The sequence below is a fragment of the Astyanax mexicanus genome, chromosome 10 (genome assembly GCF_023375975.1).
Source record: "Astyanax mexicanus isolate ESR-SI-001 chromosome 10, AstMex3_surface, whole genome shotgun sequence".
NCBI lineage: Eukaryota > Metazoa > Chordata > Actinopteri > Characiformes > Acestrorhamphidae > Astyanax > Astyanax mexicanus.
This window is the reverse complement of record NC_064417.1, coordinates 48,716,756-49,005,113: the sequence shown is the minus strand read 5'-3', so window position 1 is coordinate 49,005,113 and position 288,358 is coordinate 48,716,756. Positions and strand designations below refer to the sequence as shown.

General features: G+C 38.1%; 8 protein-coding genes and 1 long non-coding RNA gene across 10 annotated transcripts; 5 read left to right on the top strand and 4 right to left on the bottom strand.

Moving 5' to 3' along the window:
- Positions 1-118,762: 118,762 nt before the first annotated feature.
- xpnpep2 (X-prolyl aminopeptidase (aminopeptidase P) 2, membrane-bound) lies at positions 118,763-145,082 on the top strand. The gene is made up of 21 exons (XM_022684304.2): positions 118,763-118,913; positions 121,128-121,195; positions 123,061-123,168; positions 123,823-123,886; positions 123,970-124,074; positions 125,127-125,213; positions 127,536-127,679; positions 127,988-128,089; positions 131,040-131,121; positions 131,228-131,429; positions 132,183-132,272; positions 133,347-133,456; positions 134,765-134,842; positions 134,948-135,019; positions 135,992-136,052; positions 136,936-137,005; positions 137,239-137,343; positions 139,631-139,690; positions 141,842-141,918; positions 142,474-142,563; positions 143,747-145,082. Exons 1-21 carry the CDS (start codon positions 118,859-118,861, stop codon positions 143,933-143,935), a joined length of 2,019 nt encoding a protein of 672 aa, XP_022540025.2. The 5' UTR covers positions 118,763-118,858; the 3' UTR covers positions 143,936-145,082.
- Positions 145,083-153,033: 7,951 nt separating this feature from the next.
- Positions 153,034-173,006, top strand: sash3 (SAM and SH3 domain containing 3). Its single transcript, XM_022684303.2, has 8 exons — positions 153,034-153,316; positions 159,321-159,413; positions 162,655-162,789; positions 166,208-166,355; positions 166,513-166,655; positions 168,210-168,422; positions 168,611-168,755; positions 171,622-173,006. The coding sequence occupies exons 1-8, from the start codon at positions 153,254-153,256 to the stop codon at positions 171,831-171,833; spliced, it is 1,152 nt and encodes a 383-aa protein (XP_022540024.2). The 5' UTR covers positions 153,034-153,253; the 3' UTR covers positions 171,834-173,006.
- A 2,670-nt stretch (positions 173,007-175,676) lies between these two features.
- Positions 175,677-209,426, bottom strand: zdhhc9 (zinc finger DHHC-type palmitoyltransferase 9). Its single transcript, XM_049484038.1, has 9 exons — positions 208,663-209,426; positions 196,931-197,091; positions 191,454-191,612; positions 188,600-188,737; positions 187,690-187,736; positions 185,897-186,001; positions 183,204-183,307; positions 182,688-182,796; positions 175,677-181,783 (listed from the first exon to the last, which is right to left on the bottom strand). Exons 1-9 carry the CDS (start codon positions 208,827-208,829, stop codon positions 181,604-181,606), a joined length of 1,170 nt encoding a protein of 389 aa, XP_049339995.1. The 5' UTR covers positions 208,830-209,426; the 3' UTR covers positions 175,677-181,603.
- On the top strand, positions 208,909-210,653 carry LOC111195812 (uncharacterized). The gene is made up of 2 exons (XR_007440883.1): positions 208,909-209,037; positions 209,417-210,653. It is a non-coding gene; the product is annotated as an uncharacterized LOC111195812 (long non-coding RNA).
- A 4,132-nt stretch (positions 210,654-214,785) lies between these two features.
- On the top strand, positions 214,786-220,976 carry c1galt1c1 (C1GALT1-specific chaperone 1). Of its 2 annotated transcripts, none has more exons than XM_007254438.4 (2): positions 214,786-214,943; positions 218,036-220,976. In XM_007254438.4, the coding sequence occupies exon 2, from the start codon at positions 218,037-218,039 to the stop codon at positions 218,988-218,990; it is 954 nt and encodes a 317-aa protein (XP_007254500.2). In that variant the 5' UTR covers positions 214,786-214,943; position 218,036; the 3' UTR covers positions 218,991-220,976. The 2 variants fall into 2 exon arrangements, with proteins under 2 accessions (XP_007254500.2, XP_007254501.2); XM_007254439.4 differs by having other exon boundaries at positions 214,828-214,943; positions 218,033-220,976.
- A 651-nt stretch (positions 220,977-221,627) lies between these two features.
- mcts1 (MCTS1 re-initiation and release factor) lies at positions 221,628-231,142 on the bottom strand. The gene is made up of 6 exons (XM_015607131.3): positions 230,952-231,142; positions 229,571-229,723; positions 229,044-229,141; positions 228,007-228,140; positions 227,821-227,888; positions 221,628-221,859 (listed from the first exon to the last, which is right to left on the bottom strand). The coding sequence occupies exons 1-6, from the start codon at positions 230,960-230,962 to the stop codon at positions 221,778-221,780; spliced, it is 546 nt and encodes a 181-aa protein (XP_015462617.1). The 5' UTR covers positions 230,963-231,142; the 3' UTR covers positions 221,628-221,777.
- A 1,187-nt stretch (positions 231,143-232,329) lies between these two features.
- On the bottom strand, positions 232,330-251,816 carry cul4b (cullin 4B). The gene is made up of 20 exons (XM_007254435.4): positions 250,864-251,816; positions 249,341-249,456; positions 247,770-247,873; positions 247,496-247,565; positions 246,651-246,724; positions 246,371-246,533; positions 245,799-245,888; positions 244,782-244,864; positions 244,374-244,441; positions 242,853-242,971; positions 242,581-242,773; positions 241,397-241,501; positions 241,204-241,314; positions 239,284-239,369; positions 239,052-239,159; positions 237,794-237,907; positions 237,393-237,498; positions 234,825-234,997; positions 234,574-234,726; positions 232,330-233,810 (listed from the first exon to the last, which is right to left on the bottom strand). Exons 1-20 carry the CDS (start codon positions 251,321-251,323, stop codon positions 233,715-233,717), a joined length of 2,592 nt encoding a protein of 863 aa, XP_007254497.3. The 5' UTR covers positions 251,324-251,816; the 3' UTR covers positions 232,330-233,714.
- Positions 251,817-254,299: 2,483 nt separating this feature from the next.
- lamp2 (lysosomal-associated membrane protein 2) lies at positions 254,300-263,170 on the top strand. Its single transcript, XM_049484040.1, has 6 exons — positions 254,300-254,463; positions 257,761-258,326; positions 258,456-258,587; positions 259,570-259,624; positions 259,764-259,934; positions 261,076-263,170. The coding sequence occupies exons 1-6, from the start codon at positions 254,418-254,420 to the stop codon at positions 261,213-261,215; spliced, it is 1,110 nt and encodes a 369-aa protein (XP_049339997.1). The 5' UTR covers positions 254,300-254,417; the 3' UTR covers positions 261,216-263,170.
- A 5,262-nt stretch (positions 263,171-268,432) lies between these two features.
- On the bottom strand, positions 268,433-282,602 carry atp1b4 (ATPase Na+/K+ transporting subunit beta 4). The gene is made up of 9 exons (XM_022684302.2): positions 282,404-282,602; positions 281,516-281,590; positions 279,376-279,604; positions 276,461-276,589; positions 274,509-274,622; positions 273,956-274,155; positions 273,055-273,111; positions 272,731-272,823; positions 268,433-271,497 (listed from the first exon to the last, which is right to left on the bottom strand). The coding sequence occupies exons 2-9, from the start codon at positions 281,579-281,581 to the stop codon at positions 271,336-271,338; spliced, it is 1,050 nt and encodes a 349-aa protein (XP_022540023.2). The 5' UTR covers positions 281,582-281,590; positions 282,404-282,602; the 3' UTR covers positions 268,433-271,335.
- Between the last annotated feature and the right edge of the window lie 5,756 nt (positions 282,603-288,358).

Sequence of the window (288,358 nt, the reverse complement as noted above, 5' to 3'; positions counted from 1 at the left end):
CTATAGTAGTGTTGCATGATCTTACATCATGCTACACCCCGACGCTTTCTGCAGTTTTCTGCTGTCCGTGACACGGGGAGTCGCCCCGCCGGAACTTATCAGACCCGCTGCTCAGATTCCATCTCATGTTTTGTTTGCTTCGCCCGTTCTGACTCATTTGTTTTGCTTTCTCTACAGATTTTCATTCTTTTCCAGAACAAAGGGAGGTGAAAAATCACACAGCCTGCATTCAGAAGATGTTTTTTTTTATATTTATTTAGTTCGGTTTTATTTGTCCGTCTTTCAGCGCGCAGGAAAGCTTCTATTTCTCCGGCTGAATTGTGAGAATTATATAAAAAAACTGAAAACAATGACAAGTTTCCTTATCTGCGTTCAGCACTGATTGGGTGCAGACGAGTTTTGTGGTCCCAGGCAGCGACTCCAGACATGGAAATATATAATAAATATTTTCTTTTTTTCTCCCTATAATTCAATTTATTTAATTAGGTTCATTTAATTAAGCATTTAAATGTACAGTTTTTGGACACATAAATATTTTCTGTTAATAATGTATACCAGTCATGTGTATCTAAAGTCACATCACTGCAAAATTGACCACATTCCATCACTATTGCATACTAATCAAATCAAATAAGGTTTATTGTCACAATACCAACATTATCACAGTACTGACATAAGTGCATGTGCATGAAAAAGAACACAATTTATACATAATAATTACAATATAGAATATAGATGCATACCTTAGGGTATATATGCATCATTATTAAACGTAAGGGTACTAATAAAGATGATTATATTACTATTTACATTATTATTATTATTATTATTATTATTATTATTATTATTATTATTATTATTATTATTATTATTATTATTATTATTATTATTATTATTATATTGTGCTTGTTACCAACACAACATTTATTATTATAAGCATATACTAATAGTAATTGAGCTTTAATAAAACGTGACAGGATTACAGAAATATAAAATATAAAATATAGACCCACAAACATAATATAGATAATTACACTATTATTATTATTATTATTATTATTATTATTATTATTATTATTATTATTATTATTATTATTATTATTATTATTGCTGTCAGTCCTGACGCTGTAAGCCTACCACCTCCAGACTAAGGATCACATGACATTACAGTGTTCCCACTCTCCAAGCTACTAATTATTTTCACCTGTTCTCCCCTGTATATATACCCCTCAGTTTGTCTTGCTCTTGCTGAGTATTGAATCTAGTTTCCTGGTTCCTAGCTATTATTTAGTGCTGGGTGATATTGAAAAGTAAAAGTACAAATTTCCCTTTTATATTACACATCAAAAAACATGTCTGTTTCATTAAAACGGGATATAAAATAAACACTTTTATTTGCTTTATGTGACGTTCCACGTCATGCAATATGCCATGCAGGCGTAATGGCTGTTGAAACCAATATAAATCTGTTTATAGTGAAGTTAATGAAGCATTTAGCAGTAATTAGGGACTTGCTGAATGGACAGAAGCGAATGATTGATGGATCACATTTGTCATGCAAAACACAAAGTAATCCTTTAAGGATTTTTCGGAAAGTCACTCTGCTCACTCGAACCCTTGGTTTAGGGGCGGGGCAGACCCCTCTACACACTGCACGGGCTTTGTTTTCAGAGGCCCCCCTGCCCCGGGGCAGATATGTCCCTGACACCCTCTTCAGACCCACCAACAGGAGCACCTTCCATTTTTACTGCCCACTTCAGGCTTTAGTTCTGGTGAAGTAATCCTCTCACCTCGCCTCGCTGTGGAGCTCCATCCAGTTTAACCGCTCTTATCCACTCCCTGCCTTATTTTAGTCCTCTGATAATTTGCCAGAAGACACTGGCCAGGTTGTGTCTGCTGTGACAGCAGTCCACACTGCTTTACATCACCACTAATATCACCACTAATATGCCTGGTATTTATATGTCCTTTACCCATTATATACAGTAGAGTTAGAAAATTAGAAAAATTAGATATACAACCCATTTAATTCTAATGAAGATAAATAAGCTTCAGCCCATAGAAGACGGCAAAGTTTCTGAATACTGCTGAAATACGGCTTCTACTTTGCATAATTCAGCTTTAGCCCTATCCAGACTTCTACTCAGTGATAAAACTCTTGAATCTGGACTGCAATTGAAAAAAACAGGAGGACCAGTGAGTTTTTTTTAGCTTTCTCTGTCACATGACATTGCGGTGTTCAGTAGCTCCTCCATTTCCACTCGTGTTTGTATTTTAAGTGAATCTCCGTGGAAACGCCTGCCCAAAGAGTAATTACGGTGTGCGGCAGTGGACAAATAGCTATTTTATTAAACGTTAGGAGACATGTCATTGTCATCTTGGAATATGGCCGTGCCATCCGGGAAGAAAAATTAAATCCATTGATGGAATAACCTGGTCTATATTCAGTATATTCAGGTAGAGTCAGCTGACCTCATTCTTTCAGCACATACTGTTGCTGAACCTAAACCTGCAGACCAACTTTTTTTATTGGCCAGGCAGAGTATGATGGACTGTAGATGGTAAAATATCTAATGTTTTAATTAGTAAATTAGTTCATGTTTTGTAAAAAGTGCTAAAATCTCTCTCTTTCAGTATCTCATATATGTTCTATGTTGTATTGTGAATAAAATATGGGTCTATAAAATGACATTTTTGAACTGTATATAATGAGGCGTTGCATTTTACAGTATCAAGCTTCAGCTTGTTTTGAATCAGAGGTGTTAACTTGGACCACCCTGGTGCTAATTTGCCTTTGGCACATTATCAGTGTGTAATAAATCATTAAAATGCCTGTTATGAAACTTGAGGAGCATTATACTGTATATCACACTGGCATTAGGGCTGCATGATAGTGGGAAAAATATATACGTGTATACAAATTAAGTATATGAATTTACACCAGATTTTAATGGTACAACATATTAAAAATGCCCAATGTATTGGAGACTGAAGTATATATATATATATATAAAATAAATAAGATTTCTTATTCTGGTAGATATGTCTTAATTAGTTTGTCTTATGTTTGACTATTGCACATTTCTAAAGCATCTGGTTATCAGCAAACTATTGATTTTTCCTTAAAATATTTTTAAAAAATGTATAAAATTTGCAAATCAGGGCATCTATTTTTCTATCTATTTTCTTAACAATTCTTTTGGGCTGTGTGATATATAAAAAAAAATCTTAATATTATTTATTATGTATTAGTTATTAGATAACAGCAGAAAAACTGAAAAAGCAGAAAAAATATGTTTTTTAAGTTTTGTTTAGTTTTATTTGTAGAATAGTAGCAAACAGCTAAATTTAGAACTGTTAAACATAGGAACTAATGTAGATTTTATTTTTTTATTTTTTTATATTTCTTTATATTTCTATTTTATTATTCGTTTTCAAGGGAGCCAAAACTGTGCAAGCATAATAAAACTTGAATGAAATCAATATAAAAACTTAAGGTTTGTTTAATGAAGCTCCCTTTTAAACTGTGTAAAATGTAAAGAAAATTGTAAAATAAAAAAAAATTACTGCCATATAAAAGAGTTTTTTACAGGTTTCTGGCAGAAACACAAACCTGTATGACTTTTATAATTTTCCAGCACTACTGTTCATATTAACAAAAAGTTCGATCGGGGGTGCCCAAACTTTTCCATGCTGTATACAGCGTGACTGTAAAATTCAGACCACGTGACTTTTGATGACTTTTTACAGTTGTTGTTTATTAAGGTCCTCCAGGTGGAGTTTATGTTTTTTCGCTCTGATTTCCGACATTCTTTCAGTGCTGTAATTTCCTATATACACTCTCTATTGTGTTGGCGTCGGGTTCCTGTGGCATTTCTCCGCGGGTAAATCATCATCATCATCCTCCTCTTCATCCTGAGACCCGGCCTCTCATTAATACAGCGTTCATCCACCAGCTTGAGCCGGTTTCAGGAGCGCTCATACCTGACACAGGAAGCTCAGGGATGTTTACAGGAAGTCCCGTCAATACAGGAATGCTATGAATGCTGCCTGTCAGACAGCGCTGGTGACGCTTCAGATGGCCTTGCTGTGTGGACTCGACCCCCCCCCCTCCTTAACACTCACCTGAATACAATTCAGATCATAACAACAGCAGCCCTGTTGGGCGTTTATGAGCGATATCATCCAACAGGTGGTCTTTCGTCTAGTTCTAAAAAAAGTCTCTTATCTGACTAAATGTTTACCTCTTTTTTGACTCCATTCATGATTAATATCCTTCCTGTTTATTATCTGATGCCTAATTACAGGCCTCAAACATGGCGTCTAAAAGAAACGGGCGGATGTTTGTTTCGGATGTTTGTTGAGATCAGTGGGTTTGAGTGTTACTGGTAGAAAATGTGGTTTGAGAGGTAAATGCTGCTATTGGCCGCTCTGTGGAGCTGCAGATACTTTATTCTTGCTTTCATATACTGTGTACCGTATTTTTCGGACATCAATGACTGTCTATTTTCTGGTCTATTTTCATATATAAGGCTCACCGTTGTTTAAACATGGCAAACACGCAGAGTATAGTCTGATATGCTCACTTCACCTGAATGGTTAAAGAGCTAGCGCTGAAGTTAGCAGCTAATGCTAATGCTGCTGCACCCAGCCTTAGTGCTGGAGAAACGTCACTGAAAACTCACACTTACACACTAAGAAAAGTAAGTACAGATTTGTCCTTAAAAGAGTACAAAGCTTGTCGCTGCGGCTGTACTTTATATTGAGGTACAAAAAAGTACCTTTTAGTGAAAGTCCTTTTTGTACCCATGTTTTTTGTGCCAGTAAAGATTATAAAGATTATAAACATTATCATCAACTGAATATGTGTCAAGAACTTGATAATCCAAAATTGTCTGGCTTTTAAATAAAAAAAATGTGCAATTAAAATATATATAGTTTATCAGTGCAGTGATGCAGAATACTGAATGTACCTTTCGGCAGGTTAAATGGTACAAATCTGTACTTATTGCTGTTAGGAAAGACATTGTACTTCAGAGGGAACAAATCTGACCCTGTAAAGACCAATATTGTACCTTTGAGGGTATAATTATGAAGAGTGTACCTTTGAGTACAAAAAAGTACTTATATCGTACCTCTGTTTTTTAGAGTGTATAACACTGTACTTCAGCGAAGTGGCTTTACTGCTCTTACAACCTGATTGGTAGAATTCATACATAAGCTGCATCTGATTATAAGGGGCACTGATGATTTTTGGAAAAAAAATAAAGATTTTAAGCGCACCTTATAGTGCGAAAAATACGATAATTAAGAGGTTTATGTATCATATGTTGTTATTTATTTGTATTTATTTGTTTCATTGTCTAGGGTACGGTAGAATTGAGCAATGTTTAAGTCCTGCCCTCTGACCAGTGTTTCTAGACTCTAAATCCACTGCAACTCTGACCGAAAAGACGTGGGTAAAAAGATGGATATATTTATAGGTTTTATCATCAAAGTCACTATGGTGGTGACCATAGCTCTGCTCTCTGCTTACTGCTGTGTATTTTTATACATGACAATTGAGCCCTTTCAACAAAAATTACGTTTCATATATTCCTTTTTAGATGAACTAGTTATTTTCTTAAAACTACTCGGTTTTTCATTTTGATGGGTTCCGATATGTCAGTGGGATAATGCATAATAAAAGTAGACAAAACCCTGTGCAAGGAGTATTATGATGCTCATTGCTATCTTACACCCCACCAACAGTCTGTTTTCACTCGATTTGAGTAGCTTGTTTGTTCACATGGGCATTTCCAGCCAGACACCGCCGGTCACCATCATTACCAACATGTACTAATTTATTACTTAATGAGATACTGCTTCTACTACTAGGAAAGGCTTTGGACTAGATTTTGGAGCATTGCTGTGTGGATTAGGCTGTTAGTGAGGTGAGGATATTGGATCATCACCACCCTACCACAGCTCAAAATAAGAGAACACTTAAAAACAATGGGTTTCTTTTGATTTTACCAACTTGAAAACCTCTGGAATATAATGGAGAGGAAGATGGATGATCACAAGCCATCAAACCACCAAACTGAACTGCATGCATTTTTGAACAAGGAGTAAAGGCATAAAGTTATCCAAAAGCAGTGTGTAAGACTGGTGGAGGAAAACATGATGCCAATATTCATGAAAACTGTGATTAAAAACCAGGTTTATTCCACCAAATATTGATTCTGAACTTTATGATTATGAACTTGTTTTCTTTGCATTATTTGAGGTCTGAAAGCTCTGCATTTTCCCCCTAATATTTTGCTAATAAATGCTCTAAATGACAATATTTGTATTTGGAATTTGGGAGAAATTTTGTCTGCAGTTTATACAATAAAACAACAATGTTTTTTTACATTTACAACATATATCGATAAATAGCAAAATCATGGAAACTGTTTCAGAAACTGAAGTGGTCTCTTTTTTCTCCAGAGCTGTATGTACAGTACTCGACTGTATTAATTATAAGGAGTGTTCACAAACATTTAGACATACAATCTAAATCTAAGTCTGTATGTAGTGTTTTCTGTTGTTTTTTCTTGTTGTTTTTTGCTCTGCACTGCTTTGCACATGTTGTATTGCTGTAAGTGTAGGTCGCCTCTGCAGAGCAGGGCTTTCTAGCACATTCTTCAAGCTGTCCCGGCCAATTATACCCAATGAACACTCTCTCCAGCGTTGCGTGACTCTGCAGCAGCTGTCTCCATAATCCAGGTTATCCGGCCCATCAGCCAGAGAGCAGTAACTGAGGCTAACGTTCAGAGGATGACAGTTTAGGGTCGCCGTCGTGTGAACGGAGCGAAATTGACCCACAGGCTCTCATTCATTTATGGACAATGCTGGCGGCTCCGGAACCGGAACAGCGCGCCCCACCTGCATTAGTGTGTTCTGCTGCCACTTGATGCTTTCACTCATTTTTCCAGAGTTCTGGGTCTGCAGCCTTTTCATCATTCCTGCTGTAAATCACAGGGATGAATCTAGGACCCTTTGTGAGAGTTTAGAGAGCTGTTTTTCCCTTTCATTACAGCTCAGAGGGTCATGCCCACATGTTCCTGTGTTGTACTCAGCTCTACCGTCGTCTTCTTAAACCAACAAACACAGAACGGCTTTGAATTCATCATACAATCAGCCCCTAATCAGAGCTTCAGATCTTCACAGAGCTTTTGCTGGTGAGACCCTGCCCGCTGGAAGCTCCTGCGCTGCGGAAGTTTTGGACGAGTCTTCTGAAGCCTGGAGCTTCACTCCAGATGTACAACACTAAAATGAGCAGATGAATAGAAGTGGAGCAGTGCCAGCATTTCACACGCTCTCTTGGACGTCTCAATAGCACTGTCCTTTCTCTTAAAGTCTTAAAGTGCAGTCCGGGTTCTGGACATTTTTCCTTTTATTCCGTTGCGCCGTTTCGGAGAGGAGATACGCCGTTCATCCGGATCCCCGAGTTCATTTATTGTAACAGCGAGATCAAGAAGATCTTAAGAAGTCAAAACAAATTAATTGGTCGGAAAAAAGTAGTCAAGGCGGACAGAGAAGATTGCAGAAATACATCTGAGGAGCCACCAAAAAAATCAGGCTTTTGAAAAATCATTATAATAATACGCCGCGTTCCAAATTATGATGCAAATTGGATTTAAGTGTCAAAAAGATTATATTTTTTATTTCTCAATGAAACTCATGGATGATATTGTGTCTCAGAGCTCTTTGGATCACTGAAATCGATCTCAGACACCTGTAATAATTAGTTTGCCAGGTGCGCCCAATTAAAGGAAAACTACTTTGTTGAAGGTTGTTCCACATTATTAAGCAGACCACAGGTTTCAAGCAACATGGGAAAGAAAAAGGATCTCTCTGCTGCCGAAAAGCGTCGAATAGTGCAACGCCTCGTACAAGGTATGAAAACATTAGATATTTAACAAAAAACTTAAACGTGATCATCGCACTGTGAAGAGATTTGTGGCTGATTCAGAGCACTGACGGGTTCCTGCAGATAAAGGCAAAATGAGGAAGGTTTCTGCAAGGCAAGTTCATTGGATTAAGAGAGCAGCTGCTAAAATGCCGTTACAAACCAGCAAACAGGTATTTGAAGCTGCTGGTGCCTCTAGAGTCCCGCAAACATCCGGATTCTGGAGTTCATTTATTGTAACAGCGAGATCAAGAAGATCTTAAGAAGTCAAAACAAATTAAGCGGTCGGAAAAAAAGTAGCCAAGGAGGACAGAGGAGATGGCAGAAGTACACGAGGACACATTCAGCGTCGGTGCTACGCCCACCAAGTGCCTGGGGGCAGCAAAAAAAACTTCAATCATCATAATAATAGTAATCATAATAATGACATTTAATTTTTCCAAAAGATTGACAGTGTGCCTTATAATCCGGTGCGCCTTATATATGAATTCTACCGGTCAGATATTAAGGAGCAGTAAAGCCACTCAGCTGAAGTATAGTGTTATAAGCATTAGCATTGGCAGCTAACCTCAATGCTAGCTCTTTCGCCATTCAGAGGTAAGTATACTGGACTGTATTCTGTGTGTTTGCCGTGTTAAAACAAGCCACTCAGAGTTCAACAGTCTAGCGCTATTGGGCGGCACTTACTTCCCGCTAGCTCTGCATTTAGCAGCTAATGCTAATGCTGCTGCACCCAGCCTTAGTGCTGGAGAAACTTCACTGAAAACTCACCCTTAGACAAAATATTGGAAATCTAAGCTTCCTGTAAATAAACAGAAGTGCTTTACTCACCCAATAAACAGTTTTCAGAAGAGAAATCTGTGTAGATTAACGCCTTATGTTTGAAAATAGACCAGTAAATAAATGTCCATTGATAGTGCGCCTTATAATCCAGTGCACCTTATAGTCAGAAAAATACTATAATAGATAGAAACAAAACCTGGAGCTGGAGAAAAAGATGCATTTCCTCTGCGAAAGTTTTACTGCACATCTAAACCATGTATTATGGTAGCTGAGTGCACAGTGGAGCCGGGGCAGAAGCTGCTCACGCTTTTCCTGCAGAGACTAAACATGGAAAAGCCATGATGTTCAACCAATGATGTCTTGAAAAATACGTTCCATAGTATTATTCACACAGTCCAGTTAGAAAATACTTCAGTACATGTTAAAGCCTGGTTTATGTTATATATATATGTATAAATATATACATATATATATATATATATATATATATATATATATATTTGTGATTTCTTTATATACCTGGTATATCACTGGTTTGAATCCCGGGTCATGCTGCTTGCCATCAGCAGCTGGAGTCTGAGAGAGAGAACACAATTGGCCATGCTTCCGTTGTGATGGTGGGGTACACAGGCATTTATCAGCTGATGTATCAGAGTGTGTGTTGTGACGCTGCATTTGTGCCATCTGGAAAAGAGGCGGAGTCTGACTTAATTTGGTCAAAGACTGCATGTGCTAGTCTCCGCCCACTTAGTGGTGGGTACATAAATAATGATAGAGGTAGTATATAGGAATATGGATTGGGTAATTAGTCTTCCTTATTGTGTAGAAAATGGGATAAAATTAGAAAAAAATATTTTTTAAAAAGAAATAAAGTACCAAAGTACTTAAACTTCATTACTCGTCACCTCTGGATATTTTTTTATTTTTTTGTTTCACTTATCAGAATTTTAATCAGTCGTATGTGGTTTAGAAATGGCCTGCTTGGTTTGTAAAGATGCTGGCTGAAACGCTGGGGTGGCAGGAGGTGAGATTGAGGTTGGTTATAGTTCTGCTTCTGCAGTGGATTGGATGGACTGATGCAACTCAGCTGATGAGAGATAAAACGCTTTTGGCTGTTTTTTTAGTAGGGAGATGATTTTATTTTGTTTTAAGAGTAAAGGACAGATCACTGAACAAGCAGGGGTAGGACAGTTGGGTGTCTATTCACTGTATACCTGTAACTCTACCTCTTCACAACTGATGCTCTCAAACACTTTATTAAGAGGCAAAAAATTCAAGTAATTAACTCTTGATGAGTTCAGCACAGCTGTTAACTGAAAGCCTGAATTACAGGAGACTCTACGTCATAAAGCTGACTGAGAAAATCCAGCAGAGATGTGCAAAAGTGTCTAATCTGAGCAAGAGGAGCTAAAATATAAAACATTCTGGTTTAACACTTTTTCGCAAAACCCCTGAATGTAAGGTGTTTCCCTACATCTGACTGTTTCTGTATATAATTTTAAATTAATGCACAAAGTATACAGCCCTGGAAAAAAAAAATAGATTTTTGCACCAGGAGCAAAGACATAAAGTTATCCAAAAGCAGTGTGTAAGACTGGTGGAGGAGAACATGATGCCAAGATGCATAAAAACTGTGATTAAAAACAGGGTTATTCCACCAAATATTGATTTCTGAACTCTTAAAACTTTATGAATATGAACTTGTTTTCTTTGCATTATTTGAGGTCTGAAAGCTCTGCACCATTTTTGTTATTTCAGTCATTTCTCATTTTCTGCAAATAAATGCTCTAAATTGCAATATTTCTATATGGAATTTGGGAGAAATGTTGTCTGTAGTTTATAGAATAAAACAACAATGTTTATTTTACTCAAACATAAACCTATAAATAGCAAAATCAGAGAAAATGATTCAGAAACTGAAGTGATCTCTTAAGGTTTTTTTCAGAGCTCCTCAACATTTTTTTTTTTAACTCCAGAAATGAGCTGTTTATCCACTAATTCCAACTAATGCAAGATCATTAGAGCCTACTGTTCTTCTCTGAAGAAGAACTCTTCTCTGGGAATTTCTCCTGTTTACTGATATCCCTGATTGCGCTGATCGTTCTGTAGATTGAGAGGGTAAAGTGTCAGGAACAGCGTGTTGAGTCTGAAACGTATGGAACTGGAACATGTCCCAAACTGTCCCGCGGCCAGAGATCGTAATCTCGGGATGAAAAATTACAGCTCTTTAACAGGAGCTGAGAAAGTGCTAATTAGGAAGAATAGCATGTTGTTAGCAGTGTGTTGATGCTGGCTGCTCTCTAAATGTTCAATTTCCTGTCAGCGGCAGTCACTGCTCTTAATTTCATCATTAGCATTAGCAACACGTGCTGCTAATTTCTCCACCGTGTATTGCTGCACTGTCTGGCTGATGTTTGGGGGATTTTACCCAACAATTGAAGCCATTCTCTGGGAGAGGACTTTATTGCCATTGATGCAATCAGGCCAAGGTGAAGGAAAGCAGAAGCAGAGAAGTGTCAATAAAAAAGAGAAGGATGTGTTGAGTAGAAGCCATTTTTCTGCTGTTGCAACAGTATGAGATTTTCACTGTATTGTACCATAGTTATCACACATTTGATTGAAAATAGCATTTAACTATGTCATGCTACACCAATGAAGCCTTGTTTCTATACCGATTTTACCTATATAGGAAATTTTGTTGTTCTGTAATTATTAAAATCTATAAAGCTTTTCTTTGCACACTTTATTATTATTATTATTATTATTATTATTATTATTATTATTATTATTATTATTATTATTATTATTATTATTATCCTCTTTTCACCCTGTTGTTTAATACTCAGGACCCCACAGGAGAGAAAGCCACCACAGATCAGTGATTAGCACTGATTAGCATGGTGGTGGTTTATGAGGTGTTAGTGTGTGTTGTGCTGGTACAGTGAATTAGGTACTGCAGCAGTGCTGCTGGAGTTTTTAAAGGTTTTATTTCATGCTCTTTCTCTTCCAATGCAACCCACCAAACCCCTGCAACTAGTTTAGAATTAGCGGCAGCACGACTCGTCTACAATCTTCTGAAGTTCAGTCATGTGACTCCTTTGCTGCGTTCCCTCCACTGGCTTCCTGTTGCCGCCCGCATCCGATTCAAAACCCTGACGCTGGCCTACAAAGACAAAAACAGACCAGCTTCTTCGTACTTGATGGCGATGATGGTCAAAGCCAGATCTGGAGCTTTTAGAGCTTCCAGTACGGCTCGACTTGAAACACCATCTCTTAAAACCAACAGAAAACCACAAATATCTCAAATCTTCTCTGTTCTAGATGACCAAGGTGGTGGAACGAACTTCTACTACTGAAAATCAGAACATTAGATTCACTCGCGGTCTTCAAACGTCGACTGAAGACTCATCTTTTCAAAATCTTCTATGGTTCTAAACATTTTCAAGCTTTGTGTATCTCTTAGTCCTAGTCTCTACAAACTAGCTATGGATATTTTGAAGGAAAGAATGAAGCACTGTTGTAAGTCCCTCTGGATAAGGGCGTCTGCTAAATACCTTAAATGTAAATGTAAATGTTTTTGTTCATTAATATTGTGGTGGTTTTTGGTATAAAAGAATGCTCATTGAGTTGATTTTGGGTCTCTGGTTTCAGGTTGTTTTAGTTCAGCAGAGGAGTGGGTAGGAAAGAACGACAAGATTTTGGATCTTACTCATAAATATTCATGATATGCAAAATGTCTCGCCTTTGATTGGCTAACAACAGTGTAACACTCCCTTATGGTGCATATCAGAACTTTTTCTTTCTTGTGTTCCATGACATTGGGAATTATCTAACCCTACACAGGGAGCTTTACGATGCTCATAGCTATCTTACACCTCCCCAATAGTGTATTTTTACTCCTTCCATTCACCTCCACCATTTAAATAGCAAAGAACGTGAACAAGCAGGTCAGTTTCTTCTACTGAGAAGCGTAGAAGTGCTGCACCCTTAAAATAGCAATCTGCCAAAGTTAGAGTGCTCTTGGCTCTTAAAGGACAAGGGAATGACAAGGAAATGCTTATTGGTTTATTGCATGTTACACCCAAAACACACCCATGATTGATTAAGAGAATTAGCACATGCCTGTTTTACATTTTGAGATGCGTAAGGTGTACTTTTCCTGTTGTTACGATAGCAAAGACACACCGACACGCCCTAGATCAAGCTGCACGGTGCACGCTCGACAGTATTTAAGTATTTTTAATAAAAACTTTGATACAATCCTGTTTTTTTATATCGCAAATACTGTATATATCAAAACAAAATTGAAATGTGATATATATATATATATATATATATATATATATATTTTTTTTTTTTTTTATCCAGGCCTGTGCAACCCTAGTGGAGCTGTTTCTTGCACAGGCCTGCTCTTTCAGCACGGTCACGCTTTACTTTTAGCATCCACAGCATGATAACCACACATTTTCATACCGTGGTACAGCGTAAAAGCGGTTAGCGCTACATTTCAACCTGCGAGGTTAAGCTACTGATGGATTTGTGCTTTTTTTTCTCTCTCTCTCTTTTTTTGACTTTTTGGAAAAAAGTCAGTGGCAGTGACTTCATGACTTCACCCTCATCTCTGTTCAGAACCTGGCACTGAGTTTTAAAGGTGGAGGAACGAAAAGAAGGTGTTGAAACGGAGTGAATGCCCTTTTTTCACTCTTTTTTGCACTCGTTTGAATGGGGAATAAGAAGCCTCCATAAAAGCTGCGGTGGAGTGGCAGCGTTTTGAACCCAGCCTCCTTTGTTTCTTATCTCTGTGAAATTCGCCTTTGATGCGCTGACACCTTGCCTTTTATCAATTCTCTTTGCTCTGTCTGGGAAGAATAACATAAACATTTCACAGTGTAATGTGTAGGGTTTCCATGGTATGCTAAGTAATAAACCTAATTTATATCGTGTCACATATAAAGCCAAAGGCAATAGTTTGTGTAACGCTGTTCCCACAGCTGCGTTTTGTTATCAGCTGAAAAGGAAATGGACAAGAAAAGGCGACTATTAATGACCCCAGCTCTTTAATGACCTGTGCTTAGGCCAGAACACCCGTATCATAAATTTCTCATACGTTTCTTTTTATGAATGGTCAGTCCCACTCATATCCCCCACCTGTTACAGGGGAGTTTGGATCGGGGTCATTTTTCAACATGAGATCAGGGACCCATTTGGTATGTATTGTTTCAGTCTGTGAGCAGAGAAATGGATGGAAAACACCTGAAAACTCCCTGTTTCCTGTCTGTTAAAACTGAACGAGCTTTAATAAATATAGAGGGGTCAGGCTGATTGTGACCGCTCAAGAAATCCCATTGAAATGATGGCAAAAAGCCAAATTGAAATAATCAGCGTGTCGCTTTTAAACACACCCAGTGTAAAAAAATATATACCTAATTGTTCTCAAAACATATTGAGAAATATGTAAGTATGCTGTACATACAGATTTGTGTAAAAACAGATTTGTGTACTTACTTAAAATACTGCATATTAAAAATACATTCATATTATGCTTTCATCAAATGTTTGAAAGTAAACTTTGATCATTCTTTTAAAAAAAAGTACAATATAGTATATTTAAAAAAAGACTACTATGAAGTTTACACTTTTAGTTTAATGTGATTCATTATACTTCTAAAATACTTATTGTACTAAAATACTTACCAAATATACTTTTGTACATTTTTAGCGAAGTGTGTTAAAAACAGCTGTTACAGTAGTTCACTTAAAGTACAATGTATCATGTAACTTTTTATAAAGTAAATTACATTACAACTAATAATGAAAAAATTCTAAAGTAAATTTGTAACACGTTAAAATTGTAGTACAGTAAAATAAAATACATTTTTAAACCTAACAAAGTATATTAAAAGTGTGCTACTTACAAAAGATAAGAACAAGAAGCATATTTGAACTCTGATGTAAATAGATCACACATATTTAACATCAATTTTTAGTACTAATTTTAATATACCTGGTATGTACCTCTATCTATCTAATAAGTACATAATATTTTTTTTTTCTCTAGGGTATTTATTAAACACATCTCCTGACCTGTCACAAGAGCCAAATACTGGACAGACAAGGGCAGATCCAAAACATTAACAAATATTTAGTAACTAGGGGCTTTAGGCTTATAAGAATGGTCAGGGACAGGCAGGGTCAATAACAAAATGGCAGCATAAACAAACAACATACCAAACAAAGGGCTAAGCAATAATATACTTGATAGAGCAAAAAGGGTAAGAAACGAAAGGTCAAACAACAAAGGAAACATGAGGTAGAAGAGCTTTAAAAAGAGATTCAGTATCTGGCAATCTCAATAGCACGGCAAGCCGGAACAGTGATGCTAGTGTTGAGTGCAGGTGCATCTTGGGAAATGGAGTCTTTCTCAGGAAAACTAGAGTCAGTAACAGGCAGATAGACAGTGACAGGACTGAAATGACCAATGTTTCTGTGAAGGAAAGTAAAGTGTGAGATTTTTTTACATTGTAAATGTAATATTGAATACTATATTAAAACTATACAGGAGCACATGCTGAATGAATAATTCTGTAAACATGAAAAAAGTGTTAAACAAACCAGAATATGTTTTATACTTTAGATTCGTCTAAGTAGCTACTTTTATCTTTGATATCTCTTGATAACTCTTGATATCTCTCACAGCACTTTTCCACCAAAAGAACTGTGGTGCTTTTCCACCAGTTTTAGTGGAATCGTCAAAACGAAACATCATACACAGTGGTGGTAAACACCGTTTGCACTGAAGAACCTAGTATTCTTTGTAGGTTCTCGCTGCGAAAGAATGTTCCTGGTTCTGGAACCAGTGATGTCAGTAACGCGTTACTCTAATCTGACCCTTTTTTCAGTAACGAGTAATCTAACGCGTTACTATTCCAATCCAGTAATCAGATTAAAGTTACTTATTTCAGTCACTGTGCGTTACTCTCTCTCTCTCTCTCCACCTCATCTCCTCCACACACACACACAGACCGCAGTCTGCAAATATGTGATCCCTGGTCTAGATCATATACACGGTTCTGTTTTATAAAACCACTCCTTGCTGCCCTGCTGAGAACAACAAGTTCAATGTTCAGTTTTACAGTGTTAAATATGTCAGGTCAAGAAAGACTTTCTTTATTTTATATATTTTTTTATAAATACAAGTATTTATGTTTAGTAAAATCAAGAAAGACCATATTTTATTTTTTATAAAAAAAATATTTGTTAAGTTAATTTTTTTATTTTTATATAAAAAAACTTATTTTTTAGGAAATAGTTCAACTTAATAGAGATAAATTGTTGCTGTTAAAAAGGCATTTTCCAATAAAGGGAGTATTGGCAAAACTGGTTATAATGTTTATGTTAAGGCGGCGGGAGGTGGTGTCTGCAGCTGCTGAAAGTAACTAATACAGTAACTTGTAAAGTAACTTAGTTACTTTTAAAATCAAGTAATCCATAAAGTAACTAAGTTACTTTTTAAAGGAGTAATCAGTAATCAGTAATCGTAACTATACCATCACTTTCTGGAACCTACTTTTATTGGTGGAAACGTGGCGAACGGTTCAAAATTAGGTTTGTGAACCAGAACAGTGCCGGTTCACGTCGGTGGAAAAGTGTTTACAGGTTTATGTTGGCCTACATGATTTTATACTAACTAAAGAGAGGAGTGAAGAGAAGAAAAAAGTGTCCACCTATCCAGAGCTAAAGGCTGTTTATTTCTGTTCATCAGGTACAGAGAATTTTTATTTAATATGTGTTAAATATTTTGTAGAACGGTTAGGCTAAGTGGCTAAATAGCTAAGCTAGTTATGCTAGTTTGTGCATTTTTAAACCTAAAAAAATGGTAAGCTACACATCTGTTACTCTGTTGTTAAGTATATTAGCGTGTGAGCCTGTAAATCTCTGTAAATATTAATTATGGCCCTTTTGTACATGATGTGTAATGGAGAGAGAGTGGTGGAGCTAAAGGCTGTTTATTTCTGTTTATCTGATTAAAATCCAGTAAAAACACAACGCAGAGTGCTGAACAATAGTTGCTGCTTTTTCTTCACTCTGTGAAGCTCCAGCTCATCCCAATTAAATCACCTCAAAGCACCATCTCAGTTCATCAGGTTTAGATCAGGGGATTAATGTGGAGAACTAACACTTTTTTTACTGATTACTACGAAATTCTATACAGTACAGGACAAAAGTTCGTACACACCTTCTCTTTTTCAATGCGTTTTCTTTATTTTCATGACTATTTACATTGTAGATTCTCACTGAAGCATCAAAACTATGAATGAACACATGTGGAGTTTTAAGTACTTAACAAAAAAATGAGCTGAACCTCCACAGTCACCGGACCTGAACCCAATCCAGATGGTTTGGGGTGAGCTGGAGCACAGAGTGAAGAAGGCAAAGGAGCAACAAGTGCTAATAAACACCTCTGGGAACTCCTTCCTACCTTCAAGACTGTTGGAAAACTTTTCATTTCAGGTGGCCACCTCTTGAAGAAGCTCATTGAGAGAATGATGCCAAGAGTGTGCAAAGCAGTAATCAGAGCAAAGGGGGATATTTTGAAGAAACTAGAATATACTTTTTTAGTTATTTCACCTTTTTTGTTAAGTACATAAAACTCCACATGTGTTCATTCATAGTTTTGATGCCTTCAGTGAGAATCTACAATGTAAATAATCATGAAAATAAAGAAAACGCACTGAAAAGGAAGGTGTGTCCAAACTTTTGCCCTGTACTGTATGTGTCTCCAGCTATGAACACAAGATTATGAAAGTTCAGAGAACACAAATACGCACACAGAGGGGCGTGGCTTCATTCTTTGCTCTGGATATCTTCTCTGCACTGCGTCTTTGCATAGAAAAGAGTAGTTTGCATCTATATTTGCTGCTATTATGTGTTTAAAATGTCAGATTTATACCTTTAACAAATTGTTATGGGCTCCAGGAAACAGAAAACAAGTTTAGAGGTAGAAATTCAAAGAGTAAAAAAGGGGAGGTGAATGTTCGGGGGAAACAGCCAGCAGAGGATGTGTTGCCCTTTGTGTGTTTGGCATGTTGATAAATGGAGTTCTTTGGAGGACCCCATTCCTCTCATACAGTTCCACTGGCCTCTATCTGTAACGTAGCAACTGGACTTTTGATGGGAGAAACTGCAGAAACTGTAGTGCATAGCTGTTCTATCCATGACCTGAAACCTGTTAGACCCTCTGTCCATTTCAGTACATAGTAATGAACGTCTGACTCTTGACATCTGTCTAGGTTGTATTCAGTCAGTGGAGCACCTGTGTTTTCCATTGCCAAGATAGCAATACACCAGACATTTACCTGAACACACTTAATTTTCAGACCACCACACCCATCAGTGTCGATATATTCAGAAGCACCATTGCTATTAAAATGATGCAGGCGCAAGGGCTGTAAGATAGCAATAAACATCTGTGATGCACTTGTTGCATAATATAGATAGGGCCTATTGTGTTATTACACATCAGTTGTTAACAAACAACAACAAAAGTCAGTCTAGAGTGTATAATGTTACTGAGGGTTGGTAGGTGCAAAGGCATAGGGGTAGGTTTGACATGGGGGGGGCACATTCGCTAAAAGGAATCAAAGCCCACCCTATAGTGACTTAAAACAACATATGTGGAATTACAGTTAATCACAAATAAACACAATCTTTTTTTTCTGTACTTCCGTAATTATGTGTGCAATGTCTGAATTATATACATATACGACAAAAACTGATCAGTCATCACCTAATATTTAAAATAATATAATAACAGATTTATTATTATTATTATTATTATTATTATTATTATTATTATTATTATTATTATTACTATTATTGTTATGTATCCACTCTTTTTTTTTAAGCTTAGTAGTGTTGTGTTCTATGTTTTTTATTTTGTCTACTGAAAGCACTTCCTACGATGGTGTCCTTTTATTAAAAAAATGTAACTTTACATTTTTATAGAGATTTTTAGCAGCAGTTAATAAAAACTTTAGGTAACCCAAACCCTCCCAGTCTGTTATCAGAACAAGATATCACCCAAAAGTCATTTTTACTGCAGTATATTGTTGTATTGTTGTATTGTAGTGATTCATTGCTCTTATCACTGACCTGAATTCAGCACCCCCACCAGGAAACTTTACTCGGGTGCAGATTTCGGCGTGACAACTTCTGCTTTTACTGTGGCATCACAGATTCTACACCAATGGATAGATGTTTCTAATAAAGTGGCCAAGGTGAGTGGAAGCACTCACATTAGTGCATTAGGTGGCAGGCGTTTCTAAAAAAAATTGGATCGGGGTAAAAAAAAACCTAAATGTTCCTCAAGCTAAAGTGTATCAATAAAATAGTTATGATTAGCAGAGCATAAATCAACCAAGATGAATCAGCAATTGACTTTGACTGGAGAGCTCCAGGCACAGGCATTAAGAAAGTTTCAGAGTTGAAAGAGGTAACACCACTAACAGGAAAACCCTCTCGAGAGTGCAATATTCCAAATCACATCCAAAGTGATTTTTTTTCCTGGCGGGGGTGCTGAATTCAGTCATGAAAAGCACCCCCTCTCGGCAGCACCTACGCACCGTCTTCCAGAAATAATGGAGATAATTCCTAGAGCTAACTTTAATAAGAAACACACTCCTGAGAGGGGGTGCTGTTCATGGCGGGGGTGCAGATTTCGGCATGACTTCTGCTTTTTCTGGGGCATCATTTTTGGGGGGGGGCAAATACACCTATTTCTGATGTGTTCCACCCACCCCCCGGTTTTAACACCAATGAGTAGGTGTTTCTAATAAAGTGGCCAATGTGAGTGGAAGCACTCACATTGGTGCATTAGGTGGTGGGCGTTTCTAATAAAGATTGGATTGGAGGCAAAAAAAAAACCAACCTGATCAAACATCCATAACAGATGCAATGGTTTTCTTTTTTCATGCATTTAAGTGTCCTCAAGCTAGAGTGTATCAATAAAATAATTCTGATTAGCAGAGCATAAATCACCCAAGATGAATCAGCAATTGACTTTGACTGGAGAGCTCCAGGCACCATTCTGTAGAGCTCTGAGAAGCATCTGCACTATTACAGCCACTCCAGTCTCCCAGCTGACCTTGCAATCAATTACTCTCCTGCCTGAGAGTCTTTTGGGTAGCTGTTTAGCTCTGAGCTGAACTAAAGTGTCTGATTAGCGCATTTTGTTATGGCTTATAGTGCTTAATGTATTGTAGTAAATGTGTAGAAATGTATAAGCGCTGTGGTAATACTATAATCTGAATTTAAATCCAGATGAATACGTTATTGTTTGCAGATTATTAGCCAAAATATGCAACCAGCATTTGGCTATTATTTCTCTAATAAGCCAATCTTACGAGCCAATCAGATCATATTTGTGAGTTAAGCATTACAGCAACTCTGTGCAAGGATTTTCTTTAGCCACTTGAAGCTGCAGTCTCTTCTTTTGCCACGAGAAACTGTAGAATTTGCACAGTGGCGCAGACGCCCATTAAAGCCAGTGTTGTACTCCACCCAATGTTCTGGTTGTGCTCAGACAGTCTCAGACAGTATTTTAGCATTTCTGGCTTAAAACAATTTGTAAAAAACTATTTGCAAAACTAACATGTTTTAAGAAACAACAGGCATTAAGAAAGAGTTAAGAGAGGGAACACCACTAACAGGATAACCCTCTTGAGAGTGCAATATTCCAAGTCACATCCAATTATTAGATAGAATTAGATAAATACTGTAGCCCTTTTTTAGTTGTGTTTTCAGCTCAATATTTTAACTCAAGCAATGATGTAGAGTAATACAAAGGCCTTGCATTATGATTATGACAAAACCACTGATTGGTCTATTTCTAGTGTTACGTTGAACAAGCGCAGATGTATAATCTCTGTAAATGGGCTGATGTACAAGATTGGTTATTGTTGGTAGATATAGGCAAGAAATTACATAACTATAGCTATAGCTAACTGTGCTATTGGAAGAGGAAGTTGATGAAGCTTACGAAACGGAAAAGGCGGAAATACTTGCCCATGTGAAAAGAAATCACATTCATGTTTAATTAAGGTGATTCCACAGAAAAAAATAAATCCCACAGGTCAGTGCAGCATTCTTTAGCTTCCATGAGACATGGCAAAAGTCATGGGACACGGCATTAGGGACATCTTGAAAGCATCTCATGCTAGAAAGCATCCCAGTTGGCTCCTCATGAAGCTGCTTCACGGAAAAGTCGTAAAAACGAGGAAAACCTTTGAGTATATGTCCAGATGTGGGTGATTGGTACTGTGTTTTTATATATGTATACAGCTCTGGAAAAAAAAATAAGAGACCACTAAAAAATGATCAGTTTCTTTGATTTTACCAAATTAAAAACCTCTGGAATATAATCAAGAGGAAGATGGATGATCACAAGCCATCAAACCAAACTGAACTGCTTGAATTTTTGTACCAGGAGTAAAGCAGCATAAAGTTATCCAAAAGCAGTGTGTAAGACTGGCGGAGGAGAACATGCCAAGATGCATAAAAAACTTTTTTCTTTGCATTATTTGAGGTCTGAAAGCTCAAATAATTTCAGTTATTTTAGCCATTTCTCATTTTCTGCAAATTCAGAAACTGAAGTGGTCTCCAGAGCTGTATATGAGTGTGTGTGCGTGTGTGTGTGTGTGTGTGTGTGTGTGTGTGTTATATGTGTGCCTCATTTGGATTGGGTTTCCACCGTCCACTGATCTCCTTCCCTCAGGCTTCATAAGGGGTTATGTCACCAAGGCAACAAATGCAATTTTTAACTGGGCAAAAAGCAAGTTAACAGCGTCACATGATTTCCAATCATGAGCACCAACCTCTGGATGTGGTGAATCAGCACGTACAGCATATTCCCTCAGTCCAGCCACAGCTCTCTGCACCAATCACAGCCTGAGCCCTGGCCCTGACGCTGTGCTCGCCGGCTGGGTAGCCCAGGTAATGCACAGCACCGCAGGGCCTCGTGGGAGTTCTGGGCTCCGGGTTGTGTGGCGTGTGAGTGACTCATCTTGGTGCCGGTCTCTCGTGTGGAGGTTGTTGTGTACGTCAGTAGCCGTGTTGTTTATGGTCTGCGTGTCCGACAGCTCCTCCTCAGACCCGATGCGGCCTGACTGTGGCCTTGGGCCAGCTGGAGGCTCTTTGGATCGGGATGACGGCAGAAGGAACCTGGCAGTCAGGACTGACCTCAAGAGAAATAAGCCCACTTTTACTTTCCTTTGATTCATTTTGCCATGCGCATCTCTTTCTGAGACTTTTTTTGCAGTATACAGTCTTTATAGGGAGTCCTCTATGATTTTATTCCCATCCAGAACAACCCTGTGTGTGTTTTTCTCAGACAGAGAAAATTACAGGCTGAATTATCTACTGTTTTTCGCTAAACTCATTTTTCGCGGTCCTCTGTCGCGCACCGTAATTATATTTTGAGCGCATGTTTCTATGGAGATCCATGTAAAAACACAACAGTGAGTGGAAATGGAGGCGCTACTGAACACCGCGATGTCACGTGACCGAGAAAGCCTAAAAAAACTCACTGGTCCTCCTGTGTTTTCAGTTGCAGTTCAGATGCAAGAGTTGTATCAAGTACTTTGTTACCTTACTTTAAAGGGCACTAAACCCCCTGATTTTTGCTGACTCCAAACTCAGCTCAATTTCGACTAAGGCTAAAAAATGGGAGGGGTAGTTTGGAAGGGGGAATTGGGTGATGTGTGGGTTTAGGGGCGGAGTTGTTGTCTATTTCCTTTAATTTAAATTTAAACTAATCTTATTCTAATATTTAATTCTGGAAATCCTGCTGCTGCTCTCAGCTTCTTTTTTCGTTTTTTATTTAAAAGGCATGTGTTCTATGTTCTATGTGATGCACGTTTAACATACCAGTCTACTCGTCCCTGATTGGCTAGATGCAACATGGTGGCCATTAATCATTTACAAAGATTTTTTTTATTTTCTGAACCTGGACTACCCACCTCTGTGTTTAACTATAGGTTTAAATAGGATCTCCGGTGGATTTGGTGGATTGTACAGAGACTCTAAGATTAGGTCAGTGGCTGAACTGCGCTTAGCAGGGCATTATTACACATGTTGTAAAGTAACATATGATATTGCAAAGACTGTTATTAGTGTATAAATGTCTTTATTTTAAAATGTTTCTAACTGTTGTCAGAGGCAATAAGTTTGTATGTATATAAATATTCAAGAGCAAGAGCCAAAATCCTATTAATCCCCTCCCCCACTCCTCCACTCCTTCACCGGACTAAAGCAGTGTTATACTAGATCACCGGAGCCTCTATACAGACTGGTCTCTGTCCTGACCAGGACAACAGCCACGGGTGCAGTCTCAGAGGAGCTCCAGAATGGTAGCAGATTCCCCGCTCTGATCATCACCTCCAGCCCTGCCAGATCCGTCCACGCCAGCAGACCTGGAGCGCATCGTCCTCTCCGGCTCGTCCACACTGCAGATTTAATGCACTCCCTCTCAACTCTTACTGATTAGCCAGACACTAAAATCACTTTACTGAGGGGAGGTGGGGGAGCTCTCGCTGTGATAAGAGTGGAATGAGCTGTCTGAGCACAGCACTGTAATACGAGGTGCTGAAGCATCATACATCACAGGAGGCTACAGACAGAAGAGAGGAAGATAGTGAGAGTTCACATGCGAAAGAAAGAAAGATTCCTGCATTCACTTCATCTGACCATAACCTACAGTATGAAAGGGGTTGAAAACATTTGAAAAGTAATTAGAAATAATAAGGAACAAAATAGTAAAAAATAATCAATAAAATAAATAGTCATTTTAAATCAGCATTTGATATAGATAAATAAATAATATATATATGTAAAAAGAAAAAAAAGGAAAAAATCTAAAAAAGACCATAAAAACAATTTGACACATAAAAAGTAGAGTTTTATAAAAAAATATATATAAAATATAAAATACATAAAAAGATAATAATAGTAAAAGTAAAGTAAAATCATAAGAAGGATAAGAAATGATAAAATGAATAAAAAGCATTATAATAAAAAGTAAAAAAGTAATAAGAAAAAGATAAATGTGACGCAGACTTGACAAAAGACATCAAATAATATTTTTTTTATTTTTTTATTGGGTCACTTCACTATGTGGAATCGAAACCTGACAGATTATTTTTGAAGAATGAAGTTTAAAGGGATTGAGTGCTACAGACTAGTAGCTCTCCAGCCCAGAGGGTCGTTGAACCCAATTGCAGAACAGTTGATCTCAAAGCAGGTAAACCCAAAAAGAAAGAAAAAATGAATGAATAAACACAGCGCTCCTCACACGGGATCGAACCCGTGTCGTCAGGGTTGCGGTACAATACTACCGCTGTCCCGGCTAGAGAATTGGGACATGGCCGGGAAAAAAAAACTCCCTTATAAGGAGATAGGGAGCCCAAGAACGGGCGGGAAAAAAACGAGAACGGGTGGAAATTAAAGTCATACTGAGCGCAACAGAGAGAGACAGGGGAGGAATGTAGGAAAGATAGTGAGAGTACACATGCGAAAGAAAGAAAGATTCCTGCATTCACTTCATCTGATCATAACCTACAGTATGAAAGGGATTGAAAACATTTAAAAAGTAATTCGAAATAAAAAGGAACAAAATAGTAAAAAATAATAAATCAAATAAATAGTCATTTTAAATCAGCATTTGATATATATATATATATATATATATATATATATATATATATATATATATATATATATATATATATATATGTAAAAAGAAAAAAAAGGAAAAAATCTAAAAAAGACCATAAAAACAATTTGACACATAAAAAGTAGAGTTTATAAAATATAAAATACATAAAAAGATAATAATAGAAAAAGTAAAGTAAAATGATGAGAAGGACAAGAAATTATAAAATGAATAATAAGCATTATAATAAAAAGTAATGAAATAGTAATAAATAAATGAGTAAAAAATAAATAAAAATAAAAATAATAAGAAAAAGATAAATGTGACACAGACCTGAGAAAAGACATCAAATAAGATATTTTTAAGTCCGATTTGGGTCACTTCACTATGTGGGATGGAAATCTGACAGATCATTTTTGAAAAATTAAAAAGTGTAAAAGGATGGAGTACTACAGACTAGTAGCTCTCCAGCCCAGAGGGTTGTTGAACCCAATTGCAGAACAGTTGATCTCAAAGCAGGTAAACCCAAAAAGAAAAAAATAATAAACACACCGCTCCTCACACGGGATCGAACCGTGTCGTCAGGGTCGCGTCCCAATACACTACTACCACTGCCCCGGCTAGTGAATTGGGACACGGCCGGGAAAAAAAACTCCCTTATAAGGAGATAGGGAGCCCAAGAACGGGCGGGAAAAACGAGAACGGGTGGAAATTAAAGTCATACTGAGCGCAACAGAGAGAGACAGTGGAGGAATGTAAACAAAAGTTCGCCAGAGAAACTTTTTTTTTGTCACTATCGTTCATGATAGTTCAAACAACCCAACCTCACGGGTCTGATGTTTCAACAGGTTCAGCTGGTGCAACTGACTGCAGGACTAAAATGGTAAGGATTTAAGTTTGTGTCTGAACTTCTTAAGGCTGGAACTCTTTGAGTTGTTGAAAAGCATTCAGGGACATTCCTCTGTGAACAGTGCGACAATGAAGTTATTTTCTTCATTCCTCTGTACTGTTTTCCACCCCTGTTGCAGAGCTCTCTGATACTTTAGTCAGAACAGCTTGTTTGTTGTGTATAAAAGAAATAGCCTCGGGCAATTTTCAGTGACAGTGATTTACCACGGTGCAGTGTATAAAATATCCTGTTGAAGTCTTTTAGACACGGACTCCCAGCGGCTTTCACTCTGTAAACAGATTGATTTATTTGAGAAAGAGGGAGTCTGCCTATTGGACACTCGGATAAAATAGAGAGAGCAGCTCCTGCAGAAACTTACAGTGTGTTGCAGTTGGTGCAAATCTTCTGAAAATGAATCAGATTTTAAAAACTTGTGTCCACAAACTTTTGAAAAAAAATGCGTATACTAGTGCATCTCAAAAAATGTGAATATCAATGAAAAATTACTATGTTTCAGTTTTAATTCAGTTAAATTTTTTAAAATGGGAAATTCATATATTATATGGATGTATTAAACACAGAGTGATCTATTTTAAGCCTTTATTTATTTTATTGTTGATTATTATGGCTTACGACTAATGAAAACCCAAAAATCAGTGTATTATTGTAAATTAAATAGATCACTCTGTGTGTTATACATCTATATAATATATGAGTTTCACATTTTATCTGAATTACTGAAAAAAGAAACGTTTCAATTAATTGTTTGAGATGCACTAGTGTAGATACTCTAAGTGGTTTCTAACCAATTGCTTAAAGTTTCCCTGTTGGTTGCTGTGGTATCCCTGATTATTTTATAACTCAGATGGTTGTAATGGTGTTGTTAAAGGGTTTTACATTGTTGCTATTGGTGGATGTTAAGGTCTTGCTACATTTCATGCTAGTACTTTACGCTAATGTGTTTTACATCAAATACATTTTACAATTTACGTCTTCGGTGAATTCGGTCAAAGCAGTTTGACAGCCTGCCACTGTTGGGCCCTTGAACAAGACCCTTAATCACCCTTCAGTGCTCCTCAGGGGCCACAGCAATGGCTTCTACTTGCACAACACACTAGAAATATTTATAGTTTATATGTTGAATGAGTGTAAATGTAATGGTGCATTGTGTTGCAACAATGCAAGTCACTCAAAATCAAAATCTAAATCTAATCATAATGTTTTAAATTAATTTCTGAAGCTCTGAAGCTCAGCAGAGGATGGATGATGCAACAGGACAACGACCCAAAACATAGAAGTAAACCAACAACCGAACAGCTTCAACAGAAGAAAATACTCCTTCTGGAGAGTCCTGACCTCCTGAACCCGATTGAGGTGCTGTGGCATCATGACCTCAAGAGATCGATCAATTTACACCAGATATCCCAAGAATATTATATCTGAACTGAAACAGTTTAGTGAAGAGGAATGATCCAGAATTCCTCCTGACCGTCCTGCAGGTCTGATCTGAAACTACAGGAAACGATTAGTTGAGGTTCCCTCACTGTGAATTTTAACATGTTGTGTTCAATAAAACCATGCAAACATACACTACAGGCCAAAAGTTTGGACACACCTTCTCTTTTTCAATGCGTTCTCTTTATTTTCATCACTATTTACCTTGTAGATTCTCACTGAAGGCATCAAAACTATGAATGAACACATGTGGAGTTACTATATAGAACAAAATATATTCTAGTTTCTTTAAAATATCCACCCTTTGCTCTGATTACTGCTTCGCACACTCTTGGCATCATTCTCTCAATGAGCTTCTTCAAGAGGTGGCCACCTGAAATGAAAAGTTTTCCAGCAGTCTTGAAGGAAGGAAGGAGTTCCCAGAGGTGTTTATTAGCACTTGTTGCTTTTTATGTATTTAACAAAAAATGACCTGACCTCCACAGTCACCGGACCTGAACCCAATCCAGATGGTTTGGGGTGAGCTGGAGCACAGAGTGAAGAAGGCAAAGGAGCATCAAGTGCTAAAAAACACCTCTGGGAACTCCTTCCTTCAAGACTGTTGGAAAACTTTTCATTTTAGGTGGCCACCTCTTGAAGAAGCTCATTGAGAGAATGATGCCAAGAGTGTGCAAAGCAGTAATCAGAGCAAAGGGTGGCTATTTTAAAGAAACTAGAATATATTTTGTTGTATATAAAACTTCACATGTGTTCATTCATAGTTTTGATGCTCTCAGTGAGAATCTACAATGTAAATAGTGATGAGAATAAAGAGAACGCATTGAAAAAGAGAAATTGTATCCAAACTTTTGTCCTGTACTGTATATATTAGTTGGTATTAGTTTACGCAGACTGTATTTGTCTATTGTTGTGATGTAGATGAAGATCAGAACACATTTAATGACCAATTTCTGCAGTGTTCACATACTTTTTCTTTCAGGTGTATCTACAGTATAGTCTAAAATGAAACGCTGCAGCCGTGGCTGAGCCTCTCGTACAGTAATTCCCATCTGTCTGAGCGTGAGTGTGCATTTATTTATTCAGCAGGAAAAGAGAATATGCTCCTGCTCCCACAGCTTCCCTCCTCTGGCCCGAGACTTCAGCAGACAAACGGACTGAACATAAGGGAAGATGCAGAAGGTGTCATGAAGGAGCATCAACACTATTACTCACAGAAACACTCTGTGCTACACTCCACTGTGTCTTACAAAACCTCTACACCCCCCCACCGCCGAAGAGCTCGCCTTCTACACTGCAAACAGCTCTGGAGAAATGGATGCTTTATGGTGGGAGATCATAAATATATACAGTATATAGTGTGCATATATAAGCATGCACATATTTGTTCCCCAATGTGTTTCATTTGCATCACAAACCTTGATATAAAAAATATTATTATAGCCTAAACACTACAGTATAACCTGTTATTGCTGTAGTGTTGATTGATTGGTTGCTATTGTGTCTCATTGAGCCACTAAGATGTTGCTTATGGTTGCTGTTGTATTTTGGTGGTTATTATGGTGCTGCTTAGTGGTTGTATGGTATCCAGGTGGTTGCTATGTTGTTGTAAATATAAAGTTTAATAGGTGGGTGTTCTTGACTAAAGTAGGCACATTGCTTCCAAAGTAGTTGCTGTGATGTCCCAGGTGGTTACTAAGGTGTTGCTAAGTGTTTGTTAAATAATTGCTGTAGTGTTGATTGGTTGGTTGCTATTGTATCTCACTGAGCTGCTAAGATGTTGCTCATTGTTGCTGTTGTATTTTGGTTGTAAGTGGTTGATGCTCGATAACTGCTAATCGGTATGGTATCCAAGGTGGTTGCTATGTTGCTGTATATATGAAGTTTAATAGGTGGGTGCTCTTGACCAAGAGTAGGCAGATTGGTTCCTAAGTAGTTGCTGTGGTGTCTTACGGTGGTTACTAAGGTGTTGCTAAGTGATTGCTGTTGTATCTCTCTGAGCCACTATGAAGTTGCTAATTGTTGCTGTAGTATTTTGGTGGTTACTATGGTCCTGCAAAGTGGTTATGAGGTGGTCGCTAAGATGTTGCTAGGTGCTCGATAACTGCTAATCTGTATGGTACGCAAGGTGGTCGCTATGTTGTTGTAGATATGAAGTTTGATAGGTGGGTTCTCTTGTCCAAAGTAGCTGGTGTCTCCCAGGTGGTTACTAAGGTGTTGCTAAGTGGTTGCTAAATAATTGCTATGGTGTTGATAGGTTATTGCTATTGTATCTCATTGAGCCGCTATGATGTTGCTAATTGTTGCTGTTGTATTTTGGTGGTTACTGTGGTGCTGTTAAGTGGTTTACGAGGTGATCGCTAAGATGTTGCTAGGTGTTCACCAACTGCTAATCTTTATGCTATCTAAGGTGGCTGCTATGTTGTAGATATGAAGTTTGATAGGTGGGTGTTATTGACTAAAGTAGGCACATTGCTTCCAAAGTAGCTGTGGTGTCCCAGGTGGTTACTAAGGTGTTACTAGGTGGATACTAAATAAGTGCTATGGTGTTGATAGGTGATTACTATTGTATCTTACTGCGCCTCTATGATGTTGCTAATTGTTGCTGTAATATTTTGGTGGTTACTATGGTCCTGCAAAGTGGTTACAAGGTAAGATGTTGCTAGGTGCTCGATAACTGCTAATCGGTATGGTATGCAAGGTGGTCGCTATGTTGTTGTAGAAATGAAGTTTGATAGGTGGGTGCTCTTGACCAAAGAACCTGGTGTGTCCCAGGTGGTTAGTAAGGTGTTGCTAAGTGTTTGTTAACTAATTGCTGTAGTGTTGCTAGGTGGTTGCTATTGTATCTTACTTAGCTGCTGTTTTTGCTTATGGTTGCTGTTGTATTTGGGTGGTTACTATGGTGCTGCTAAGTGGTTTACGAGGTGATCACTAAGATGTTGTTAGGTGCTCGATAACTGCTAATCTGAATGCTATTCAAGGTGGTTGCTTTGTTGTTGCAGATATGAAGTTTGATAGGTGAGTGTTCTTGACTAAAATAAGCACATTGCTTCCAAAGTAGTTGCTGTGGTGTCCTAGGTGGTTACTAAGGTGTTGCTAAGTGTTTGTTAGCTAATTACAGTAGTGTTGATAGTTGGTGGGTATTGTATCTCATTGAGATGTGATTATGTCACTTATGGTTGCTGTTGTATTTGGTAGTTTCTGTAGTGCTGCTAGGTGGATACTAGGTGGTTGCTAAGATGTTACTAGGTGCTTACAAACTGCTAATTTGTATGGTATCCAAGGTGGTTTGCTTTGTTGTTTTAATGAGATGGCTATGGGATCCCAGGTGGTTAATATGACGTTTGCTAGATGGGTGCTCTTGAACAAAGTAGGCAGATTGATTCCTCAGAAGTTGCTGTGGTGTCCCAGGTGGTTACTAAGGTGTTGCGAGGTGGTTACTAAATAAATGCTATGGTGTTGATAGGTTATTGCTATTGTATCTCATTGAGATGCGATGATGTCACTAATGGTTGCTGTTGTATTTGGTAGTTTCTATGGTGCTGCTAGGTGGATACTAGGTGGTTGCTAAGATGTTACTAGGTGCTTACAAACTGCTACATTGTTGTAAAGCAGTGGCTATAGGATACCAGGTGGTTGATATGAAGTTTTCTAGATGGGTGCTTTTGATGAAAGTAGGCAGATTGATTCCTGAGTTGTTGCTGTGGTGTCCCAGATGGTTACTAAGGTGTTGCGCTAGGCGGATACTAGATGTTTGCTGTAGTACTCCACGTAGTTTTTTATGGGGTTGTTAAGTCAAAATGAGTGCTGCAGTGTTTCAATGTGATTGCTAAGGTAATTCAGTTACTTGGCTATTGCTGTGGTGTCTTAAGTGGTTGCTATGGTGTCTCATGGCTTGCTCTTACTATGGTGCTGCTAAGTGGTTACTATTTGTTTACTAACTGTTAATCTGTATGTTATTCAGGGTGGTTTGTATGTTGTTTGAAAGAGATGGCTATGGGATCCCAGGTGGTTGATATGAAGTTTGCTGGATGTTTGCTGTAGTACTTCATGTAGTTGTTATGGGGTTGCTAAGTCAAAATGAGTCCAGACACATGTCAATGTGATTGCTAAGGTAATTCGGTTATTTGGCTGTTGCTGTGGTATCCTAGGTGGTTGCTATGGTGTCTCAGGGATTGCTCTGGTATTGCCAAGTGATAGCTGTAATACTCTATATCGAAGGTTGGGTGTTAAAAGTGTATCTTTTACAAACTTACTATGACTCTCATAATCGTTTACAATATTCTGCTCTGCTGAGCCTGTCAGAGCTCTATTTTAAAATGTACATTCGCACTAAAATCTCAATGTTCTTCATCAAACCACAAATTGTCAGGTCATCTCTGGTTTGTTCTCTCAGGCTTGCAGAACATTTTTTTCCTCCTGCTGCAGAACATTTTCTTCATTTCGTCCTGATGTTCTACCGATTTTATCTCTGGGGGGTATTTTTCTGAACCTCCTCCCATTGGTCCATGAAAGCGTTCGCATCAACAGTGTTATTGATGCAGGCAGAGGGAAAATTGCTGGCAGTTGTTTGTTGCCATGGTTCCTCACAAAGTTAAGCTCTGTCATCAATGGCTTTATGAGAAAGCAGAATGGATCCATTTTCCCCGTTTCGCTTTCAGCTTCAGATTACCGGCTGGTACAGCCATAAAAAAGAGGCAAAACTTTCATCTACGATCCAGAAAACTTAATCTAAAATCACTCACCAGGCTTATTGCTGAATTACATCTGATAACTATCTAAATTAAACCAGAATTAATGAAATATAATCAAAGAGAACAGAGAAAAAGAATGCAGATGCTGGGTCATGCATCACAGAAGTGCAGTAACATGCCAGTGATTTATTTCCTGTGAATCACTTGCATGGACAGTTCTAACCAGATACCGCCGGTCATGATAATTTCCACCCACTGTACTGCACTGTCCACTTTGGGTGGTAATTAATGCATTTTATGACATATTCCTGGTACACAAATTGTGGATACTGTGGATCAAGGAATGTGAAATGTCTTCTAGTCAGTATACGACCTCACTCACAAGATAAGACCTCACAGCGTATACAGGTGTGGGCATTCCAAAGCCATCCTCCTGAGGTAACAACTTATGAATGAATTCATTTACATAGGGCTACTCTGTTAATTTTAGCATGTTTACCGTACTTAAATGTATTTTTATACATTGTGCAGTTTTTCAACGTATGTATTAGGGGTGGGCAATATTATATCGTATACAATATATCGTGACACAGAAATATCATGATATTAAAAATCCATATCGTGATAATAGGGCTGTTCTGTCTTAAAAGTAGTCTATTATTTACACCTAAGCTTTAGGTGTATTTATTGTATAATTGTTTTAGTTTGCAGTTTATATGCAGGCACTAAATATTCTACAATATTATTTGCTGCATTATATTATTTTATGCTATATTATTTATTTTGCCACATTATGATTATACTGTTATGCTATTATACTATATTCTTGAAATGAATGAATTATTTTAGTTTTCCTATATCGCCAAGTATATCGTTATCACAAAAATACCATGAGATATTGTGATATTATTTTAGAGCCATATCGCGCACCCCTAGTATGTTTTTCCAATTTTATATTACTTGCATATATAGAGTGCCATAGTAGTGGGTGGCACAGTGGCTTAGTGGTTAATATGTTTGCTTTTCCACGCTTTGGACTTGGGTTCAAGTCTTTTCCGTGTTTCCGTGTTTCCGTGTTGTCCTCATGTTCATGTGGGTTTCCTTCAGGGGCTCCAAATACTTGGACATCAGGTAAACTGGATTCTCTAAATTGTCCTGGTGTGTGTGTGTATTTCTGTGTATGGCTATATGCCCAGATTTGGATTGGCACTCTAACTAAAACTGTTGAAAATGCAGGCTGGTTCGAATTTTTTTGGTGGAAAAGTGCTATAGGTGGACGGTGGTTTCCGGTTGAAAGTACGCTGTTTGCAATTGGCTGCTGCTTCTCTCCGGTTTGTGTTTGTGTGTCTGTCTCAATAAGTGCTTAGTATAAATGAGTGTGGGTAAAACTTCATTGTAAAGTGTAATTTATGTTTCTAGAAGCCTCTGAAGGGCTTGGCTTCTACAGTTAAACAGCTCTGGAGAAATGGATGGTTTATGGTGGAAGATCATAAATATATACATATTTGTTCCCTAATGTATTTCATTCGCATCACAAAACCTGATGTAAAAAATATTATTATAGCCTAAACGCTACAGTATAACCTATAATTGCTGTAGTTTTGATAGGTGGTTGCTATTCTCACTGAGACGCTATGATGTTCGAGTTTTTTTTGGTGGAAAAGTGCTATAGGTGGGCGGTGGTTTCTGGTTGAGAGTACGCTGTTTGCAGTTGGCTGCTGCTTCTCTCCGGTGTGTGTTTGTATGTCTGTCTCAGTAAGTGCTTAGTATAAATGGTTGTGTGTAAAACTTTATTGTAAAGCGTCATTTATGTTTATAGAACTTCTACAGTGCAAACAGCTCTGGAGAAATGGATGGTTGGTTTATGGTGGGAGATCATAAATATGTACAGTATATAGTGTACTTATATAAGCATGCACATATTTGTTCCCTAATGTATTTCATTCGCATCACAAAACTTGATGTAAAAACTATTATTATAGCCTAAACGCTACAGTATAACCTATAATTGCTGTAGTTTTGATAGGTGGTTGCTATTCTCACTGAGACGCTATGATGTTCGAGGTTTTTTTGGTGGAAAAGTGCTATAGGTGGGCGGTGGTTTCTGGTTGAGAGTACGCTGTTTGCAATTGGCTGCTGCTTCTCTCCGGTGTGTGTTTGTATGTCTGTCTCTGTAAGTGCTTAGTATAAATGATTTTGTGTAAAGCTTTATTGTAAAGCATCATTTTTGTTTATAGAAAAGTGCTATATATGCGTAACTTCATGTATTCGTTTTTTTTTTCATTTATAGTAGCACAAACTGCTGTTTGTTTGCCTATAATTTGGTTGTCTTTTGTATATAGCAGAAATTTTCAATGTAGGAACTTCCTGACACATTGTGCAAAGGTCAAGTGTGTTTCTTTGTTTGTTTTGAGGTCTTAAAACAGTATGTTTAAAGTTTCTTCAAAAATAGTCCAAATCAGAGGTCAAATATTTTTCTTTTGTGCATTTATTCCACTTGATTTTATTATAAACAGGTAACATTGACATAAAAAAAACTGACTAATTATTTGGCCACCTGTGTGTGTTTTCTGCAGGATAATTAGCTCAAGCTCTCATTGTTCCTGTGCTGAGAGAAGCCGCCCTTAGATGCCAGAATAGATACCGTATGCAACCGCTTAAGGGTACTGAGAGAGGGGAGAAAAATTACTCCGGCCATCTGTGTGCTATTTAGATTGATCCCCAGCCACGGCTGCTTAATTCAAAAACTGTCAGGGTGCGTCATTAGGTGCGGCCATTTTCGAGCTTCAGATTTCATTAGCCACAGGACGGAGCGGGTTACCCTCAGGATTAATGTCAAGTCCTCCAGAGCAGCGACGAAGTGGAGGACTGCTTCAGCGTTACTCTGCTGACCCTCCTGTTTAACTACAGCCCGACTCATTAAAGATTATGTAGGCCAAGGGGAATCCTTAAATAGCTGAAGAATTGTGGGCATTCGGCCTCTGAAGACTCGCTCCCAACACTCCTAAAGAACGAACACTGTCACCCACTGTCTTATCAAATCTACAGCCAGCATCAAATAATTGTTACACCTGGAAGGAACCAGCCGACAGGAATGAAACTTGGTGGGTAGTCATGACAGAATCTGTAGGTAGAAATATAGATACTAGGGTTTAATAAAATACTTCTGAAGAAGCTGAAGAAGTATCAACTCAAGCTTTTTACTCTTTAAGTAAAAGTAGTGTAAAAGTACTGGTTTTAAAACTACTGAAAGTATAAAAGTAAAAGTAACGTAAGGGGGAACAAATAAAGCCATTAATTACAAAAGCTTAGGCCACGCCCATAGAGTCCTATAGTCCACTACCCCTCCTCCCCAAAACACATTTTACTAAAAAACCATAATGACTAAAATGTTAAAATATTAAAATGTTAATGTTGATAATATAATTTCGGATATTGCACTCAAGTGTTTCCCTCTTTGAGCTGCATATATGCTGATTGTAAATGAATGTATTTTAGTCGAATGTAAATGTATTAAATATATTAAAGAAGCTTAGTTGGACTGGAGTTTGTCTGGAGTTCTTTTGAGTCTCTGCACGGATCATCTTCATACTAGACTACATACGTCTGCTATGTTCTTGCTGGAGTGTGTGTGTGTGGGGGGGGGGCGTGTACAGGAGTGATGGATCACAGTATAAACCAATAGGGAGTCGGAATGGTATATGTTTATACTTCTCTACATCCAATCACAATCAGATTCACTCTATCTGGATGGAGAGATTTATCTGGATAGGGGTTTTATTGAACTATGAGAAGCTGGAATGAAAACGAGCTGAAATGAAACTTGTTAAAATGTAAATGGTAGAAAGTTCAGACAATTGTGTGAAAATGTTAAACAAATTACTCCAGTAAAGTATAGATAACAAACATGTTAAACATACAGCTCTGGAAAAAAATGAAGAGTTTCTTTAATTTTACCAAATTGAAATCCTCTGGAATATAATCAAGAGGAAGATGGATGATCACAAGCCATCAAACCACCAAACTGAACTGCTTGAATTTTTGCACCAGGAGTAAAGCAGCATAAAGTTATCCAAAAGCAGTGTGTAAGACTGGTGGAGAAGAACATGATGCCAAGATGCATGAAAACTGTGATTAAAAACCAGGGTTATTGCACCAAATATTGATTTCTGAACTTTATGAATATGAACTTGTTTTCTTTGCATTATTTGAGGTCTGAAAGCTCTAAATCTTTTTTGTTATTTCAGCCATTTCTCATTTTCCGCAAATAAATGCTCTAAAAGGCCATATTTTAATTTGAAATTTGGGAGAAATGTTGTCTGTAGTGTATAGAATAAAACAACAATGTTCATTTTACTCAAACATAAACCTATAAATATCAAAATCAGAGAAACTGATTCAGAAACTGAGGGCTATTGCCTGACCTATCCCTTATTGGAAATGTCTCAAAATCTGCAGAAACTGCATGAGTGAGATTATCGCCAGACACCATTAGGAACCTCTACAACGGCAAGACCTCTGGCATGTTGTTTTACACGTGTCTAACTCAATAAATATGGTCAATAGTCATCTATTGTTTTTGGTCACTTCTTCCAATTCCAACATTGCACTGCAATTCAACACTTCCTTCTGGGTGCAACCCATCAAGTCCTTTGATGATGAGTGTATATGTTTCATTGTCGCTGTGGAGAACACCCCGTGCTGGCTGCTGCTTCGCCTCATGGTCCCCCATTGTTTGGCTTTGTTTATTTTGTTTTGCACCAAAGCTTGGTGTAAAAATTGCATTGTGGGCTGTAATCAGTGCTGGTTCATCCTGGGTGGAGTAAACAAGCCTGTGGAGGTGACGCCTCTCTCTCTCTCTCTCTCTCTCTCTTCTTCTCTCTCTCTTCCCGGAGCTCCTTGGTGCTATCAGCATCAGAAGGAAGAAGTGGAGCGCTGAGTCATGGCCATCGCCGAGCCGCCGAGCATGATAACTCAGCGAGGGTGAGAGGAATCATCCCTCTTCCTGTTTTAATTAGAAAGAGCAGACCCTCAACAGGCAATCATGTCATCAGCTTCCTTCCCTGCGTTGATTATAGAGCGCGAGAACTGCGTCACTGCGGCAGCTTTCGGGTTCTGGAGCTTCTAAACTGGTCTGGTTATTTCCATTCCGGCTTGAAGGGGCTTCACGAGGCCTGCAAAAAAAAAACAGAAATTCAGATGTGTGATATTCCAACTCTACAAGCAAAGGAACACTGTTCCCCAACATATTCCCAAATAAATACAAGCGATGCTTATTGCTATCTGCTACACCCTGCCAACTGTCTCTTTTCACGTTTTGCACCTGCATCGTTTAAATAGCAATGGTGTGTGTAAATAGAGCTACGCTATTGGGTGCGGCAGTCTGTAAATGAGGTGTGTTCAGGTAAATTTCTGGCGTATTGCTATCTTGGCGACGTAAAAAAAAAACACAGGTGCACCACTGACTGAATACAACCTAGACAGATAATAACAGTCAGATGTTCATTGCTATCTTGGCAACACATGCGAGCCAACTCCCCTGCTCATTAAACAAACAAGCACATACAGCAGTGCAAAAAAAACAACTTTTACATCAACAATAAACAGAATAGAAAACAAAATAACATTGCTTCTCGTGTTAATAAGCTGCATACGCATCTTCACAGCACGAACAAGCAGGTCACTTTTCTCTGCTGAGAAGCGTAAAAGCTCTGCACTGATTTACTGGTTTATTTCATGTTACGCCCAAAAAAAACACACCCATGATTAATTAAGGTAATTAGAACATGACTTTTGCATGTTTTGAGCTGCACAAGGTATACTTTTCCTTTTGTTACGATAGCAAAGACACTGACATGCTTTAAATCAAGCTTATTACAAGGTTATTCCTATTACAGAGTTGCGCCAATGTAGAGTTAGGAGTCTTTCCCAAGGACTCTTATTGGTGCAGCACAGCATTCGCACCCAGAACGGGAATTGAACCGCAGTCTCTCCATCACATGATGTGGTAGTTAGCTCTGGCAGGTAGTGGTGTTATCCACTGCGCCATACCTTTCCTGAATGGTAACATTTGAGTAGGGCTGTATATTGGCAAGGATGAGACAGGGATTATGATTTAATATATCACAGTATATTGTAGGGCTGGGCGATTTTTATATAACAATATTCTTTAAATATATGTGTGTTTAAATATGTAAGTGAGAGTGATTCTCGGTTGCAATTATTTGTTTTTAAATAACTTTAGTTTTATGTATTTGTAAACTGAAAGCACCATTTAAAGTGATGCGCAAGCTATTGTTTCAGTTTAAAATTCTATTTAATTTAATTTAATTTATTTTTTATGAATAGTAAACAGCCCCATTCAACCATAGATTAGCTTAGCTTTTATATTAAACACAGTGCAAACATAATGTCCGTACAGTATATTTCAGTTACAAGCACACAGAGACTGAAATGTCTATCCCTATCAGCAATATTTGCTGCTGCTTCCAAATACTATATTCTCTCTACCTCAGTAACTGCTGTGATTATATATGTTCTATATGTTACAGTATGTCACACATCTCTGCACCTTATCCTCACTACACACTTTATTATACCATATCGGTACTGCACTGTCCTGTCTTTTAAATTGTCTCGTCTTTTGTATTTATTGTAGTGTTATAGTTTTTTCTATGTTGTGCTATCGTTACACTGTTGCACTTTAAGTCGTCTATTGCTTGTTGTCCCATGTTGCACCATGGGTCTGGAGGAATGTAATTTCACTACACTATGTTCCTGTACTCAGATTTTATGACAATAAAAGCCTTTTGACTTGACTTGAGTTAAGTAAAAGTGTAAAATATGAAAATCACTGCCATGTAAAAGTTATTTACAGGTTTCTGAGAGAAACAAATGTCTGTCAGCTGAGCTTCTACATCAGGGGTGTCCAAACTACGACCCGCGGGCCATTTGCGGCCCGTTTTCTTTTTGGAGCGGCCCGCGAGGTATTTTAGAAATAGAATGGAAGTTGGCCCGCTGTTAAGCAGGTTTTTATAATGTGAGATTCAAAGTTTGAACGCTAGGTGTCAGAAACGGGCCAAAGAGTCTAAAAGCGGAGAGAGTGTGCATTTCTAGCACAGAAAAACGGGCCAAAGAGTCTAAAAGCGAAGAGAGTGCGCATTTCTAGCTCAGAAAAACGGGCCAAAGAGTCTAAAAGCGGAGAGAGTGCGCATTTCTAGCACAGAAAAATGGGCCAAAGAGTCTAAAAGCGGAGAGGGTGCGCATTTCTAGCACAGAAAAACGGGCCAAAGAGTCTAAAAGCGGAGAGGGTGCGCATTTCTAGCGCAGAAAAACGGGGCAAAGAGTCTAAAAGCGGAGAGAGTGTGCATTTCTAGCTCAGAAAAACGGGCCAAAGAGTCTAAAAGCGGAGAGAGTGCGCATTTCTAGCACAGAAAAATGGGCCAAAGAGTCTAAAAGCGGAGAGAGTGTGCATTTCTAGCACAGAAAAATGGCCCAAAGAGTCTAAAAGCGGAGAGAGTGCGCATTTCTAGCGCAGAAAAACAGGCCAAAGAGTCTAAAAGTTGCCGTAATTAAGGAGTTTAATAATAAGAGACATCATGAAATTAAACATCAATTTGAAAAATCTTAGTTTACACAACACTGTAAAAGATAAAGATAGTAAGTCAAGTAAAATGATGTGTAAATGAAATAATCAGGAAAAAAAATATTATTTAAAGTGGTATATTTCATTATTTGTTTTATTATTTAGTCTTTGTCCCGTGACTTCAAATATATTTCTCCTTCTGGCCCCCAACAAAAAAAGTTTGGACACCCCTGTTCTACATGATATTAATCATGCGTTGATTATAGATCATTAGCACTGCGTCACTGCGGCTGCATTCGGGCTTCTAAAGTGATCTGGTTATTTCCATTCCAGCTTGAAGAGTGCTTGACAAGGCCTGCAAAAAAAAAAAAAACAGAAATTTTCAGATGTGTGATATTCCAACAGCTGAGCATGACACAGCCAACCCCACCCCCCCCCCACCCCCTTTTAATGAGGGATCTAGATTATCCATAATCAGCCTCTCGCTATTCAGCTGGGCTTCAGCATGTTGGCATTTCTCGAGTCCTGCTGAACAAGAAACGAGAGTCTTGACTCCGCTCACGTGATTCTGTTGACGTGATGCAGGAGGTTCTTAAATGAGCTCCATCACCAGCCATTCATCATGCACTCAGCGCTCGCTGGCCTGTCAGATCCGCCGCATGCATGCATGCGCTTCCAGGTGCAGCAGTTATACGCCTTTTATTTTATTTTCTGACCCCCAAACCAGGAAACTATGATTCAGAGGTTAGTCTGCATGTCAAACGGCATGTACTTCATAACTCAGGTGAGAGGCTAAGTGCACTTATGATCTCCACCTGTGCTTTTAGACCTCCTCCCAGAATATAGCTCTGAAAAAAAATAAGAAACCACTTAAAAAGAATGAGTTTCTTTGATTTTACCAATTTGAAAACCTCTGGAATATAATCAAGAGGAAGACGGATGATCACAAACCATCAAACCAAACTGAACTGCTTGAATTTTTGCACCAGGAGTAAAGGCATAAAGTTATCCAAAAGCAGTGTGTAAGACTGGTGGAGGAGAACATGATGCCAAGATGCATAAAAAAAAAACTGTGATTAAAAACCAGGGTTATTCCACCAAATATTGATTTCTGAACTCTTAAAACTTTGTAAACTTTATGGATATGAACTTGTTTTCTTTGCATTATTTGAGGTCTGAAAGCTCTGCATCTTTTTTGTTATTTCAGACATTTCTCAGTATTTTCTGCACATAAATGCTCTAAATTACAATATTTTTATTTAGAATTTGGAAAAAATGTCTGTAGTTTATAGAATAAAACAACAATGTTCATTTTACTCAAACATAACCTATACATATAAATAGCAAAATACAAATCATATAAACTGATTCAGAAACTGAAGTGCTCTCTTAATTGTTTCCAGAGCTGTATGTTCCAGAATGTTTTAATGAAAACAGCCTTTTTGAACTTTTTTTTGCCGTTTTACGAGGCAGCTGACCGCTTGCCAGCTTCTAAAAGACGACCAACCACAAGAAACCATAAGAAATAAGAAACCTTAAAGGACAGAAACGCCGCTGCTCCTCTGAGCTGCCAGTCGATTTTTGCAATTAACACTTTTAATGCCTCCTAGGGTTTTGCACAGTGGGCTCCAAAGTAAGCACATAATCCCTAAAGTGGGAAATGAATCAGTGTGTAAAGCCTTTAAAACTGAAGTAAAGATACTGTATCTCACTTCCTGCTAAAGTAGCCAGATGAGCTTGTTTTGGGTATGGGTTGGGTATGAAGTGTAGACTGATAATTATAGGGGAAAGTTCCTAATAAACCTGTCTACTCAGACATCCCAAGTTGCAAAAGTTGATTTCAGGGAGGTTACCCTACAACCACACCCCTCAAACCCCCAACCACCCCCCCCCCCCCAGCCAAAAAAAAAAAAGAAAAAAAAAAAAAACTTGCACACACACCAAAGGATAACGAAACTTTACTTTTACATTAATTACTTTGTTTTAAATAAAATTTAGAGTATTCAGAGGTGAAATGAGTTTTATATTTTTTTCTTTTCGGCCTCTGCTTTCCTTTTTTTGGGGGAAAAAAAAGCCTTTATTTGACAAAAATTGACAGTTACAATATCACAAAAAATTTCATATCATATTACAATAATTATTAATATTGCCTCCGCCATGATCTGCTTTCTCTCATTCACTGAAAAATCCCGTCCGGGAGGGGAGGAAAACACTGCCCGCCCACACAAAAAACTGATTGGCTGTCTCACAGACTCTTTGCAAAGAACAGGCCAATCAGAACCCTCTCTGTTTTCTCTCTCTCCGCCTGTGTGCAGTGCGTTTGGGGCACTCGTTCTGAATTCCGGGAGATTATATGTGACTCGCGGGCATCAGGGAGCCACTACCGAAATGCGGGAGACTCCCACAGCTTCAGGGAGACTTGGTTTGTCTGGTCTACTGTTTATACAGTATATCGACTCTCAGATTGTAGTGATATCCACAATTGTATAGTGAAAGGACTGACAAAGTTTATCCATGACTGTGGATCACTTGAGACCACCTCATAAGTTCCTAATAAATATTTACAATACTTGTGCACATATTTGTGGACACACCTTGGTTAGCACGTTCGCCTTCCAGCACTGGGGTCTTGGGTTCAAGTCCCTATCTAGGTGGCGTTTCTATGTTTTCCCCCCTGTCTGTCTCCCACAGTCCAAAAAAAAAAAACATGGATCAGGTAAATTGGATACTTTAAATTACCCAGAAGAATGGAATGCTCTAAATTGATCTGGTGTGTATGTGTAAGTGTGTGTGGTATGTATGTATGTAAAATTGTTTGTGTGTGTAAATGTATGTATGACTGTGCTCAGGTATTAACTGGCACTCTGTCCTGGTTAAAGGCTGTAGTGCCCGATGCAGTCTTTCTGGTGGACGGTTGTTTCCGGTTGAGAGTACGCTGTGCACTATTGGCTGCTGCTTCTCGCCAGTGTGTGGATGAGTGCTGTGTATAAATGGTTACGTGTAATACATGTAAATTGTAAAGCATCCTTGGGTTTCTAGAAAGGCGCTATATAAGTTAAACTTCATAAAGAAAACCATATAGTTGCTGTCCAATGAAAAACAAGTATTTAAATTTTTGGTGATTTTAAGTTTACTACAAAATTTAAACATATAAACTGTCCTTTAAACTGTACCCAATTTTCTTGATGAACAGACCAACAGAAATACTTAAAAATGACCAGAAATAATTATATTTGACATTGACTTCCATTGAAAGTTTAGAAGGTTTTTTTCTCTCTCCTGCAAAGTTGCTGGACAACAACGATATAAAACATATGAAATGCTTATATAGGGACAGTTTTGCACATCTCTGCTTGATTTTCTCAGTCGCCTGGAATTGACTTTCAGTTAACAGCTGTGCTGAACTCATCAAGAGTTAATTACTTGAATTTCTTGCCTCTTAATGTTAAAGTTTGAGAGCATCAGTTAAAGTAAAGTAGTGAAGAGGTAGAGTTACAGGTATACAGTGAATAGGGAATATTTGAGGAATGTTCTAATTCATATAATGAGAAGCAAGAACTACTCAACTAAATAAAGGAAAAAATTACTTTAAGAAAAAAGGATGGTCAGTCAATCAGAAAAGAAGAATTTCAAGAACCCTGAAAGTATCCTCAAGTGCAGTCACCACAAAAAAACATCAAAAACGTTATGATGAAACTGGCACTCATCAGGTTCGCCCCAGGAAAGGAAGAGCAAGAATTTTCTCTGTTGTACAGGATACGTTTATCAGAGTTACCAACCTCAACACAACTCCAAATAAGTGATTAGAAAGTCTGGCATGGGCATTAGAGACAGTTATCCAACAAAAGCAGGATAAACTCTCTTTTAATAGCCTTGATTTCTTAAAAAACACTAAATAAGCAGGTGTCTCAGTACAGAACGATTCCTCGTTCCCACAAAACTGTTCCTCGAAGTTCTCACACATTTCTCAAGATATTTTGGCTCAATTCTCTCAATAACAATCACAGGAGACGTGTGATTATTGGATAAAATTTACAGATCTCTCTAAAGCTCTCACATTTTAAATATATTTCACAATACAAAAACATAGCGGATTAATAGTGTGTGGGCTTTTTAGGGGCTTGTCATAATATGTCAGTGTATTTTCTCTGTTCTGGTTTGTTTAAATAGTAATATAGTTTAATGTTACACATTCAGAGAACCTCTAAAAGTTTAAAGCCAGAAGGTTCAGTGTTTTCAGAAGGATTTTTTTTTTCAACAGTGCTGGCAGGGTAACAGCAAAATGAAGATGCCACTGATGGATCCTTTACAGCCCTTGATTACTTATACAGTAATTCCTTTCGAACATACAGTACAAAAAAGGAAAACATGGGTAAAAAAAGCCAAAAAAGGAGGGTTAATTTTAAAGTGTACACATTATATATTATATAAGTTAGAATAGGTCTATGGGTTATACAACACGAGTTCATGAAGTTTTTTACACAAAATCTCTCTCACATAAAGATAAAGATCTCACCAGTTTCAGTCTCTTTCAGAATGAGCCGTTTAAGGGCTTTGTCACTTTTATGCAAATAATCTGTTGCTGGCCATGCCTCATGTTTATGCTGATAATTTAACACATATTAATGTTAGCTTGTGCTAAATATCAAAACAGAAGCTAGGACAAGTTAGTTCATGCTTCACTGTGATAGAAGCACAAAACTCATTATTTGAAAGTTCTTACATCTCCCTCATCTGCTGAATGGCTACGGACAGTGGAAATAGATCCCTCCCTCAGACAAAGTCTGCTATGTAATCCTGCTGTGTATTGTGTGAGGTGTTCAACATAAATGTTAGAAATGGCAGATATTTAACTAATCTAGTGGGTGGGGCTCTGATAGAGGGTTGATGGGTGAAGGGTGGTGCCAGGGTGGTTCTATGCAGGTTTTTCTTAGCAATAAGCCCCTGACTGTTAACATCGACCTATGTTCTATCTAGTCAGTGGTGCACCTGTTTTTTTTTTCTGTTGCCAAGATAGCCATACACAAGGCTTAAATAAAAAAAAACATTACCTTTTATACAATTCTGAAGCAGCGGCTGCATCAGAATGCAATAAATATATATAAATGGAAAAAATTAAGAGAGCACTTCAGTTTCTGAATCAGTTTATCTGATTTTGCTATTTATAGGTTTATGTTTGAGCAAAATGAACATTGTTGTTTTATTCTATAAACTACAGACAACATTTCTCCCAAATTCCAATGAAAATATTCTCATTTAGAGCATTTATTTACAGAAAATGAGAAATGGCTGAAATAACAAAAAGGATGCAGAGCTTTCAGACCTCAAATAATGCAAAGAAAACAAGTTCATATTCATAAAGTTTAAAGAGTTCAGAAATCAATATTTGGTGGAATAACCCTGGTTTTTAATCACAGTTTTTTTTTCATGCATCTTGGCATAATGTTCTCCTCCACCAGTCTTACACACTGCTTTTGGATAACTTTATGCTGCTTTACTCCTGGTGCAGAAATTTAAGCAGTTCAGTTTGGTTTGATGGTTTGTGATCATCCATTTCCCTCTTGATTATATTCCAGGGGTTTTCAATTTGGTAAAATCCAAGAAACTCATCATTTTAAAGTGATTTCTTATGTTTTTTTTTTCCCAGAGCATATACTGTATATAGGCAGCGGAAACACTGTGGGTAAAGGCATGTTTTTTCAGACACTATGTTGACAAGTGTTGCTCTGCATCCTCTGCCAGAAACGGCCTGATGATGACTACACTTAACTGTGAACAGCTTATTGAGTTTCCTCCAGGAAACCTCCCCTGTGCTTTGCTGAAAGCTGTGCTGTAGGCAGTCACTGTGGAGACTTCAATTACTGGCAGGTCCCAGCCGGCTGATTTCTAACTGTGGCCAGCAAATTAGAAGAGAGAGAGAGAGAGAGAGCGAGGGAGGGAAAGAGAGAGAGAGAGAGGGAAAGAGAGAAGGATAGAGCATATTTGGTGCATTTGGAGAAGCCCGGTCTGAAGTTTGGTTACAGTCCTAAGAAGAGGAAACCAAAGAAGACAAAACTGGAGCTTAGTTTAACGAGCGCAGTGTTTTTTTTTTATACCAGAGAAAAGAGAGAGGCAGCTCTTTGTTCACACACTGGACACAGGCCAACTGCCTGCCCTCCAGTATTCTGCACCATAATCCACCCCGAGTCTGATTTATAATAGCATTAAAGAGTTGACTAAACTTCCTGAACCTAAACTCTTTAGACAGCGAACAAAGAAAACGCCTCTGAACTATTTTAAACAGAAATGTAGCCCCGTGCACACGCAGTCCACTACCTGAAGGTCATTAAAGCTGAATAGCAGTGCTGTACGTGCAGAAATGTGCAAAGAATGGTGTTCAGCCAACAGTGGGGGCCGCTTAAGATAAGATTCAAGTGTTGCGAATTCTGCACACGGCAATTTAGACACGTACAGAGCTGCTGCCAGAGCGGCATTAAGGACAATAATAGGAAAAATAGATTAGCGTAGCGGTGCTCAAACGTTTCAGACCATGTACCACCCATGATCAAACTTCCAAGTTCTGTGTACAGGTCATTTCACAGGAGCTGAGGCCAAATCCCATTTCAACCCCTTACCCCCCCTCTACCACTTAGCCCTACCCCACTGTTTTGCATGTTCATCTTTAGGGGTGGACTGGGGTAGGGGTAGGGTGAAGTCTTAGGGCTACATGACCCTCCAACATGATATTTGCAGAGTGCAAGCAAGCAAAAAATTTATTTTATCGACTTGTTTGTTAAAATAAATATAATCAAAATAACCATTACATTTTCTTGGTTAAAACATTGTTACTTGGATTGTTTAAATCTATTATAGCCCTTTTTTCATAGCAAGTGTAACAAAATGCTAGTAATTCATCTTGGTGACTAGCTAGCTTGCTAGCTAAGTTTTTCTATTTTTTTATTCTACCTTAAATGGTGCATCAGCAATTGCTCAAGGAAAATTCAAACAAGAAGCTAGGAAAGAGCTAACTTCAGCTTCAGCTCCATATTACTAAAGAATTAGGGGTGGATGATGCTATGTGTAAATAGTGCAGCTTAATTGAGGGCATTTCAGTGTGTCTTTGCTATCGTAACGGCAGGAAAAGTACACCTTGCGCAGCTCAAAGCATGCAAAAGGCATGTTCTTATTCTTTTCATTTTTAATGGGTGTGTTTTGGGTGTAACGTATAATAAAGCCATCAGCGTTTTACTTGCTCATCATTCCCTTTAAGAGCCAGACTTTGCTCTGACTCTGGTGGGTTGCTATTTTAACGGCGCAGCTATCTGGATGTGTTCAACGCTTCTCAGCAGAGAAAACTTACCAGCTTGTTTATTCTGTTTATTGTTGTTGATGCAAAAGTTTGCATAGCTTCCAACAGGCACATACTATGGGTTTGTACACTGTTGCATGTCTATGTGTGCTTAACAAGCATTGGTAATAGCAATGATCAATTGACTGTTAACATCTGTCATGGTTGTATTCAGTCAGCGGTGCACCTGTGTTTCTGCTGTCAAGATAGCAATACACCAGACATTTACCTTATTTCAAGGCCGCCACGCCCATCCTCATAGATATATTAAGAAGTACTGTTGCTATTTATACAATGCAAGCAAAAGGCATGAAAATAGACTGTTTACAGGGTGTAAGATAGCAATGAGCATCATGTCGGGTGTATGATAAAGCCCTAAGCCTTAAACAACAAGTAAAAAAGATGTTATTTGAAGGTTTTAGTTTGATAATTAATGGTACATGTTTCCCAAAAGTTTGAGAGACACTTTTTTAGCAGGTTAACCCTAGAACACTAATGTTAAAATTAGTAACACCATCACTAACGTTGGGTTTACACTGTATGACAAGTTTTGGAACCCTTCTTTAATTTTATAACATACAGCATCACATAAAATAAAAACGGTGCCACTGATGACCCTTTAACCCTTGTGTGGTGTTCGGGTCTGTGGGACCCGATTTAATTTTTCATCAAATGATACTAAAAAAATATTTTTTCTAACTCAAACTCATTGGCATTGGCTCATTTTTTTGTGAGAAACATATATCAAAACACATTTTCGATAAACACACACTGTACACCCCCCCCCCCCCCCCCTACACATTTATATTACATACAGTATGTTTGGCCAAGGGCTAATAAACATTGCTTCATTTTTATATTGGAAACTAAACTAATTTTCTACTCATATATTGAGTTTAATTCATTTTTTTTTTACATTTTATTAAAAAACTAATAAAAATGAGTAGCACTTTTTGAAAGAAATGTAACATAAGAAAGGTAAAGGGCAAATATTAACCATGTAAGCTGTTTATATTACTTGCAATTTAGGTGAAGCGAGCATGTGTAAAGCATTTTAATGTAAAATTGCTTCATTTTGCTGAATTAAATACAAGTAACAAAGTAAACGAGTAACAAACATATGAACACCACACAAGGGTTAAAAAAGCAGAAAAACGATTGGAAAACCAGGTAGTCCTTATAGGGTAATATCCTAAAATAATAATAATGCTGCTGGGAGCTTGGTCTTTGGTCCACCCATGATTTAAACACACAAACACTAACATCAGGTAAATTACACCCATAAAATATGTTACTCTTTATTACTAACGTCAGATGAAAATCACCTGAACTCATGCCTTTTGAAAAAAACATAGATTGGAGGAAGAAAATCAACCATAACTTTAATCAGTCATAACATCAATGACTTTTTTTTATAGAAATTACAAGGGAAAATCTGTGAAAAGATTGATAGATTTCAGTCCTTATATTTTTTGTGCATACATCAAATTGAAGGTCATATTGAGTACCACCTTAGGAGGCTTTGCATACCAGCAGTGATACACATACCAGAGTTTTTTAGAAGCTCTGGATTAGTGGATTTTCCTGCCTTTCCTGAACCTTCCTCAGAACCTGAGCCCAGCTGAGAGGAAGCCTGACTGATTCATGCTGCTTCTCAAGACTTTACATTTTTAACTTTTTCCAAAGGTCAAGGCCAGTCAGTACATAACTTATCCCTGTACCCCTACTGTTCCTGCTGCTCCTACTGTTCCTATACTGCTCCGACACAATATCACATTTCCTAAAGACAGAAACACGTCCGCCTGCAGTCTGCTGCCATATTTTGTCACTGAGGTGAGATTACATTTCACGATTCTGTTCAAATGAATGGCCTTGAAAAGACAGTCAGGAAGTTCTGATGAGAGCTGCTCATGCGTGCAGGCTTGGAGATAAGAGCTTTAGAGACTGAAGGACAGCTGCTTGAGTCATCACCGACTTCTGAGGAGGAGAAGAAGAAGAAGGAGTTCAAGAGGACAAGCTTTCCTCTGAAAAGCAGAGCAGTGCATACGGTACTGTTCTTTGTTTACGTGCCATGAACTTGGTACCACTTTAAAATAAGACTACCTTTATAAAGGGTTTATAAACGGTTTACAATTAGTTTATTAATGGTTACTAATTAGGTTCTAAATGCCTTAAAATCATTAATAATCAGTTATAACACATTATTAGAAAGGTGAAGTGAGGTGTCTGGAAGTGAGGAATCGTCTATTCCATTCCTATAGGTGCTTCTTTATACATATATATATATATATATATATATATATATATATATATATATATATATATATATATATATATATATGTATAAAGAAGCACCTATAGGAATGGAATAGACGATTGACTGTTGTCAGGGTTTTAATCAGTCAGTGGAGCTCCTGTGTTTCCACTACCAAAAAATAGAGCCACACGCCAGAAATTTACCTGAACACACCTCACTTCCAGACCACCACACCAAACCATCAGTTTAGAATTATTCCTAAACTCTTGACGGGGTTTAGCATCACAATGCACCTTGCGCAGGGTGTACAGTAGGGCTCCTACACTTTACATGTCCAGAAGCTTGGTCTTTGTCTGCACTATGCTCATAAATACACCAATTGTGTAATAGTTCTGCTTTTACTGCTGCATCCAACTGCTGTTGCATTCTTAACTCTCGTTTTTTGAGACTCTCCCAACTTTCCGAGTGGAAAATCTGATCTGTAGCAGTTTAAATTTTCCACTTGTAACTTGGAAATTATAACATTTGAGCTTCAATGGGACACAGCATGGGTTTCTAATAGAGGTGTGCCAAAAAATCGATTCACATAAGAATCTTGATTCTCATTTACTACGATTCAGAATCGATTTAAAATGTCCCAAAATCGATTCTAAGGTCCAATCCCATTTCTTCCCTTGGCCCTACCCCTCACGGTAAGTTCACACTGCAGCGGCACGAAGCGTTTTTCGCTCCGCCTCCCACTGCCCAAAGCGACCGTGGCCGCTGCAGTTTGAACTTACCGTCAGACCCACACAGAGCGTAGGTGTATGAGAATCACCGGTAAGATGGCAGAACAAGCACTATATTACCTTAGATTAACGTGTAGTTTTAATGTTTTATGGCAGAATGCTTCATAACAAGCATAAAAAAGATCGCTAGTAGTTAGTTTCAGTTTCTGTTAGCTAGCTAACTAGCTAACTTTCCAGTTCCACCTTAAATAACGCTACAGGTGGCAGCGGGCTGCAGCATTTAAGGCGGAACGGAAAAATAACAATAAGCTAATCAGAGCTAATTTCAGCTCCCCATCACAGAGGAATTAAGGAATGGACAATATGAATTAATTTCTCCACCTCCTGCCCCCTTTCTGAAGAAATACAACGGCCTAAAATTAACTAGTTAATCAGCAGCTGCTCCTGAACTTTAGCGCTCCACTGCTATCATCACATCAGCCCAGCAGCGTCACCTACACACCACCGCTAGTAGCCTTATAATAAAGCAGTGTTATTTATTATTTATTTATTGTTCATTAACGTCATTGTGATATCCCAGTGATTCCTCTGTCACTGAAGACCCACATTCCTGCACATTTTATTGTTTTTGTAACACATTACCTTCTCCAGGACCAGTGTATATTTTGGAGGCTTTTTTTTTCAATAAGTTTTCAATAAATTTTTATAAATCAAATCGTTTTGAATCAAAAATCGATTTTGAATCGAATCGTGGCCCCCAAAATCGGAATCGAATCGAATCGTGAGATAGTAATCGATTCCCACCCCTAGTTTCTAACTATCTTTTAAACTGCTTTGAATAATAATAATAGTGTGAATGTGAAGCAGTGCTATTGTCTAAGCTTCTCATAATGTGTAATAGTCTATCTATTTTCAGTGTTCCAGGGAACAACATCAGGAGATTGTGCTGGGGTGTTGCTCGTTTCCTTGCAGGAATGCAAATGTTAAAATTACATTTAATTTTGAAAATTATTTCTTAGTCATTATTTGCGCACCTGTTTCTTCCATTAACATCATGGCTGTGATTTCATCTGATCTGCTTTTAACGCTGGCGTTTACACCTGATTATCTAAAGCGCAGCACTTGGGCCAAGTTATTTTTGGCAAAAACCTGCATGAGAGGTTTCCTTGTTCTTGTTCTGTCCTTGATTGTGCCACATCTGCTTTTTTCACTGTGGTGTTTTAGCTTTTAATAGAACCTTGCACTGTTTTCTGCAATTTGGAAATGTTATTTTTCTCCCTCAGAACCTCCACAAGAGGAGAAGTTCTTCAGACAGCCTCTGTGTCTGCTGCAGATATGTGCGGATATGTGCGGATGATTGACGTGTGGATATTAACAGTCTCAGACTTTGTTTTTATTGCACCTTTCGGTGTGGCGGTTGTGAATACGTCCAGCAGGTTGGTGCGCGCAGAGCCACAACACTCCTCTGTCTGGCTGCGAGCCGGGGAGGGGGAAGTGCTAGACTAGCTGAAAACACGTGATCCTGGAGGGAGCAGATTACCCGCAACTGCAAAATGTGAGAGCTGCAGAATTTAATCACAGTTTTCCGTGGCTTTAAAGCTTCTTCCTGATCTAACTTTGGGTCTAGCCCTGTCTGTCTCAGGTCCAGGTGTAGCGGTTGGGCAGGTACACCAAAAAAAGTGACTTTAGGGCATGTTAACACTAACCCTTTGATACAGTATTTGTTTGAGTGGTCCAGAGTACCAATCTCCGGTGTTCCTGGAATCAGAGGTCTTGGGTTCAGATTTTGGTGTAGTTAACTGCAGGTGTGAAAGCTATCTGCTCCCAGTGCCTAGTGTGGGGTCGTGTGACTGGTTCATTTTGAAATGTGATGCTTCTACTTATCAAATACGCACTATGGAGCACACCTGTCAGTTGCGGATTGTGCAGCTGGATTTAGAGCATGTCGATGTGTCTTTGGTATCGTGAGGGCAAAAAAATGTGCTTTCCGTGGCTTGAAATTATTAGTTCATGCAAAAGGCGTGTGTTTTGGGCTTAACATGAAATAAACCAATCAGTGTGCCACTTGCCTCTATTCTCTTTAAGAGCCGGGTGAGCTCTGACTTTGGCGCATTTGTATCTTAACAGCACGGCACTTTTGTGTGTCTCAGCAGAGGATTTTGAAATGTGATGCTTCTACTTGTCACATTATGCCCAGATCAGACTACACGATTGTAGCCCAATTTTGACCCGATTTTGTCGCCGCCGACACATTGCGTGCATCGGATCCGAATTTCAGTGTCGCGAGCGACAAAGGTCTGTGTAGTGTGACACAGTTAAAGATCAGTAATTTGACGCGAGCAACGCTGACGGAGCATCCGACAGAAAGACTCTAGCATGTTAGAATTTTTTGTATTTTATCGCTTAGTTTGACATGCTGCTCCGCGACGCGCTCCCTGACTCTGACCAATAGGAAGACAGAGCGTTCTGTTGCGTACAGATGTAAACACGGGAAAAGAAAGCAGGACGGTGCTCCTGCAGTTCACTGGACCAGAGAAACAGAAGAATAATCTAATAATCATCTAATAATCTAATTCCTCCATGAGATATACTGTTTACAGGCACTGAAACCTAAGCAGTTACATCTTTACTATACCTCAAGTTCTCTCTGGAGTACACAAAGCATGTAATGTCCATTTGTGTCACCCAGGAATGAACCCACAGTCGCTTTTCCCTCTTTTTTTTGTTTTTTTGAGCACAAAAGCACTTCCATCACGCAAAGGGCTTCTGTAGCCGTGGTTGTCCGATTCTATGCTTCTCCCCTTCGATGACCTACGAACTCACGCGAGGACGTGGACGATGATTGGTCGGTGACTAACGTGTAGTGTTGACAGTCCCCCGAGAACAACGCAAAACGAAAATAACTGCTTAATCTGACAAAGTGAACGTCGTGAGGGACAAAAATGTTGTGTAGACTGAGCTTGGCATTACTTCTCTTTTCATTAGTATATCATAGTAAAATCGCATATTGTGTTGGAACAGGATTATGGGTACTGTAATATGCTCATGTGCTTTGTGAATACAAAAGTGTGGGTACAGAATATTGATAAACACTGGTCTGCATGGAGAAACATCTTCTCATACCTCATCCCAAAAGCTCTTTTCTTCACTGCTTGAGTGTTTATATACAAGCAAAATAATAAAAAGTAGCAAACAGACAACAGATACATGGAATTATTATAGTTGGGAAAAAGCAATAAAAAGCCCCTCCCACAAATGAGCCCAGAATTGGTCTTGGGTGCAGATAAATTTTTTATTCATTAAATTTTATAACCAGCTTTTAGTTTTCTAAGCATGGGCAGAGGTTTTTTTTATCATCACGTGTTTTATTATCCTCTTATTTATCGTCAGTGTACTGTATATCCCCTAAAGCTATTTTTTATTAAATTTTTTTCCCATTTTCTCCCTAATTTACACGGTCAATTACCCAACCCACTCATTAGGACTCCCCCTATGACTAGTGATGCCCCAACACACCAGAAGAGTGAAGACTAGCACATGCTTCCTCTGATACATGTGGAGTCAGCCACCGCTTCTTTTCTAGCTGTTGCTGATGCAGCCAGCGCGCTCAGAGGAAAGCGCAGGAGCTCGGTTTTGATACATCAGCTCACAGACGCCCTGTGCTGCAGACATCACCCTAGGAGTGATGTGGGGAGAGAGCGCCATCTACCCACCCGGAGGGAGCAGGGCCAATTGTGCTCCCTCTGAGCGCCGGCAGCTTGATGGCAAAGCTGCATGAGCTGGGGTTCGGACCTGCGACCTCCCACTCATAGTGGCAGCGCTTTAGACCGCTGGACCACTCGGGACCCCGAGGATTTGTATTTTATATATATGTGGAAGCTACTAGGCCTTGATGTTGTAGGCTGTAAGAGCAAGTTACATTTATTCTGTGTTATTCTGTGTTGCTGAGGTGTTAACTGTGTGTTTGTCTGGGATTATGCTGTCAGTGCAGGCAGATTTTTAATAGCGCTATCTCTTTTGTCGTTCAGAGGTGAGTATATTGGACTGTAGTGTGCGTTTTTACCGTGTTTAAACAAGCTACATGGGCCGAACCGCTAGCTAATATCACCCTGGCTTACAAGAACACTCAGGGTTACTCAGTGTAGCGCTGTCGGGCGGCATTTACTAGTGCCAACTGCGGTTAGCTGCTAAGGCTAATGCTGCTTCACCCAGTTTACTGTTATAAAATGGAAGGGCTTTACTCTCCCAAATAAACAGTTTTTAGGAGAGAGATCTGTTCAGATTAACATCCAGTGTTTACTTAGCTTAGCTTTACTTAACTTAGTTACCCCCCCCCCCCCCCCCACTACCACCACCCAGCGATGAGACCTGCTGAATTAGAAGGAAAACATGGCGACACCCCTGTTCCTTACTGGTGTTGCATAATGCACCTGCATAATCCGGTGTGCCATATAGTGGGAAAACTATATTTAATAATAAGATGAAAATAGCAATAGCAATTGTAGTAAAATTGATTCAAAGCATTTCAGTGTAATGGCTGCACTGCGTGGGAATTGAGAGACATTTGAATCCCATGGAAATAGAGAACCGGACTGTGTGTCCTGAATTCTGTGGCCCAGGAAACACATGCAGGTGAAGGAACCTGATCCAGCAGCCAGAGACGCCTCTAACAGGGACAGACAGGCCAGTCCACTTCAAACAGAATGAACGTGTCAGATACAAGGTATGCTCGCTGTGTAGCACGACCAGATGTAGTGACGAAAGGGCTGAGCTGTGCTCCGGCCAAATTTCTAAAGGTAGTGCATGTGCTGCGTGAGTATTTATGGAAAGAATCAAAGACCTCCTGCATAATGGATCAGATAGACTTGCAAATCAGGTCTAAAAGCGAGTTGCATTAAGGCTCAAATCACCTTTGAAATGTTCTATTCGGCTGCGTTCAGGCGATACGCCACATTGCCGTGCGTTTAGGTCATTCTCTACATCACTCAGGTGTGGACGAAAGCTGGAGTGATGAAACGTAGCGTGTCATGTTTAAAACAAAAAATATGCTGTAGTGATTAACCCTCTGTAATGCTGAAGCAGAGCAGTTGAACTGTTTGGCCTTTCCCAGAGGAAAGAGAGTGTAGAACTGAATTCATGCTTCCAGAGAGAACATAAAGACATGAAAACCGATATACTTAATATAAACTGTACATGTATACATATATATAAGCTCTCACATTCAGTTCACATCCATCTTTCATTGGTTCTTTATTATATAATCACCTAAATGAATAGTAATTACCAATCAATGCATAAGAAATAATAGTAGAAGAAAGCATTTACATTTACAGGGGTTGGACAATGAAACTGAAACACCTGTCATTTTAGTGTGGGAGGTTTCATGGCTAAATTGGAGCAGCCTGGTGGCCAATCTTCATTAATTACACATTGCACCAGTAAGAGCAGAGTGTGAAGGTTTAATTAGCAGGGTAAGAGCACAGTTTTGCTCTAAATATTACAATGCACACAACATTATGGGTGACAAACCAGAGTTCAAAAGAGGAGAAATTGTTGGTGCACGTCTTGCTGGAGCATCTGTGACCAAGACATCAAGTCTTTGTGATGTATCAAGAGCCACGGTATCCAGGGTAATGTCAGCATACCACCAAGAAGGACCAACCACATCCAACAGGATTAACTGTGGACGCAGTAAGAGGAAGCTGTCTGAAAGGGATGTTCGGGTGCTAACCCGGATCGTATCCAAAAAACATAAAACCACGGCTGATCAAATCACGGCAGAATTCAATGTGCACCTCAACTCTCCTGTTTCCACCAGAACTGTGGTCTAAAACCAGGTGTTTCAGTTTCATTGTCTAACCCCTGTATATCTATCTGTATCTGAAAAAAACAGAAGTTTGAAAAACACTCATTGACAAATGTCATGAAAATAACTACAGCTGTGATCTGATCAGCCACTGTCTCTCACCACAATAGGGCATAAAAATTTTCTCGTGCTGTCCTGCTGTATTTAAAGCCTCTGAAAATGTACTTGTAGGTAGTGTACCTCTTGCTGAGAAAACACGGAATGCTAGACATGCCTCTATGAGGCACTCAAAGGGCACACTGCGATGCTCAATGCTATCTTACACCCCATCGACAGTCTATTTTCATGCCTTGCCCCCACGCTGTTAAAAAAGCAACAGAGTTTAGGAATGAATCTACACTGATGGGTGTGGTGGTCTGGAAGTGAGGTGTGTTCTGATATATTTCTTACTGAAATTAATCTAGACAACAATCAATCATCAGAGTCCATTCCTATAGATGCTCCCAGCGCACTGTGTACACCCCCATTCGTTACACACACACAAATGCACTGTAGAGAGATAAACAGACGTTATCTCAACAATAAACAGAATAAAGAATAAAATAACATTGCAAATGAGCTGCTGGCACACCTTTATAGAGGAAATATGCAGTTCAGTATCCTCTGAGTGTTGCACTGTTAAGATACAAATGTGCCAAAGTCAGAGCTCCCCTGGCTCTTAAAGGGAATGACAAGTGAGACACTGATTGGTTTATTTCACATTACCTCCGAAACACACCCATAATTAATTAAGAGAATTAGTACACGCCTTATTTTTAGGTGTATGTTTTTTTATGGCACACTACAGTATAGATCACTAAAATAAGACTTTCCCCCAATTTTTCTCGAGTTTACAGGCTTTGAGAGCACATTATTGGACTAAATGTATTCATTCTTACAGCAGAACTTCTCACAGCTGCCACTTTATAGCTGGAAAATGCTAACCCATATACAGTTTTGGCTTTCCAGGAAGGTTTATTTCAGATTGCTACACTTTCTTAGCCAGACTGGTCACCAGATTTATCGCCAATAGAGCATTTATGAGATTCAGCAACCTACAAGTGTAGAGCTACAGGATCTAAAGGCCCAGCTGCAACATATATAGGCAAATGTTCTTTACACCTCTGTACCCAACCGTCTCAATCTCATTATATATCCAGGCTAGAGGCTCCAACAGGGTACTTGTAGAGCATCCTTTTAATTTATTCAACACTTTTCCCCAGTAAATGTCTATTCTAATCACTCTAACATTGTAGTAACGCACTATACATACGTTATATATCATATTACATTTACACATATATAGTTCTTTATTTTGTTAACCTAAATAAACAGTAACAATCAATCAATGCCCAAGAAATATGAATAGAAGCACTTGTATTTAACACTGTATTTGAGTTTAAAGTAGCCCTCTAGAGTCACAAAGATCTTTTTTTCTGAGAGAATACTTTGTTTTGACAAAATGCCTGAGGATATGTGTCCAGCAGACTTCTGCCATGTCAGACATCACAGAGGAGATGGATGTGATGGCGGCTGCCGGAGATCAATGGAGCCAGCAGCCCAAGACTCTGCTGCACAACCCATCCAGCGCTCAGCGGGGTGCTCCTCATATGTCTGCATGAAAACCCAAGGTCAAACGGTGAGAGCTGGTCTCTGATAGATTTTGAGATAGCCCACGCCTGGAAAAGATCAAATCACTTCCTCCCAGCCAGATTAGACATGCCAGCAGGGGGTATGGAGCATGCCTGCCTGCTTATATTAAAAGGCCTTCATCTTCTCTGATGGCACGCCCGTTTGAAAAGTGGACTACTGACTCCTAGAAGAATATTTAGAGTCTAAAAAGAGTTTAAGGCTCTTTTCAGGCATGTAGTACGTTTTTCTGGTTCAAATCAGTTAAATTGGAACATTTTCCCCTTGATTTGGGTTGATTTCACATAAGAAAAACTGCAAACATAACAAAAGGTGCCACAATTGACTAGCATATACAGTATTTTGCGAACACTTTTGAATGGATTCCTATAGGGAAATGTCCATGCCTTAAAACGCCTGTTGTATGAAAACCGCATGAGGTATCATTCCAAAATAGGGTCTGATGATGCTACAAAATATTGTGTTTCTACATCAAAAGCTGTACAATTTGAGTGCAGAATAATAATAATAAGATTATGAAGAACAGTAAGTTTACTTTTCAAGCAGTAACTGCATAAAGAACGTCCTGTGTTCCAGACTAGCATATACAGTATTTAAGTGTAGTTTAACATGGAGCAGCTGCAGAGATTACCTTACTTCATAACTGTAGTAATTATATTGGGAATAAATCAGGTTAAACTGCACCTGAACAGCCATTTAGCTCAAACATGATGAGGATAGTTGATAGTTGTTGGTCGGATTAGGGTTGGATCACCTTTTCACCACAAATGAAGAGCTCCTGAATTGGTTTGGGACCAGACTGAGAGCAGTTCCCTATCGAGGGTCTCACCTGAGTGTGATTTTCTGTTTTCCGCAAAAATAACAAGACTAGCATATCCAGTATTTTAGTGTAGTATAGCATGGAGCAGCAGCAGAGATTACACAGCAGGCATAACTTAATAGCTGTAGTAATTATATTGGGAATAAATCAGGTTAAACTGCACCTGAACAGCCATTTAGCTCAAGCATGAGGAGTATAGTTGATAGTTGTTGTTTGGATTAGGGTTGGATCACCTTTTCATCACAAATGAAGTGCTCCAGAGTTGATTTGGGACCAGACTGAGAACATTTTCTCTCGAGGGTCTCAATGTTGAAACAGCTAGCCTGCACCAAGTGTGCAAATGAAGTTTTAAATAGTGAAAACACCATTATCCTTCAACCAAATCTGACCAATGCATGACATTCGTCCAAATCCCAATAATGCCATCCTGACTGGATAAATAACCAATAAACACAAAGCCTCTGTTATAATCCAGCTAAATGTTTGCTACTGAAACCGTTTCTTCGCTTGTAGCTCTTAATCCTGCGATGGCTCGAGGCATATTGGGGGGATTTTGCCAGAGATACGGACAGATACAGTTCAGGCTCTGTCATGCTAAGGCTAGCCAGCAGGGTTAGCATTCAGGGCATCTTCCTCTGCGATCGCCTGCCATCTGTCTCACAGGCAGTGGTCCAGCAGCGTGACAGGGCATCCACCAGCACGAGAGGGAGAGGAGTTCGCCTGCACCCTCATCCTCACCCTCGTTCTCCATCACTCCCTCCACCCTTTTATCAGAGCTAAATGCATTCAGTCCAGATTCACTCCGCTGCCAAAGAAGACGACTTAATCTCACCCTGCTTCACCCTTCACTTATCGCTGGCTATTTGTATGTGCTGGCAGTTTCTTAAGGCCTATTCACGCTGGGTATATGTTTTACATACACAGAGTAATGTAGTGGCCAACTGCACTCACTGGCCACTTTATTAGGTACACCTGTCCAACTGCTCATTAACGCAAATGTCGAATCAGCCAATCACATGGCAGCAACTCAATGCATTTAGGCATGTAGACACGGCCAAGATCTGCTGCAGTTCAAACCGAGCATCAGAATGAGGAAGAAAGGTGATTTAAGTGACTTTCAACATGGAGTGGTTGGTTGTTGGTGCCAGACGGCTGGTCTGAGTATTTCAGAAACTGCTGATCTACTGGGCTTTTCACCCAAAACCATCTCTAGGGTTTACAGAAAATGATCTGAAAAAGAGAAAATATCCAATGAACTGCAGTTCAGTTCTGTGGGAGCAAACGCCTTGTTGATGCCAGAGATCAGAGGAGAATGATCAAACTGGTTTGAGCTGATAGAACAACAACAGTAACTCAAACAACCAGAAGAAGAGCATCTCTGAACAAAAGTACTACCTTGAGGCGGATGTTGAGCTACAGCATCAGAAGATCACACCGGGTTCAGCTCCAGCAGTTACGAACGAGAAACTGAGGCTACAATTCACACAGAATCACCAAAACTGGACAATAAAAGACTGGAAAAACGTTACCTGGTCTGATGAGTCTCCATTTCTGCTGTGACATTCGGATGGTAGAGTCAGAATTTGGCGTCAACAACATGAAAGCATGGAGCCATCCTGCCTTGTATCAACGATTCAGGCTGGTGGTGGTGCTGAAATCATGTATGGGATATTTTTCCTGGCACATTTTGGGCCCATTAGTACCAATTGAGCATCATGTCGATGCCATCTTCTACCTGAGTATTGTTGCTGACCATGTCCTCCATCCCTTTATGACCACAGTGTACCTGTATCTTCTGATGCTTCTTTCAGCAGGACATATGGACCAGAATCTCTGAGTAATGTTTCCAGTAGCTTGTTGAATCTGTGCCACAAATGATTAAGGCAGTTCTGAAGGCAAAAAAGGGGTTCAACCCGATACTAGCAAGGCGTACCTAATAAAGTGGATGGTGAGTCTATATTAATAGTGAATTTTACACAGAGTCATATTTTTCAATTGGAGCTTGCTCTGGTGTAATGCATTGTATGGATGCATTCATATCAGGCTGACCAATCAGAACTTAGTTGTCATGGTTGCAGACCAAACTATGGCCCAAGTATCATTAGTTCGGATTTAGGGTCATAATGCATGATTATTAGCAGCAGCAGCCGGAGTCAGAGCGAGCACAATTGGACATGATTTTTCTTAGGTGGTAGGTATAGGTGTAGGTAGTGCTCTCTCCCCTCAACACTCCCATAGACTCACAGGTGCCTGTTGGCTGTTGTATCAGGGCTGGGGATCTGGTGATTTCCCCAAAGCGCATTGGAAAAGTTGGAAAAGAGGCAAAGAGTTTGATTTTACATGTATTGGAGGCATATGCTTGTCCTCACCTTAATATGATCAAAAACATTAGTTCATTAAACATTAATTCCACCCACATTAGTGGGTGGAATTAGAGGAATTTAGGGGAAAATTGGGTAAAAAATGTATTTGAATGTATTGTCCCTTGACTAGGTGCATCCTAAAGTTTTTTTTAATGTTTCTTAAAGAACTGCAAACTGTAAAGACAGCAAAAGTGGACAAGGAGTGAAGAAACAGAAAGAGTGGAACATTGTAAGATCTGTGGAGTTTCTAGAATAAGGCAAACAGTTTGTCTTAAGGTTCTACTACTTTAAAATACTTAAAATTGGGTTCATTTTCTTCTTCTTCTTCTTCTTCTTCTTCTTCTTCTTCTTCTTCTTCTTCTTCTTCTTCTTCTTCTTCTTCTTCAGGACTTTCATTGTTGTTAAGAGACATGGCACATTCCTTGGATGTCTTCTTTAATAAATTACTCACAATATCAGTGGAATGTTATTAGAGCACCATGGGCCTTTCAATCTTAATCTAAGTCGACTTGGCCTGATGCTCTTCTCTGTCACCTTCAGGAAAAGAGATGTGCTGTGAGTCGCTTTGTCAGCCCGCAGGTTTTAGAATCTGCAGACTGCCCACAGCTCGTGTCATTTCTGATATTTTTACTCCAAGCCTCCAGGAGGTTGACAGTAGTTTCTAAATGCACAGTACGCTCTCAGCAGATTGTGGGAGAGTGTGAAAACCTATTCCAGGTTTAGTCTGACAGCACTGTGAAAAACATCCCATTCATTCTAACAGAGAATAATTCATACACAACTGAATACATGGGTACTGAGCTGAGTGATGCGCACTGGACTGAACTGAGTGATCTACTCTTGAGAGGGGTATCCAGTTAGTGTTCTGAAAAGCACTGTACTAGACCGAGTGATCTACTCTTGAGAGGGGTATTCAGTTAGTGTTCTTAAAAGCACTGTACTAGACAGAGTGATCTACTCTTTAGAGGGGTATACAGTTAGTGTTCTTGAAAGCACTGTACTAGACAGAGTGATCTACTCTTGAGAGGGGTATCCAGTTAGTGTTCTGAAAAGCACTGTACTAGACTAAGTGAGCTACTCTTGAGAGGGGTATCCAGTTAGTGTTCTGATACTCACTGTATCAGACTGAGTGATCTACCCTTGAGAGAGTATCTGGTAGGGGTGTGCTTACCTTATCTTACACAATAATAATCATTTTTGAGTATTGTGAACGATATTATAGCCTTAAATATTTTGGCATATTGCCCACTCCTAATTATCACATCAGGGTACTACTTTTTTACAGTTTTAGGAAAAATTCACACTTTTTTTTCATTTCTGCTAGAGAGTATCAGTATCATTGTTTTACTTTAATCCTGGATATGTGGAGATATTTGGAGTGCATTATTAGTATCATGACTGATTCTGAATCATTTACGTCTGTTACTAATCTGATACAATTCTTGTATTTTAAAATATCTCAGGGTTGTGCGATATCATATCGCATGTAATAATAAAATTTAATTTTCATTTTGTTGCAGTAGTTTATTTTTAAAATATTTTTCTTAAGTCAGTGTTTTGTCATATTGCCAAGAGTATAAAATTTAAATAATGTGATATTATTTTATGGCCATATCACCCACCCCTAGTTTCTGGTTAGTGTTCTGACACGCACTGGAGTAATCTACTCTTGAGAGGGGTATCTGGTTCATGTTTTGTCACTAAGTAATCTACTCTTGAGAGGGTATCTGGTTAGTGTTCTGAAAAGCAGTGGACTAAACTGAGTGATCTACTCTTGAGGGGGGTATCCAGTTAGTGTTCTGGTACTCACTAGACTGAACTGAGTGATCTACACTTGAGAAGGGTATCTGGTTAGTGTTCTAATACTCACTGTACTGGGTTAAGTGTACTTAAATGTACTCTTGAGAGGAATATTCAGGTAGTGCACTGATGCTCACTTTACTGAACTGATTGATGTTCTCTTGAGAGGGGTATCCAGTTAGGATTGCAGCTTTCCATAACCAAAGTGCCCTTTGAAGGAGCCTTGCACAGAGCTCCTGTAATCCTAATTTCCCAAATCTAATCTGATAATTTAGAAAATAAATTAGAAAATATCATCCGATTGCATATACTGATTGAAAATTGACTGATACTGATGCAAAGACAATGGATTTTATCCATCTCTGGGCTCTAATCTTTTAGTAATTCATTGGATGGCATGTCTAGAGTTAGAGTTAGTGGGTTTTTCATTTATTTATTTAGTTCTTTGCTGGTCTGGTCTGTAGTGTTGCATCATGCTGATCTTCTTGTGAGAAAATCTGGAGACTGCATCTCCCCTGAAGCTTCCAGCAGGATGATCATTATTTCATGGCAGGCAGTGTGACTTTCTACCATCTAACAGTCATTTTCATGCTTGCATGCTTTCAGGAAACTGGTCTGTCTTTTTATTTCTACATTAGTGTTCTTGTGGATACCCAGGACAGACTGTATGAGTAGGAATATTACTGTGTTTTACTGTGGTGGGGAGGTTGCCAATGAAGGACAAATCAAATCAAATTAGATTTATTGTGATATCACTTAAGTACAGGTGTACAGGTTCTCACTTACTATGCATAGAGAAAACAACATAATATATACAAAATAATAATAAAAAAAAAACTAATTAGGTTGTAAATGCCTTAAAAATCATTAATAGTCAGTTATAACACAAAATTAGAAAGGGCCACAATATAGAAGGCTGTGGGTTCACTATTTGGCAAACAACAGGTCATTGTTGCCCTTTCTATGTATGTGTTATAACTGATTATTAATGATTTTTAAGGCATTTACAACCTAATTAGTAACCATTAATAAACTAATTGTAAACCATTTATAAACACTTTATAAAGGTAGTCTTATTTTAAAGTGGTATCGATTTTTTTGCTCAATTTAAGCATTTATGTCTTAATTTTAATAAAATGTATCTAGTTTTTGCCAATGGATTTTTTGCAGTGTGGATGTTGATAGTGAAAGTTAAGGTGATGAAATCTTGGATCACTGTGGATCAGGTACCTGTAGATCTGTAGCTCTGTATTCCCGTGGCTGTTTTCCGATGCCAAAATATTCCTGTCACTCAACAGATGAGCTTGAGCATAACATTATAACCGTCTGTGTGGCTTTTCACAGATTTCTTTTTGAGCTCTGGGGTTTCTGGGTTATTTCTCTTGATACCTTTTTTAAGGCGGACTGTGTTGATTGACAGGGCAGCTCCTTGCCCCTCCTCAGACAGGGTTCAGTGCGGATGTGTGGTTAATGAGGTCGACTCTGAGGATTATAATCAGAGGGGGGATATTACCGCACATATGTGTCAGAGCAGACGAGAGAACCTCCCGGTACGGCCGTGTCCGCGGAACCCGCTCTGCTCTCCTGACGCCTCTTATTTACCATAAAACAACACGGATCTGTGTCTTTCCCTCTCTGGGGCGCCCTTAAACAGTCCCACGCCTGTGATGGATATTTTATGCAAAACAGATTATTTATGTTTGCAAGGTCACGAGGACATAAACCAGATCTCTGCATCTCTGCGTATCGTTTCAGCAGCTCGAGAAACATCTGAAACAACTGAAACCACTTCCTTAAATGGCTCGTAAAAATCATTACAAATTAACTGAACCGGACGTTTTGATTGGGTGAGAATAAGGCAGGAAAAAAAGCAATTATTTCTGGTTATGATTTCCTGTAACATTTTCTTTCTTACAAAACTATGGTTTTAAAAATCCAATTTCCAAACAAAAAACATGACACACTTTTTGTCTTACTAAGATTTCTTAAAATAAGTGATCACAAAGTCTCAAAATGAATAAAGTAAGATTAAAGCACCTCTTATCTCTAAAATCTCTTTTTTGTGAGTTCAAATTACTTTGAGTTTAAATTAAATAATGTGAATATTAAACTTACGAGGCTTATTAAGATAAAAATTCTTATCAGAGAAAAAAATAAGATTTGAAACAACTGAAACTACTTTCCTAAATGGCTCGTAAAAATGATTACAAATTAACTTGACAAGTCGTTTTGATTGGGTGAGAAAAAGGCAGGAAAAAAGCAATTTTCACTGGCTATGATTTCCTGTATCATTCTCTTTCTATTAAAACTAATGTTTTAAGTCTGATTTCCAAACAAAACATGACACACTGTGTAAAAAATTAATTAAATCTCATTAAAAATATATATATATTTTTTTTATCTGACCACAGAATATTTCCATATTAAACAAGCATTACTGTATGAAAAATGGCGTTTTTCTTTGCATTTGTGTATTAAACAGCACTGAATACTGAACTGTGTTCACAGTTTTAAGTGCACTGCTACCTGAGGGCCTGAAGATCTCTAGCATCCTATACTGACTGTTGGCCTTGAACCTTATACACAGAGATTTCTCCAGATTTTCTGAATCTGTGAAGCAAATTTTATGCTGAGGAAAGTTTTTTCTTACATTTTTTCAAAGACTTAGTTTTTGGCAGATAGATAAAACTTTAAAAAGTTGCAAACTGCCCTGATTGTAGCTGTTTTTTATAAGTACTGCTTACTTTTCTTCAGTCTTTTGTTGTCCCATCGCAACTTCTTTAACTTCTTCTTTAAGTTATAAAAGACAAAAAAAATCAAATTTTCTCATTTTTTAATACATGATAGGTCTTCTCTATTCCACCCTGCAAAAAAAATATATTGGCAAAAACTAGACCAAACATATGTACATGTAAATTGATATGTATATGCTTAAATTAAACATTTTACATTTTTTTTCTAGTTTTTTTTTTCTTAGTAAAAGTTCTTACAAAAAGCAATCACAAAGTGTCTAAAACTAAAACTAACTAACTTAAAGCAAACATCTCTTATTGTGTGTGGCCTAAATGTGTACATGAGAATCAGAAGTTCAAATTACTTAAAGTATGGTGAAAATTGTAAGTAAGACTGAATAAGATCATTTTTTCTAAAATAAGTAAAACAATCTTACACTTGCTCAATGCTTAGTAAGTCAACATTCCTTATGAGAGAAGAAAAATAAGATTTATTGCCTTAAACTTAGATCATTTCACTTGCTAACATTTATTATTTTGCAGTGCATTGTGAATAAAATATGGATCTATAAGATTTGCAAATCATTTAATTCCCTTTTTATTCATATTTATGTACATTTTGCACAGCATCCCAACTTTTTGAGGGTTTTGCACATTCTTGGTTGTACAAACAAGAGGGAAAAGATGAGAGAGATGGAAAGAAAAACAAAAAGAGAAACTGTTTGCTGAGTCTGGAGGTGTAACTCAGCATATGGAACCTATCACAGGGCTACGCTCCCATCTGTGCGCTCAGCCCCAGTCCACTGGCACCCACCAGCCGCCGCGTAGGCTGGGAATAATCCACGCTGGAGGATCCATGGAATTGCAGGAGGACTGGGAATTCCTCAGGGAGCCGGAGTCATGGAGGGAGGGGGAAGGAGGTGGAGATAGAGAGATGGTGTAAGAGGGAACCACAGATGTTTAGTAGCGTTTTGGAGAAACAGGTGCATAACCGTCATGGCGGGTTAAAGAGAGATTTACACATTTGAATCTGTGCCAAAGACTCGTCGAAATCCAATAAGAAGAAGGACACTTCCGTCTTTCTTCTGAAACAAGTGCCAGTCCTGATACCAGGAAATGAAGCTGGGTAGTAGATCTAGAGCCTTTAGAGGATTTTGATCACTTCCCACCTCGCACCGCACTGTGTCGTTACAAAACCTTAAAAAAAAACATAAAAACTTTGGTTAAAACTATTTTGGTTAAAACATAAAAACATAAAAAAATAATGTAGTTTCAATAAAAAGTGCTGACTATTTAAAAAAAATAGTACTCTAGGAATCATACTTTATAGTTTTGCAATACTGCATCTGTAGGCGGTTGGTTTGTGCTGCTAGAGAAAATGTACTTTCACCCAAGGGAACTCCAAATCCCAGAATTCCAAAAGGTGATCACTAAAAACCAGGCACACCTGTTGTCACTAGTATATAAGCCCATGGCAAGCAACAAACTCTGTCGCACCTTTGTAGAGGGGTGACTGGTAACAGAGGGTATTGACAAGATAAGACAAGACAAGATGAAAAGAAAAGAAAAAAGAAAAGAAAGCAAACAGCAAACTCTCACAAAACCAGTGCCAGTCCTGATACCAGGCAAAGAAGCTGAGTAATAAATTTAGAGCCTTTAGAGGATTTTGATTACATCCCACCACGTATAGCTCTGTGTCGTAAAAAGAAACATAAAAAAACATAAAAACTATGTTAAATTTTGGTTAAAACATAAAAACATGACAAAATAGAATGTAGTTTCCATGAAAAGTGCTGTCATTTTTAGCTCAGCTTATTTTAACCATAGTACTCAAGGTCTACGTTCACATTACAAGCCACATTGCTCAAATCCTATTTTTTGCCCAGATCCGATTTGGCCATCCTGACAGTGTGTAATGTGAACGAATCTGTTCCTGAAACACCTCACATGCTCAATTGATACCTGTATAAACGTCGCCTTCTACACCAACAACAACAAAAAAAAACTCATATTAGAGAGACGAGAGACTCGTAGCTTTATAAAGGGAAAACGATGAGTTAGCAGCTCATATGTGGAGCATCTTTTGCTGGAGTGGAGAGAAAACAGCTGATCTGAAGTTCATGCTCAGGTCGAGGAGGTTAAGAAAAAAGGCGAGGCGGTTTTGCTTTTGCTGTTTTTGCAGCTATAGCTGCACAGCTGCACCAAGAGATACAGTGTGGGTACGAGAGAGAAGCATGTAGCACTAATGCTAATGCGTAAAAGCAAAAAAGAAATTATGCATGAATTTAGATTTGACTGTTCACATTCATGTCACATTTCTGTGGATTGGATCAAATCCGATTTAGGACCACATATGAAAGGGACTCAAATCTGATTTGAAAAACTTGTTTTTTTGTAATACTGTATCTGTAGGCAGTCAGCCTGTGCTGCTAGCTGCCAGCAGAGTATCACATTACCATGTTCTTATCCACTACAGTGGATACTCTTACCCTACAGAACCTGCTGGGTTGTAATTTCTGTGCCAGAAAAGTGAGTTTGATTCATCTCTGTTTGATTTGCACTCCAGTGCATTCCAGGCCATTTAGCTGGTAAATGTATCAGGCTGACACGAAGTAAAATGTGACCCATCATCAACTAAATTGGCCTCCAGATCCAGTTCATGTGTTTTTGTAGCTGAATTGCTCCAGAGGGATGAATTAGGAGAGTGTGAATATAACCAGCATAGCAAAGCAGAAAAAAGAGAAAAGTGTGTTTTTTTTGTATGATGGTGCAGAAAAAAATAACCTGAGCCTGAACCTTTTAATGCCAGTTTAATGTGATTAATGTGGTTATAATCATATGGCACTTTTGCTACACAGTGAAATAAGCTAAAATATGTATCTACATTTTTGACATTTTATTATATATTGTGTAAGATTTAGAACGAGAACACTGTTTGCTTTTACACAAAAAAGTAAAAAAGTGAAAAAGCTTCACATTATCAATTGACATTCACCTTCAGCCAATTAGCTCTCCCCCTTGCCCCACCTCTAAACCCATACATCACCCAGTGCCCCTCCCAAACTACACCTTCAATTTTTTTGCCTTTCTCAAATTTGAAATTTGAGCTGGACTTGATAATAAAACACAGTGGATCAACACCAGCAGATGACATGTCTCTCCAAACCATCACTGATTGGTGGAAACTTCACACTAGACCTCGAGCAGTTTGGACTGTGTGTCTCTCCACTCTCCCTCCAGACTCTGCTGCCTTGATTTACAAATGAAATGTAAAATTTACTGATGATCAGTGATGGTTTGGAGAGACATGTCATCTGCTGGTGTTGATCCACTGTGTTTTATTATCAAGTCTAAAGTCAGTGCAGTTTAGTTTTCCCGCAAAATCTTACAGCACTTCATGCTTCCCTCTGCTGCTGACAACTTTTATGGAGATGCGGATTTCATTTTCCAGCAGGACTTGGCACACTGCCCACACTGCCAAAAGTACCAACTGATCTTATATAAGATTCTAATTTTCTGAGACACTGATTTTTGGGTTTTTATTGGCTGTAAGCCATAATCATCAACAATAAAAGAAATAAATGATTAAAATAGATCACTCTGCGTTTAATACATCTATATAATATATGATTTTCACATTTTGAATTGAATTACTAAGCAACTTTTTAATGATACTCAATTCTTTTCTCATCTCATTTTTATTTGACATGTTCTATTTTGAATAAAATATGGGTCTAGGATACTTGCATATCAATAAATGTTTTTTTTTACAGTTTACACAGCATCCCAACTTTTGTTTTTGGAGTTGGGGTTGTGTTATTTACTTATCCAAGTTTTCCAAACCTCTCATTCTCCCCAAGACATCCCAAACTGGAGCACAGCAAGTTTTTTGGCTGGTGAAATATTTATTGTGAATGGGTGAATTTTTTATGAGCCCATTTCAGTGGACCCTGGATGGCACGCTGTGTGCTGTATCAATCCGGCAGCAACTAGCCCTTAACATCCTTACAACCACTCCCAGACGGCCGTCTGACACGAACACACCTGAGCACTTACACACAGTGAACCCTGCCCCGTCTGCTGGATCTGTCCCGTGATTTACGGCACTTAGAGCATCAGGTTTCTCTGGAACCAGTGACCCCAGCAGACCAGCGGCAGATCTCGTCCCAGTCGGAGTTTTAATGCACAGAGACTATAAACTGAGCTTTGTTCTCTGATAAAGCTCTGAGTTAACGTTATCTCAGGGAGTTCAGGCCTGGGTTCAGTATCAGTATCTGAGTAAATGCTGAGGGCACTGGGACGGTTCAGGTTGCCAGATCCTTTTTTGTGAGCAGAATTTTTAAATATGGCCTGGTTGCACTACTAATGCATAAGTTTAAACGTAGGCTAGTTAAAGTTCAGACTCCAATATTTGATTTGTTTGGACTTATTTGAGGAAAATTACAGGAATCATTTTCATTTCAATTTTACTTACATCCAGAGAAAGTGTAGAAAACATGGACACAGTGTATGTATTCCCCTCTGATCTACAGAAATTAACCTGAAAATCTCCACCATATGAGAGGCTTTGCCAGCCAATGTTCTTCCAGCTCTGAAAACAAAATAAGAGAGCGCTTAAAAATGATAAGTTAGGAAGATGGATGATCACAAGCCATCAAACCACCAAGCTGCACTGCTTGATTTTTTGCACCAGGTGTAAAGGCATAAAGTTATCCAAAAGCAGTGTGTAAGACTGGTGGAGGAGAACATGATGCCAAGATGCATGAAAACTGAGATTAAAAACCAGGATTATTCCACCAAATATTGATTTCTGAACTCTTAAAATTGTATGAATTCAATTCAATTCAATTTTATTTATATAGCGCTTTTTACAACAAAGGTTGTCACAAAGCCGCTTTACAGGAAAAACAGGTCCACGCCTCTTATGAGCAGCACCACAGAGATGCCAATTTTATGGTGACACAGTGGCAAGGAAAAACTCCCTTTAAGAGGAAGAAACCTTGGAAGGAACCAAGACTCAGTCCGAGGAACCCATCCTACTCGGGTTGACCCGCTCAGTACAAACAAACAACAAACAAATAACAGAACAAAAATATGAACTTATTTTCTTTGCATTATTTATGGTCTGAAAGCTCTGTGTGTTTTTTGTTATTTCAGACATTTCTCATTTTCTACAAATAAATGCTCTAAATGATGATATTTTTATTTGGAATTTGGGAGAAATGTTGTCTGTAGTTTATAGAATAAAACGACAATGTTCATTTTACTCAAACCTTTCCCTATAAATAGCAAAATCAGCTGTATGTCTTAATTTACAAGTACCGTATTTTTCGGACTATAAGGCGCACTTAGAAACTTTTAATTTTCACAAAAATTGACAGTGCGTCTTATAATACGGTGCGCCTTTTGTATGGATTTTACCCGTCAGGTTGTAAGGAGCAGTAAACACACACTCGGTGCAGCGTTATAGAGAGTTTCAGTGCTATACAGAGTCCAGAGCCGTGCAGCTCCGAGGCTGGAGCAGCAATAGCATTAGCTAGCTTATTCACTGTTCAGAGATCAGTATTATCTAAATTATCTAAAGTAAACACACACTCCGTGCAGAGCCGTGCAGCTCCGTGGCTGGAGCAGCAATAGCATTAGCTAGATGCTAACCGCTAAGCTAGCTAGCTTTTTCACTGTTCAGAGATCAGTATTATCTAAATTTAGTACTTTTAATACTGCTGGAGCAGTATTATTAGAGTTAGATGCTAATCGCTAAGCGTTCCCTGTTCAGAGGTGAGTTATCGGCCTGTAAGTCTGTGCTGATTTGCCTGGCTAGCATTAGCTAGATGCTAAGCACTAACTCTCTCAGAGGTGAGTTTTATCAGCCTGTAATCTGCTTGTTTACCGTGTTAAAACAAGCTACGGGGGACGAATCGCTAGCTAATATCTCATTGTCTTACCAGAACACACAGGATTACTCAGTGTATCGCTGTCGTTTAAGTTTGGGTTAACTTTACTAGTTTAGGGGACTAGCTAGCGTGCTAGCGGATAGCTATGCTAACGCTGGTGCAGCAAGCCTTAGTGGAAATCTGGAAATCTAAGCTTACTGTAAATAAACTGAAGCACTTTACTCACCCAAATAAACAGTTTTCAGGAGAGGAATCTGTGTAGATTAATATCCAGCACTCGTTTGACTTTGAAAGAGCTATATTTGTATACTGAGACGCTCCACCGGCAAGCGACCACCCCCGGTGGGGGAAGGGAAACATGGCGCCACCCCTGTTCACTTTGATATAGGCACCCTTTCTAGTGTCACTTAATGCGCCTTATAATGCGATGCGCCCTATGTATGGAAAAATACCAGAAAATAGGCGTTCTTTGATGGTGCGTCTTATAATACGGTGCGCCTTATAGTCCGAAAAATACGGTATTTGTCTAGTTTTTGATAATGGATTTTTGCTATGTTCAGTAGTTGATACTAGTTAGGTTAAAACTAGTGGTAATGTAGAACTTTGTAAAAACTTTACTCTACTGGCCTCTAGTTCAAAGCTCTTTTGAGGATCATTCAATAAAACACCCTGTTGAGAGAGTTTGTTTGTGTGTGTGTGTGTGTGTAGCTCCAGCTCCTGGACCTCCCCTAAGGCTATAGCAGCACTCGGGCCTCCAGACTTAACACCTCTCAGCACCTCACACACCTGCGTCTGATTAGAACAGCGTGAGTAACCAGCGAGGCCTGTCTTCCCTCATCAAGTAATTCAGATCACTGTGGGTTTGTTGGGTTTTGACCCGGGTGACCAGAGAGAGAACCGCTCTGCTTCCTGACTGATTCTCCTGCAGCCGAGCAGACCCAGTGCTCTGTTATGTGTTTTTTTATTTTGCCAGACTGTCTAAAAGAGGCTTTAATACTTGCTGAATTACTGAGTAAGCAGACGTTCCACACTGTAAACCCAAACGTTGTTTGAACTTAAATGATTTAAGTCTGTTTCACATAAAATTGGATATTTCTAAACAATACTCAACTATTTTGAGTTAGTTGAACATTTGTGGGCACATATACTGTACTATTCAAACTGAGATCTTTGAGTTGAACCAACTTATAATAACTGAGTTTAGTCTGTTGCCATTGGCAGCTTCTTTTCCATTGGCTTCGGCCACAATCTAGTTGCATACTGGGTGTGTCCAACAGTTTCTGACTAAACACTCACCATCAGTGTGTAGTGATTCCCCCCCTGGGCTACCTTACAAATAAATAAACTTCCCCTTTAGTTGTAATAACTTGATATTTTAATTTATGCTAACTCAAGTTTTTTTTTCCCATTACTTAAAAAAATTTAGCAAACCGGCTGCCTTAAAAAGTTAAGTTAACTCAACTTTTTTGCTCCTACAGTATAAAAAAATAAAAAAGTAAAGATCAACTTCCCCTTTAGTTGTAATAACTTGATGTTCTAAGTTATGCTAACTTAAGTTTTCATTCCCCATTACTCAACTTTTTTAAGGCAACCGTTCTTCTCAACTGTTTTAAGTAAATTCAACTTATCCGTACTTACAGTGCATGTCTCCTGGAAGTTGCGGGAGTCTACCACATATCAATAACGGCTCTCTGATTCCCGCAGATAAAGTAAAAACTCCCAGAATTTAGAATGAGTGGCCACAAAAGCACACGCAGGTGACAAAGACTTTTTTTTACCAAAGGTAGAGAGAAAGCACTCCCCTCGTGTGCATATTCATGAAGCGAATGCAAAACAGAGAGGGATCTAATTGGCCTGTTGTCTGCAAAGAGTCTGTGAGTCAGCCAGTTAGCTTTCAGTGTGGGTGGGTTTTTTTTTTTCCCTCCTGGACGGGATGCATTCAAGACCATCATGGCTCCCATCAAAACTCATTTCACATCTGACTACTCTAAAGTATATCCATGTCTGGTAAAAGCAAAAAACAATGAAAGTCTTGCCCGCTGTACAGCTTTTAATAAATGTGATTTTAGCATTGCCCACGGGGGACTAAGTGACTGTAAAAGGCATGTTGAGGGGAGTTAATGTGACTATATATGTGTATATATAGTACAAGTATATGTATATATGTATAAACATTGTCAAAGCTGTTTTTTTCACCACGCTTTAGTGATGAAAGGGAATTTGATCATTAGCTTAGGTAATATTATGTAGTTAATTATGTTCACGATCTATAGGTGAGCCGTCAACCATGCACCATGCAGCTTCATATAGGGTTAATGTCAGTGTGTCTTTGCTATCGCGACGATGGGAAAAGTACACCTTGTGCATTTCAAAGCGTGCAAAAAGAAATGTACTAATACATAATGTAAAATGAACCAGTAAGCATGTCACTAGCCATTTCCTTTAAAATCCAGGTGCACTTTAAAATTGGCAGATTGCCATTTTAATAGCGCAGTGCTTCTGCGCTTCTCAGTAGAACAAACTGACCTGCTCATTCACACTTTGAATGTGCGTAAGCAGCTCATTTATGGGAATAGCAATGCTATGAAATGTTGTATTCTGTTTATTGTTGTTGTAAAAGTTGGGTTTGACAGGACAGACGAAAATCACAACCATATTTAATGCAGGAAGCCCTACATTATTATCTTTCTTATTATTCTTTCATTAATGTTTGTAGAAGCAGACGCAGCATGACTAGCTGCTGCTTTTGAAATCATTCTCGTAGCCATATTGGCTTTATATTGATCACAGTATTGGTATTAATGGTTTTAACCATTGAATAGTTCCAATGATGCAGGACCACAACAGTAGAACAGCATGAAATGAAGATGAGTTTTTCATTTTTGGTATTTTTGGTGGACTCTGTAACTGCTTAAATAAATAACAGCTGTCTTACAGCTGTAAGACAGCTCAGCATCCCACAGGAACTGGCTGACCACTGCTGTCAGCGCTTGACGAGGATGCTGGTCATTCTCAGTTATCCAGAGCTCTTTCTTATTGTGAGGATGTCGTTCAGGAAGAGGAGCTGTTTCTGTTTGTTTGTTTTGTAAATGTATTTGTTTCCAGCAGTGAAAACAATCCGGTGACATCCTCGCGGAGAGGGACCGGTGAACTGGGCTGGCTGCAGCCATGTGTGGAGGACAGTAATGGAGTCATCAATCAGCTCGGCCCATTAAAACTCCCTGACAATACAGCCCGGGCTTCAGCACTGACTGTGGTGCCCATGCTCAAGGTTGCCATCATGTTGTTCATAAACAGGATGTAGAATTTAGAGTTTTATTTTAGTTATTTAATTTCATTATATTTATTTCATTCAGTCAGCCCACCGTTTTTACTGTACCTGATTTATACAAATTACTAAAAGGCATTAATCAGAAAAAAATTAATTAAAGGTGGACGGATGGTTTTAGAGCTTAATACACTGACATCCCACACGTAATGGCACAGGAACCAGAGTTCTGTATGGTGTCCCATGACTTTTGCCATATCCTAAGGATGTCTCCTGTATTGAATATAGACAGATTTCTGATGGAGTTTCTTCAGAATCTCTTTGCACAGATAATTCAAGCCAGATGTCACCGATCACGATAATTACCCCCACTGCCCTATGTAGTAATCCAAGTACACATTTTAACACCTCACAACTTATACAGGAGGTTTGTGAGTTCCCATGAACAAGTGGTGTTTGTCTTGGAACCGGTCTTTTCTCAGTCTCAGGGTGAGGAGAACTCAAAAAAACTTGTTGAGACCAACTTTTATTCTCTGTATTATTTATACATTATGATTTTTAATGTTATATCGAAATGTATTTCTTAATAGATATTATGTATAATGAAGAATAATTAGTGTACACTGAGCTACAAGCTAATTTCTCAGCCACTAAAAGTCTTGGGGATTTGTTTTAGTGAACTATAGACGAGATGTCAAAGTACGATTAAAACGCGCAAAAGCCAGGGAAAACATGCAATAAACCAATCAACTTGTCACTTGCCATTTTCTTTAGGAGTCAGGTGTGCTCTGACTTTGGCGGATTGCTAGTTAAACAGCGCAGCTATCTGGACAACTTATACAACTAATACAACTTATCATTTGTCCAACACTTCTCATCAGAGGAAACTGACCTTCTTGTTCATTTTGTGTTTATTGTTGATGTAAAAGTTGGGTTTGTGCACTGCTGCTTTTCAATGTGTGCATAACAAGTGGGGTGTATGTGCATTGGGCTGGCAATTCACTGCCAAGATAGCAATGAATGTCTGAGTGTTGACATCTGTCTAGGTTGTATTCAGTCAGTGGTGCACCTGTGTTTTCTGTTACCAAGATAGCAATATGCCAGAAATTTACCTGAACACATCTCACTTCCAGACCAATATGCACATCAAAGTAGATCTATTCACAAGCATCTTTGCTATTTAAATGACGCAGGTGGTGAAGGCATAAAAATAGGCTGTTGTTGGGGTTTTAGCAGTGGTGGGCACGTTACTTTTACGTTACTAATTAGTTATAGTTACTATTTACTTCTCGAAAAAGTAACTGAGTTACTCACTGAGTTACTCCTCTATAAAAGTAACAAGTTACCAGTAAAAGTAACTAGTTACCCCCGGCCCCCACCTTCTCGGAGAGTGTTTCATAAGCCAGATGAATCGAGTGCAAGACAGCAACGACAACAATCATTGCTAAGGCGGTTATCTCATCCTCCCCTCCCTTGTGACTCACACACACAACACACACACACACTTGCTCCTTTGTCCTTTGTCTGTATGCGCGAAGTTAAAAAAAAGGTTAATTTAGCGGCTAAAGTAACATGCAGTAACAGGGTGTCGGAAATGGTAACGGCGTTTTAGTGACAGTAAAGAGTAATTAGTTAGATTACTCTTTACTGAAAAAATGTAACGGCGTTAGTAACACCATTTATTTTAACGCTGTTATTCCCGTCACTGGATTTTAGATAGCAATGAGCATCACAACACGCTTTGCAAAGAGTGTAAGATGCCTCTGGTCTTAAGTTGGACTCTAGCTGCACTAACACTGGCTGCCATACTGCATCATAGCTGACTTTTGTAATTAATAATAAATGATATTAAACAGGTACACATGTACTCATTTAGGTAATAAAGGCAGAACAGTTTCTGGTCAAAAATTTATTTCTCTGCCCGGCTTACGGTGCAGGACTTCCCCTTTAATCCCTGTTTGTCTGCCTCCCAAACCCGGAAAACTGTCCAAAGTTCAGAACTGAGAAAATGGTCAGGCTCTTTCCTCTGAATAGTCCTCACTTCAGCAGTTTGTAGAGCTCAGAGCTTTTGTTAAACTGGTCTGAATTCAAAGGAACAATGACTTGTTCTCCTCAAAGCCAAAAAGCTTCTCAACTTCTCCTCCTAACAAAGAGCTTCCCAGTCATTCTCACTGATTCAGGAATCAAATTTGGGGGCACTCTTGTGGCTTTGAGAAAAGCTTGTGTGAGGCTTTCAGAACCACCCCTGAAACGCGTTCTTTAACTGGGACAAAAATCTGGTGGCAGAGAATCAAACTGAATGAGCTTCCAGTGAGTAAGCTGTTTTTCTCACAGCGTAAAGCCAGTCACCACATTTATCGAAATCCGTTTTGAAGCTGAAATTGCTTTTCTGCCTTCGTCATAGTCATTTACGCGAGCTGTGGGATTATTTGTTCTGTGCCGTGTCGTGAATCTTCTGAGAACTCGTTCACGCCGAGACAGACTGTGCAGCGGTTTCTGCTTTCAAGAGCATTTTTATAATCAGCATGGTGATATTTAAAATCTGATCAAACGCTGGGAGAGCTCCCTGCTGAAGTGCAAATGTTCCTTTTTATCAGAATTTCCCTTTAGAAGATAAGAGGACAGCAATCACGACAGTAACATTTTTCATTGTACTGTTGTTGCTTTTAGAATCCAGTTAAAAATTTTGTTTTTAGCATACCAGAATGTGCCCAGATAGCATGAAGATTTGGCGCAAGCTTGTCTGATGTACTGAATATGGCACCATCAATTAAAATTTATTACTAGCCATGCAAAATTGAAGCTGGTTCATTGGCAAAAGATGTGGTGGTTGATTTTTCTATAGTATACTCGGCATCCGGGGTCTGGCACTCTGCCCTTTGCTGGGTAAATGAGATTTTAAATAGGATTTTTTAGACACACCTGCACTCTTTAGCCTTTGAGGTTGGACACAGTTGTTTCTTGTTTTGTCATTTGTTGGTTAGTCAGTTTTATGTCAGTTTTATTCTTCTCATAGATAAAGCTGCATTGTTTTTACCCAAATAGCAAAAATCACTTGAGCCATTTATGAGTTGATTCTGGCCCAAATACTCTGTTTACACCTGGGCCAAGTGCTGCATGTACCAAAACTCCATTTGCTAAGTACAATAGAGCAATTGGGCGGTACCAACACCTTGGTTGCTGGGTATACTATAGAAACTGGCCCAGGCCACACATACCAACAATAATATACTGCAGCAATTGGAACATACCACATGTGCCAACACCCTTTTTGCCAAGTATATTATGGCAATTGGTCCAAGCCACATGTGCCAACACCTTGGTTGCTCAGTATAATGCAGAAACTGGCCCAAGCCACATGTGCCAACACCCGGTTTGCCAAGTATAATATGCCAATTGGCCTGAGTCACATGTGCAACACCCTGGTTGCTGAGTACAATACAGAAACTGGCCCAAGCCTGGGTGCCAACACCTCGTTTGCCAAGTATAATATGGCAACTGGCCCAAGCCACATGTGCCAACACACTGGTTGCTCACTATAATACAGAAACTGGCCCAAGCCACATAACACAGCATTTATAATGTGGCAATTGGGCCCAATCACATGTGCCAACACCTTGGTTGCTATTATAATACAGCAATTGGCAAAATCCACATGTCCCTATACCCTTGTTGCAGAGTATAATATGGCAAGTAGCCCAAGTTACGTGTGCAAACACTCCGACTGCAAAGTATAATACAGAAACTGGCCCAAACCACACATACATACAAACACTCCAGATACTAATATACTACAGCAATTGGCAAGAGCAACACTTACAAACACCCTGGTTGCTGAGTATAATACAGAAACTGCCCTAAGCCTGGGTGCCAACACCCCGTTTGCCAAGTATAATATGGCAACTGGCCCAAGCCACATGTGCCAACACACTGGTTGCTCACTATAATACAGAAACTGGCCCAAGCCACATAATACAGCAATTATAATGTGGCAATTGGCCCCAATCACATGTGCCAACCCCTTGGTTGCTATTATAATACAGCAATTGGCACAAGCCACATGTCCCAATACCCTTGTTGCAGAGTATAATATGGCAAGTAGCCCGAGTTACGTGTGCAAACACTACGACTGCAAAGTATAATACAGCAATTGGCCCAAGCCACACATGCCAACACTCTGGTTGCCAATATAATACAGCAATTGGCACGAGCCACCTGAGTATAAAATGGAAGCTGGCCCAAGTCGAATGTGCAAACGCTCCAGCTGCAAAGTATAATACAGCTATTGGCCCAAGCTGCTTGTGCCAACATACCAGTAGACACAGCGAGTATTCACTATATTGTGCCCAGTTTCACATGGCTGATGCCGAATCTCAGTCGATGCTGATAATTCAGCTGAGCTTGAACTCATTCTTCATGCTGTCTTTGCATAGTTTTATGTGTATTTGTTTTAATGGTTAATTTCATACTTTTATATTTATTTTAGTGTTTGGGATGCACTTCATAGCCTGACTCAGACAAAAAGCTTAAAATTGATGGGTTACTATTGTTTTCTTACTATTTTCTTTCCTTCATTCCTTCCTGTTCATTTCATTATTTATTTATCTACTTGTTTTGAGACATCGCAACAAGTTCTTTTGGGACCTGCACCTTCCTATGTTTGCCTCCTAGCACCTGAAAAAGTCCCGTCTTCAGTGATTGTATAGACAATATCTTGGCACACGACGCTGGATCCTATTCAGAGCCACCTATCTCTGCAATCTGAGGCATGTTGGTATGCATCCTCTGGAATTCCACTGCCTTTGTTTTCAGAAGTAAGGGAAGAGCATTAATGAGTCTTCTGTTGACTTGACATCCTTGGAAAGTCATCCAGAGCCTCACACCTGCTCTCGGCCCAACCCCACGCAGTCGTCATGAGCGCTGGTCTGGAGGATGCGCCGCCGCACACATCGGAAAGTCTGTTAAGCTGCAGAAGACTTAAGGTAGAGCTCGCCGCTTGAGGAAATGGCCGGGAATGTCAAGGTGATCATGGTTTCCACGTCCACAAGGCCGCTAGGAATGTGACCATTGTTTGTGAAGCTGAGCAATTCATCATCAATATAAACATCTGTGCACTTCATATAATTCCACTCATCTACTGCCTATGGTTTTCCCCTCATTGTGATAGGCTTGGCACTTGGCAAGCGTGGGTCATGAAGTGCCCGGTCCAGGGTGTCACACTCTGAGCTGGCTGAGGTTGATGTATTATTCCATCTATGTTTCAGCTAGTAGAGCCCTGGCAGGGACAGTGTGCGGTAAGGCTGGGTCAGCGAGTGCACTGACACTGTGACGGCTGCTTCTGTTTGACAGGGACAGGACTGGAAGTGTCCTTGAGAGTTGGACAGCTCTGCTTAGTGTAGTGAAAAGCTGCACATGCTGTAGCAGAAGAGTGTTTTTAAAACCCTCTTGTCAAAACTAAGGAGAGCTATACTCTGGATGAGTTGGAAAAGACATGAAAATACTTTTAAAAGCTGTAAATCTAACACTTTTTCATGTTTAAAAACTATTTTTCAATATTAAATAATAGCCCATCATCCTACCCTTCTGGTAGGCAACAATTAAGATCGCTTTCAAGATTTTTTTTTTTTAGTTCTTACTGCATTTTAAGTCTTTAAACTAGTTTCCTTATACCCTGGTGAAAACAAATATACTTAATTGTACTTAAAACATATTGAAAAATGTCTAAGTATGCTGTAAATATACTAACAGATTTATGTACTTACTTAAAATATATTAAAAGTACAAAAATATGATTCTTTCATCAAATGTTTGAAAGTAAACTTTGATCCATCCTTTTTCAAGTACTGTATAGTGTATTATAAATAAATAGACTACTATAAAGTACACTTTTAGTTAAATTTAATTCCATATACTTTTTTAAAATACTAAAATACTTATTTCCAAACATACTTTTGTAAATTTTTAGCAAAGTTTGTTAAAAACAACTGATACAGTAGTTCACTTAAAGTACAATGTATCAGTTAACTTTTTAGAAAGTAAATCAAATTACTACTACTACTAATTTAAAGAAAAAAAAGTAATTTTGTAACAAGCTAAAAATTGTAGTACAGTATATTAACATATATTTTTATGTCCCAAAACTCCAATTCCCAGAATTCCCGGCGATGATCAGTGCAAACCAACCACACCTGTGCAGCACTCACTGCACTGAGTGAAAACCCTCACTCTCTGTTGCACCTTTGTAGAAGGGAGACTGGTAACAGTTGGTGAAAAAAAAGAAAAGAAAGGAAAAGGGAGGAAAGGGAAATAAACAGAAAAAGAAAGAAAATGCAATAAGAGAGACAAAATATAATCACATCTCTAGGATACATGTAGATACTAAAAACCTGACACTCAGAGCAGCCTATGCCTTTCAGTATTTTAATCAGGACACACAAAGAAAACTACTGTGTATACAAAAATGTAAACTTTTTAGTCTAAATAAATCAAAATGTTTAGTGCAAAATAACTTTTAGTAAAAATGTGCAAGTAAAATAAAAACTATATAAAGTAGTGCGCACACCATACCTAGCTTTAGCTTTAGTTTGAGTAAAGCAGGTAGTTTCACACTTTTTTTCTGTGGACACTTTGAGTATTTATTTACTGATATTATTTGGTTTGAAACATCATATAAATATGTTTGAAGCACTAAAGGTAAATAATATTGGTTGGGGAAGGAGATTTTTCACTTTTTTAGGTGTTTTTCTCAGTGGGTTTCTTGTAGATTTAGCTTTACCGCACTGGGATGAAATCACTATTTTTTAGAAAGAGCAAATTTCGCCCTTTCTAACCATATATGGATTATGTTGATGTGTGAAGGGATTTCTGAGTAATTAAGCTGAGAACACAAGGTGCGATTTTGGACGAAAAATCTGTCCAAAGGGTTTTAATGGTTAATCATTAGTTAACCCTTGTGTGGTGTTCATATTTTTGTTACTCGTTTACTTTGTAACTTGTATTTAATTCAGCAAAATTAAGCAATTTTACATTAAAATGCTTTACACATGCTTGCTTCACCTAAATTGCAAGTAATATAAACAGCTCACATGGTTAATATTTACCCTTTACCTTTCGTATGTTACATTTCTTTTAAAAAGTGCTACTCTTTTTTTTATTAGTTTTTTAATAAAATGTAAAAGAAAATGAATTAAACTCAAGATATGAGTAGAAAATTTGTTTAGTTTCAAATTTTAAAATGAAGCAATGTTTATTAGCCCTTGGCCAAACATACTGTATGTAATATAAATGTGTAGGGGGGGGGGGGTGTACAGTGTGTGTTTATTGAAAATGTGTTTTGATATATGTTTCTCACAAAAAATGAGCCAATGCCAATGAGTTTGAGTTAGAAAAAATATATTTTTAGTATCATTTGATGAAAAATGAAAACGGGTCCCACAACCCGAACACCACACAAGGGTTAAAAGTATATTGACCACACTTGTTGTAAGGCTGCCCTTAGTTCTTGGGAAAGGTATCATCGGACTTTAAGCAAAATTCTAACACTTAATCTTCTGTGAACCTTGTGTATAGTAAGTACTGACCTCATGTCTACACTACATGTATTTATTATCCAATTGTATGCATTTTAAAACAGTCATGAGAATGCTGCTCAAGACTGCTCTCATGAGAAACATGTGAAATATGTCTCTCTATGTCTCTTTATGTCTCACTATGTCTACTTCTGTGCCACTTCCAATCTAATCTCAGTGATAAAAGAGCTCTATTATCTTCCATAACTCCAGCGGACGTCACAAACACATCATAGTTATAGTGCGAGCGCTGCAATTTACTTTAATGCATACCAAACTGAAACATATTAATAATAACTCAGAAGCAGCAGCACAGGGTAGGAAGAAGTACTGCCGTGCATTCTGGGAGCTTGTAGACGACTCTGGTGAAGACTTGTGATGGTCTGCTAATGTTCTCTCTGATACACTAACGTCAGTCAAACAGTGAGTTAAAGAATGACTGTTGTAATCCGGGTAACAGACCTCACTGCCAGGATTCATCCCTCAGAGATTCAGCCAGCAGTTTGAGGAGCACTGTGAGCAGGGTTGCCAGGTTGCTGTAAAAAACTAAAAAAAAAACGCTCACAAAAAGTCAAGTCACAAAAACGTATACAAGATAACATAGAAGAATTTGCAGCAGTTAAAACATGCTAACATGTTCATTGTATTATTATATACTTATTTTACTATATCATTATTTCTATTATTTAAAATAGTTATTGTAGTATATTTTGTAATATGACATTTCATGCATTTTAGATAGGTGTACCTAAAAGCTCAATTCTTGTTCTATCTGCTTTAAATAGGACAGAGTTTAGTATTGTATAGAAGCTAAAGAACACTGCACTATCCTGCATCGAATGTGAATTTGGTCTGTTTGCATGGAGAGTTTTAACCAGATGTCGCCGGTCACAATCATTACAACACACTGCACTTTAAACATATACAGTTTAAACAAACCAAACAAAAAATATGTTTCCTATTTAGGATTCTTTAAAGTAGCTCCTCTTGCTTAGATGACAGTTTTGCACATCTCTGCTGGATTTTCTCAGTCAGTTTTATGAGGTAGAGTCACCTGGAATTCAGGCTTTCAGTTAACAGCTGTGCTGAACTCATCAAGAGTTAATTACTTGGATTTCTTGTCTCTTAATAAAGTGTTTGAGAGCATCGGTTAAAGTAAAGAAGTGAAGAGGTAGAGTTACAGGTGAATAGTGAATATTTGAGTAATGTTCTAATCCAGATTATGAGAAGAAATACTCAGCTAAATAAATAAAAAATAGGTTAGAAATGAAGGTCAGTCAATTCAAACTAGTGCAGTCACAAAGTGCACCATCAAAAACGTTATGATGATAGAACTGGCTCTCATCAGGACTTCCCCAGGAAAGAAAAAGCAGGTTACTTCTGTTGCATATTTTTGTCTCCTAATGTGTTTGAGAGCATTTGTTGTAAAGTTGTAAAGTTGTAGAGGTAGAGTTAATATGTAGTGAATAGCTCTATTTGAGTAATGTTTTATTCTAACTTTGAAAGTAACTTTGAGTGCAGTCGTAAAGACCATCCAAAACATTATGATGATGGAACTGGCACTCATCAGGACCGTCCCAGGAAAGGATGGAAGAGCACAAGATAAGTTAATCAGAGTTACCAGCCTCAGAATCGTCTAAAGGTTAACAGCCCCCCAGATAAGAGCATCTAAATGCTTCTTTACAGAGTATTTTGGTTTGTTTAACACTTTTAAGTTACTACATGATTCCTTATGTGTTCCTTCATAGTCTGGATCACTTCACTATTCATTTACTATGTAGAAAAAAAACACTAACCAGAAGTTATGATTTATTAAATGGTTTTAAATAGTTTTTTTTTAAAGGGTTTTGCTCCAGGAAGAAGTGTGTAGTTTTAATGAGCACAGTGTTAAACCTTGTGTAATTTTATCGTGCACTGAGCTGGACCTGGCAGCACACATGCCCTCCGGACCTCGCTGTAACTGGGGTCAGGGTGTAGCGTGGCCAGCCTTCCAGCCTTCCTGCCTTCCCGCCAGCTCAGTGGCACTCAGGAGGAGGTGCTGAAAGGTCAGATATATAATCAGGAAATTATCTGAGCTGGCCTCGGCTCTCCCAGCGGGCGCTCGATTCCCATGATGGAGGTTGTTAGACCTTTTCTTTTCCTCCACAGCCCCGAGGTTAACGTGCCACCCTATGGTGCCGCTCTTCCCATGAGCCCGCTGCACTGCCTGAGATTTATGAGAGTCCTGCTTTGTTTGGCTTGGGCTTACTCTTGTTTTGCTTGCCTTTTTAGAGACTGAGACTAGAGATAATGAATCAACAAACCGAGGGTAGAGTTCAAGCATCTGAGGGAACCTTCTCTTGACCGCTCATCTGCTTTGGCCATTTGTCCAGAGCTGGGAGACCTGGGGCATACCTGTCAAGTTTTAGATTTAAAAATAAGGGATATTTTCCTCTGTACGCTTAAAGCCGTCCCACCAGCCCAACGAAGGTTCAGTATCCCTTACATTTTAAGACAGGTTTAAAAAAATCTAAAATAACCACATGTGAACCACTTACACACTACAATTAGATTATCAGAATCTGAAATGTTGTGGACATTCCTACATATGTCATTCTTTTAATACAGCCAAATTAAAAACCCTTTTCTAGATATTTAAAAAAAAATAAGATTTCATGTCTTTTTTTGTAATAAACTCTTTTATATGATATATTTTTTATTTATTTAATGGATTTAAAATTGAACAAAGGGTGCACAAATTCTGCAAAATGACTGTTGGTGACCTAAACATAGTATCATGAGCTTTTACTAAAAGGACATGGACCAGATATGTTCCATCAGTAAAAATTACTCCTAAGGGGCCTACACAATAATTTTTTATTAATACTTCTTACTTTTGATCACTCCTCCCCTGATCAGTTCAGTTAATATCGGTCCTCTCCACATTTCTAGTCTGAGTCACAAGCTGTAAGTTTTTTATCTTAAAAGGTTTAATCTGTGTGTTTTTATTCGGAGACGAGTATTTTTAAGCAGCTATCAGAAAAATCTCATCACAGTTTACATGATTAGCCTACCGTTACCTTTCTTTTAGAAAAATTGCTGTATATCCATGTATGTTTTAACATCAGCTGCTCCGACTAGCTGCCTGAACTCACAGCGACGGGGGGCTTCCCCACACTGACCCTCCTTTGCAAGCTGATTGGCTGTTTCTCCTGAAAGGCGGGACTTTCTCCTTGAACCGGCTCCACGATTGGTTAAGAGACACAGAGCGGTCAGTGCCCTGTCTCCTGAATAATATATTTTTTTATTTTAATATAATACGGGAAATTTACGGGAAAATACTAATACGGGAGGACGGCGGGAAAGAGGAGTAAAATACGGTAGTTTCCCGGCCAAAACGGGAGACTTGACAGGTATGACCTGGGGCCTCGTGTACTAAGAGTTGCGTGGACTTCCTACTAAAATGTTCCTTTGGCTCAGAGCTGAAAAGTACTGTACGCACAAAAAAATCTGGATTTATCAGACCATGCGTAGGCAGAATCCCACGTACTTTCTCCTAGTAAATCACAATAAACAAACACATCACACCTGCCATGTCTCCTCCTTCAATTACACAGAGTATAATGTCAAGAAGCCACCCGTCACACACTCAGCTTGTAATCTTATCCCAACCCAACCATGCTCTTGGAACTCTGAAATGGTTTATAATCTCAATTAATTTGGCCATTAGCAATATTTTCCAATAATGCCAACGCTGCCATCTCCAACAACTCCAGCGCAACATTTCATGCATGTTTATATAATCTAGGCTAAGTGGAAACACATTGAACGATTACTTCAGTAAGCCAATGAAATTGTCTGATTTATTTACTTTATTTTACCCAATAATGTCTTATTACTACAATGTGTGAATAAAGGATATCTAAATAGCTGTAATTTCAATGCATCGTCTTTAAATGTTGCCAAATGACAAAAACACAATACATAGGTACAAAAAATATACATACACCTGAAACGAAAGTGCCGTGGGAAACACACTTTATCACGTTCAAGTCACATTTAGTACATCTGACCGTGAGCGTGAAGTAAGGCGTACACAATGTTTTTTTGCGTACGCTCCTTTAGTACATGAGGCCTCTGGAGATCTGATCCTCGCTGAATGATTGAAGCATGTTCTGGTAGAAGCACTTGGTCAAACATGCTTAAACCCAGCAGCATAGGCTCATAAACCCTCTGATCCCCGGGGCCAGGCCTCCTGAAACGAATAGCCGGACACAGCTGGAGAGTCAGTTTGGGGATTCTGTTGGCTTCTTCTGAAGAAGTTCAATCATCTTCAATCAGTGCACACGGTACTTACAGCTTTCTGAGAACCACAGAAGGAGCAGAGCGGCAGTTTCTGCATGCCCCGTTTGTTGCACCGTTTTCTTTTGTCCAGCAAGTTCTGAAGAGGCCTTAGGATCACAGTGTTAATGTAGCATTTTAAAGCAAATACAAAAGTTTGTTCTGTATAAATGAAGGAAGTTACTTTCTTCAAAATAAGAGATCACTTAAAATATATATATTTTACCAAATTGAAAACCTCTGGAATATAATCAAGAGAAAGATTAAATTTTTGCACCAGGAGTAAAGGCATAAAGTTATCCAAAAGCAGTGTGTAAGACTGGTGGAGGAGAGCATTCCAATATGAGTGAAAAAAAATTAATTTAAAAACAGGGTAATTCCACCAAACAATGATTTCTGAACTTTACACATGCAGAAACAGTAAAACCGTGAAAACTCCACACAGGTAGGGACTTGAACTCAAGACCCCAGTGCTGAGTGGCCATCATGCCCAGTTCACACTTCCTGGGTCTATTTTTTCTTCAATGGACTGCATTACCCAGAATCCCACTCCCTCCCACACTACAGCCAAATGCCCCTCTTCAGCCAACCATGGACAGCTCCCACACTCTTTGTCACCTGGCTTTGAATCCCCTGCAGCTGTGACTGATTAGTGATTCCTTTCACCTGTCTGTGTAGGTATATAAGGCCTGTTTGTCTCACTTGCTTCTTGCGAGGTATTGAGGAAACTTTTTTTAACTTTTTTGGCAGACGTTTTTGTCCAAAGCGACTTGACAATAGTCAAGTACAAAAGTAATAGAAGTTAAGATAAACATTTTTAGGTAGAGCTTAAAGGAGGTCGAAGGGAAATAATGGGATAGAGAAGTGAAGGAGGGGAAGAAGGAAATGAGGTTAGAAGTAGTTTGTGTGTTAGAGGTGTTAGGAGAGTACGAGCTCTTTGAAGAGCTCAGTCTTCAGGAGTTTATTAAAGATAGTGAGAGATGCTCCTGATCTGGTAGTAGAAGGTAGTTAGTTAGAGGTGTTAGGAGAGTAAGTGCTCTTTGAAGAGCTCAGTCTTCAGGAGTTTATTAAAGATAGTGAGAGATTCTCCTGATCTGGTAGTAGAGAGTAGTTAGTTAGAGGTGTTAGGAGAGTACGAGCTCTTTGAAGAGCTCTGTCTTCAGGAGTTTCTTAAAGATAGCGATCAGCGATTTTAAAGCATACTTAGCGTTTATTTCTGTGTTCTCTGCCTGATCTTTATGTGCTTGTTTTTGCTTTGTGTGTTTTTGACCTGACATGGCTTTTTTACCCCTCTTTTGGATTACCCTTCAAATATTAAACCTGTTTGCTGGTTTTACATCTGCAAGCATCTGGTTTGTCCTAAGAGCATGACAGCCCAACTACCCAGATAGCAGTTGCACTGCTGTATTGTCTGACATGCCGCCATTAAACCCTGATTTAAGTACTGAAAGTTTAAATTGATCATTTCCACATCAGTCACTGTAGCGACCCCCACATCTGCAGTGTCTCTGGTGAGGTGCGGCTCAGTGAAAGGTTATTAGAGTGTGGGTGCAGATTTAATTCCTCTTTAAATGTTAGATGTGAGAGGGTGAAATGTGATCGCGGGAGAATAAGGGCTGGCAGGGATATAATGAGCTAAAAATAGCAGGTGTCACTAGAGAAGTGAAAGGGACGGGTTTGCCGAGGTCGTATGTTTGAGATGCTGAGACTTCCAGCCGCTCCGGCTCCTGTTTTCCACTGATCAGCTCGGAGCTTCGGGAATGCTCAGCGTATGACTGAGCACTGCTCTGCTGGGTTATGCTCTTTGTATCAATGAAATGTTAAACGTCATTGGACAGATTTATGTAAATTGATCATGAGGTGTTACCACAAGCAGTGGCTGACCTGGGAATGCCCACGCCTGTGTAAGTCATGAGGTGTTATCTTGTGAACGAAGTTTATTGAACACTAGCCTGATAGTGGTTTATTTCCTTTTTATTTCTTTTCTTAATTTTTTATTATTATTTTTAAATAGTTTTGTATTCTTGCATTTAACTTTTTTTTATTATTATTACTATTATTATTTATATTATTATTATTGCTTTGATTTTTTTAGTTCATTTATTTGTGCTTTTATTGTATTATGCAAAAGTTAGTTTTAACTAATTTATGTATTAATCTTATCTTCTTTTGATCTGATTTTGTTTTATCAATTAAACCAAGCTTTATTATGATTATTATATATTTTTATTCTAATTCAATTCTATTCTATTTTAATATTTTATTTGCTGTTATTTCAAAATAGTTAAATTTAGCTATTATTTTCTTTGTCATGTCAATCCCTGTTTTTGTAAATGCTCGGCTACATTGAAAATGAGGGTTGCCCTCAATGTACTTCCGAGTCAAAATAAAGTTTGATTGATTGATTAATAGTGTCACATGAATGCTGGGTAGGGTTGCCACTTAAAATGAACAGAAATTAAAATAAGGTATGCCCACCAAATAAATAGATAATTACAAATACAGTTCTGGGAAAAAAAATAATAGACCACCAAAAAAAATATTTGAATGGCTTATATGACAAACCATCAAACCAAACTGAACCTCTTGAATTTTTGCAGCAGGACTAAAGGCATAAAGTTATCCAAAAGCAGTGTGTAAGACTGGTGGAGGAGAAACATGCCAAGATGCATGAAAACTGTGATTAAAAGCCAGGGTTATTCCACCATATGTTGATTTTCTGAACTCAAAAATTAAAATATCACATATATGGACATGAATGGAGATACTTGTCATACCTTTAACAGTGTATACAATTTCGTTGTTGCAGACCGATCCCCAAAGACAAATAAAAGGGCTTAAATTGTGTTAAATCCCATCTGTTAGCAGAAGTCTTAGGATTTTCTTCGCATTTGTAAGGTTACGAAGATTAGGTTAGGCAGCAAGCAAATCCCCTTCACGCAAGGCTTTCATTATTTCCTATTTTTAAATCGTTGGACGGTTCTTGGCAGGAGAACTCTGGTCTCAGAATTGGTGAATATTACTGTATTTATTTGGATGATTGCATGTGCTACTATTTTTGTATCACAATCTTAAAGGCAAAAATTCCCACATGTAGCACAAGAACCCTACTGTTCATTGAGGGTCAGATTACTGCTTTTGCCTCTTTGCCTCTGTGACTCGTTATCGCTCTCCGACATGCTTGGCCTTATGGAAATTCAACCACTTATCCAAGATTAGGATTTGGGGGAACAAGAGGGAATTAAGAAAAATCCAGCCTTAATCAAGCTGCAGGATCCATTTGGCCATCTGAGCAGCGTGGCTTTCCATACCATACGGTCCAACAGTGTGTACATGTCTATTTGTGTGTGTGTGTGTGTACAGTGTATGTGTGTGTAAGTACAGACATTTCAACAGTTGGCCTGCTCAGGATTTCCATTGACCTATGGAATTCCTCTGCTCTCAGTCCAGTAACATCCTCCATGATTAAAGTGGAAAACGTCCAGCTGCAAATTAAGAGCCTCAATAATATAATAGGCATCATTGAGCAAAACAAAGGCGCAGACGTATACAACACACACAACACACACACACAAACATGGACATATACACACACACACACACACACACACACACTTATTTAAGCCAAGAGACAGGATGCCAGAGAGAGGGAGGAAGCCGGCCGGTAGATAGGAAGCAGGGACGGTGGGGACCGGAGCGTGGCTGCGACCCTGAAACCAGCGTGCACTTCAGCCTCCTCCTTCCTCAGCGTATTTTTCCTGTTTACAGCTTCTCCCGCTCTCCTGCTCGGATGTTTTCCTTCACTCCCCCAAAGTCAATATCCTCCTGTGGCAGGCGAGAGCACTCGGCCTGTTTCAGTGCTTCGCTTTGGCCGCCGGACGTCATTAAAAGGGCTCAAAATATCGACCCCGGGAAGTCTGAAGTCCAACGTGTGGTGCATTGTTTTGAAAATTGTGCTGGGTTTTGTCTTTAGCTATTTCTGGAACACCCCCCCTCCCCTCACACTCCACCTCCTCCCACCTTGCAGCCACCCTCCATCCCTCCTTCCTAGTTTTTTTTTTTCATGTAGACTGAGTGCAAGTGCAAGAGGCCATTATTTTCCACCCACATCTGTGCAAAGGAATAATAAAACAATGCTACTTCCAAGGATTTCCAAAGAGGAATCAGTTTGTTTCCTCCCGTCTCTGGATCTGTCCTCCAGCCAGGAGCTGTTCTACCAAATGTTATCTGACCCACTGCTTCCCTGTTAGATTAATGGACAGTTTAAGTGTCAAGTATAAGGACCAGATATGTGGACAGGAATGAATTCTTAGGAACAGGTTCCTAAGACCAGACAATACAGCAATGGAAGCCAAAAGGCATCCCAAGATAATGTGTAGAATCACCCCTAGCCTGAGCTTAGCTGATGTATGGCAGCATTAGCTAATACTAGGCATCTGTATTTCTGTATTATACTTGGCAACTAGAGTTTCGGCACATGCAGCTCAGGCCAATTATCGTATTATACTCTGCTCTATACTCTGCATCCGGTTTGTTTTTAAATTAATCTCAGGTCAATGCCAATACTGTTCTTGGCAATCGGCATGTTGGTACATGCAATAATCTGCCCAAATATCGTCAAGTATTTTGGCCAAAATCAGCTTAGCTGATGTATGGTAGCAACAGCTAACTCTAGGCATCAACCATGTGATCACCATGTTATGCTGGGCAACCAGGGTGTTGGCAAAAGCGGCTCAGGAGGATCACTCTATTATACTTGGCAACCAAGGTGTTGGAACATGTGGTTTTGGGAAAATTCCCATATTATACTCAACAATTGGAGTGTTGGTACCAGCAGCTTGGGTTTCCTGTATTAAACTCAGCAACCGGAGTTTCGGCACATGCACACTGCAACTTAGGCCAATTGTCCAATTGTTGGCACATGCAGCCCAGACCAAATATCGTATTAAAATCTGCTCTATACTCTGCATCCGGAGTGTTGGCAAATTCGTCTTAGGTCAATGCCCATACAATTCTTGGCAATCGGTACATGCAATACAAATATCGTTGAGTCAAGCATTTTGGCCAAAATCAGCTTAGCTGATGTATGGCAGCATCAACTGACGCTAGGCATCAGCCATGTGATCACCATGTAATGATGGCAACCAGGGTGTTGGCACAAGTGGCTCAGGGGGATCACTGTATTATACTTGGCAACCGGGGTGTTGGAAAATGAAACACAGGCCGATTTCCATATTTTACCCAGCAATTGGCGTGTGGGTACCAGCAGCTCGGGCTGATTCCTGTGTAATACTCAATAAGCAACGTGTTGAAACATGTGGTTTGGGCAGATTCCCATATTATACTCTACCTTTTCTTAATCTCCCATCTGTTAGCAGAAACCTTAGGATTTTCCTCGCCTTTGTAAGGTTATAAAGATTAAGTTAGGCAACAAGCAAATCCCTTTTCAAGCAAGGCTTTCATTATTATTCCCTATTTTTAAATCGTTGGACGGTTCTTGGCAGGAGAACAGTTCTCAGAATTGGTGAATATTTATAATTGGTGAATTTATTTGGATGTATGTGGATTATATGTGTTGCTATTTTTGTGTTACAAACTGCTTCTTTGAAATGATAATAGCAAAAATTCTCCATACAAGAATGCAGTACAAGAATACTACAGTTCATTGAGGGTCAGATTACTGCTTTATTATACATATTATAATACAGATTCCTGTATTATACTCTGAAACTGGAGTGTTGGAACATGTGATTTTGAACAAATTCCCATATTATACTCAACAGTTGGGAGTGTTGGTACCAGCAGCTTTGGTGGATTCCTGTGTTATACTTGGCAACCAGTGTGTTGGAACATGAAACATGGCAAATTCCCATGTTATACTTAACAATTAGTGTGTTGGTACCAGCAGATTGGACTGATTCCTTTATTATACTCGGCAACCAGAGTGTTGGTACATGCAGCTCATGCCAATTGTTCTATTATACTCAGCATCCAGAGTGTTGGCAAATTCATTTCAGGCCAGTTGGCATTTTGGCCAAAATCAGGACTTAAATGCAAACCAGAATCAGGCTGATACATCTTGCTGTATGGTATTCAGCCTGGAAATGGCCAGAGTAAGTGGTGTTCTACTTTCTTTTGAACCTCCTTCAGATTTGTCCGGCCTATATTCAGCAGCCAAGGCATTGTTCGGACAACTGGCCAGATCTCTCCTTATTTTCCTCCCCCCGGCTGACCTCCTGATCCCTGTGTCTGGGAGACAGCTCAGATATGCTATGATTTAACCCTGAGTAAAGGTCATGCATCTCCAAACCTTCTGTCTGTGTGTTTGATCCGAGCTCTCTTCCATGCCTCAATCCTTAAAACAGCATGGAACAATGGAGAATGGAGCACACAATCAACCAAAACAAGAAGTACTGAAAACCTCTGGGAGGTTTACCTTGTGACTAGAAGTCAGGAGAAGTGGCTACCTACAGCCAATAAGATCACAGAAAGAGAGAACCACAAGTCCAAAACTCACCAGACTAGAGTTGTTTATGGAGAGTCTGACCAACCTACCATTTACCCTTTTATATCAGTAAATAAGGGTTTAACTCTAGAGGGAGCCCTTGAGCGAATCCTCTATGAATTGTAGTACAAAACCATTTGACATAGTTCTGTTTTGAGGACATAAGTACATATTCCAGTATAAAACTGATCAGGCATATTTAAATTCTGACTTTACTCAGTTGCTTCTTATGGACCCGTTCATGTTGGAATCACTTTAAGTGCGTATTCTCTTCTATAAGGATTCTCCGGCATGACATCGCTTGTTTTCGTGTGCATTTAGTTCAGGTTAGAGCTTAGATTCTCTGCCCGAACCCGACCTGACCCGAGGCCCGACCCGAAATCGGGTCGGTTCGGGCCGAGATTTCCCACCACATTCCTCGGGCCGAGTCGGGTCGGGCTCCAGAAAATAGTCTTAGATGTAGGCATCTGTTTTTTAATTATATATTTATTTTTAAATAAAATAACTAAAACTGAAAGTGAAACTAAACTAATTTATTTATAAGCGCTGTTTTCACTTCCGCAGTTGTACAGCGGGGGGTGTTGTGCCAATTCTGTCCGCGAAGCGGGAGTCGGATTCAGCAGCGGATTCGGCACAAACGCGGCTGCACCTCGCGCTCCGCGGTGTTAGTTGTAAGCGCTCGCGCTAGCCGCAAAATACGACAGAAAACACTGAGGGAGCTGCAGGATTATGTATGGGATTAGAATATGAGCACGAGGAGATAAAAGAGAACCTTTACCTGTGAGTTGCTCACACCAGAACACGCAAATATCTCTCTCTCTCTCTCTCTCTCTCTCGCACATGATCTCCTCCTCGTTTGACTAGCAGAACTGTGTTTAGCTGTTCTTAAAAATCATTTTAATTAAATAATAGTTCTATGCTTCTATGTTACAGTGTTAATTAACATAATTCTGATCATATTTCGCTCATTCAATCAGCCCGAAAACAGCCAGTTCATGGTTCGGGTCGGGCTCGGGCTCGGGCAGAACGTGCACGGGCTCGGGCTGGGTCGGGTCGGAATTTTTGGGCCCGATCTAAGCTCTAGTTCAGGTGTGTTCTTGTGATGAAACGCGTTTCTGTAGAGCAGCCAGGTGAGTCTGCGATTTCCCACTGTGAGAAATCGTGTAATTTGTGACCCCATGTCGCTAATCAGTCACAGAGTGTGAAAGTCTCAACACTTGAAAGACTCATGATTACAGCACAACCAGTCGTGTAGTGTGAACAGCATAATGACTGAAGACTCAAAAAGTTGTGTTAGTGTGAACCTGGCATTACGCACCATAATTACACAACAGCGAGTGGAAATGGAGGAGCTACTGAACACGATGTCAAGCCCCCAAAAATATTTTCAATTTTAGTCCAGATGCAGGAGTTTTATCACTGACTAGAAGTGTGAAACAACCCTGAGAAACTAATCCTGTCCAGATATTACATTTATAGAGTCTATTTTTTGGGGTAGCGTACCTGTTGATGGGAGTAAAGGTCACACATCGCTAAATTTTGTCCTTAAACCTTGACACTCCATGAGATAATGGAGAACAGAGCACACAGCCAACCAAAACAAAAAGTACTGAAAACCTCTGGGAGGTTCCACCTCGTGAGCGCCCTCTGCACTGCTCGCTCTCAGTTTGCTAAGGACCCCGCTGATCCGCCTTTCATCCCTGTCCAAGATCAAACCCGCACACACTGCAAACGCAAACACGGCTCAGCCAAATCTGCAGCTCGGGCCCCAGAGGCGGTACTGTAAAGCCTAATGCACAGCAGGTGAAAGCCAATTACTGAGCATAGATGTGACTAATGCAACAATCAATGCACCGCATGCCTCCAACACGGCACTCAGTTCAGTCGATACGGTGTTTGTGTTATTAGATATTTCAGTGTTTGGCCCACAGTGTGTGTGAAAGCGTGTAGATACAAGTCATGTTTTATCTGAATGTTAAGAGCTGTGTCAAAAGCCAAAATACACAGGAAGTCCAAATTAATGGACTGTCTTCAGCTTAGCCATGCTAATGCTTGTGTGCTCAAGCAGACCACACACTGTTCCGAAACCTGCTAATGTAGTGTAGCTACACGGGTCCTCACTTCAAACATCCTCTCACACGGCCTAAAGTACACTCTCAGAGTCTGGAGTCCTGGAGTGTGTGTTAAGAACACACTGACGCTTAGAGTATACAGTATACGAGAGCGAGAGCGAGAGCATGGCACTGCTGATAGCGCGGTGCTGCGTATACGTACAGCATATGTCACAGCATGTTATATACCTCTACACATTATTCCCACCACACACACTCAGAGAGTACTGTGTTGGTGCTGCAGTGTCTCATTTATTTGGCTAATGTTTGTCTTTTTTTTTGCATTTATTCCATTGTTCTGGTTTTATGTGTTTGCATTTTTATGTTGGCATGTTTGCACTTTTGCACTTCATGTACAGTAACATTCAAAAGTGTGGACACAGCTTAAATTCAGTGTTTTTTTTACTATTTTAAAATGTTCTGCATTGTAGATTAATAGCAAAGTCATCCTAAATATGAAGAAAAATGTATGGAATTTTTTTAATTAATTATTTAATTATTTAATAAAACAACAAAAATGTTAAACAAACCAGAATATGTTTCATACTTTAGATTCTTCTAAGTCGCACATCCTTAAATTACACAGTTTTGCGCATCTTGGCTGGATTTTCTTAGTCAGCTTTATGAGGTAGACTTTCCTGAAATTCAGGCTTTCAGTTAACAGCTGTGCTGAACTCATCAAGAGTTAATTACTTAAATGTTTTGCCTTCCAATGTGTTGTGAAGATGAACAGATGTTATACAGTGAATAGCTATATTTGAGTAATGTTCTAATCCATATTATGGCAAGAAATAGCATTAAATGTTTCCTTAAGTGCAGATGCAAAAACCATCAAAAGAGTTATGATGAAACTGGCACTCATCAGGATTGCTCCAGGAAAGAAAGAGCAAGAGTTACCTTAGTTGCACTCTACTGTTGATGATCTAATCTGAAGCTACATGAAGTTTGGAGGTGTGTAGTGATGAAGTCTGAAGCTACATGAAGTTTGGAGGTGTGTAGTGATGAACTCTGAAGCTACATGAAGTTTGGAGGTGTGTAGTGATGAACTAATCTGAAGCTACATGAAGTTTGGAGGTGTGTAGTGATGAACTCTGGAGCTACATGAAGTTTGGAGGTGTGTAGTGATGAACTCTGAAGCTACATGAAGTTTGGAGGTGTGTAGTGATGAACTCTGGAGCTACATGAAGTTTGGAGGTGTGTAGTGATGAACTAATCTGAAGCTACATGAAGTTTGGAGGTGTGTAGTGATGAACTCTGGAGCTACATGAAGTTTGAAGGTGTGTAGTGATGAACTAATCTGAAGCTACATGAAGTTTGGAGGTGTGTAGTGATGAACTAATCTGAAGCTACATGAAGTTTGGAGGTGTGTAGTGATGAACTAATCTGAAGCTACATGAAGTTTGGAGGTGTGTAGTGATGAACTCTGAAGCTACATGAAGTTTGGAGGTGTGTAGTGATGAACTCTGAAGCTACCTGAAGTTTGGAGGTGTGTAGTGATGAACTAATCTGAAGCTACATGAAGTTTGGAGGTGTGTTGTGATGATGAAGTCTGAAGCTACATGAAGTTTGGAGGTGTGTAGTGATGAACTAATCTGAAGCTACATGAAGTTTGAAGGTGTGTAGTGATGAACTCTGGAGCTACATGAAGTTTGGAGGTGTGTAGTGATGAACTAATCTGAAGCTACATGAAGTTTGAAGGTGTGTAGTGATGAACTAATCTGAAGCTACATGAAGTTTGGAGGTGTGTAGTGATGTACTCTGAAGCTACATGAAGTTTGGAGGTGTGTAGTGATGAACTAATCTGAAGCTAAATAAAAAAAAAAAAAAAAAAAACAATTGTATATATAATTAATATACAGGGGTTGGACAATGAAACTGAAACACCTGGTTTTAGAGCACAATAATTTATTGTGGTGATGGACAGTTCTGGTGGAAACAGGAGAGTTGAGCTGCACATTAAATTCTGTCGTGATTTGATCAGGCGTGGTTTTATGTTTTTTTGGATACAATCCGGGTTAGCACCCGAACATCCCTTTCAGACAGCTTCCTCTTACAGCGTCCACAGTTAATCCTGTTGGATGTGGTTGGTCCTTCTTGGTGGTATGCTGACATTACCCTGGATACCGTGGCTCTTGATACATCACAAAGACTTGCTGTCTTGGTCACAGATGCGCCAGCAAGACGTGCACCAACAATTTGTCCTCTTTTGAACTCTGGTATGTCACCCATAATGTTGTGTGCATTGCAATATTTAGAGCAGAACTGTGCTCTTACCCTGCTAATTGACCCTTCACACTCTGCTCTTACTGGTGCAATGTGCAATTAATGAAGATTGGCCACCAGGCTGCTCCAATTTAGCCATGAAACCTCCCACACTAATATGATGACAGGTGTTTCAGTTTCACTGTCCAACCCCTTTATATAATCCTGACACCAAACTCTTTCAGCTGATTGATAGAAAGGGTGGATAGATGGATTTTTTGGTGTTTGGAGTGTTTATTACAGGGGCAGTCGAGACCCAATAGACAATACAAAAGCACAAAAGGAGTGAGAGACTTATTATGAAGAAGTATCTGTGTTAGAAGCCAAGAGCGATAGAGAGTTCATGCTTAGCTGTGATAAAAGCACAAAATGCATTATTTAAAAGTGCTTACATCTTCCTCATCTGCTGACTTACTACAGACAGTAGGTACAGATTCCTCCCTCAGACAAAGTTTGCTGGCTAATCCTGCTGTGCACTTTCTGAGGTTCTCAAACAGCCAAACAGCTCATAAAAGCATATGATTGGATGGATGGATGGATTTTTTGGTGTTTGGGGAGTTTATTATAGGGGCAGTTGAGACCCAATTGGAAATACAAAAGCACAAAAAGAGTGAAAGCTTTATTATGTAAAAGTATCTGTGTTAGAATCCAAGAGAGAGAGAGTGTCTGAAAGATATATTGGTTTGTGTGAGTGTATGTGTGAGTGTATGTCTGTGTGTATATGTGTGTGTGTGTGTGTGTGTGTGTGTACGCATACACATCTCTGCCTAGAGACCACCCGCTGATTATGTAAAACTCCTCCGCCTCCGAGTGTCTGAGCGCAGCCGAGAGGGAAGTTTAGCATCCATCTCTGCTGACCCTGTCTGACCCGCTTAATCCCATCATTTCTCAGCCTCTTATTAACGGCATCAAACGCTGCCGCCCTGCTCAGTCAGATGCTGACTGGCAGCTGACGGCTCTCCGCTGCCTCCCGCTGCCTCCCAGCTCATCCTCCACTCCCTGAATTCCTCGAGTGGGAGAAGCACATCAAAGCCTGCCGCTATCTGCTATCTGCTAACAGGTCAGCAGGCCTGCGCTGGATTGATCAGGCTGTTTGACCTGCGATTCTCCGTGATGTGCATCACTGATCAGACCAGATCAGCCAGATCAGGTCACATGACTTGTGCAGTCTGTGCTACTAAGCCAGTTACAGAGCCTGAGATGTTTACGAAGTGTTTACAGGTGAGTTCGAGTAAGTGCTGGGCGATTGTGTGCCTCTTGGTGGTCTCATTATCTTTTTAATCTAAAATATCTGAAAACGCTCTTCATTTCTGAAGTGTTCATCCCTCTTACCTTGGTTACCGGCACCTTCCACAGACTAACACACACATTTTTTCTAACCATTCCAGTCCAAGAAGAACTGGAGGACTGGAGGACTGAGTTCGTAGTGAAAAAAGTTCCAGCACCCGGTGGGATAAAGTATATATTTAGCTAGAAATACATCCTACCGCTTTAAAAAACTGCAGCACCATCGCTCTCTGGTGAGAATCTGTGATTAAATGTGGAAAACCATAATAATCTTTCCTTTAAAGTTTCTTCTGTGATTCATTTAGGGTGTAATTGTTTAATTTTCAATCACAAACCCAAGTTAAGAAGTGTAACTCCAGTGTCTGCGTGTAAGTAACTCCGGGGTCTGCATGTGATATGAACACATGGGCTTGAAAACAATGTTTTGAATCATTGAGTCACTCATTTACTCAATGATTATATAAAGGGGTTGGACAGTGAAACTGAAACACCTGTCATCATTTTAGTGTGGGAGGTTTCATGGCTAAATTGGAGCAGCCTGGTGTTCAATCTTCATTAATTGCACATTGCACCAGTAAGAGCAGAGTGTGAAGGTTCAACTAGCAGGGTAAGAGCACAGTTCTGCTCAAAATATTGCAATGCACACAACATTATGGGTGACATACCAGAGTTCAAAAGAGGACAAATTGTTGGTGCACGTCTTGCTGGAGCATCTGTGACCAAGACAGCAAGTCTTTGTGATGTATCAAGAGCCACGGTATCCAGGGTAATGTCAGCATACCACCAAGAAGGACCAACCACATCCAACAGGATTAACTGTGGACGCTGTAAGAGGAAGCTGTCTGAAAGGGATGTTCGGGTGCTAACCCGGATTGTATCCAAAAAACATAAAACCACGGCTGATCAAATCACGGCAGAATTCAATGTGCACCTCAACTCTCCTGTTTCCACCAGAACTGTCCGTCACCACAATAAATTATTGTGCTCTAAAACCAGGTGTTTCAGTTTCTTTGTCCAACCCCTGTATATTAATTATATATACAATTGTTTTTTTTGTTTGTTTGTTTTTTTTGCAGTTAAACCTAGTTTTGAACCATTTCTTTGTCATCTGTAGTTTGATTTTTAGAAGAGGGGAAAAAATCAACTATAATCGAAAATCTATTTTTTTGTGAAAAAATTGAAGATTTTGTTTTAGGCCATAATCGTCCAGCACTAGTTCGAGTTTATTAAGCAGCGCTAAAGTAAATCAGGTTGCACTGCGTAGATCCTGGCGATTATTAAATATTTACTCCTCCCCCTTCCCCAAGCAGGTGTAAATGTAAGATCTATGGACTATACAAAACATTTTCATGAAGTTCTTCACACAAAATCACTCTCACATAAAGATAAAGATCTCACCAGCTCTACACCAGTTTCACTTCCTTTCAGAATGAGCCATTTAAGGGATCTGTCACTGTTTCTTTAATGTAAATAAGCTGTTGCTGGCCACAGCTCAACTAGGTCATGGTTAACTGTGATAAAAGCACAAAAAACTCAATATTTAAAGTGCTAACGTACATCTCCCTCATCTGCTGATTTACCATGGACAGTAGGTACAGATCCCTCCTTCAAACAAAGTCTGCTGGTTAATCTTGCTGTGTACTGTCTGAGGATCTCAACCAAAATTACTGAAAATACCAGCTCATCCTCGACTCCCTGAATTCCTCGAGTGGGAGAAGCAGATCAAAGCCTGCTGCTATCTGCTATCCTGCGCTGGATTGATCAGGCTGTTTGACCTGCGATTCTCCGTGATGCGCATCACTGATCAGACCAGATCAGCCAGATCAGGTCACATGACTTGTGCGGTTCGTGCTACTGAGCCTGTTACAGTGCCTGAGATGTTTACGAAGTGTTTACAAGCGAGTTTGAGTTTATTAAGCAGCGCTAAACTAAATCAGGTTGCACTGCGTAGATCCTGGTGATTATTAAATATTTACTCCTCCCTCGAGCAGGTGTAAATGTTTTGGAAAGCAGCGGAAACCACATAGACAGCACAAAGAGAGGAACGGAGAGAAAAAGCTTGGGAAATATTAACAAATAACTACAAATAGCTGTAGGAATGTAGATCTTTTTCAGTTCATTTTAGTTATGAATAAAACATTAACATTGTTTTGTACTGGATATTTTTATAGTGGAATGTACAGTCTATACAAGCAGTGTGAGAATTCCCATGGCAGCGTGTTCTGGATAATGTTATTATTGTGTTAATGTGTCAAGATTTATGGTTGTCTTAAAAAAAAGGCATTAGATGAACAATGTGAACAGCACAGGTGTTGCATATTGTAGCTCCACTCAACCCATATGTTTCAAAACAGCCCTTAGTTTTTCCTCTAAACTGTCTTTAAAATCCCAGTGTTTAACTGTTGTGTTCCAACAGTTAGTTTTACCTGGCTAATATATTGCCACATTTTGAGTTTCCACCAAAAATCAAAAAAGTTTTTAAACCTTATTCTGCTTATTCTTATCATAAGAACTACACATAAGGGCTACACTTAGGAATTAAATGATTGGCAGGCAGCCATTGATGATACCGGCCTGTTGTCTGCATTATATGGAGTAGCTGATGCCAGGTTCATACTATACAACTTTCTGAGTCGCCAGTCGTTGTGCTGTTCCCTTTACATGACTGGCTGTGCTGTAATTGTGATTCCTTTAGTTGTTGAGATTTTCACACTACGTGACCGTAGGGGGCTGTGAAAAATTGCCGACTCACCTGGCTGCTCTCCAGAAACATGTTTTTGTAACGAGAACACACCAGAGTTAAACACACAAGAACTAGCGATTCCATGCCAGACAATCTCTGTAGAGGAGAATACGCACTTAAAGTGAGTCCAACATGAATGGTTTCATATGAAGCAATTGAGTAAAATCATAGTTTATAAATGTCAAATCAGTTTTATACTAAAATATGTACTTATGTCCTTAACACAGCACTATATAAAATGTTTCATACAGCAGACATCATTTTATATTGTTTTTAACTCCTTATAAGTCTTTTAAACATGCTCTACCTATATCTCCAGGATCAGCTCACCAACCAATCAGTTCACAGTAGCAGTAATGCTATTGCTTTACAGTGTAAAACTTGTTTTCTGTAGATAAACTGAAATATACATGCATACTTTCTTTGCTTTGTTTTTGTAAAATACATTATTGTACTTATATTCAGAACAGGTAATTAATTATTATCATTCTTAGAGTACTCACCCGCGGGCTCCCTCTAGAGTTTAACAGTCATTTAATGAGATAACAGGGGGAAGAGTGTGGTCAGACTCTCCATAAACAGCTCTGGTTAATGCAGAGGGTGCATTTTGGACTTGTGGTTTTCTCACTTTCTTCGTAATCCATTGTCTCTAGGTAGCCACTGCTCCTGACTCCCAGTCGCTGACTGGGTCAGATATCTAGCATGCCAAATATTTGCCAGGCATCTGCAACTGGTAGGCAATTAGTCTGCAACGGCTCGGCGAGCGTCTTTCAGTAGTCAAGAGATCCCCGATTTACCTCCGAGCAGAGTTTTGTCTGCGATCAGCGAAAAACTGTCTGGGACTAAAAAACTGGGCTAAATTCGTGTAGTGTGAACCTGGCTTTAAATGGCAAATGCAATCTAATTAATAGTTAGCTAGCCAGATAACATTAGTGTAGTTAGATGTGCTCGACTAGCTTGGTAGTATTTGTATTGTCTCTGTGTTCAGTGTTCTTGTCAGATTTACTTGGTCTGGTCTAAACTGACTCCAAATAGCATGTAGAACGGAGATTAAACTGGACAGTGGTAGCTTCAGTTTATCTCTGGTAGATCTGGGCTGCACTGTAAACTCAAGGAAGGCAGTCTGAGATGCTTGGGGGCAGGTCTATCAAATGAATGGGTGAGTCTGGCTCCACCTCTATTCTCTACTGCACAAATTCTTATTGCAAATTAGACATCATGGCACACAACTGTTGGCTATATGCCTGTTTTATGTATAGAATAGAAGGAATATAAATGGAACCATAGCATCTTTAGTACAGACCCACACAAAACCACAGCAGCCTGGTCCTGAAAAAAACAAAATTCAGCACTGCTTTTGTGATTTCCCTCATTCCCGGCTTTACCTCATTCAACTTACTCCTTACTTACAGAGCTTTACAGCTTAATAGTTGTGTTATGGCTGGAAAATCACCAAAATATGCTGGACTCTGGCTTTCCAGGAGCAGCAGCACTGAACCCTGGAGTAAAGTGCATTGGCAAGATTTATGTATTTCTCAGGTTCCACCCAAACGACCAGGGAAATCTGGTTTCGATTCTACATCTCAGGCTCTATTACTGCCTTTGGCAACAATGCAAGGAAATTTCATTGAAGTGGATAAACCTATTATTAGCCTATAAAATTTCTGTTTTATTTCGGCTCAAGATTTACGTAGATTAAATGTAAGTGAGATTTTAAAACATTGGGATTTTCAATGCTTTGTGTTGTTCCAAACTATAACTTATTTTCATTTCAACACAAGACCTTTCTTGTCAGATAAGAGCTGTTCTGCTGTACAGAGCAGAGATCTGACTTTCAAACATGAAAAATGTCTAAATCATTGTAGAGTTTTCTAGGATAAGGGTGTAGTTAAAAAATAAAGTAACATAAAACACAATGCAAAATTGCATGATATTAACAAAAGACCTAGAGAATCTGGAGGGAAATCACTGTACACAAGGGATAAGGCTGATGGTCTGTACCAGATGCTGGTGATCTTCAGACCCTCAGGTAGCACTTTATTAAAAACAGGCTGCTCTGATACTGTATTGGAAATCACTGTCACAATAAAGGTAGGTTTGTATATCTTACATGCATCTTAAGACAAGTCAAATGGTATTAGAAGAAGTATTTTTTTATGATTTGTATTGTCTAAAACATTGAAAATGAGAAATATCACAATGAAGGGGTTACGATTTAATATATCATAATATATTGAATATCATGATATATTAAAATAAAACAAAAATCGTATCCTACAAAAAATAAGAGGAAAAAAGTGCAAAAAATAAGAGACCTCCTAAAAATAATGGGTTTCTTTGACTTTACCAAATTGAAAACCTCTGGAATATAATCAAGAGGAAGATGGATGATCACCAGCCAACAAATTAAGCTGAACTGCTTGAATTTTTGCACCAGGAGTAAAGGCATAAAGTTATTCAAAAGCAGTGTGTAAAACTGGTGGAGGAGAACATGATGCCAAGATACATGATAACTGTGATTATAAACCAGGGTTATTCAACCAAATATTGATTTCTGAACTTTTAAAACTTTATGAATATGAACTTGTTTTCTTTACACTATTTGAGGTCTGAAAGCTCTGCGTCTTTTTTTTTTTTTTGTTATTTCAGACATTTCTCATTTTTTATTTGAAATTTGGGAGAAATGTTGTCTGTAGTTTATAGAATAAAACAACAATGTTCATTTTACTCAAACATAAACCTATAAATAGCAAAATCAGAGAAACTGAATCAGAAACTGAAGTGCTCTCTTAATTATTTTTTGAGAGCTGTAGAATCTAACACTAGTGGGTGGAGCTTAAACACAGCACAAATAAACAACTTCTGACACCAATCTTAATATGTAAACTAATACTGTTTATTATTTTTTTTAATGGATACAGTAGTGCAAAGCAAAATATCACAATGCGTTACAATATTGATGTTTTTGTACATCTCTAGTGTCTGGTTTGGACTATTGATATCAGTGATGGTGGGGTGGGTCCAGTTTTGGCTTTGCATGCTTTTTGGACACTGTAGAGGCAAACCCTTTAATTAAGGCACGTTTCTAAAAGTACACTTATCAAACAAAACTGTAAAAACGGTAAGAAAACCCAAAATTGCACTTCTCTTAAAGAGACAGTACCCATTTATTTCTTTATATAAGAAAAACTTATTTAGCTGGTTCAAACCTAAATATTACACAAACTGAAACTGTCTCATTAAAAAAACACCTTAAACCAATAGCCAAAAAAATGTAATTACTGGTAAATAAACATTAAAATCAGCTTTGATCAGTTTTAGTACTCGGCCCATACAGATACAGTACGTTGGGTATTTCAAAACACGACTTCTTTTAGCTCTATCTAATCAGATGGGAATCGAGCACAGATCTGGCCTTCAAACATGAAACTGACCCCAGCTTTTATCTCGGGCAGTTAGCGGAGTTTGTGGCGATTAGGTTGTAAACCAAAGAGGGAAACTGTGCTAGCCGAAGCCAGAAACCCAGATTAATCTGTGTAATCTAGCGGGAAATTGTTTCGTTCACAATCAGCGTCTGAGGGACCCGAGAATGGAAGTGCAAACAACCTGCAGTGGAGCCGTCTCTGTTTACACTGCTCTCCCAGCCGCCCTCGAGACCGCGCTGCACAGCGGGTTACGTGACCCTGCTCACAGTTTCCACACCAAAACTGCTCTTACGCTTTACTGTCGCTCTGCTGCAGCTCCCTGTCTCTCTGTCTGTCTGTCTGTCTCTCTGCTTCTCTGTCTGTAAGTCGGTCGTATTTCAGGTGGTAAAGTGTGATATGTGTGGTGCTGACTGGGACCAGTGTGTCCTTGGTGTCTTCTGTACTGTGTGTGTTAGTGTTTATGATTTACACCGGGGTCGTAAGCTCGACCTTCTCAGCAGCCGCTATCGTAAAAACGCAGCGTGATTTCCTCCTGACTTACTGTTTGAGTGTGGAAAACATAAAAAAAGCATTTTGCTCCAAGAATTCTGAACAGAGGAGGTGTGGACAGTGAAATTAATTATTGAATTCTAAAAAATAAAAAAAAGAATGTTCAGAATGCTCTGCATCGTCTCTCAAAGACTCTCTGCTCTGTTTTCATACTCACTGTACTGGCTTGAGTGATGCACTCTTGACAGGGGTATCCAGTTGATGTTTTGAAACTCAATGTACTGCCTGTGCAAATTTAGTCGTCTTATTATTTCACAATCTACAAATGTGTGAGTTTAAAATACATAAAAAAATCTATTTGTGAACAATAGCTCTCTCTGTGACTTTCTGGAGTCCCAAAGCTTTAGAAATTACTGAGTAACCTTTTCCAGACTGACAGATGTCAAATAGATGTCAGTCCGACAAATATAAGACAAAAGAATTCAGCTTTTCTCCTGCATAATTAAAAATAAAGATGCTATAAAAGGTGCTCTGAGTAATGACATAGAAAAAAGCACTTTTGAATCCATGTAGAACTGTTTTTGTAATGGAGAACATTTCAATTGATCTAGATGTAGATATGGTTCTTAACTTACACTCAAGGATTCTTCCTCACCTCATTGATCACTCTGCGCTGTGCTCTTGCAGTCATCTTTACAGGACTTTACCACACCTAGGGAGAGTAGCAACAGTGATGAACTTTCTCCATTTGTAGAGTGTCTTACAGTGGACACATGAACATTAAGACTTTAAGAGATACTTTTGTAACCCTTTCCAGCTTCATGCAATGAACGTAAGTCTTTTTTGTGCGAGGCATGATTCACATCAAGCAATGCTTGACTCAAAACTGGTGTGTGTTTTTTTATAGGACAGGGCAGCTTTAACCAACACATCCAATTTCATCACATCCTGCCTTCAATTAGCTTTTAGAAAAGTCATTAGCCCAGGGGTTCACATACTTTTCCACCCTATATACAGGGGTTGGACAATGAAACTGAAACACCTGGTTTTAGACCACAGTTCTGGTGGAAACAGGAGAGTTGAGGTGCACATTGAATTCTGCGTGATTTGATCAGCCGTGGTTTTATGTTTTTTGGATACAATCCGGGTTAGCACCCGAACATCCCTTTCAGACAGCTTCCTCTTACAGCGTCCACAGTTAATCCTGTTGGATGTGGTTGGTCCATCTTGGTGGTATGCTGACATTACCCTGGATACCGTGGCTCTTGATGCATCACAAAGACTTGCTGTCTTTTGGTCACAGATGCGCCAGCAAGACGTGCACCAACAATTTCTCATCTTTTAAACTCTGGTATGTCACCCATAATGTTGTGTGCATTATAATATTTAGAGCAGAACTGTGCTCTTACCCTGCTAATTGAACCTTCACACTCTTACTGCTCTTACTGGTGCAATAATGTGCAATTAATGAAGATTGAACACCAGGCTGCTCCAATTTAGCTGTGAAACCTCCCACACTAAAATGAGACAGGTGTTTCAGTTTCATTGTCCAATGTCCTGTACATATAAAAAGGCCTTCAACAGTCATATAGATGCCGTGTCCAGTATGCAGCATGGTTGGTAGTTGGTATGTGATGGTGATATGCACTGTACAGCATGTGTCTGAAGTCACAGTGTCTCATGTGGGCAGTGTAGTGTTAGACTCGGCTCTGCTCTGGGGTTAACTGTGTTCATGAGCGTTGGTCCAGGCTGGGCTCAGTCCTCAGTGTTAGCCCTGGTGATGCTCGTGGCTTCCTCAGCTGCTCCACATTACCAGGGAACGGTTGCCAGGGCTACCATTTATTAATATCTATCAGTAACTTTGAGCACAGTGCTCATTTGAGCAAATAATGAAGGCAGACACCGTCTCCTGGGGAGAATATGCTGACATTTGAGCACTGGAGTATGCATAGTCTCAGTGTGTGTGTGTGTGTGTGTGTGTGTGTGTGTGTGTGTAGGCCCTGCATTTATTTCTTTGGGAGCACTGTGTAAAATGTTGTATTTCACTGTTTCCCGTGAGAAAAAATGCTTTATATATATTGTTTTATTATTATAATGGAAAAAGGGGCAGAATTATGATCTGGGGCATGGATGAATAGGGTTATGAGGAGCAGAAAATATATATACATATATAGACAGTAATACACAGACGTCATTGGAAATACCCCAAAGAGTGTGTGTGTGTGTGTGTGTGTGTGTGTGTGTATTCCCTCTGAAGGGACAGGATGTCATCAATGTCAAATCCTGACATTGTGAGGACCCTGGCAGATTTCCAGTTGCAAAATAAATAAAAATCATGCCTTATGAAAAGTTTTATGATTAAGCCAATTAGACAATAAGCAAGGTAAGTTTATTTGTATAGTATCTGTCATACAAAGTGCTTTACATAAACAGGGATAAAATACAAAGACACAAAAACTAAATATATATATATATATATATATATATATATATATATATATATATATATATATATATATATATTGTGGCGTGGAAGAGGAAGGAAGACCCATGAGATTGCTCAACAGCTCCTTTATTGAACAGGCTTGCCACTCACTTACAAGTCGGTTCCGTGCGCCAAGACATCATCCAAATAAACGATGCAGCATGACCGCGGAACCCCGCATAAAACACGCTCCATAAGACGCTCAAAAGTAGCCGGCGAGTTACACAATCCGAACGGAAGCACCGTGAAATGCCATAGGGCTGAGCCGAGCGAGAAAGCGGTTTTCTCCCTATCCCCCGCCGCGAGGGGCACCTGCCAATATCCGCTCCTCAGGTCTAACGAGCTGAACCAGGCTGAGCCAGACAGCTGGTCCAGCGTATCGTCGATCCTGGAGAGCGGGTAGGAGTCAAGCTTCGTGACAGCGTTAAGTCGCCGATAATCCACGCAAAAGCACCAATTTCCATCCTTCTTTTTCGCAAGGACCACCGGGGCCGACCACGGGCTGCTCGAAGGCTCAATAATGCCCGTACTCGCCATCTCGCGGACTAACTGCTCCGCCGCTACACGCTTTGCTAACGCCAGACGGTGCGGCCTCAGCCTGATGGGCTGGGCGTCACCCGTGTTTATCGAATGAACCGCAAGGCTAGTTTTAGTACACTCGCGCTCAGACACAGCGAAACTCGTGCGAAAACGGCCGATCAGTTCGCGCAAACGGAGTTGTTGGGGATCAGATAAACCCACACAACTGCGCTCCAGCATCTCCTCTATCGGATCTACACTCAACCCCGCATCCAGCGGACCCTCTACCGTATCACGCACCGAATCACACACATTCCCTCCCACCAGTTCACTTACCCCTAACTCGTCGCGTATCTCTACGGGGAGTCCAGTCACCAGCACCGAGCCCCGTGCACAGTCAATGATAGCTCCGACGCGTGAGAGCAGGTCCTTGCCCAGAATGCACGGGTCATTGATGCGTCCTACCCAGAACTGTTGTTGAAAGGGCCCCTTGCCGACATCAATCGTCAACTCCGTTAATCCTAGGAGACCTATAGGATCCCCGGTGACTGAAGAGAGAGCGATGCGCTGGCTGTTGTCAGTCACAAACTCGGCCGCTACCTCCGTCGCTAGCTCGGGCCGTATCAGTGAGACTGACGAGCCCGTGTCCACCAGCGCGTTCACCGTCACTCCATTCAATGTGCATTTCAGGAAATAGCCGCTGAGTCCGGCAGTTCTGGAATCAGATCCCGAGGGTAAGCATAGCGTTCCTGGGGCCACCGTAACCCTCACTGGGTGGTCCCAGCTCCGTTTCCCGGCCGGCTGCAGTGCGCTCGCTTGTGGCCACGCCCCCCGCAGCGCCAGCACTCCAGTTGGGCATCAGACCGGCTCCGACCCCACCTCTGCGAATCACGGGCAACCGGCGACGCCCCCCACGGTCCAGGATGGCTTGAGAGGATGAGTTCGGACCGCTCCGCCACCTCCACCGCGGACTCCAGGGCCAGCCTCACGTGTTTGCGCAGCTCGCTCGGCTCGAGGGCGCGCAGAAAGTGATCCAACGCGAGCCTCCTCTGGGCCGCTCGCGGAAACGTTGGGTAAGCTTGGCGGGTTAGCAGGGCCATCTCTGATGCCAGCACGCCCAGTGTCTCTCCCTGCTGTCGGCGTCTGTCCGCCACTAGCATTTTGGCAGCCGCCTCCGACGGCTGGCGGCTGAAATGTGTTCTCAGCGCCCGCATCAGTTCAGGCAGCTCGCAGCAGCACTCGGCAGGGAGCTCGATCAGTACCCTCAGCGCGTCGCCCTGCAGCGCCAGGCAGAGGTTGGCTGCCGTCTCGGCGTCCGTCCAGCCCGCATCGCCCGCCACGATCTCAAGCTGAGCTTCGAAGGCTGTCCAGTCAGCGCTGCCGTCGTAGGGGGTAAGGCGGGGTTGAGCCGTCAAGCCCGCCATCCCGGAGGCTTGCGCCGCCATCATCGTGCCGTCCGCTCTGGGAGCCAGCGCCGCCGTGCTCGCGTCGTCCTCTCCCCGGCCACGACCTCCGAACAGCCCGCTGGCGCCGTCAGGTCCGAGTCCACTCCGCTGGAGAGCCTTGCCTCTAGTCCGTTGGTCCGCTGTCTTCCTCCTCAGCCGTTCGATTTCCCCTGCCAGCAGCTCAATATCTTCCAGCAGGGTCACTTCTGACACCAAATGTGGCATGGAAGAGGAAGGAAGACCCGTGAGACTCATGCTGATTGCTCAACAGCTCCTTTATTGAACAGGCTTGCCACTCACTCACAGTCTTTAACAAGACTAGGAGAGCTAAAACCATTCTACCCAAATAGGCTACCAACAGAACCAAGTGACTAAACTCACTACTCACTTACTTTACGGTGAGTGCCCTAAACAGCACCCATCTGCATGGCCCCTCCCCATACCCTAGGTTACGCAGGAGATACCAACTACGTAGGCTAGAGCAACACAGCACACATAGCACAACAGAACACATAAGGCCACACACACAGAAGAACAGAAACATGCCTACAGGCAGCCACACACACAACCCAGAGCCGCCACAATATATATATATAGTGGAAAAATGCAAAGATATAGAAATACAGGCCATACATTTTTAATGCATTGAAAAAAATCATTTAAAAATAAAATAATTGAATGAATAAATGAATGAATGAATACTCTAAAAGCATGAAAATTAAATATTCAAAAGAAATATGGGGCTCCGAGATCAGAAGATCTCCGGTGCGAATCCTGTTCATGTAGCTTGCAATCGGCTACCAGAGCCCTGAGAGAGCACAATTGGCTTTGCTCTCTCTGGGTGGGTACAGTAGATGGAGCTCTTTCCCCTCATCACTCGTAGGATGATGGCGATCAGCACAAGGCTGCGTCTGTGAGCTGATGTATCAGAACCGAGTCACTGCGCTTTCCTCCAAATGTTTAAAATGAGGCAGAGTCTGACTTCACATGTGTCGGAGGAGGCATGTGCTAGTCTTCACCCTCCTGGTGTTGGGGCATCACTAGTGATAGAGGGAATATTATTCTTTAAAGTAGCACCTCTTGGCTGGATTTTCTCAGTCAGCTTTATGAGGTAGAGTCACCTGGAATTCATACTTTCAGTTAACAGCTGTGCTGAACTCATCAAGAGTTAATTACTTGAATTTCTTGTCTCTTAATGTTAGTTTGAGAGCATCAGTTGTAAAGTAGTGAAGAGGTAGAGTTACAGGTATACAGTGAATAGTGAATATTTGAGTCATTTTCTAATCCAGGTTATGAGAAGCAAGAACTACTCAACTAAGTAAAGAAAAAAATCAGTAAATCCAAAACATTTGTAGAACTTTAAAAGGATCCTCAAGCGCAGTCGCAAAGACCATCAAAAATGGATGGAACTGGCACTCATTAGGACTGCTCCAGGAAAGGAAGAGCAAGAGTTCCCTTTGTTGCACAAAATAAATTCATCAGCAGCTAGTTACCAGCAAGTTACCAGCTTTAGAAACCACAAGTTAACAGCTTCCCAGATAAGAGTATTTTGATTTGTTTAACACTTTTAAGTTACTACATGATTCATTATGTGTCCCTTCATAATCTGGATCACTTAACTTTTCATTTGCAATATAGGAAAAATATATATTAATGATTTTTTCCCAAACTGATACTGTATATAAGGATGTGAGTACAAGTAAACATACCCATCACTCCCATTTTCTCACAGCAGTGCAAGGTGTTTTATGAGCCGGTGTAAACTTGTGCCTGTGGCACTCCCTATCGTCTTTATTTGAGTACTGCATTCTCACCTGTAAGCTTTCTGAGGAGAAAATTTAATAATTAAATATTAATAAAATATGAGAATGGAATAATCTGCTAATATCCAAAATGCTGCTCATTACTGTGCAGTTTACACACTTACTATACACCAACATGCCAAACGTTATGGGAAAGCAGTTTGTACAGGGGTTGGACAATGAAACTGAAACACCTGTCATTTTAGTATGGGGAGGTTTCATGGCTAAAGTGGAGCAGCCTGGTGGCCAATCTTCATTAATTGCACATTATTGCACCAGTAAGAGCAGAGTGTGAAGGTTCAATTAGCAGGGTAAGAGCACAGTTCTGCTCAAAATATTACAAAGCACACAACATTATGGGTGACAAACCAGAGTTCAAAAGAGGACAAATTGTTGGTGCACGTCTTGCTGCAGCATCTGTGACCAAGACAGCAAGTCTTTGTGATGCATCAAGAGCCACGGTATCCAGGGTAATGTCAGCATACCACCAAGAAGGACCAACCACATCCAACAGGATTAACTGTGGATGCTGTAAGAGGAAGCTGTCTGAAAGGGATGTTCGGGTGCTAACCCGGATTGTATCCAAAAAACATAAAACCACGGCTGATCAAATCACGGCAGAATTCAATGTGCACCTCAACTCTCCTGTTTCCACCAGAACTGTAAATTATTGTGCTCTAAAACCAGGTGTTTCAGGTTCATTGTCCAACCCCTGTAAATGATCATGAAGAACTCACATATCTCAGGGACACCTACATCTGTATAAGTTGTGAGGTGTTATCTTGTGAGAAATGAGTTGTAAAGAGGAGGGTGCTAGTCAACTCACACTTGGCAATTAAATTAATTAGTTAATTGTCCAATTACTTTTGAGTCTGTAAAAGTATATGAGTCTGTGGTTTTACAGAGTCCAGATCACTGCCTAATGCTTTTGTATTTAAGTGTTTTATGACATTTTCAACCCTAGTTTTGCTTTCCTCTGATTGAATCTATTATGAATTCTGAATATATGCCATTATTATTAGTAAACCATCTGGCAAAATTTAATTGATTGCCTATAAAATCTGGATTAGGGGTAGGATTAGGTTTTAAAGTATAAAATTTAGATATATGTTATATGAGCATCTATTCTAATCGTATCATGCAATTCTTGGATCAATATTTTGTTAAATGTGCCGTATCATTATGCCCAAGTCAACACTAAAGACAGTGGAATATTTGTAGCACAAGCCTGCCCCCTGCTGCTGGATCACTGGCATGTCTGTAATGAGAAGATGAAATGATGAGAGTTGCATAATGTAAAAGGGTATTTAGCTTGTATTAGTTGGCTGTATATATACACTACCGTTCAAAAGTTTGGGGTCACATTGAAACGTCCTTATTTTTGAAGGAAAAGCACTGTACTTTTCAATGAAGATAACTTTAAACTAGTCCTAACTTTAAACAAATACACTCTGTACATTGCTAATGTGGTAAATGACTATTCTAGCTGCAAATGTCTGGTTTTGGTGCAATATCTACATAGGTGTATAGAGGCCCATTTCCAACTATCACTCCAGTGTTCTAATGGTACAATGTGTTTGCTCATTGGCTCAGAAGGCTAATTGATGATTAGAAATTCCATGCGAGAAATTGCTAAGAAATTGAAGATTTCCTACAACGGTGTGTACTACTCCCTTCAGAGGACAGCACAAACAGGCTCTAAACAGAGTAGAAAAAGAAGTGGGAGGCCGCGTTGCACAACTAAGCAAGAAGATAAGTACATTAGAGTCTCTAGTTTGAGAAACAGACGCCTCACAGGTCCCCAGCTGGCATCTTCATTAAATAGTACCCGCAAAACACCAGTGTCAACATCTACAGTGAAGAGGCGGCTGCGGGATTTTGGGCTTCAGGGCAGAGTGGCAAAGAAAAAGCCATATCTGAGACTGGCTAATAAAAGAAAAAGATTAAGACGGGCAAAAGAACACAGACATTGGACAGAGGAAGACTGGAAAAAGTGTTGTGGACGGATGAATCCAAGTTTGAGGTGTTTGGATCACAAAGAAGAACGTTTGTGAGACGCAGAACAAATGAAAAGATGCTGGAAGAATGCCTGACGCCATCTGTTAAGCATGGTGGAGGTAATGTGATGGTCTGGGGTTGCTTTGGTGCTGGTAAGGTGGGAGATTTGTACAGGGTAAAAGGGATTCTGAATAAGGAAGGCTATCACTCCATTTTGCAACGCCATGCCATACCCAGTGGACAGCGCCTGATCGGAGCCAATTTCGTCCTACAACAGGACAATGACCCTAAACACACCTCCAAATTGTGCAAGAACTATTTACAGCAGAAGCAGGCAGCTGGTATTCTATTGGTAATGGAGTGGCCAGCGCAGTCACCAGATCTGAACCCCATTGAGCTGTTGTGGGAGCAGCTTGACCGTATGGTACGCCAGAAGTGCCCATCCAACCAATCCAACTTGTGGGAGCTGCTTCTAGAAGCGTGGGGTGCAATTTCTCCAGCTTACCTCAACAAATTAACAGCTAGAATGCCAAAGGTGTGCAATGCTGTAATTGCTGCAAATGGAGGATTCTTTGATGAAAGCAAAGTTTGATGTAAAAACAATGTTATTTCAAATACAAATCATTATTTCTAACCTTGTCAATGTCTTGACTCTATTTTCTATTCATTTCACAACGTATGGTGGTGAATAAGTGTGACTTTTCATGGAAAACACGAAATTGTTTGAGTGACCCCAAACTTTTGAACGGTAGTGTGTATATATATATATATATATATATATATATATATATATATATATATAGAAAATCTCTGGAATATAATCAAGAGGAAGATGGATGATCATAAGCCATCAAACCAAACTGAACTGTTTTACTTTTTGCAGTAAAGGCATAAAGTTATCCACAAGCAGTGTGTAAAACTGGTGGAGGAGAACATGGTGCCAAGATGCATAAAAACAGTAATTAAAAACCAGAGTTATTCCACCAAATATTGATTTCTGAACTCTTAAAACGTTACGAATATGAACGTGTTTTTTGGGGTTTTTTTTTTTTTTTGCATTATTTGAGGTCTGAAAGCTCTGCATTTTTTTTTGTTATTTCAGCCATTTCTCTTTTTCTGCAAATAAATGCTCTCAATGACATTTTTTTTTTGGAATTTGGGAGAAATGTTGTCTGTAGTTTATAGAATAAAACAATATGTTCATTTTACTTAAATATAAACCTATAAATAGCAAAATTACTGATTCGGAAACTGCTTTTCTAAAGCTGTATAAAAGGTTAATAAATTATAATCAATTATAAAAGCATAGATTGAGGTTTTGGTGTGCTGTTGTCATGATTTGAAAGTAAAACTAATGTCAGTTAATCAGTAGTTTAGCAATTCTAGTGTTAAAAACACTATCTGGTGTGCATGGATACTGCTGAACATGTTCCAGTTTGGTTATATTCTACTGTCAGTAACTGGTGGGAGGGGCCCACCTGAAGGGCATTGACCATCACAACATTTAAATAGCCTCTCATACAGTTTGTCGTTGCATTCAGTTCATAAGCTTGGGCCAGCTTGGGCCCCAGACAATTGCTTGGTTGGTCATCCTGTTGCAACGGGCCTGCCTGTGTGTGTGGAATCTCACTATACTTCACTGTACTGGTCTGTAGAAGGACCAAGTGTTCCAAGTGTTGTGCTGAACTGCCAAAATCCAAATCCCTTAAGTTCAGTTATGTCAGAGTCATTATAGGCAAGGCAGTTCACTCAGCAGCATCTTTGCAATGTGAACGGGTGATTATTTTCAGTCATGCAGGACCAACATCTTATCTGTTTGAATGGGGAGAGACCAAAATACTGTGAAAACAAATGTCAGAGAACCTTTTCAGAAACTCATTTCAAATCTGATAAAAACATCATGAACAGTTTATAGCTTTTGACTTAGTAATGCACAAAAAAGCTTGTTATGGCTGCTGCACCTGCACTCATCTCCTCCACTCTCTGCACCACCAGCAAGCTGATTGGCTGTTTTTGCTGAAGGGCGGGACTTTGTCCTGGAACGAGTGACATGATTGGCTTTACAAGAACTCTAATTTATACAGTGGTCAGTGATCTGTCTTCTCTTTAATAAGGACTCTTGTCATGTTCCGCAGCAGAATAAATGTAAAAGATTATCCTCAGATTACTTTTGTTTCTGTTTTTGAATAGGGGTTAAGTCAAGTCAAGTAGTTTTATTGTCAATACTGCATATGTACAGGACATACAGAGAATTGAAATTATGTTACTCTCCTTCCCAATTTTACAGCAAGTACAGATAATAGATATAATAAAGGAGAATGGGAGACACTATGGGTACAATACAGCAGGGACACAATAGACATACATGAGACAAAAACAAGGTGCAGTAATGTGGGGGAGAAATAGATATATAAATATAGTAAAAAAAGCAATAGATATATAATATAAAAGAGTGGGAGACACTATATGTACAAAACAACAAGACACAATAAACATACATAAGACGGAATACAATAGTGCAATATTGATGGTGATTGAGATGGGATGACAGTATAAATAGTATATAACAGTAGTGCAAATATGGTTAATCTACAGTTACAGTAGATTCAGGAATCACCAGAGTAATCTGTTATACTCCTACTTCTGCATGACACACCTTCACGCAAACAGAGTCAGATTTCGGCACAATGCAGCTTCTTTTTCTTCTACAGTGTGAAAGCACTTTTCTAGATGCTTTGGATTTTTAGACCAATTATAGGATGTTGATGCAATTCATTATATAACAGAAAAAGATAAACAATTTGTCTGGACTGTGGTTCATTAAATCTTTTACACTTACTATTTTACTTTAGACCAAACCAAAAAAAGTCCAGATGAGTTAAGTTTGAAAGCTCTCTCAGCTTAAAACTTGTGCATTCATTGTTATCCTCAGCCAATCATTAACAGCAGAGCTGGGTCGGGCCAGAGGTCATGTGTTCAGCTCCTCATGAGATCCTTCATCAAAGGCTGAAGTACAACAATCCAGCAGCACTTTATAGACTCACAAACATCAGCGTAATCATATCATAAGACCATAACTCAACAACAGGCCTCTATTCTTTAGACTGGCCCCCAGCACATGACCACACTCAGCCCGGCGCTGCAGAACTCCTCAGTCTCAGCTGTTCTCCTGCTGTTACTGTAATCTGTGTGGCTCTGCAGTAATCTGTTCTCAGCAGAAGAGTATTTATATCTTCATTACTAAACACTGGAGAAAATACAGTGTAAGCCTTAAATAACAAAGACATATCTGTATACCAGAAAAGACTGGGCCACTGGTTGCAGAAACGTATTAATGTAATCTTAGGCTGTCAAAGTGCCTGCAAATCGTGCCAGCATTGAATAAATTTGGACCCTACACCATGACCTCCAGTGGACTAAGGCGCTGCCACTATAATCAGGAAATCGCTGGTTCGAATCCTGATCATGCAGCTTGCCATTAGCTGCTAGAGCCCTGAGAGAGCACAATTGGTCTTGCTCTCTCTGGGTGGGTACAGTAGATGGCGCTCTTTCCCCTCATCACTCCTAGGGTGACGTAGATCAGCACAAGGCTGCGTCTGTGAGCTGATGTATCAGAACCGAGTCGCTGCGTTTTACTCTGAGCACACTGTGATGCAAGTCAGTTTGCTTTTCTTTTGTTGGATTTACATATTAAACAGTAAAAAAGTTTTAGTTTTTCACACACAATCTCTGTTCTAAACCTGATGAACTGAGATGGTGGTTTGAGGTGATTTAATTGGGATGAGCTGGAGCTTCACAGTGTGAAGGAAAAGCAGCAGCTATTGTTCAGCACCTCCAGGAACTCCTTCTTTAAGATGCTGAGAAAACTATTCCAGGTGACTCTCCCTCATGAAGACACTGAGATTAAAATATACCAAGAATGTGCAGATCTGATAAATGTGATAAATGTGGCTACTGTGATGGGAAGATCTGCAACGCTGGCCAACAGCAGGGGTGCTGGGCAACAGAGGGGGAAAATCAGTGGAGTTGGGTACCGAAACGCCCAGAATTTTTGGCAGTAATCAGTGGCAAACCCCATATAAACCCCAGTCAAACCACTTCTCTGTCGCACCTTTGTAGAGGGGTGATTAACAGAGGGAAAAGAAAAGCAAAAACATACAACAAGAAAAGAAATTTAAGTCATAAACGAAAAAACTTAAGACAAGAACAAAGCTTAAGCAGAGTTTACAAGAAGCTTCCTGAGTAATTTATATTTCTTAGAGTGGACTAAGCTTTGATCATCGTGTTTTGAATTACGTTGTGTCTTAACCTTGTTTTTTATTATAAAAGCTGTCTTTTGTTTGTATTTGCCATAGACTGTATATAAAGATGGACGCCGTGTCGCCGTTCCCATTCATTCAATGAAAATGAAGCCAAAATCTTCCGCCATTTTGGCGATTCAGAGACCAGAGTCTGCGCAGTAGAGACCAGAGGAGGGAGAAAGACTGTGGAGAGACAGCCTACTCATTTAAATAACTCCGCCCCTGAGGGCTGCCTCGCGGTCACAGACTGCAGAGCGGGGCGGAGCTGACGGTCTGTTATTGGTCCCGCCCATAAGCAGCCCTTTTACCATAACCACACCTTTTTTGAATAGAGCTGAATAAAGTTTTAAAATATGAATTCTGTGGGGATATAAAAATGTAACAATATAAGCAGAGGTTACAGTAGCTGTTGCATTTAAATAATGGAGGTAGAATTACAGTATATTAGAAAAAAACTTGATTAAAAGTTGTCTGTTTTGCCATTGAAACCTATGGGGATGGGTGGAGTTACACAGCTTTCTGCAGCCGAACAGCAGGGGGCGCCCGACCTGTGGTGGCTTCACTTTTAAGAGACTATGCTCTGTCCAGCTATATACAGTCTATGGTATTTGCCAAAAGTGGCATTTCCTTTGTTCTGCTGACTATCTTTTTTTTTGACTAGTACTGTATTGTGCACTACACCTAAGCTGATTGATTGTATCTGATAGTAAGAGAAAGCAAGATATACAGTACAGGCCAAAAGTTTGGACACACCTTCTCTTTTTCAATGCGTTTTCTTTATTTTCATGGCTATTTACATTGTAGATTCTCACTGAAGCATCAAAACTATAAATGAGCATATGTGGAGTTTTATGTACTTAACAAAAAATAGCAAAAAAAATGACTATATATTTTTTATATTCTAGTTTCTTCAAAATAGCCACCCTTTGCTCTGATTACTGCTTTGCACACTCTTGGCATCATTCTCTCAATGAGCTTCTTCAAGAGGTGGCCACCTGAAATGAAAAGTTTTCCAACAGTCTTGAAGGAAGGAAGGAGTTCCCAGAGGTGTTTATTAGCACTTGTTGGCTCTTTGCCTTCTTCACTCTGTGCTCCAGCTCACCCCAAACCATCTGGATTGGGTTCAGGTCTGATGACTGTGGAGGTTCAGCTCATTTTTTTGTTAAGTACATAAAACTCCACATGTGTTCATTCATAGTTTTGATGCTTCAGTGAGAATCTACAATGTAATTAGTCCTGAAAATAAAGAAAACGCATTGAAAAAGAGAAGGTGTGTGAAACTTTTGTCCTGTACTGTACATCTGATTACATGTTATCTATAAAAAAAACTGACATCTAAATCTTATCAGATGTGCTGAGGTGATTACAGAGGCAGCAGTGTCACCGGGTTCACACATTAATCTCTGAGCTCTGCTGAATGAGTGTAGGAGTGAGGGTGAGGGTGAGGGTACGGGGCATGTGTGGTAGAGTGCGGGAGCCTTCGCCTGCCTGTTTAATGTAACAAGAGTGCCTGACCGGAATTCACATGGTGACTTGCAGATGCTTTAGCTAAGCCACCAGGGTGAGGGCACCATTAAATTGGGCGAGAGAGATATAAAAAAGAGAGAGAGAGAGAGAGAGAGAGAGAGAAAGAGAAACACATTCTCACCTTCCTTTCTTCCTTCCTTCCTGAGTGAGCACGCTTTTTATTGCAAGAGCAAGGAGCCCAAGTTCCGCCCCCTCATCTATTGCGTCTTATTCTGATCAGAGGACGCCCCCGAGCACTGATAGTGACAGATATAGACACATACACACACACAGTGCCACACACACACACACCTGCCCCGCTGCCTCACTGTGTGTGGATTTGCTTGGAGCAGATGGTCTAAAATGACCTTCCCTGGGTGGATCCTGGCTCTCTTGTCTTGTCTTGTGGCTCTTAAAGGTAAAAAAAAAAAAAAAAATTATAATTATAATGGAAAAAATAGATGTTTATTTATTTCTTTATTTTGTATTTGTTTGTATGACATGCTGGTGTAATGTAATGGTGTAATGAGTCCTGCACTGTATAGATAAGGCTTCCTCTCATTAAGGCTCCATTCAAATTTGCCATCTGTTGTTGTTTGTGCCATTTCTGCTGCTTTATTCAAGGAAATATATTTGCATGCCATTAGGCACAGGGTTTATCCACCACCTCCACTCACAGCTAATTGGTGCGCAGGCTGGCGGCGGAGGTTTATTTACTAGACTGACATTTTTGTGCATATTTGTCATATTTGTCATATTTGTCATATTTGTGCATATTTGTCATATTTGTCATATTTGTGCATATTTGTCATATTTGTCATATTTGTGCATATTTGTCATATTTGTCATATTTGTGCATATTTGCCGTTTCTGAATCAGTTTCTCTGGTTTTGCTATTTATAGGTTTATGTTTGAGTAAAATAAACATTGTTGTTTTATTCTATAAACTACAGAAAACATGTCTCCCAATTTCCAAATAGAAATATTATCAATTAGAGCATTTATTCACAGAAAAAAAAACCGATGCAGAGCTTTCAAGTTCATATTCATAAAGTTTTTTGAGTTCAGAAATCAATATTTGGTGGAATAAACCTGTTTTTTAATCACAGTTTTCATGCATCTTGGCATCCTGTTGTCCTCCACCAGTCTTACACACTGCTTTTGGATAACTTTATGCTGCTTTACTCCTGGTGCAAAAATTCAAGCAGTTCAGCTTGGTTTGATGGCTTGATGGATCATACATCTTTCTCTTGATTATATTCCAGAGGTTTTCGATTTGCAAAAATCCAAGAAACTCATAATTTTTAAGTGGTATCTTTATATATATATATATATGTGCTAGACTGAGTGTTGAGTTGGGTGTTTTCTGTTGTAGTTGTGTTGGTTGTCTGTGGTGGGTCTGTCTGTGGGTAATGAATAACTGGGAGTAACTCTGCAGCTGTCAGGGTGAGACTGCAGGCCACTGGGTGATCATACAGGGTCAGATTGCAGTTAACCGTAATAAGTAATAAGTCTACACACTTGGCTATGGTTAAGAGTACACTGACATACCAAGCAGTAGTGGAATAGCAGAGTGTAGGGTAAACTGTGAATGAAATGTTTAAGTACAAAATTACCATATATTTATAGTTATTTGTTTATTTATATTGACATTTCATTAATTAGAACAGAAAATATGTGCTTGTGGAACTTTATGGAATTGATTCCCCACAGAGAAGACTGGATTATCCTGTTTTAAAGTTTGAAGATCTGGGAAAAATATAGTTAAAAGTATTTTTTCAGTATAAAACTTCTTCTGCTTGCCTTAATCAGTGTAATCAACATATAATATGAAAATGGTTCATCTCACATATTTGCAACAATCACCCCTGCAAAAACTAAAACTAAAACAACATTGCAATGTTATGTTTCAGTGTTATGTAAAGTTATTGTGTTGTATATGTTGGACTTTAAAAAGTAGTGAAACATTTTAAAAAAAGTTTAAACATTTTTTTATGAAAAACGAGTGAAAAATCCTAATTGAATCACTTCCTGTTTGAGGTAAGGAACACCACTGCACTATATATTGATAGAATAATTAGCAATGGAGTTATTAATGAAATATTTACACTGCTTGTAAGGATAGTTAAACATGCACCATTGCTGTTCCTGAAAAATGAACATAACAGGAGGGTTAAAAAACAAGTGTCTCAAAAGAGGTGTAAAAAAAAAAGGCAGTCTGTACATAGTTGATAATCTGGTTACTGCAGAACAAAACATCTCAGTTTGTCAGAAATATGATCAATGCATTAACAGATAATCAGGCCTGACATCAAGTTATTTTTCGAGTGGTTTCCAGTGTGTAGCACACTCCCATCATCATGATTTCACGTTTAAAACCTATTAATCCAACCAGGGTTCCCATTATGCTGTGTCTCTTTTATTTTGCTGATTTTAAGCACATTTTATGTTTGGTATGATCATAAATGAGCTGATGTGTCTTCAGATTTTAATGCCAGTCAAGCAGAAGAACATGTCATCAGTTTGGACTCTCTAAATCCTTAGAAATCCTGAAATCCTGAAATCACCTGAAAAAAATAATTTGACAGTGTTGTGTTGTCTCTAAGGCGTGTTTTTTCTTGTTTCATTACAGGAGAACAGTATGGAGTCCATGCTGATGGAGGAGCGGGCAGCGAGAGAAACTGCTCTATAGTGCCACCGGTACTCTCTCTCTCTCTCTTTCTCTCTCTCTATATATATATATATATATATATATATATATATATATATATATATATATATATATCCATGGATCACTTTATTACAGCATCCAGACCTAAATCAGCCTTTTAGTAGTTCCCTCCTTCAGATTGTATGCATATGATGATGTGTTTCATAATATGAAACTTTATGACAGTAAAATTTGATTGAAAAAATTCACAATATATCACTCTGCTTACAGCAGGGGTGTCCAAACTACGGCCCGCGGGACATTTGCGGCCCGTTTCCTTTTTGGAGCGGCCCGCGAGGTATTTTAGAAATAGAATGAAAGTTGGCCCGCTGTTAAGCAGGTTTTTATAATGTGAGATTCAAAGTTTGAACGCTAGGTGTCAGAAACGGGCCAAAGAGTCGGAGAGAGTGCGCATTTCTAGAGCAGAAAAACGGGGCAAAAGAGTCTAAAAGTTGCCGTAATTAACCCTGCGTTCACACTGGAACGCGACGAGTCGCTTGTGTCGCCCAGCGTTTGTCGCTTGTGGGCGTGTCAAGCTCAACGCCCGCGTTTATCATGGTCCAGCCTCCGACAAGAAAAAAGGCACAAAAAAGGAATCACTTGGCCACTTTATTCTCCAGCTATAACTCCCAAACTTGCTGGACTCTTGTGCGTTTCTGTGATTTAACTGCGCTGGAAACGCAGCCGTTCCCACAGACTGATGTGGGTCCACCCCGTTCAACAGAAAGAACCGGGAAAGAAACTAGAAATTCAGAGAGCAGGAGCTTGAGGACGTCGAACCGCCTTGTTTGTGATTGGTCCAAAGAAAAGCTAGGAGCCAATTGGGTTAGAATGTCGCTTCACCGCGTCATAACTCATTTGCATAAAGTTGAGAAAAATTCATCTCCGTGTCGCTTGTCGCTCTGTCGCTTTGTCACTTGTCGCCTCTCGCGTGTCGCGGCGACAAATCGCGCCCTGCCATAGGAAATGAATGGTCGCCTGTCGCTTTGTCGCTTTCCAGTGTGAACGCAGGGTAAGGAGTTTAATATTAAGAGACATCATGAAATTAAACATCAATTTGAAAAATCTTAGTTTACACAACACTGTCAAAGATAAAGATAGTGAGTCAAGTAAAATGTTGTGTAAATGAAATAATCAGGAAAAAAGTATTATTTAAAGTGGTATATTTCATTATTTGTTTTATTACATAGTGTGGCCCGTGACTTCAAATATATTTCTCCTTCTGGCCTCCAACAAAAGAAGTATAGACACCCCTGGCTTACAGTATCATAATACAGTTGGTAGAAAAACTATGTGAACCCTTTGGGATTACTTGGATTTCTGCAAAAATTGGTCATTAAATGTGTTCTGATCTTCATCTACGTCACAACAATAGACAAACACAGTCTGCTTAAATTAATATCACACAAAACATATATGTTTGCATGGTTTTATTGAACACAACATGTTAACATTCACAGTGAGGGTAGAAAAAGTATGTGAGCCTTTGTATTTAATAACTGGTTGACCCTCCTTAGGAGGAAGGCAAAAAGGTGGAATTTATTTTTGACTGGTTTTATGAAGAATAGTAAATAGGAAATATTATTAGAGTGTGATTATCTAATGAATCTAAATATAATTCTGTATAAAATGGTCTAACTAAAGGGAGAGAGCCAGAAGGTAACATAGACATGGAGGCATCCTAAAACTCCGGCATCCACCCACTCCAGCATCCAACTCTTCATGGTAGAAAATGAAGAAAAAGGAACTGAAATCTGAAAGTTAATGAGGTTTTTAGTATAACATAGTTCTTTTATTTGGGACAACTTTAAAAACCTTAAATATTAAGTCATTATAATGTGTATTTGTTTGGCAGTACCTCCCCCCGACTGCTGTAAACACAACTCTGAGGTTGTTTCAGCTGAGAGCATCCATGAAACCCAACATCTCCGCCTACATCATACCTGCCACAGACGCACACCTGGTAACAAAACTCCTCCCCTTTCCTCATCCTCTTTTTTTACCTATAGTTCCTTTCAATTCATTTTCTTCTTCCAGCTGTTTTTCTTTTTTTTTCCACATTTTCTCCCCAATTTACAAGGCCAATTACCCAACCCACTCTTTAGGACTCCTCCAATCACTAGTGATGCCCCCAACAACAGGAGAGTAAAGACTAGCACATGCCTCCTCTGATACATGTGCAGTCAGACTCCGCCTCTTATTGAGCTGCTGCTGATGCTGTAGCATTACCGAGTAGCATCACAGCGCTAACGCTAGGAGGAAAGAGCTGCAACACAGTTCTGATACATCAGCTCACAGATGCAGCCTTGTGCTGATCCACATCACCCTAGGAGTGATGAGGGGAAAGATAGAGCGCAGTAGAGCGCCATTTACTGTACCCACCCAGAGAGAGCAAGGCCAATTGTGCTCTCTCAGGGCTCCGGCAGCTGATTGCAAGCTACATGAACAGGATTCAAACCTTCGATCTCCTGATCATAGACCACTAGGAGTCTCTCTTTTAGTTCTTTTCCTTTCTGTATTCACTTTTTCTTTGCCTTTCCTTTTCTTTTCTTGTTTCTCCCCCTCCTCTGTTCTTCCTCATGAATTACCATAAGTGTTTTTGGTTATTTACCTGCAGAGTGAGTACATTGCCCCGCGTGATGCCAGGCTGGCCTGGATGACTGGTTTCACTGGCTCTGCAGGTGAGTTTTTTTATTTTATTTTGTTGTCTTTCATAAAGGAAAATAAACATCATATGAACAGTAATGTTCTGTTTGCTGTGAAGGCACTGCAGTTGTGACGCAGGATAAAGCTGTGTTGTGGACTGACAGCCGCTACTGGGTTCAGGCAGAGCGCCAGATGGACTGCAGCTGGGCCCTGGAACGAGATGGCAAGTATAACATAGACGTATAGAACAAAAGCTGTGTTTCAGAAACATAAAATTAGCTTTAAAATTCCAGGTACTCCTGTGTAAATCCTAATATAATAAGAACTAACAATAAGGTAACCTTAATTATAAGTACATGTGAGTTATAAGTACTTATAAGTAATTATAAGTACTTTCCTATATTGTAAATTTAATACTAAAGTGATTCAGACTATGAAGGAACACATAAGGAATCATGTAGTAACTTAAAAGTCTTAAACAAACCAGAGTAATCTTATCTTGGGAGCTGTTAACTTATGGTTTCTGAGGCTGGTAACTCTAATAATTTATCCTGTACAACAGAGGAAACTCTTGCTCTTCTTTTGCTGGGTCGCTCCTGATGAGTGCCAGTTTCATCATCCTAACATTTTTACTGGTCTTTCAGTGACTGCACTTGAGAATACTTTCAAAGTTTGTGAAATGTTTTGGATTGACTAATCTTTCTTTTTTAAAGTCTTTTTTTTTCTTTATTAAATTGAGTAGTTGTTGCTTCTCATAATCTGAATTAGAACATTACTCAAATATTCACTATTCACTGTATACCTGTAACTCTACCTCTTCACTACTTTACAACTGATGCTCTCAAACACTTTAAGAGACAATAAATTCAAGTAATTAACTCTTGATGAGTTCAGCACAGCTGTTAACTGAAAGTCTGAATTACAGGTGACTCTACTTCATAAAACGGACTTTGTAAAATGTACAATATAAAACACTTTTTTGTTTACTAAATAATTCTATATGTTTTTTTTTTCATAGTTTGGATGACTTTAGGATTAATCTACAATGCAAAACATTTTTAAAAAATGTCCTTCTTTTAAGTGATACTGTCTCAAGTAAAATAATGTCTCAACTATATTATCTATACTACTATCTATACTAAAATGTCTCTATGATATTTCTTAAGCATTAGTGTTAACAATATTAATATGTAACTTGAACTAGATGTAATACACACATTAAGAAAGAAACATGATCTGTAATAATGAGTTTGATTTTACTGTACTGGAACACAGTCTCTATCACCAGCATCACCAACTGGCTCATCAGAGAGGTCAATGAAGGAGATCAGGTGGGCATTGATCCATTCCTCTTCTCTGTAGGTGAGTATCATCAAACACTCTCTCTATTTCTCTTTCATACAAATCTTTATTTAATCAGACTCCTCTAGAGTATACTCGATTATTGATTCATAATAATGTTTTTTTATGGATTTACACGAATCTAGCATAACATTATGACCATGTCCTTGTTGCTGCACCCATTATTGTTTATCCCTACACCGTAGTTCTTTATCTGTTTCTCTGTATACTTTATAGTCAGATAATCAGATTAGCACTGATTAGCATGGTGGTGGTGTATGAGGTGTTAGTGTTGTGTTGTGCTGGTTATACAGTGAGTGGATCAGATACAGCAGTACTGCTGGAGTTTTTAAACACTGTGTTTAATCTCTCACTGTCCACTCTACAGTACAGTGAAAAAATATTTGCTCCACTATTGATTTCTTCTGATTTTGTTTTTTAACGCTGATTTTTGTTTTTTAACCCTAACCCTAACCCTAACCCTAGGCAAAGATAACCTGAGTGAATATAAAAAAGCTTTTTTTAAACAATAATTTTAATTCTTAAGGGAAAAATCTATTCAAACCAACCCATCCCCTAAGTATTTGCCCTCTAAACCAATTTTGCTGTCGTTCTCCTTCAGTTGTTCACCAATGTGTGTTTCAGAACTTCGAATCGGACAGTTCTTCGCGCCTGACACTCTGGTTGAAACTCCACCCTCTTTGACTAGGTCTGCCTAACAACAGAGTGATCTATATTTTGATTGGCTCAACGAGAGTACATTATAATATACAGCCGATGGATTGGCAAGCGTGAGAAAGACCATGTGTGGCGTGTGAGCGTGTGAACACGCTGAGGTGCGTGTGTCACACGCTTAAATCGTGAGACTTGAGAACACTGTTGCTAAGGTTAGCAAGCTTGTTGCTAAGGTTAGCTAGCTCGTTGCTAAGGTTAGCTAGCTTGCCGTAAGGTTAGCAAGCTCGTCATAATGTTAGCTAGCTCATTGATAACGGTAATTCTATCCCAGGTTAGCTAGCTCGTCGCAAGCATTAAGCATCGCTAGCTCACTAGGGGTGTGACGAGATCTCGTGGCACGAGATCTCGCGAGATTAAACATGACGATATTTCTCGTCAAGCTTTAACCTGTCTCGCGGGAAAAAAAATTGTTTAGTGTGGACTATTTAAGCGGGATTTGGCGCCCCCTTTAGTGCATACCTCCTTTTTAAATTGTATCTCCGGCTGCATTTTGACTCCAGTGGAAACAATAAACGGTAACAGAGTGACCAACAAAACACAAAATATATATAAATACTGAAAGTAAATCCTACACGTGACTGTTTTATAGACAGCTGTACTAATCCCTTAACTCTGTACTGTATTTAAAAACATGTTCTGTCTCTGTTTCACTTCAAACATAGTCTTAATATGACTGGTTATGGTTATGCATAGTTAAATTACAAGAGATTTAAGAGACAAAAACACAAACCATAGGCTTAATACAACTGGTTGTGGTTTTCACTTATTGTTTGCTCTATATAAGACCTAGAAAAGTTTTATTTTTATTTTGTATTCTTATTCTTATTTCTATTTCTTATAGAATCAATGTGTGAGAGAAAACAAGTCTGTTAAGTTTGCGTTATATGATTTTGTCAAATAAAACTCTAGTTTTAAAGCCATTTTTCATTTTTGAGGTTTTCTTTAAAATTATTTTTAAATCTCGTCTCGTCTCGTTCTCGTGATATTAGTGTCTCGTCACACCCCTATAGCTCACTGCTAATGTTAGTTATCTCGCTAGTTTGCACTAACCTCTCCTAGTTCTTTATTTCTAGATGTCTGGAAAAATTAGTTGTGGTCTCTGAGGTCTCTGTTACCGAAATATGGCAAACATTACATTCTATTGAATGTTTTTTCTTTTAGAAAGTTCTGCATACACATTCACGATGATTCACCTAACGAAAGAGTATAAATTCAGCGAAACGGTAAAAAAAGGACATTTAACTTAACGTCAGACTATTTAAAATGAAAGGTACTTTGATTGGATGCTCTTGAGACTGAGACCGGACTCAAGTACTACAACACTAGTTGAGAATGACCCTCTGTGGTGGTCTATCCTATGGGTTCCTGACCATTAAAGAACATGGTGAAAGGAGAAAAATGGAGTATTCAGGAAAACAGATCCTATAATAGAACCTATAATAATTACAGAGTGCTCCTATATGATAGTTGGAGCTGATAAAACAGATAATGGTTGTAAAATCAAGGAAGTGGTCATAATGTTATGCTTGATTGGTGTATGCTGATCCACTAGCTATGGGCAACTACCTACTAAATTCAGTATTGGCTCACTGCTCTTTGTCAATACAGACACATTTGCTGCCTACAACACCAAGCTGGCTCCAGCTAAACGGATCCTTACCTCCATCACTGATAACCTGGTGGATAAAATCTGGGCCGAGCGGCCGCCTCTCCCTCCTGATAACCTCACCCGCTTACCGGACGACTTCATCGGTGTGTGAGAGCCTCCTATCACCATCCATTTATCAGCACACTGATAAATACCTGCAAACACACCGGCCTGGGCTCATCACAAACACGGCCATAAAGCTCCCATAATATACACATTATTACTTAAAGTAATAAGAACGGCAGATGGCTGTAAGGATCAGGGCTATTGTAGTTGCTGTATTTACTCCACTCTGAATGGAAAGTGAGGTAATGGAGTGGTTGTAAAGTTCATTCACTTGTGGATTCATAAGTCTCTCTCTCTGTGTGTTTGTGTATCTTTCTGTCCATATATTTTGCACATGGGTCAACAGAGAGGACCTGGCAGAACAAGGTGGATCAGATACGCGGGCAGATGATGGACAACCCGTACAACCCTACAGCTCTGCTGCTGTCAGCTCTGGATGAAACAGCATGTAAGAAATGATTGGGGAGGTCATCTCTATCCATATCTATCCATTCATTGTTTCCTCTGCTTTTACATAGACACTTTAGCACAATAGGGACTAGTTAACACTAGGATTGCTAAAATTCAGCATCTCAAGGACTTCACCCTTGCTTCTTACCAACCATTAGAGAGCTATCATTCAACTTTTCTTAGGTAAATGCACGACAGGGAGTCCAGCACCAGCATCTTAGGGTGTTTATAGGTATTATGTTTGAGTATAATTAACATTGATGTTTCATTCCATAAACCATAGACAACAAAGATGCAGAGCTGTCAGACCTCAAATAATTTTAAGAGTTCAGAAATCAATATTTGGTGGACAAACCCTGGTTTTTAATAACCGTTTTCATGAATCTTGGCATCATGTTCTCCTCCACCAGTCTTACACACTGCTTTTGGCCACTCCTGGTTCAAAATTTCAAAAAGTTTGATGGCTTGTGATCATCCATCTTCCTCTTGATTATATTACAGAGGTTTTCAATTTGGTAAAATCAAAGAAACTCATCATTTTTAAGTGCTCTCTGATTTTAATCATGGAAAAGAGCAAAATATGATCACTTTCTTTACTGAACTTTTGAGGTGTCAAACCATCAGTTGACATCAAACCTATATGATTGTATTTTACTGTTTGTTTGAGTCACATTTTGAGAAAGTTAAATAGATTTATTCATTACTCATTTTGTCTGGTATGTTTCCTGCAGCTGTCTTGCCTGATACAGTTGCTTTAGTCCAAAAAACGCATTTTACACTTACAAATGGACAAATTTTAGCACTACAGTTCCAAGAATGTAGATGTGCTGTGGGTCATTAGTATAACACTTGGGATTAAGTTCCTCACAGTTGATTTGAGAGCCCAGTTTCCCTTTCCAAAAAAACGTAGCTTTATCCATTCTAGTGTTAATATAAGGGCCCAGAGCTAGGCAGCCTCCGGCCAACAGAGGGAGACAATGAGTGGCTTCTGGAGGCAATCAAGCCCAACTAGCAACACCTGTGCCCTGCTTTTAAAAGAGGGAGAAACACAGGCCTCTGTTTCTGTGTTTGTGTGTGTGAGAGAGCGTGTGGACAGCCAGTGGCTGTTTATATATTTCTATTTCTCAAGCCCTTGAGTTCCTTTTATCTCTTATTCTTTTTATCTTTACAACAAGAAAGAAAAAAAACTTTACAAACATTAAGTGTGTCTCTCTCTAAAAGGAAGGCTCTGCTTTCTTCTTCCATCTTTCTGTTTCCCACCTTTTGCCTGTTTCCTTGCCTTTTGTTCTTTTGGAAAAGCTGTTTTGTTTTTCGAAGTTCACTCTTTTGTTTATTCCCACAAAAAAAACACATTAGGAGTGGTCTTTTTGTTTTTCCCCTTCCTTTATGGCCTACCCATTTTAAGCCAGTCATAGCAAGTCTCAAACACACTTGCTTTAATAGACGAGTGGTAGAGCACTTCTAGCAATAAAGGACCTGTGTCGAAATCCCAAATCACCCAGATTTATTTTCAGTTTAAACCAATCTGCTCTCAGTTTTTACTACTCTGTCCTTGGGTCCTGTTTACTACTACTAAATATTAGCTCACTCAGTTATAAGGTATTGAACATTAAGACCTGGGTTAAATTCTTCCTCTGGGTGAGCCTTTACAGTTAATGAATTAAATATATCAATAATCAATGTGTCATCTTTTTCGTTTCACAGCATAGTTTTTTAAGTTTTGAAGATTGCTTATTATTTTAGAGATACGTTATTATTTTGGCTGTTTTTACAAAAATATCAAGCTATTTAAATGTAAACCAACAGTTCCCATCCACGTTGTTACCTTGGGATGACCCTGCCCTTTTAAGAAAGTTACATTTGGTACATCATTGACATCGACAACCTTCACACTGTTTAGCAAATAATAATATTAATTTCCCTTAGTGTTTCTAGTATTCTCTATACTGAGCTTAAATGGGTAAAGCTTAAGCTGTTCACTCTGTCGCAGTACATTTTTAAGCAATTTTAGGAAATCAAAGAACAATTCAGCATGTCTGCAACTGTTTTTAATTAAGTCGTCTACCCTGTCATTGTTCATTCTGTCATGCAACTAACTGCGACAGGGTGAACATATGCGTGCAAGTGAAAATAATTGTGATTAACCAAGGGAAATACCCTGACTGACCTAAAAAAGTCTCCACCTGGATGTAAGTAAGTAAATGATGTGGGGTTGGTTGGTGCTGCAGTTGGTCTGCAGGTTTAGGTTCAGCAACAGTATGTGCTGAAAGAATGAGGTCAGCTGACTACCTGAATATACTGAATATAGACCAGGTTATTCCATCAATACATTTTTTTCTTCCCTGGTGACACGGGTATATTCCAAGATAACAATATCAGTATTCATGGTGCTGGAATTGTGAAAGAGTTCAGGGTTCAGGGAGCATGAGATCATCATTTTCACACATGGATTGAGAGAGAGTTCACCACAGAGTCCAGATCTTAACCTTTCCTTAATCTTAACCTTAACCTTAACCTCTCAAATCTTTGGGATGTGCTGGATGGAGAAGAGCTGCTTTGTGCAGTGGTCAGACTCTACCATCATCAATGCTGCTGCAAGATCTTGGAGAAAAATGAATTAATGCAACACTGGATTGAAATAAATCTTGTGACATTGCAGAAGATTATTGAGACAATGCCACAGTGAATGTGTCCAGCAATCAAAGATAAAGGCAGTTCAACCAAATATTAGAGTGTGTGACCTTTTTTTTGGTGGTGATTTTTTTTTTAGCTAGGCAGTGTAGAATTTCTATGTAGTTTGAAGTCTTATAAATAAAATCTATAGTCAAAGTAAGTACTGAATATTTGGTTTTCATTTAGGTATTTTGAATAATCTACAATGTGTATCCATTAGTGTGTGTCTTTTAAATCACAGTATTTGATTGTAAAGGTGTTTTTTATGGTTTCAGGGCTGTTTAACCTGCGTGGAAACGACATTCCCTTTAACCCCTTCTTCTACTCCTACACACTGCTGACGTTTGATAAGATCTGGCAAGTTCTCCATTTCCCTTTTCGTACTTCTTCTTCTAAAGACCTCTCTATGATCTGCTCAGACCAAATCATTATGACCACCGTCCCTCTCTCTCCTCGTGCTCAGGCTGTTTGTGCACACTGAGAGAGTGACGGAGGAGCTGAGGACGTACCTGAACTCGTCCTGCAGCGATTCCTACTGCGTTCAGCTGCTCCAGTACGACTCGGTCCGCAGTCACCTGATGAAGTACCTGGAGGAGGCGGGGGTGAGGGTGTGGGTGGGCACAGAGTACACTAACCAGGCCCTGTACGAGCTCATCACCCCAGAGGTAAGACCTGACTCTATAGCAGTTACATCATGTTTACGCTACTTTTACATTCCCCCTGGATCCCCAGACAACACTGGTCTTGGCTTTACTCTAGAGTGGCCTGAGAGAAGCCACCATAAAAGACAAATAAGAACCTAAAGGACTCTCAGGGACCTATCATACATCTTGTGCAAGTTGTGTTTGGAATGCTCATTGCTATCTTAAACCCCACCAACAGTCTATTATGGAGGGAAAAAAAATATTTTAGCTTAAGGTTACAGATTTGCAGATTTCTGATTCTAAAGTATTTGCGAATTCTGCAATTACTTATTCTGTGCAAATCAGGCATACATTTTACAGACGTCCTGTAGTAAAAGATTACTAGGCACACCTAAAATCCTTTCATTTTCCCAAAAATCAACACTGTGCCTTATCCAGTGCACTGTATGTATGAATTCTACCAGTCAGGTATAAAGGAGCAGTAAAGACACTCTGCTGAAGTACAGAGTTATACGGGTGAGTTTTCAATGACGTTTCTCCAGCACAAAGGCTGCAGCAGCATTAGCATTAGATGCTAACTGCAGCGCTAGCTCTTTAGCTGTTCAGAGGAGAGTATAGTTGACTGATAGCACCCTGGGTTACTGGAACACTCAGGGTTCCTCAGTCTAGCGCTAGCATTATATTCCTAAACATACTCCACCTCCCCAGATAAAACTTTCTACACCTGTTAGGGTTTCAGAAAACTGAGATTATAAACTGCTTTTTCTCTTCCAGGAGAAACTTCTAGAGAGCACCTACTCTCCAGTACTGACCACTAAAGCAGTGAAAGACCAGACTGAGAGGAAGATTCTTAAAGCCGCTCATGTAAGGAACACAATCAATCACTCCTTATGTCACATTATGGAATTTGGCACTCTCATACACCTGACACACACACACACACACACACACACACACACACACACACACTGCAGAGAGAACAATCAAGACCCATCATTATCTCTGAGTTATTGAGTATTCAGTATACTGAGTTTTATTATCCCATAAAACCAAATCAGGAGACTCCTTTCAGCCTGGCCGCCGCAGCCTGACTTATCACACAACCTCTATTATACTGCATACTTAATCTTTTTATTGATATAGATCATAGACTGTACTGTATATAGCTGGACAGAACATCGTCTCTCAAAAGTGAAGCCACCACAGGTCAGGCGCCCCCTGCTGTTTGGTTTCAGAAAGCTGTGTAACCCCACCCATTACCCATAGGTTTCAATGGCAAAACAGACAACTTTCAATCACATTTTTTTTCTAATATACTGTAATTCTACCTCCTTTATTTAAATGCAGCAGCTAGTGTAACCTCTGCTTATATTGTTACATTTTTATATCCCCACAGAATTCATATTTTAAAATGTTATTAAGCTCTATTCAAAAAAGGTGTGGTTATTGTAAAAGGGCTGGTTATGGGCGGGACCATTAACAGACCATCAGCTCCGCTCCGCCCCACTCTGCAGTCTGTGACCGAGAGGCAGCCCTCGGGGGTGGGGTTATTCAAATGAGTAGGCTATCTCTCCACAGTTTTTCTCCCTCCTCTGGTCTCTACTGCGTAGAATCGGGTGTCAGGATCTCCAACATGGCGGAAGATTTTGGCTTCATTTTTATTGAATGAATGGGAACGGCGACACGGCGTCCATCTTTTTTTACAGTCTCTGATATAGATGGCTTGTATTTTATATTCCATCAGAACCTTTTTACTAAACATTTATCTTTAAAAGACAAAACTCCATTTTCCTTTTGAAGATGAGCCGAGCATCTGAACAGAGTTAATTGTGCGTTTGATTAAAGCACCTCAGGCTGGCAGCTCATTGGGTCATACATGTTGTTTTATAGTGAATCAGATATGGTGGTGTTGAGTGTGTTTACGTTTTTTTTCCGTAGATAAGGGACGCAGTAGCAGTCATGCAGCTCCTACATCACCTGGAGAGATCCGTGCCTGAGGGCAGGGAGACAGAGCTCACTGCGGCAGAATTCGTCAATGAGTGTCGCAGGTAGGAAACATGACCTCAGATCAACATGAAGACGCTCATTTCATTTCATACTGTCTAGTTGCCCATTTAATGGCTTGTATTTATTTTATTTATTTGAATTTCCTACATATGTAAATTAATTCTAAAGTGATCCAGACTATGAAGGAACACATAAGGAATCATGTAGTAACTTAAGTGTTAGACAAACCAAAACACTCTGTGAAGAAGCATTTAGGTGCTCTTGTGGTTTCTGAGGCTGGTAACTCTGATTAACTTATCCTGTGCAACAGAGGAACTCTTGCTCTTCCTTCCCTGGGACAGCCCTAATGAGAGCCAGTTTAATCATAACATTTTTGACGGTCTTTGTGACTGCACTTGAGGATACTTTTTCAGAATTTATCATTTTGATTGACCTTCATTTCTTAATATTATTTATTCTCTTTACTTAGTTGAGTAGTTTTAGCATAATATGAAAAAAGCTAAAGGGTTTTTAAAATAGATTTTAAAATATGAACCATATTCTATTAAATAATTCCAAAATGTTTATTTCTTTATAGTTTATATGGTTTTAGTAGTAATCTACAATGCAGAACATTTTAAAATAATTTAAAAAAACACTGAATTCAGGGTGTATCCAAACTTTTGACTGGGACTGTATTCCCAGTACACACATGACACTGTGGATCGAGAAATGTTAAATGCATACTTTGTAAATTCAGAAATTAAATGACCCATAAATCTGGAATCTACTATACCAGGCCTCATTCCAACTCCTACTAATGGATACAAAATGTACTTTTACCCACTGTTCAACCTTCCTCATAAGATAACACCTCACAACATAATATAGATTTCTTTATTTTTCTAATTTTGTCCCATTTTTCTCCCTATTAATCTGGTCAATTGTCCCACCTATTCAACAGCTACTCAGCTGTATATCCCCCCATCATTGGTGATGCCAGAACATAAGGAGGGTGAAGACCAGCACATGCCTCCTCTGATACATGTAAAGTCAGCCACCACCTCTTTTCCAACTGCTGCTTATGCAGCATTGCCGAGTAGCATCACAGCCTACCCAGAGAGAGCAAGGCCAATTGTGCTCTCGCAGGGCTCTGGCAGCTGATAGCAAGCTACATGACAGGGATTCAAACCAGTGATCTCCCAATCATAGTGACAGCAATTTAGACCGCTGGACCACTTGGCGCCCACAATCGACTATACTAAATAAATAAATACTTACAACTTAGTTAATTGTATAGCATAGTCCATTATTATCTAAATACAGTGATTACTGATTTATAATGCCTGTCTGCATCTGTGTTTTGTCAGCAAGCAACAGTACAGCAGGGGACCGAGCTTTGAGACCATCTCTGCCAGTGGACCAAATGCAGCTCTCGCTCATTACAGGTATATAAACCAATATACTTTATATACCATATTCATTTATACTGTCTTCCCTTAAGCATCTAAACAGAATTCCACCTTTTTTGTGCTTCTGCCCTAAAATTTCAGCCCATCTAGTGAAACCTCCAGAAAGCTGAGCGTGGATGAGATGTATCTGGTGGACTCAGGAGGACAGTACCTGTGAGTATAGCAGTAATGTGTTCTTTCTATTTTATCCATTGAGTCTCTATTGGCAAAACAGACTCACTTACCAGGTTCGCCATCAGCAGCCAGAGTCTGAGAGAGAGCACCAAATTGGCCATGCTCTCTCAGTGTGGGTACAGTAGGTGGCGCTCTCTCTTCCCTCATCACTCCTATTGTGATGCTGGGGCTCGTTTCACTAATGTTGCAACATTGCAATGATTTTCTGCCGCCTTTTATTGAGCGTTTCACAAACAAATCGCAATGGACAATGGGCTCAAATCGCAGTTTCACTCGCAATCAGCCACTCTGATCATTTACACACTTCATTTGCAAACAACGCAAGTACACGCACATTAACGTCTTAATATGAGCTGTAATTACTTTTTACCAATCAAATCACTAGAAGAACAATCATGTTCTACATGCTAGAGAGAATAAAATGTATTTCTTGTCACGGCACAAGCTAATTTTGTACTAAATGTCACATGAATTTGATTACAATCAAATTTAAAGTAAACCTTGCTTTTTTCCTACTTACATATTCACATTGCATTGTTATATTATGTTTAACAATATGGTTTTAAGTGCAGATTTTAATAAATGGTTAATTATTTATGTGAAATTACGGTATATCAAAAGAAATGCAAAACATGATTTGGATGGAAAAAGCTAAATTTTGTTCTGATTAAAGTCATAGATAATATATATAGTCGCAGAAAGTCAGCTGATTTGAGAGCTATATTTTTTAGTGAAATTGCAAACTGTGAGAGGAAAAAATCGCAAATCGCTTTCATGAAACAAGCCTCTGGTTAGCACAGGCGTCTGTTAGCTGATGTATCTGAGCTGGGGATCCAGCACTTTCCTCCAAGAACATTGTAAGTTTATTTGCTCAGGTAAATTGGGGAAAAAATGTAATAAAAGTTAAAAAACACTGACTTTACCTATAAATTGACTTTTTATTTTTTTCAGTGATGGTACCACTGATATTACCCGCACCGTGCACTGGGGTAAACCCACCGACAGACAGAAGGTACAAATTAACATCATAATGGAAAACTTTTAAGATTGCTAAAGCTAAAAAATGAATAGTGTAGATACACACTTGTTTTTTTCCATTATGGCAATTTTGATAAATACAACTCACACCCTTCTCTCTGCTGGTAGGATTGGCTGAATGCTACTGTTGCTACTTTGCTATTCAGAATTATGACTTCAATAACCAGTATTTGACCATTTTTTAAGTCTTTAAGTTCCCCGTTCCCACAGAGTAATGTCAACTTAAATAGAGTACATTTCAGTTATTCTTCTTATCAAGTGTATTGTGTTTCTTAGTTTACTTATTTATTTACATTTTAATTATTCAAGTTAACTTAAAGGAACAATCAGTAATAAATGCAAGTGATTGTGTGAAACAATTATGGTTATGGTCTTTGGCTAGTGAACCTTACTGAAGCTCAGTGATTACCTGTTCAACAGAAAAATAGCCAGCTTTCCCATTTCCAAAGCTGCAGCACACTGTTGATTGCTGTTGTGTTCTATACCTGGCAACCCGGTGTGTGGAAATGGAACTGGATAAATGCCTGTGGACAAATACATCCCACAGAGATTACCGTAACATATTGTACAGGTCAAATAAGAAAATACTGTCTGAAGCTCCGCCTACAAGAACTGCCAGTGCTGAAACCCAACACGATTCCTTAATATCGGATGATACATCCTGATCATGTTATGAGTTACTGCAGAGAATATCTTCCTTAATGGTCTCTTATATATTTAAGCCGATTGGTTTTCTCAAACTATTTGAGTTAATTTAACTCCTCAGGTTTTACAGTGTAGAGTATGTAAAGTGGATTTAAAGTAAACTACTGCATGTTCAATACTTAATAGCAATTTAAAATATTTTTACTTAATAGGAGGCTTTCACAAGAGTGCTGATGGGAAATATTGAAATTTCGAGGACCATATTTCCAGCTGGGACCAGAGGTAGGTCTCTCTGTGTTTTTTTTTTACACGTCTTTTTAGTATATTCACACACACACACACACACACACACACACACACACACACACACTTTTCACTGACACTTCCACCCAGCCTGTTGCTGTTCTCCCACAAGAGGTCTCCCTCTCGTCAGCAGTTTTCACGCTGACCTAAAAGCAGTTTCAGAAACACGTTCATCATCAGCGCTTTTCTCCTTGTTGTTGTGTTTTTTTAAGGTGTCAACATCGAGATGCTCGGCCGCAGAGCATTGTGGGAGGTTGGCCTGAATTACGGTCATGGTACAGGTCACGGCGTGGGAAACTACTTTGGAGTTCACGAATGTAAGACTTCTGTCTTAACCCTTTAATTTCCTAAAGTATGAATTTTCTTACATATACAGAGACCACCTAAAAATAATACGTTTCTTTGATTTTCCCAAATTGAAAACCTCTGGAATATAATCAAGAGGAAGATGGATGATCACAAGCCATCAAACCACCAAACTGAACTGCTTGAATTTTTGCACCAGGAGTGAAATAACGTAATCCAAAAGCAGTGTGTTAGACTGGTGGAGGAGAACATGATGCCAAGATGCATGAAAACTGTGGTTAAAAACCTGAGTTATTATATTTCACCAAATATTGATTTCTGAACTCTTAAAACTTTATGAATATGAACTTGTTTTCTTTGCATTATTTGAGGTCTGAAAGCTCAGTTTATAAATAAATAAATGCTCTAAATGACCATTTTTATTTGGAATACAAATATGTATTTTTTTAATTAAGACACAACAGTTTCTGAAATGTACACTTTACCAAATGTTTCAGATGGCTCTTTGTCATAAGTTCATAAAACCTAGGTTGATACAATGCTTAATGAATTTATGTAAAGAGCATTATATTTCATTACGAAGAGTTTTGTAATTCTGTTATATATCTCTTCATAAAAGAAATATGCATACTCATACTTCATTATTAAACTTTCATAAGTCTTTATAAAGTCACATGCTTATACTTTACAATGTGTTATATATGTCACTAAAACCAAAAGTTAGTTATAACACAATCCTCCATTATGGCGGTCATTATTAGGGATTATGTATGATATATAATGTATTATAAATGCATTAATGGTGTGTTACTGGTAACATTGTACAATACGGTTCACAAACAGTGCTTAAATTAAAATACATTGTTAAATGGTTAACTAATTATTATTTGACAATAAAAAGACATAATTAATTATTACTAATTTTATTAAACCCTTACAATAAATTGTTCCTACAATAAAAATACAGCATTCATAGGAAATGTTTTCTTTTTGGCATTAAGATACAATAATAAGTTCATATCGCAGTGACCTCTAGTGGAGTTATTTTAATCTAACCTTCCTCTGCTGTTAGAGATAGTCAAATTCAGATTTAACACCTTTAATGAGATAATTTAGTTTGAATCCTGGATCATGCAGCTTTAGCATCAGCAGCCAGAGTCTGAGAGAGAGAGAGCACAACATAATGGGCTTTGCTGTCTTCTGATGTGTTAGAGATTGAAATCTGTATGGCTTCACATGTATCAGAGGAGGCATGTGCTGGTCTTCCCCCTCCTAGTGTTGGAGCCATTACTAGTGATAGGGGACTTCATATCATCACTGTCCAATGAAAAACAAGTATCCATTTTTGTCAATTTTTAGTTTAATACATAATTTGAACAGACAAATGATCCCTTAAACTGTGTTAAAATTTCATGGTGAACGGACCAATAGAAATACTTCAGAATGACCTGAAATAAACTGTTTTTTCATTGACTTTCATTGAAAGTCTCCTGTAAAGTTACTGTTTTGGAGGTACTTGTTTTTCATTGGACAGCTACGATATGAAACATGGACTTAGTCGGATTGGGTAGAAAAATGGGCTGAATTAGAATAAATAACTAAAAATGTGCTCTATTCAAAGGTTCATCCGAGATTTAAAGGGTCATTGTGTTGATATTCCATGAAACTATGGAAGCCCATTCCCGCTATCTAAAATTATTATTAAGCAAACTGCTATTTCATTATTTTGAGATACTAAGTCATTATTTGGAGATAGCAAGTGTGCTTCCTTTTTCCTTTTTTTCTTTTTGAAATAATGACTTACTATCACAAAATAATGACTTATCACAAAATAATGAGAGAATATCTGAAAATAATGAGACAGTATCTGAAAATAATGACTTAATATCTCAAAATAATGACTTACTATCACTCAATAATGACTTATCACAAAATAATGAGAGAGTATCTGAAAATAATGACTTAATATCTCAAACTAATGACTTACTATCTCAAAATAATGGCTTACTATCTCAGAATATTGAGATAGTATCTCAAAATAATGATTTACTATCTCAAAAATAATGACTTACTTTCTTATAATTATCAGATAGCAGTTTAAAAGTTGAAAAAAATGTGCTGGATTTTTTTTAGGTGACGGGAATGGGCTTCTGTATGAAACAGTTAAATAGCAATTGGGTCAGTTATTTTTATCCTTTCCAAAAATTAAAATAAGGATGTTCCGTGTTTCTCTAAGCTGTTTCTGTCCTCACGCCTTGGCTCTCATGCATTGTTTGTTTCTTATGTTCTTCCTTACAGGGCCTGTTGGCTTTCAGTCCAATAATATTCCATTCCAGGAGGGCATGTTCACGTCTATCGGTAGGGCAGATCATCTCTTGGGTTGTGAAGCTTTTTTAAAGCTCAGGGTTGTTAGTTTAATAAATAGCTTGAATTTGATATAACACAAATCAGAAGTTACACTTAAACCTTAATAGTAGGGTAACTGTAATTGATTTTTTTAGAGCTCATGGTTATGCAATATTTGCTTAATATCTATTAGATTTTTTGTAGCCTGATCTGTATCAGTATCTGCTAAATCTGAATACTAGTGTATTGACTTACAGCCAATGAAAACTCAAAAATCAGTGTCTCAGAAAATTTGAATATTATATAAGACCAATTAGTACTTTAGGCAGTGTTGGCAGTGTGCCAAGTCCTGCTGGAAAATGAAATCTGCATCTCCATAAAAGTTGTCAGTAGCAGAGGGAAGCATGAAGTGCTGTAAGATTTTGTGGGAAAACAAAACTGCACTGACTTTAGACTTGATAATAAAACACAGTGGATCAACACCAGCAGATGACATGTCTCTCCAAACCATCACTGATTGGTGGAAACTTCACTCTAGACCTCGAGCAGTTTGGACTGTGTGTCTCTCCACTCTTCCTCCAGACTCTGCTCCCTTGATTTACTTTAAATTAAATGTAAAATTTACTGATGATCAGTGATGGTTTGGAGAGATATGTCATCTGGTGCTGTTGGTAAACATAATTTGTAACATAACAGGTACACATAATTTGACATAATTTGTCACAACGTTGTGACAATGAATGATGTGTTTTGAATGTGTTTAGAGAGAATGTTGTTTTGGTGCCCACAAAAACATCATAACATTGAAATATTTGCACAATATTTCAAAATATAGTTTTTTTTTCAGATTTTGTCAGATAATGAGTAATTGAACATGATCGAAGTTTTGAAACATTGTCAAACAGTAGTATTGTGACTACAATAGTAAGAGACAGTATTACCTAATAATGATGTGACATCATTGTTAATAAAACATTAACAGTACAACCTTTGGACAACTCTGTGAGTAAGTGTTTTCAGGGATTTAAGTGAAAAAGGCAGACTATGTAAGCCTATAAAAGCTGGGGATCCAGCACTTTCCTCTGAGAATGTTGTCTGCATAAGGATGCTGGATAGGCGGAGCATTACTTCACATTTATTGGGGGAGGCTTGTGCTTGTCTTCACTATTATCCTCATGTTGGGAGCATTGCAGGTTATAGAGGGAGTTTATTATAGGAAAAATAGTACAAACAAATAAAAGTAAAATAAATATTCAAGCTCAGTTTAGTCATTCTGTGAGTAAATTATTAAAGCACAGATTCAACATTTTGCTTTGCTGCATGAACTAAACTAATGTGTTTAATGAATAAATAAATGTATTGTAAGTTTAGTTGACTCTTAAAAAAAGCCACAAAAAAGTACAAAAGCTACAAACCAACAGTGGACCCAGATAACATGCCCATGTGGGGCCTTGTATATGGATGGTAGTGATGGGTTTAAACACAGGCCACATCTGGGACATAAACTGCACACAGTGACCTACAAAGGCGATGTGAGATTAAGGTGGATTTTTTTTTAAGATGGAATTTGGAAAGCCCAACTGGGTCCCACATTCAGGTAGATTCCAGGTGGGTCCACAAATAGGCACCATTATTACAGCCCACCTTAATCTTACATAGGGCCTAGAGTACATTCTAGAGTCTACAATGAGTGATCAAACACAGTGTTTAAAAACTCCAGCAGCACTGCTGCAGTATCTAATCCACTCGTACCACCAGTACAACACACACTGACACCTCATACACCACCATCATGTCAGCACCAGAAAAGCATGTTGGTTGTACAATATGGTGTTACCACAGCTAACATACATATATATATATATATATATATATATATATATATATATATATATATATATATATATATATATATAATATACACATACATAACATAACAGCTCATCAAGGCCATATAAACTGTTTATGTAGAATCAACATGGAAAACATGGACCAAACCTTCTGGATCCCAGTTTGGCTTCTATACAGACTTCACATGAGCATGTTATTGGGAAAGGAGCTAAAATGTCAAATGAAAGTGAAAAGAATGCGTTTCGGACTATAAGCAGTTATAAAAATGTTTTCGTCTTTTTTATTAAAAAATTGTTTTCGTCTTTTTTATAGAGCCTGGATACTACAAGGAGAATGATTTTGGGATCAGAATTGAGGATGTTGCTCTGACTGTACCAGCTACGACAAAGGTACGCAAAGCTAATAGAAAACACATAGTGCCCCACTGTGCAGCTTGATTTAGGGCATGTTGGTGTGTCTTTGCTATCGTAACGACGGGAAAAGTACAGCTTAGGCACAGCTACAAACATGCAAAAGGCATGTACTAATTCTGTTTATAAATAATGGGTGTGTTTGGGTGTGACATGCAATAAATCAATCAATGTGTCCCTTACCATTCCTTTTAAGAGCCAGGTGAGCTCTGACTTTGGCAGATTGCTATTTTAATGGCACAGCTACCTGGATGTGTCCAACTCTCCAAAGCTCGTTCACTTCACCAGGTCATTTAACTCCACTCATGAATTAGCAAACACTAGCAAAAGTAATATCACAATGACCTCTATTGTTGTTCATGTAAAATAATGTTATTTATCGTGTTATTATTTTGTTTATTGATGATGTAAAAGTGTGCATAGCTCCCAGTCGCCATGCGCTATGATGTAAGATCTGGCCCATAAAGGTTACATAGAAAAAATGCAGATTATTTTAAGATCTAAACCTGACTGTGTTTTTATCTTGTTTTTCAGTATGGTAATAACTACCTGACGTTTGAAACGGTGTCACTGGTCCCGTACGACAGAAAGCTGATTAACACCTCGATTCTCAGTCTTGAACAGGTAATGAAGCGAGGTGAAGCGTAGCGATGCTGTGTGATAATTAGAGTCAATTTCCTTTGAAAGTCCCTCTCGTCATCCTTCCCCAGTAACACATCTCAAGCGAATCTGCTCTAGAGTGCTGCCTGTGATGCATGTGTTAATTTGCTTAGCTGAGCACTGGCTCTTGTTTACTCATATATTTCCTGATCATGTAATTATACACTACAATCTAGTGTTATACATGTTATAACGGAATAATGCTACAGTGCAGAGTCAGAATGAGTGTCATAGTAACTGATGCATGTTTTGTAGGGTGTTAATCAGTATATAATGCATCAGTTTCTATTCTTTTGCAACTTTGGAAAAAATGAGCACTTCAATTTCTGTATCAGTTTCTCTGATTTTGCTATTTATAGGTTTATGTTTGAGTAAAATGAACATTGTTGTTTTATTCTATAAACTACAGACAACATTTCTCCCAAATTCCAAATAAAAATATTGTCATTTAGAGCATTTATTTGCACAAAATAAGAAATGGCTGAAATAATATAAAAAACATAAAAAAGATGCAGAACTTTTTAGACCTCAAATAATGCAAAGAAAACTAGTTCACATTCATAAAGTTTTAAGAGTTCAGAAATCAATATTTGGTGGAATAAACCTGGTATTTAATCACAGTTTTCATGCATCTTGGCATCATGTTCTCCTCCACCAGTCTTACACACTGCTTTTGGATAACTTCATGCCTTTACTCCTGCTGCAAAAATTTAAGCAGTTCAGTTTGGTTTCATGGCTTGTCATCTTCATCTTGATTATATTCCAGAGATTTTTAGTTTGGTAAAATCAAAGAAACTCATCATTTTTAGGTGGTGTTTTATTATTTGGGTGGTGGGTCATTATTATTCTCAGCACTGCAGTGATTAGCACTGATTAGCATAGTGGTGGTGTATGGGGTGTTAGTGTGGGTTAGTTGTGCTAATGGTACAAATGAGTGGATCAGATACAGCAGCAGTGCTGCTGGAGTTTTTAAACACCTCATTGTTTTACTGCTGAACGAAGAATAATTTATCAATCAGAAATATCCAGCCAAGAGCATCCTGTGGGTAGCATCATGTGGACACTGATCAAGGCCAATTCATTTGTTTTAATTATTAAATATTAAGTTAAGTAAAGTGTTTGACTGTGATCCTTCTGTTTGCTGTAGCTTCTGTGGTTAGATTCATACTACCAAGACATCCGGAATATAGTGGGTCCGGAGCTGAAGAGTCAGGGCCTGACGGAGATCCATGATTGGATGATGAAAAACACAGAGCCCTTCCTGAAGGATGGATCCTCCGCTGTCGTCTCCTCCATCTCACTGCTGCTGCTGCTCCTACCCGTATCTTTACTGTGAAATCCAGAAGTCTAGAACTTCAGCACTAAACCAAAGCTTCCTTAAATCCTGCCTAAAGCCCAGCTATACCTACTCCAGTACTGACCAGCTCACTGATCAGATCATACCACTGCCCACTGTGGACGATGTAAGGCTGAACATGCTGAATTCCACCTTCTGAAGCAGGGAATAATGAAATTAAAATAGTAAATAAACATACAGTGCTGTGAAATAAACAGATTTCTTACGTTTTTACATTTTTTATAATACCTACATTTTTCAGACACATTTTAATATCAGACCTGAGTAAATATAAAAAGCACTTTTAAATGATGATACTTTTATTTATAAAGAAAAAATATCTATTCAAACCAACCTGTTTCTACGTGAATTGTGTATTTGACCCCTGAACCTTATAACTCTGTTGTCACATGTGTTTTTCTAATTTCCTTGTATTTTTGGCTCAGTTTTGTTTCTGCATTATCTCCTTCCACGTCTCAGCCTCAGTGTTCCCGCCTGTTCCTTTGTAACCCCGCCCCCTCGTTGCCTGTCCCAGGTGTTTCATGTTTCCTGTTCCTGTTCCATGTGTTTAAATAGCCCATTTGTTTCAGTGTTCCAGTGTCTGGTCTTGTACGTTTTCACGTCTGTTATGGTTGCTCCTTGTTTTGTTCTCTGTCCTTGATTCTCCCAAGTTCAGTTTATGTTAATCACGTCTGTTTATTTATCTTGATTTTTGTGATTTCTTTTTTTTTTTTTTTTCCCTTAATAAATGAAATCATCCTTTAAAAACTGCTTTTTATATTTACTCAGGATATCTTTGTCTGCTAATAAAGTTAAAGTTTGATCATCTGAAAAATGTTAGTAAAAATAAAATAAATACTTTTTTCACCTCAGTGTATATATTAATACTTACTGCCCAGACAAATTACTATATAAATATTTCATTTTTCTCAGCACACTCGTTTGATGACTGTTGAACTGTTAAAACTAAATATATTGCAATGGATTATTTTAAGATAATTATGACATAAATTACTTTTCAGTGCTGCAGTGTTGTGTGTCTGTATGGTGAATGTGTTTATATATTTTTAATATATTGTGTACAAAGTCAAATCTTACACTCTGACGAAGGATAATTTATTAAAATATGCTTTTATCTTCCTCTTCAGCTCTAGCGTTTATTTTTTTATAAAAGTATGGCTGATTTAGAGTCATTTGGAGGTCACTTCCTACACTTACTAAGGGTGGACTATATGATAAAAATATAAATTCACATGATTTAAGGATAGTTTGGACTGTTTTGTCCTGTTTTTCTGACATAGTATTAAAAAACACACCAACACATCAGTATATCAATATATTTTTGTATTTTAAATTCTTTAAAGTAGAACCTCCTGCTTAGATGACAGCTTTATATGAAGTAGAGTCACCTGAAATTCAGGCTTTCAGTTAACAGCTGTGCTGAACTCATCAAGAGTTAATTACTTGAATTTCTTGCCTCTTAATAAAGTGTTTGAGAGCATCAGTTAAAGTAAAGTAGTGAAGAGGTAGAGTTACAGGTATACAGTGAATAGTGAATATTTCAGTAATGTTCTAATCCAGATTATGAGAAGCAACAACTACTCAACTAAATAAAGAAATAAATGATTTTAAGAAATTAAGGTCAGTCAATCCGAAACATTTCAGGAACTTTGAAAGTATCCTGAAGTTCAGTCACCGCAAAGACCATCAAAAACGTTATGATGGAACTGGCACTCATCAGGACTCTCCTAGGAGAGGAAGAGCAGGAAGATTTTACCAGCATTTTGGTTTGTTCAGCACTTTTAATTTACTTCATGATTTGATATGAGTTCTTTTATAGTCTGGATCACTTCAGTATTCATTTGCTGTACTGTAGATACTGTATTACTTTATTTTTCGAATCTTTGAGCTGAAGTTTAAAAGTCTAAGACGTCAGTGTGCTTTAAAAAAAAAGCATGTTTTCATAGTTGTGTTTAGAAGTGTGAGCTCAGTGCCTCGACTCAGTCTGTAACTCTTGAGGTTGTTGCCACAAGTGAAGATCATGCCAGTGAAGGTCCTGTTGCTTGGCAACATTTCTGTCACAGGAAGGTGTGAATGTGGTTTTGAGGCCGTCCGCTCCCTTTCTCTCTTTCTCTCTCTCTTTCTCTCTCTTTCTCTCTCTCTCTCTCTCTCTCTCTCTTTCTCTCTTTCTCTCTCTTTCTCTCTCTCTCTCTCTCTCTCTCTCTTTCTCTCTCTCTCTCTCTCTCTCTCTCTCTCTCTCTTTCTTTTTCTTTTGCTCTCTCACTCTTACTCTCTGCACACTTCTGTTTGTCTGTAAAAACAACAGGATGAGAGAAAGGCTCACATGATTTCTAGTATAAACTTTATCTTCAGTTATTAACCTGTATCAAGTCAAGTCAATATACTGTACATACAGAGGATTAAAATTGCCTTTCTCTCCTATCCAACATTACAGCAATAAAACATAAAGCGATAGTTGACTAAAGTACAAATAAATACAATTATAAATAATATAAGAATGAAATGGACACTAAATGTAGATTAAAACAGTAATCTACACTGCCTGGCCAAATAAAAGTCTCCACCTGGATGTAAGTAAGTAAATGATGTGGGGTTGGTTGGTGCTGCAGTTGATCTGCAGGTTTAGGTTCAGCAACAGTATGTGCTGAAAGAATGAGGACTACCTGAATATACTGAATATAGACCAGATTATTCCATCAATGGATTTATTCTTCTCTGATGAACACGGCCATATTCCAAGATGATAAAGTCAGGATTCATGGAGCTGGAATTGTGAAAGTGTGATTCAGGGAGCATGAGATCATCATTTTCACACATGGATTGAGAGAGAGTTCACCACAGAGTCCAGATCTTAACCTCATTGAGAATCTTTGGGATGTGCTGGATGGAGAAGAGCTGCTTTGTGCAGTGTTCAGACTCTACCATCATCAATGCTGCTGCAAGATCTTGGAGAAAAAATTATCCAGCAACACTGGATTGAAATAAATCTTGTGCAGAAGCTTATTGAAACAATGCCACAGTGAATGTGTGCAGCAGTCAAAGCTAAAGATGGTCCAACCAAATATTAGAGTGTGACCCTCAGTCTGCAGGTCCTAGCCCCAAGACTCTGCAGTCTCCTCCCTGATGGCAGCAGGCTGATGAAGCTGTGTAGTGGGTGGGTGGGATCTCCTGCCAGGCAGAGGGCTTTCCTTGTGAGGCTGGAGCTGAAGGGAGGGGAGAGAGGTGCCAATGATCTTCTCAGCTGCTCTGGATGCACTGGACCGTCCAGAAAGAGCTGGCCAGGATGCTCTCAATGGCCCTTCCAATGCAGAAACTGTGCAGAAAGTGTGGAGTCCCACAGGGTTCAATTTTGGGGCCTATTAAATTGTTAATATAAACAAATTCAAATCTAACATACTGATGAAGGATAATTTATTACAATATGCTTTTATGTTCATGTTCAGCTCCAGTGTTTTTAAATAAAAGCATGACTTTATTGATGATTTAGATAGTAGGAGGTCATCAGCACAGCGTAGCATTCTGGAGAATATTTCGCAATTAATTCCCGGCCCATGCTAGGGAAAATATATCACAACATTTTTTATGTTTTCCATAAGCTGATGTCCATAAGTTTTAAGATTTAGGGGATTTAAAGGGCAGTTCCGAGCATGCGGAAGAATCATTTTAAACTGGGCGGGTGTGATAAACTATAAACTCTACCTCAGTAACTGCTGTGATTATATATGTTCTATATGTTACAGTATGTCACACATCTCTGCACCTTATCCTCACTATACACTTTATTATACCGTAACGGTACTGCACTGTCCTGTCACTGTCTTTAAATTGTCTCGTCCTTTGTATTTATTGTATTTATTGTTATTTAGTGTTATAATTTTATAATTTTATGTTGCGCTTTCGTCACTCCTGCACTTTATGTTGTCTATTGCTTGTTGTTCTATGTTGCAACATGGTTCCGGAGGAACGTAATTTCATTACACTGTGTACCTGTACTCAGATGTAATGACAATAAAAGCCTCTTGACCTCTTGACTTGACTTGATGCGGTCTCCTTTCTGCGCGGATAAATCCGATTCCAGGTTATGTTTGGTCAGAGAGAAAGAGAGAGAGAGAGAGAGAGAGAGAGAGAGAGAGCACTCAGTCAGAAATTGCTGAGGGTAATGTCTTTAGAAGATGTAAGAGAGTTATTGTATACTTATATATTTAAAGCTTGCTTCACTCCTTTGTTTCTTTGTTTTTACTATGAGTGAATGAGCTACTGAGCTCTGAGTTTCCTCTTCTGAAGTCTCCATTGCTCCACCAGCCACTCGTGTTCAGTAAAACTGAGCCGGATCCTTTTTTAGAGGCTTTACTAGAGACGTTAGTACGTAAAGACGCGTGACGTGGCCAGAAGAAGAACTCCCATGAAAAGCAACCCTGAACCCAAGTTTTTAGAAAAAATATATTAGACTTAGCAGGGATGGTCGTTTCAGCACACTGGTACCATTAAACCCAATATTTTATCCCTTCTCCACTCAGAAATATTGTTCATATAATCTAATCATGAAAGCTGTGTGTTTATGGGAGTGATGAATAGTAGGCCTACAGACAGGGTCTAAGGGGTTAAGGTTAATTTATTATTACTAGTTTTCGCAATTCCGTATTTTAATGATGCTGACAGTGACTGAGTGAGGAAGTTCGCTCTGTAAAAGCAGATGTTGCTATGGATGAGATCATCCTGCAGGGCTGACATCTGAACAGAGCTAACCTCAGTTTTTATTCCTGTTACAAGCTTTGTTTGTTAAGCTTAATAATGTTTCTATGGATTCATTGTGAATCTATGTGCACTCCTTCACTTCTCTACACTGTTACTACTCACAAGTGCATCACTCTCACTAGAACTAGAATCAAGGGCAACCCTGACCTGTAACCAAGATGTCTGCATATCATGTGGCCAGCTTAACACAAAAATAACCCTGTGTGCCAACACACACACACACACACACACACACACACACACACACACTCATGCACAGGAACTTCCCCTGGTGCCTGTTTACAAAGTTCTTTTTGTTTGCAATCGACCTAAAGGCAAAGAGTCAAAAGCAGAACAGTAAATGCATCAAATGCTAAAGTCTATTAAAGAGCCACTAAACCCTAAATCATACTTTTTCATTAATAGCTGAAATATTTCTTCCTTTGAAGTAGTAAAACATACCAGTCCTGCTTAAAATTTTTAAAAACACTTTTATTGTGGCAATTTACGCCTCTACAGCGCCGTCTCAGGTTCTACTGTGCTAAAGGCGAGGATGATGTTTCTGTGTACTTTGGTATGCGGACATTTACAATATGCAAATCAGTCAATTAATAACTTTTAAAAAATAGCTGACGTCCAATTATCTGCGTCTCGACGCTGTCAGAGGCACACTGCTGCTGCTACTGCAGCTCAGCCAATCAGCTCTCCCTTCTGCCTCGCTCCTAAACCCATACATCACCCACTGTCCCAATGCACTCTAAAAAACAGAGGTACGATATGAGTACTTTTTGTACTCAAAGGTACAATATTGGTCTTTACAGGGTCAGATTTGTTCCCTCTTAAGTACAAAGTCATTCCTAACAGCAATAAGTACAAATTTGTACCATTTAACCTGCAGCCAAAAGGTGCATTCAGTATTCTGTATCACTGTACTGATAAACAATATATATTTTAATTGCACATTTTTTTTATTTTAAAGCCAGACAATATTGGATCATCAATTCTTGACACATATTCAGTTGATGATAATGTTTATAATCTTTATAATCTTTACTGACACAAAAAACATGGGTAAAAAGAGGGCTTTCACTGAAAGGTACTTTTTTGTACCTCAGTATAAGGTACAGCTTTGTACTCCTTTAAGTACAAATCTGTACTTACTTTTCTTACTGTGTGTGGAACAATACAACACAACAGTTTGGTCTCGCAAAGGAAAACCAACCATTTTTTCTCATTTTTATTAATTATATTATGGTGCTGTTTATGAGTAAGTACAGTACTGTGCTTTTAACCCTTGTGTGGTGTTCATATGTTTGTTACTCGTTTACTTTGTTACTTGTATTTAATTCAGCAAAATGAAGCAATTTTTACATTAAAATGCTTTACACATGCTCGCTTCACCTAAATTGCAAGCAATATAAACAGCTTACATGGTTAATATTTGCCCTTTACCTTTTTATGTTACATTTCTTTTAAAAAGTGCTACTCTTTTTTTTTTATTAGTTTTTTAATAAAATGTAAAATAAAATGAATTAAACTCAAGATATGAGTAGAAAATTTGTTTAGTTTCAAATTTACAAATGAAGCAATGTTTATTAGCCCTTGGCCAAACATACTGTATGTAATATAAATGGTTGGGGGGGGGGGTGTACAGTGTGTGTTTATTGAAAATGTGTTTTGATATATGTTTTTCACAAAAAATGAGCCAATGCCAATGAGTTTGTGTTAGAATTTTTTTTTTTTTTGTATCATTTGATAGAAATGAAAACGGGTCCCACAGACCCGAACAGCACACAAGGGTTAAGTACAAGTTATTTATTCTTTTAAATCAGGAAAACAAAGAAAACAAAAACACACACACTCAAAGGCTAAATATAACTCTCACCTCCAAAATTCATTCTCAGAAGCACTTTCTGCTTCCCACAGTGCAAATAATCTCCAATACAATCAATGATGTTGAGGTCTGGACCACTGTTTACAGATCAGAAACTCCAGCAGCTGCATTACTTGCAAGTGTACATTTAGATCAGCTCCACATCCTTTCTCATCTCCATGACAAAAGTTATGGGACAGATATGAGTATTGTGTCCCATGCATGTCCTATGGAAGCTAAAGAACGCTGCACTGATCTGTGGTGTATGTGTGGACGTGATTCTTTCCAGAGTCACTTTACGCAGTCAGTTCACATGGACCAAAGTCATGGGATAGTAGTACACTGTAAAAAAAAAAAATTGGCTTAACTTGACTCAGTTAAGTTGTAAATGCATACAATTTTAAGTTTATTCAACTTAACTGAGCCATGGCTGGATGATAACTTGAATCAGTTAACTAGGAACACAGAATAAAGGTAACTTGCTCTTACAGCCTACAACACTGAGACCTGACCTATATATATATATATACTAATGCACGACTAGCGTAAGGTAGCTTTGGGACAACACAAAGATGGTAAGTAAGGGAGAGGCCACACCCAATATGCAAATATATGGTGCCAGGAGCCTATGGGAAAGCTGTATGAAACACTAATATGTTCACTAACACTGAACACTGTATGTTCACTAAAAAGTTAGTTGAAATCACAATTTGTCATTGTCTCTACAAACATTTTTAGGTTTTATTTTCAGTTTTTTTATTTTTTAACAAAACTTTATTTTCAGGTGAAGTTTATTCCGTTTTAGTTCTCCTGACTAAAACACAAAATCACTTTTTAGAGTGTTTGGGCTTTAAATGATAAGGAAGTGTTGCTTCAGGTTACACGTTGGGAGCAGCCATACCTGCATAGTTGTAAAGTTGTGAGATGTTATGAGTGAACATAATGGCCAGCATGCTCATGGCAAGTCAATGTGAATTATAGGAGTTGGGGTGAGACCTAATAGTGGAATCAGATGGATTGTACATTACATTTTAGAAGTTCAGGCATTTCTTAGATCCACAGTGTCACGTGTACAGAGAACACGATGTCATAGAAAGCTAATATTACCACCCACCTTGTAGAGCATGTGCAGTGGGTGGTAATAATCGTGACCGGTGGTGTCTGGCTAGAATTGAGTACTAGTACACTAGGTCTTTTCATATGTGTAATATAGCACTGTTTTGAAGTATGTGATTCATTTAACTCAAAGTGAGACTGAGCCAGGCTAAAATACAGCCTCCACACAGTGGGGTTAATTAATTAAGTATTAACAGTGTTTAGCAGTGTTCAAATTAAAGGTTGTCTACAGTTCCAGTCAAAAGTTTGGACACACCTTTTCATTCACTGTTTTTATTTTATTTCCCCACATTGTAAATGAATACTGAATCATGTAGTAACTTAAACGTGTTAAACCAACCAAAATACTCTGTGAAGCATTGTGAAGGTGCTCTTATCTGGAGAGAAGTTAACTTGTGGTTTCTAATGAGCGTATCCTGTGCAACAGAGGAAACTCTTGCTCTTCCTTTCCTGGGGTGGTCCTGATGAGTGCCAGTTTCATCATCATAACGTTTATGATGGTCTTTGTGACTGCACCTGAGGATACTTTTTAAAGATTTCAAAAAATTTCAAAATTGACAGACTTCCTTTCTTAAAGTGATTTAAGTATTTTTTTCTTTACTTAGTTACGTAGTTCTTGCTTCTTATAATATGAATTAGAATATTACCAAATTAATGTTTTAATGCGTTCATTTTTAATGAATTGTTCTGTGTTTAATTAATCAAAATTAATGTGATAATTTATCCCATCTAAATGGTAGACTTGGCACAAGTTTAGTTTTACACCTTCTTACACCAAAAACACATTTTACGGAAAAGCAGCTCAGTCTCTGTCCCTGTGTGCGTGTGGAGGACGTAGGAGGTGATGAGTTTTGAAAACCTGAAGTCATTTTACGCACAGAATGAGTCACGACTGAACTGCGATGTTTCCCCAGCCTGCTTTTATTTTGCAAGCTGAATGCAACAGCTCACAGGTTCTGCATTTACTGTCACGCCATCAAACGTACTGCAGATGATTGTTGTTGTGGATGTTTGTTTGAAATGTAAAATCATCCCTCATGGTATTATTTTTATTAATATTATTATTATTGCAGATTATTGCACACATCCACATCACAGCCTCATCACAGGACCTGCATCCCATCACAGCTCACGCAGGGCGTCAGGTGCACGTGAACCAGAGTGACGGGGTTCATGTTCATTTTTAGTTAAACTAAGAAACACACGGCTGAAGATCTGTTAGATAGGTTTGTTTTTCTTTTCGCACAGGTAGAAACCACCAACACCACCAGCTCCAACCCCTGAGGAGAAGAAAAAAGAGAAAAAAGAAGTTCCTGTCTGGTCATGTGACTTCCTCTCACTCACAGTTCTCCACTCCAGCAGAGCAAAGAGAGAGAACAGTGTTTTTTTTCTCTCTTTCTTCTTCCTCTGTGAGAGCTTTTGTGAGTCGGTGTGGGCCACAGTGACGGTTCAAGTGGCAGGCGGCGTCGGTGTAGCTCGGCGAACTTTTTTTCGGTCCACGGCTTTAATATTACGAGTTACTCGAGTTAAAAAAAAAAGTCTTCAACGCCATCAATACCTCCACCACCTCCACCATGCTGCGGCGAAAACCCTCCAACGCCTCGGAGAAGGAGAAGGAGCCTGGGCAGAAGAAGAAGGTAAGAGTGTAGAATCTGTAGAGTGTAGAGTGGGTTGGTTTTTCAGTCTTTTTTGGTGTGTTTTATTTGAGTTAGCGAGTTTGAGATGGATGCACTGAAAAAGAGGTTGAGTTGAGGACAAAAGTAAGGTCAAGGTTATTTGACCTTAGCTCCAAGGACCTTCAGATGGCCTTCAGATGGTGATAAACCTCAAGAACTTTGATGAACTTTGAGGTTCTGCTCTAAATCATATGTCCTGATAAATGTACATAACATGAAACTACATGTACAGTAAATAAAAGCAAAATGCAATGATTGCAAAAGACCTAGACCCACATTTTATCATCAAGTGAGACATTTTCCCATTTTATCAAAAACATGAACTCATGTAAAATTGAGACAAGGGCAAAAACAGGTCAGAAAATAAAGTAGTACAAATAAAAAAACAGCTGCACCAGGAGCAATTCAGAACTTTATACCATGACTGGGTATAAAAAGAGCCTTTTTCAGAGGCAGAGTCTCTCAAAAGCGAAAAAAAAATTATATTACTAAATGACGAAGTGAGACATTTTACCATAAAAACATGATTTTTTGGCAAAAACAGCCCAGAAAAGTAAGTAGTACAAATATAAAAAAACAGCTGCAATAGGAGCAATTTGAACTTACTCACATAATTGGCTATGAAAAGAGCCTTTTTATAAGGGTAAGGTCTCTCAAAAACGAAAAATTCATACTACAAAATGACAAAGTGACATTTTCCCATTTTATCGAAAACATGATTTTTAGGCAAAAACAGGCCAGAAAAGTAAGTAGTACAAATATAATAAAAAAAAAACAGCTGCAATAGGACTCACATACCTGGCTGTGAAAAGATCCTTTTTATAAGGGTAAGATCAAAAACGAAAATTCATACTAATAAATAAAGGTTTTTATTTTTTTGCATAACATAAGTCAGCTAATTGGTAGAAATGGCACAATCGGGTTCAGAGTTCAGGTCAAGCCTTCTGCAATAAGATACAAAGACTCAAATGTGGGCAAAATGTCTGAATGTGTTCACCAATTTCTGAAAAACTGCATCTAAAAACCATGGAACAGTGAAACAATTGGTGAAAAAAATGTTTCAGCAGGACAATGCTAAACCACACACTGCATCTCCATCCATCACAACAGCATGGCTTCACAGAAGAAGGGTTCAGGTGCTGAAAACACTTTCCGGTGCAGGACTAGCTTTAAGAAGCTAGATTCCTCCACCAGATAGAAATGGGAAAAATATTTATCTCTAAAAACTCCAGCAACTTCTCTCCTCACATCTCTTCACTTTACAACCAGATGTTTACAGACTGTAGATAGAAGACTGTTAGTTAGAAGAATGGACTGGAAGCCAACTCAACCATGGCCCTGTTCTAAATGTGTGTTGTTGGAGTTGGAATTAGGGTTATAAAAAGGCAACCTCTCTAAAGATCCTCTGAAACTGTAAGAAGAAGAATTAAGAATCTAAAAACATTAAATTAAGACCTGATTTCTATTTCTAATGTCTGGGATCAGTCCAACGTCTTTAAATCAGTACAGGGACTCTTTTCTTTTCTCAGGTCGATATGATCGTCTCATTGTTCAGGTCGAGATGCATGGCTGCTCTTCGTTTCCTGTAGAGACACAGACCACAGTCACACACATCCTGAATTTATTCTTATCTCATCAGCGTCAGAGTCAGTCTCAGATGAGGCTCTTCAGCGGGCTCGAGTGTGACATTTACGTCTGCGCTTCGGGCCGCTGTGCTCCAGGGCTTTTAGTCTGCAGGGAATCATTTACACCACCTACGCTTCAAACACCACGAACCCGTTTTCCACCCCATTCTCATCTTTTGTTCATCAACCGCAGTTTCGGTATTTCTCCTCACGCGGCCTGGAGTAGCTAAAGTATAACAAAAGCATACCAACAGCGCTTTAAAAGAGTGTAAAAGCTTCAATATCAGCAGAAATGGCATAAAATGGTCTAAAAACTAAAAGAATAGAAGAGGTTCATCTTAGTTATGTCTAAACAGTTAAACAGTTACCATTACAGGCCTACTGCCCTCCTACTGAAATGAAGAGATGATGAGCAGTTGTGTCATCAGATACCAAGAGAATACCAAAAGTATACCAAGAGTATACCAATTCAATCAATTCAAGTATATTTATATAGCGCTTTTTACAACAAAGGTTGTTAAAACCAGCTTTACAGAGAAAAACAGGTCCACGCCTGTTATGAGCGAACACCACAGAGATGCCAGTAATTGTGGTGTCAAGGAAAAACTCCCTTGTACCAAGAGCATAACCAAATTATACCAAAATATACCAAGAAAATACAAAGAAAATACCAAGAGCATAGCAAAATTAAACCAAAAAATATACCAAGAAAATACCAAGAGTATACGACAATTAAATAAAAGTTTACCAAGAAAATACTAAAAGTATACCAAGAGCATACCAAAATGATACCAAAAATATACCAACAACATAGCAAGTACATACCAAAATGATACCAAAATAAACCAAGAAAATCCAAAAGTATACCAAGAAAATACCAAGAGCACACCAAATTTATACCAAAAGTCTACCAAGAGTATAATAAGAGTATACCAAGAATATGCCAAGAGTATACCAAAAAAACAAGAGTATACCAAAATTATACCAAATTTGCCAAGAAAATACCAAAGGTATACCAAGAGTATACCAAGAGTATACAAAATATACTAAGAGCATACCAAAATTATACCAAAAGTCTACGAAGAGTATAATGAGAGTATACCAAGAATATGCCAAGAGTATACCAAAAAAACAAGAGTACACCAAAATGATACCAAATTTGCCAAGAAAATACCAAAGGTATACCAAGAGTATACAAAATATACCAAGAGCATACCAAGATTATACCAAAAATATACCAAGAGCATACCAACAGCATACCAAAATGATACAAAAAATATACCAAGAGAATACCAAGATTATACCAAAAATATACCAAGAGTATACCAAAATGATACCAGAAATATACCATTAAAATACCAAAAGTCTACCAAAAGCATACTAAAATTATACCAAAAGTCTACCAAGAGTATACTAAGAGTATAACAAGAATATGCCAAGAGTATACCAAAAAAAACAAGAGCATACTAAAATTATACCAAATGTATTCCAAGAGTCCATGTTTGTGGACACTCCTTCTAATAAAGCTACATTTAGCTACTTTAACCTTTTTAGATGGACCAAGGTTTGCTATATTCTGTTATAAATGCTGAAACTACTGTATTCGTTGGTAACAGTTCAGCACATAGAGTATGTGGCATTCCACAGGAATTCCTCAGATATATCTTGGACAATATATTGTCCAAACAAAAACAATTATCATGTCAGGCCTACTGTCCTCCATCTGAGATGATGAGATAATGAGATGATGAGCAGTGGTTTCATCAGATATCTGCTGACATCAGTTAAGTTTTGAATAAGTTATTATTCACCAATTACTTTAACCAAAGTCAATTTAAAATAAAATATGGGTCAAAACTGTTTTAAAAATTATTAAGTAATGCCATTAACATGCACATTTTACATGAACTAAACCATACAATACAGTACAGTTAACTGTTAAGTGGTTAAAAATGCTTTACGCCAGAAAAGGAAAGTCGAACTGAGAGATAAATAAGCCTGTAACAGTCTACAGCAGATTACAGCAGATTCCCTTATCTGTGTGAAACCAGCTTATCACCATCCAGATACAGCCTGGACTACACACTTATCAGTGAACAAAGTGTGCTCTGCTCCATAAACTCTCTTTTTAGTCACAGTATATTACTGCAGCGCTGATATCTGCACTGATACTGTAGAGGAAACTCCAGCCTGTGTGTTTAATTATCTGTACAAACACATAAGAGCCTCAACCTGATTAGAACTGCTTAAATTAACCACCACAATATAACAGATGGAGGTTCAGAAAGGGGATTTGCTGTAGTTCTGGCTCAGCATTGTGGAGCTGATGTGAAAGCAGTTCTCGGTAATGTGTGGCTTCTTCTCGTAACTCCACCCATCAGTCAGCCGTGCCACTTTGTTCTCAGTACAGGAAGAGAGGGTGTCTCAGCGAACGTTTGCAGTTGCAGTTTTGCAGCTTTACGACAATTCCAACTAAACATTTACCCTTTGTTTTATTATTCTGTTAATAACAGTGTTATTAAGGCAGAAACTACTATGAATTACGTGGTAACAGCTCAGCATATCTTTGGCATCCCACAAGGGTCTATGTTAAGATCAATAAAACTGATGGCAATTGTAAAAGTATTGAAGTTTTAAGGGTGAAAACTTACAGTGTATGCATGTGTATAGATAAAGCTGCTGATTAAGGACATTAATCAGAATCTTATTTACTGATTTAATTCCCCCAAAAAAACAGCAATGCAGAGAGAATTCTCTATTCCTCAAGCTTGGTTTATTTGCTTTTTCTCTTCCGTTAACGTTTCAGTCACTCAACAAAACACAAAACACACATATTGAAACCAAAACTACCATTGAAAAACGACTTCTTCTCGTTCTTCTTGCACAATACCTTCTTTCTATCCATATCTACATCAATTGGTAAAAACAAGATTTTTATTCCATTTTCTCAAAAAGCCAGTTTACAATTTACCAACCCACTCATTAGATAGATTCCCCCTATCACTACTGATGCCCCAATACCAGGAGGGTAAATACTAGAACACGCCTCCTCCGACACATGTGAAGTCAGACTCCGCCTCTTATCCAACTGCTGCTGATGCAGAATTGCCGAGTAGCATCACAGAGCTAACGTTCGGAGAAAAGCACAGCGACTTGGCTCTAATACATCAGCTCACAGACGCAGCCTTGTGCTGATCCACATCACCCTAGGAGTGATGATGGGAAAGAGCGCCATCTACTGTACCCACCCAAAGAGAGAGCAAGGCCAATTGTGCTCTCTCAGGGCTACGGCAGCTGATGGCAAGCTGTATGACTGGGATTCGAACCAGCAATCTCCCGATCATAGTGGATTATTCTAGTTATTTAACAACATAAAAAATTGCAAAATATACACAAAAATATTTAACGAGTTTGTATCTAATGTAATATGGCTCTTACAGCAGAGTTTGAAAATAAAAATACATTACATTAAGACCTAAGAGTCTTGCCCAAGGATTCTTATTGGTGTATTGCAGTATAGTCACTTAGATTAGGAATTGAATCCCAGTCTCCCAGATGATAGGGTAGCTCACAAGCAGATAGTGGTGTTATCCACTACACCACACCAACCACATAGTCCATAATAGTCCATTATTGTGTATGGTATAATAGAAGAAGCCTATAAAAAACTGTAATCTGCCCTTTATGCATTTAGAATATATCATAATATAATAATGTACCAGTCAGAAGTTAGATTACAGTTTCATCTGTTCGCATGGATGATTCTAGCCAGAATCTGCCAGTCACGATCCTTACCACTCACTGCACTGTCTACTGTGGGTGGTAATTAATGCCTTATATGTTGTACTCCTGGTAACACTGTGAATAAAAGAATGTTAAATACCCAAACAACTTCGGAAATGGAAAGCTCACTCACAAGATAACACCTCACAACTTACACAGATGTGGGCATTCCCAAGCAATTTCCTGTTATCTTCATGATTACATACTTCATGATTATTTAACACACTGTTATTCCATGACTCATAGTGGCTGGTTTGGCGCAACACCACTGTGGGTAACACCACTACCTGCCAGTGAGCTACCCCACCATCATGTGTGAGACTGGGGTTCAACTCCCGTCTGGGTGACTGACCGTGCTGCGCTACACCAATAAGAGCCCTTGGGCAAGACTCCTAACACTATGGTGGATCACCTCTGTAAAAGGAATAACCTTGTAAGTCACTCTGGATAAGAGTATCAAATAAAATGTGTATGCGTGTGTGTGTGTGTGTGTGTGTGTGTGTGTGTGTGTGTGTGTGTGTGTGTGTGTGTGTGTGTGTGTGTGTGTGTTTTCACAGCTGACACTGCAGCGGTCCAGCAGCTTCAAAGACTTCATGAAGCCCAAGCCGACCTCACCCGTGGTTAACACTGAGTTTACACTGGAGGAAACTGTGAGTTCACTGTGCATGAACTAGTCTTTCTTGTCTTTCACTCATTTTTCTCAACAAAAAAAAAACATTATCAACTCATCACTGTGTTTATTAAAGAAAAAAACAACAGGCATTTCCATCAGTCAATTTTAATCAAAGTAGAGTTATTGTAGTTATAAATAAAGTGTACTTTGAAGTGTTTGAAACATTAAAAACTAATCTTAACTAAAACTGAATTATAAATGGTCACAGGCTGCTGCAGAAAGACAGAAACAGAAAGAGCAGATTGAGATTCAGCAGTGGCCTGTAAAACCACATTGACTCTATTTAAAATCTCAAGGCAGGATATCATCTCTGTATGAACTAGCCAAGCATAGAGCCTGAACTGAGCGCCGAATATCAGCACATCTAATACTACATTTCTTCCAAATTCCAAAAATATCGTCATTTAGAGCATTTATTTGCAGAAAACGAGAAATGTCTGAAATAACAATACGATGCAGAGCTTTCAGATCTCAAATAATAAAAAGAAAAGAAAAAAAAACAAGTTCATATTCATAAAGTTTAAGAGTTCGGGAATCAATATTTGGTGGAATAACCCTGTTTTTTAATCACAGTTTTTTTATGCACCTTGGCATCATGTTCTCCTCCACCAGTCTTACACACTGCTTTTGGATAACTTTCTGCTGCTTTACTCCTGGTGCAAAAATTCAAGCAGTTCAGTTTGGTTTGATGGCTTGTGATCATCCATCTTTGTCTTGATTATATTGCAGAGGTTTTCAATTTGGTAAAATCAAAGAAACTCATCATTTTTAAGTGGTCTCGTATTTATTTATTTATTTTTTTCAGAGCTGTAAATACAGTACTGGTGTTCTCAGTGAACTCAGTAACACCAGTTGAGTTGCAGTGGCTGGTCCTCTTCCGCAGAACTGGTGCAGCTGGCTGTAGGTTGCAGAAGCAGATAGTGTTAACTGCAGAGTTCAGAGCGGCTGATTGGTTGACTCACTGTGGTAATGACACAGTAACCGCACACGGCTGCAGAGGAAAAGGTCTAATCTTACCCTCAGCACTGCTCAACCCTCAGCACTGCTCAACAACCAGCGCCTGCAGAAAACCACCGTTAACTTTGGCATTTAGCTCATCACTCAGCATATCAGCTCATCTCACACAAGCTCACCATGTGAAAGGCAGAAAATGCCATTCATAAAGAAAATAAAAGTATTTATACAGGCTTAATTAGAGCTTAGAAACCAAGAGAAAACGGAAGTCAGTAGAGTTTTAGCTCAGAGATCTGGGTGGTTCTTCACTGAAGCTCTATGGCATCAAAATGAAAACAAAACAATAGAAGGGAGGAGATATAAATAGATGTAAAAGAGGTAATGAGGAGTGTGCATGGTTTAATACTGAGGAACAAAAAGAAGGAGGATCAGCAGAGCGGTCTTTTTTCCTTCTAACCTCAGATATTACATCACTTCTTTAGCAATACGGTGAGAAAATCTACACAAAACAGCCTGAGATCAGTACACTGGAAATACAATAGCAAAGTAAAGGAAGTGATGTCCGGTGAAATCATCTTGAGTGAGAACAGTGGTTTATAGAAAGGTGGGACTCAATTAACACATAGTTTTTGCTAAATAAAAAAGACTACAAGGTAAAGTTTGCCAAAATGAAGCAACATAACCGATAGATCACCCTGAATACAGGCTGATTAACTGGTTGTAACAGTTGTGCGACAGTAAAAAGATACTTCAAACTGCAAAATCAATCACTAGCTTAGTAGAAACAGGCATTTTGGACATTATTTTAAACAAATATATATTTACTGATCAGCCTAGAGTATGACTCATCATCGCATGCCACTGTGTGTTTTTCTGGCAGACCATGTGAGCTTGGCATCTGGCGTTTTAGATCCAATTGTAGAGCCCATGTTTAGAAAGCTAGGATTGTGTACTAAGTCATGGGTCTTGTAGCATGACAATGCCCTCAATCACAAACTACAGAAGAAGAGTGGTCCAAAATGCGTCAGAAATAGAGGTGTAATGGTATGTGTATTGTTTATGAACTGTCACGGTACGGGGGTCACGGTTCGGTTCGTGTAAAAGCACACAGAATACAGAACACAGGCAGTCTATAGGAGACTTGTGGAACCAATGAACGTAACCCAGAAAAGTGAAGCTGTAGCACTGTTGCTATTAGCAACTTGCTACTGACTTAGCCCATATATAGCCGGCACTGAGAAGTTTAGCTCTGATTGGAAGCTGGAGAAAACAAGCAGAGAGCACCCGCAGAAATGCAGAACATTCAAACTCTCCGTCCACACACCGCTGCTGTGCTGCCATAGGAAACTAATCTGGAAAAGCCTGTCGCTTTCCATTGTGAACACAGGGTTAGGCGCTCATACTGTCTCTCGCTCTCTCTCTCTCTCTCTCTCTCTCTCTCTCTCTCTCTCTCGCTAACGCCGTGTCTCTCTCTTGCTTGCTCGCCATCTCTCTCTCACTCTCTGAGATATTATATTAAAAGAGCTTGAGCCCTGTTACAACACTCCATCCCAAAAAACAAAACATGATTATAATGAAGATTCATTGTAAACATAACATAATAAAGTTAATAAAGGTGCTGCTAAACAGGATACCCAGCTTCTTAATTTTTCTCACCAACCGTACCGAAAACATACGGAACCGTGGGGTTCGTACCGAGGTGCGACTCGAAAAATGTGAATTTTCTGTAACGTTACACCCCTATTCAGAAGCCATATCAAGAACATTTTCAAGGACTTCAGAAGTGTCAGTGATAAGTCTGAACTAATACAGATTTATTTTTTAAAGATGAACAATTTACGGCTCTGCAAAAAATTAAGAGACAACTTCAAAAATGATTCGTTTCTCTGATTTTACTATTTATAGATAAAGGATTGTTCCAAATAACAATACTGTCATTTACAGCATTTATTTGCACAAAATGAGAAATAGTCAAAATAACGAACTGATTCGTCACTATAAGACCTGCAAATAATGCAAATAAAACAAGTTTATATTCATTTAGAAACAACAATACTAATGATTTAACTCAGGAATAGTTCAGAAATCAATATTAGGTGGAATAACCCTGGTTTTTAATCACAGTTTTTATGCATCTTGGCATCATGTTCTCCTCCACCAGTCTTACACACTGCTTTTGGATGACCTTATGCCACTCCTAAAGCAAAACGTCAGCAGTTTAAGCACTTGATCATACTAACTGAACGCTGTTGTATTCCCTTCAGGTGCCGGAGGGAGCCGTCCAGGAGGACAGTGGGAAGAACAGCGGGAAGCTGGGGAAGAAATGGCGGAGCGTCATCTCTCGCACCATGACCCGCAAAACCTCCAAGATGGTTCAGAAAGCTCTCACAGAGGAGGGGGTGAGTTCACCGAACCACCAGCACACTGCAGGCAAATACCTGAATATATAACTGGGATTTTGTTTTTGGTCAAAAAGGGGAAAGACACAGTAGTAACCACCATGATCACATGCTGCTGGAGTGTGGAGGAGTGTGTAGGGAGGCAGCAGGGAATGGAAAAAAGATAAAGATCAGTCGTAGTAAAAAGAAAAAACACACACAAAACACACCTACACCTTTACCTACACCTTCTGTACACACAGGTTTCTTAAGGAGCTCAGGAGTAGGACAGAAGACCGCAGGAGAACCGCACGGCTGACGCTTCTTAGAATTAGTCCTAGATAAAATTCTAAACTTTGTATAGATCAGGATTTCAGGCTTAATCACTGTTTGGGAATTTCCCTCTTAGTGTTCAGTCTAAAATTTTAAAAGGGCAAGTTATTTATACTGAATACTGATGTTTGTGACGTTGATAGCACAGTCAAATAGCAGTGAAAATATGAACTGTTAAAAATGTTCAGTGTTTAATAAATATATGTAAGGGAGTTTTTCCTTGCCACTTTTGTCACCACAATTACTGGCATCTCTGTGGTGCTGCTCATAAGAGGCGTGGACCTGTTTTCTCTGTAAAGCTGCTTTGTGACTTTTGTTACAAATTTTGTTGTAAAAAGCGCTGTATAAATATAATTATATAAATCAAATTGAATTAAATATTATTAAATTGTAGTTTTGCACAACATAATTTAGCTATAAATATATTTAGCTGCAAATGTTAAATAATAAATTAAAATAGCAGTTGTCTTATGATTTTAGTTTTGACCAAACAAAATCCAAAAATTAAATTTATATTGATCCATTCATCAGGAAATTTTCACACAATTAAAAAAAAAAAGCTACCACATTAAAAACACCTCTTTCTAAACATAAAGAATTACGCATATTGTCACAGTCTAATGAAAAACAAATATCTCCATTTCTGTACATTTTTAGCTACTACATATTTTGAACACACAAACTGTTCCTTATTCTGTGTCTAAATGTCTTGATTAATGGACCAATAGAAATTCTCATAAATTACCAAAACTATATAATCCTTATATATTGACTTCCATTGAAGCTAAGAAGGTTTTATCTCTCTCCTGTAAAGTTGCCATTTTGGATACACGTTTTTCATTGGACAGCGACAATATTAATTTTATTGTAGTTACATTTTTAATGTTATATATTACAGCTTTCCAAATCACACCTACTTATTCACTTTAAATAGTGTACCGGTGTCTCTTTTTTCACAGTGTGTGCTTGGTTTTATACACCTGAGGCCATGGAAGTGACTGGGTGAAAGAATATTTTTGGTAATATAGTTGATTTTGTGTGTAATATAGATAATATAGATAAAGTGTCCGTAAAGTTGAGTTTATTCAAATATTCACAAAACATGGTCAGAACCAGACAGTTTGGTGAAATATGTGAAATATCACAAAATTCAATTTATATTGATCCATTCGTCATAACATTGTCACACAACAGCTTGCTAATTCTGAGGAATTCTGCATAGTCGTACAGTGCCCCTAAGGTGACATCATGTAAAAAAAAAAAAAATAAAATAATAATAATGTGTGGCCACGACTTATTATGGCATGGGGACGAGATCCTAATGTGTGGAAACGAGATAATTAAGGCGGGGAAGTAAGTTAATAATGCGTGGGAACTAGGGGTGGGCGATATGGCCCTAAAATAATATCACGATATTTCATGGTATTTTTGCGATAACGGTACTCTTGGCGATATTAATTAATGATTTTTTTTTTCAAGAATACACTACTGCAACAAAATGAAAATTTTATTTAATTATTGCATAAGATTTATGTCACACCCCTACCTGAGACATTAAAAAGTACAAGAATTTAATCAGATTTGTAATAGAGGTCAATAATCCAGAATGTCATGATACTAATAATAATGCACTCCAAATATCTCCATATATCCAGAATTAAAGTAAAATAAATGATAGTGGGCAGATATAATCTGTCTCTAGTAGATATATAATGGGAAATGAGAACAGTGTGAATTTTTCTTTTGCTAAAAACTGTAAAAAAGTAGAACCCTGATGTGAAAATAAGGGGTGGGTCATATGGCACCATATTTTTAGGGTATAATATCGTTGACGATATTTAAAAATGTTGGCGATATTATCACGTACGATACAATATGGCACACCCCTAGTGGGAACTGAATAATTAAGGCGAGATACTATTGCATGGGAATTAGATAATTAAGGCATGACCACAACTTATTAAGGTTTGAAAACGAGATCCTAACACGTGGGAAGGAGATCCTAATGCATGGGAACTAGAGTTTTATTGTAATTGCATTCTTGATTTTTTATACATCACAGCTTTCCAAATCACACCTACTCATACATTTTAAATCATGTAACAGCAGTGTGTGTATTGTAATTAATTATAAAATTGGAGTCACATTTTCTTAAGGTGTAGTTGTACCTATAGGTGTAGTGTAGGTGTGGTATCTTCATTCCTATATTCCAATGCTCTCTTTTAGCACATTAAACTACAGACTGTTCCACTCTGAAACTCTGCAGTAAAAATATCCTAAAACTCATAAACTGACTCATTTTACATAAACACTCAGTCAGGACCCAGTTCTGCTGCTATTAGAGAGGTTATGTCTCCCCCTGCTGCACGGGAGTGAAACATCTCAGCCTGTTAGAATTAAATGTAGTTCAGGAAGATCTGGAGGAAATGATGATCACGTTCACATGTACAGTACCGGTCAAAAGTTTGGATACACTTTTTTTTCTCCCTACATTATAAATGAATAGTGAAGTGATCTATCAGACTATAAAGGAACACAAAGGGAATCATGTAGTAACTTAAAAGTGTTAAACAAACCAAAATACTCTGTAAAGCATTTCTGAGGCTGGTAAATCTGATTAAATTATTCTGTGCAACAGAGAAAACTATCGCTCTTCCTTGCCCCTTCCTGGGGTGGTCCTGATGAGAGCCAGTTTCATCATCATAACGTTTCTGATGGTTGTTACGACTGCACTTGAGGATACATTTAAAGTCATTTTTTCTTAGTTATGTAGTTCTTGCTTCTCTCTTCACTACTTTACAACTGATGCTCTCAAACACATTAAGAGACAAGAAATTCAATTAATTAACTCTTGATGAGTTCAGCACAGCTGTTAACTGAAAACCTGAATTGCAGGTGATTCTACCTCATAAAGCTGACTTATCCAGCCAAGATGCCAAGAATGTAAAATATAGAACACTTTTTTTATTTGCTAAATAATTCCATAAACTTTCGATGTCTTTAGTAATAATCTACAATGCTGAATCTTTTTTTAAATAATGAATAATAATAATAATAATAATAATAATAATAATTTATAATTGTATTTTTCTGAACTTCACTGCAGATTGAGAGTGGTGAAGATGGCTCCATGTCCCCCATGTCTCCGTATGATGGATGGACTCCAGACCTGATAGCTGGGAACAGGACGTCTGTTTGCTCCAACAGCTCAGAGGACACCATGCACTCGCCGCTGTCCCGCCAGCTCTCAGGATGTAAGCTTACGTTCAGCTTCTTTTACACAATAATTTTGACTATAAATAGGCTATTAATGAATGTCAGCTTGCGGAGATGTTTATTATTGCACTGATGATTTTCTGTATCATCTGTTTCACTCTGTAATAAATACTGCTTGTATGTGACTGAACACAGGCGGGGACAGGCAGAGTCTGGACAGTGGTTTCAGTCAGAGGGACAGTATGGAGAGTCCTTACACCGGACCGTTCTGCGGCCGAGCCGAGGTCCACACCGACTTCACCCCCAGCCCTTACGACATCGACTCTCTCAAACTGCAGGTCAGAGTCTCTCTGTCATACTGAATAAATTTATGATTAGTCTAGTCTAGCACCCTGACCAATAGCAGCAGCAGGGCTAGCCTCTCTCACTCCAGTTTAAAGAGAACACAGTGGCTGCAGTCTGCTATATTAGCTTACTACATAAAAAAATGCGTCAGACAGTAACAGTGTAAAGAATTTGGAAATAAATAATTCAATAAATATCAATAACCTTCCTATTATCTTTGGGGTCAATTTGACCCCATTCTGTGTTTAAAGTCTCTGAAAAAATGGTTGACATTAGTTTTGTGATTTATATTCATTGCCTTTTCTTAGTTTAATAAAGACAATTAATGAAAAACAAAATGTTTTTAATGTCTCCACTATAATGTCTGTTTTATTAAGGCTGTTTTATTGACACAAAACATAATATCAATATTTGATACATATTTGCGTGGTAATAATGTTATGACATTTAGTTTTATAATATTTCTCTAAATGCCCCTTTACTTTAGGACCTGATTTAACAAAACATTACTTATAATACTTATATAATACTAATAAAACACTTATAATAATGACAGAACAGCTGATATTTTTTTTAAATAAACATAAAGTAACTGGTGAGTAAACTTTGCTAACGTGTTTAATGATCTGTAATTATAATAATTTTCTGAAGGTTTAAATTCTTGGGATCATATTGACCCAGAGAATAAAGGGTGTTCATAAATTTGAGGATAGCAGTAGGGTTAAATTGTAGATTTGCAAGACAATAATATATATTTAGCCTGTTAAATTTATGCATTGGTGAAAAAAACAGTAGCAGCTTCTATTTTTTCAGTTTTAGTTTTGGCCAAATATATATATATATATATTATTTATATTGATCCATTCATCATGACATTACTATTTGCATGGTAAAAGGGAGACGGCTGTATTTTCATTCCTAAATTCTGTATAATGATACACTTTCTAAAATGTAAAAAAGTTTTAGCCTATCAGAGACAAACTTTTGATTAAAAAACAACAAAAACTGGGATTTATTACTTATATTACACTGCTGTTAATGGTCTCCTATAGATTATTTACAGCTACATCTGTTGCAGTTTAGCAGGGTTAGGTTTGGGATTAGGTATAAAATATTATATTATTCTATTAAATTATTAACAGTTATTATTAAATTATTAAATTATGACAGTAAATTGGTCATTAGGTGCTCCTTCATGCCACAGCTTGGTATCACCTGTATAATTTTTTGGGTGGTATCTTGTAAGTAATGTAAATTATCCAAGTTCAAGTGAGGCCTGACAGTGGGTTTTTGAACAGACCAAACTGAACTGCTTGAATTTTTGCACCAGGAGTAAAGCAGCATAAAGTTATCCAAAAGCAGTGTGTAAGACTGGTGGAGGAGAACATGATGCCAAGATGTTCTAGATGGACGGCATATTCTTTAGCTGCTATTAGATATGGCAAAAGTCATGGGATATGATACCTAGACCCTGTTCCATGATTAATTGAATTGAACAGATATTGAGTTTTGTATAAATAAGCTGATTTGATCTCTCTGCTACACAGAAAGGAGATATCATCCAGATCATTGAGAAATCACAAGTTGGCAACTGGACAGGTAAACTCAATAACAAGGTGGGCTCCTTCAAGTTCATCTACGTCACCATCCTGCCCGAGGAGGAAACGGCGCCTAAGAGGAAGAGGTGCCAAAGCCAGGGTCACCGAAACAAACCCAAACCCACCAGCCTGGAGGAGGTTCTGGAGAGAACTGGCCTCATTGTAAGCTTTCACACTATCACACACAGCCCCCACATATCTGAACCCACACTTTCACATGATTATGATGATAATAATAATATACATTTAAATTAACTGGCACCTAATAAGAAGAACAACAGCTGCAAACATAAATATAATTGCCAAACTAATGAGTTATTTATTTTATTTATTTTTTCCTTTGTATCCAGGACCTTGGTGATCTTCTCTCCATGCACGGATTCCAAACACTGGAGGACTTTTGCTCACTGAAGGAATCCCACCTGAATGAGCTCAACATCACCGACTCTGACCAGCGCACCAGGATACTGACAGAAGTCGAACTGCTTAATGACTGTACGTCCTTCTCTGATTCTATTTATATTACATTATATATATCTTTAACAGAAAAATAAAGAAAAAGCCCCTACTCCAAAACGTGCACCTTAAAGCCTTGAAACCCTATAACACTGTTTCAACTGTTAAGCATGGTGGTGGTAGCTGAGGACGTCTATCTAGGTTGTATTCAGTCAGTGGTGCACCTATGTTTTCTGTTGCCAAGATAGCAATATACCAGAAACCTACCGGAACATTCCTAATTTCCAGACCATCACGCCCATCGGTTTAGATATACAGCTGTGGAAAAAAATAAGAGACCACTAAAAATGATGAGTTTCTTTGATTTTACCAAATTGAAAACCTCTGGAATATAATCAAGAGGAAGATGGATGATCACAAACCATCAAACCAAACTGAACTGCTTGATTTTTTGCACCAGGAGTAAATTCATAAAGTTATCCAAAAGCAGTGTGTAAGACTGGTGGAGGAGAACATGATGCCAAGATGCATGAAGACTGTGATTAAAAAGCAGGGTTATTCCACCAAATATTGATTTCTGAACTCTTAAAACTTTATGAATATGAACTTGTTTTCTTTGCATTATTTGAGGTCTGAAAGCTCTGCATCTTTTTTGTTATTTCAGCCATTTCTCATTTTCTGCTAATAAATGCTTTAAATGCCTTTTTTTATTTGGAATTAGAGAGAAATGTTGTCTGTAGTTTATAGAATAAATCAACAATGTACATTTTATTCAAACATAAACCTATAAATAGCAAAAGTCAGAGAAAGTGATTCAGAAACTGAACTCACAAGCAATTTAAGGCGTGAAAATAGACTTTTGGCGAGGTGTAAGATAGCAATGAGCATCACGACACGCCCCGCTCTGGGTTTAAGATGGGGCACTTCATGTTTAATTTACATACTGCCGCCCATGACTTTTGGCATGTTTGTGTACTCACATCCCACATTGTGTAAAGCCAGCTTGCAGTAAATCTGCTTTAGTTCATTCACACATATTTCAGCCTTTTTTCCAGCAGATCATTGAGCCTTAATTTGAATATTCCCACTTTGCGCTCTCTCGCCTTGTTAGGCGAAATGCTGCGTGGCTGGATTGAAGCCCAGCGGTCATGTACACCAACATGTTTCACACTGCTAATTGGACAGCACACACTGCCTGTTAAACACGTCCCACTTATTATTAGAAGTTCAGCATTCTGTAAGCGTTTTTGTGTCGAGTCCCTGCGGGGCTGTTTCAGCAAAACATTACAGGAAGGGGAGAAACCAGTGGGCAACAGTTTGGCTATTTACAGTATTTAGTGCTGCATAGTGTATCGACGGTTCAGCACTTTCAAATGGTTTGTTATATCAAGAGCTTACCATAACACAAAAAATCTAATTTTCTATTTTATGGCCTGGTGAAGAAAATGGGTTTGTATTTAGGCTTCTTTGTATTTAGGGAAAATTATGCTCTAACAGCTCTTAATCTTAATTAATTAATTCTTAAGCTTAATCTTACTATGATATAATATTAATAAGGTAGCATAGGGGAACCACTACACACTGACGGTGAGTGTCAGGAACTGGTGGAAATACAGAGTAAATTCAAATAGATTGTGCCAAAAGCCTAAAAAATAAAAAATAAGAATCAATGTCAATGGCAACAGACTTATTTAACAAACTCAATTATTATAAGTCCTGAAAATTTATTTGGTCTAGGATTAAGCTTCATTTTGGTCCAGAAAATAATTTGTTTTAATTATTTTTTGTCATGTGTCAGTATCAATTTTGTAATTTAACACAATTCACCACATTTTATTGGTTTTAAATTCATGTCAAATTCTGAATTTCATATAACTAAAAGCAGGCCAGGAATAGTGCACAACATACACTGACATACCAAAAGTCCTGCGACAGGAAATGGTATGTCACATGAAAGCTAAATGTGATGGACTGCAGAGGGGCTGGTAGACATAGGGAAAAAATGGTAGAGTTGGATCACAAAACTCTAACTCCCAGAATCCCTGGCGGTGATCGGCTCCAACCAGCTGCACCTTTGCAGAACCTTAGTCAAACCCACACCTCTCTGTCACACCTTTGTAGAGAGGAGACCGTTAACAGAGAGTACAGGCAAGACAAGACAGGATAGAAATTTACCTAAAAACATCTCATTTTAGAACACCACGCCCATCAGTTTAGATGTAGTCACAAACACTGTTACTAAGGCAGGCGCAAAGTGTGAAAACAGACTGTTGGTGGGGTGCATAATAAGATATAAGAAATGGCCCTATAGTTTTGTTTACTTGATTAACATGTCTTGTCCTGTATACAGGCTACAGGTGTAGGTGATACAAAACCATTTTTTTCTGCAGTAAAATAAGTTATTTACATTCTGAAAATTTGAGAATTTTAAATCTCCTACAGGACACTTGGAGAAGCTGCCAGTTTTCTCTCTACTTCACTTAATAATTGCAGATCAGTAACAGTAATCAACCCAAATTCTGCAGGTTTGAAAATATACGTAAAAACAAGACAAACATAACAAAACTAAAGGTTTGGAGGACATGATGTGTTTGATTTGTATTCAGGATTTGTATTGATTTTATAAATGAAGTTCAGGAAAGAGCAAATTTTATGATTTTATTATCAGATTTACTTAACTTTTTTTTTATTTTCTATTACGATTACAATTATGTTTTTCAGTAATGTTCCTTATCAGACATGAACGTTTTTATGTGTACCGGTAATACCAGGCAGACAATTGCCAAAAATCCTGTCCTGTTAAGGGTTTTTTAATGCATCCTCCAACATGAAGCTAGTGGACTATAATAAAATGCATCAAATTTATTCCTGTTACAAAAACATTTGTTTTGTTCTCTTTCCACAGCTGAGGGAGAGTCTGATGAAGAACAGGAGAAGCTTGAGGAGAAGGCGGAGATGCCGCGGGACTCGGGATGCTACGAGAGCACAGAAAACCTGACCAACGGCCGCGAGGAGGCGGATACTGAGCCGCGGGGTGAGAGTGATGTGGATACGGGCAAAAGGCTGGAGGAGGTTCAGGAAAAGCTGCAGGAACTGACCGTGGAGGACGCGTCCTGAGGACCGGAGCGGGAGGAGTAGTGGATAACTTCACCCACTGAAGGGTTTAGAACACTCGTCCTGAGCTTGTAGCAACTTTACGCCCATGTCGACGACTGAACTGCAGTTAATCGACTTTGGCCAGTCTGATTTATGCTCGACTGGAACTCTCTTCTGCAGTAACTGATATAAGAGGGTGTATAAATATTGGTTTGTTCTAAAAAGAAACTGAAAACATGGTTATTGATCATACAGACTTGTTGGCATAACATTTAATAACGTTATAAGTTGTATTTTATGTATTTTTTGCGTGTGCTTCATTAAATATTTAAATTGTTTGTTGTATTGTTTAAAGTGTTTGCAAGACTGTTTTTTTTTTTTTGTGGAGGGCCTTTATTACTGTATTAGTACTATAATTTGTGAATTAATAATGTCCTCTAATCCTGATAGAGGGAGAAATATCTTAGTTCTTAACAAGAAACAACAACAAGAAAAAAATGTCAATTTGCCATTTTGACATTTAACACTGTTAATTTGCTGTTTAGTTATTTGACAAAATCTGGCACATTTACATTTACAAAAAAAGATATTAATTAATGTGTAATGTCAAAGTGAAAGTCAATGCTTGTGATTTGCGTTTAAAGCTGTGTAAAAACTTTTATACTGTACAAACTGAAAGCACAGCGTCCTTTTCCTGCAACAGACACATTTTCATTATTGTATTTTTGTAATTTTTACTTTTTTCTTAAGAACTATTACATGAATTAGTCAAAAATATGAACAGAACTGTACAGTGATGGGTCAGTACTTCAGGATGGGACATACTGATGTTTAAAAACATTTATTATGAGACAAATCTTTCTACTACAAAATGTTATGATAAACCTATGATAACCTTCTATTTTTAAATATGTTTTCTTTACCACGAATGTACATTGATTGACGTATATTATAGGACGTATTCATATGTTTTATGTATTTAGAAGACAACGTGTCGCTCACTGAGAGTAGTGTTGATTGTAGTTCTCTACTTTCTTCTGTGGACGTCTTTTCTTTCTTTGTCTTATAAATGTTTATCCACCAACATGCATTGCTGTATATATATATATGGATACACAGTACAAATATGTTATTCATGAAGATGCATGATTTTTATTCTCTATTCTGTTCTACTGTATTTTCTGTCCTCTCCTGTCTGTCATATTAAATTTATAAACTGGATTTTAATAAATCATGCCAAAAAAAAGAGTAAATTGTAAATGCAAATGTATCTACAAACCAGTGTTGAGAAAGTTTTTCCATTATGTACTGAACCTTTATATCGCCAATATTGTTTATTTCACTCCATTAGCTTTGCTATACAGTGGATTATTAATATTACGGAGTGTTGCATCATTTACTTCTACTGAAATCTAGTGAAAATTTGCCACAATGTAATTTTTTTGCCAATAAAGAGCAGTCCAACAGCAGTGTTACTGTATCTACACGCTGTTTCTGCTATAGTATAGAGGGAACAAACCCTTTATAGACTTTATATATTTTTACACTTCTGCTTTCATTAATGCAGAAGTGTAAATAGTAGCATTACGCAGCTTTCAGTTGTGCTATAAACATAAATCAATAATTACAAATTATTACTATGGCTAATTCCATACTAATAATTAATGCAAACTTATGTAGTATGTAGTGTGTAGTATACATAACATTGTGAAAGTTGAGTATAATCTAATATTCACAGTATTTTGGGGATTTTTAGTTTTTGTAGTATGATCGTATCATCCCAAAATGCAATACGAAACAGAAAGGGTGGAGCTATTCATATCTGCATGACAGCTACAGAACTTGCAATGAGTTATAAAAGTTATGAAAAGTATAAAAGCATGAAATAGTAGTACATTAATACACTGCCTGGCCAAATAAATTTCTCCATCCAAATTTAAAGCCCCACTAGGTAGGATTTCCTTGATTTTTTATCTTTTTAAAGAAGTGAAATTACAGCTTGAAACTCACTGCAGCACTGCATTGAGGTGTAATAGGAGGAATAGCAGTGCTCTCGTGTCTGTGCCGGAGCTCCTCTGAGCTCAAACCAGACTCTGTAAGTTTTCCGAAACGGCCGCAACCAACGCTCGCGAGAACTGCGACCTGCTTTCCGACCTTTAGTTCTAACAGTTCTACAAGAACTACTGGTTCATTCTTTACTAACTAACATACAGACACTCTGGCAGAAGCTGGAAAGAGACTGAATGTGTCTGTGAAACCCAGAAACTAATCCGCCTGAAACAATTATTACACTCTGCAACTGTAGGGGGAGCCCACGTACACAAAATCTCAATACTACCTAGTGTAGCTTTAAGTAAGTAAATGATGTGCAGTTGATGCTGCAGTTGGTCAGAATGTGCTGAAAGAATGAGGTCAGCTGACTACCTGAATATACTGAACATAGACCAGGTTATTCCATCAATGGATTTTTTTTCTTCCCTGATGAACACAAGCATATTCCAAGATAACAATGTCAGAATTTATGGTACTGGAATTGTGAAACAGTGATTCAGGGAGCATGAGATCATCATTTTCACACATGGATTGAGAGAGAGTTCATCACAGAGTCCAGATCTTAACCTCATTGAGAATCTTTGGGATGTGCTGGATGGAGAAGAGCTGCTTTGTGCAGTGGTCAGACTCTACCATCATCAATGCTGCTGCAAGATCTTGGAGAAAAATGAATTAATGCAACACTGGATTGAAATAAATCTTGTGACATTGCAGAAGCTTATCCTACATTTAAAGCTAAAGGCGGTCCAACATAATATTAGAGTGTGTGACCTTTTTTTGGCCAGGCAGTGTATTTTGTATACTAACCTATTAAACTTGCACTAGTAAGATTAATACTGTACATTCTTTGTTGTAGTAATGTGCAGTATGCAACATTTTAAAAGCTGTAAATTGTGAAAAGGAGTTCGGCAGGTCTGAATAAAACAGTCTAACTAAAGGAAGAGAGCCAGAAAGTAACATAGACACAGAAACATTGGCATCCACCCACTCCCAGCACCAGTATCTAAGTATGTCATCATTATTCAAAGTATACAAAGATTAAATGAAGTCTAACTAGGAATTTTTAATTACTTTCACTGTATTTGTCAGTTTTTAAAAGTGCTATATAAATACATTTTATATTTTATTGTTTTGCCACCAGAAACAAAATATTTTATAATATATTGTGTCTAATTATATCGAAACAACAATATCTATTATTACATTGTCTCTATTAGTGCATGATATATAGGCTGGTTTATAAATATCATGGCATGTTAGATCACTGAAAAATGTGGTGAAAATATTACAAAATCAGTTTGTCCCATTATTGTGCAGTCCTACAGCAATGCTGCAGCGGTGCCCAAGCAAAACTGACCCCACCACATACAATCACCATTGCACCTCTGTCTTGGTAAAAAAAAAAAAAAAAAAAAAAAACGTTATAATAAATAATATCAGATCAAGCAAAGCAATGGTATAAAACACTATTGTTCTGAACTTAAGATAAGTAAGGACATGTAAAGTTAATTAAATATTGTCAAATATAAGGGATAGTTTGAAGTTTTGGTTTGTTGTTTCAATAAATTAAAGTGAAACTCATGTCAGTTAGTCAGTAGCTTTATCAGTTTTAGTGTTTCAGACAGGCTGCATGGATACTGCTGAACATGTTCCAGTCTGGTTGTGTTGTACTTTCCTGCATTGACCGTCACAGAATTTAAAACACAGTTTGTCGTTCCATTCAATTCATAACCAGTCGTTGTCTAATACTCTTAATTTCAAAAGAAACAGTGTATATCAGGGTATATATATTTATGATGCAACAAGTGTGAATAATATTAATAAGACTTGGTATAATTTAATGAACATACATACACACACACACCAATCCAGCATGTAAAAAGAAGTGAAGTATGGGAGAATCACAGTGTTAATACAAAGAAAAGTGATCATAATTCAACTCGTGATGTTATCTTATATATTGTATACATTATACACTGTAAACATATATCTAGAGCGGACCTTCATTTCCTAATTTTCCAATATATATTAACCCCTAGAACGGCTTGGCATTAGGACATACTGCTAATCGAATTCAAACTTCACGTAGTTTATCAATTTACAGCTACCGTGACAAACACTACCAACCTCTGGGCTGGACAGAATCAGATTCAGACCCTCTCTGGGGACAGTAGCAGTGCAGAGTGATCATCCAGGTTCTTAAGCCTTTAGATACACAACAAGGGCAGATTCAGATATAATAAGCAAAACATAAACATTTTATAGTGTATCAATAAGCATAACTAAAAAAATCACTAAATTATACCAATTTGAGCAATTCATCTTTAAGTCTAATACAAGAATTGACTAATTTGTTCTGTCCTGTCCTGCTGTCTCTAGACAAAGGCCTCTGAAAAGCAGCACAGACTGTGGCCTGCTGGTTGCAGCGATTCCCTACTGGATCTTCAAGGTGCAGATGAAAATATAAGACTGCGAACAAATGGAGAAGGCTCTTAAAATCATACGCAAATGAGTTAACATGCAAAAATATCTAATAAAACCTACAAGCTTTCAGAAAGGACCAGTTTTTACTTGGGGTGTTTTCACACCTGAAAGTGTGTGAACCAAGTTTCATGGGTTTTTTCCACTGTCAGTTTTGGTTTCACACTGAAGTTTAGTGACTAAGTGCACTAAAAAAACTGCGTCAGATGGGTCAGATGCATCAGATGTTAGTTTACAGCAAGTTACCATTCCAGGTGTTGTGCTGAATTCAGCCTCCCTGCCAAAATCATACACACTTCGAAGCATTCGAAGCGTCTCACAGCAGAACGAGTGTATTAATCAAATTCCCTTTGGATTCCTTTTATTTCTGTATATAAATAAGGGTTAATAATCTACAGTTACAGTAGATACAGGAGTACAGCATTATACGTTGTATCCATACTGTGAAGTGATGCGAGTGGACGCCAAGGGGAGTCGGATTTTAGCACAACACCAGTATTTTTCTTTTTTCATTGTTCTTTAATGGGTGACAAAAGACTAAACCATCTATAAAAAGTGTTTTTCATACTGCAAGTAAATCAGACCGTTTTGGTCTGTTCGCCCAGACTGTGGTTTGTTGCACTGTTTACACCTGCAACATTAATTTGGACTAAACAAGGTAGAATCAAGTAAATCAGGTACTTTAAATAGTCCTAGTGTGAATGTGTGTACGACTGTATGCCCAAATATGGATTGGCACTCTGTTCTGGGTCAGCTCCTCTGTCCCAGATGAAGTCCTCTAAGTGGACGGGGTTTCCGGTTGAGAGTATGCTGTGCATGATTGGCTGCTGCTTCTCACCAGTGTGTGTTGATGAGTGCTGAGTGTAAATGATAGTTTGTAAAAGGTGATTGTAAAATATACTTGGGCATCTAGAAAAATGCCATATAAGAGTAACTTCATTCATTCATACATCCCATTAAATGTCAAGTATAGGGAGTATGTGTGCATCCCACAATGGTGATGGAACTTCAGCAAAGTTCTTTAATGTAGTCGCTAAATTGAAGTGCAAAACCAAAACCAACCCAGGTCTGTACTTTCAGGTGTGAAAACGCCCTGACTCAATGTGGTTTCTACACTGAGCTCTACAGGCATACAGTCCTCTTTTAATGAAAAACACAAATACTGTCTTGCTTGCTCTTCGTCTTTTTCACATATAAAAAATAGATTCCGCTTAGGCATAGCGCAAAAAAAAAAAAAAAACATAAATCATAAACTGTCCTCTATTTCATTCCGGCTTGCACAAAAAAAGTAGGCCACAAATTAAATTCGGCATACAACATTCCGTAGGCTTTAGTAATTATTACGAATTTCGTAAATGTTAATTGCAGTCATTCATCATAGTACACCAACAACATCCTTCTACAAACAATTTCCATAAGCACGCACACAGAGGGCGGCTCTATTCTACCTTACAAACGAAGAAGAAGAAGCAGAATAATGTAGAAAGAAAATAATTTTAAAAAAGACACTTGCACAGATCACAGACTAGCTCGGGTTAAATACGTCCCCCACTAAACCCACCATCATTTAACACATTCTTTAGTGTCCCTCCCTTCACTTCACCTCTGCAGGTCAGGCACTGTAAACACGTTCATCAGCTCCCTCTGGGTCGTCCCTCAGCGTGACGCGGACAGATGTGTGGAGATTATTAGAACTAAAACCCATCCGTTCCCTTCCTTTCACAGCACTGATGCTCAGCTTAGAGCTTAGAGTGATTATATCGCTCGCTCACTGCAGGACGGAGAGAAAGGGACAATAACAGAACGGAAATTGCCTAAAGATGAAAGACCAGGAGAGGAGGAGAAAGATGATGGTGATGATGAAGAAGATGATGAAGCTGGTGGAGGCAGTTCTGGGATGACCTCATTAAATGAGTCCAGTCCAGTGCAGTTAGTTGCAGTAGAAAGGAGCATGGCCACTAGACCTGTCACGATAATTACGATATATTAATTACCATTAAACATAACATAAACATATGCACATGACCTCAATCGGTTTTGCTGATGCAGATATTGTGCATTGTGTCCCATTGAGGCCATTACTTAGTAAGGTTAGCCCATGAACATGCATGTTTAATTTATGTTTAATAGTTAAAGCGACAATCTGTGTGTTTTGGGGGATTTGAGGGATTTAGAGGCGGTATGAAATACTGTCAAAATGTAGAAAGCAATTACTGTACATCCTACAAACCTACCAAACCACTCTGTTTCTGTTTTTAGAATAAATAGATTTAGATTAGATCATGTCAGGACACTGTCAGCATTACAACTTCTAAATCAAAAATACTACAGAAATTTTCAATTTAAAAGAAACTAAATCTTTGGGACTGCTGCTTTAATTAAAAAAAATAAAAATAAATAAATAATATATGTATATACACATATATTTTAAACCCGTGTCTGAATATTGTTAATATTGAAAAGGGTGCAAATGCATTATAATGCTATTATATTATCGTAATATTAATAAAATTAGCAATAATATATTTAGCATTTATCGTGACAGGCCTAAACGACTACTGAGGCAAATTCATCCACTTTCTTCAGAACGTCCACAGCTTCGCAGAATGTTTTTACACTATGTACACTATGATTATACACCATGGCTTGCTTTCTTTTTCTTTTTGCTTGTCAAGGTATCATTGGTGCTCTGATAAATAAAAAAAAAATAAATAAGAAAGACAAAAAGAGAAGCCATCTCTAATACTCAATATACAATATACACTATTCTGGGTAGTATATGAACATGGAAATTCCGAGGGTTTTTCAGCGAATGGCCTTAGTTGTCTGAGATAGTGCAGCTTTTACATAAGGCACTGTTACTAGTGTCTGTCAACAACAGGCCAACCTCTACGCTTTAATACTTAACGGTACGAGTCCACTTGCACTCTCGGCTCACTGTACGCTGGAAGATCTGTTAACAAACAGGATATTAACAAAAACAAAAAAACAGGATCTGAGGTATCTCAAGGAAGGCATATTTTAACTATATTTATATTCTAATAAATCTAAATGATTCAATATATGAACATGACCTCAACCATTTTTGCTGATCAACATATTGCCCATTGTCGGAGCCCATTACTTATGCTTAACATTAGCTGTTTTTTTGCCTCTTTTAAATGTTTGATAGTTAAAGAAACAGTCTTTAAGTAAGAGGCAATCTTATTTGTACTATTTTTAAACAATCATATTCTAATCTTATTCTGAAAATCCAGGTATTGTCGATATCAGCTCACAATATTTTAAATAAATACGTAAAGAAATATCGATATATTGAAGTATTGTATTAATATGTTGTGCAATACTGTATTGAATCCCAAAAACACAAAATCACGTTTCATATATTTATAGTTTGCATGTGCAAATTGCTAAAAGACAGGGGTTCCTTAATCTAGTTGTATGCACATGATGTGTTTTAACAGTGTTCTTAGAATCTGAATGAAAAACGCACAATAAATATATATCAATACAGTACTGCAATGTGTCGTAAATATATATATTAAAATGTAATGCTTGCCTAGTGATACATATTGTTTAGCCAGGTGCTTCCAAATATATAGCCCTATGTGATGTACCAATACATCCTTCTCCAACTGGCTAGACACTATAGGCCCTATTTTAGAGATCATTAAGCGAGCTAACAACCGTGCACTGTGCAGCTTGATCTAAAGTGTGTCAGTGTGTCTTTGCTATCATAATGACAGGAAAAGTACACCTTGCACAGCTCAAAACGAATGCAAAAGGCATGTACTCATTTTCTTATTTAATCATGTGTGTTTTTAAACACACAATTTGTTTTGGTTTTAGACTTAAAGTGAAATAAATCAATCAGCGTGTCACTTGCCATTCCCTTTAAGAGCCAGATAAGCTCTGACTTTGGCGGATTGCTATTTTATTGATGCAGCTACCTAGATGTGTCCAACGTTTCTCGGGAGAGAAATCTAACCTGCTCGTTCACGCTTTGAATTTATGGGACTAATTTAAGGGAACAGCAAAGTTTTTACAACATATCTACATGTTGCCAAGATAATAATACAGCAGAAATGTACATGAACACACCTTTTCTCAAGACCACCACACCCATCAGCATAGATATGTTCACAAGCACGGTTGCTATTTGCAGATGGAAGGCGTGAAAATAGACTGTTAGCAGGGTGTACGATAGCAATAAGCATTGCGACGTGCCTTGCACAGGGTGCAAGATATGGCCCTTTGCGGTGCTCATACCGTATCCAGTTGATAGAAAATTAAATGTTACTTTTCTGATTAGTCTGCTCCCAATGCAGTGCAACTATTGTATATTAATAGGTTCCGGTGAGGCAAAGTGGAAAGTGGACACGTACCGTTATACACATACAAACAGCTTTCTGAAACACAGTACAAGAGCTGTGTACGCACGTCCTTCATATACCGTCCCGAAACCTTCTGCCCTGACCATAAGTCTCTGTAAAAGCACCACAGCTTTCACTATTTCCATATACAACATTTACAAAACAGAAAAAGAAACAGAAGTCACAACTCCATGAAGCTCACTTCATTGACTACAATGGGTAACTCAAAACAGATCAGAATGTAGGAAGCAGGGTGCCTTTGCGGTCGCACCAATGGAGAACCACAACCGTTCAAATAAATAAACATCCAGTCCGATGTTCAGATTCCCAGTCTGAGAATAATATGATGCCAGTCTGAACTCAGTATTTCACTCGCCGTCTTCAAGAACAGCCACCATATATTTGTGTGTTGCATAGGACCTTCTACAGAATCTAGAACAGGATGTTCTACATGGTGTGCGTTAGTTCTGATGGTACATTGACGACTGGCGATTGGCTAGTGGCCGTACTTAAACAAGGAAAGCATTGCAGGTGGACCATCAACAAAAACGCAAGTCAGCTTGTTGCCGTTTCTCTTCTGCGTGTGTTTGGTCATGCAGCGTTTTCGCAGAAGAACAGAAGGTGGCGAGGTGACTCCAGAAATCTTCAGAAGACTCCAGAGGCTTTCAGCAGTGAGAGAGGAGCTCAGGCAGCCATGTTCAGAAACTTCTACAAAAGTGGAGAAGCTTTGAGGCTTTAAGTTTGTCTGGTCGTGGCCACCGATGAGCAGCCTCTGCTCTGAGCCTGTCTGAGAGTGTCTGTTCCAGAAGCCGCCGCTCCTTCAAAATGTTCAAACGTTCCTTCAAGTTCCTTCAAAATACGCGTTCAAAGGTTCGCAGCGAAGGTCTAGTGGGCGGACTCCTTTACAACAATAGGGGCGGGGGATCTTTTAGGGCTAGCGCCTCTGGGGCTGGATGGTTTCCCCTCTTTCGGGATGCTGCCGTTGGTCTTCTGAGGGGGTGTGCCGATGCCGGGCTTCGCCTCATCGGGAGTGTGTTCGTTGGGAATCAGAGGAGCTGTGGTTTTCTGTAGATTAGTAGAGAGAGCGACAGTTAGCACAATGGGAACCACAGACAGGTCGCAAACAGAAGATCTTTAATGATACAGTATGTTGGATCAGGGCTTTAAAAATAATAATAACTAAATACATTTTATTTTTTTAAATAAATAAGTTTAATTTCCTGTGAGTGACTACACTTGTCTGAAGAAATTAATTCATTAGACGATAATAAATTTAAGAAAGTTAAATTATTAAGATGTGGGTTGACATGCACTGTTCTAGAGAATATTTTTTTGTGTGTATAAACCATATAAAACAAATTTCTGAGAAGTACACACAAATGTGGTGTTGCTAGGTGATTTTTTAAGCAGATGATATGGTGTTGCTGAAACATTTTATATGGTTGTTAGGGTGTTGCTGAGATTTTTTTAAGCGGTTACTAAGTGGTTATTATGATATTGCTAGTTTTTTTTTGTTAACGGATGCTATTGAGTTGTTGAGATATTTTAAATGGTTGCTAGGGGCTTGCTCAGATTTTATTTAAGTGGTTGCTAGATGGTTGCTTTGGTGCTGGTATATAATTGCTATGGTATCCCAGATGGTTGCTGGGGTGTTGCTGGGTAATTTGTAGTGAATGCTATGATGTTACTAAGTGGTTGCAAGGTGGTATTCGTAATGTTACTAAGTGGTTGTTAAATGAGTGCTGTACTGTTGAAAGTTATGGTATTTCAGGTGGTTGCTAGATAGCTGCTCTAGTATCCCAGATGGTTGCTCAGGTGTTGTGAAAACCCATGTAGTTGGTTGGGTACATTTAAATCGATTTATATCATTGTCACATTTATTCCCACATGGCATAACCTTCCCTCCTTCAGCAGAAAATGTCATTCTTAAATGAAGTATACATGGTCCTTTATATAAATTCTTACGTACTGTGTTGGGGGTAGCTGGGTTGCTCTTAGTGGCTGCATTGTCTGGAGTGGGTGGGGAAGAGGTGGAGCTAGGAGCTTCTACAGACATCAGCCCTCTTCTGTCCAACACACTAGAAAAAAGGGAAAAAAGAAGCAAGGAAAGAAAGAAAATGGGTTTAGCTACAGTATACAATTAGGTCCTCCTAATTTAAATTAAATTTAATCTAAAGTTGCTATGGTGTTGGTATATGATTGCTATGGTATGCCAGGTGGTTGCTATGGTTTGCTGGTTTGTTGTTTTTTATGTTCATGCTACGGTGTTGCTAAGACATTTTAAATGGTTGCCAGGGTGTTGCTGAGAAATATGTAAGTGGTTGCTATGTGGTTGCTGTGGTGTTGCTATATAATTGCTATGGTATGCCAGGTTATTTTAAGTGGATGCTAAGAGTGTTGATAAGACATTTTAAATGGTTTAGGTAAATAAACTGTTCATAAAATTGCTTTTACATTGTGAATACATGGTCGGTATGATTCCTACCTGGGGTAAGTGGGGCCACACAGCACCTCACAGCAGTTCTTGATGATGTTCTTGTGGCTGTATGGGTTCTGAATCCTGTTCTTCCCCGACCACGAGCCTTTTATCTGCACAGCAAAGACACAGAGCATTGGGAACTAAGAACTAAAATTGTATAGAAAATAACACTGCCAGCGACCGCAACACAGAGCCAACAAACTCAAAGCTTCTACTGTCTTCTCATATTCCTCCTACTGCTGAGCTGCTGCTGCTGCTCCAGGCTAGGAGCTGGCACTTCCAACAGATGCCTGGGCAAAACAATTCCCTCCTGCCTTACTTATATCTTATTCAAAAGCGCTGTTTCAGTTTTAGTCGTAAGTCCCTCTGGGTTTGGCTTGACCTAGTAAAAACAGACGCAGTCAGGGAATTAAAGAATGCACGTCTCTGGGAGTAAGACAAGGCCGCTCTGGCGCTGGCGAGGAGTCTTTTATCTTTTCCTAGATGTGAATTTAAGTATGAATCAAAAGCAGTGGATAATAGGACCGAGCTTTAATGACTTCTATTTCTGCGCAGCTGTGGTTAAATTAGAAATGGGCCTTATTATGAAAAGACAAAAGACTCCATCGAGCTGTCACTTTCTCCTGCAGTAAAAATAGGAGCTGCTCTCGGAGAGAAGCTCAGGCTCATGTTTGAAGGTGCCCTTTACATCCACGCCTCTCGATAAATCACCAGCCATTTACCCTTACCCTCTGTGTGTGTGTGTGTGTGCATATGTTTGGGTGTTTGTGCGTTTGTGTGTGTGTATGTGTGTGTGTATGTGATCTGTACCACCGTCGGCAGGTATTGATACGTCTATTATTAGCAAGATCACATTCACACAAACAACACACTGACAAGTACTAATGTGTCAACTAAAAACATCAACCCCCCCCACTTCACACCACCACCATCCCTTTCTACACTCTCTCTCTCCCTCTCTCTCTCACTCTGTGCACAGTAACAGTGACATGATAGATAAAGTGCTGGCAGGGAGCGTTATAAATGAATCATTACAGTCAGTAAAGTGTGAACGTGCAACAGCTCCAGAACTACAGGTTCTGCAGTACAGTTGGGAAATATAATAGTTATACTGTATAGCACGTTATGATGAAACTGGCTCTCATCAGGACCTCCCTAGGAAAAGTTGGGAACCATTCACCCCCAGAATTCCAAAATACAGCACTTTTAGCCGATGCTCCCAACAGGCTTACAATGTTAGCGATAGTGGCCTATTTTTACACCCTTAACAACCTCAAAGTAGCTCCACACTTCATTGATAAAATTTGTGAGGGCTTTAACATTTAAATCTTCTGCAGTCCTTGAGCAGCTTACTCTTAATATTACACAAATATTACCGAAGATCACAGTAATATTAAAAGACAGTAGAAAAAAGTGAATTCCACCCATAACTACTCTGCAGTCAGATCAGGAAATCACTATTCTCCAGCATAAATAAACCTCCCTGCTGCAGAACACTTCCAACACACACACACACACACACATACAAAGCACAAGGTCAGCTCTTTACAAGTGTAAGGATGTGTGTAGTGCATGTGTAGGAAAGTGTGTGTGTTTGTGTACAGCAGAGTGTACTGCAGTTACACAGTGGTAGAAAAATTCACGTTCAATAGTTTTCCCTCTCTCCTACAAGCCAGCCTTCGACAGCACTGTTGCCAAGGTGACAGCTGACTAGTTTTAACGCCTCGAAGAGTTTACCACAGTTCAGCGCATACTGTCATCTCTGCAGTCATGTGACAGCAGCGAGTACTCTGCTGAGGCAGGTACATTAAAATTAGATATAGAATTACCTTTACTGTCATTGCAAGAGCCACAAAACTTAAAATCCAGTATTATATTCAAGACACTGATAGTTTAACAATAAACCTGCACATTTGCATTGTAGTATACTATGTAAACAGTACGACAATTGTTTTTTTTTTTTTCTTTTCATTATTTTAAATAAATCAGGATATGTTTTAGATTTTAGATTTTTTAAAGTAACACCTCTAATTTAGATGACAGCTTTGAACATCTTGGCCGGATTTTCTCAGTCAGCTTTATGAGGTAGAGTCACCTAGAATTCAGGCTTTCAGTTAACAGCTGTGCTGAACTCGTCAAGAGTTAATTATTGAATTCTTGCCTCTTAATGTGTTTGAGAGCATAATTTGTAAGCTGTGAAGAAGTAGAGCTGGTATACAGTGAATAGCCCTATTTGAGTAATGTTCTGATCCATATTATGGTAAGGACTACCTAACTCCTCAAGTACAGTGCCAAAGACCACAAAAAACATTATGATTAAACTGGCTCTCATTGGGAAAAGAGCAAGAGTTTCCTAGGTTGCACAGGATAAGTTAATCAGAGTTACCAGCCTAAAAAAACGCAAGTTAACTGCTCCCCAGATAAAAGCACCTGAATGCATTTTTAAATACTGTGTACTGTAATACTGTATTTTGGTTTGTTTAACAATTTTAAGTTACTACAAGATTCATTACATGGTCCTTCATAGTCTGAATGACTTCAGTATTCATTTACCATGAAAGAAAAAGACCACATTTTTGACTGGTACAGTATTTGTGAGTAAAGTGCAAATTTCAGCAGACATTTTACAGATTGTTCCTGAAAGTTTGTTGTGTTTTTGTGTTTACTGCAGTAGTTAATGTTCAGTATAGAGCACTCACGTCCTCATTCGTGGTCTGGTTGAGGGAGATCAGGTACGTGTGGAAGCCGGTCAGTCCCACCACAGACCAGAGCGTGAAGAAACACACCAGGACCTCGATTACAGTGGGGTGAAGAGTTAAGGAAATAACACAGTGAACACAGTCACACTGATCTTCCTGTCTGCTTTGCATGAACATCCAATAATACGTTCACTAGCTATTACATTTACATTTACTGGACATGGTATTATAAGCAACAGCCCTCTGAATCAATCTGACTGGTGTACAGTGTGTTCAGTGTATGTTCAGAGTTGATAGGTCTGGTCTGATATGATGGGATTGTTTCCATGTATTCAAACAAACTCTGGTGTTTTCTGTTCAAAGATCAAAAAGGTTCCACAGTTCTGAAACATTAATGTATTTTAATATATATATAAAAAAAAAACAATATCAGAAATAATTCTGTTTTTTTAAACAAGACTAAGGTTACAGTTCATAGCCATCATAATATTCTTTATATACAGACCTTTGACCACACACCAGGCTTTACGTCATGATAGAACCTTGGCAACACTTGCTAATCACTTTACTATGTGATAAGACCAATAAAACTTGACTCAAGTTAGACCTGAGTACAGTATGACTCAGCAAGTTTATAACAGCAACGTTATTGTTCCCAAATGTATCTAAATGTGTTTTCACACGTACATTTTAGTCAGTTTAAATTGGACTTAAATGATTAATGACTTATAATTCCTGTATCTACTGTAACTGTAGATTAACCTTTATTCATAAAAATAAATAAAAGGAATCAGATGGGAATCTTTTACAATAATTCTGCTGTGTGGAACAAGTGCACTCAAAGACAGTCATATCCTAGTACACTGTAAACCCACAATTAGTCTGAAGTTGAATAAATTAAACAGTTTTATGTTAAAAAAAGGTATTTCCAAACAGTACTCAACTATTTTGAATTGGACACATATATACTTTAAATTCAAAGTGATATCTTTTAGTTGAATTAGCATGTAATAACGTTTGGGCTGTTTGGTCTGAATAATTTTGATTAGACTAATCCAAATTATTCACCTAGACATAAAATACTTAGTAGAATTATTGTGCAAATTGATTTCACAAAAAGTTACAATTTAGGCATAATAACTTAACGTTTTAAGTATAATTAACTAAATAACATGAAAAAATCAGTAAACATAGCTTAATAAAATTATAGCAATAACCTACAACCTTATTTAAGTAATTTAAACTTATCCAGGCTTATATAATAGTTATAGTTACTAGCAACTTTACTGTATAATTATCAGTGTACTGCAGCACTGCCTGTTTTTCTGCCCTATCATAACCTTTGCAGCTTATGAACGACCTTTCACTCACTGTTTTAAGTTTATATCACTGCGCCAACAAATCTCATTGGGCAAAAATGTGACTACTCATATTTTATAGGCTTAATATCTGAGAATCATACAGGCTGTGTAAGGCTTTTATAAGCTGAAACAGGTGATTATGATTATCAGAGATGATTATGTGCTTCTCAACAATGTAATAAACTTCTACATAAAAAATGCAAGCCTTATTTTGTGTGAAAATGTATTACAAAGTTATAAAGCCCTGCTCATATCCTTATAATGATGATTAACAAGCTCTTTCAGAGTTACAGGGAATGTGTTAAAGTGTGTTAAAGGAGAAAATCCTCTAAATTGTACCAGGCAGGGGGGCACCAGGACCAGAATTAAAGAACAATGTTCTATAGTACTGTCCTGTTAGAGCTTAATCAGAGCTCACATGAAAGGATATGTTCCAGGGGTTTCCTTAAGAGTGTTCAAAAATCCAGAGTCCATCGATCCTGTAGAAATAAAACATTGTTTATTGTTCAAACAGTGTTCTTAAACCCACGAAATCCAGTACACAGACACTGTACATCTTCTTACATCTCTTTCTCTCGCTTTCTTTTATTATTAAACGAGAGAAGCCTCACAGAACGACATCCCACACATATATACCCACCCACACACCTAGTCAAACTTTCATCTAACCCCCAGCACGCACCCAGCCTGGGCTCATTATGCCAGCGCTGCTCATCAGTATTCCCCTCACTTATTATCTAACATTAAAAAATCATGCTTTAAAATTAGTGCTGACATTCAGCCTGAGCTACGCCCTAAATTGCGATCACAGGCTCTGAGCTAATTAGCCAGACTTCAAGTCTATTCGGTCGGCTACGGCACACTGTGGAATTCTAGCACTGCTTGGCAACTGTGCACTGTCTCTCTCTCTTTCTCCTTCTTCTTCTATCGCACTTATTCCATCACTCCCTTACTCCCTCCCTCCCTCACTGCCTGCCCGCCCGTCTGCCTCCTGCTGTCTTTGCATGGGAGCAGTCAGAAGCAGAGGAAGATGAAAGGCAAGGCATGTCATCCAGCCGTTAACTGAAGCGCATCAGGGGCCTTCAGAAGATCTGGAACCTTCTCCTGCTTTAATAAGCCTGTGATAGCTTATTACTTGGCGTTTGCTGCACTGCTCACTGTCGGCATGGTAAAAGCACACGGGTATCTGACACGCCCTGCCAGCCGAGGCCTTTCATTAACATTAACATTAACAGCCCGAAAGGATCGATCTGTGTCCTCATCTTCACAGATCTCTGCTGATATGAAAATTTAATTTCCGCAAGGCCCCACCCCCACACACACTCAGCCACATGAGACTCACGCAGCGCGACGTGGACGATGTCGAACGTGAAGATGTAGATGGTGAGGAGGGAGAGGGAGAGGGTGAACAGGTAGAAGTAGCGGTAGTTCCTCTTCCCCACGCAGTTTCCAACCCACGGACAGTGGTGGTCAAAACGATCTAGAAAAAGAAAGACAGACACAGAGAAAGACAGTAGAGTTACACATCTGACCAAGAAAAGACAAGAAAGACAGAACTAATCAGACAATGATAAAATAATACAATGCTACATTTGTAACAAACTCAAGTTTTCAAAGAAAAAACACACATACATATGAACCTCTTCTGTTCGATGATAAAAACATTTTTTCATTTCTGAAGGTTTTTAGCTGTCTTTCAAGCAGTTGAACCCTATAACAGCTATGCATGTGTAAATAATTCCAGATAAAGAGCCCAATAGCTCAATGTTATAAAATACTTGCGTATAATATTCTTTAGTTTCTATAGTTTATGTTAACTATTATGTTAATGACTTTCTCCTGTAAAGTAACACACACAAACACATGATATACACAAAATATATAGCATATTCCAGCACTTAATTTACACTGAATTTGTAAATTATGAACATTTATTAAAATATAGTCATTTTGATAAAGATAGTAGCACTTTCTCTATGCATTTCCTCTACTGTATGCTAATGTTTGTAAGTTGTGTCCTGCTTAACACCATAACATGTTAACATGATACAATCCAGATAATATGCATTGACTAGGTGTAAACAGGATCTCAGGTTTAGAAAAAACTTTTTTTCAGGGTTTTTCTTGGTGCAAATCGTTTGGGCAGGTGTGAATACAGGAATCACACTGAGATGCTGACCAAAACAACTGGACAGGCCATTAAGTGAAGGTGGTCTTGTGGGTTGTTTTCTGGTGAGAACGTAAACCGACCTCAATCTGACCCATCTATCAGGTGTACACCACAAATTTGAGCTGAGCTGCATTTTGCAGGTGTGGTTTAAGCTGGTATATTACTCAGATATTTAGTACAGCTAACGACTAATGCCATCTCTGCCACTGCTCTGCTGTTACAGAAATAGACTAAAAGGAAAAGGTCTCATGTTTACTAAGTGTTTACGATTTAGACAAAATTTGTGAAGTGTGATAATGCTGTTGAATATCTTAAAATCAATGTAAAACAAGATAAATAATCATAAATTAATACGTTTAAGTTGTGCTCATTTTTTCAGGGTTAAGATGCAGTTTGGTGTGTGTATTTACTATGGATCTCTACCTCACTCTACCTCCAGCTTTGTTACATGATGTGAACACAGTCTCATATAACTCATATAACAGCAAACCATCTACAGTGGTAATACCACCCTAAAATGCAAACAGAACTCTTCTCCTGTCGATCTGCGCATGCTAAGCTTATGTGTATCATTAATACCAACAGAAACAACAAATACGTTTTGCAAGATCCCTGCAGCAGGAAAACAGGAGCATGCAATATTTCATAATGTCTCCCAAAGATTAACAACAGAAAATTACCAACACAGAACACCCACAGCCTTCAGACCTGAAAGAACCGTGCACTGCTTCAGATCAAGGGCTTTCTACTTTTGGCCTACATACTCGACAGCAGACCTAGCCCCCGGGCATCAGCGATGAAAAAAGGTTGGCAAGGCCTACTCCATGTGTATGTGTGTGTGTGTGTGTGAACAGACGGAGTGCAGCAGGTGCACACAGCCCAGACAAACGGCCCTGTGTCCACAATGACTCTGCAGAGAGAAAGAATCCGAGCCTTTACTGTGCTCTGCAATCTCAGTCCATAGCTCACCTCTTTCAATGCATACCTGCACCTTATACACAGACATGCTAAACATTATGGGACAGCAGTATGTAAGGTGCTCATGAAGTATTACCTCAAGGGATGGCTTGAGAATGTTCGTACCTGTGTAACTTGTGTGTTGTTACCTTGAAAGTGAGGTAAAACAATGGCCAGCAAGCCAACATGAATTTTCGTTAAAAAAGTGAACCTGGAAGATGGTATTTAAGGGAGTTTTCACCCTCAAGTTTTCAGCTTGCATCCTTGGTGCGGTTCAGCAAAGTGAATTACTCCTAATATTTATGTGATATGTTACCTCACTATTCCACTAATGGAAACTTCACTCGTTGCTTTCATCCATTTCATCTTTATGCCTTTTTTCCCTTTTCCATTAGGTCACATTATGTCATAATTCACATGAATATTAATGAAGCAGTCCAGAATAACGTATCAACACAATATACTATAGTGGCCCTAATCAGAATTTAAAATGTCATATTATAATACAGTTTTTTGCCATTCTTGCTGCCATTAATATGCCTCATATACATGCCTCATACTGCATATGATGCTGTGAGAACGCAGATTTAGAGCCGATTCCCTCCGAGACTAAAAGTGAACTATTTCTAAAGCATCAACCAGAACAAAACAGGAAAACAAGGAACAAAAACAATATATTAGAAGATTTTATATATATATATTTTTTTATATTGTTTTATATATTTTTTTCTTCCTCTCAGTCTCTACAAGCTCTAATCAAATCTCTAAAGAAAGAAAGAAAAAAGAAAACAAGCCTCAATAGCTTTAACAAAAAAAGAAAGAAAAGCAATTTACCACTTCTAAGCATTTCTCTTCACAGACGCACGCCGACACACAGGCAAACAAATCCAATTCTACGCCTTTTTGAAGAATAACTCACAAACAACCCAGCAAGACGTGTGAGTTTAGCATTCAGCTTTACAGCAGACGTCCACACCCACAGCGGGAGCTGCAGAGCTGCGTCTAATGGTTTCTATAAAACAGTCTGGTGCGCCCTGACATTACAGACAGACAGCAGAGGTCCACTCACCCACACAGTTGTCACAGATACTGCAGTGGGAAGCTCGAGGAGGCCTGAATATCTTGCAGGTGTAGCAGTACTTCAGCTTTACTATCTGGTTGTTTATCTGGACGTTTCTGATGCGCGGGGGAGGACGCTGACCAGCCTGGATGCTGCCGTTGGCCGCTTCTGCAAAAGAAAAGGTGACAAGACATTAATTAAGACTGCAATACTGGCATCTACACACTTTGCATATGGGTAGTGCAGAAGGCAAATGCTGTAAGGTGCTAACCATTTACTGGATTTATTACAGGCTTTGAGTAGGAGTGTGATATATGAAATATGATGAAAAATAAGGAGTTGGTGTTCCTATTAATACATAGGAGAAAAAATATGCACTTCTGCTTGGCTTAAAAATACATATACACTACCATCAAAAGTTTTAAAACACCCCTATAGTTTAGTAGTCCAGTAGCTGTGCTATACGACCCAGACAAGCTGCTTTTTTGTTTTATCATCTTATAAATGACTGTATTACTGCAGTTCTAATAAAGTCACCTGTAAGACCTCTAATTCTTCTCTTCTCTGATGAAACTGAGACTGAGCCCAATCATGTTAATCTGAGCTAAAGGCTATAGCTGTTGTTTCCATGTGGGTCAGCCAGACGTGACTCTTCCTGTAGCACTTCTTTCCATTTTCTTAGAGTCCTTTTAAAGGGGTAGGAAACACTACTCATCACATGTTTCTGTGCATATGGCACCATGGTAAGTATATTTCTCACATTTTTAAACCTGACCTCAGATGTAGAATTACTTATTATAAAATGGCAAAAATCATAAAACACAATACTAGTCCAGTGTCCCATAACATTTGGCACATCAGTGTATTTGAATTATATAAGATGTGAATAAAGATGGTTGTTTTTGCCATTTTTATATCTGTTTTTGAACTGTAAAAATGCTTTAGCATGGCAGGAAGAAATCAATTCCATTCACATGCACAACACGATGATACAGGGTAATGAAGGCCACACACCAACACACACATCAATAATGTCCTTTACACTGAAACTCGCACACACACACACACACACACACACACATACACACAGACAACCTCTACAATGTCGGGAAGGCACTGCTGTATCTATGATCCACTTTGTTATTACCTGTTATAAGAGCACCTGGTTGTTAAAGGGAATGGCTAGTGACACGCTGATTGGTTTATTATTGTACGCTACTCCTAAAACACAACCATGATTAATTAGGAGAATAGTACATAACTTTTATGCGTTTTGAGACATGCAAGGCATACTTTCCCGTCTTTATGATAGCAAAGACACACTGACTTGACCTAAATTAGACAGCTCGCCTAAAGATCGTTAAAATAGGGCCCTGTAATGAAGATGACTGGCAGCTTCTGGTTAAAAATTGTCCGTGCCAAAGGACAAGCAACTCTGTCAGAAATCACATTCAATGCAGAAGATCCCACACACACATACCACATTTCAGTGCACAATCCCAGAAATACTCCTGCTGCTAGAAGAACTAGCAGCTTTTTGCTGGGAGGAAACAAATCCGCTAATTTCTTCATAGTAGATTGTAAATTAACGGTTTAATCAATTCAATGAATGGCTAATTGTTTCCTTGTGCACATTAGCCATACTTGATTTCCAGCAGTGTAATGGTGCTGCGGCTGCTGATGCATTCACATTAGCAATGGCAGAATGGTTAGTGTTCAGAAGATGGTGCGAGTCCGTGTGAAGAGTTTGCTGTTTCTCTGTCTTTGCCTCTCTTTTCCTTCTCCAAGCATCCTATTAGCATTCACTCAGGTGCCAGCCTTTAATGGGTTGAGGGGACAGAAGAGTGCAGCTGGCCTCTTCATCAACATGCCTGCGCTATTTAGCAGCACATCGACTCCTGCAATCACTCCAGCTCTCACACACACACTAACACACACACACAAACACTCAGACACACACATTAAACCCAAGGAGCAGCATACTAAAGCTCTGAAAATGGAACAGAGACGGAAAGGAAATTCACAGAGAGTAATGGATTTCTGTGCGGCAGCAACTTGAACACAGTTCAACTGGGGATACGAAGGGTGTAGTAAAGCATGAGGAATAATAAGGGTTACCAGACCAGCTTCACAAGAAAAACATGACCAGCTAAGGAACAATTAGGGCGTTTTCATACACATCCCGAATACTTGAGTTCACAAGATCCTGGGCTAGTTTAAGGGAGAGGCTCATTATCACTGGTTTGCTTTCACTCAGAGAAACTCCACCCAAACAGTGGACCGACAACGCAATTTGCAGTGTCACTTTTATGGGTGGATTTTTGCTAAATATCTGAACCCAGATTTATCTGTTTATTCTTTTTCATTTTTCTTCATGGATACAGATACACAAAAGGTGAAGAACAATGAAAGCTTAGCGGAATTTCTACAAGGAGAATCTCTAAGGCAACGTTATTTCAGTTTCAAAGCAAACACCAGTTTACACCTGTTTATTAAAACATGACTTATACACTCACTCTGCTGCTCTAATTTATTGGAAGTCATATTACAGCCTCCCTCTAATGTTAGGATTTTTTAACAGCGGATTTGTGTACAATGAAGGGAGTGTAGAAGAGAGCAGGGAGTGACAAGACAAATGAAACGTTAATTTTTACATTTAACTCATAACATAATAACATAATAAAATAAAGCTTTTAGAATCACTTGGTAATCATTCTTGGTATCAATTTACTCAGTGTATTACCTTTTCACAAACTGACTGCTTGTAGCTGAAAGTCTGCCTTTGTATGGGTAAATTTCACTTAAATGTGGCCTGAGTAGCAGTACTGAGGAAACTTTAAGACAAAAATTGCACTACTGAAGTACATGCATTTTTTGAATAGCACTACTGAGGTAAATATATTGTGTATTATTGGTATGCCTGCTGAGATATAAAAGTGTATTGTTGTTTAGTAAATCTTTTTTTAATTGTAATTTTGCAAATGTTTTTTTTTTCATTAAAAACAAGACAATAATACATCTATTAAATAATACATCTATTAAAAACCTTAAAAAAACATCCCAAAATCTTTATTTCGCTGCATCTCTACTAATCACGCGACCCCACATGTGGCACCAGGATCGGATAGCTTCCACCACATTTGAGTTCATTAGAAGTGAAACCAAGACCACAGATTTCATGATGTTCAGGGGGCTCTAAATCAGCTTTTTACATGTGACCATAGATATTAAACATCCGTATCTCAAAAACCAAAAATATTAGTGTGAAAACGCCCTTAGAAACACAAGCCTTTTCAAAAGCACTCAAGAGTTGAGCACATGTGGGTCAGTCCAATGCCAAACATCCAGTGGCCGCCCTGCTTCTAAACACAGCTGACCATTAGCAGAAGTGCCCATTAATCAGCTGTGTCATTTACCGTCTTCCTGCCTCTGCTCCACACCCACTGATGGAGCTGAGGAGAGAGAGAGAGAGAGAGAGAGAGAGAGAGAGAGAGAGAGAGAGAGAGGATAAGCAAGGGAGAGGCAGAGGAAGAGAGGAGGAGCGAAAGAACGCACACGGGTCGTGCATCTTCAGCAGAGCCAGTGGCAGCCCACCAAACAATAGCAGGGTGGGGGCTGGTAGGAGGAGGAAGAGGAGGATGGGGAGGAGGAGGAGGAAGGTCGACTGCAGACAGCTTTATCCCTGCAGAGATGGGCGAGGCAGGACATACCAGCGCGTTTGTGTAAAGGAGCGTGCTTTCCTATGAATACACTGGAAGTCCAAAAGAATTGCTCAGATGCACAAATATGTGTCATACGCTAATGTTTAGCAATTCATTTTGACAGGATGTAGCCCTTCTGTTTTCTCCAGGAAGGAAAACACACATTAAAAAAATGACTGGACACTCAAACAGGACACTGTAAGCTTCTGTCAGGCCAGCATGATCATTCAGATACTAGCTAGTGTAGGTGGACTGTGTGTAGAGAAGGAGAAAAATCGAACTACTGCAGATGTTGTGTAGGCAACAGTGGAGAATGTGTGGGAAGCAGCTCTTCTAGATTGCTTAAGAAATTCCTTTATGGAAGTGTGTCAAAGCCACAGTGGATGGTCATCATAACTGAAGGTAGAGTAGTGATGAACACTGTTAGTTGTCTATTTACACTTATAGCTTTAAAAATGTAAATGCAAATGTACAGTACACTCTAAAAAAACAAGGGGTACGATATGAGTACTTTTTTGTACTCAAGGGTACACTCTTCATAATTGTACCCTCAATGGTACAATATTAGTCTTTACAGGGTCAGAGTAATTTCTAACAGCAATAAGTACAGCTTTGTACCATTTAACCAGCCAAAAGGTACATTCAGTATTCTGTATCACTGTACTAATAAACAATATATATTTAAGTTGCACATTTTTTATTTGAAAGCCAGACAATTTTGGATCATCAAGTTTTTGAGCCATATTCAGTTGATGATAATGTTTATAATCATTATAATCTTTACTGGCACAAAAACCATGGGTACAACAAAGGACTTTCACTGAAAGGTACTTTTTTGTACCTCAATGTAAGGTACAGCCCCAGCGACAAGCTTTGTACCCTTTTAAGCACAAATCTGTACTCACTGTTCTTAGTGTGTACCAGTCATGTAATATTAAAGACTATATTAAAGCTATATAGGAACACATTAGATTCATATTAGAATCTTCTAAATAGCCACAAGTGTCTTAATCTCAGTGTCTTAATGAGGGAGAGTCACCTGGAATAGTTTTCTAAGCGTCTTGAAGGAAGGAGTTCCTGGAGGTGCTGAACAACAGTTGCTGCTTTTCCTTCACGCTGTGAAGCTCCAGCTCATACTAAATCACCATTTTTTTTTTCATCATCAGGTTTAGGGTTTGTGGAGGACAAACACTTTTTTATTTCTTACTATGTAATTCCACTGTCTTTGATGTGTCTTCTAAGAATAATCTAAAATATAAAACTTCTATTCTGGTTTGCGTAACATGTGTTCCTGTATAGCTTTAATATAGTAATCAATATACACTGAATGAGAAGAGGTTTGTGCAAACACTGATACTGTATATATAATGCTGAAAGAACCTCTTTATAGTTATAAAATTAAATATTACTGTGCACGCAATGCCCCAGATCACTCATCACTGTGGAGTACAGATGAATCAGAGCTTCTCAGGTTGAGGCAATACCTAAAAAAGTGTATATATGTCCTCTCTAAGGAATAGTGACCCCACTTAAAAGGACAGTGACTCAGTTAGCTAGCAACGATGCTACACTACACACCCTGCTGATTTGTAGGAAGAGGTGGATGAGATCAGAGCACATGGATGAATGCACAACACCACCTTTAAAAAAATTATAAATAAATCAGCATAGCGAGCCTGTCGCCACCTAGCTTACGCCACCAGCCTCCTGCACTATTCATGCCACTGTTCACCAACCTGCTTTAACCTCACGCACTGCAACATTCCTGAAATCACACACACTTACCAATCTCCATCTCGATGAAGTTGGCCTCCTCCGGCAGGGCGCGGGGCAGCACGCCCGGGTCACTGAAGCTGGTCCTCAGCAGCATGGCCATGACGAAGAGGAAGAGCACAATGGCAAAGACTGGGATGGCAGCAGACAGGCGGACAGCAAGGTACGGGCACCTGTGTGGGTAAAGACAGGAATCTGTTATATCAGGTTATATTATCAGAGTTCATAGAGTTTACTGACAGATTAGATGCTGGGGCATGCAGCTCACAGCGGAAGTCCTAAAGACTTGATGCCCCAACTGATACACAGAGCCACGCAAAAGGATGCCCTCTAGGCTCAACAATGCTGGTAAAATAAACAGAGGAAATGTGTGGTGCATTTCTCAGGAGGTTATAATGGCCTACTGTGGCGCCCACAGATCCACTTACAATCTCCATAATAATAAAAAAAATCTTCATGCTGTGATACTACAAAACAGGAACATTTCAGGAAAACAATGAAAATCCAGGGTCATATACAATATGATTGCACTCTTTTGCAATGCATTTTTTACACCAACATGCTGACAAAAGTAATAGGACATCTGTACATAAATTGATCACAAAAAGAGTTACCTCACAGAATGGCTGTACACCTGTATAAGCTGTGAGGTTTTATCTTGTGAGTGAGAGTGTCAGTGTATATACACTGACTAAACTGCACAATTATTTTTTTCCTACATTGTAAACTGTAGTCATTCAGACTATGAAGGAACACATAAGGAATCTATAGTAACTTAAAAGTGTTAAACAAACCAAAATACTCGGTAACTTGCCATTTCTGAGGCTGGTAACTCTGATGAACTTATTCTGTACAACAGAGGGAACTCCTGTTTCTCCTTTCCAGACCTGATGGGAGCCAGTTTCATCATATTGTTTTTAATGGTCCTTGTGAGGTCTGCCCTTGTAGATACTTTTAAAGTTCTTCATTTTTTTTCTGATTGACTGGCCTTCATTTCTTAAAGTAATTGTTTTCCTTTACTTGGTTAAGTAGTTCTTATCATAATATAGATTAAAACATTAATCAAATATTCACTATTCACTGTATACCTGTAACTCTACCTCTTCACAACTTTACAACTGATGCTCTCAAACACATTAAGAGACAAGAAATTCTAGTAATTAACTCTTGATGAGTTCAGCACAGCTGTTAACTGAAAGCCTGAATTCCAGGTGACTCTACCTCATAAAACTGACTGAGAGAATCCAGCCAAGATGTGCAAAGCTTTCATCTAAGCAACATGTGCTATTCTGAAGAATCTAAAATATAGAACATACATAAACAACACTTTGTTGTTTATTAAATAATTTAATGTTTGGATGACTTAGCACTCATCTACAATGCCTAATACAATGAAAAATAATGAAATCCACTGAATTTAAGGTTCTGACTGGTACTGTATATTATTAAAAAGCTTTTAAATTATGTGTTAGAATAGTTGTAACATATCGCCTAGGCCTAATAGGTGTGACAGTAAAAAAAGAATGCCTTTCCAGACGCTGGGATAGAAATGTAACTATATAACTGATAAAGGTGGGGTGCTATAATTATTCAGCTGATAAACTGTGCTATTGTACAGGGAGTACAGTGTGTGCCTCAGAGCCTGGGATCATATTTACAGAAGAAAACATTCTTTCTCCCTCAGGCTCGGCCATTTACTGATGAATCCAGGCAGTTCCCATAAATTTGCGGGCAACTCGGGTGCTCTAAAAGCGCCTCCCTATGCTCTGGCCACAGGCTTGCTGCAGATTGGCCAGCCCCACAGGCCACTGCATTGAGCTATTAATAGAGGAGGCTCTGCTCTCCTCCCACCCGGCTGCGATGTGGAGTGCTCCACAGTCGCCAAAGGTATGGCTAATACATCACTGTGGCAGACCCTGCACCAGGCCTCTGAGGGGTGATTTGTTACATTTGCTGTCATAAATACATCAGCAGCAACACAGGCCTGAATGCAGAGGCAGTGAACGGAGATGTAGCTGAAGAAGCAATGGCTTTTCCATTACAATAATTTCCTGACAGACAGGTGAAGCAGTGTCGGTTAAACTTTAAGCTGTCCTAGCTGCAACTGCACAGACCGGCTAGATGAGTCAGCAGAAATGAGGCAACACAGTGGTGATCTACCAGTGAAACAGGTATAGCCGGTTTGGTACAGTGCCAGGACTGAACGACGAGGACGAGGGGAAAAAAAATCCTGACAAATGTAGTCGATATAACTTTCCACTGCCTCAAGCCTGAGCGCAGCACAGCGATCACAAGAGCAAGATGAGAACAGGGAGCGTTCAATATGTATGCGTATGAGCGAGTGCGTGTATATGTGTGTGTGCGTGAGTGTGTGTGTAAGTGTGTACTAAATCGTCCTTGTGCTGATCACTACTACATGTCACACGCCTGCCTTCTCCATCATTGTTTCCCGTAACAGCTCTCGGGTTCCCGGGCCGATCACGCTGCAGCACACATGCTCTCCCCGGCCCAGCGATCAATAGGCCCGCAAACAGAAACACTAAATCACGGAACCCAATTTCTTAAACCAAATCTCACAAATCACCATCAAGCTCACACACAAACTCCCGTTTACTGTTTTAAAGCAGGATGTTCATAATATTTTTAAATAGTACACACAGTACCAGACAAATGTTTAGACACACCTTTTAATTTAACGTGTTTCTTGGTTTTTATTTTTCCTACATTCGAAATTAATACTTAAGTCATTTAGACTAAGGAATCATGTAATACATTTAATGTAATGTAAAAGTATTAAACAAACCAAAATACTCTGAAGCATTTAGATGCTCTTATCTGGGGAGCTGTTAACTTGCAGTTTCTGAGGCTGGTAACTCTAATGAACTTCTTTTCCTAGAGAGGCCCTGATGAGAGCCAGTTTTATCATATCATCATGTTTTTGATGGTCTTTGTGACTGCACTTGAGTATACTTTTAAAGTTCTTGAAATTTTTCAGATTAACATAAGACGGATCGATATCAATGTGTAACACAAATGTATTGGGACACCTGCTTAATCATTGTTTGCTTCCAAAATCAAGGTTATGAAAGGTTATTATTATTATCCCACTATTGTTTAAATAATGTTGAAAAAGTGCATTGCTGGAAGGATTTGATTGCATTCAGTGACATTAGAAACAGCATCCCACCTCAATGAGGAACATTCATTAATGTAGTAAGGGTAGAAACTGTAGAAATGTATGGTTTGGGATGCTGCCATGCATTTATTCGACGAGCGAGCTGCAGTACACCTGTATAAATTCTCAGGTGTGGTGAGTGAGGCTGAATACTCATTGTAAGGCAAAGTGAGTAATCGGAGTTCAAACAAGGTCTGATAGTGGGTGCATATGGATGACGGTACATTCCTTTTCATAAGTTGTGCAGGTATTTAACATTCCTCGAGCCACGGCGTCACGTGTGTACCAGGAATACGTAATATAAGGCATTCATTTCCACACAAAGTGGACAGAACAGTGTGTGTCCCTATCCCAAGACCTTTGGCCTGTTAGTGTACATGTTAATTTATGTAAGTGGTTGTTATTTTGGTTAAACAGTAGTGACAATAAGAACCCATACTTTTGCCCACACATTAACACATATACAATTAAAACAAGGCTACACAACTTCCAGACACTTTAATTTTCAAACCACAGCAAATTGCTTGATGTTTATGCAAAAAAACTAAAACTTCACACCAGATGAGTGATTTTGACTGCTTTACTGATTCTGAAATTCAGATTATGAACCTCTTACACTTATCAGAGCTCACCCTGCTAAAACACACAGACACACAAGGCCACTCCTTCCTCTTATACTAGCGTTCCTCTCTTTCCCTGGCTGCCTTTTATGGGCCAACTGTTTGTCACTTAGTACAGGCAGAATTACAGGGTGTGTGTACAGTATATGCGTTTGAGGTGGGGTGAAGATCATTCAACACCATGACCTCACTAACACAGACTCTTGTCACTGATTGCAATCTAATCCTCACAGTAATGCTCCAAAATCTAGTAAGAAGCCTTTTCTGGACAAAACAAAAGCAAGACAAACCCATCTTTTAATAACATATATATATATATATATATATATATATATATATATATATATATATATATATATATATATATATATATATATATATAAATATGATATATCAACGAGAGAGGCTGAGAGAGCAGTAAGATTGTAGGGCTGGAAAGAAGCCGATCAATACTACTGCATCGGTCAGGCCTGTCTCTGGGTGGAGCAGGACAGATGGCTGGGGGTGGGGGTACTTGGCCTTCATTACTAATGGTGTTTTAGAAGAGTCTGTCATTCTGCAAGGGTGGCCACAGAGAAGGACCCTGGGCACAAAAACGGTTGTTTAAAAGAAAAGAGAGACGGAAGAGAAAGTGTCACACACTGGCTATTTACCAAGTGCCAATTTATCAAAAACACTTCTATTGTCATTCAGATTAATCCTAATATAGACTTTCTATTTGAAAAAAAAAGTATGTTTAACTCCATACTAGGGCTGTGTCTTGGCAAGAACTGGCTGATACAATACATATCAATACATATACACTTTAATACAATAGGAGTTTTTTAATATAGTCTAATATAATTTAATATCATATAAAAAGCAGCTCAGTTTATGAAATCTGAAATAAAAATAAAAAGTTGTCACATTGCTATAAGGATTTGATTTCATTCAGTGACAGATGCTACTTAAACGGGACATTCCATTTCAGGATATGTATGAGCATTCAACATTTCTCAATCCACAGTATCAAGTGTTATTTTGACCATTTGCATCTGTCTACAATTGTCCGTGCAAACAGATGAGCAACTCTGGAATAAATCGCATTCACACTGAAAGAGTATAACACTGAAATCTAGTGGTCGGGGTTTAAAAACAATACAAAATGAACCACTGCCACCAACCTTTATATGTAAAACGTAGATATATAGATATTTCAATATATTTGTTTTCGCACACCCCTACTACATGATAATATTTTTAAATTATAATCCATGTATTACAGTGTATAATATAGATTGAATCCTATTGTTTTGTATTTGCAAGATTTAAACTATAATATGGGGATCAGCAGACAACTGAGTTAAATGAAAAGCCAAAATAACAAATTAAAATATATATATATATATTTTATTCTTCAATGGAATAACCTGCAGTATCCAGTAGAACAACATACTTTGCATTATTATCTAATGATAGCGAGAGGAACCATGGTCTCTTGGCAGTATTTACCCAGCCCTATCAGAAGTCTCACTAAACAAATACACTCCTCGCCACTGCAGTACATAACAACTGTGATAAAGGTATGTACTAAAAACACCCTTCATCATCAACAATTTCACACACCATAAACACTTACTCAGCAATGGCAAAACACAGTGAAAACAGTGGCATATTTTACCCAGACAACCTAACTTGCTCTACTTATTACTCTACTCTAAGTAGTCTGTTTTAAATAGACTGACACTGCAAAAGTAATAGGACATATGTGAGTAAACTGATCATGAGGTTTTATCATAGGCCTGTAAGCATACAGATCTGTTAAAATTGTGAGGTGTTATCTTGTGAGTGAGGCTTAAAGCTGACCAGCATGCTCAAGGCAAGGTGAATTATAGGAGTTGAAGTGAGGCCTGTTGTCTAGATAGAAATGTCTTTGTGAAATTTGTGACATTCAAAGCGAAAGACTCCACACACATATATCCTGCAGGTCAATGCAGTATTCTTTAGCTTTCATTGGACATGGCAAAAGTCATGGGACATGATACTAGTTCCTGTATCATGTCAGAGTTCTTAACAACCATATTATCTTTTTATTAAAAGGAAAAATATACATAACTTTGCAATGCAAAGAACATTCAACAACATAACAGCTTTATTAGAGTGCGTCCAGTGCATGAGCAGTTCACTCATTCTCTAACCAGCAAGAGGTGATTTGCATAAACAAACTGAACTATATTTATGTCGTCTGAAGCTTCTTGCCTTATCTTGAGAGCAGCTAAAGTTTCAAGGCTAGAATTCATGACATGGTACATGGGTCTTTCGAAAACACAGTATAATTTTTTTATTTTTATTCGTTTACATGACAAGGTTGGTGTCAGACAGTGGTTTATTTTATGTTGTGTTTAAATCCCACCCACTATATAGCAGTGTTGTCTGTTGTTAGATCCAACTAAATGCATAAAAAGTAAACTTTTCTTATATATTCAGACTTTATACATATAATAGGGTGTTATTTATATCAGGCCATTTCTTCTCTTGCTTGCAGTACCACAATATATTGCAATATACTGCATTGTAAGCCCTTGGCAAGTTCTAACCAATACACAGTCCTATCCACAAAGCTAAGACTTGGCATCTGTTGGGCACAGCATCATTAAGAAAGAGAACAGGTCATGCTGTTTTGTGCTCTGATGTGGGCACTGTGCTGAGAGTTTTATACCCTGCCTTGGTTAAATCTTAATAGGGAGTTTAGCTATTTAAGAACTGAGTGATTCACAGAGCAAATTAATTATGTACTCCTTCAAAACCACAGCAAAGCCAGGCAGCAGAATTCAAACTCCCTAAGCATAGAAAACTCAGCTCAAAAGCCTCAGCTGTGTTGGAACAACACTTAGACTCGGGAACCCTTAGAAAGCCTGTTCCTAAGGCTGCATTCTGCCACATTATGCCAAATCATGCCCGTCTATGAGAGGCCATCTTGCTGGAGGCTCTGTGGGTCGAGCCCTTGAAGCCCTTCATGCTGCGAGTGGAAGCTGAAATCTCCAGCAGCAGATTCTCGGTCAGCCGGCTGCTCCAACTACGGCCACAGCATGGACTGCAGACTAAACTCTGATGGACGGAGTAAATTATTAATATGACAAGGGCAGAGAAGCAAATGTGTGCAAATGTGTGTATGAGTCAGGACTGGAACAGTACAGCATATTGTACTGTATTTCTATACAAGTATGCTGATTCAGGCACACACAGAACAATACAATCAATTAGGCCTGAGACAATAATTACATTATCGACCAGCTGTACAATATGGACATAATTATTTACTTAGCGAAAATTGCTTAAACTAATATTTTATTTTACTAATCTAGGTTTTAGTTATCTAGGTGATTTTAAAATTGTATATATTTCAACAATGTATATTAATATTGCTAATCATTGAAAGTACATTTCGCTTTAAAAGTACTGTGTAAACACATTATTATACTACTGTATTGTCAGTATATCAATGGCTTAAAATAAAACAGGCCTACATTCAATAGACTGGATGCAGAACTTATTAATTTTCATATTGATAAGACTGAGTAAAGACCATCCCTCATCTGGATATGCTGTGTCAAAGAAACAACAAAATAGTACATATTAGACTCTCACTCTGAATGTGTGCCTTTTTAAAAAAGATTACAAACCTCTTATTACATGATATGTAAATGTTATTGATAAATAAAAACAATTATCTTTCAGTTACAAGAGAAAAAGAGGGAAAGAAGGGGGAAGTGGCTTTCTGTAAAAATCAATTCAGACCATCTACCCTAAAGCACATTACTGCTGGGTGGAGAAGGAAGTATTTAGCTACTGATAAATGAGTTACATAGAAGTGCAGCTTGAAAATAAATCCATCTCCCTAATAATGGAGAGATGAACACTAAATCCAAATGCCCATTATGAAGACTGAGATATGGAGATATGGAGACGAATATATGGAGCATATTCTAAAGTAATACCAATATAAACATATTTTTAACTTTAGTATAATAATCATAGTAGAAGGAGAAGGAACTTCTTAGTACCTTCAGCTAGTTTTAACATGGGAACTAAATTTTGCTATACCCTGCACTACTTACTGATGCATCCTTAATTTAATAAAATAAATACCCCTTAAAAAGTCAAAAATGTGATTAACTGCAAAAAAATCCAGCCAATTAGAGGGATATCTATAGATATACACAAAACCAGTCCAACAAATGTTTGTGTGAGCATGCCAGCCCAGCAGAATACACAATCACCTTTAAAAAGGCCAAACAGCCAAAATAGACCTAAATACTGCACAAAAGCTGAGCTCCCTATTCTAGCAATACATTTTCTCATTTCAAACATCAGCTCTCCCTAACATTTTTATGGCCATGGTGACTCAACACAATACTGCGGTTGCGTACACACAACAGGCAATTGTAGTCATACTTACGCTAAACATTTCCTCACTACTTTGTACTCCTCTATACACCCCTATGCTACCTATACGTCTCTTTACTACACTATACCACCCTTTCCTTCCCTCCTCTACCCTAAGCTATCTATACTACATATACTCTACATTACCAGCTTCAATACAACAAGCATTTGCCCAGAATGGCTTATTTTCAGGCACTGCAATACTACATTTGCTAGTACTGGCATCAAAATTCTGATATCGTGAAAACACTAGTGGTAATGGCAATAAAAAGAAAGAGAAGAATAACACAAGGCTATAGCTCTGAGGCACATTTTGCAGTCCAACACATCATGCAGTGCTCTCCTTGCCTAATGACCCAGCCCAGTCTATCAGCCCCTCACACAGAGAGAAAGACAGATGCATGCCTCGAGGCTTCTTACATCCGAGACACTGTCGAAATCTTCTGGCCCTGGTCACGACAAGGTCAGCGCAACACCTTCCCCCTGCCCTCTTTTACACACATACGCATACAGCTCAGTGCTTTTAAAAGACAACCAGAGCACAGGTCTGCCAGCATCCACCTCAGTGCTCTAGATCTGCCAGAGCTACAAAACCATACAGACAAGGACACATGATGGTTATAGGATTGGGCAATACATTGTCAATATTATTATATTTAAAATTATTTTATACAAGTTATTTTAAAAAATTATATTGTCCAGTCAGTCTTAGTTGGGTAATGGCACTCTCATAACACCACTCAAACAGACATATACAGACATCGAGCAGCTTGCAAAACAATGAGCATGTGCTCATAGTGGAAAGAAGGAGATGAAAAAGAGATATAAATAGAGAGCAAGAGAGAGAGACAGAAAGAGGCAAAGAGAAGAAGCAAGAGAGAGGTTAACTCTCCCTCCTGTCCCACTGGGCTGCTTTGCAATGGAACAACACAGGCAGGTAACCCAGCCAGAGAGGAAACAGCCCAGCTCGGCTCAGGATCCATCAGAGATGGAGTGTTGTGTGCACATGTTCTCAGCAGAGGTGATGTTTTGCAGCCAATCAACAATCAGCACTCAGTATAAAAACATGGCTGTGATTAAAACACATTAGGTTAGACCAAGGTCGACTGATTAAAGTAGCAGGAAATGTTTGGTTTGTTTCCTTTTCCAGTTAAGAGTCTATTCCTGGGAATAAAAGCTATTTACTGAAGTGATTCTGAGAAGGTGTTGCTTTATCTAGTGTTTCTGGTGTCCACCCAGCTGTTCTTGGACTTCACCCAGTTCTGCCAGCATTCTCTCTCTGTGTCACTTCAGAGCCATTGAGCACAAAAAGGAGGCTGGACATCAGTGAATTAAAGGACAATAGGGATGATCATGTAACAGTGGGGGCTTTTGAACTCTAAGATCAATACTTTGGACAAATAATTATATGTAAAGCATTCCTAATAAACATCTCAGGACTCACCAGTTCCATTCCTTTCCTTTCTATAGAAACGAAGCCAAAAATGTCCGCCATATTGCAATATCCGTTGATACTGCAACCAGAGTCTAGACATTAGAGACCAGAAGAGGAAGAGCCAGACATGCCTACTCATTTGATACAGTAGGTTTGACCCATTCTCCTAGAGCGTCTTGAGTTTAGTTTTTTTCCCACTGAATTGATTCTCTGTTTGTCCAGTACGTTTAATGTTTCAACAGAATAAGTGCTGTTCATGTATTTTATTACCAAGCCATTTACATTTCCATCAAATGATAATGAAAATTACCTGTTTGCTACTGAGACAAACCAAAGCTACCACAATCCAGAGAGTAGCATGCATTAATGATTATCCTTGAATGTGGATAGTAGCTCTGAAAAACAACTGTTTCACATTTAAAATATACAAAACACAACAGAAAACACAATGTCCCATTAATATTTTAGTTTTTCTAAAGCTCATCAAAAATATTTTTTGAATTTACAACACATAAAGCCATTCAATGCCCCTTTAACAAATATATTATCAATATCTGGTGATGGGGATGGGATATACAATTCCAACTGTGCCATAATGATGAGGTTTGAGTCACACTTCTGCTCCATAGTTCCATTTCTATCTCTCCCCATGAGAGGTAATTAACAGCAACTCCAATCTCACGGATGCATACAGTAAACAACCCTCTGGACATTATCAGATAGTCACTGAAGCCAGTTCCAACCTGGAGCTTGACTCTAAACGGTATCTGTCTCATCACTGGCTGAGGGAATGCAACCATTTCCTGAGTGGATCAATCCCAGTGGAAGTCAAATAATGTTGGTGATGCTTATTATAAATGTCTCATTACTATTTTAACTTATTTTAAATATCAGTTAGTCTAAGTCCAACTGCAATGTCCACAGGGATATTTACATCTTAAAAAGTTTTATTTCCCAGATTATTTTTCAGTGACCTGGTGAAAACCTGAGATTCCAGGATGACAGCAGGAACCCTACATCAAGCAAGCATCCACCATCACCAGTTAATCAATAATATAAACCAAAATAGTTAAGTAGAAAACACAATTTTTATTTGTTTTGTGACCCAAATGCCATTTTAGTCTTCAATATTCCCTTTGGCAGCTTCTATTTGTAAAGATGTATAATCTTGATTATCCCTTTATGAAAATCACATTACAAAAGTACTTTGATTAATCAAATCCATTAATCAAGTCCATTAAACTCCCAGACCCATTTCTGGGCATTTAAAAGTCATTTAAATCCCACAGCCAGCTGTTTCTTTCACTTTAAAGCGATGGAGAGCAAAGCAGAAAATCACTGACTATAACAAAAAAAAATTATTAGATTATTCGGTAAAACCAGATTATCTATTCCAGTCTATAGCACTGAAAAACAAACAAAGCAAAAGTAGGTTTTCGATAAACCTCCCAGCCCTATTTCTGGGCATTTAGATGTCATTTAAATCCCACAGTCAGCTGTTTCTTTCAAATTAAAGCGATAAAGAGCACATCAGAAAATCGTTGCTTACTGACTAATCGAAAAAAAACAATCAAATTATTCGACTACCAAAATAATCACTAGTTGAAGCCCTAGTTAGATAAAGCTATAATATCTATTCCAGTCTATAGAAATGGGAGAACACAAAGGAAATTGTAGTTTTATCGATTAACCTCCCAGCCCTATTTCTGGGCATTTAAATGTCATTTAAATTCCAGGGTCAGCTGTTTCTTTCACTTTAAAGCGATGAAGAGCACATCAGAAAATCGTTGACTACAATTGACTAATCGAAAAGAAAATAATCATCAGATTATTTGACAACAAAAATAAACACCAGTTAAAGCCATGGTTAGATAAAGCTAGCTAGATTATCTATTCCAGTCTACAGGAATGGGAGAACACAAAGGGAAATAGTAGGGGAAGAGGCCTTGGTGTAGACTTTATTATTTAATGGTTTCTGCTTTAATTAGCCGCATTTAAAGCATATTAAAGAAGATGACCACTTTCCAACAGGGAAAAGCATGTCGTTTAAAACCATTCCAAAATGACTTAGCTATATTGTACGACTTACTCAAAAGCGAAGAACAGCGCACAGGTCCCAACGATGAGGAACAGCGTCAGGTAAAACACTCCTTTCTGCCGGGCCATCATCACCCGCCCGTCGCAGCAGAACGTGTTCTTCCCCGGGAGTTTCTCCCATTTTCGAGTCACTTTTCTGGAAATCATCACCGCAGACATGGTGACAGGTTACTATCCACTGCCGTAGCAGTGTGTGTAGCTGGAATCTTCAGTCTAAGGGATAGAAAAGGAGCAAAGACTCCACAGATAGCGAGATTTTAGCTATCTATCTGGGTGAACAACACTGACTTGGTGAATTTTCCTCATTTACTGTCACTGTGGGAGAGAAAAGAAAGCAGATTTCGATGGAGAAACTCTTGCAAATGAGGTATTTCCACATTTACAGGTTCAAATCTGTCGAATGTCGAGCGAAAAAACGAAAAATCACGCGGTTTCTTCGAGATTTCACATGATTTATCCAGGTTAGGTGGTTTTCCACACCTGGTTGGAAAAAAGATGGGAATGTTAGCCACCAATGCTAACAGAATTTTTGACGTTACTCGTAACTAGCTTAGCTAGTTAGCTTAGCTAACCTGGTTAACGCTAACTAGTTGTAACCGCCTGTCTTCAGTTTCTACAACACCGTCCTTCTCTTCCAGGCAGGAAAAATACCCATATTAGTCTACCAAACGCACTTCCACACACATCAAAACTTAAACAAAAGAGAAAACTTCAAAATTAAACAGTTTATCTCGGTATTTATCCAGCAGGTTAAGCAGAAAAGCCGTAAATCTCGGTGGTGAGACACAGCTGGAGAGTCCTGGACCTTGACCGACTGACATTCATGCCGTTCCTGGGTGATCAACAGCAACAACAGCAGCAGCAGCTTAATCCCGTCCTCAGGTATGCGTGCTCCACTCCACAAACAAACCCCGCAAATAAATATTAATCTTCCAGAAAAATAGATCTACGTTAAGAGATTCTCGGCAGGTTGATCTGGTGGCGGATTTTTCCCCGCAGAGCGCAGACCTGGCTTGTGAATGGGAGCAGCAGCAGCAGAGAAACACGCCTAGAGAGCGATGCCTCATCTTAAAGGGCCAGCAGAGCTGTAGGTAGATACAGTAGACATCCAGGAACAAAGGAAGCAGGGTTCATTTCCATGTTATCACAAAACAGAAAACATAACACCTATATTCAAAATACTAAGGACAAAAGTAACAAACTAGGAAGCTAAGGAACACTGCACTGACCTCCATGACTGATGAGGATGCTGATGCTGATAACCTTTTCACACCTTTCCTTATTCAATGTGTTTTCTTTCTATCTATATATCTTTTTTTACGTTGTACATTTAATGTTAAAGTATAATATGTTTTACTCTGTTCTAAGTCAGTTCTACCTGGCACACAACCGACCTTCAAAGTTGAAATATGGTTGTAAACAACAACAACAGACTTTCAATATCTTACGCATCACTTTAAATAAGGAAGGACTAAAGTGCTGCCACTATGATCGGGAGTTTGCTGGTTCAAATCCTGTTTATGCAGCTTGCCATCAGCTGCCGGAGCTCCAAGACAGCACAATTCGCCTTGCTCTCTCTGGGTGGGTAGATAGTGCTCTCTCTCCACATCACTCAGCATAAGGCTGCGTCTGTGAGCTGATGTATTGGAACCGAGTCGCTGCTCTTTCCTCCAAGCGTGCTGTGATGCTACTCGGCAATGCTGCATCAGCAGCAGTTGGAAAAGAAGCAGTGACTGACTTCACATGTATCGGAGAGGGCATGTCTTCACCTTCCTGGTGTTGGGGCATCACTAATGATGGGGGAGTCCTAATGAGTGGGTTGGGTAATTTCCTTGTAAATTGGGGAGAAAATGTGATTAAAAAATGGTAAGGATTAAAAATCCAAATTGTAATCAAGAATCACTCATATATTTAAAGAATACTGAGATGTTTTAGCCTACAAACACCAGTCCTTACACTCAAATTAAATCAACTTACATTCAAGATCTCTGTAATGCAGTTTTTATTACCAGAAGACACTTTATTTACTAGTAATAATCAGATCTAAAGATTTATAAATTCATTCTGACTAGTCATTACCAGTACGACATTTCATCATTGTAATTTTGACTATGGTAATAAATACTATTAAAATGTAATTACAAATTACATTTCAATAAAAATTTAAGGAACCAAACTGGTTGGTATCAGAGAATTAAACAGGGCTTTTAATTGTCTCAATGGCCCATGTTCTTTAGCAGTGATGATAATATATTGTCCAAAAAATTCTTAGCGTGTCCAAAATGTTTGCACAGAACCTATTAATAATTTGGATTTTGTATTATAAGATAATTTGTATATAAACCAAGTCAATCAACAAAGAAGAACACTTTCTGATTCAATCAAAATAGTGCAGTTCATTTTGTACACTAATGCTTTTTTCTACAAGGAACAGATCAGCCTTCAGTGACGTCACAGCCAAGAAAAGCACCACATCATTGATTTCCAATAATTTCCATTTCCTAATACCCTGAGCAAGTAATTATTCATGCATGCTGTGGAATCAGATTGTCACTAACGAGAAAGCCAAGAGCATCAGGATTAGGCAAATTATGGAAGTTGTCTCTACAAATGTAAGGCAGTCAATAGGCTACTGTCTTCATAAGATGCTCCTCATAATTTTTTGCTGTATGCTGTTGTTGGTATCACATACTGAGTCATATTCTAAGCGGAATGTGTTGGGCCTTGTGTGAAGCTATTTTTTGTGCAATTTGCTTAGGCAGCTGACGTGTTGCTGTGTTTGATGGTGTTTTTGATGCCCATGTTTTATTTGGAAGACTGTAAAGCTCTCATTGCCAGACCATCTGCTGCCTCTCAGTGAAAATATGAGTTGACCCTGCAACGAAACCATGAAAATATGGTGTACGTGTCCATGCATTATTTCTGAAGAGCTGTGAAAATGAATTTGCCTTTCAAATTCCAGCAAACCAATGTGAGAGTCATTATCCTCAAATGGAGAAAGCCTGGAACAGTGGAGAACATGCCTAGGAGTGGCTAAGGACACATCCAGGAGGTCACAAAAGAACCCTAATGAAGATCTAAACCAAGGGTTCACAACTTTTTGCTACTTGTGAACTTTTTGCTACTCTACCCACAACAAAACGTTATGCAGCCTAGACAAAGATTTAATCATAAAATCATGGCACATCTATGGCGCAGACGATGATCCAAGGGTCACTAGTTCTAATGCGGTATCATGCTGCTTACCATCAGCAGCCAGAGTCCGAGAGAGCAAAATTGGCCATGCTCTCTCTGGGTAGGTAGAAGGTGCCTTTTCCCTTATCACTCCTGTTGTAAAGCTGGCTGAAACAGGTGTGTGTAGATGATGTATTAGAGCTGGGGCAGTTGAACAAAAGGCCGATATTGTACATGTAGGAGGCATGCGCTCATCTGTACCCTCCAGGAGAATTACAAGTGACAGTGAGAGTTCATATGAATGGGGATTGGGTAATTGGCCTTCTAATTGGGTAGAACATTTTATAAAATGTAAATGTAAATTGATAAAAAGTAAAAAGTATTAAATATAGCAGTCAATAACAGTCAATGTAGCCCATTACATTAATTGATTGACTTAAATTTCCTTTGGCTCTTTTGTTGTTAAAGACCCTTTAACCATTTATCCATAAACCATTGGAATAAAATAGACATTATATAACTAATTTCATTTGCAGCCCCCTTGTCCATAGAACTGCAGGCCTCATTTGCTGTCAGCTAAGGTCAATCAATGTATGTTATTTTACTTTACGATTTCAATTTATTATTAAAACTTAATTATTGTAAATATTATGTAACAGAAAACTGCATGCACACTATGAGGACAAAATGTGTGTATGTGTTGTGTATAGTTTAGTGTATATGGAGATGGACCAATATGTGTATACTGTGGTTGGTTGATATATGGTTGGTAGCCCTTACATTTTTTTTTCCTGTTGTGGAAGATAAAAAGGTTCATCTTGAGTCGTTTGTGTAAGGACAATAAAACTGCTTAACACTGCAGTACTGCAGAACTTGAGTTTGCCCTTCCTTCGTGGCCCGCTGTGCAGGTTTGTGTTTATGCATCAGTAATGCTCGCATAAGTAATTTAAGTGCTTTGCTCCAGGACCCAGCATACAACAGAGCAGGATCTACGTAACATCATAAATACATAAATATCATTTAAACTCTTATTTAACAACCATGCTGAGCTCATGGTTCATTCCATATCCGGGACCAGATATTAAAATATGTACATATGAATAACATTGAGCTGCAGTATATTGCTACACACTGCGCTGTACTCCAGTAGGTGGCAGCAGAGTATGTATATTAAGCATTTTCATAACATTCATAACAGTTTCAAATTACAGTGTTTGTTTCTCAGTTGCACAACAGGTCAGGCAAGTCAGGCATTGTAATGCTTGTGGTGAGGCTCAGGTAATTACTCTATAGTAGGGTAGCACTAATATACATAACTAAATACCTGAAATAAAAAAGAATATAAACTAAATAGTACAGAGATATACAGAAATCGAAATATATATATATGAAAATAACCTTCTAAAATTTACAAATATTCTAGGAAAAAAATAGTCTGAGAGAAAGAAAGAATGTTTATATGATGTGACAAGGTGAGACAGTCTAGACAGTGCAGTAATAGGTTTTCTCTTACAATAATTAAAATCAGATATCAATGGTGTTAACAGCTGATATATTTATATAATTCATATACAAATGTATTTACTAGTTTGGCTAAGCCATTGTAGGCACCAATACAAGCCCTAACTAGGCCAGACACTATACAGATTGCAGTTTAAGCCCCCCAAAAAGCACCATACAATACAAGTGGTATCTTTTTCTTTACTTCTAAGAACTCTGTAATGTATTTTTTTCATAGTGGAACTCTCAGTTAAGATATCGGCTATGAAATGTTCAATTTAACAATTAACAATTCAATCAATATTTGCTTGCATTACATCTTTTAAGGGTGATGATGGAAAAACAACCTTAATTTAACATCGCCTATTAGCATCTTTGGTTAATGTTGAAACTCCAACATTAACTCAATGTTAATGTATTAATGGTTGGGCTGAGCTCTTCTACACCCACAATAATACTTTTAGGTGCAAGGTGTTTCCCACAAATGATAATATTGATATTAATAATTATTATTTAAATGTCGCTTTTTACGCAGCAAGACCAACACAGTACAGGCTATAAGAATAGAATACAAGCAAGATATACATATTTATTGTAAGTAAACCATACATATAAAACCAATTAACAAGTAAAATCAAGTAACGTTGATTCAACATAGTTATTTTGCTATCAGGGAATGTATTTAGCGATAGATCTGTAGATCTGTTATAATTAATAGAAAACATATTATAGCTGATATCTATATTTGAGTTTCTTCTAGCAAAAACTACATTACAGAGTTCCCAGATAGCAAAAGGACTATTAGATCAACATTCTATAACTAATCAATTAAGTAAAGAAAATATACTTTAAATAAAATTTGGATGAAGTTTGAATGAAGGTAAAGACCATCACTGGCTCTCATCAGGACCACCCCAGGACAAGAAGAACAAAAGTTACCTCTGTTGTACAGGATAGGTTCATCAGTGTTACCAGCCTCAGAAACTGCAAGTTAATCTAATTTATGTAAGAACCACCTAAATGCTTCACAGAGTATTTTGGTTTGTTTAATACTTTTAAGTTACTACCTGATGCCTTATGTGTTTAAATCTGAATGACTTAATTTACTATATATATATGTGTGTGTGTGTATATATATATATATATATGTATATATATATATATATATATATATATATATATATATATACATATATATATATATATATATATATATATATATATATATATTATTGGGTACTATTAAAATTCAGATTTGATTCAGGGTTAGAACTTGTTTGGCAGGCCAAACCGGACAAACCGTCATGTCATACTTGTTTTTTTTTAATTAAGGTAGCCGCATTGTAAACTACATATCCCATGGTGCATTTCCTGACGATAATAGATGACGTACAGTCTGTACGCGTGTACGATCTCTGGTGCTGATATAGAGTCAGTTATTTACCCACCGCTCTGAACCAGCAGAGACCGCTAACTACAGAGCGGCTGATCCCAGACCTGCGCTTTCAGCACCGCGGTTTTCTCTGTGTGTTCAGCCCGGTCAGCTGCCCAGTCTTCTTCCGCCTTTCACCGTAGAGAGGACAGCGTTCACTCGGCCAGGTATTCTCTATTAAATACATGTTTTAACGCTGTTTAATGTTAGTATTCTTTATTAAGAGTGTTAAATCAGTGTACACAGATATAGGGAGCTAGCTGGGGGATTACTTTGAGCAGGTAACGCTGTGTTTTCGTTCAGGATAGACAGGTTAGCTTGTTTAGCTAAACTACATGACTACTTGCCGCTTATTAAAGGTAACAGTCACTACAAGTTGTTTATTCCTGTTAAATACCTGTATATTTAATGTTTACCAACAATAATGAATTACTGGCGTTTACATACTGGCATGTTTTGAGCGTATAGGGCGGTTTGCGAGTATTTTAGGAAAAACAAAACACATATGATAGTTGTTATGGGTGTTTAAAAATGAGCAATGGTTTAAGGGGAGACTTTTTTATACAGTCGAGCAGAAAAAAACAACCAGAACCCCTAATCCTACTTCAAAATGTCTAATAAAAATATTGGTTGAAAAAAAAAGAGAGAAAAGTTTAACATTTTAACACCAGCCACAAATTGTAGCGCATTTTGTCAAGTGTTTGCCTCACTAAATCTTGGGAATTTCTATTCAAGCATTACATAAAAAAGCTTTATAATTGTAATAAAAAGCAAAATGATCCTTATTTAAAATCAGTATTTTTCTGAATAAAAATCAAACAGTTTATGTCCCACGGGTTTGTTATGTTTGTCTAGTTTTTACGTCTATTTTCAAACCTGCAGAATTTGGGTTGATTCCTGTTACTGATCTGGAATCATTAAGTGGAGTAGAGACAAAATAGGCGGCTTCTTCGAGTGTCCTGTTGGAGATTTCAAACCCTCATATTTTCAGAACATAATTAACTTATTTTACTGCAAAAAAACGGGTTTTGTATCACCTAAACCTGTACCCTGTAAACAGGATTTTTAGGGGGTTAAAAAACGTAATAATTAGACTAAACTGCTGCAATATGTATAGTCCATAGCCTTTATTAATAAGAAGTAAACGTTTTTGCATAAGTGTTCATTTTTATGGTTGCTTTACACCTATTAAGATTGATGATGGGGAAAACAACCTTAAAACATTTAAATGTATTAAAGGTTTTAAATGGTTGAGGCTGAGCTCTTCTACACTCACAATTAATGCTTTTAAGTAAAATAAGTAGTTTATTTCTGTTAAATACCTGTATAATTAATGTTCACTAAAAATAATGAATTACAGACTTAAAGGACAGGTTAAAGGCTGTAAAATGCCTTATTTTTATTTACAGACACCTGCCTAAAATAACTCTCGCATAAAACATTTTTAATTTCTCAAGTATTTCAGGAAAAAAAAAAACATATGTTGCTATGGCTGTTTAAGAGGATAGTTTATCATACAGCCGAGCAGACACAATCCTAATTAAACATGTAATTGAATTTTTTACCAAAAAGAAACCTTAATATTAAATAACATGCAATATTTATAACCTTTAGCCTTTATTATCCCTCTGTGGCTTAGTGTTGCTCTCAGGCAGCAAACTACATTTTTGGTTATTACACTATACTGTACTTTTATCTATCTATTTATTTGTTTATTTATTTTTAATTTGAAGATATGTGGTATATCTACATGCAGTACAAGGAAATGTTCAAGTGGGTCATAAATAAAAATATGTGCATGTCAAAGAACATGTAAATAAGAATATTTGGCAGTTTATATTATATATGTTAAATGTTAAGCTGCCCAGTCAATGTCAGTACAACAGTGTAACTTAAATCTCTAACTGAAACCTGCCTTCTTTGCAATTGGAAATTGTCTGCCTGCAGTGTGCTATGTTTTTTAATAGACATTACACTAATTAGCTAATGGCATTGTGTAAAAAAATGATTGCTGAACCAAGAGTGACACTAGTGTCTTTTCACCTAGAATGAGTTGATTAAACTGAGTGTTGTTACAGAATAAAAAAGAACAGGATAATTAGAGCTGTAGTAAATTACGGTTCTTTTACATTGATATTTAAATACTGTATATTTCAGTGCAAATACCTTTGTGCTTTTACTCAAGTGACTTGTATTTGTACTGCAGTAATATTTTACCATGGGTAAATTTATATAGCTATATGAGAAAACAAAGCTTTTGATGTGATTTATTTTTTTAAATCAAATGGATTATTGTATGCTAGGCCTGTCACAATAATTACACTATTGACTTATCTTAGAGTAAATGGACATGACCTTAATGTCTAATAATGTGCTTTAGTGCTTCAATAACTGTGATTCTATGCACACGATTATTTTTACAATCTACAATTAATTACAGATGTGTTGTCTTTAAATGGGTGTAATTAATTTGTTATGCTATGCTTCTATTATTATTATGTCAGTGGCATATTTAAGATCTTAAAATGACAATAATATTGTTTATTGCAATAATTTCTGGGACAATATAACGCCTGTAAATAATTACACCTGTTGTGACAGGACTATTGTAAACCTTGATATATAATAATATAATTATACACTTTATTTATATAGCATTTTTTTTTTAAATAAGCACAATTAATAATATATATATATTAAAACTAATAGAGACATTTTTTTTTTTTACTTTTCCTTGAAAGCAGTAAAAGAGGGAGCCTGACGAATATTTATTTTTTACATTTTCAAAATTTTGGCACATAAACACAAAAAGCAGCTTCTCCGCTATTTTTAAGCATCATCTGAGTGAGAATCTGGAGTAGGCTATCAATAGATTATCTTATGGTACGATTTGAAACATGTTCAGTCAGAAGTTCATAAACGTACTAAAGTTCTAAAACATTTATTTATTTATAGACTAATAATTAAACTTTAAAATTAAATCTAAAAGAAACAGGCAGCCAGTGGAGAAAAGCTAGAATAAGTTATATGTTGATATGGTCGTGTTTTTTTTTTGTGCATCTCAATATTCTTGCTGCTGCATTTTGCACCAGTTGGATTTAACAAGTCCAGTCAGTTTTGCATTGCATTAGGCAAGGTGATATGATATCATATGACTATATTTTTTGTCATATCATATTTATGGTGCTTTATTTGCATTTATTTCAGTGCAATAATTGTAATGCCTATTCTCCTCTTCTTCTGGTTTGTCATCCAGCAGCATGTTGTCGGAGGGCAGCTCGTTCCTGAAGGGCATGGTCCTCGGCGGTGTCTTTTGCTTGATACTGTCTCTTCTCGGCACCTTCAGTCCAGGAATTACGTCCCAGACTGAGCAGCACCTCCACCACCATCTCAAACCCCTGAGTAAAGAGGAGCTGCAGAAGCTGAGTGAGAATCAGATGTCTGAAGTCACCCAGCAGGTGCAGGTGTATTGCGTCATCATGGTCACTCCCAAGATCCTGGTTTACTGGGCGACTGCCAATGATACATGGAGCAAACATTGCGACAGGTCTGTGTTCTACAGCTCTGAATCAGCCAAAGCTTTGGAGGCGGTGGATCTGCAGGAACAGGACGAGTGGGCAAGGCTGAGGAAAGCCCTCCTGCACGCGTATGAAAACGCAGGCGGGCTACGCTGGTTCTTTATAGCGCGTCCGACCACTTTTGCTATTATTGAGAACCTCAAATATCTGGTGCTGGTTAAAGACCCAAGTGAGCCTTTTTACATCGGGCATGTGCAGAAATCTGGCGAGCTGGAGTATGTGGAGTACGAGAGTGGAATCGTACTCAGTTATGAAGCTCTGAAGAGGCTGGTGGGCATGTTTAAGGATGAAAGTAAATGCCCAGAGAGGGCACACGCCTTGTGGAAGGTAAGTGAAGAGAAGCAGCTTGCCACGTGTCTGAAGTACAGCGGAGTGTTCGCCGAAAACGGAGAGGACGCTCAAGGCAAAGAACTCTTTAACAAAAAGACTGTAGGCATGCTCATTTCCGACAGCATGGTCCAAAACCCCAACGATGTGGTTGAGGCCTGCTGTTCTGACATGGCCATCACCTTCAGTGGGATGAACCCAAGCCAGATGCAGGTTATGATGTACGGAGTGTACAGGCTGCGGCCGTACGGACACAACTTCCACGACTCCTTGACATTTTTACCTCCAAAAGGATCAGACAATGATTAACACCATTCAATGGGACTTCTGCTGCACTAGGTTGGTATTAGTGAGCATCCTTTATTGTTTGGTACTTTGGTGTAGGTCCAAGGCAGTGTTTAAACACGTGATGTACACTGTGCTGTATGTATTTGGAATCGAGTGTGTTGAGGTTTACATGGAGAAATATTCATTCTTTCCTTTCTTTTTCCTTCAAACTGTGGATGAAATTAAATTTAAGAGCCTGAAGATGACTTCTTAATTTGATTACATACATTATTTAAAACTCAGAAAAACACAAAGGTCAGGGATGTAACTGTCGCCACTTAGCCATTATGTTGTATCTGACTGTTGGATCTGAAGCCTCTGTGTATTATATTAGTGTTATTCAGTAAATTTTGTTCTTTAAATGAGTTTTTGGAAGCAGTTTCAGAGCATATATGAAAATGCATGTTTTCCATTGGACTGCAGACTATAATGAAATGATGAAGCAGTATGTTATTATATGTCTGACTCATAATTACGTTATTATGATGTCAGATTGCTGTATGTTTTTACAGTACCTGTCAAAAGTTTAAAACACACCTTCTTATTCAATGTTTTCTTTATTTGGTTTATTTATTTTCTACATTGTAGATTAATATTAAAGAATGAAACAATGATAAAACACAAATGGTTTTACGTAGTAAAAAAAAAAAAAAAAAAGTGTTGGTCCTCCATATTAATCCCCTGATCTAACCCTAAATAAATGAAATGGGTGATTTGGAATGAGCTCAGGATCAGGACCACGGCATTTTTATATTCTTGTTTGTTTAGCTTTTTTTGTTCCAAGAATAATTCTGCATGTGTTCCTGTGTAGCTTCAATCACTTCGATATTAAATTAACAACGTAAAAAAAATTATAAAAAAGAAAGAAAACACGTTACAAGAGAAGAGGTGTGTCCTAACTTTTGACTGGTACTACATATCCAAAACTATTAGTGACCAAAATTAAATTTTAAAAGAATGAATTCAATTATATTGAAAGAATAGTTGCTTTTTTATGCCTATGAATTAGGGATATACGCATATTAACTTTTAAGGCAGAAACTGAACAAAATAATGGCTCAACACGTTTTTCGCGGGTTTTTAATTAATTTATTTTTTTGGTCTAAAACTGTTTCTTTTACAGTATGAACACTTCAGCTTTTCCCTTATTTGGCCCAACACCAAAAGTGCTTTTTTTTGCTAAATAATGTATTCAGTGCAATCCCATTTTAAACAAAACATATTTCACATGTTTAAACTTTAAAATGATCACAGTATGAAAGCAAAAGAAAGTTCCTTTAAAAAAACCCAACAGAGATTGGCTGGTCATCTAAGAACATAAATAATTTTTTTCTATTTTTATACCATTCTTTTCATTGTTATTTGTGCTCCACATGCTTTTAGAATCTGTATTCTCTCTTTAAACACATTTCTCACGTCTGATGTCCTTCATAGGAGCTATGAAATGGTTTCATGTGTCTGGTATAATTTTTCACTGTTTATCTGCTGCTGCTCAGACTGTGTAAATATGTGTGTGGATTGAGAGAGCAGAAAGAGACGAGGGGAACAGGCTCTTTTTCATTATTGGTGAAACTTGAAGTGTTTCTTTGGCCGAAGTGTTTTCCCTTTTTTATAATCCAAAACCTGAAGTTCAACTTTTGTCAGAGTGTGTATATTTTATATAAATCTGATTTTCCGGGAGAGGGAACACAACCTGATGATGTTTTTAAATGAAGAATTAATTGTTCCTTTGTATTGTATGTGTGTAAAAGAGGGGTGGTTGCCTGGGCTACAAAGAATGGCAAAAGGGATTGCTTTGAATGTACATAAAATATCTGGGAATCAAATTAGCACTGCGATTGGTGTCTTGAAGACTGGATCATTTTGATCAAGAGTTGACTAATGTTCTATAAAATGTGATTATTCATTTTTATATGAGCTTTTATGTAAGTGGTAATATATGATTAAATAAAACCATAACATTTTGAATTGTGATTTTTGTTTTGTCCAGGTGAGATTGAATATTTGATATGAATTCTTGTATTTTTACAGGAACTGTGGCTTCTATAAAAAAAAAAAAAATCCCATGTTTGGTACCAATAAATACTTCTTATATGTAATATCTTTTAGTGTGAAAAGGATCATAAATAGATTATTTAAGAAGAATCTTCATTGTTTAAGCCTTTTTTGTTTTATTTAAGCTTTATCTTAAACTAGTCATAGACTATATTCTTTCATTGGAAAATCTTCATTAAAAATGCTCTTTAGTATAAAATAGGCTTAATCCTTGTGTGGGGAAACTGCCCAGGACGAGCGGAAGACGACTAGCAGAAATTATATCCATACTTAACACAGGAGTCACCATAAGCATTACCCACACGTCAGTGCAGCATTCTATAGCTTGTACAGGACATGGCAAAAGTCATGAGACATTATAGTAGTTCCTGTACCATGATTTTAGGCATGTCAGTGCACATACAATTTTGGAAAAAAATAAGAGAGCACTTAAAAATGATGAGCTTCTTTGATTTTACCTAATTAAAAACCTCTGGAATATAATCAATAAAGTTATCCAAAAGCAGTGTGTAAGACTGGTGGAGGAGATTGTCACATTCTATAGTGCAAAAAGATAAAAAACAGTTTACAATAACTTGAAAGCAGGTTTTATTTGTGCATCAATATGGCATTAGTTTATAACTTTTTGTGATTTGCCGTTGAGTTTGGTGAAGTGCAGTAGACGTGTTGACAGATGGCAGCAGTTCAGAGATTCCAGCACATTCTCAGGTCTGATCACTTATACGTCTTCATGTGCCACAGTCCATCATTGAGGTAATGAACATTCTCAATCCCGATCCCCTTGTTTACCTTCTCTCTGTTCAGGGAAGGAAAAACATTGTTACTTCAGCGGAAATGTGTTTAACAGAGGCTCTAATCAGATAACAACCTCAGACCTTATCTCAAGAGGAAACAAAATATAAAAAGAAACAGCTGCAGGAATTATTACTAATGTAACAAGTGGTTTTACGTCCACTTACCTTAACAGTAAATACATTTACATGCACTACAGTAATTGGGCATTTAGACAAAGGAAATATCACAAATATCAAGTTTTTTTTTTTTTTTTTTTACCAACCAACCAATTAATTCATAGAAAAAGGCATGATTTAAACAATATTCTATACAGTACAGGCCAAAAGTTTGGACACACCTTCTCATTCAATGCGTTTTCTTTATTATCATGACTATTTACATTGTAGATTCTCACTGAAGAATCAAAACTATGAATGAACACGTGTGGAGTTTTATGTTCTTAAAAAAAAATGACCTGACCTCCACAGTCACTGGACCTGAACCCAATCCAGATGGTTTGGGGTGAGCTGGAGCACAGAGTGAAGAGGGCAAAGAGCCAACAAGTGCTAATAAACACCTCTGGGAACTCCTTCTTCAAGACTGTTGATTTCAGGTGGCCACCTCTTATAGCTCATTGAGAGAATGAGGCCAAGAGTGTGCAAAGCAGTAATCAGAGCAAAGGGTGGATATTTTAAAGAATCTAGAATATATTTTGTTCTATATAAAACTACACATGTGTTCATTCATAGTTTTGATGCCTTCAGTGAGAATCTACAATGTAAATATTCATGAAAATAAAGAAAACGCATTGAAAAAGAGAAGGTGTGTCCAAACTTTTGGCCTGTACTGTATAAACAATGATTTAAAATGATGCTGCACGTCTACCTGAATATTCAGATACTGCAGTTATCCGATAAAAAACAGACTTTAGAGTGCATCCTGCCAGGAAAGGATCTCACCAATCTATTTAGATACCTTTCTGGTGTAGCCCAATTTTCTTTATAATTTTATTTCTAATTTTTCCCATTTTCTCCAAAATTTACACGGCCAATTACCCAACCCCCCCCACTAGGACTCCCCCTCCCCTGAAGCCCCAACACACCAGGAGGGTGAAGACTAACACGTTTCCTCCGATACATGTGAAGTCAGCCACCGCTTCTTTTCGAGCTGCTGCTGATGCAGCATTACCGAGCAGCCAGCACGCTTGGAGGAAAGCACAGCGGCTCGGCACCGGTACATCAGCTCACAGACGCCCTGTGCTACAGATATCACCATAGGAGTGATGTGGGGAGAGGGAGCAGGGCCAATTTTACTCCCTCTAATGCCGGCAGCTTGATCACAAAGTTGCATGAGCAGGGGTTCAAACCTGCAACCTCCTGCTCATAGTGGCAGCGAAACGGATCAGTGAAACGGATCATTGTTCATGTTGGAAAGAACGATACAAGGAAAGAGGAGTCTGAGGTGTTAAAAAGGGACTTTAATGATCTTTTTACCACACTGCGCAAGTTCAACATCCAGACATTCATTAGTGGTCCTCTACCTGCAAGAGGCTGCAATATGTTCTCTAGGCTGTTGGCTTTAAACATATGGCTTCAGAAAACCTGCAGGTCAAACAGACTGAACTTCATTGACAATTTCAATCTGTTTTTTGGGAAGAGAGAGTTTTTCAGGAGAGATGGACTGCACACCAACAAGAGGGGAGTCAAATTCCTGTCAGAGAACTTCATTTTTTCTCTGTGCAACTTCTCTGTTCCCACTGGTGAAGACACGTCAGCTTTAACACCCAAGGACACTGTCTGCACTACAGAGACACAACATCCTCCCCCCACAGAGACTGCAGAGTTATCGGACGGGAGCCATGTTCTGCTGTATCAGCTGCCGGAAACACCGCAACTGCATGAACACTCCACACCATCCTCCATCTCCACCTCATCATCATCATCCTCCATCTCCACCCCATCATCACCCCACCTGAACTTCCCAGCAACCATGGAGAAGCTGGTATCTGCAGGGACAAGACTGACGCTTTCTCTGTCAGCGAGTCCTCAGGTACAGCGGAAAATCAGCACAACTTCTCCTCCACAGTCACCTACTGCCTCACGGACCCAGCAACCCCCATCCTCACCACCACTACACTCCCCAATCAAGGAGTTAGTAAAGGGGACCAAAATGAAGCCCAGTGAACATGAACATGAGGAAGTATTAAACAAACTCCCCCCACAACCCAAAAAGAAGAGACAAGCTCCTAAACCACCGGACAGACAGCTCCGCTCTCGACTTCTTCACCAGCAGGAGCCCCTCCCACCTCCCTCCACCATAAGGGAAGAGGCCGCCACAAGTAATCCAGCAAACTGATATATTTTGGGTCCGTGCTGCTACAATGGTGAAGTCAGCAGTACATGTTTTCAAAACAAGTACGGACCCTGTGTGCCAGTTATCTCCCCCATTCCAGTTCTTATTAGAAGCAGAAAGAACAGAGAGTATAGGTCCCATAATGTGAATATATCCAACTTGCAGTATATAAATTGTAACCCACAGTCTTTGGAACAAAACGCACAGGTTATTAAGTTAGCTCTACTAAATATCAGATCTCTTACAAACAAGTCCTATCTAATTAATTATTTTATTACAAATTATGGGCTTGATTTTCTGTTTTTAACAGAGACATGGTTAAATTCTTGTAGTGCTGAAAGTGTATTAATTGAGTCGGCTCCACCAAACTTTAACTTTTTAAATGTCTCACGTACCGGCAAGAAAGGTGGAGGTGTAGCTATGCTGTTTGATGATACTTTCCAATGCAAGCATTTATCACTTGGTGATTTCACATCTTTTGAATATTTAGGTGCAGTTTTAAAAGGGACACCAAGAATATTACTAATAATTGTCTACAGGCCTCCAAGGTACAATGCTGATTTTATTGATGATTTTACAGATATGCTGTCTTTTATTTCTACTGAATTTGATCATTTTATTATTGCTGGTGATTTTAACATTCATATTGATAATTCCAAGGATAATTATGCCAGAGAACTCTATGATGTATTTGACTCTTTTGAACTCTCTCAGCATGTGACTGGAAGCACACACTGTCATGGTCACACCCTGGATTTGGTTATTTCGAAGGGTCTCAACATATCAGCCTCTATTAAGGATGTTGCACTGTCAGATCACTACTGTGTCTTCTTTGAAATGTGGACTTCAATACACAGTGAAACCAGACAGATTAGGTACAAGAAAAGGCAGATAAATGACATGACAGCTGAACTTTTTGTGAGCAAAGTATGCTCTACACCATGCAAACCATCAGACTCTGTAGATACTCTGCTGGATAGTTTTAACTCAAAAACTGCTAGAGTTTTAGATGAGCTTGCACCAGTTAGAGTTAAAACCATGCCATGCAAGCAGAAAGCACCATGGAGAAATGATGCTGCAGTTCAGCTCCAAAAGAGAGAATGCAGAAAGGCTGAGCGCAGATGGCGTAAAACCAAGCTTCACATTCACAAAGAAATTTTTAAAGATAGATTGCGTGATTACAATAAAATAATGGGCACATGTAGACAAACCTACTTCTCCAGCATTATTAACAATAATATTAACAATAGCAAAGTTCTTTTCACTGTGGTTGACAGACTAACTAACTCACCTATATATATGACCCCTGAGCTAATTTCAACTGAGAGATGTAATGAGTTTGCTAAATGTTTTAATACTAAAATCCACAATATCAGACAAGCCATCAGTACATCTCTATCCACCAAGGAGCCCATGTGCTCTCCAAAACCATGCAAAAGCATCATAGTCAACATGTGCCAGTTTAGCACTATTAATGAAGAAGTTTTAATTGATACAGTGAGTCACCTCAAATCATCCACCTGCAGTCTTGATACATTACCAACCAAGTTTTTAAAGAATGATTTTTACTCAATATCAGCAGACATTCTTCAAATAGTAAATACCTCACTCATGTCAGGTGTTTTCCCAAATGCATTAAAAACTGCCGTTGTGAAGCCTCTCTTAAAAAAGAAAAATTTAGATACAAACTTATTGAACAATTACAGACCAATCTCTAATCTACCATTCATTGGAAAAATAATTGAAAAAATTGTCTTCAAGCAAGTTATGCACTTCCTGTCCATAAATAACTGTCTAGACCAATTTCAGTCAGGTTTCCGGCCCAATCATAGTACTGAGACTGCGCTTATTAAGGTTATCAATGACATTCGCTTAAACACAGACTCAGGAAAAATATCTATTCTACTACTGCTTGATCTCAGTGCTGCTTTTGACACCATTGACCACAACATTCTCATAGATAGACTTGAGAACCGGGTTGGAATTTCTGGAGCTGTCCTAAAATGGTTCAGTTCATACCTTCAAGGAAGGAAATACTTTGTGGAAATGGAAAATAATGTTTCTGAGACTGTGCCAGTGACCTGTGGTGTACCCCAGGGTTCAATTCTTGGGCCACTCTTATTTAATTTATATATGATTCCTCTGGGGGAAATCATGCGTGACTATGGGATATCTTACCACAGCTATGCAGATGACACTCAGATCTACATGGCCCTCTGCCCAAACAACTATGGTCCCATTGACTCACTGTGTAAATGCCTTGAGCAGATAAATAAATGGATGGGACAGAACTTTCTGCAATTAAATAAAGATAAAACAGAGATTATTTTATTTGGGAATAGTAATGAGAGGCACAGACTAGCTGCCTATCTGGATTCAAAAAGCCTGAAATCTAAAGAACTAGTGCGTAATCTTGGTGTACAAATGGACTCTGATCTCACTTTTAACAGTCATGTCAAAGCAGTCACCAAATCAGCGTTTTATCACCTCAAGAACATAAATAAGATCAGAGATTTTCTGTCTAAATCAGACCTGGAGAAACTCATCCACGCCTTTATTTCTAGTAGGATTGATTACTGTAATGGACTCCTAACTGGACTCCCAAAAAAGACCATCAAACAGCTTCAGCTGATTCAGAATTCAGCAGCCAGAGTTCTGACTAGGAGTAAAAGAAGGGAGCACATCACCCCCATCCTTAAATCCCTACACTGGATACCAGTATGTTACAGAATAGACTTTAAGGTACTGTTACTGGTCTATAAATGTGTTAATGGTGCAGGACCAGCATATTTATCTGATGTGCTCCAGCAGTATGAGCCGAGCAGAACTCTCAGATCATCAGGAACTGCTCAGTTAGAGCCGCCTAAAGTAAAAACTAAACACGGAGAGGCAGCGTTTAGCTACTACGCTGCTCTTAAATGGAACCAGTTAACAGAGAGCATTAGAAGAGCTCCAACACTAAACATGTTTAAATCCAGACTGAAAACCTACATGTTTGATCAGGCTTTCAGCTCAGCTTAAAACACTGCAGCTCCACACACTTTTATTCTGTAACGGCACTTTTATATTATGTTTTATTCTTTATTCTTATTAATTCCTTGTTGTTCTTTTACATGTTTTTAATTTAATCCTCTTTGTTTTAATCATGTTTTAATCAATCATGCTTTATTCTTATTTTAGTTTTTATTTCCATTTTTACTGTTAATCTTTTACATGTTTTTAATTTAATCCTCTTTGTTTTAATCATGTTTTAATCAATCATGCTTTATTCTTATTTTAGTTTTTATTTCCATTTTTACTGTTAATCTTTTACATGTTTTTTTTTTATTTCTCTGTGTATTTTCTAACTTGTAAAGCACTTTGAATGACCGTTGTGTATGAAAGGTGCTATATAAATAAACTTGCCTTGCCTTGCCTTGCCTTTAGACCGCTGGACCACTCAGCGCCCTGTGTAGCCCACTTTTCCACAAATGGGTAGCAGCTTTTTCAGCTAGGGGTTGTGTGCAGTTTTGTATTGGATATCAAGTATAAAGTTATTAAGAGACTGGTCTAACTCAAGAGAAGGATTGTGAAGCTTCGCTTTCTGTTTGTATTCTTCTTATCTGTGTGTAAAGTGGACAAGGACACTTACATGTTGTCTGCAGACATCTTCATGACTCCCACCGAGAGCGCATGCTGCTTACCTTCTGCCATTATGGCCTGACACACAGAATCAAGGACAAAAAAAGATCTGCTTCTTTAACTTACATTATAAAGTATGTAAAGATCAGCATCATTAATACTGTATGTATCTGCTAAGGTATTCCGTGAAGGATACGACTACTGTGTCGACTTCAGCAGGGTAGAGCTTGGCTCCGGGTGACGTCAGCCCGGGGCACATTATATTTGCTCCACTAAGAACAAACTTGATGGCCCCTTTATCAACTTGTTGGTGTGGAAGGATGAAGGGAACTGTGGAAATACAAATATTAATCTCTAATAATTCTGATTAATAGTACATTTGTACAAAACCAACAACAGCATGAAATAGTATAGACCACTACATTATTTTGTAGTCTGTGCCATTTTTGTTCAATGGTATTATTGATATTATTAAGCTGAATCTAAGCTGAATTTTTCAAAGGCCAGAAACAAATCAGTGTGCATTAGCATTAACTGGTAATTTTATACTCTAAACTTACCGGTGTGGGGAGGAGTGCTGAGGATAAATGGTTGTGTGTAAAATGTTTAAATTGTAAAGATTCCTTGGGTTTCTAAAAAAGGTGCTATATAAGTATAAGTTCATTCATTAGCTAAATAAATGTGAAATGAGAAAATCATTTATCTGGAAAAACTTTTAGTTTTATTGTTTTACTCAAAATGTGGGCATACTGAGGACTTACAAACTGACACATGACTTTAGTAGTCTATGAAACACGGGCCTCATATACAATGCAAATGACAAAAATAATAATAATCTGCAGTTTAATACAGTAAAACAGCACAGGTCAAATCTGAGCTTGTTTCCGGCTAATGAGAAAGCTCAGTGATAATAAGGTGCATTTGCACTTCGTTCTACTACAAAAATACATAGATTTAGAAAATTAAGGCTTAAATAAAGTGTCATTATGGCTGAACAATTTGGGAAAATTCTATTTTTATTACTTTTTATTTATTTATTAATTTATTTATTTTAACCAGCATTCCGACTACAGTTTTAATTTCAGTACATTTTGCATATGTGATCTAAGCAGTATCAAATATATTAACATAATTACAAAAGGTAACAAACAACAAAATATTTTAAAAAAAAATCTCATCAGCTGCAGGCCCTAGAAGCACTGTTTGTTCACTGTTTGATTGTAAAAGACTCACATTTGTGCAGGAGTCTAAGTGTTGGGTAGAAAGGTCCTTCTCTTTGTCTGAAGAAGAGCAGCTCTCCATTTACTGTCAGAATTTCAATGTGTTCATGACTGTAACAGAAAAAGAATAAGAACACATTTTTAATGATGATACCTATTAAACAGATACATAAAACGATTAATAAAGACAATAAAAGAAAATGCTAATCATACTTTTGACTTGAATAATAATAATAATAATAATAATAATAATAATAATAATAAAAGTATTATTATTATTATTATAAATTCTCAAATTTGATAAAAGAGTCCCACATGCTAGGTTATATAACAGCAAAAGCTTTATTAAACAATCTTAACTATTTATACTTATTAAATACATAGTAAATACAGTGCCAGTTTAAAGTTTGGACACAATTTAAATTCAGTGTTCTAAAAGTGTAAATTCATTATTAAAAATGCCCATTAAAAAGATACATAAAACGATTAATAAAGACAATAAAAGAAAATGCTAATCACTGTGTTTAGGAATTTTCTTACCATCTGACGATTTTGACCGGATCCTTTTTGGGCATAATCTGGTTGAGCCATGCATCAATATCAGGAAACTGGTCGAGGAGCTGATTCTTAATGCCTTTGATTACTGAAGTCTTCAGCTGAATACAGTTCGAAACATTCTCCTTTTCATCAAATCTGCAAAAGACAAGAGAAAACAAGAAGTCTTTAAAATAACCTGATCTTCAGTGGGCCTCATTTATTTCAGCATCTCTGTATAAAAGTACTGATCTAAGATCACCTCTCATTAGCTTTAACATCTCATAAACTTTAACTAATCCTGGATCAGCATTCTTTCTCCAAGTTTGAGAAATATGGATCATTACTTGTTATAACTGTAATAAGCTGATAGTGTGTACCTATAGTACCGTTCAAAAGTTTGGACACACCTTAAATTCACTAAACATTATTTAGTGAATAATTATTTAGTAAACCAAAAAAGTGTGAGGAACCAAGGTACTGTCAAGGATAATATATATGGGGAGGTGGGATCCATCCTCCTCTATTCAAGCTACTTATAAATGAATGATAACTAATCATTACACATTCATATGAGTCTAATATATTCTGGGGAATATCCACACAAGCAATGGAAGCAGTTAGATGACAGTTTGTCATAGCGAGTTACTTATCATACATCACTGCACCATTTCATCATCATACCCTTGACTTGAATAATAAACACATTATTAATAACAATAATAATAACAATAATAATTATTTTTTATTATTATTAAATTTTCTAATTTGATAAAATAATCCAGCATGCTAGGTTATAGAACAGCAAAAGCTTTATTAAACAATCTTAACTATTTTTCATTATTTAAACGTATCTTTACGTTATTCAAAGTTTTAGTTCTTCTAATATAAAATAAAAAATAAATTAAAATATCTTTTATAACAAATATCATAACTCAAGAATACAACTCTACAACTAGCTCCTATCTAAGTTAGCACATGAGCTAGCTGTAGTGGCCTTTCATTCAAACTCTTCGTTCCACCTTAAATTCTGCAGCAGTGCCCAAACGCCCCAGTCACTAGCTATAGCTCACTGCTCACCAGACGGTAACAGGAGCGTCATTTAAGGTTGAACGGAGAATTGTAGCTATAAAGAGGCCAACACAGACCAACTCACCCAGATAACTAACTACTGTAAACTAGCTTACTTGTTCCAGACATTTAACGTTACTTCCAAAACGTTAGTTAAGTATTATCCCGTTTCTGCAGGGACTGATTAATTAATTAGCTTGTTAGCTTAGTTTAATTTAGCTTAGCAAAAGCTATACTCCTGCTAACTAGGTTAGCAGTTAGCTGCGAGTTGGCTAGCTTAGCTTTAGCCTAGCCGAACCCCACAGCCCGAGCTTACTTCTTGAACATGCTGGCGGCTGATCGGTGGGTCGGTCTCTCCCAGGTTTAGTAGGTTATTGATCTCCTCAGGGTGAAACTGGATCAGCAGATTAAAACAGCAGCATTGATCAATCAGCAGCTGATCAACCTGATCCACACCAGCCACAGCACTGCAGGTGACGCCCGTTTACGACAGTCTTCGCCGCTTGATGGCAAGCAGAAGAGGTTACAGAGCACCAAAATAAGAGTACATATAATAGTACATCTCAAAAAAATTGAAGTTGATTGAAAAGTTAATTTATTTCAGTAATTCAGTTAAAAATGTGAAAGTCATGTAGTATGTAGATGTATTAACATATAAATAAGTGTCTTTTAGCAGTGTGGGCAGTGTGTGAAGTCCTGCTTGAAAATGAAATCCATATCTCCATAAAAGTTTTAAAAGTGTTGTAAGATTTTTCGGGAAAACACGGCACTGACTTTGGACTTGATAATAAAACACAGCGGAACAGCAGCAGCAGATGACAAAATCATCATTTTTCACACTAGACCTCAAGCAGCAGTCAGTGCAGTTTTATTTTCCCACAAAATCTTACAGCACTTAATGCTTCCCTCTGCTGACAATGTTTATGGAAATGTGGATTTCATTTTCCAGCAGGACTTGGGACACTGCCAAAAGTACCAATTGGTCGTTCTGAGACACTGATTTTAAGATTTCCATTGGCTGTAAGCCATAATCAACAATAAAAGAAATAAAGCCTCATAATAGATCACTGTGTGTGTAATACATCTATATGAATTTCCTATTTTGAACTTAATTACTCACATAAAGTAGTTTTTCCAATGATATACTTTTTAAATACATAGTAAATACAGTACCAGTTCTGCATTGTAAATTAATACTAAAATAATCCACACTATGACAAAAACATGTAATTATTTGGTAAGCAAAAAGTTCTAAACACTTTATATTTTAGATTCTTCCAAATAGCACACCATAGCATTTTCTGTCAGCTTTATAAGGTAGAGTCACCTGAAATTCAGGTGATTCTCATCAAGAGTTAATTACTTGAATTTCTTGTCTCTTAATGTGTTTGAGAGCATCAGTTGTAATGTTGTGAAGAGGTAAATTTGGTATACAGTGAATAGCTCTAGAGTAATGTTCTTATCCACATTATGGAAAGAACTACTGAACTAAGTAAAGAAAAAAATACTTTAAGAAATGAAGGTCAGTCAATCCGAAACATTTCAAGAGCTTTGAATGTACTGAGAAAAGGGATATTAATGGCTTAGCGATATGTGCTGCCTCCAAGTGGCATTTTTCAGCAGGATAATGCTCGACCACACTAAACAGAGGCTGCAAACAACACAAAGCAGTAAAAAAGGGAAATGATCATGGAAACATGTACACTTGTTTAATCTGAAGCAAATAAAAACAGGTAAACTTATTCAGACAGCCGACCACTTCGGCATGATTTATCCAAACAACTCCATGTTGATCCAGTGATGCCGTACAGGAGATTCTCAGTGTAATATGCCTGTTTCAGAAGGTCAGGGGGTACAAACTTGGAGACACTACGATAATATAAGTGCAACGTTGTGCTTTAGAGACTGTTGGGCAGAGATTCTGGATTCTAATTTGTGGGCCAGTTTACAGATTTCACAGCATTTCAATCTGTGGGGTCTAAGCAAGACCTTTTTTGTAACAGAAAATAATTATTAAAAATAGTATTAATAATAATAATAATAATAACAGCGGTTGTGTCTATATTTTAGTTCTGTGGCAAGAATACCATCCTAATAGTTGGTTGCAATGTTTGTGTATTATATATATATATATATATATATATATATATATATATATATATATATATATATATATATATATATATATATATATATATATACACAAAAATGAACAGAAACAAAAAACACAAAAATCTGAGTATAAAGAAAAACATAGAAAAAAAAGTGGATGCACTGACATGTGTTAGTGTTTAATGCATGAACGAATACTATGGCAAAACAAATCCTCTCTTTTCTCTATTTTGGCACAATCGATTATTTTTTCCCCATCCCAGCTTCAGTTGTTTAGTGTTCACCCTTTTGAAAAGCACCTGGAACCTCAAACTGTGAGGACTTTTAAACTGTGCTGCTGCTGCATGTATGAATGAACTTCCCTATTAAAACAAGTGAGAGCAAATCCGATTCTCCATGTTAAAATATATGCATACCTAATACAACACTGACCGAACAAATGTCTCATTTTATTAGTAATCTTTCTCCATTTTTCCCCCCAAACGTGATAAGAACATTTTGCACAGGATACACCGTGATTTAAAAGGAAATGTGACTTAAAAGTAAACAGAGAAATGATGCCATAAACAAATGGACTTGAGACCAATACTGAAAATAAATACAGTTTTCTTTTTAGTAAATAAAAAAATGAAAGAAAGAAAAGAAAAATAAGTAAGTGTGTGTCTGGGATTGTCCGATTCTTACTGAAAAGCTCTCAAACTGAACAATATATTTTTTCTCTAATGGGCATGCAGTCCAGTGGAGAACACACCCCTGACGAGAGCTGACGGAGTAATATCCATTCAGTTGCAGGTCGCTGGGTTAGAGAGGGTAAATTTAACATCAACTGGAGCAAAGATGATTTTTATTCCGTAAGTTCTGCACTGAGAACAGCCTCCACTTTCTTTCTTGGGATTCTCCACTCTTCTTCTTCTTCTTTCCTTTCATACATCCACCTATTCACTCGTACATCCATTCGTCTGTATCTCTAAGCCACATAGTTGTACTGATTGGGGTTTTCTTTATCTCTTTCCATGTAGTCCCTATCAATGAGTGACTCTATCCTCTTCTTTAAATCAGCAGGCTGGAAAGAAAAGAGAGAGAAAGAATGAAAAAAAAAGGATGGTACCATGTTAGGATGGACAAAAATCTGATAACCTGATAAATCTGATCAAGTTTTTATTTTATTACTTTTTTCTTCACATTGTAAATGAATAGTGTAGTCATTCAGACTGTGTAGGAACACATAAGAAATCATGTAGTAAATTAAGTGTTAAAAAATAGACCTTCAAGTAATTTTTTTCTTTATTTAGTTGAGTAAGTCTTGACATAATCTGGATTAGAATATTACTCAAATATTCACTGTATACCTGTAACTCTACCTCTTCACTACTTTACTTTAACTGATGCTCTCAAACACTTTGAGAGACAAGAATTCTAGTAATTAACTCTTGACGAGTTCAGCACAGCTGTTAACTGAAAGCCTCATAAAGCTGACTGAGAAAATCCAGCAGAGATGTGCAAAACTGTCTAATCTATCCAAGAGGTGCTACTTTGAATAATCTAAAATATAAAACATATTCTGGTTTAACCTTTTTTGTACTTCTTAATAGTCTGGCTTTTGTATTAATCTGCCAAAGCTGTTGGGTATTCCAATATCAATGTAAATCACAATAAAAACGGTAATTATGTAATAAATGTATGTAATGCAATTTGAGTTTGCTGTTATATACACAATGTTATCACAGCTCTTTCTTTTATTGTGTTTACTGTGAAAACTCATATCAAGCTAACATCATCTACTATATGTTGCCTTCAGTTTAATGGAGAAAAACATGGACACTCACCTTGACCGGGAACTTGAGTTGGTTGTAGACCTCAGACACCAGCAGATTATGGCTCAAGGTCTTCCTCATCTTCATGATCCGGACGATGGCGGCGTCGATCTGATACTGCCGGTCCTGGAAGACTCTCTCTGTAGTGCTAGCTTGCTCCTCCACCTGTAAACACACAATCAAGCATAACAGGCAGCCAATCAGAGAGCTCAGATCAGATCAGATCAGAGTGAAGAGCTGAGACTGAAAGGACAGGTACATACAGTTTCTTTCATCTGGATCTGGTTGATCTTGATCCTGAAGAGCTTGTGTTTGAAGTCATCGTTGCAAGAGAACTTGTCTCCATCTTCTACATCTTTGCTTTTGGGGATTTTGGTGAGAACTCGAGCCTTTCCGCAGGCAAGGGACTGCAGCGTACGCCTCAGCTCGCCATCCTCTGCACACAATAAAACAATAGAACCCATCTTATCTTTTTGTGACGGGCTGGTGTTTCTCTGACTTGGCGTGAGAATCGAGCATCTTTACACTAAAGCTCTCTACCAGGATGTGTATTTGTGTACTCTACTGGAGTACTATTTTTTCCTCATACTTTTACTTTTACTGTATTTTGGATTAGTTTTATAGTTTTACTACGATACATTTTTGTGTGTTGCACTGACACTTATGACTAGTGCTGGGAGATTTTCGCAATTTTCACGATTAATTCAATTAATTTGAATTACAGTTTTAATGCGATTTTTAAAATGGTAATCGCAATTTTTTATCTTTACAGACATTTTAATCTAAAATATGCGAAACCGCTACTCAATTCTTGAATGTTTTTCTGTCTTACCCTGGTTACCGGCGCCTCCCACAGACAAGAGCGCATATTTTCTAAACAAAGCAACAAGCCAAACACTCCAAACACAGCCAAACACAAACGTACCAAACGTGCTCGTAGCGGAAAAACTGTGGAAATTTTGAAAACTGCAGCATCATCGCTGTATGGTAAGCATCCCAGATATTTTGTTAAACAATAATGCACGCTCCTGTTTTTCACATTTTAACTTTAGAGTCTTTATTTCAGTCAGAAACTCTCGTTTTGAAGTTTAATCCACTGTCTGAGTTTCTCCACTCCTCTGCGGCATATCAACGCATGAATAGATTTACTCGGTGAGTCGAGTCCTCACGCAACCTAAAGCATCTGAACACCACACAAATCACATGATAATTCACTATATCAGTGTTTAAATGTTCAAAATATGCCACACACAGGTCTGCACTTGAACCCAAACGAGAAATTCAAGTGAAACCAAAATAAAAGTAAACATAGTTTTGAACCATTTCTTTGTCATCTGTAATTTGAATTTTAGTAGGAGGAAAAAAATCGAATCAAAAATCTTTTTTTTTTTTTTTTTTTTTTACATTCTCACTAAAGTCAGAGCAGTAGATCTTCTGCACTGGGTTCACTGGGTTTAATGAAGCTCATGATCATTGAGTGAATCAAGAGCTGATCTTAAATGAAGACCTCGCTGCTCCTGTTCTGCCCTTAATTCACTCTGATCTTTCCACTGCTTTCTGTCATAACTACACTAATAACACAGTAGGGGTGGGCAATATTATATCGTATACAATATATCGTGACACAGAAATATCATGATATTAAAAATCCATATCGTGATAATAGGGCTGTTCTGTCTTAAAAGTAGTCTATTATTTACTGTGAAGCTTTAGGTGTATTTATTGTATAATTGTTTTAGTTTGCAGTTTATATGCATGAAAACATTCTGCAATATTTTTGCTGCATTATATTATTTTATGCTATATTATGTATTTTGCCACATTATGATTATACTGTTATACTATTATACTATATTCCTGAAGTGTAAGTTATCATGTTTATTGTAATTAAGTGTATTGTAAATAGTGTTTATACTGTACGTTATCTGTATGTCCTATTTTTATATATTTTATATTATTTTATTACTCTCTTGTAAATATTATTCTTTGCGCATTGGTGGGAATCTGCACCCAAGTTTTTCACTCACATGTACACCTGTACTCTGTGACGTGACAATAAAAAAAAAATCTTGAATCTTGAAATTAATTAATTATTTTTCTGTTTTCTTATATCGCCAAGTATATCGTTATCGCAAAAATACCCTGAAATAACTTGATATTATTTTAGAGCCATATCGCCCACCCCATAACACAGTAGTGTACTTTTACTTTCAGTACTTCACTATTACATTTTACAATTAAATACTCACGCAATATTTGAGTACAAAAACTGTTGAATACTTTAGTACCCCCACTTGCGGTGTATGAAGCTTAAAGAACACTTCAACTTTTACTCAAGTCACTTTTTTGATAGAGTATTTTACTTTTAATAAAACAATATGCATACTTTAAAACATGGAATTGTACAAGCGTACAAGGAGATCAAAAGATTTGTGAGAATTGTGACAAATTTTAGTCTGATATTTGATTTTATAGACTTCTTAAGTTGGATATTTTGTACATGTATACTTTGTGATTAAATGGTATGTTTAATGCTCTTGTTTAAAAAATATATAATAAAATGATAAAAAATATATTTAAAAAAAATAATAATAATATTTTTTCTTTCATTTTTTTACTGCATTGCTGAATTGTTGACCGTTTTCTGCAGATACTCAAAATTAAATGGCCTAGACTCGGACTCAGGGGCGAAAAATGCAATCAGGACATCCATAACTAAAGCATAATGAAAGAATACTTGAGTTTTTTAATTATTCAGGCCAGACCTACAATGACACAGCAGTTTCACTGAAACAGAGGGACATACTGCAATGCAGAAACTCAACACTTACCAATTCCTGTAGCCAGCTTAATCTCTTCCAAGGAAAATTCCTCTCCTTCGTTAAACATGAGCAGAACTAACGTCTGAAAGAGCGACACCTGAAGCTCCTTCTTTCCCTGCACAAAAAAAACAAACAAAAAAAAAATCATAAAATAGAATATAATAGCATTATAACATCTCATCGATCTACACCTCCAGCTTCTGGTATGCAATGTTTATGTATTAAACATCTAAATCATCTCCTACAAGCTGATGTCAGATATTCGTTTATTTATTTATTTTCACTAATGGGAGTTTGCTGTACAATGATTTATACCAGCTCTCCAATAAAAATCCATTTTTAGTCTGATATAAAGATTTATCTGTACTTTATTTATCTGTAAAGTGATCTGGAGTGTTTAATTCCCATACCTCCTTAAATTCTGCTTTCAATACACAGTGTCCTAACGTCGACTGCCACTGAAGTTTCCTTCCGCTGTGCTTCCCCAGATAAAAAGTCTTAAAGATTTCCTGCAGTCGCACCATCTAAAGAGATAAAACAACATGATAAAAATATTCATCTTCATTAACAAATTATCTCTACACTACCGATTATATCCAAGTTTCCATGGCTATTGTTGCCATTTACCTGAATAATCAGCTCTGGAAAAAAATAAGGGACCACTTAAAAATTACAAGTTTCTTTGATTTTACCAAATTGAAAACCTCTGGAATATAATCAAGAGGAAGATGGATGATCACAAGCCATCAAACCACCAAACTGAACTGCGTAATGTTTTTGCACCAGGAGTAAAGCAGCATGAAGTTATCCAAAAGCAGTGTGTAAGACTGGTGGAGAAGAGCATGATGCCAAGATGCATAAAAACTGTGATTAAAAACCAGGGTTATTCCGCCAAATATTGATTTCTGAACTCTTAAAACTTTATGAATATGAACTTGTTTTCTTTACATTATTTGAAGTCTGAAAGCTCTGCATCTTTTTTTTTTTAAGCCATTTCTCATTTTCTGCAAATAAATGCTCTAAATGACAATATTGACAGAAATGTTGTCTGTAGTTTATAGAAAAAAGAACAATGTTCATTTTACTCAAACATTCGAAATCAGAGAAAATGATTCAGAAACTGAAGTGGTCTCTTAATTTTTTTCCAGAGCTGCATGTAATGAAAAGCTTATCTTCCTCTCTTAATATGCCCAAAGATAAATTTAATCTGATATGGAAACAATTTATTGAGAACATTAAACCAGTAAGACCAGATTTGCACTGGTCTTTGTAATTCTACCAATAATGTAATGCTTAAAGTTATAGTATGCATCTACAACAAAACCCTCTTGGATGTGGTGTGTAGGGTGATTTTAGTTCTTTTTTTTGTCTTTTCTTTTCTTTTCTTTAATACAGGGAGAAACCTTGTATTAATTTATCAGAGTAATGTAATGTGTAATGCAAGGGTTTCTCATACAAAAACAAATACATAAAATGCTACACAATGTCGCATTAATATACTGTAACACTCTTTACTGGTTTTATTTGATAAATCTCTTTAGAAGCAGAAAATTCTGTTGACTGTAAACAGTATGCATTTACTGTACTGTATTTATATTATAAGACAGTTAAGAGTAAGAAAAACCACTAAGAACTTAAAATGTTAAAGGTTTTAACAGGTAAACAGACCTCTGGAGGCAAATGCACTTCCATGGGGACGTATGTTGGCCAGTAACCCATAGTGAGGATGTTCACCGTCAGCTCAATGTTACCGGGGATATTTTGGCACTGCATGTACTGAAGTGAAAATCAGAAAAGAAAGGAAAGTTAATAAAAACTAGACTAAACACATATAAAACACCCCACTGGTCCAGATCACAGTCAATGTTTCCAGAATATTAATAAAAGCAAGTTTTTATACCTGTTTGAATTGCACCATGATGTCTTTTGAAAGCTCCATGTCCTTGAACATTCCTTCCAATTTACTCGTAAATGCAGCTCCACATTCTATAATATAAAAATAATATATAGAAAAAAATAGATTTATAGCTCTGCAGATCACATGTTTGTACCAACAGCTGATATTTCCCATGTACATATTAGCAATGTGTTTTCATTATTTTGAAAATATTCTAGATTGTAGATTAATATTAAAGTCATTTGAACTATGGAAAAAAAACAACATATGGATTTTTCTTTTTTACAACAAAAATGTTAAACAACCCACACTATGTTTTATATTTTATATTCTGCAAAGTAGCATATCTTGCTTAGATAGAGACAGTTTTGCACATTTCTGCTGGATTTTCTCAGTCAGTTTTATAAAGCAGTCTCCTGGAATTCAGGCTTTCAGTTAACAGCTGTGCTGAACTCATCAAGAGTTAATTACTTGAATTTCTTGTCTCTTAATATTAATGTTTGAGAGCATCAGTTAAAGTAAAGTAGTGAAGAGGTAGAGTTACAGGTATACAGTGAATAGTGAGTATTTGAGTAATGTTCTAATCCAGGGCGCTATCAGCTAGCAATTAGTTCCACGTAGCTTGTTCAGGGTTCTTGCTCCATTTTAAAAGTCAAATTTAATGCTTTTTTAAGACCTGCATAATTAGAATTTAAGGCCCAAAATTGTATTCATAACTTCTTAAGTAGAAAATAATGTACTGCATTGAAAATTAAAACTTAACGTTTCCCATTTGTTATCAATTTTCTTTCTCAATTTTGTTCCATTGTGATGCAGAACATGTTAGCATATTAGCTAGCTCACTGCTAATGTTAGCTAGCTCTACGCTAACCCTAGTTCTCTCCCCGGTATTGTAGCTAACTCGCCACTAACTTCAGTATGTTAGCTAGCTTTCTGCTAATGTTAACTCTGCTAACCTTAGTTCACTTCTGTTAATGTTAGCTAGCTCTATGCTAACCCTAGCTCTCGCCCTAGTAACGTAGCTAGCTCACCGAGGATGTTAACTCCGCTAACCTTAGTTCTGTGTGTGTGTGCCTTGTAGTGTGAAAAATAATTTGATGGTTCTGATTGTGAAATAAGTCGAATAGTCAACATTTGTATGCATCTCTAGTTTGCAGTAGTGTTATGTACCTAGAACAGGGCTGTCTATACTTCTTTTGTTGGGGGCCAGAAGGAAAAATATATTTGAAGTCACGGGCCACAGACTCTGTAATAAAACAAATAATGAAATATACCACTTTAAATAATACTTTTTTCCTGATTATTTCATTTACACAACATTTTACTTGACTTACTATCTTTATCTTTAACAGTGTTGTGTAAACTAAGATTTTTCAAATTGATGTTTAATTTTATGATGTCTCTTAATATTAAACTCCTTAATTACGGCAACTTTTTAGACTCTTTTTTTAGACTCTCTTTCTGTGCTAGAAATGCGCACACTCTCTCCGCTTTTAGACTCTTTGACCTGTTGTTCTGCTCTAGAAATGCCCCCTCTCTCTGCTTTTAGACTCTTTGCCCTTTTTTTTGCACTAGAAATGCGCACCCTCTCCTCTTTTAGACTCTTTGCCCCGTTTTTCTGCGCTAGAAATGCACACTCTCTCCACTTTTAGACTCTTTTGCCCCGTTTTTCTGAGCTAGAAATGCGCACCCTCTCAGCTTTTAGACTTTTTCTGGCCCGTTTCTGACACCTAGCGTTCAAACTTTGTATCTCACATTATAAAAACCTGCTTAACAGCGGGTCAACTTTCATTCTATTTCTAAAATAAATCGCGGGCCGCTCCAAAAAAGCAAACGAGCTGCAAATGGCCCGCAGGCCGTAGTTTGGACACCCCTGACCTAGACTAAGCAATCCATGCTGTGATCAGCCTGTGTAGCACTCACCGTGTTTTAGTTTTGACAGCATTGATTTCTCTGCATCTACAGAGGCACTTTTCCCAACTAACAACCTCTTCGCCAAATCTTTCTTATAGAAGGCCTCGAACACATCTTTACCTGTGGAGAAAATTAAACGCTGTAGAGACAAATTCATTCAGAAATTTAAAAAAGAATTTGAAATATAAAATCAGTGCTTTACCATAAATGAACCTGAATATGATCATAATCTTGTCCAGCATCTTCTCGAGCTCCTCGTCTGTGGCTTCTTTATTTCCTGCCCTGAGCTTTGAATCAACATATTTTGCTTAAAATGGAAAAGAACAAAAACAATGCAGTTAGTAAATCTACTTCCATGCTTTGGGATTACACACTAAAGCAAATGTTAGTTTTACACATTTTAATTAAACTATGGAAAAAGAACAAGTTACATCCTATTACATATGGAATGTATGGAAGCCCAATTCTGCTTGAAAAATAAAATAAATGATAAAGTAAATTATTATCAAGAGATACTAGTTCTTAATTCTAATATCTCATAATAATGACTTATTTTATCTGACCTGCTGCTGTTACTACAGTTTCACTCTTATGTCACTGTGGCTTCTAGTGATTAGACTTATCTATAGTCTTACTACTTCATATTTCTATAGTGCAATAATACATATGCTGCTCTTGTATATACTTCATATACACACATTGGTCTTGATTACTTTTATTTATTTTATTTTATTTTGTGTTATTAGCTCTTTAAACTTAGTTGTATTTATTATTCTAATGTATGTTTGATCGTGTGTAATATGTACAGTACTGTGATACTGCAATTTCCTATGGGATCAATAAAATGTTATCTTATCTTGTCTTATTTTATTGTAGAACCTTAACTTTTTTAAGTGGCAGAAATGGGCTTCCATGGGAATGTGACTCAAACTAGATGAAAATAAAAAATGTTTAAATATAGTAAAACGATAAACACTAGATGCAATTTATATTTCCAAAAACTTCCCAGTTATTTGTGCAACAAAAAAACAAAAAAGGGTTTAGAAATATCAACTGGAAGGAGGTTAAACAAAATAGTCACATTTTCCCCACCATTTGCATTTGGTGTGATAATATTTTATAAGTATAAACATTTTAAATACATTTCTCACGCATGTTGAAAAACTAATAATAATAATGTTCAATAGGCCTCATCAAGCACCTTGGAGTAAAAGTACTGATCTAAGATCACCTCTCATCATCAGCTGTCTAATAAAATTGAGTCAAGTTCAATGGATCCTGGATCAGAATTTTTTCTCAGAGAAGTTTTATGTTTTTTTACATTGTAATTTTAATATTGAAGACTATAATGGGCCAGTATGACAGGGCCTTGACTTTGGTACCTACCTATGAGCTCTGCAGGTTTGTTCGGCCGCTTGTTAATAAAGGTCTCGAAAGCTTCTTTCATAGCGTTTACGAATTTTTCGTTCTTCATGAAGCACACGTCGATGATGGAGTCCACCTTATCCTTGAAGTCCAGCAGCTCCTGCACCATCGTCTTGTCTTTCTCAGGGTTGATGACTATTGTGCTACCGAAGGCCTGTAGAATAAACACATGAACAGATTTTTACACTGATAACACACAGTAAACCTGGCGCTGACGGACAGGTCTCATCTACCTTGATGTACTCGATCCAGTGCTGCAGCAGAACCTGCACTCCACCTCGAACCCGACTGAACAGCTGATACAGCAGAGATAAATCCTGGATACGATTCTCATCCAGGAGGTGATTCAAGCCTAGAACAACAACAAAAATCACATTATACACTGACATGACAAATATTACGGAACCCCATAGAAGCTTTAAGAACATTTCATTGTCCTGATTTCTGATGGAGTCGCTTGTTTGTTTGCATAGACAGTGCTTTACTTTTATTTACAATATACAATGAACAAACATCCCACCACCCTTCCTATACCCATTACACCAACTGAAAGTGATATTTTAAGAGATAACAGAGCATACAGTCACAAAAAAGCATTTAAACCTACATTTTTCTATATATACACAGAGCAGAAAATAAAAAAAACAACATATATAACAATTTGTAAATAAAATGGTATTTACATTTCTGTTATCCCAAAGCTACTTATATTTATAAACCATAGTGTGTAATAATCATTTGTGATTCCTATAATAATCAGTATGTGGGAAGGTCTGGCAGAGATTCAAAATATTCAATAAAGGTTTTTCAATATGGATAAAATTTGTTTGTTGATTCACGCAAAGTACAGTTAATTTTTTCCATTAGAAACCTCATGTCTGTAAGCCAGGTGCCAAAAGAAGGGGGCTTGTGAGATTTCCATTGTAAAAATATTTTACGCCGGGCTATAAGAAAAGCAAAAGCCGTAATCTGAGACTGCTTAGAGGTTAGTTGCAAATTGGAGTCCCAAAAATAGTGATATTTTGACACTGATCATTTTGGACAGTATTCTGAAAATAGAGATCCAATAGGACTGGAGTTTGTGGCATTCCCAGAACATAGGAGACAAATATGTGAGTATGCCACCACACCAATTACAAGTCTGATTTAAGTGAGGGTATTTCTTGGTAAGTCTAGCACTACAATAATGGACTCTGTATAGAACTTTGAATTGGATGAGCTCAAAATTGTGCTCAAGATTCCGATATATGAACTCGACATTAAGCTTAATTCCACCATCCATCACTAAACCTTGTCTCCAGTTCTGCCTCCCACCCAAGTTTTTGTTCCTAAGCAGAGATGTCATTATCATGAGTTAAAATATTGTTGTAAAAATGAGAAATTTGGCCTTTCTGATTGTGTTAATTCAAATAGGATGCTATGTGGGTCGATAACAGGCAGAGTTGGAATGCATGGACAATTCTAGCTCACAATAATTACCACCCCCTGCACTCAGCCCACTGGCCAGTGCTTACCCTTTCTCACAAGATAGCACCTCACAATTTATACAGGTGTGGGTATTCCCAAGCTATCGCGTGAGGTAACACTTCATGATTTTCAATTTACATCATGCTATCCCATGGCATTTGTGTGTTAGTTATCATCAAATGTTAGTGGACACTGAGCCAATTACTGATTCTCTCGCCCCAAAAATGGACAAAATGCATGTATTATCATCATTATGCAATAATTCATTTCATTATTCACAGCAGTACCTTTCTGAAGTGTTGCGGTCAGGTGTTCACCAAGCAGTTGTTTTTCTACAGTGGCGATGAGGGGTTTTCTAAAACAAAGATTTAAAAGTAGGTATATAAATACATTTATAAATTGATAAAAAATAAAGTTCATATCGTCGCTGTCAAACGGAAAACACTTTTGCGGATCTTTTTTTGTTACAAAATTTGAACAGACAAATCGTCTTTTACACTGTGTCAAAATTTTTTGATGAACGGACCAATAGAAACTCTTCAAAATGACCTGAAATAAACTCTTTTACATTGACTTCCATTGAAAGTTTACAAGGTTTTTTTTTCTCTCCTGTAAAGTTGCTGTTTTGGAGATAAGTGTTTTTCATTGGACAGTGACGATATACAGTTTAAAATACATGTGTTCAGTAGACTTACTGTGTGCTCTGGTCCAAGTATGTGATGACTCGGTCTGCTTCCTCCTCCAAACGCTTGTTGACATGATGAAGATACTCCGGCACCTTTTAAAAAAAAAAAAGTAGCATTCCATCAAGTCAATGACTAAATATATAAATACACTGACTCAAATACATATGATTGCTGAAATTAAATTGCATATCAAAAGAAGCTATAAAAAGGCAGCTGAAAGAAAACTATTATTAAGGGCTTTTTTTTAACGTGTAGTTGGTTTATATGGTGGGGATCAGTTGATGAGTTTGTTTATTTAGAGCGTTTCTCCCTCTGTTTGGTTTGGTTTCACACAGGCATAAACCTAAACGTACCAAAATGCGCACCAATAAACCAATCAGAGTACATTCGTTCCTCTGATTGGTAAGAGCTGTCTGGCGTGGGAGCAAGAAAATAAATATAGTGATAAGATTCTGTGTTCCAGTGTGTATATCTGTGCAGTGTGAAGCTGCTTTAACACAGAACACGGAAAATCTGCTGCTACGCTTCTTTAACAGTGTTTTCAATGGGACATGCAGCACAGATGTACATGTAGCAAATGGAATTGCGTGGCTGCGAGCAGTGAGCGCTGCACATACCGCACTCAGTGTGTAAACAGCATGGAGCAGCAGAGAAAGCATTTTTCATAGCTGTGGTAATTAGCATTTATCAGCAGTTTAGCTCAAGTAAAAGTAGTATATTTGATAGCTGGGTCGGATCGAGACCGGATCACGTTCTCACTACAAGCAAACTGCTCCAGAGTTCGTTAGGGACCGCACCAAGACGACCTCCTCTAGCAGGTCTCGTTTCGGTTATTTGATCTGCACCAGAGTGCGATTATTTTCACACCTGCTCAATCGAACTGCACAAACCATAGTATGTTTTAACTGAACCACACTGAGCTGGTGTGAAAACGCCCTTAATCTGCTGAAGCTTTACACCGAATACCTGTATTTTTTTCATGTACTGAATATTCCTCTAAAACACAATCTCTAATGAATAAATCACCTCTCTCTCCTGCATGAGCCTCTGACCCTCAGCAGCGTACAGTCGATTCGTCTCCTCCAGAAAACGCTGCTCAAATGAGTCTTGATAAATCTGTTCAAAACAGAAGAGAAACATATTTAAATCAGAAAATGACAATACTGCTAAGGACCTAATACATACAGATCAGTTTTGACCATGCAGAATGGTTTAAGTACAGTAGAAACATAAATAAATGAAATAATTAATATCATTATTATAATTAAGACAAACCCAGGTTTCATTTTTACAGTTACAGTTTTCACACAAACATCTTGTGCCATACAGCTTGTAGTGTGTTTCCTACGCAGGAAATCAAATTTACAATACAGTATGACAACAAAAACTTTATAAAATGTAATATTAACATTATAAAACAATTTCGCTCTGCTCTAATTTTATAATATAGCTGACCAGGATTTTTTCAAGATATTTTATTTAATTCATTTTTGGACACGTGTGCCCCCTGTAGACAACCAAACTGATTATACCTTAAAAAAAATGGTAGCCTGAAATATAGAACATGTATTATGGGCATATACAAATGTCAGGCATACCTGCAGGTCAGAGAGCATGCTCAGTAGACTCCTCAGGAGACTGCGGTCTATAGCCTCCCCACTGCGCTCCCTCTCGATAAGCAGCAGGATCCCATCAATCGTCTTACTCTGCACTTTCAAATCACTGATAATGTAGAAACGAAACAGCTCCAGTCCCATATCCCTGCAGATTAATAACAAACAAAAAAACGTAAAAACTCACGTCAGAAAAATCAACAATCTTCATCATAACAGAAGCAGAGAAAGGGTACAGCCAGGGAAAGCAGGAGGAGATACGTACCAGATAGATGGCAGCATAGAATTTTGTAAAACATATGTGCGATCCAAAAACAAAAATATACTCCTAATCATGATCTGGAGAAAGAAAAACAAAAGACGGATATGGGATTATATGACCGGCATCAGAAGCAACACATTTGAAAATAGTTATAAGCGAAAGTAAGGACAAATTGGGCAAATAGAATTTTTGCTAAATTCTAATAAACTCTATTACCCTGTTTTTCATAATAAAATATATATATAGAATAAGAATTTCTTTAAAACATGTGTTTGATTAAAACACTCATTTCAAACTTTTACATTTTCTGTTCAATTTAAACTTTGTCAATTCCACCATATATACAGTACCAGTCAAAAGTTTTGATACACACCTTCACATTCATATTTAATGTATTTTATACATTGTAGATTATTGTAGAATAATTTTGCATGTGTTCCTTTAAAGCTTTAATATAGTCTTCAATATTAAAATTTATAATGTAAAAATAATAAAAAGAAAGAAACGTTATTTCCACCTTTCGACTGGTATTGTACCTTAACTAAATCACTATATAACTATATAACTATTATTAACACAAAAACAAAACTGGAATGACAACTGAAGTTGGTTATCTTCGGTAATAAGTAGCTGCTGCAGCTTCTCTACACAAGAGCTCATGCTATGGTGTGTGTAGTGTTTTGTTGGGGAAGCAAAGCTGCATAAATGTGTTATTTTTCTTAAAAATTGTTTTAAAAGTATTTTTGCATTCCAGGGGGAGAAATCTTTTTGAATCATAAAATAAAATCACATCTTTCAGATACTGACAGAAAAACAATAAGACTCGTGTACAAAAAAAAAAGACTTACCATTTGTCTGCAGTGATCTTGCCAACATTTATCTATCTTCTTCAAGAAAAGCACACTGTCTAGGGAGTCCGTGGGAGTCGAGTTAAGGGATAAAAAAAACATTCTAATGACAAATGAAACTAGGACCACGACAAGCAACAATAAAACAATATAATGTCGTCCACAATTTATGCTTCTTCATTAAAAAAAAAAACATTCTCTCCATTTCTACTAGAATCAACACATCATTCAGATCATTCAAGATTAGTAGAAATGGACATGCTGGAAAGGATATTCTCTGAATTGATCGATTTGAGCCTTGATGTGATCTTCACACACTGCTCTCAGCTGTTTATAGAGTTTGGGAGAAATCTTATGGGAACACAGATTCTCAACAGCCTGAAAATGAGAAAACATGGATTTAGTGTCCCTTTAATAATGGACATAAACTCAAGACCTGTTTTACTCCAGCATATTTACATCTAATCACTAATCAGACCAAAGACTCGATATAACCACGAACGCTCTGCTTCATCTTTCTTCTGTTCTACATAAATAAAGATAAAATTATCTGCCAGGGGAGGAGCCAGACTCACCTACTCATTAGGTAGACCCACCCACTTCTCCCAGACCAAGTGTCTCTCAGGTTATGTTCACATTACCAGACTGAAGTGACTCAAATTAGATTTTTTGCTCAATTGGGCTCATCTGCTTTTTTCATGGTTGTGTGAACGTGCCAAATCAATTTTTTTTTAAATCAGATTTGAGTCACTTTCATCATATGTGGTCCTAAATCGGATATGTATCCAAAAAATGGACATGCCTTGTGAATATGAACGGTCAAATCGGAATTCATGTGTCTTTTAGCTTTTACGCATTAGCTTTAATGCTACATGCTTCTCTCTCGTACCCACAACACACCACTTGGTGCAGCTGTGCAGCTATAGCTGCAAAAAACAGCAAAAGCAAACCGCCTGGCCTTTTTTCACCTCCTGGACCTGAGCATGAACTTCAGACCAGCTGTTTACTTTAAAAAGCTACGAGTCTCTCGTCTCTCGTTTTTTTGTTGTTGGTGAAGAAGACAACATTTATATTCGTATCAATGTGTGCATATGAGGCGTTTCAGGGACAGATTCGTTCACATTTCACACAGATACAGATCACTTACATTTGTAAATGTGAACAATCAAGATAGCCAAATCCGATCTGAGCAAAATATTGGATTTGAGCAATGTGGTTTGTGATGTGAACATAGCCTCAGACTGCTTTTATTGAGTTTACTAAGCTCTGTTGACTGCTGAGACAAAAAAAAAGCTACTACAATCCAGTTTAACCCCTTGTTGCTGCCAGAGATTAAGTACAAACCAGTAACAAAGTTTAATCTTGATTTATATTTAGATTTATATTTGGCCAGAAAATTAATTTAGTGAGAATGCTGACAGAGACAGAATACAAATACTATCAGCTACCTCATATAACAAACAAAGACGCTACAGGATTATCCCAGCCACAGCTATCAATCACTTGATTTCTAGGTGTACCTTAGCCTTCTAACATTATATACACAAACATTAACTGATGACTAAATTCTAAGAGAACATACTTAATATAAGCACAGGAAACTCTTAACTTTTAGAATTGGTCAATTAATTCAATTGGAGAAATAATTGAAAATAACTGAAATAAGGCTTTCTAGGGCTGAACAGACTGGAGATTCCAAACACTGGAGAACATAAACTCCTGAGTTTTAAAGATGCTAAACCTGCTACAAGCAGATATTTACTACACTTGCTGTGTTACAAAAGCATCATAAACATCAGTTAATGCATGTTGTATTGAAAGCAATTTACAGTCTTTGTTACTCACCTGATAGAGCTCCTCCAGATTGTATTTTATTGAAGTGCTGTTCTGTATGGCCTCGACCGCCTCCTTCAACTTCTGCCAGGTCTCATGTGTGTAATTTTCTGGCAATTTTGGCTTTTCTGTAAAAATATAACAGAATTGATGCGGTCAATATAAATGAATTTAAATGCATCATCCTCTGTACCTCTGGCAATGAACATTTTAAAACAATAGACAAAAATACAAATCCTCCACCCACTGTTAAAAGCATGTAAAAAACATGCTTGCAAAAAAAATGATCAATCATGCAGCCAACTATGTTATGCAATGAGTAAAACATACATATACATGATACGTAATTATATATTAAATATTATATTATATTATATACACATTTCTTTACAATACTTATGAATTTTGTGCACAATATAACCGTGGTCCAATAAGTGATTATAATAAGGAAACCTACACTAAATAACATTTATAAAATGTAGAAGACACTGCCACCAATTACATGTGAACATGTAGAACGATGTAACTAAAATCCAATAGAACTTTATAAGGAAAATACATTTAGTTCAGGTCACCTTTTGGGGAATACTGTGAAGCAGCACACTGTTTATCACCACCACCCAGCACTGCTCTACTCTGCACTTGTTTATGACAGATAGCAAGTTACTGATCTTACTCAACTCCCTGATGATGATGATGGTTCTGGATTTAGAAACAAATAGTGATGGCTATGGCTGTCTGTTGGCCTGGACTAGGACCAGTGTGTCCCCAAGTGTGTCCCCAAATTTGTTCCAAGTGGCAGAGGGAGACTGCACCTGACAGCTTGTTGATTTTTAACCTATTTAATACCATTTTCCTCCAGACACAAAATTACATGACATTGGCAAGCTTTTGCAATAAGCAATTACTGTTTTGAAGAAGAAAAAAAAGTATTGAAAAATTATGGAGCCCATGAAGGGACGTGGTGTTTTTTAAGTCCTAGGATCAGTGTGTCCCCATTTTTTACCAGTCTGTCCCAGTGCTTTCCCAATTTCTAGTGCATCCAGGTGCTCCCCAGTTTCAGTGTGTCCCCAGTGTTGTCCCAATGTCTGTCCCAACATTGTGTGTGAGTAGTGTGTATCAGTGTTTCCCCACTGTGTCCCAAGAGTGTGTCCCCATTGTTGTGCCAGTGATTGTCCCCACAGTGTGTAGAAGTACTGCACATCCCACTGTTTCCCACGTGTATGTCCCCACTGTGTCCCAGTGTTTCCCCAGCAGTGTGTCCCAGGTGTATTACCCACCCTCCCACCCTTTGTTTTCCCAATGTGTCCCAGTGTGTCATACAATGCGTGCGTCCCCAGTTCTAGTGTGTCCCAAGTGTGTGTCCCTATTGTTGTCCCAGTAGTGTGTGTCCCAGTGTTTCTGCAGGAGTATGTCCCCACTGTGTCCCAGTGTTTCTTACACTATGTCCCACTGTGTGTGCCTCAGTGTGTGTCCCCAGTTCCAGTGTGTCCCAGTTGTGTCCCCACTGTGTCCCTCCAGCTCCTCTCACTCACCCTTAAAGTTCTTGATCACCAGCTTCTTGGCCGCCCCCGGCTTGCTGTTGGTGAAGGTTGCGGAGCCGGCGGACTTTGTGAGGCCGTTGGCGTGGTGCGCGACCCCCGCGGCCAGCAGCGCGCTCTTCGCCTTGGAGCAGGACGCCGTGGGAGAGTCCTCGGCCATCTTCACATCCAGCCCGAGGAGATCCAGCGGCTCCTCGAACCTCAGCTTCTTCTGGATGTGCTGCGTCGAGTTGGCCGTGCACGACGCTGCAGCAGCGGCGGCGGCTGCGGTGGACTGGCAGGCGGCTCTGGGGGAGGACGGCACGGGCTCGACGGGGTCTTCCCTCTCGGCGCTGTGGAGCTTTCTCTTCTTGGGCGACGTTAAGCCGCTGTCGCTGCGGACATCCGAAACGGGCGGTCTGGACTCTTGGGTCGGCGGCGGGGGATTAGGGGAAGGTAAACCTGTTGGAAACATGAAAATAGAAATGCAAGAAAATTTTAAACAGACTCTCTACTGGCGCTGGGCTCCGGGAGGCTGCCGCTGGAGGACTCTCTGGGTTCCCCGGGTCTCGGTTCAGGTCTGATAAAAAGACCGAAAGCCAGAAAAGCGCAGTTCTGTGTGTTTGTGCGGAAGAAAGAGAGGATAAACTGCAGAAACTGCAGACTGAAGCGCCGCTCGGAGCCTCTCCGCTCTTGTTATTGCTGGGAGAGAGGAAAGATGGTCGGTTACTGCTTCCTCTCGGACTCTCTCTCTCTGTTTAGCAGCTCTTTAAGTCCATTTCTCCACTTTTCTACTGAGCAGTAACGGGCGTGCTAGGATAAGCAGCGTTAGTTTTGGTGTTTTACTGAAAGAGCGATGTTTCTGGGCTGACTGAAGGGAATCAGAAGGCTGATAGTTTGTAATAAACTTTTGTATTGCGCTGAATTGACCTACCGGAAGGACTTAGCTAGCCTAGCCGCCGCTATGTGCTCTTTTTCGGATGGAGCCCAAAGACACGCAGCGCCTGGAAGCGGCCGGCAGGGGGAGACCGCACCACTAAATTATTTATTATTATTATTAACCCATTTAATACCGTTAATTAATCCTAATATATATATATATATATATATATATATATATATATATATATATATATATATATATATATATATATATATATATATATATATATATATATATTAAAATCACGTGTTCTTAGCAACCTTTTGAAATAATATTGTTTTCTAGAAAAAAAGGATTTTAAAAAGCTTTAGTTTAGTTTAGTTTAGTTTAGTTTAGTTTTGCAAAACATAAACACACATAAGAAAAGGTTAAAAAAATGGATAATAAAGACAAGGATGAAGAAAACAGATCCTATAGCTTGCATTTAAACAATCAATACAAACCGAAAAGGTAAAAAAAAATCCATAAAAGTTATATATAGAATAAAAACAGCAATGTTAAATAAATGATTCCACTGCATTGAACATAAAAAAATACAAATAATATATAAGTTCTCTTTCTTTTATTTTATTATTTTATTTATTTATTTACTGAATCTTATTTTTTTCGAGTGCATTACAGAGGGATAAGAGCATTCTTTAATTTTGTCATTACTGGAACATAATTTAGGTCTGAAAGGGTTAAACCACCAAGAGTATAAAACAAATACATATGTAAAACAGTAACTTAGAGAGCCAATAAACAGTGTAATTGCTTAAACAAGGTTTAAGAAACTAATAAAAAAAACATTATTTTACGCATATGGAGAGTAGATGAATACCTGTGCACATGCAGAATGTAGGGTATAAGTGATGGATATAAAATAGTAATTTTATACAGCTGTCAAATATTTTCTTTAAACAAGATTCTAAATCCTATTATCCTTATATTGTGCAGGTGTTGTGTCTGAGTTTGTGTGCATGTAGTATACAACTATAGGTTGTAGTTGTCTTTTTCTTTTTGTTTTGTTGATGGCTTTTTTGATTGTTTTGTTTATTTAATTATTTATTTATATAGACTTTATATAGACTTTATGTGAATTTAACCATGACATGTGATTTATATTTGTTACGATGCTTTGTTGGTTGGGCCTCAGAAAGCGATAGCAATTAATGAGGATCCAAATAAAACAATAAAACAATTTAGGAACGCAAAAAAGAATCCCATAGCGTGTACAATGCCACAAAGTCCCTAAAATGACAACATGTAGACCCTTTATTTGACCACAAGTAGAGATTTATAGTAAATTTGATTATGCATTTGCATAAATATTATTTACACAAAATTAAATTAGCTAAAAAAGATACCCTTATTCCAAACATTTGTTTATTCATACTTATATAATTATATACACACCTTGGCAAATATTTGACAAATAAAGAAATGTCCTAAATCCATTGATATTTATAAGCTTTTCAATTTTATTTGAATCCCACTTTTTCTTTTTTTCTGTTTAATTGCTTGTTTGTTTGTTTTGATATATGTGATGTTGATTGTATATGCTGAATTTGGCCTAATATTTGTGTCTATCATGTCTATTATTTTGTTGGATTGCATTATATATGACAATTCATCAAAAAACAAAAAGACATAATGTAAAAAAAAAATTAATAATGTGTGGCCACAACTTATTAAGGCATGGGAAGAAAACAACTAAAGCCCTAGCCATATAAGTTGTATCCAAGACTTATATCTCGTTCCATCTATGTAAATGAATAGAAAGATTGATGTCACAAGCCATCAACCAAAACTGAACTGCTTTGGATTTTGCACCAGGAATGGCATAAGGTCACCCAAAAGCATTGTGAAAGACTGGTGGAGAGCATGCCAATATGCTTGAAAGCTGTGATTAAAAATTTGAGTTATTTATTTATTGATTTTATTTGTTCAGACAAACATAAATAAATTGTATTAGGTAGGACCTGCACTATTAATATGTTTAAGTATGTATACTTAGTTGCACTATGTTATTCCCTCAATATGTTTACTTATTTACAACCACACTGCAATGTATTTTATTACATTTCACATTTCCCCTTTGCCATAGCTTTACGTTAATATGCTTTATTGGCTTTTTTTATCTTCGTTTTAAACCCTTCTTTTTATATTTACTCAGGTTTTCTTTGTATGGTATTACGTTTGTTTGATAATCTGAATAATGTAAGCAGTACAAATAATGTAAAAACAAAATAAACTTTTTCACATCACTATGTGGTTTGGTGAGGATGGTAGCAGAAGCACTTTTAATAAATTACAAATAAAGTATTTTGTCCCCTCTCACTCAGAAACACTAGCTAATGCTTTTAGTTTAAAATAAAAAATAAGAACAGCTGCTTTAATAATAAGGATATCATACGTGAATAATTTCCATTTATTATTACGCTGTTTACCTGTTTGAGAGTGATTTACCCCAAAACATGGCAACCCCGCCCGGCCTGCTCTGTCATATGACTTGCCATCAGCTGGCCGTGCTGCTCTTATAGCGCTCAGCGCTGCGCTCGGCTCTCAGCTCTGCTCTCTCCCCACACCAGCTTACCGAGACTTTGCCAGCCGGGCGCTGTGTGCTCAAGCCGCCGCCACCGTCAGCATGTTCCGCTGCGTCTGCCTGCCGGTGTTTGTCGCTCTTTTGAGCGGTAAGTATCCCCCGTAAAAAGCGGCGGCGTTTTACTCCGAAAGCGGCGCTGAGGAACTTTATTTCCCGGCTTTTTGAGGCCTGAACTGGCTTAGCTAGTAGGGCTAGCTAGCCTCTTTAGCATTAGTTAGCCATGTTAGCTGCTTTAGCTGTCTACGCAGTTACATAGCTAGCTAGTTAGCTAGATTAGCAAAACGGCTAACGGCAGCTATGTTCGCTACGCTGCTTACTGCTAAAGTTAGATTTTTACACGTTAAATTTGTAGCTCACAGCTAGCTACGCTATCTAGTTACATATTTAAGTTAAATAAACGGCTTTAATGTTTCTTTAACAAGTTAAATATTTAGCGTTACGCTTCTAAACACTGGGTTATATAGTTACCAAATATTTGTGTTAGCTAAGCTAGCAAAGCGGCTAACGGTGGATGGCTAGTTTAGCTTGTTATCAAATGTACTTGGTAGCTAACATTGACCGATTTTACGTCTAAAACGCTTGAAAACATATCAGTGTTCGCTCGTAACTAATTATAACCTTAGTCAGATAGTTCGCGTTAGCTAGCTAGGATACATGTCTGTTGAGTTAAATGGACGGTTTGTTATTTTCTTTAACAAGCTAACCGATAGGTAGCTAACGTAATATTTAGCCACTATGTATTTGTGTTAGCCAGCTAAGGCTTATTAATATAGTGGCTGAAATGAGCTAACCTAGCTAGCAAAGCGGCTAACGATGGCTAGGTTAACTTGGCTGCTTGCTGTCAAATTTGTCAACTTATTAGCTAGCTAGCTAACGGTAGTCGTTTTTTGCATTTAGAACTTTAATAATCAAGTAGTTAGCTAAATTAAATTGACGGCATTTCCTTATTTAGCTAGCGTAAAATATTGTAACGTATCCTGTTTTGTTAGCTAGCTAACGCTAAACACATTGGCTGAAATGAGCTAATATAGGTGTGATTTTCAGATTTGGTTGTGTTGTTTGTTGGATGGTCAAATTTAGCTCCTTCTATTAAGTTGTCTCTTCGCCAGGATAGATATTAGCTAGGTAGGTTCGCTGGCGAGTTAAATAAGTGTTCGGCCCTGAAATCGTGGCAGCAGCGCAATAAATAAGCTGTATTATGTAACCCTAGGTTAACTAAAATTGGGATGCCTGAAGAACAGTGGACATGTAAAGCCATCTGATAACCACCGCCGTGATTTACAGTGTCTAATCGCTGCTTTAGTTATGTTTGTTTAGTTATTTATTGTGAAATAATCATCATTAAACAGCCAGTCAGAGCTCTAGGATGACTGTAAACATGTTGCTAGCGTTAGTCAGTTTATGATTAGCTGCTCGTACTCAGGTTATCTGTAATTGACTATATAAGCATGTGACTCACTCCCTGTACCTTTGACTGTCACCCTTACTCTAGTCATGTGATTCAGGAGTAGCACGTCTTGTGAGTGATTCCTACATACAAAGCAGATTTAGTCTAAAATCGCATGAGTTCTAATTAAAAATTATCTTTGTATAGATATATAAAGCCGTTCTGATTCATTGTTTCCAAGATAACTTGGCCTCAGTGTAATTATGACAAGTCATGCTACCTCTGATATACATGGGAGTTCACTCTTAATCTCTTGTCTAGATTTATCTAGTATAAATCTCTATTGTAAAAATATCTTGGATACTTTTATGACCTATGCAGAAATAACAGGCCATCTTTACTGTAATTCTAACTTCTAAACAGCCCAGGTCTGCATATCCTAAATGTATTTTGCTCAGTACAAATGCTAAATAATTCAGCATATCTCCAAATTGGGTTTGACTAGTAATAATGTAGCCACACCTTGTATGTAGTTTTAGATCTGATATCTACAACTTGAGTTTTACTAGTAATGGTTTTTATAAAACAAAAAGTGATCTAGGATAACCACCTATACAAAGAGAGAAGTGTAGTTTTTACAAGTTATAATTTTAATGAGCAACATAAAGATTTAGATTAGAAGATAAATAAATGGTAACATGACTTCAGGTATGTCTGTAGACATTCATGTATATCTCCATCTGTAAATCAATTCCTGAAAGTTTCTTCTATTAAAAAACATAATTAATGATGCTGAATTTGAGTTCTATTAGTGCAAAAACTTAAACTTGTATGGCTTGCCATTTAATTTACTTTCAATAAATGATGCAGGGTTTTTTTTATATATAGTTGAACTTGTGGAATAACAGTAGTTTTAATTATATTATTAGCCCCCCCCCCTCACCCAGGTGGTCTATAGCTGCGAGAACATGTGACTGCCGTGCACTGTTGTAAGACAGTGCCTCAAGCTAATCATTGTGGGTATGCTTTTAAAACAGGGGTCAGATCAAATATTACCTGAAGTGCTCAGACATTTGAGATATTTGTGCTTCACTCTTACTGAACAACTCATGTTCTTGCAAGGCACGAACTCTGAACATCCGAGGCATTGTTTTGTGTCCAGGGTTCAACCCTGTTTTCACTGTTTGTTAAACTGACGTGTGCAGAATTGGTAGCCAGGCACAGAAGCTCAGTATCAGTGTCTTGCTGTCTGATCTGGATGCTCACTTTCAGCTGTTTTCACTTTCAGCCTCCCCCTCATTCTGTAGATGTTGCTTCCCACTCGGGCTCTATTTCAGTTTGGGTGTGATGGCTATCCTCATAACACTTGTTATGAATCTGTCACTGTAGAAAGTAAAAGGCCCTAGCACTTTACATGTGTGTGGTTTGATGCTCCAGAAACAACTGTTACTTGTGAAGTAATTATTAAATTGAAATTAATCTCTAAGAAGTTAGTCTTATTTTAAAAGTGTTTTGGAATGAAGCACCCCTTATAATGTTTGTGTGTCTGGGTGGGGCTATATTCCTGTAGGCTCAATATGCGGGCATTTGAAAATGTGTCATGTTAACATCATAAACCGTTACAGTTTAACAGTATGGTTTCACATATATGGATGAGAAAAATCCATAAAAACAATGTATTTTGTTGTAAGAGAAGGCTGATTTATTATACCCTTTATTCCCCCATCTGAAAACTCATGCAAGTAATTAGTTTCTGCACTTGAGCCATTTTTAAATGTTGAGGAACCAGTCACCAGCCTAACTTTTGCAGGGTCATATTTGTTTGACTATTGGTTAATTCCCTCTTTTTAAGATAAGAATTTGTATGTTTTATTGTAGAATGTATCTAGGATAAAAAATAAACTCTCAATGCTTGTGATTTAGTGTACTTTTGCATGTAGATTGTTTAACAAGTTTTAACATGTAGCATTTTTTTATTTTTTTATTCCCCATCTATAGGTTTGGCACATGCTCAGTTGCTCCTTTCAACACCAGAATCCCTTCCCACGGGCGCCCCAGCTGTGGACGAAACAGATGCTCCCAGTGTCACCCCAACCACACCAGACTTTGCCAATACTGTAACAGACTCTACGACTACAGACTTTTGGGCCAGTAGCGCAACTTCAACCAGTCCTTCATCAGAAACCTCTGTTCCAGCTGAACCGGATAATACAGACCCTCCAACTACTGAACCTACTCAAGGTCCAACACCTTCTCCCACCAATGCCACCACGGTGATTCCCACCAATGCCACCACGGTGATTCCCACCAATGCCACCACGGTGATTCCCACCAATGCCACCACGGTGATTCCCACCAATGCCACCACGGTGATTCCCACCAATGCCACCACGGTGATTCCCACCAATGCCACCACGGTGAATCCCACCAATGCCTCCACGACTGCAGTACCTACAACTCCTCCCCCTATACCCAACCCTTCTGTTGGAGATTACAATGTCGGACCTGATCCCAAGTCTGTCTGTCTTAAGGCCAAGATGGGCCTGCAGTTCAGATACAAGCTGGTATGTGCCAAAACTTACCTTCTCTGAGTTTTTTTCCTCTCTCTGCTGTAAGTCACTATTGTCAACTTAATACTATATAAATAGTTGTTTATTTTTGTTTAATGTAACTGTTTGCTCTTGTCTACACAGGGAGAAAGCTTTCAGACTATTAATCTTGATCCCAATGTTACACACTACTCTGGACTGTGTGGAAACAATGGCAGTGACTCAACACTCTCTCTGAAGTCAGAACTGATTACAGTCCAGTTCCTTTTTGTCAATGTAAGTATAAACTTGCAAATTAACCTTTAAAAGGTTCAGTACAGTGCATGTTTATAGCTAGGTTCTTGGTTTAAAACTGAGATGGATAACTGAATATTTATATATTATTTTTAAGAATCAAGATTTTAGCAGCAAAGGTGCTAATCATTGTGGTAGAAAATGTAGGACTTGTTTTCCAAATCTGATTTTAAAAATCTAGTTTGAACAGATTCTAAGTGGTTGTGTTAATCATTGACATTGTTGACTGGGAAAGGGCATACAAAGCTAACATTCACATGTATGAGCTCATGTTATGTACTGTTGATTTTATTATAACTTTCATGCAGCTTGAATAGAGTAGAACATTGGAGGTAACTAATCTAATCAACAGATAATATTGATTAACAGACTGATTGCTTCAGTAAAGATGTGAACTCAAACTCTATCTCTGGCTGTACATAGAAGATCCAATGCACATTTAATCTCACTTTATGAATTGCAATATTTCTTTTTTTTTTGTCATTTGTTTGCATGGATATTGAGCAATACAAAATAGATTAACAAACTCCAATTCAGACAAGTTTGGGTGCTTTCTTGCTTCAGAATTCTGACTGAAAAAATGCAGTGTTTATGGTTCAGACAAGGATAATATACAGTACCTGTAAAGTTTGAAAACCTTAAATTTAATTAATATGTTCAATGTAGGGTAGTGATTTAATACTAAAGTTAAAACTATGATGAAACGCATGAAGTTATTTAGTAAACAAGTTTGATTTATTTATGTATTTATTTGCACAAAAATATATAGGGAATTAAAATTGGACAAACAGTAGGCTCCATCCGCATCCATAATGTTAAGCTTAAAGTATCCTTTAATCTACACTAATGACTATCGACCAAAAACAATCCCGCCAGGAAAATGGCTTATTAGCTGGCAGTAAACTGATCCTGGTACTGTTGTGTTCATAAAACATATGCTGTTGCTTTTCTGTCCTTTTTATAGCAGTCAAACAAATTCCACCTGGGTGCTATGAACTTCACACTGAGAAATGGAAATGGTAAGTAAGGTTTGCTTTGTTTAAGTGTGAAAATATATAAATTTCTTTTTAAATTATCGCCACTGGCATTGGATTGTTTTTGCTTATCTCTTTATGAAACTTTATTAATAAATTCCTTGTAAATCTGCATTGATCCCAGAGACCACCTTCGATCGTAGGAACAGTAACATGTCTCTGTGGGAGGCGTCGCTGGGGAGCTCTTACATGTGCAGAAAGGAGCAAACTTTCAACATCTCAGACGACCTAGTCATGAATACGTTTGAGCTTCAGGTGCAGCCCTTCGGAGTTACCGAGAACAAATTCAGTACAGGTATGTTCTGGATATTCTTCTTAAACACAATCATTCATTGCAAGTAGGGATGTCCCGATCAGCTTATTTTGCCCAGTTTTTGGTCCAAGTCTCTTAATGCTGATTACCAGCCAATACTGATCGGATCGGATTTTGTTTAAGTATAAATTACACGATTTAACAAGTTTATATAATGAGATACTACACTAAATATTTTTGTTTTGTAGTTACTTTAATTAAACTTGTTTTAGTGTTTAATAACTTCATAATCCAGCTACCAGTTCATTTAAACATGCTGTGTAGTGGTTGATACTTCAGACTGTTGCATCTAATTTAGTTTATTTTACAGTGGGCACGTGTGCTGCGATTTGGGTTTCCTGTAGTAGTGTGTGTGTTAGCAATAGCATTAGCCTCCACACAGTTTGAAAAGAGCTGATTTTAAAAAGAATGTGCAGTTCTCCCATTTTGAAAGTGATAGGGTTTGTATAAAATGGCACAAAAAGTAAGAAAACTTGTGTTTGGTAGATTATTTTTGTTGTAACGATGCTCCTTTGGCAATAAATTATTGTTGGAAAGCCTGTTAATTTCCTGTTTAAATAGTGCCTTTAAACTGAAGGCAAAGAAGGCCATATCATGGGGGATATGAACAGACAGGCCAAGAAGATCATCAAACACCAAACGAGTCAATGGCAGAATAAGCTGTTTGACAATGGCAGCGATTTGGCATTTTTTAATGGGCACAAATCATATACTGCTTTGCTGCTTATGTTTTTTTTTTTTTTTTTTTTTTTAATAACCCAAATGAGGCACTTAAAAAAAAACTAACAGGCTTTCAAACAATAAGATTTATTGCCAATTTGTTTTTTTTGTTTGTTTTTTATGGTGAGTTTTCATGCCCCACTGTAAAATAGCTTCACCATGCAGACTAACTGAATTTGTGCTACTGGCTGGCCAATAATGTCCTTGGTGCCTTGAGCGCACCAGATGGCGCTCTGTACTGTTTAAATATGGATTTAAATAGCCAATACTCGGGACCTCCCTAATTGCATGTAATAAAATGTATTGACTCTTTAGATCATGATCATAAAGTTTGCCGTGAGCTGTATGTGAAAGTGAATCGACTGCCTCATTTTGTGTTAATCCATGTTCTCTCTGCCTGCAGCCCATGAATGTTCAATGGATGACACCAGCCTCTTAATCCCAATCATTGTTGGTGCCGCTCTGGCCGGCTTGATTCTCATTGTAGTGATTGCATACGTGATTGGTCGGCGAAAGACCTATGTTGGATATCAGACCCTGTGATGACACCCCTGTTAAATCATTTCCAGATCTGCACCATTTACAGTTGATCATCTTCTAATCCAATCCTGGACCACTGCGGCTGCTGTTAACTGAAAAATTCAGTCAGAAGTCAGAACTTAAATTTGTCCCCTTCCATTTTTTCCCCCATAAATTTGCCCACCTCCCCTATTTTTCTTTTTCTTTGCTTTTGTTTGTTCCTTTATTTGCTTCAGGAACAATGTTTGGTTTCTAAAGCTCTTAAGTGTTAGCAATCAGTCCTGATACTTTGCCCTTGATGTCCCAGTTAAAGGGAGATTGATCAATATATTGACTGAGTTATAGAAGACGTTCATTAGGCCGTTCTTTCTTTTTGCTCCTGAAGTTCTTTCACCCTCATTCTTTTCACTGTTAATTCCCACTAGTCTTGCATTCATTTCCCACATAAAGAACCCTCTCCCTCAATATTTATCTGCTTGCTTTAATCATTAGCTACAATGGAGGAGGACAAAAGAACCTCACTCAATTTCATTTCATGCAGTTGTTTTTAGGCTGTGACACATTGTTTGTTTGATGATTTAATATTGATATAAGCATTTCTGAAAGGGCTGACTCTCATCCTTCATGTAAACTGCTCTTTTGTAAATAACCTGTTTGAATGTGTTGATTGCAGCGCTAAACAAAATAATTGGGCGGAGGGATGATGTGCTGCTTATTGCACCTGTGAATTGCCTTAGATGCAGGATCAGTTCTTAAAGCAGTGATTGCCTAAGACAAAGCTCTTTTTGTTCCAATGGTTTTACAGCTTATTGCTCCCTTATTTCTATATTCTGTGAAATTGCTGTATCTATAATAGTTTAGCTTAGTGTAGCATGAATGGTCTGCCCAGTGTTGCTGCTTTTTATGCATAGGTGACCTAGGTGGTTCATTTAGGAGATTCTGGATTTTTGTCTGTCTCTGTTGGGATTAGATCTGATCCAGCAGGGTGAAGAGTTAAATGGTGTCCTTATTGGGCAGTCCCAAACTTTGGGTTGTTCTTACAGAATTTACTTGCTTTAAGGGGAGTCAGAAAAAAGAGTTAAGGGATGTTCGTATTGGACAGTCTGCAGCTTTGGGTTAAAGTTATCTTGCTTACTGAGACATTTCTGCTTCATAAAATAAATGCCTTATGATAAAGGTAAACCTAAATCAGCCCAGGTTGCTGAAATCACTACAATATGGCTAGATCTGCTTTTCCATTGAATTGTTGTAGATGGATATAGTCTAGGGCTAAGATTAATCCCTGTCTGAGAGACTGACTATAGGTTAGGTCTGAGTACATGTATTTTGGAAGCCTTTTAAGGGAGAAGCTGGTGTATGAATAGACTTTAAATTCATTGTTTGAGTTTCTGGTTCAGGAGAGCTTTGAGTTGGTAACTCACTGTTTTAAAAGCTTTGCACTTTCTGTTAAGTTTTGTACAGTGTTTAAAAAAAAAAGTAAATAGAGTGAAAAAAGTAGTGGATAAAGATCATGCTGGATATATATGCACCCCCCCCCCCCAAACAATCTCCTCGCCCTACATAACCTATGATGCAGCTTCTTCAGTATTGATTGCATTGATCATTCATCTCTTCTGACAACCATATGCTGTTTTTGTTTGTTTTTCTTTCCTTTAACACAATCCACAATCTCTCAGCTTTATTTTGATCCATCCACTTCAGTGTGGTAATTTGCTGATCACTGTAGTTCAGTCTGGTTCCCCTCTGATCAGTTTGAGGTAGTTCTTTAAGGTTGGTTGCCCAAAACGCATCAATACCTTGCTTTTTATAAAGGCATGTGTGTTCAGAGCTAAAAGCATATTAAGCTTAATTAAAAAAAAATGTATAGACAAATTGTCATTCACTGCTTGCTGATTTTAAGAGATGTAACTTAAAAAGGGAATTCTGAATCATGACAATCTTTGTGTAATAAAATCTGGTGCGTTTTTGCGTCATTAAAATGGCTTTGGACTGTTTTTTCACCCCCTCCCTTAATAGGAACTGATTTTTGCTGCTGTGTTCAAATTAAAATTGTTAGTGTTAATTAAAATGCTGCTTTTTTCATCTAATTTGTTCATTTATGAGTGTTTTGAACGTTCTCACACATGCATGCTTTCTTTCTCAGCTGAGGATTGCCAGGCAGATGGGCCAGACAGCTTCGTCGTACCCATAGCTGTTGGAATTGCTCTCATTGTTCTCATACTTATTGTCTTATTGGCTTATTTTATTGGGAGGAAGAGAAGCCAAAGCATTGCATATGAACAATTCAATTAAATTCTGTTTGTTCTCAACTGTGAGCAGAGCACCTTTTTGTTTCTGATTGATGCACTTAATTTCACCTCTAAACCCACTTGAATGTGTGCTAATTTTTCTCTTAATTTTGAGTTTGTGATTAATTTACGTCACATGATTTGTGATCTTGTTTTAATGTGTGTTGGTCAGGGATGGAAGTCCAGAAAGGCAGTGAGTTAAATGATGCAGCATTTTTTGTTTAATTGATTTGGTTGGGAAGATGGTGCTCTTTCCATCTTTCCACTCTTTCTTCCATTGTGATGCTGGCTGGTACAGGCATCTGTTAGCTCTTGTATCAGAGCTGGGGATCTGGTGCTTTCCTCAGAGTGCATTGGCTGCCTAGAGTTAGGAGCTTTACAAACTTTTATTTTTATTTAGCTCATTGCCTTTCTGGACTTCAACTCTGCTGTTTTTGATATTTTCTGGTTTAACAGAATTGCTTTTCTTTAACAGTTTCTTATCTGTGCTAACCCCACCCTGTCTCTGGTCTTTGGTCACTCAGAACTTTTACTATACTGTCTCTTTGTCTCTGAAATCTTAGCTCTCATAACAATGTCTCTCTTCTTCCCCCGGCAGCGGAGGAGTGCTTTCTGGATGCTGATTTAAGCTTTCTCGTTCCAATCGCTGTTGGCGTGGCTCTCGGCTTCCTAATCATCCTCGTGCTTATCTCTTACCTGATTGGGCGGCGGAAGAGCCGCACTGGTTACCAGTCTGTATAAACCTCCTCCTTCTTCTTCTCCAGCTGTCTATCAGCGCTTGGCTCTCAGCTTCTCTTCATACTCTGCTGTATTTCCTCTTTCAATAATCTGTCCTTTCTTATTGCTCCGCCCATGAGACACACTCCACTACGGCAAGGCATTTCTGCTTTTAATACAGAGCTTCTCGATCAGAAATTCAGTCTTATAATATGAAATGTACATATCTGTTAATGTAATTGATTGCTTTTTATTTTAAATTAATTTTTCACTTTGTTGTTTTTTGTAAATTATAGCACAATTTGCACAGATTATGTAACTCTACGATTAAATTAAATTTCATGTGTTGGTTTTAATTTTAAATGTTCAATTTGGGCTTATAACACCCCCCATGGTCCAGAGGATTAATGCAAGGTCTGCTTGTTTTAATGCAAGAAATTAGCATCAGCAGCTGCCTTACCATCAGCAGCCAGAGTCTGAGAGAATATTTGGCAATGCTCTCTCTGGGTGGGTACAGTAGGTGGCACTCTCGCCCCTCATCATTACTCCTATTGTATTGGTGGTTGGCACGGGCATCTGTTTGCTGATGTATCAGAGCTGGAGATCTGGAACTCTAAGTTTGTTGTGATGCTGCCTAGTTATACTGTATCGATTCACATGTATTGGATGAGGCATGAGCTGTTCCTGCCTGCCCCTCCTTGTGTTTGACATATTGAAGTAATTGTATGTATTTAGGATCATTAAAATATTTAGTTCCTGTAGTGCAAATTGAAATTGTACATGTACACATTTAATTTCCTGTAGATTTTTATAAATACTTCTATTTTTTCTGCATTTTTGTTTGTTTAAATTGAATTTCTGATTAAGTGTGGATTTAAAAAGCTGAAACAGTTCCTCCTAACTCTACAAACTACTCAACTTGTATATCCTCCTACAGCTTCTGTGAATTTCCAGTTTCTGGTTTGTTTGCTGCCTGTGTTCAATTCTGTATGAGTTCTGCTGACAGTTCTTCCCATCTAGATAAGGCGGCTCTGCCAGGCCGTTTTAGCAGTGCTGATGCAGTCATCATACGTTACAAGCCAGAGGCTGTCCAAATAATCACTGGCATTGCACTAAGTGTTTAAAATGCATGGAGAATTACTAGCTCTTTTTAAACATATTTAACAATATTTTTATCCTTGCCGGAAAAAAGATGTTCAAGGCTCTACACCATGATTGTGCTATGTGATTATCCATGTGACGAATGTATGAATGGTTCATTTGTAGGATTAGGAACTTTTTTTAGTTGCTCGAGTTTATTAAACCTTCAGTGGAAGGCTTGATTTCAGTTTTAAACTTACTCAGAGGTGGATCACTCTGCTGAGATTTGGAGAGAAATGACCAAAAACAAGAAAAAAAAATAGAAACTACATGTTACTTGATTGATATCCATCCATAGTAATGTATATGAGATTTGAGTGTCACAGTAAATATTTAACTTAATTGTTTAATTGTATAATAAAGGGACACTAAAGTTTTGACACTTTACCAGCAATTATATGAAAGAAGTGGCTAAGTTCCCCCTCAGCCCCCCGGTCTGTAGGTCATTAGGTCCCCTCTCAGGGAAAGGCATGGTGTGATGTAATGTGGGTCTATTGCAAATTGGATTTGTTTTTGACCGGTTTATGTGCATTTATGCTGCAGCAGAATACTTAAAGGGCAGTCCAGTTTAACTGTACCCTGAATGTTGTTTGTTTAATAGTATTTGCAATTTTATTTAATTTTATTTGTTATGTAGTTTAAGTTGTGTGCTTACAATATTATCAGGCTTTCATTACATTCATACAGGGCCATACTGTAGTTTGGACACATAATTAAAATTGTTAAAACGTTAAAACTAAGCCGTTTGATTAATTCTAAATGCTCCAAACTTTATAAATCTTAGAAATGGACTTTCACAGAAGTTTTCTTTCTTTTTTTATTGTTGGAGCATTTTTTTTGGTTTAATTCCTATTGGCATAGAACTTTGTTCCTAAAACAAATCACTTTCTCCAGCTATATTTCATTACTGTGATTAGAAAATGTACTGCTCTGGGGAAAAAAGAGAGCACTTAAAAATATTGAGTTTCTTTGATTTTACCAAATTGAAAATCTCTTGAAAATAATTAAGAGGAAGATGGATGATTACAAGCCATCAAACCAAACTGAACTGCCGGCGTGGCATGAACTTATCCAAAAGCAGTGTGTAAGACTGGTGGAGGAGAATGTGATGCCAAGATGCATGAAAACTGGTGAAAAACCAGGGTTATTCCACCAAATATTGATTTCTTAACTCTTAAAATTTTATGAATGTTACCTCTTTTTTTTGCATTATTTGAGGTCTAAAAGCTCTGTATATTTTATTTCAGACATTTCTCATTTTCTGCAAATAAATGCTCTAAATGAAAAAAAAAATATTTGGGAGAAATGTTGTCTGTAGTTTATAGAATAAAACAGCAATGTTCATTTTACTCAAACATAAACCTATAAATAGCAAAATCAGAGAAACTGTTTCAGAAACTGAAGTGCTCTCTTAATTTCTTTCTTGAGCTGTATTTATCTCAAAAAAAAATTGTACAGCCATAAGAAGAAAGCAAAATGTGTTCAGATAGCCATGCCCCAGTTAGTAATGTAATTAAGACAAGGTGGCTTACAGGAACTGTGATTGGTTGTGGTGGTTGGACCCAGAAAACGTTCTTTCTCCTTTCTACTGTTTTCTTTATATATGAGTTGTGGGTTTATCCTCTGTTTAAATCGGAATGTTCCTGACCACTTATTGCTGTTAAATGCGCAGGTTACCCTGTTTTTTTTGTGTTGTTTTTTGACTGGACTGCCTCTTTAAGCTTCTGGCTGTATTACAGGTGGTTTAATCTGCTGTATTTTTGTAATGCAGTGTGTATAGTGGTCAGATCAGGTTAAAGTGACTCGAGTTTGTGTTCCCATCACAATATAAGCAGAACCAAATATAAACACAAGAATACTGTCGACTCTTCAATACGGTGTGCCTTTCTGTTGCACTTCCATGTCCCTTCACTATCAGAGCTGTTCCAGTCAGTGAAGAATGCTGGGTCATGTTAAGTTTGTTTCGATGAGTAAGAAATTTCAATAAAATGGCTTTTTTTTGTATTGCAGTCTATTGCGTGTTTTGTGCTGCAGTCTGTGCAAAATTCACACCAGCATTTAACAATGCTTTTTATACAGCACATGACTTATGACACAAGATCATGAGACTAAACCAAAGGTAAATGGACTTGGATCAAGAACATGCTGTTACTTTTATATGTAGTGAGTTCTGGACATGCCACACCTATATTAACCTGTTCCTGTAAACATGGAAAAATATAGAATATATATCAGAAAAAACTGCAAAAGCAGGAAAACAACATTTTCTGCAATTCTGCATTTTAAAAACACATCATGAATCTGATGCATCAGACATTTTTCAAGAAAAAGATGTTGGTGACTGAGGATTGGGTGGTGTGGTAATAGTAAAACTGCATTATTTTTAAATTTAGACTGTAACTCCAAATAGATTCCCATACACTTGATGTGCCTATGTTTTCAATGTGATTACTAAGTACATAATAACAATCATATTTAATTAATTGCATTACTCTTCATTACTATACATTAATACTCTAAAGAATTTTAAAGAAAAATTTTACATTTCATTTGTAAATCAAGGGAGCAGAGTCTGGAGGAAGAGTGGAGAAACACACAGTCCAAACTGCTTAAGGTCTAGTGTGAAGTTTCCACCAATCAGTGATGGTTTAGAGAGACATGTCATCTGCTGCTGTTGATCCACTGTGTTTTATTATCAAGTCAGTGCAGTTTTGTTTTCCCGCAAAATCTTACAGCACTTCATGCTTCCCTCTGCTACTGACAACTTTTATGGAGATGAGGATTTCATTTTCCAGCAGGACTTGGCACACTGCCAACACTGCCAAAAGTACCAACTGATCTTATATAATATTCTAATTTTCTGAGACACTGATTTTTGGGGTTTCATTGGCTGTAAACCATAATCATCAACAATGAAAGAAATTAAAGCTTTACATGATAAATAATGACTTTCACATTTTAATCATAGTCTATTTTTTTAATGCACTAGTAAGCTGTGGTAATGTTTTAAGACGGCATGAAATAGGTAGATACCGCCCAACCCTACAGTAAATGAGATTCATTATTTGTAGAAGCTTCACAGAACCAATCAATCAATCAATGAAACAGAAACGCTTTATTTAGTTAATTCTGTTCCGTCTTTATTATATCTAGAACATTAGGAGTGCATTTTTAAAAAACAGGAGCTGGCACACTCGTCTGCTGTTCGATGTTTGTTTCACTGCATTTACAGAATCACCAACATGCAGCTTCTGATTCCATCTATCCGTCACAGTTAATAACTGATTGTACCAGGTCAATTACACAAACACAATTAATAAATAATACTGTTGAAGTCCTTCTCACAGAGAACCAAGCAGGCACAGTATTTATTTCACCCTATAGAGATGGAGCAGTGTATAATTCTGGGCACGGGAGTGTTTGTGCGTGTAACATGTCTACTATCTGCTGTGAGGTCAGGTTATGTTTCATTTCAGAAAGGAAAAAAAAAAATTATAATATCACTGATAAGATCATGAATTCCTCAATTCATACATTTGACTCTGGAAAAATACATTTGTCTTGGAAAAATATATATTTATATAAATTTAGTGGTACTAATAAACATAAGTCAATTTAGTTCTGGATGTAGTACAAAGAAATCAGTTCTAACACAAATAAATGATTGTTATAAAAAACACACAAAACAGTGATACAAAGCTAAACATATGACATTCTGCTTTTAATGGGTCTGATATTATATTTATTATTATTTTATTGTTTGCTTTTGTTTTGTTTCTTAATGCCATTCAATTCTGATTAATAGTTTAACAGATTTACTTCAAAACGTTCAGAACTGAAAAAAGCAATAATCACCTGCCATAAAACAAATCCAAATCCATCTGTCTTAGTCGTACTTAACAAGGATTTTTCCAGGAAAGCGGTTAATATTTTGTAAAGTTAACATTTTGTAATGATTAAACTTGCCAGCGCCAAAAAATGATAGTAAACAGCTGCACAACTGACTCTCTCTCTCTCTCTTATACTCTCTTTACTAAAGTTCTTCCAAAGACTTGCTCATATATAAATATCTAACAAAAAGTAAGGAAGTATGTGCTTGGTAGATTGTTATATCTGTTATTTCTTTGTTGTATAAATGCTTCTTGGCTATAAATCTTATACTGATGGAAATCCTGTGTTAATTTCACTTTAAATGGAGCCTCATTTATAAGAACACTGATTGTTTTCCAATAGTATAAGATTAATTGCCAAGAAACATTTAATCCTCCAAACACACATTTTATTACTTGTTGTGATATGTTTATATATTATATTTTAATATTGTACATATTAATATATTCCAATGTCAATATTTTATCTTAATAAATCCTCCTGAGACCCAGAAAAAGTGTTAATGTTTAGTTTTTTTAGATTTTTTAAGTATACTGGTAGAAACAGAAACTCTTGTTGCCATAAATTGTAAAAGCAGCAAGTAGAATTTAAAATGATTATAGAAAGATTATAAAGGATGCTTCACTTCACTAGGTCCAAGATTCTCAGAAGGATGTATTCATATGAAGCATGATCAGTGTAATGTTTATCAGTTCAGTTTTAGGACTGTTTCAGGCTAAATTTGAATTTTATAAGTAGGTATAAACTTGGTACAAGTTCCTGTTTATTTTCACATGAATTTTAGGTTTTATTTTTTGTATTAGGTCTGAAAACTGTGGTAATATTAATTATTTTCAATGTTTAATGTTTTCTTTCTCATGCTTTATTTCTTGCTGTCGAGCTTATTGGTTTCATATGTTTTATTATGCATGTATTTTTCTTTTTGTACTTGCCTGTTTTGGGTTTTATCTTTGATGTAGAGCACCTTGTTTAATCCAAGTTGTTTAAAAAGTGCTTTATAAATAAATCTTACTTAGTTAATTACTAGTTTTCCATATTTGCATTTTGCTATAAAAGTAGGTTGGATTGTACTTTCAGATTTTGGGGAGAAAAACAGAAAATTAAGTAAAGGTCAGATTCACTTTCAGATTCAGATTCAGGGAGAAAAAAAATAGAAAATAGGAAAAACAAATGAAAGTCAATTTCTTGTTTTATTATATCAACAAAGAATTATTTAAACACCTTTTTTTACCTAGTAATTTTTTTTTTCTAATTTTTGAATTAAGCCTGAAACCCCCAGAAATTTGAACTGATAAAAGTTGAACTGACACTGACCTTGCATATCAATATATACTGTATTAATGTAACTTTGGGTAGATCCAACTGGACATGACTTTTTTAACATTTAACTCATCGCACCCATTAATAATGGTGGTAAAGTAATTTACATAAGTATCTTTTCTCTTTTTAACGTCTTTTTTGTTTTATTTCTTTATTTATTGATATATATTTTTACAATAAAAGAGATCAAATGAATCCATTAAACAAGATTAACCCTTGTACTGACAGTATGTATGTATATATGTATGTATGCATATATGTATGGTCTGACAGAAAAACGCCTGTAAATTTTTACAAAAGAAGCACAAAGGAGTCGCTGTCACATAAAACTCAACACAGATCTCCTACTGTTCATCATTTACAGTTACACACATTCAGCTAATGTTACTGTATGTACCAGTGACTGAAGGCAGCGACTCACGAGTTAATCTCCTACAGTAAAGTGAGGCGAGGCACACTCCACCCTGTACAGTGTAAATATCTGCATCTCAAACCAACTACATTTACAGTTATTGACTAATCTAGAAAATATTAATCGTGATGAAATAAAATCTTCTTCCCCCTCCTCCCCCCCCAAAAAAGAGAAAACTCTAGATATTATATTCAGTAACGGCAGTGTTTGCTCTTAGGTTTAACTACACTAGCCTGCTGGAGCGTTCCGTGCGAGGGCAAGTACACTGCATGCAATAACGCTGCATTAAATTCAAGTGGAAGGCACAGAGGAACGGACGTACACTGGAACTAATGTAACCGTAATGTATAATGTACACTGCAGGCCTGCTCCAGCACTACGCTCCCACTTCTAGATAGAAGGACACGCTGCCCAGGTAGCGGTCAGTAGGTGAATCATTGATGATACCCTTCCCATTTAGCTTACATTGAACATGTAGATGGGTGTCGACATGGAGACTAGTAAAGTGGGCGGCTATCAGTGGAGAGCTGTAGTTTACCTGTAACGCAGAAAATTAAAAAATATGTTAATATACGTTATTATAAAAAATTATAATACTCATTTTCATATTACAGATTTGAATCAGTGATGTAAAATGATATAGTTCATACATATATGTACAGCGCTGTAAAAAATTACGAGACCACATCAGTTTCTGAATCTTCTGAATTTTTTTATTTATAGGTATATGTTTGAATAAATTAAGCATTTATTTGCAGAAAATGAGCAATGTCCGAAATAACAAAAAAGTATTACTCTGTAGGTAGAAATAATGCAAAGAAAACACGTTCATATTTTAAACATTTTAGGAGTTCAGAAATAAATATTTGGTGGAATAACCCTGGTTTTTAATCACAGTTTTCATGCATCTTGGCATCATGTTCTCCTCCACCAGTCTTACACACTGCTTTTGGATAACTTTATGCTGCTTTACTCCTGGTGCAAAAATTAAAGCAGTTCAGTTTGGTTTGATGGTTTGTGATCATCCATCTTCCTCTTGATTATATTCCAGAGGTTTTCAATTTGGTAAAATAAAAAAAACTCATCATTTTTAAGTAGCCTCTATTTTTTCGAGAGCTATATATGCTGTATGTATGTATATACCACTGTGTATACAGTGGTATGAAAAAGTTTGGGCAACCCTGATAATGTTCATGATTTTCCTTTATAAATCATTGGTTGTTCAGATCAATAATTTCAGTTAAATATATCATATAGTAGATGAACACAGTGATATTTGACAAGTTTATAGCATTTACAGAAATCGTGCAATAATTATTGAAACAAAAGTAGGCGGTAATGTATACAGTTCCAGTCAGGTGATTCTAGCTCGTAAAGCTGACTGAGAAAATGTAGCCAAGATGTGCAAAGCTGTCTAATCTAAGCAAGAGGTTCTACTTTATAGAATCTAAAATATAAAACATATTCTGGTTTGTTTAACTCTTATTGTGTAGTTAATAATTCCACATATTTCCTTTCCTAGTTGGGATGACTGGGATGAGTATTAATCTACAATGCAGAACATTTTAAATAATGAAAAAAAACACTGAATTTAAGGTGTGTCCAAATTTTTGACTGGTACTTTATATCAAATACAGCAATATTAAATTTTTTATTTCTGAACAGAAACGGTGTAACTGTAATCAGCCTAGATGTTTTTCCTTCCTCTCCTGAAACGTCATTAATATTTTAAGAGTAAGGTAATATGATAAGGCAGTTAATTCATACTTACATGTCTGAGCTTCCCGTAGTAAGGATAATACATTAAGTTGAAAATGTTTTTTGGATAGAAGACAACAGTCCCAAGACTGTCCTCCGTCCCTTTCTGCACAGACAATGTGAACAGACAGTTTAATAAAAAACAAAATACAATTGTAAAAATGATTTAATCATTTAAACTTATATATGTTGCAGAATGTTAATATATGTTTATTTATAAGAATGGCTCATTTATAGACTCACTATAGGACTGTTGACAAATTAATTGTGTGTTATCAACCCATTATATCATACAGCTTTAATAATGTTTTATCACTATTTGGCTTTGTGTACTTACTTTAACCACACATGCAACATTCACCGGAGTACCCTGACCAGGTAAATACCCCAGAATCTGTAGGAAACAAAGGTGTGAAAGGTATCGACAATCATTACTCTGTAGGTAGAAGTACAGATACTCAGGTTTAAAATACTTCTGTAGAAGTTGAGGTATCAACTCAAGCTTTTTACTCTTTTAGTAAAAGTGTAAAAGTACTGATTTTAAAACTACTTAAAGTATAAAAGTAAAAGTAATGTAAGAGGAAAAAAAATAAATCCATTTAGAAGTCTAAATGCCAATATGACTATAATGTTAAAATATTAAAATGCTAATGCTGATAATATAATTTCGGATGCACTAGGCTCCCTAGTGTTTCAGCTGCATATATGCTTATTGAAATGAATGTATTTTACATACAGAACAATGTAAATATATTAAAAAATGTGCAGGTGTGATGGATCACAGTATAAACCAACAGGGTGGTCTATCGGAATGGTATATGTTTATACTTCTCTACATCCAATCACAATCAGATTCACTCTATCTGGATGGAGAGATTTATCTGGATAGGGGTTTTATTAAATGACAAGAAGCTGGAATATAAACAAGCTCAAATGAAATCGGAGTAACGGGGCTATTTTTTTTTAAATGTAAGGAGTAGAAAGTTCAAATAACTGTATGAAAATTTTAGGAGTAGATATCCAAAATTTACACTTTTGGTAGGAAATGACAAAAATCAAGAAGGGCTTTAATACAAAAACTGTAGCTGCTCAATTTCACCACAAGATGCTGCTCAAGATTCACTTTTTTAATGGAAATTCTCTTTATACCACCTTTTTTTAGGTTCACACACACCAGCACACTCACTCCTTTCATGATCACTCTCTCTGCAGTGCTGAGTGCTTTAAGCTGAGCTCACCCGGTTCATTTTGAGGAGGATGCAGGGCTTTCCCTGAGAGTAGCCATAGTCCCTGTCCTGCATGCCGGAACACGGGCCCAGCGAGGACCTCTTGAACTGGCAGGCTTTCCTCTCAGCGCTCTCTTCCAGATCATCCTGCATGAAATATGCATCCTGCTTGCATGCAATGTTACGCCTCTCCTGAACTGCATCGTCATAGGCTGCAGGAGAAGAGCGCGGGAAGTGGAGACGTGGGGGAGAAAGAGAGATAGAGAGAGAGAAAGAGAGATAGAGAGAGAGACCCCATAAATAAACCAGACAATGACGGCTGAATACCCTGCCTGGCCTCCCACTCAAAAGTGCACAAAAGTGGGGCCCGAGAAGCTCAGTGTGGTTGCGCTCAGCCTACAAAAGGGGTTTCCCTCCCTGCCTGTTCCTCTATGGTCTACTGGAGCTGCTGGGAGGAGGTGGGGGTTGGGGTATGGGGGTGATGTGGGGGGGTGGGGGATGGTTTAGTGTATTGAAAGGAAGATCTGAATGGGTTCACAGCAGCTTCAAAAACTTCAAGACTCACGTTTAAGCTGAGAATCCAGGGCTCGTGCATACTTCTTCCACGAGCTGCGATCAGACGCGTTGAAGGTGATGTCCAGTCCATGAACATTGTGCATATGTGGAATCATGTTCATCCCTGCCGGTTTAGGGGAATAAAAACATGTGAGACTTTCACAAGTACAAACATGTGTTTGTGTTCACATACAACACAAAGAAACTCTCTATTGCATGCGTTATGAAAACAATGTTTACACACATTAAATGTACCATCTTAAACATGCTTAAAATGAACAAGTTGAATTTCTGGAGTGTGTTGCCAAGGGCCAACATAAGGCACAACTAAAAAAGATCAGTAACGTATCTATCTGTCTGTCTGTTTGTCTATCTATCTTTTGATTATTAAAGTCAATGGTTATTTTTCGGAATGTGTTGCCTAGGGGCAACAATGGGCACAATTAAATTAAAGTATCCTAAATTTTCTTTGAGATCAGTAAAGTATCTATCTGTCTATCTATCTATCTGTCTGTCTGTTTGTCTATCTATCAATTGATTATTAAGGTCAATAGTCAATTTTGACTAGGGGCAACAATTTCCTTCAAGTTTCCTAAATTTCCTTCAAGATCAGTTAAGTATATATATGTCTTGTCTATATTAGTCTGTTGTCAATCTATCTATTGATTATTAAAATCAATAGTGTTTTTTTGGAATTTGTTGCACAATTAAATGAAAGTATCCTAAATTTCCTTCGAGATCAGTTAAGTATATCTGTCTGTATGTCTATCTATCTTTTGATTATTAAAATCAATTGTTGTTTTTTTTGGAGTGTTGTTTTTAGGGGCAAAATTTTGGGACAATTAAAAGACACTATCCTAAATCAATCCATCCATCCATCCATCCATTAGTAAAATCAACAGTTGATTTGGATTGTGTTGCCCAGGGGCAACATTATGGGACAATTAAAAGGCAATATCCTAAATTTCCTTCAGGATCAATTAAGTATCTATCTGTCTTGCTTTGTCTCTGTCTGTCTGTCTGTCTATCTACTGATTATTAAAATCAATAAATTATTTGGAGTGTGTTGCCTATGGGCAAGTATCCTAAAGGCAGTATCCTATATTTCCTTAGAGATCAGTAAAGTATCTATCTATCTGTCTGTCTATCTATTGATTATTAAAATCATTAGTTGTTTTTTGGAATGTGTTGCCTAGAGGCAACAGTGGGTACAATTTAAAGAGAGCATCCTACATTTTAATAGTTGTTTTTTGGAGTGTGTTGCTTGGGGCAAAGTTGTGGGACAATAAAAAGACACTCCCCTAAAATCTATCCATCCATCTTTTACTTATTCGATAGTTGTTTTTCTGAAGTGTGTTGCCTAGGGGCAACATTGTGGGACAATTAAAAAAAACATATTAAATTTTTAAACAATATTAAAAACTACATTTCTAAGTTTGTCTGTCTGTTTGTCTGTCTATCTATTGATTATTAAAATCAATCAACACTGGCAACATTGTGGGACAATAAAAATACACTATGTATGTATATCTGTTTGTCTGTAGGGAATGTCTTTAAAAAAATAAATTAAATTAAAAAGTAATATTTTGGAGTATGTTGCCTGGAGGCAACATTTCTGTTAAAATAAATAAAAAACAATATGGAATATTATAATAGGAAGAAATTCATTCCGATTATTATAATTAAAAGTTTTTTTTTTTGGTGTGTGCGGCCTGGAGGCAACATTGTGTGCCAATGAAAATAAACAATATGGACTGTCTTTTAAATATCACTGAATGTAAAAAAATAATCTCACAATCTAACAGATATGGATGATATATTTGGATGGCTTATATCTTAATCTTGTAAAGTGTCACACACAATCTGCACAAAGCCAAAACAACATATGTGTGTAACTCTTTAAAACAGTTTAATAGAAAAAAAATATTTAGATTAAATCCTTTTAGATAATTATAAAGCTACCTGGAGGCATCACCCTGTCATTGTAGGTTGGGGTGTAGGGACTGATGGACCACATCAGGCAGCACATGCAGCCACCAAACATGGCCGCCAGGAAGATGTACAATGCTGAGTAGAAGAAAAGAATGAGGCCTGAAAGAAACACAAAAACACAATCAGTTAACTCCCACAAACTACAAATGAGTTGTTAAACATCAATGGACAGTAAAGTGTTACATAAGGATGAAGATCCAGGAGGGGAAATCCTACCCATCCATATAGAGCCTAAATCATATCTCAGATGAGAACTGATGAGCTGCACCTAAAGAGCACTAAACACCCTGATTTTATCTGACTCCACCCTCAGCTCAAATTTGAAAAAGGAAAAAAAATGGGAAGGGTAGTTTGGGAGGGGCACTGGGTGATGTATGGGTTTAGAGGCAGGGCAGGAGGGAGAGCTGACTGGCTGATCTACATATTGTGATGTGTCTGATTACCAAAGTACACAGGCACATCATCCACACCTATAGCACAGCTGAACCCGAGAGGACGCTGCAGAGGCAGAAATTACCACAATAAAAGCGTTTTTTAAAGGTTAGGAAATGTTTAGAAAAGTTTAGAAAACAGGTCTGCTATGTTTCATTACTTCAAAGGAATATATGTTAGATATTTTAATGTAAAATATATGGTTTAGGGTTTTGTCTGTCTATTGTGTTTATTTGTATGTTTATTCTCATATATAACAGATAACAGGATTTTAGCCAATCATGTTAAACGACCAATGCTTTAATAACTATGACTCCATATACACAGTGTGGAATTCTGCAGTAGGTAAAGAAAATTAACGATGATTAATTAAAATGTTTTTGTAATCCTTTGCTATGCTATTCTATTATCATTATATTAGTGGCATTTAAAGATTGCAAAATAACAATAATATTGTATATTGCAAGATTGCAACATAACATTGTGATGTATATCTCTATTCAAAACAACTATTTGTATTGTTTTAGTACAAAGCACTGAGCAGTGCATGCAGTGTAAAACAGCTTTTACACAGTTGCACCACTTGGGATCATTATTGATTTTTCACTGGAATGCCACATTAGTCCCATTTATCTCGCCACCCACTATCAGACCTCGCTCGACACTGGCCAGTCTTCAACTTCTCTAACAAGATAACACCTCATATCTCACGCAGATGTGGACATTCCCAAGCCTTCCTCTGAGGCTTTGTTTCAATGCCAATTCCTGAACATGCTTGGAGGAGAACACTAACTGCTAGTTTCGTTACATCAGCTAACAAAGACCTGCAATGCTAGTGGTGCAATGATAGAAGGTTGAATGCTGTGGGGGAAAGGGAGGGCCATCCAACCCAAACACAGTCCAAACAAGGTCAAATATAAACTGTGAACTGTAATCTCCTGAAGACAGACAGCAAACATATGCAAATTTAACTGAATCAGCAATCTGTGTGACTGCATATGACAGCATACACTCTACTATCGTCTAATTCTCAAGTTAAGTCTTATGCAAAGGTGAATTTATGAAGTACAAATACTTTGTTATCTTACTTAAGTACTTTAGTAATTATTTAATCAGGACACTTTTTTCTACTTCTTACATTTTTACACATTTATCTAAACTTTCTCCTCCTTAGATTTTAAAAATAGCCTCGTTACTCCTATTTTATTTCAGCTCGTTATCATTCCGGCTTCTCGTCATTCAATAAAACCCCTATCCAGATAAATCTATAATTCTAAATATATTTACATTGTATTAAAATACATTGATTTTCAAAGGGCATATATGTAGATGAAACAGGGAGCCTAATGCATCCCAAATTTATCAACATTAACATTTTAACATAACATTTTAGTCATTATGGCTTTTAGAAAAATGTGTTTTGGGAATGGGGTGTGGTGCACTATAGAACACTGCACTGTAAAAATGAAAAAAATAAGAAAACTTAAAAAATTTAAAGGCAACTTACTGCACTAGATTTTTTTAGTTTTGCCATCAGAGTGACGGTCTTTTGCAGCCATCCAGAGCCACCGGCAGCTCCAAGGAGTCCGATCACCCCACTCAGGCATTGTGAGGCCTCGACACACTCACACACTCTCCTTTCACAAAATACACACACTCGGACGGCCCCGATCTGCTTATGAGAATTTGATGTCATTTAGAGCGATGTCCCAAAGGGAATGGTGGGACCGTCCAGCCAGTGAGATTGAGCAGCTCTTCCACAAGGCAAACCTCTAGAGGAAGTGACCGCTGCCAGGAAAGTTTGCTTTGAGCCATATTTTAAGCCTGACAGAAGACAGAATTTCTGGGGAACAAACACTTGTAACACGGTGTTACGTGTCGGCGTGCACTGGGGATGAGAGCGAGCGTGTCTGAGGTGGTCCGGAGGTCGAGGGGGGTTTTGGGAAAGAGGCAGGGGAAGGCTCGGTAGGGGTAATAGAAATGTGATTCCTGGCCAGCGAATGGACTGCGACAGTTGCTCTCCCACTGGGAACCATTCCCCAGGCAGTCTGTTTTTGTCAAGATTTCTCCAAGCTATCTGTGCACCTATGTAAACACTGGGTTCGAACACACACACACTCATACAGTGACACATGCACACTTTCCAGGCCTGTGTTTGCCTGAGTATGCAGTGGCAACAGACGCAAGAGGCGCAGTTCAAAAAGCCCCCTCTCGGCTCATCCTAACCCGAAAGCCAGTGCAAAAACCCAAAATAATGAGCAAAACTAATAAGCTGTGCACTCGCTCGCCTTCGCCTGACAGACACAGGCGGAACATCACTAATTGAAGCCTAGCCCTTCGTTCACGGCTTAATCTGCTCACGCTCTCCGTGCCCACTCGCTACAACAAGTGCCCTTTGTTTGGCCATTGGAATCGCTCGTTAAACTGCCCGCCGGCTCCTATAGGTTACTCACTCCAGCTCTTCCCCGAGCGGCCCATGAACTCCTTGGTCTCGGGGTTCCACAGGTACGTTTTTAGGTCGTCGATTTTCTCGTGCAGCGTCCTCTTGGGGATTGGCTTGGGTTTCCATTTCTCGAAGTTGAAGTCGTCCTGCTCCAGAGGCTGATGCTCCACCAGACCTTCTTGTTCCACCTCCAGGGCTTCGGCCAGCTCGTGGCAGTGCTTGTGCAGTGACCCGGCACGCTATGATAAAGAATAAATAAAAATAATAATAATAATAATAATAATAATAATAAAACGAATCATGACTAATGATAAATCACAAATGTGGTCAGATACATTTTGAAAACACCAGTTCTAAACACATATTTAAACACCGATATTTAAATATTTAAATACCAATATTTCTAAATATCACAATATTTTGTGTAGTAGTACTGTATCGATTAAAAAAAATGCATATAAAGATCCCACTATTATAATTGCAATAAATAATAAATAAGTGTTTTTTATGCTATGACAGTTTTCCTAAAATAACTGTATGTAAAAATCGCACAATATCGTCTATATCACAATATTGTATGAAGATCGTGATGCATAGTATCGCCAAGTTCTTGCCAATACATAGCTCTAGTAAATGTGTATTAAATCACATTGCATTCGTTCCAAAGCTGGGTTATGTAATTACACCATACAAAGGGATGCAGAAAGAGACTGAAAACTCCATTCCCTTCCAGTATCAGGCTAAAGGAAAGCGAATGGGCCCATTCTTACACTGGTGTGAAGAGATGGGAGGGGGCTTCATTCACAATCTCAGCGAATGTGAATCTCTGTGAATGCAACTGAGTGGATGGAGCCGGAGAAGGGCCTGCTGGCCCCGCTGACCCTCGTTGGGAGAGCTAACCTCCAACAGCTGCAGAGGCCTGCAGGGTCACCCTCTGGCCAGATGTTCCCCAGTAATTCACAGCACTGAGTCACGGCACACACTGAGATCTCCACCTGACCACCATAAAGGAGCCTCCAACCCCCGTGGAGGAACTGTGCTCCTAGGGTGTGATAGTCTCTAATCGCATGATATCGCATCAGTGAGGATTAGGGCTGCACTATATTGGGAAAAATATATATAGCGATATTTTGTTATCATGCAATATGCTTATATTAAAACGGAAAATAGCATAATTAAAAAGTAGGAAAATAATAAAGCGATTACTGGATGTGAAAGTTTAAAGTAATTATTAATAATATTCAGATGTTGGAACTGAAATACAATTTGTAAAAATAAATAAATCATAAATACAATTAAATCAGTGTTTGTTTAAGTTGACATACAAGCTCAGTCACATTAACTAACCTAATTATTGAGAATATTTCAATTTATTGAATAATAATCAATTACAGATGATCCAATTCCATTCCTATTTTTTTCTCGAATATAGATCAAATAATCTGAGATTCCATGTAAGTCAATGGTAACATACAGTATGGCTAGTCAATCTGTTAATTGTCTCATGGACTGTATTTATTTTAATGGAGAAATTCCAGTACTATTATTAAAATAGCAGACGGTTAACTCCCTGAACCTCCCTTAAAGGAGAAATCCGGTGTGAAACTGACTTGGGTTGTAGTGAAACATGATAACGAGTTGAAACTTTTGTTGAATTTTCCATCTCCGTTCTCCCCCAGCAGTCTGAAATACAGCACTTTTAACCGATGCTCCCAACAGGCTTACAGTGCAAGTGATAGGGGCATAAAGATACCCATGCAAAGAAGAACTTTAAAGTGGCCCCACACTTCATTGGTAGAATTCTGAGTGACTTGATATTTAAAACGAGGCACTGAGAACTATAAAAGTGCACAGATAGTCTATTAAAAACACTGTTTAATGAAGTTTATACACAGCGTACATTTGCATGGACAATCCTATGCCACTATCACTAGCATTGTGAGCCTGTTGGGAGCATCGGATAAAAAAGAGATGTATTTTCAAATGCTGGGGGATTATAGAGGTGGGCTATTCGACAGAAGTTCCTACTCGTTATCAAGTTTCACTACAGCCCAAGTCTATTTAACACTAGACTTCTCCTTTAACTTAATTTAGCTAAATGCTCAAGTACCACACACTGTCTCAGAAAGCAAAGGCTGGAGCTTTCTTACCGCTTTGGGTGCTAAGAGTTCCATGTTGGGCTCGGCAGCGCCCCCCGCAGTGCCCTCAGCCTCCATGATGCTTCACTGGAGAAGAAAAGAGGGGAACCATACTTATTAAACCGCTCACATACCAGCGACCCTGAAGACCCTCAGCCTCACTGCAGCCCAGCACAGAGAGAGTTATGGGCCCATGAGTATAGCACCACAAAAAAAGTTTCAAAAAATACAATAAAACAATAAAAGGGCAAAAAAAAAAATATATATATATATATATAAATACAAATATTGTAACTATTATTGCTAACGAATGATCAATTTTTAAATTAAACTTAAATAAAAAATATGAAAATCTAAAAAAAACTTTGTGTTGTAATATATAAAAATTAAAACGTGAGAAAATAAGAAATTAGAAAATGAGAAAATGAGTAAAAATAAGAAGACACATTTTCCAAGCAGATTTTCTAAGAAAACAACACAAGTACAAAATGTTCTAATAGCAGCTACATACTTACAATGGAACAAAAATTATTTTTTAAGTCTGCACTTTGATTCAATCAATTAATCAATCAATATAATCAATCATTAATTATAATAAATTATTAATTGCATATATTTATTTTGTGTTACATTACTGCACATTACATTGCATTAACTTCCAGTAAGAACAAATTCCAGCACTGGAAACTTTTGATTCAAGGTTTTGAATCAGATTATTTGAAGACCTGCTTGAGAAGTTTATTTATTTAGTTTATCTTATTTTTTTATATAATAACTGACTTTTCTTATGTTAAAACGTGAGACATCTATAAAAAAACGAACTTTACAACATCTTGTCTATCTATGTCAAATAAAAAATGAAAATTAATCCTCAGATTGAAGGAAAAAGTGAAGATGTACCCCAAAAGTGTGAAAAAGTAGCGGATGGTCTCTGGACGGCGGTTCCTCTGCAGGTTATCGTGGCTGAGTTGGAGCTGGTCTGCTGAAGGTTCATGAGCTTCACCGCGGCGGGACGGAGAGGCTCCTGCTACAGGGAGAGCATCCTACTGAATGGGGCTGAGCTGAAGCGACAGAGTGGGGGGTTGGGAGAGAAACGTGGAGGGCTTTTTTCTCCTTTAAATCCCTGAAGGACTTTTGGCGACGGCGAGGGCCGGTGGGTGTGTTATAGGGGATTCAGTACACGCACTGCCCACTCTCAGTGTGAGCTAAAACTAGAGCTACACTGCTCAAAGCAGCACAACCACCCTGCTTCCATACAGCTGATGATGTGTTAAAAAAGTTCTGATTCTGAGTTTTAGACCCTGCAGAAAAATGGAAGATGGGTTTGGTTGGTTTGGGTGGTTGAGTTGTTTGAAAAGTTGCTTATAAAAAATGCACTATACTAAGTATACTATGCTAAGTAAACTAATTGTGTAGTTGGTTAACCCTTCTGTTAAGTTAATTTGTCAGGAACAGTTATGGTGTTCTCTGGTCAGTTTGATTTGCTACATTTTTAATTATCCAAAAGATGTCCAAAACCAAAAAAAATCCTAATATATATATATAATATACAATATTTCATTACTAACTCCATTCCTTACCTTTAACAGATAATGGTTCAATTAGGATAATTCACTAATTTATCATAAAATAAATACATGTTCAAACGTTTTCCAATGTTTCACTACTTTGTTACTTTTGAAAGACCCACATATAAAACAATAGTTTTATTTAACATTGAAACATAATATTCCAATTTTGTTTTAGTGTTTTTGCAGGGGGAGGTTGCAAATATGTGCAAATATATTTTCATATTAGCTGAATGTTGATTACACTAATTAAGGCAAGCAGAAGAAGTTTCATACTGAAAAAAAAATATTTTAACTATTTTTCCTAGATCTTTAAACTTTAAAACGGGTCAGTTTGACCCAGAATACAACAGGAGGGTTAACAAGATCATGACCAGCATGTTGTATTGATGCATTATTCCCAGCTGGCAATGTTGAAATGTGGTTGAAATATGACTAAAATAATGCCTTTTAATGTTAAATGGTTTTGCAAATGTTGAAATTTTAAAGTTGAATCCTTAACCTTCTGCCATTTGAAGTAGCATTTTACCATACAATTTCGAAAAACAGTTGGATAAAGGGATGAAAAAGTGGTTTTACTTCCATTTGCAGTATTTGCTTTTTAATTTGCCACCAATTCTTTACCATACCTGAAGGTAGTGTTTATGTTCTATTAGTTTTACTGTTGTGTTTTTGAGATCAGATGTTGAATCAGATTAGTAGTGGTGGATAAATTCAGAGAGAGAGGGAATAAAAAATAAAATGGTTAAATTTTCATCAGGGCAGACAGTTTTGTGAGCATCCCGAATGTGAGCTATGGTTTATTAAAGGTTGAATGCATGACATTGGAACAACGTTGGCACATCAACGTTGATTCACTTTTTAAAACCAACATCAAATCCAACGTTGATTCAACCATAACATCGATGTTGCAGAAAAATGGTAGATGGTTTTAGTTGGTTAAGTTGGTTGAAAAGCTGCTCAGCTTGGTCATCTTGGTCATGTGGGTCAACCAGCTTGTTCTTGTTGGTCATTCTGGATGAGCAGCTTGGTCTTGTTGTTCATGTGGTTCAACCAACTTGGTCTTGTTGTTCATGTGGTTCAATCATCTTGGTCTTGTTGGTCATGTTTGTTGAGTTGCTTGGTCTTGTTGGTCATATTGGCTGAGTTGCTTGGTCTTGTTGGTCATGTTGGCTGAGTTGTTTGGTCTTTTTGGTCATGTTGGCTGAGTTGTTTGGTCTTGTTGGTCATGTTGGCTGAGTTGCTTAGTCTTGTTGGTCATGTTGGCTGAGTTGTTTGGTCTTGTTGGTCATGTTTGTTGATTTGCTTGGTCTTGTTGGTCATATTGGCTGAGTTGCTTGGTCTTGTTGGTCATGTTGGCTGAGTTGTTTGGTCTTGTTGGTCATGTTGACTGAGTTGCTTGGTCTTGTTGGTCATTCTGGTCGACCAGCTTGGTTTTGTTGGCCAACCAATGTGGTCAAGCTTGGTCTTGTTGGTCAAGCTGATCTACATGCTTGGCCATGTTGATCAATTAGCTTGGTCTTGCTGGTCAATAAGTGTTTGTCCAGTATGGTGAGGTTCATCATGCCTGTAGACCATCCCATCAGTAAACCATCAAGCTCAAACAAAAACACACCATATGCTGGTGAAGATCTAAGCTGGTCATCCAGTTTAACGAGCTTGACCCTCTTGACCTTCTTAAGCTGCTCATGCTGGTTCTTTCAGCAAGGGATTCAATACCAGTCAGCCTGAACTGGAGCTCATTTTTAATAAAATCAAGGTCCAGAACATTTATGAGCAAATATAGTTTGTGAGGATATGTTTTTTTTAGTAGGAAATTTACTACGGGCCCCTGTAAGGACATCATATTTTTTAGGTAAAATGCGGTGAGAGCCACATAGTATCTGGTGCTAACCACTTAATTTTGGTGCACACCACTTAGCATCTGGTGCTCAACACTTAAAATGTACAATTTGCCACTTAGTTTCTGTTGAACAGCACTTATTATATGTTGCTTACCATTTACTATCTGCTGCAAACCACTGAGGAAAATGTGTTCACCACTTAGTAATTGGTTCTCACTGCTTAGAATCTGATGCTCACCACTTAGTATCTGATGCAATCCATTTAGGATATGGTACCCCCCACTTAGTATCTGATGCTCACCACTTAGTATCTGGTGCACACCCCTGGGGATAATGTGCTCACCACTTAGTATCTGGTGCACACCGCTTAGTATCTGGTATTCACCACTTAGTATCTGGTACTCACTGCTTAGAATCGTATGCTCATCACTTAGTATCTGATGCTCACCACTTAGTATCTGGTGCACACCGCTGAGGACATGGTATTCACCACTTAGTATCTGGTACTCACTGCTTAGAATCTTATGCTCACCACTTAGTATCTGATGCTCACCATTTGGTATCTGGTGCACACCGCTTAGTATCTGGTACTCGCCGCTTAGTATCTGGTACTCACTGCTTAGTGTCTGGTACTCACTGCTTAGTGTCTGGTACTCACTGCTTAGAATCTTATGCTCACCACTTAGTATCTTATGCTCACCACTTAGTATCTGGTGCACACCGCTTAGTATCTGGTACTCACCACTTAGTATCTGGTACTCACTGCTTAGAATCGTATGCTCATCACTTAGTATCTGATGCTCACCACTTAGTATCTGGTGCACACCGCTGAGGATATGGTACTCGCCGCTTAGTGTCTGGTACTCACTGCTTAGAATCTTATGCTCACCACTTAGTATCTGGTACTTGCCACTTAGTATCTGGTGCACACCGCTGAGGATAATGTGCTTACTGCTTAGTTTTTGATGCTCACCACTTAGTATCTGGTGCACACCGGTTAGTATCTGGTGCAAACCCCTGGGGATAATGTGCTCACCACTTAGTATCTGGTGCACACCGCTTAGTATCTGGTATTCACCACTTAGTATCTGGTACTCACTGCTTAGAATCGTATGCTCATCACTTAGTATCTGATGCTCACCACTTAGTATCTGGTGCACAACGCTAAGGACATGGTACTCGCCGCTTAGTATCTGGTACTCACTGCTTAGAATCTTATGCTCACCACTTAGTATCTGATGCTCACCATTTGGTATCTGGTGCACACCGCTTAGTATCTGGTACTCGCCGCTTAGTATCTGGTACTCACTGCTTAGTGTCTGGTACTCACTGCTTAGAATCTTATGCTCACCACTTAGTATCTTATGCTCACCACTTAGTATCTGGTGCACACCGCTTAGTATCTGGTACTCACCACATAGTATCTGGTACTCACTGCTTAGAATCGTATGCTCATCACTTAGTATCTGATGCTCACCACTTAGTATCTGGTGCACACCGCTGAGGACATGGTACTCGCCGCTTAGTATCTGGTACTCACTGCTTAGAATCTTATGCTCACCACTTAGTATCTGGTACTTGCCACTTAGTATCTGGTGCACACCGCTGAGGATAATGTGCTTACTGCTTAGTTTTTGATGCTCACCACTTAGTATCTGGTGCACACCGGTTAGTATCTGGTGCAAACCCCTGGGGATAATGTGCTCACCACTTAGTATCTGGTGCACACCGCTTAGTATCTGGTATTCACCACTTAGTATCTGGTACTCACTGCTTAGAATCGTATGCTCATCACTTAGTATCTGATGCTCACCACTTAGTATCTGGTGCACAACGCCAAGGACATGGTACTCGCCGCTTAGTATCTGGTACTCACTGCTTAGAATCTTATGCTCACCACTTAGTATCTGATGCTCACCATTTGGTATCTGGTGCACACCGCTTAGTATCTGGTACTCGCCGCTTAGTATCTGGTACTCACTGCTTAGAATCTTATGCTCACCACTTAGTATCTTATGCTCACCACTTAGTATCTGGTACTTGCCACTTAGTATCGGGTGCACACCGCTGAGGATAATGTGCTTACCACTTAGGTTTTGATGCTCACCACTTAGTATCTGGTGCACACCACTTAGGATATGGTATGGATATTAATGCTCAATGCTAATAAATTACATAATATGCTGGTAAGACACACAGAGAAAAACACAGGAAATCACATGATTTGAAATCGCATGACCGAAATCAAGTCTAATGTACATTGTGCTGGTGAGAAGCTGATTAACCAGCTAGTTTACCAGTATATTGTATATTATTTTAATCTGGACACCCAGCTTTAAACACTTTTACAATCAAAGACCAGCTTAGACCATCCGAAACCTGCTACCAGTAAAAGCTGCTGTATAGCTGGGTTTTACAGCAGGGTATCTATCCTGTTAACTGCTGTCTCTCTAACTTCACTAAACTCTACAGGCTCTTTGATGGTGAAGTCTGAATTAAGGCTCTTGGTGCTGATCTGTAAGCCGTTCACACACGCTGGGAACCCCCACACTTTAATGTTGGAGCCGGTGAAGTTCTGCCCCCGTTGTTGCTGAGGGGTATAATAAATTTCAGGACTTGTCATCGACTTAAATATTTGTATCCTGGTCACGTTGCGCCCTGTTAGCTTGTGAAACCCTCTGTTTTTTTCCCTCAACCTGAATAGAAATGTCGTCATGGAAAATCCGGCCTTCTCTTTTTTTCCCGCGTCCTTCTTTATGAACTGAACACACACACACACGAACACACACGCACACACACAACACTATGGCAAGCCTTTCTAGCTTAAAACCACACCAGAGTCTAAACTCCTAACTTTTACCAGTAAAAAATCTCTGCTATTTTTACTAGTAGAAACTTCATTAGATTTCATTTAAATTAAATATTTACCAGTAATAATGTCAGACCTGCATATCTATAAAAAACACGTAATCTTCTTGGCTGTTTTAAGGTTGTTTCTCCATCAGCTACCTTAAAAAATGTAATTCAACATATATTTGATGTTCTTTGATCAGGGCTGTAATGCAATTATGTCAGATCTGCAGATCTATAAATCAGCATATCCTTAATGTTCTTTTGATTAGTCATGTTACCTTACAAATATCTATAATAATTTTACTTGTAAAAAATGTAATTGCAGATTTAGGCTGCACAATATATCGTTTCAGTATTGTCATTGCAATGTGAGCATGCACAATATAGGCCTAGTCACATCACAGGACTTACAATGTCACATAAAGCTGTGTGAATAAAATACATCATGCCACCATGTTTTCATATTCCATGACTTAATTTCCAGAGACAAAATACAGCTGTGGAAAAAAATAAGAGATCACTTCAGTTTCTGAATCCGTTTCTCTGATTTTGCTATTTATAGGTTTATGTTTGAGTAAAATGAAAATTGT

Coding starts and splice junctions, on each gene's coding strand:
- sash3 (XM_022684303.2), top strand. CDS start 153,254: ATGCTGCGGCGAAAACCCTCCAACGCCTCGGAGAAGGAGAAGGAGCCT. Junction 166,356..166,512: donor GTCCCGCCAGCTCTCAGGAT/GTAAGCTTACGT, acceptor GACTGAACACAG/GCGGGGACAGGCAGAGTCTG. Junction 168,423..168,610: donor TGGAGAGAACTGGCCTCATT/GTAAGCTTTCAC, acceptor CTTTGTATCCAG/GACCTTGGTGATCTTCTCTC.
- lamp2 (XM_049484040.1), top strand. CDS start 254,418: ATGTTCCGCTGCGTCTGCCTGCCGGTGTTTGTCGCTCTTTTGAGCG. Junction 254,464..257,760: donor GTTTGTCGCTCTTTTGAGCG/GTAAGTATCCCC, acceptor CCCCATCTATAG/GTTTGGCACATGCTCAGTTG. Junction 258,588..259,569: donor TCCAGTTCCTTTTTGTCAAT/GTAAGTATAAAC, acceptor TCCTTTTTATAG/CAGTCAAACAAATTCCACCT.
- xpnpep2 (XM_022684304.2), top strand. CDS start 118,859: ATGACCTTCCCTGGGTGGATCCTGGCTCTCTTGTCTTGTCTTGTGGCT. Junction 131,122..131,227: donor CTGACGTTTGATAAGATCTG/GCAAGTTCTCCA, acceptor CCTCGTGCTCAG/GCTGTTTGTGCACACTGAGA. Junction 142,564..143,746: donor CGATTCTCAGTCTTGAACAG/GTAATGAAGCGA, acceptor TGTTTGCTGTAG/CTTCTGTGGTTAGATTCATA.
- c1galt1c1 (XM_007254438.4), top strand. CDS start 218,037: ATGTTGTCGGAGGGCAGCTCGTTCCTGAAGGGCATGGTCCTCGGCGGT.
- atp1b4 (XM_022684302.2), bottom strand. CDS start 281,581: ATGGAGGCTGAGGGCACTGCGGGGGGCGCTGCCGAGCCCAACATGGAA. Junction 274,156..274,508: donor CCTGGATTCTCAGCTTAAAC/GTGAGTCTTGAA, acceptor CTTCTCCTGCAG/CCTATGACGATGCAGTTCAG. Junction 272,824..273,054: donor ATGTTGCATGTGTGGTTAAA/GTAAGTACACAA, acceptor TTGTCTGTGCAG/AAAGGGACGGAGGACAGTCT.
- zdhhc9 (XM_049484038.1), bottom strand. CDS start 208,829: ATGTCTGCGGTGATGATTTCCAGAAAAGTGACTCGAAAATGGGAGAAA. Junction 197,092..208,662: donor GCGCTGTTCTTCGCTTTTGA/GTAAGTCGTACA, acceptor TTACCCACACAG/GTGCCCGTACCTTGCTGTCC. Junction 186,002..187,689: donor CTCTTAAGGAAACCCCTGGA/ACATATCCTTTC, acceptor ACTCTTCACCCC/ACTGTAATCGAGGTCCTGGT.
- mcts1 (XM_015607131.3), bottom strand. Junction 229,142..229,570: donor CCGGTCAAAATCGTCAGATG/GTAAGAAAATTC, acceptor TTTCTGTTACAG/TCATGAACACATTGAAATTC. Junction 227,889..228,006: donor CTGAAGTCGACACAGTAGTC/GTATCCTTCACG, acceptor TCTGTGTGTCAG/GCCATAATGGCAGAAGGTAA.
- cul4b (XM_007254435.4), bottom strand. CDS start 251,323: ATGTTTCCAACAGGTTTACCTTCCCCTAATCCCCCGCCGCCGACCCAA. Junction 241,502..242,580: donor CAAACCTGCAGAGCTCATAG/GTAGGTACCAAA, acceptor TTCCATTTTAAG/CAAAATATGTTGATTCAAAG. Junction 234,727..234,824: donor AGATCCAGATGAAAGAAACT/GTATGTACCTGT, acceptor GTGTGTTTACAG/GTGGAGGAGCAAGCTAGCAC.